This window comes from Mustela erminea, chromosome 6 (assembly GCF_009829155.1).
Source record: "Mustela erminea isolate mMusErm1 chromosome 6, mMusErm1.Pri, whole genome shotgun sequence".
Lineage (NCBI taxonomy): Eukaryota > Metazoa > Chordata > Mammalia > Carnivora > Mustelidae > Mustela > Mustela erminea.
Genome location: NC_045619.1, coordinates 8,700,178 through 8,977,114, shown reverse-complemented (window position 1 = coordinate 8,977,114; position 276,937 = coordinate 8,700,178). Strand labels below are relative to the sequence as shown.

General features: G+C 56.1%; 6 protein-coding genes, 1 long non-coding RNA gene and 1 pseudogene across 17 annotated transcripts; 5 read left to right on the top strand and 3 right to left on the bottom strand.

The window, feature by feature from the left end:
* The first annotated feature begins 2,167 nt into the window (after nt 1–2,167).
* Nucleotides 2,168–34,639, top strand: TAB1 (TGF-beta activated kinase 1 (MAP3K7) binding protein 1). Of its 2 annotated transcripts, none has more exons than XM_032346227.1 (11): nt 2,168–2,275; nt 16,649–16,785; nt 17,166–17,319; nt 23,693–23,779; nt 24,243–24,381; nt 25,317–25,430; nt 26,038–26,149; nt 28,017–28,161; nt 29,762–29,984; nt 31,257–31,413; nt 32,940–34,639. In XM_032346227.1, the coding sequence occupies exons 1-11, from the start codon at nt 2,243–2,245 to the stop codon at nt 33,145–33,147; spliced, it is 1,509 nt and encodes a 502-aa protein (XP_032202118.1). In that variant the 5' UTR covers nt 2,168–2,242; the 3' UTR covers nt 33,148–34,639. The 2 variants fall into 2 exon arrangements, with proteins under 2 accessions (XP_032202118.1, XP_032202117.1); XM_032346226.1 differs by having other exon boundaries at nt 31,251–31,413.
* Nucleotides 34,640–52,394: 17,755 nt separating this feature from the next.
* On the top strand, nt 52,395–90,023 carry MGAT3 (beta-1,4-mannosyl-glycoprotein 4-beta-N-acetylglucosaminyltransferase). Of its 5 annotated transcripts, none has more exons than XM_032346224.1 (3): nt 52,395–52,936; nt 53,249–53,431; nt 86,954–90,023. In XM_032346224.1, exon 3 carries the CDS (start codon nt 86,955–86,957, stop codon nt 88,554–88,556), a length of 1,602 nt encoding a protein of 533 aa, XP_032202115.1. In that variant the 5' UTR covers nt 52,395–52,936; nt 53,249–53,431; nt 86,954; the 3' UTR covers nt 88,557–90,023. The 5 variants fall into 5 exon arrangements, with proteins under 5 accessions (XP_032202115.1, XP_032202113.1, XP_032202114.1 ...); XM_032346222.1 differs by lacking the exons at nt 52,395–52,936; nt 53,249–53,431 and adding exons at nt 60,949–61,117; nt 65,799–65,944; XM_032346223.1 differs by lacking the exons at nt 52,395–52,936; nt 53,249–53,431 and adding an exon at nt 61,010–61,117.
* A 16,629-nt stretch (nt 90,024–106,652) lies between these two features.
* On the top strand, nt 106,653–118,654 carry MIEF1 (mitochondrial elongation factor 1). 3 transcript variants are annotated; one of them, XM_032346230.1, is made up of 5 exons: nt 106,653–106,825; nt 114,635–114,785; nt 115,709–115,886; nt 116,099–116,361; nt 117,163–118,654. In XM_032346230.1, exons 2-5 carry the CDS (start codon nt 114,642–114,644, stop codon nt 117,967–117,969), a joined length of 1,392 nt encoding a protein of 463 aa, XP_032202121.1. In that variant the 5' UTR covers nt 106,653–106,825; nt 114,635–114,641; the 3' UTR covers nt 117,970–118,654. The 3 variants fall into 3 exon arrangements, with proteins under 3 accessions (XP_032202121.1, XP_032202120.1, XP_032202119.1); XM_032346229.1 differs by lacking the exon at nt 106,653–106,825 and adding an exon at nt 108,777–108,879; XM_032346228.1 differs by lacking the exon at nt 106,653–106,825 and adding an exon at nt 108,982–109,098.
* Nucleotides 118,655–121,093: 2,439 nt separating this feature from the next.
* On the bottom strand, nt 121,094–123,905 carry LOC116592750. Its single transcript, XR_004286604.1, has 3 exons — nt 123,567–123,905; nt 122,759–122,989; nt 121,094–122,265 (listed from the first exon to the last, which is right to left on the bottom strand). It is a non-coding gene; the product is annotated as an uncharacterized LOC116592750 (long non-coding RNA).
* Nucleotides 123,906–124,006: 101 nt separating this feature from the next.
* Nucleotides 124,007–126,130, top strand: ATF4 (activating transcription factor 4). Its single transcript, XM_032346219.1, has 3 exons — nt 124,007–124,198; nt 124,813–125,130; nt 125,225–126,130. Exons 2-3 carry the CDS (start codon nt 124,905–124,907, stop codon nt 126,052–126,054), a joined length of 1,056 nt encoding a protein of 351 aa, XP_032202110.1. The 5' UTR covers nt 124,007–124,198; nt 124,813–124,904; the 3' UTR covers nt 126,055–126,130.
* A 5,206-nt stretch (nt 126,131–131,336) lies between these two features.
* Nucleotides 131,337–134,696, bottom strand: RPS19BP1 (ribosomal protein S19 binding protein 1). Its single transcript, XM_032346218.1, has 4 exons — nt 134,554–134,696; nt 134,259–134,387; nt 132,187–132,284; nt 131,337–131,819 (listed from the first exon to the last, which is right to left on the bottom strand). Exons 1-4 carry the CDS (start codon nt 134,603–134,605, stop codon nt 131,685–131,687), a joined length of 414 nt encoding a protein of 137 aa, XP_032202109.1. The 5' UTR covers nt 134,606–134,696; the 3' UTR covers nt 131,337–131,684.
* A 23,687-nt stretch (nt 134,697–158,383) lies between these two features.
* Nucleotides 158,384–274,452, top strand: CACNA1I (calcium voltage-gated channel subunit alpha1 I). Of its 4 annotated transcripts, none has more exons than XM_032346217.1 (37): nt 158,384–158,631; nt 168,544–168,806; nt 188,983–189,094; nt 190,880–191,013; nt 206,682–206,779; nt 220,652–220,811; nt 227,696–228,011; nt 229,915–230,007; nt 233,306–233,618; nt 236,027–236,448; nt 243,469–243,620; nt 244,285–244,470; nt 244,785–244,902; nt 245,291–245,446; nt 245,893–245,986; nt 247,186–247,388; nt 248,008–248,478; nt 248,745–248,845; nt 249,540–249,663; nt 249,912–249,980; nt 250,537–250,721; nt 251,170–251,296; nt 252,952–253,077; nt 255,438–255,527; nt 256,120–256,312; nt 256,931–257,082; nt 258,748–258,857; nt 259,495–259,628; nt 260,741–260,811; nt 263,474–263,552; nt 264,262–264,383; nt 264,807–265,145; nt 265,409–265,516; nt 265,913–266,035; nt 267,554–267,719; nt 268,910–269,109; nt 270,079–274,452. In XM_032346217.1, the coding sequence occupies exons 2-37, from the start codon at nt 168,565–168,567 to the stop codon at nt 270,718–270,720; spliced, it is 6,531 nt and encodes a 2,176-aa protein (XP_032202108.1). In that variant the 5' UTR covers nt 158,384–158,631; nt 168,544–168,564; the 3' UTR covers nt 270,721–274,452. The 4 variants fall into 4 exon arrangements, with proteins under 4 accessions (XP_032202108.1, XP_032202107.1, XP_032202105.1 ...); XM_032346216.1 differs by having other exon boundaries at nt 168,544–168,795; nt 189,001–189,094; nt 265,370–265,516; nt 270,079–270,720; XM_032346214.1 differs by having other exon boundaries at nt 265,370–265,516; nt 270,079–270,720.
* On the bottom strand, nt 211,207–211,356 carry LOC116594515 (annotated as a pseudogene).
* Nucleotides 274,453–276,937: the final 2,485 nt, after the last annotated feature.

Here is a 276,937-nt window from a genome sequence, read left to right as displayed (position 1 = left end):
TGGCTTGTTCAAGGTCACAGAGGTGAAAGTATATGGGGTTGGGATTAGAATAGAGTGGGCTGGGCTCCAAATCCTGAATCCTTCCAGACTCTTCTTCAAAAAACTGCCTGGTCCCTCCAACTCCCTTTTGTGGCACGGACTGTTGACAGCCTCCTAGTATCCACATCTCAATCCTTCTTTAGTGATGGAAACGGTAGCTGGGCCCCTGTAGCTCGGTCCAAAGTCTGGTTTCTTTCCCTCCCTTCAGCTAGATTATAGCCAATGAGATGTAAGGAGAAACATCAGGTGGAACTTCTGGAAGTCTCCTTATAAGGGGAAGATTGCTTGCAAGTAAATCTTTAATTTAAAAAAAAAGAAGAAGAAGAAGAGGAAGAGGAAGAGAAGTGCATCTTCCTCCCTTCCTCTCTCCTTCCTGCTGGCAGAACTCAGACGAAATAGCTGGAGTTCAGGGGCGCCTGGGTGGCTCAGTGGGTTGAGCCGCTATCTTTGGCTCAGGTCATGATCCCAGGGTCCTGGGATCGAGCCCCACATCAGGCTCTCTGCTCAGCAGGGAGCCTGCTTCCTCCTCTCTCTCTGCCTGCCTCTCTGCCTGCTTGTCATCTCTCTCTGTCAAATAAATAAATAAATAATCTTTTAAAAAAAAAAAAAAGAAAGAAAAAGAAATAGCTGGAGTTCAAGCAGTCATCCTGGGCCACGAGAAGCTGTGCTGGTAAGACAAGATGATGTCACCAACCCAGACCTGAATGGCCTCTGCTTCCCTCTTCCAAATTGTCAGCTCCTCTCTGGTAAGCCTTTCCTTCAGCATTTAAACAGGCTCAAGTTCCTCCCAACCTAAAAGAAAACACACTCGATCTCATGTTTCCTTCCCTTTCTCCTGCTCTTTACAGCCCACCAGCTAGAGAGAACTGCCGATTCTCAAGGTCTCCATGTCCCCATACCCCAATGGCTTCTCAACTCACTGTATCTGAGTTTCTGTGCTACCTTCCTACCTGAACTTCCCAGGATAAGGGCCTCTGGATGGCTAAACCCAATGGACTTTCTTCAGTAATCTTCTAACTAGATCACTCAAAAGTATGTGACATCGTTATCCATTGCTCTCCTCAGCCTGGGTTCTCTGTGTCAAGGCTCCCCCCACCTCTCCACCCCTCCTGCGCTTTCGATGTGGTCTTCTCTAGTCCACTCCATCTCAGGACTGATCCAACTTCTTTTCTTGCGTGTTTTAAAAAAAACACCTAAAATTTTCCAGCTGTTTTATTTATTTATTTTTTTCCCGGAAGTCTGGGAGAATCTTTGGCAAATCTCTTTTCATCACAACCTCAACCAGTCCATGAACCAAGTCATGACAATTTCATCTAAATAAAATCCATCCCCTTGGCACTGGCAGCAAACTACTATCATCTCTTGTCGTGAACTAACACAACAGTCCCTTAATTGGTCTTCACTCCAGCGCTCCTACACATCTGTTCTCTACCTGGTAGCCAAAGGCATCTTTCTACCAAACACGTCCCCGGCTTGCTCATTAGTCAACAAGTTTCCTTTGTCCACCACATGAATAGCCCAACTCCAGCCTGGTCAGAACCCACCCCAGAGCCCTTCATCTCACATCCCCTCCACCTCTGCTCTAGCCACAGATCCCTTCTGGGACACGCATGCTTCTTGAAGCCACATTCACACGCTCCCTTTTCTCGTGCCTTGTGCACTAGATGTCCCCTCGGCCTGGCCTGCCCTCCACTCCCATGCCCCATCCATAAACTTCTCTTCCTACCACTTAGCCCACTTCGAAATTATTTACATATGTAAATGATGCCCTCCCCAATTCAAACAGATTTCTGAGGGTGTCTTGCTGGCTGCTTCACCCCATAGGGCCAGGCATGGCCACCCAACGAATATTTATCAAGTGAACGAATAATTCACCGAACCCCACGCCCAAAGTGTTCATAAAGAACGCATATCGGTGACATAAGGAGCCCCATCTGAAAAGCGTCCTGGAGAAAATACACAAATAAAATAGGCTAGAGCCAATCATTTACGGAAGCCTTCCCTTTTCTTCCCAAGAGAGAAAAAGTGGAAGACGGCGCCTGCGCACACTCTCCTCCATGGCCCCATCCCACTTTGGCCATGGGGTGGCGCTGTGGGCGTGCTCCCCGGCAGCCAGATCCTCCCGGCCAGCTTCAGGCCGCTCTAGCCGCCCTTCTCGCCTGCTCTGCTGGGAGGCGGGCGCAGCCCCGGGGGTCCCTCCAAGATGGCGGCGCAGAGGAGGAGCCTGCTGCAGAGCGTGAGGAACCGACCCGCTCTCCGGGCTGGGGGTTGGGAGCCCAAGGGGGGCCTGTCGGGTGCAGGCGCGGCTCCCTCTCCGCCGCTGGGCCGCCTCCTTCTCCCTGGCGAGGTGTGGCCGCCGGCCTCTCCTCTCCCGGTCCGGCCCCCCTCACTCCCGAGGACGGGGGCGCGTGCAGCCGCGCGTGCGCGCTGCCGCCCGGTCGTCGGGGGCTGGGATTCGCGGTTCAGCGACCCCGAGCGTCAAGGGCGCGTCGAGGGTGGGGTGCGTCCTGGAGCCGGAAGGGAACGTGGCGCGCTGCGGCGGAGATGGCCGGGGCGGTGAGCCCACCGCCGGCCCCGAGCGGCCGCGGGAGAAAAACAGTCATAGTCGCAGCAGCCGCTGGTGTACAGCTTATCATCTCCCCGGTTTCCTGCCAATTGCTTTACGTTGTAAGCTTAGTTTATGTTAACAGCCCCGGGAGGTAGGTACTACAGTTACTCCCGTTGGACAGGTAAAGAGACTGCGGTACAGAGAGGCAGGCGGTCACCTGTCCAAGGCCACTCGGCAAGAGGCCACACGGCAGAGTCAGGGTTAAAATCGGGCCGTCTGATTGCAGAAACCCTGTTAACCTCTAGGCGCTGCGGAAGGCATGACCGGAGTGGCAGCCCGGGTTCTGGTTCTAACTCTTAACGCACTATGCCTCAGTTTCCTTAACTCTAAGGTGAGAGCAGGCCGTGGGAGATTTGTCCCGAGACTCACCCTTACCCCGTAGTCTGGACCGCCCCCCTCCATGGGTTTGTCGCTGGTGTCTTGCCCCTGCATCGTCCTGTCTCACATGCACGTAGATACACACACATCTTGGTGCCCTGAGCCTATTCTGACCTACCAGCATAATGTGTGGGGCCCCTGGGGCCTCACCAGATGGGGCAGTCTGTTGTGCTTGCCTGTGCACTTGTCTGCCTCCCCTAGTTAGGATCTATGACGGATCTCACCAGCGCTTACCACCACTAGGTGCCAGGCACTCAATAAATACTGGTTAAAAAAAAGCATTTGTAGCCATGTCCAGGCTTGGCGTGGGACTTAGAGCTACAGCAGACACGCCCTCCTGCACTTGGGCCTGAAAGCATCAGAATCAGAGGGAGGGATGACCTTCAGGGCTGTATACTGATGACCAGCTTTGTGTAGACTGTCTTTTGAAATTGCCCTTCCACCATAGCAATTCCCAGGTCTGCCCAGTGGGGACTGCTCTCTTCCCCCGCCACATCTTTGGCTGCCCTTTTATTTGACAAGTGCTCTGCAGGTCAGCCTTGTCATTGAGTTAGGTAGGCCTGGCCCTTTGCTTTGTGAGCTCCCAAAGGGCAGGGCCTCTGTATAAATTTACCCATTGCAAAAATTCCAGAAATACAGGCTGGATTGTAGACAGTGCTGGAAGTGGTAACTGCTGTGGGCCAGCTCGGCTTCCTGATGGGAGGGGCGTCCAGCTTCTTTCCTGGGTATGATGGCGCTGAGGAGACTCAGGTTGGACAGAAGCTTTGCTAGCTCCAGAATGTGTTCCTGGGTGGAAGGGGAATCCTTTCAAGACAGGACGATTAGCTTTAAGCAGATAACATCATGATGAGAGGCAAGGGGATGACAGAGATGTCCACACAAGGCCCGTCCCACCCTAAGGATGACCAAGACATCTCTGCTCACAGGGTGTCTGAGTGTCCAGGCTGCATATGTTGCTTGCTGACTGGCTCTCCACTGTCCTGAGTCTGGTAGGAGCAGCTCAAATACCAGCATTGAGCAGATGGCCTTGAGGGTTCCTAGTCTGTGGTTGTAGGATCTGGGGATACAAAGATAAGAAGTGTGCACACCCTCAGGGGAGGGAGCCCTCTACTACTAACACAGTGTGGAAGGCACTGTGTGGTCAGTGTTGAGAGGCCGTGGCCGGCCTGGTTTGACTGGGTCAGTGGAGGCTCGCAGGAAGGGCTGGGGATTTGCTGGCAACATGGTGCTGGGTGGGCGTGCTGGGGCCAGGTGGCAGAGCACTGAGGAGTTTCACCTTTGGTCCCCAGCCAGCATGGTACCTTGAAAGGTCTTTTGAAGAAAAGAAGCGCTTTTGAAGATCGCTTGATGTGTTCAAAGGAACTTGGGCCCTTCGCAATCTCACAAAAAGTTCCAGCCCCACAGGGACTTGGGCAAGTCACTTAACATCCCTGAACCTTGGTTCCCAACGGAAAGTACACCCAGGAGTGTTGTTAGGATTAAATGAACTAACACATGACTGTCCTAGCCCAGCATGGTCACAGTCCAGCCATGAAGTGCCACCTTCAGTTCTGAGCATTTAGCTGTCACTGAGCACTTACTGTGTGGCCAATACTGTGTTAGTGCAAGGGACACTTTCCTCACGAAGCCTCTGTTCTTTCTTTTTTTTTAAAGATTTATTTATTTGACAGACAGAGATCACAAGCAGACAGAGAGGCAGGCAGAGACAGAGAGGAGGAAGCAGGCTCCCCGCTGAACAGAGAGCCCGATGTGGGGCTCGATCCCAGGACCCTGGGACCATGACCCGAAGCGAAGGCAGAGGCTTTAGCCCACTGAGCCACCCAGGCGCCCAGAAGCTTCTGTTCTGATAAGGGAGACAGTCCCAGTGAGTAAATACAGATTGTAAACAATATACCTATAGCCTCAGTTGGTGCTGGGAGGAGGAGTCTCCTCCTAGAATGGTGGAGGGGCCGTTTTAAGAGTGGTAGGGAAAGATCACTCAGCATCTGATGGGATGAAGTAGGGGAGGGAGTATCTCTGGTTGAGGGACCTGGGATGCCAAGGCTCATATGTTTGGGGAGCACCAAGGAGGCCAGCGTGGCTGGAGCTGAGTGCTTTGGGGGAGTGGGGGTCGCCGAGGTCCAAGAGACCTTTGTGGACCCTGGTGTGGACTTTGAATTCTATCCTAAGTGTGCTGTGAAACTCGGTGGTTTTTAGGGATATTTTAGGTTTTTAGTGGGGGCTGTATTTTGGAGGACGAGCTGGTCGGATTTGCTGGTGGGTCAGATAGTGGGTGTGTGACCAAGGAAGAAGAGTCAAGAAGGATTGCAAGGTTTTTAGTTGGAACAACTGTGCCCTTGACTGAGATGGGGAGTCTCTGAAAGTCCAGCACACTTGGGGCCGAAAGAATCAGGAGTTTGGTGTGGCCTCTGCTCTTCTGTCCTTAATTATGAAAAGAAAATCAACTTGAAATTCGGTTTTTTTAACTTAGAAACCTTGAGCCACTACAGCTATAAGATCACAGGTGCAGGCTCTGAATTTTTTTCTAATATACATCATCAGTTCCCCCATTAAAATAAAAACATCCACGAGGCCATCACCTACAACAGTCTCATCCGCCGTCAGAATGTGGCCGAGCGGCTCCAGCCCGCAGTAAGTGCCCCACAATTATTAGCCCCTTTAAGAATGTATTAGGACTATATTTGTGATGAAAACATAGAGAGCCTTTGATGAAAACCCTGCTGGGAGAGGTGGGGGCCAGGAGTTGAGCTGGTCCCAGAGGAGTGGGAAGGAAAAGGGGGTCATTCAGAAAGACAGAGATGGCAGGAGACACTGGGTATTTTAAGCTTTTTGGAGAGAAAGAACAGCTGCCCCCCCAGCCCCCACCCTGAGCCATCTTCCTGGGGGCATTATTCTCTCATTCTGAGCTTCCTTTTTGCCTCCAAGGAATTCGGGTGCTTTCACCACAAAAACACTCAGCCTTTTCATACTATAATTTGATATTCAAGCTGTGGCCTGAGCTTGGAACCATGCTTTGTCCACTTTTGCTGCCCAGGAGTTGGAGATGAATGTCTGTGGGGACTTGCATGGACTGTTAGTCTGTGACGCGATCACACACGTGTGTGAGGCCGCTGAAGGGTGTGTGTGTACCGAGTACCCGGAACACCCTTCGCCACTGACCGTGCACCTGGAGCGCGATCAGTGCTTTTCCTACCAAAACAGGAATTTTGGGAGCTCCCTCATACAAGTCAAAATTAGGCTTTTTTTTTTTTTTTTTTTTAAGATTTTATTTATTTGTTTGAGCGAGTGAGTGAGAAAGCGAGCAGAAGCAGAGAGAGGCAGATGGAGAGGGAGAAGCCGACTTCCCGCTGAGCAGGGAGCCCTGTGCCACCGTGCCGCGCCAGTGTAGGACTTGATCCCAGGACCCTGGGATCATGACCCCAGTCAAAGAAGGCAGACACTCAGCCAACTCGGCCACCTAGGTGCCCCTAGTTTCGGCTTTTTGAAATGGCCTTCTTTCCTTACTATATTTTGTGTTCAGTTTCTTCTGAGAAATTAATTAGGAACCCATCAAAGAAAGTGGTGCGGGCTCACTGTGGGGGGTGTCTACGCAGCTCGGTGATGAGGCTGCGTGCGCGAGCTGCGTGAGCGCGAGGAGCCCCCTCGGCTGCTGGCAGACCTGGCATTTGTGGGTGTGGGAGAAAGTATGCATCATTGTGCGCGCGGGGGTGGGGAAGGGAGTGGTTTGGGTGACTAGGAAATACGTGACCTTTCTGAATATTGTTCAGAGATGTGGACTGTGTCGGGGTGGAATCAGCAACAGATTCCCTGAAGGAGGGGAGGGAGCTGGGGCAGCAGGATGGCCGCCCACCTGGTCACAGCAGCATCAGAGCCATTTCGGGGGCACTGCTGACATCCGGGAAGACCGGGGACTGTCTCACTCCCTCGTGGGCAGAACTGGGAATTCTCTGGCCACTTGTCACTGAACATCCGAGGGGCTGTGGGGACTGTTCCAGGCAGGGCCTCCCCCGAAGGAGCACTCCTAAATATATGAGAAATTCTCCATATATCTTCGCATCCAAGACATTAATTATAAGGACCCGTCATTATTTTATATACTGCTAAGAAAGAAAACATCCTGCTAATTAACTTGTAACACATCAACTTCGGATATTTAAAGATGAGAATATATGTCTTGAAATCAGCAAAATAAGCTGATAACAGCACTAGGCTGTGAAACAACACAATACAACAGCACAACAGGATCGCCTGGCTGGCTGAGTCAGAAGAGCGTGTGACTCTTGATCTCAGCGTTGGGAGTTCAAGCCCCACGTGGGGTGTAGTAAAAATTTTTTTTTTTAAGATTATTTATTTATTTAACAGAAACCACAAGTAGGCAGAGAGGCAGGCAGAGAGAGAGGAAGGGAAGCAGGTTCCCCACTGAGCAGAGAGCCCAGATGTGGGGCTCAATCCCAGGACCCTGGGATCATGACCTAAGACAAAGGCAGAGGCTTTAACCCACTGAGCCACCCAGGCACCCCGAGGTGTAGTAAACTTTAAAAAAAACAAAAACCCGGGCGCCTGGGTGGCTCAGTGGGCTAAGCCGCTGCCTTCGGCTCAGGTCATGATCTCAGGGTCCTGGGATCGAGTCCCGCATCGGGCTCTCTGCTCAGCAGGGAGCCTGCTTCCTCCTCTCTCTCTCTCTGCCTGCCTCTCTGCCTGCTTGTGATCTCTCTCTGTCAAATAAATAAATAAAATATTTAAAAAAAATAAAAATAAAAATAAAAAAATAAAAAAACAAAAACCCAAGAAACCAGTACCAAGTTAAAGCGTGAAAGTTGCCAAGACACCAGATGGTTAATGACCGCTATGCCTCCATGAACCCTGAGGATGAATTTCTCCGGAAAGGGGCCCTGTAGCATTGGGCAGTTATTTTCCTGGAGCCCCGGACACGTACCCTGAGAGGGTTTGGTGTATGCTGGCCTAAAACTTATTGTTACATATCCCCCAGGTGTTTTGTTTCTGTTTTGTTTTGTTTTTTAAGATTTTATTTATTTATTTACTTGACAGAAACAGCGAGAGAGGGAACACAAGCAGGGGGAGAGGGAGAGGGAGAAGCAGGCTTCCCACCAAGCAGGGAGCCCGACATGACATGGGCTCCATCCCAGGACCCAGGGATCATGACCCAAGCTGAAGGCAGGCCCCCAGGGACCCCCCCTTCCTTTTTTTTTTTTTTTTTTTTTTTTTAACATATCACACAGTTTATTTGCTTTTCAATTCCTTTTCAAACTCTAATGATAATCAAGAGAGAAAGACTTGGTTTGTTCCTCGTATGTCCTTAACACCTTTCTGATTCTTGCTAGTCTCCTCCCTGTTGTTTTTTTTGTTTGTTTGTTTTTGTTTTTTTAAGATTTTATTTATTTGACAGAGACACAGTGAACAGTGAGGGAGGGAACACTAGCAGGGGAAGTGGGAGAGGGAGAAGCAGGCTTCCTGCTGAGCAAGGAACCTGATGTGGGGGCTTGATCCCCCCACAGCCACCCAGGTGCCCCTGTTGTTGTTTTTTTAAGGATTTTATTTTTAAGTAATCTCTACCCTCAGTTTTCAGCTTGAACTCACAACCCCGAGGTCAAGAGTTACGTGCTTCACCAGCTGAGACAGCCAGGTGTCCTACCCCTGCCTTCTTTTTCTTTTCTTTTTTTTTTTTTTAAAAGCAGAACAGAGCTCCAGCTCAGAGTCTATGACCAGTAATAGGTTCAGCTAGAATTTAATAATCTTGTTTTGTTTTCATTTTTTATTATCTTCAAGATAAAGCAGGTGATACTGGTTTTCTACTTACAATACTGAAAACATTTATATTCAAAATGAAGTCATTTGAGTAGAATAAAATATGGCAGTGGAAAGAAAAAAATAGGGGGGGCGCCTGGGTGGTTCAGTGGGTTAAAGCCTCTGCCTTCACCTCGGGTCATGATCTCAGGGTCCTGGGATCGAGCCCCACATCGGGCTCTCTGCTCAGCAGGGAGCCTGCTTCCCTTCTACTCTCTCTCTCTGCCTGCCTCTCTGCCTACTTGTGATCTCTGTCTGTCAAATAAATAAATAAAATCTTAAAAAAAAAAAAAAAAAGGAAGTGGCTAGTTCCTTGAAGATAGTGAATGGCTGGTTGAGGTCTGGGAAACATGGGCCGCTGGCACTAGTTGGATCTGAGCAGGGCCCTTGGAGGTGGAACAGGGCTCGGAAAGACCAGAAAAGGGGAGGGAGGCCTTGCCTCACCATGGATACTTTTTAGTATGCTTTTGGGTAAATTTTTCTTATTTCTCCTTTATCTTAATGCCAAGTCAAGTCCAATTGGCTAAGAACTTTATGTTTAAAGAGTGTCAGTATGAAATAAGTAGGTCTTTGCCCAGCAAGTTTAATGTATATAAATAGTTGTTTTAAAATGTGTGTCTGTTTCTATGGCTACTCTGGGGTCAGTAGCCTCTTTATTTGAGATCCCCAAAATACATTGGCCTTTCAAGTAGGGCAAACCTTTGGTAGAAGTGTTGCTTCCTTCCTGTGTCAGTGTGGACTCCTTCTGCCAGAAGTAGGTTAGCTTCCCACGCTTTTTTGTTCTGGTCATAGTTTTTTAGAAATCATTTGGAACACCGTATAGGAGGCCTTATCTGTACAAAATAGACAGCTGAGTGAGATTGTTAATCTTCAAAGGGTGAGATTCAAAATTATGTCAATAGGCTGGAAGGCTGAGATGAAAGCATTAAGATATAATCCAACTAATGTAAATTTAGGTTTAAAAAAAATCCTCTACAGGAGTGTGGTTAGGGGAGACTGACTGGCGAGAACCTCAGGAAAAAGACGCTGTGATTTTAGTTGACAGCAAGTGGGAATTTTCCCTTGGAGGCTGGATGCCAGTCTTTTCTTTAAGTGTATAAAGGCTCTTGGGTTTTGTGTCTTGATTTTTCTGTCCTATCCCCCTACTGATTTCTTTGGTTTGAGTTAATTTTAACATTAATTCTTTAGGTTTACTATCCTGTCAACTGCAAATAGAGATAATTGTACTTCTTCAGTCCTTAAGCTCAGCAAATATAAAATAGAGATAATTGTACTGCTCTACTTCTTCTTTTTTTTTTTTTTTTTAAGATTTTACTTACTTATTTGATAAGACAGAGATCACAGTAGGCAGAGTGAGGGGAAGGGAAGCAGGCTCCCTACTGATGTACTGCTCTACTTCTTAAGCTCGACTTCTTTTCTCTTATCTAATTGTGTGGGCTGACACCTCTAGTTCAGTGTTAGGATAGTAGAGAAGGTGGGCATCCTTGCTGTGTTTCCGATTTTTTTTTTTTTTTAAGATTTTATTTATTTATTTATTTGACAGAGAGGGACACAGCTAGGGAACACAAGCAGGGAGGGTGGGAGAGGGAGAAGCAGGCCTCCTGCCAAGCTGGGAGCCTCACATGGGGCTGGATCCCAGGACTCTGGGATCATGACCTGAGCCAAAGGCAGACGCTTAACAACTTGAGCCACCCAGGCGCCCCTGTGTTTCTGATTTTAATGAGAATCCCTCTTGTGTTTCCCTATTAAGTAAAATGCTGGCATTAGTACCAACTGAAGCATATATATAATGGCATGTTAAACTGTCCATTGACTACTGTTGTCTTGAGTGTTATTATTGGGAATGGACCAAGACTGTCCTTAAGTAAACAATAGCACTGGAGTCCATACTCATCGACCTGAAAACCAGTTACTAGTTAATCAAATAATACACAGTTGCCGGGGCGCCTGGGTGGCTCAGCGGGTTAAAGCCTCTGCCTTCGGCTCAGGTCGTGGTCGTAGGATCGAGCTCTGCGTCGAGCTCTGCGTCGGGCTCTCTGCTCAGTGGGAAGCCTGCTTCCTCCTTTCTCTGCCTGCTTGTGGTCTCTGTCTGTCAAATAAATAAATAAATAAATAAAGTCTTTTTTAAAAAATACACAGTTGCCCCTTGAACAACATGGCTTTGAACTGTGCATATTTACTTACATGCAGATTTTTTCCATGAATACAGTACTGTATTGTGTTCTTTTCCACGATTTTCTCTTAAGATTTATATATTTATTCGAGAGATAGGCAGCGCCTGAGTGCATGTATGAGAGGATGGGCAGAGGGAGAGCAGACCACCGCAGCGGTCTGGGCAGCGTCGGCCCGCTGCTGGTAGCTGTGTCATGGGCGCCCATTGGGAATTGCTTTCAGATGACTTGTCCCTGTGCCCTGAAACGCCGACGTGCCCAGGACCTCTGTCATCCGTTCCAGTTTGTTTCCTTCCTTCCTTGCGGAATACTCTCATTGGTGGTATTTGTAGCGTATCTCACAATATCAAGTGGGCCCATAAGTGGCTTGGGTAGTACTTATTTTTTGCTGGAAAGTATGAATTTGTTGGAAAGATTCGAGTCCCTGAAGCCTGTCTCTGTCCCCTGTGGGAGGTAGAGAATGGTAGAGGAAGGACCACGGTTGCAACACCGATGACAGGTTTTGCATCCTGGGTGACACATTTATATTGTTCATCTCGTATTCAAGGACAAGTTCAATCCATCTTAAGCTTCTCTTTCATCACAGACAGTATGCTGTCTGTACTTTAGAAAGTATAAACATCTTCCATGCTTTATTTTAAAAGATTTATTTATATATTCAACAGAGAGAGAGAGAGATCGCGCACAAGCAACGGTAGCAGTAGAGGGAGAGGGAGAAGCATGCTCTCCCCTGAGCAGGGAGTCTGATGCTGGGCTCCATCCCAGGACCCTTAACCGCTTAACCAACTGAGCCACCCACGCACCCCTTCGGCTGCCCTCTGAAACAGCTGTGGGCCTTCAGGGTGCTGAATATTGGTCTCTTGACCCATCTTTTCAGGAGGAGGACATAGGACACACCTGACTGGGGAGGTGCTTTTGTGCTTAATGTCATTTGAGTTGGAGGCAAGAGACAGACCCTAGGAAAAAAAGCTTCTTTTGGAAACTTATTTGCCAGGTTGTCTTTGTGAGGTCTCTGACAGTGGAGATGTATTAAGCAGATCTAAGACCTAAGGAATAATCGGCACAGAGCCGTTCATTGTAAAGTACTTAACTCCTTGGCAGTGAACTCTCTTCAGTGGCGTGGAAGGCCTTACCCTGTTCCCACCTAGGCACACGTGTATGAACACAGTAGCAAGCCACTTTCCCCTCTGGTCACTGCAGAGGCCACACTGGCCTTCTTTGACTTCGTAAATCTCACACACTTACTTTTCCACCTCAGGGTCTTTGCACATGCTGTTTCCTCTGCCCAGAAGGCTCCTTTCCCACTTTTCTGAGATGGTCACTGCTCCATCATCATTTGGGTTTGGTTCAGAGGTCGCCTTTTCTGACCACTTCATCTAAAAGAGCTCTCACCATCTCTCTGTCCCTTACTGTAATTATTTTCTCCATGGCACATATTCCTGTCTCAAATAGCTGTATTTATTGTATCACATATTTAAAGTTTCTCGTTGACTAGAAAGGAGGCTTCAGACAAGAACCCTCAGTCCCTCAGTCATTTTCCGCACTGTGGTTCCGGCACCTAGAATAATGCTAGCCTTTTGTAAATGCCCAGTAAATGTTTATGGAATATGTTTGTATTAATGGAATGTATTTCTCCAGCATAATGTCATGTGTGGATTCCGAAGACTTAATTAAGTTGTCATTTCTATTAAGAGAGACATTTATATTGCTTTCAGATGAGACAGGTGACGATTCCAGCTAGACAGTTTGTGTCACCATGAAGCAGTTTTTCTTTCATCGTATGTGTCTTGACCTACATGCCTGGTGTCCTCAGAAGCTGAGCAGAATTTCAGCTCTTGTTGCTGTTTCTTTTCCACAGCTAGGTTTCAGTCACATTTGCAGTTTTCGCAGGCTACTACTAATAGACCTTAGTGGCTTTTCAGACCTTGTGGTGACATCATGTGAATAAGTCCTGTAAAGATGTAGTTAAGATTAAAGACACATCACATCGATGGATTGAAAGATTCACGCGGTGAAGATGTCGGATCTCAAACTGATCTGTGAGCAGTTCCAGTCAAAATCCCAGTGAGATTTTCTTGTAGATATAGACAAACTGAGATTTTATTTATTTGACAGAGACACAGCAAGAAAGGGAACACAAGCAATGGGAGAGGGAGAAGCAGGCTCCCTGCCAAGCAGGGAGCACATTGTGGGGCTCAATCTGGGGATCCCAGGATCATGACCTGAGCCAGAGGCAGATGCTTAACGACTGAGCCACCCAGGCGCCCCAGACAAAGTGATTTTAAAAATTTATAGACAAGGCAAAGGAAATAGGATCACTGAAGTCATTTTGAAAACGAATGAAGTTAGAGGCCACCCACTACCCGATTGTATAATATAGATTATAAGTAAAATGTAGATTTGATAATAAGAGATTTTGAATATAAGTTTATAAAATCGTGGTAATCAAGAGCATGTAACTGGTGGAGGGATGGACACACAGATTCATGGCACAGAGTGGAGACCAGAGACAGACCCACACAAGGACAGCCAGTTAATTTTTTTTGAAAGAGGCGCAGAGATAATTTAATGGAGAAAGGGCAGTCTTTTCAACAAATGGCGTTGGAACAGTTGGATATCCACATGTGAAACAAAAAAAACTTAGACCTAAACTTCCTGTCTTAGACAGAGATTAACCCCAAATGGATCACAGGTCTAAATGTAAAACTGTGAAACTATCAGAAGAAAACCCTAGGTCTCTGTGGCCGGGGCCAGGCAGACAGTTATTAGAACATGAAAGCATGCACCGTGAGAGAAAAAGCTGATAAAATGGGTTTCATCAAAACTAGAAACTCTTGGCCTGCAGAAGACACCAATAAGCAAATAAATGATAAGCTACAGGGGTGCCTAGGTGACTCAGTTGGTTAACCTCTGACTGTTGGTTTCAGCTCAGGTCATGATCTCAAGGACTGTAGGATCCAGCCTGGAGTCAGGCTCCCCACTCAGCGGGGAGTCAGCTTGAAGGACCCACTCCCTCTGCCCCTCCCCTGCTTGCTCTCCCTCTCTCTGTCTCTCTCAAAGTAAATAAATCTTGAAAGAAAGAAACAAACGAACAAACAACAAGCTACAGTCTGGGAAAAAATATTTGCAAATCACATGTCCAACAAAGGACTTTATCCAAAAGACATAAAGAGCTCTCAGATCTCAACAGGTGAAAAAACAAAACAACCCGACTGAAAAATGGACAGAAGAAAAAAAAATGGACATAAGATTTAAAACAGACACTTCACCAGAGATGGTAGGATGACAGTGTAGCACATGGAGAGATGCTTAACACCATTATTAGTCACCAGGGAAATGCAGATCACAGCACAATGAGCTAGCACTACAGGCTTTCTAGAATGTCTCCATTTAACAAAAGGGACCCTGCAATGATGAGGAGGCAGAGCCCATGGAACTCGCCTTGTGCATTTATGGGCAGGAGCGCAAATGGTACACCACTTTGGGAAACAGTTGGCAAATTCTTAGAAAATCAGACAGCCGTCTTATCCCTACTCTAGAGATGTGAAAGGTCACATTCACACAGAAACCTGCCTGTGACTCTTCATACCAGCTGTCCATACCTGCCCCAAGCTGGGAACAGCCCAGAGGCCCTTGAGTGGATGAGCAGATGGGCTTCTGTCCAAATGGTGGAAAATTCTCCAATGAAGGGACAAACTTGTTGCCCGCAGCAACTTGTGTGGGGGTGGGGTGGGGGGAGGAGGTCTCAGGCATGGTGCTGAGTGAGAGGATCCCATCTCAAAAGGTTATGCACCTTGAGACCTGGAGCAGAGTGGTGGGTTTGCCAGGGGCTGGGGAGTGGGAGGGGAAGTTAGTGTCCAGCAGGGACAGAGTTTCAGTTTTTCATGATGGAAAGAACCATGGGGATGGGTGGCAGGGCTGGCTACGCAGCAGTGAATAGTTAGTACCCCTGAACTATTTACTTAAAGACAATAAAGTTCGTGAATTTTGCTATGTCTGCTTTATCACAATAAAAAGAAAAAAAGTCATGTACTGCCTAATTGCACCAAAGACATTCTTGAAAAGACCATGTAGTGGCGCAGCACAGGGCTAGAGGAGGGTGTGGCTACAAAGGGGCAACACGAGGGTCTGCTTTGGGGCGATGGGGCTGTTCCAGATCTTGGGGCGGCAGTCACACGAAACGCCTGTTCCCATTCATAGACTCGCGTGCCAAAAAAAAGTCCATTTTACTATATGTTAATTTAAATACAAAAATAAGCTCCCACATCCTGCAGAAGTTGCTCTAGGGTGCAAAGCACAGAACTAACCCGCTAGAATAAATGCAACATGAAAGGGATTAAAAAAGCCATAGAGTCCCTGGCTGTCAGTATGTAAATGAACAGAACATGAAATTTGCCACAAAAACTAACCACAGGCCTTTTATATATCCGATTGCAAAGGCCTGTCAAAGTGGTTTTCGCAGCCTTCTTTGAAGGCCCTGACTACTTCCTTGGAGGCAGTCGTGCACAGTACCCATGCCTGTTTTATACACAGCATCCCATCCAGACTTTGGGATTGTCCCAGTTGTTTCCATTTGCTGTAGTTCAGCCCAGTGGCCCTGGGAATGCTCCTGGGAGCCCAGCCAGCTTCGGGGAGGCGCTCAGTGAGAAACAGTGGATCGCACCTGAGTGTTGTGTCAGAGTTGTCTCCGGCTAAAATAATGCAGATGCTCAGAGTGAACTCAAGATTTAGGCCGATAAGAATTTGTGTTTGGGCTGGGGCTGGACAGCTGTGTATGTGCGCGCGCGCGCGTGTGTGTGTGTGTGTGTGTGTAAGGTTCTAAGCTCCATGGTGATGACACTGGGCAGTCTAGTTGGAGATCCATGGGGTAGAATGGAAGTCAGACGGGCAGGCAGGAGGGAGGGAGCCAGGCGTACTAGGAGTGCATGGGAAGGCTGTCAGTCAAGCCCGGCTGGGGGTGGGGTGGTCTTCCTGAAGGAGGACTTCCTAGAGGCCCTGCCTGACTGCTGAGCCAGAGTCCCAAAGAGCATGGAGTAATGCCAGACAAGGAGTCTGTTCATGCAGACGGAAGGAGTGCGGTGCCGGGAGCCTTGTGCTGATGGAGAAAGCTGTGGCACCGGGCAGGTGGGAGAGTCACCAGAGGAGGACAGAAGCCCCAGGGGCACGGAGCAGGAACAAGGCGGTTTCTCTGGTGTCTGGCTGCCTGCATATGCCAGTGTCCTGGGATCGGCCCTTCTGGGGGCTGGGCCTAGAGGCCTCCAGTTAGAGCTAGTGCCCAAGTGATAGGCATCAGAGCCACAGCAGGGAGAGGTAGGGAGCCACCAAAGAGCTTTCTACCAAGTTTGCTCTCCAGAGTATGTCTCACTCATGTTTTGTAACATAGTTCATGCTTGGAAACCACTGCTGGGCCTTAATTTGGGAGCTCTAGGCTTTTCTAGACTTCCTGGGGAAAAGCATTGCGGACTTCGCATAAAAACACACAGACCCTTCTGTAGGCTTTAGTTCGTATAAGCATCGTTTTCCAGAAGGAAGTGGAACCTTCTCCACAGGGCTCTGGGGCTACTACGGTTTTGTTGGGGAAGAAGGAGGTGTGGGGCCCAACCTGGGGAAAAGGTAACACTTCTCCGTTTCCTGGTGTCCTTCTCAGGAGCAGCAGCCAAGCTGGACAGATGACCTTCCACTCTGCCACCTCTCTGGGGTTGGTACTGCCTCCAACCGCAGCTACTCTGCTGATGGTAAGGGCACTGAAAGCCACCCACCAGAGGACAGCTGGCTCAAGTTCAGGTGAGTGTGCCAGCAATGTCCCCCTGGGCATTGGAGGCAGATTTATGGGGCAAGAAAAAGCAGCACTTTTGCACCTCTCTCGAATGGGGCTCACTGCTGAGGTGGGGTCCGTGGGAGGCAGCACCTGCTGCTGTCCCTTGCACATCTGGACCTCACCCCCACCACCCAGGGCCTGCTACAGTGGGGGTGGGGAGCGTCCCAGAAGGCCATGCCCGAGTGGCATGAGGGTCAATGTGGGGAGACTCAGGTGGGCAGCTAAAGCCACCGCTGCCGTGTCTTTGGCCTCATCCCAAGTCCTGGCCCTCCTCCCCTCCACTTGGGAACTGGCGTCACTCTCCTACAAGCCCCCGCTCCCAAGCTGCTCCCACTCTCTCTGGCAGGAGTGAGAACAACTGCTACCTGTACGGGGTCTTCAATGGCTACGATGGCAACCGAGTGACCAGCTTCGTGGCCCAGCGGCTGTCTGCCGAGCTCCTGCTAGGCCAGCTCAGCGCCGAGCACACTGAGGCGGACGTGCGGCGCGTGCTGCTGCAGGTAGTGATGCTGGGGCTGGCTGACCGCGTCCCCAGGGAGCTCAGCCCGACGGCTGCCAAGTGCTGGGTTCGCCAGGGTTGGTCTGAAGATGCTGCCAGCTCCTTCTGCGGAGGGACCCGCTCTGGGTGGCTCCCCGAGAGGCAGGGCATGAGGAGTGCCATGGGCAGGGTGTCTAGATTTTTTTTTTTTTTTTAGATTTTATTTATTTGGCAGAGAGAGATCACAAATAGGCAGAGAAGCAGACAGAGAGGGGAGGAAGCAGGCTCCCTGCTGAGCAGAGAGCATGATGGAGGGCTCGATGCCAGGACCCCAGGATCATGACCTGAGCTGAAGGCAGAGGCTTTAACCCACTGAGCCACCCAGGCGCCCCAAGGGGGCCCAGAATTTAAAGTGGTAGGGGCTTCGGGCAGCGAGGAAGTTTACAGGCCGTAAGGCAGAGGCTTAACCCACTGAGCCACCCAGACACCCCAGATGATTTTTTTTTTTTTTTTAAGTAATCTCTGCACTCAGTGTGGAGTGTGGACCTCGAACTTAAAACCATGATCAAGAGTCACATGCTCTTCTGACTGAGCCAGCCAGGCGTCCCAAGAAGCAAAGATTTTTTTTTTTAAGATTTTATTTATTTATTTGACAGAGAGAGACATAGCAAGAGAGGGAACATAAGCAGGAGGAGTGGGAAAGGGAGAAGCAGGCTTTCCGCTGAGCAGGGAGCCCTATGCAGGGCTTAATCTCAGGACCCTGGAATTATGTCCTGAGCTGAAGGCAGACGCTTAGCGACTGAGCCACCCAGGTGCCCCCAAGGAGCAAAGATTTTAAGAGCCGGTTGTGGCATTCCACAATGCCAGAGGCCTGTGGGCGTGCTGGAAGTTCCACGGAGGCCCTGTTGGAGAGCCCGGTGCTGTGTTCTGATGGGCAGTAAGATGAGCTCCTGGGTCTGGGGACCTGAGTCCGGGGTGTCCAGACGCCTTGCTGGGGGTGGCTTGCACTTAGACGACTGCCCCACGGAGGTGTTCCCCGCGGTGTGGCGGGCAGTAAGCCAGTGCCGCCCCACGCTGGTGACAGTGTAGTAGGTCCTGCCCAGTGAACCAGGATGTGACTCTGTGAGTTCAACCTCCCAGCCTCTGAGAGGTTTGTCCCCTCACAGGCCCGAAGAATGGCAGTTGCCAGCCTTTGGTTTGGGAGCAATGGCCCCTCTTGGGCCATTGTGTCTTAAGCTCCCCCAAGACCAGGAGAGATAGGGGACCTGAGGGGACCTTCAGGCCAGGGAAGAAGGAGTAGGGAAGCAGTGACGCAGAAAGGCTGGAGTGTTGGAGCAGAGGGTTGATTGCTGGTGGCTGGCGCGGGGAGGAAGCTGGGGAGTTATCCTTGGAGTTGTGGGCAGAGGCTTGTGTTCAGGAGCCGCAAAGATGGGTGGTGACTGAGCTTCAGGCAAGGGAGCCCGCCTGGAGGTTAGAGACGGCCTCTGGTGCGCTAGTGTTCGCCTGCAGTCAGAGGCGGGTGACCTTTATCACCCTGGTGTCCTCCAAATTGGAACCGCCCATGTGCGTGGGACTTGCGAATGAAAGTCATTTCACTGCCAATGACCTGACCAAGCCACTGGCCTGTGAGCCGCTGCCCCTGAGTCGGTAACAATACGGACAAGGACAAGACTCTTGTCGTGGGCAGCCATGCACTGCATGGACATTTGTCCTGAGCAGGCTGAGCTGAGCCCGCCTTGCCACAGTCCGAGGGGGCGCACAGACCCCCCCTTGGCGATCCCAGCTTGCCGGGGGAGTGGGGGGGGCACTCAGGCAGTGGCAGGCTGTGCCACTGCTAACCCCTGGGTCCCTGGGCAGGGTGCTGAGGAGCCAGAAGCTGCGTCCTCTGGCCATTGGGAAAGCCTTGCCCTGCGGGATTTAGCCCCTTCCAGAAAGGATCCTCTCCACGGTGGCGAACTGGCACTTGTAGCTGTGTCGCGCCACTGCTGGGAGCCATCCCTGATCTGTATCTCACGGGGAGGGTGAGTAGGGCAGCCCCACTCCGTGAGGGCCTCAGTTGCTAATAAAGCCCACCAAGGAGCCAGAATCTGAGGTTCTGGGGGAGGGGTGCAGCCGTCTGGGCCGGAAGCCCACAGGCAGCCAGGAGGGGCCACGGTGGTCCATTGTCCCCAGGACACCCAGTCCACAGCGGCCGGTGCTGCTGCCTGAAAGGAGCCAAGGGGAACAAGGGAGCGGCCTCGTGAGTTGACCTTCAAGCGAGCTGGCTGTCGGCTGTGGCTCTGTGGGTGCCTGGATGAGGAATGGAGGAGAGGTGTGCTGTGTGTTGCCTCCAAAGTGTAAGGAGATGCCAGGCGTGGTGGGAGGCTGAGTAGTTCACAGCTGGTGTTTAACCTCAAGTGGGGTTTCCCGGCCTTTACAGGACCAACTAAGGCCCTTGAATTTTATGTGGGGCAATAGCCCAGCCTCAGTGGCAGGTGAATCCTGCCCGAAGGCGGTTGAATGCCTTCTATATCCTGCCTGTTAGGCCTCGTCATTTAAAGGGTGCCCCTTGCTGATGTGGGGTGGGGTTCCCAGAAAGTGTCCACAAGAGCAGTAAAATGTCTCCTCTGTGTGTCCCAGTGGGTCGTTAGAGAAGTATACGGTGGTTGTCTCCTAGAGGAAGGACAGGCTCCAGGGGACAGCCGGGTCCCTCGGGCAGGGTCATGGACAAGTACCTCCCTCAGAGGTCAGGATACAGGCTCCAGATCCTGCTGTCCGGGATGGGGCCGGCCAGGAGGTGATGGCGTCTGCAGCACCTGAGCCAAGGCCTCTAGTTTGTGTCCTGGTCTTCTTGAAAGCAAGCATCAGGGTTCCCTGATCCCCAGAGCTGTCCATACAGAAAGGCCCTGCATCATCTCGGGAGGGAGGGAGCTGGGTTGCAGGCCACTCTCCATGGGTACCCAGAAGAGGCCCAGAAACACCCCCCCACCATATCCTTTAGAGCCCCTCCATTGGTTCCTGGCTGTAGCAGCAAACAAGATTTGAACTTTAAAAACATTCTTTTTTCATCTAGTTAGAGCATTGATACCATCTACTGCCCTTAGTACCAGCTGACATTTCTATAAATTATAATGGCATGGCCTTTTATTTGTGGCCAACTCCTAAGATTCTGGCCCCAAGGGTGCCTCCTCTGGGTTGGACATGGTCAGGGAGTATGGAAGCTCAACACTGAGCAAAATGACATGCCCACCGAACCATGTAGTGTCTATCCACGAGGGGATGGGCTTAATCCATGGTCGCCCGTGGTGGGCCTGAGCTCTGATCTCGACAGAGGGATGGGCCCAGCACCCAGCTACAAAAACCCGTCAGGAGAGGCAAAACATCTTCCCCCCCTTATCTCCAAGGGCACCGGAGTCTCGGGGATCTCTTCCTCAGAGCCCACCACCGCCTTTTGGATTTTGTCTGTCTCCTGCCTTTGTGGCTTGACACATTGGGGAGCCCCCTTGCTGTGGTGACAAGTCTGGGGGTCCTCTAGGGTGTCTACTAAAATGGGTCCTCGATACCTTGGGTGTTTTGTTTAACCAGTTACAAATTTTAGAGTCTTTGGCCAGACTAGCCAGACGGACGCTTGTCAGCCACTGCAAATAGCAGCTGGGAGCCAGTTCCAAGTCCCGTAAGGGTCAGTACCGTTCTCGCCACTTTGGACAAATGTTTCTAGAAAACTTTGCATGGCCAGCCTGGTATGGTTACCTGTCTCCATTCCTGGGTCACGCTGGTCGTCGTCGGACGATCTGGTGCAGAGGAAGGTAGCCGGGAACACCTGGGATGGAGGCTCTCTTTCCCCACTCGTGCTGCCGCCTCCTGCACTCGGGCGGCCCGGTCCGTGTCCGAGGAAGTGGCTCCAGCTCTGCCAGGGCTGTGCCCCCCAATGTGTCCAAGCAAGCCTCCCCCCACCGGCCCCCAAGAACGTAGCAGCCCACCGCGCTCAGTAAGGCTTGGGCCACTTCAGCAGAGCTCTTCCAAGAGTCTAGTAGTTTTTCAGCCTCCTCTGGGGACTGGGAGGGAGCCAGTATCGTGTGCTCAGGGGCCCCGCTTTTAGTGAGGGTTTGTTCTGCTGTAGCGTGCCAGGGATGGGACTCCCAGTATCCACTGGGCTGGGGGACGATCTGCGACAGCGGCAGGAAACACAGCCACAGAGGAGGTGCTGACCCGGGACGCCATGATGCCCCTGGTGGCATTGCCTCTGCCGTGGGTTAGGGCCGGCTCCCCCAGCTCAGCAGCCAGCCTCCCTTTCCCACGCTAGTCTAGGGGAGCTCTCCTTGGCTCCCAGGGGCTGCCTAGCCTGCGCCCCTGCTGGGATGGAGGCAGCGCCATACTGTCCTAGTTAGCTCACTGGGGCTCGACTTTGACCCACGATTAGAACCAGTCACCTCCAGACCAGACATCTGGTGGGGTCTTGTTCCTAGACGAATGGGAAGCATATCCACCTTGGACTGGGGCCTGCTGGCCAGTCTCTGCAGGGGAGCCTGACCTTTTACTGCACTAACAACCTAGGGCATTTGTGGCCGCACCCCGCAGGGGGCCGGGCCACACTGCAGGACTGCCAGCAAGCGGCACTTCATTCCCAGGGAGCTGGATCTATCTGGGGGAGGATGATCGCAGGCCATTCACAGCTCCCAGGCATAGTATAGGAGGACAGACTGCCCCGCACCGTCCTTGTCACCAGCAGTGCTGAGAAACCAGAGCAGGTGTATTGAATGAAGATGATGTCCTGAGGTTGGCAGGTCACCCCCTCAGCCTCCAGGCCCCACCTCTGGGGACGTGAGACCCCCAGGACTGTTGTGACTGGAGGTGCAGTCCCAGGACACACACCCCCACCTCTGCCCCTCCCCCAGGAAGCAGTGCTGCAGATTTGTCGTTACTTACAGATCCCAGAAGCAAGAGGGCGCCATTGAGCGGTGGGGAGGGGAGGGGGACAGTCCTCCCTCCGGAGTGGAGAGAAAGGGCAGAGGGGCAAGCTCCTGGTACTTAGGAGGGCGTTGGGGTGGAGGTCACTATTTCCCATAGCCTTAAATCAAAGTGGTTATTTTAAAAGGTGCGCTAGGAACTGCGAAGCGGGAATTTTTGGTGGGACTCCTAAGCTCAGGCCCTCATCTGTGTCCAGACTCGGGTTAGGGGCGGTGTTATCATGCCTTTAGACGTCTGGGCAGCAGCTCAGAGGCAAAGTTGTTTTTTTCAGTTGTTCTCATCACACAGAGGCTCCCCACATCCCCAGGGGCCAGGCCCAGGCAGCCGGCCGTCCTTCCCCCTGAGTGGCAGGGTAGGCTCTGGAGGCGATCCTCCTGGGAAGAGGGGCGTCAGGGGTGTTCCTTGGATGAAGGGGTGGGAGGAGGCTGAGCTCTGGGAGAAGCAGGGTGATTTGAGGTGAACCCTGTCCCCTGGCTGAGGCTCGGGTGCTCGGCCTCCTATTTGTAAGCACCCGTGGGCCTTGTCTCCTCCCTTTGGTTCGCTGGTACCTGCTGGCCGGTCCTGCTTTCTGCCGGCTGAAGAGCTCGAGGTTTTCCTGCTGTCATCTCTGTTGGAAGCGCGTCCGGAGGCACTTAGTCTGAGATGGATTCCTTTTCCTCGAAAACCGTGTTCCCGGCCGTTTTCCAGCCTTGGCACCTGGGCCAGAGGGCCTCTGTGGCCTCAGGGCCCTGAGCCCACAGAGGGCCTCTGTGGCCTCAGGGCCCTGAGCCAGTGAGTCTCGGCTGGTTCCCTCGCCTCCCGGAAGGCAGCAGTGGGACCAGCGTCCAGGGACCGGCATGGACCGGCAGGATGTAGTGAAGATATGAGGTGTCATTGCCCCAGGCTCCCGCTGGCCCAGGAGCTGGGCGCGCGCCATCCCCTCTCCCCAGAGCAGCGCTTGTCTCCGTCGTGGGTAAGATGGAGACTGCCTGGCAGGCAAGCATCAGAGCCGGAATTCACCCCGGGTGAATCCAAGGCTTGGAACCTCTGTGCCAACCCCTGCCCCTCTGGTGTCTGCAGTGCTCTCTGGAAGGCTCCAGGCCCCTGGGGCTGAAGGCTCGGAGCCACAGGCCTTGGAGTGCCCTGTGGGAAGCCTCTGTCATGTGATGACCTGCGTTTCATGCAGAATTTGTCATTTTTTTATAAGATTTTATGTATTTGAGGAAGAGCAGAGTAGGAGGGAGGGGCACAGAGAGAAGCAGGCTCCCCGCTGAGCAGGGAGCGTGATGTGGGACTCGATCCCAGGACCCCAAGGTCGTGACCGGAGCTAAAGGCAGATGCTTGACTGACTGAGCCACCCAGGCGCCCCCAGAATCTGTCAGTATTAATAGGCATTTCAGTATCTGGTGACAGTGGTATTTTGAACTGGCTTTTCCCGTGACACCCCTCCCTGTACTCTGTGCGTCCAGGCCTTCGATGTGGTGGAAAGGAGCTTCCTGGAGTCCATCGATGACGCACTGGCTGAGAAGGCAAGCCTCCAGTCCCAGCTGCCAGAGGTAATCTCCCCAGCCTGCTCCCGGGGGGTAGCACCCCAAGGCCCAGCTTTGCGAGGAGCAGGGACTTACTGCCGTGTTACTCCCCAGCCATTGGCAGGACTGGGCCATAGTGTGTTTGCAGAGGCCCCTCCAGGGGGTCTCCCGGGTCCACTGTGGGCAGCTTCAGTCAGGCTTGGCACGGGGGTGGGCGGTGAAGGATGTGAGAAAAGGCCCTTCCAGATCAGTCCTCGGCCTGAGCCTGTGCATCGCCTCATCACCCACCTGCCCACATCAGCCGCCGGCCCTTCCAGAACCTACAGGGCGAGTGCGGTCCTGTCTGGCTTTCCTGGGAGAAGGCTTCCCCGGAGCTGCGGTGCGGCTTCATCCCGGCCAGGCCCTCGGAGCCTCGCCTTTGAAGGGAGGGCCTGCTGGGGAGATGGTCCTGAGCACCCCGCCTGCTCTGACCCCCTGGTGTGGCCTCTAGGGTATCCCTCAGCACCAGCTGCCCCCGCAGTACCAGAAGATCCTCGAGAGACTCAAGGCTCTGGAGAGGGAGATTTCCGGAGGAGCCATGGCCGTCGTGGCTGTCCTGCTCAACAGCAAGCTCTATGTCGCCAATGTCGGTGAGCCAACTGCCTGTCACAGGGCGGGAGCACTGGCCGGGAGAAGGCCAGCCTCGAGGTCTGGGTATTCTTTGGGCAGCCTGCTTCCCAGACACATAGGCCCTCCAACCCATGTCTCCTGAGACCCTGAGGTCCATTTCCCCATTTCTGCCCAGGAATGCCCCGGTCCCAGCGCAGAGAGTGAGAGGACCCGGCTGGGAGGCAGGCGTCCCAGCTTTAGTCCCCGACTCTGCCCCAGCTGGCTGTGGGCGAGTTGCGTCCCCTCTCTGGGTTGCCTCAGTGGCTTCCTCTTCTGGCGGAGATGACCTGGCTATGGAAGACCCACTCAGCATCTCACAAAGGGCTGTGGAATGGGCTAGGTGAGGGGCCCCGGGGATATTTGGATTTGTGGGAAAGGAGGCCATCTGGAAACCCAAGAAGGCCACACTCACAGATTACTGTGGGAGCAGTGCAGAAACCCCACTGATAATGTCTGTCTGTTCCTTGGGATCTCATGGACAGCAGTCAAAAATACAAAAAGACAGGGTGAAAAGCATAGAGCGAACCCCCGTGTGCCCAGCCCCCAACCCCAGCAGTCAGAGCCTCAAGGCCAGTCTCATTTCCTCGCCAGTCCTTTGGCTCCGCAACCCCAGACATTGTGTTATCTTTGTCCGTAGTTCAGTACATCTCCCTAGAGAAAAGGTCTCCTAGTAAAATCATAATTATCCTAGGATGACACTGGAAAAGTTTAACCTAATTCCTTAATACCATCAGCACGCCTCGACTGGTGACTCACCCCAGTGGTCTAAGCCTATTTTCTTTGCTCGGTTCAAGGATTTCCCTGTGTGAGATGCTGCCTCCTCTCTCTCTCTCTCTCTGTCTCTGTCTCTCTCTGCTCCACCCGTCCTGTTCCTCCTGTGCGCAGTCTTGGCTCAGCTGCTCAAATTCCCCTGCAGGTACAAATCGTGCCCTTTTGTGCAAATCCACGGTGGACGGGCTGCAGGTGACCCAGCTGAACGTGGACCACACCACGGAGAACGAAGACGAGCTTTTCCGCCTCTCTCAGCTCGGTGAGTCAGGGCGGGGCCGACCCCCATGGCTCACCCTCAGTCTTCTTCCGGGGGGCCGACTAGGAAGAGGCAGGAAGTGCTTGGGTTGCGACCTTGGGCTTGGGACCAGCCTGCCTGGGGTTGAATCCCAGCTCTGCCCCTTACTAGCTGGTGATGTCTGGAATTTTGGAAGTTTGTGCCTCAGTTTCCCCATTTGCATAATGAGGATCATAGTCACACCCGCCTCAGGGCCTTGTGAGGCCTTGTAAGACTCTTTATGTGTGAAGTGTTTCCAGGAGTACCGAGTGTACGTCCAGGAGTACCGAGTGTACGCAGGTACTATGACCGCTAGAGACTAGGAGGCCAGAGAAGGCTCGAGGCTGCAGCTCGCACGGCACAGCCGCTCGCTCCCTGCCCGGGGCCTCTGAGGAGGGGGGCGTTCTGATGGGGCTGGGCACGGTGGACACTGGAGCCCTTCGGGTGGGCCGCTCCCGGGGGCGCCCTGGCGTGACTTCATTTTCCACCCAGCGGGTCCTCGTTGTCTGTCGGGGGGCTGTGTCTGTCCGCTGTTCTTTTCCTCCTTCATGGTGAGCAGGGTCTGGGATTGTCCTCGTTCTCCCACCGGCAGGTTTGGATGCAGGAAAGATCAAGCAGGTGGGCCTCATCTGTGGGCAGGAGAGCACCAGACGCATCGGGGATTACAAGGTCAAATACGGCTACACTGACATCGACCTGCTCAGGTAGGGGCCGACCCAGCTGCCCCCTGTTTGTGAGGCCGGAGGGTCTGGGCAGAAAGATGGTCTGGGGACAGAAAGATGTGCTTGAGGTAGCTGGGAGCCCGAGGAGAGCTGTGCTCCTCCCAGAGAGGCTGGTGTGTGGCCTTAGACCGGCTGGGAGGTTCTGTAGAGCTGGGCGGGCAACGGGTCCGGTTGGGGACATGAGTGAAAGCCAAGGGCAGCAGCCAGGGCCACAGGGCCTGACAGGAGTGGCCAGCGTTCTCATGAGCTGCCGCAGATGGGCAGCAGTGGTGACCGCGGGCGGCGTGCCAGCCTGTGCCCAGCTCTTTACACACGGTCTCACTCGCTGCTCGCTCAGACCCTGTGAGGTAGGTACTGCTGTTGGCCCGAAGGTGTGTTCATCGGAGACAACCAATGTGGAGACCGCAGGGGGCCACCTGCTCACAGGGCTGAATCCGAAGCAGTGTCCTTAACGGTGATTGGGAAAACAGACATGCGGCAGGCGGGGGGGGGGGGGGGGGGTGGTGGTGGTGGTGGTGGTGGTGGTGGTGGTGGTGGTGGTGGTGGTGTGTGTGTGTGTGTGTGTGTGTGTGTGTGTGTGTAGGAGGTGTGGTGTAGTGTGGGGTATGTGTATGCAGTGTGTATGTATGTGATGGGGGGTGTGTGTGGGGGTTGTGTGCACAGTGTGGGGGAGGTTGGGGTGTGGGGGGCGTGGGGGCTGCGGCATGTGTGTGATGTGGTGTGTGTATGTGTGTGTAGGGGGTGTGGTGTAGTGTGGGGTATGTGTATGCAGTGTGTATGTATGTGATGGGGGTGTGGGGGGGGTTGTGTGCACACTGTGTGTGGGGGTGGGGTTTGTGGGTGTGGGGGGTATGGGGGGGCTGCGGCATGTGTGTGATGTGGTGTGTATGTGGGGGTGGCACGTGGGGGTGTGTGGTGGGGGTGTACAGGGAGTTGGGGTTGCAGGGAGGATTTAGGCAGTTGAGTTTGGAAACTTTTGTCTCTAACTGTGGGGGGTTCTGTTGGCTTAATTGGAAAGTCCAGATTCAGAACAGGTCAGCTAGCACCGAGGATCCACAGTGAGGGTTCCCTCCACCCGAGCCCGGACTCCTTCCCCAGAAGCTGCTGGTCTCCCCCGGATCCTGTCCCGGGGCTCCCGTGCGCATGTGTGTGGGGATGTGGTGGGGGGCAGCCACCTTCCTAAAACGCCCTCAGGTCCTGGCATACCCTTTCCTGTGCCCTGCACCCGCCTCGTTTCCCGATGGGTGCTGTGCTCCCCACTGGGCAGTGCAGGGAGGCGGGCGGCGCCCCCCCGTAACTGCAGCCAGGGGCCTGTAGCAAGGCTGCAGCAGTGCTCACCGGCCCTGCTCATGGGCTCCCGGGATGTGTCCAGACTCTGCTCTTCCACGTGCCATTGCCGGGAACATCTCAGACTTGCCTCTGCGTGCGCACGCACGTGCTGGAGCTTTGTGACATTCGCTGGCCCTCCTGGGTCCCTGTGCACCTGGGGAGTGGACTTGGGGTCTGAGTGGGCGTGGTACTTGTTCTGGAGGAACCCGGGCAAAGTGGCCTTTTACAAGTGATCCCCACCTTCTTGCCGTCCCTACCGCCACCGCACAGGCTCTGTGGCCAGGAGGTGGGGACTAGGGCCAGGGTCGGGTGCCCGCAGCCGCCCCGCTGGCTCTCCAGGTTCTTAGAGCTTTACGTTAGGAGCCACGCTCAGAAGATAGGTCTGTTTTTCTGGTTTTTCTCTTTCCTCTTGTCAGATGTGCATTTGACTTTACATCCTGGGTGGATTCTTGCTCTTAGCAGCACAAATGTCCCCCGGGGCCCTCCCAAGCACAGCTCTCCCCACGCTCTCTTCCCACAGCGCTGCCAAGTCCAAGCCGATTATCGCGGAGCCCGAAATCCACGGCGCGCAGCCCCTGGAAGGGGTGACTGGCTTCCTGGTGCTGATGTCGGAGGGGCTCTACAAGGCTCTGGAGGCCGCCCACGGGCCCGGGCAGGCCAACCAGGTGAGCCCGGCCCCAGCAGAACACCGCCAGCCCACCCGCAGCGCGGTGTACCGCCCAGGGGACCCAGCCAGCCCTCGGGCCCGCTCCATGGCGCTCAGGGACCTGGAGCTCCAGTTCGCAAATGCCCTCACCAGGCAGCTTCTGCGCCTTCAAAGCTCCTGGGAAGAAATGCCCGGCGCTCCAAGAACACACACCCCACCCAGAAGCCTGCTGGTTCTGGGCTTGAAGCTGGGTCAGTCCCCAGGGCCCCAGGAAGTGAATTTCCCCAGGCACATTGCTCTGGAGTGTGCCTGAGAAGGGCCCTGGTCCAGAGGAGAGCCCAGAGGGTATGACTTGAGCCTCAAGGGTCCCCTCCCTCTGCCTCCTCCTTCCCTGCCTCTCCTCTCCTCTCCCCTTCTCTCCCCTCCCCCCTCTCCCCTCTCAGCCTCACTGCTTACAGCTTGCTCCTCGTCGTCTCTGACGGGGTGATAACATCCACCTTTTTGGGATTGCGGTGAGGGCGAGGTGTGATAAGCTTAGGTCCCCAGTCAGTGGGAGCCCCTTATTTTTCCTGTGCTGGGAGCACACGTGTCAGACAGTTGTCCCTAATGCGTGGCTTTGAGACAGTCTTCCTCAAGGATGATTTTGAAGGGAGGCTGCCTTTCCCCGACCTTGGCTAGTGAATTCAGGTTGTGTCTCTCCTTCCATTTGTGCTTCCAGTAGGCAAGTAACCTTTTCTGCTTTGTCCTCCTTTTAGTTAAATATTAGGAGAAGAATGTCTCCTGTGTCTATCTCCTGATAACCCATGTTCAAGGTTTTTTATTTACTTTATTTTATTGTTCCTGCCAGTAGCCTTATAACCCAGGAGATGGGCTCGTGACCACGTCGAGTTAGGCAGCTTGGGGCTGATGGAGTTCAGGGGCTTGCCTGAGGTCTTGAGGTGACAGCCGGTCACTGACAGAGCTGAGCCCACCCCAGACAGGGCTCAGGTCATCATCTCCTGTGACCTGTCTCAGCCCTCCTGCCTCCAAGAGACTCTGGCCAGCCTCTCAGTACAGGAGTTTGTGTTTTTTATCAGTATGATATTTTTTCTTTTCCTTTTTTTTTTGGTCTTTGCCAAAGAATTACCCAGTGGCTTTTGCTGGGTTCTAGAATAAACTGGATAGTGGACTTCTCTGAGGCATGTGTTCATTCTGTATTCCGTGTTTATAACAAAAATGGCGTGACGTAGCCTACAGTAAGTTTGTTCCAGGAAAGGAAACTTAGTAATTAACAGCAACTGGTACCAGGCTTTTTCGTGGTCTCGAGTGCCCTCCCATCCATTGTGCAATTTAATCCTCTTAATAACCCAGCGAGGTGGATATTATCCCCCATTTTATTGGTGTGGAAGCCAACAGTTGGAGAGATCACAAGGTCACACCTTTTCTAATGAGAAAGTTCCAGAAGAATTAGCCAGAATACCTTGAAAAGTTCAGATTACAGGCCGGACTGCTGGAGACTTCCTTCACCTGCTCGGCTGATACCCCCTAAATGCCCTGATTAGACTCTGGAGTTGCGGGCGGCGGTCCTGGGCGCCCCCTCCCTTCTCCTCACCAGCTTTTTTTGCTCCCCCTCCCCGCAGGAGATCGCCGCCATGATCGACACGGAGTTCGCCAAGCAGACTTCCCTGGATGCCGTGGCCCAGGCCGTGGTAGACCGGGTGAAGCGCATCCACGGGGACACCTTTGCCAGTGGCGGTGAGCGCGCCAAGTTCTGCCCGAGGCACGAGGACATGACCCTGCTGGTGAGGAATTTTGGCTACCCTCTGGGTGAGATGAGCCAGCCCACGCCATCCCCGGCCCCAGGTATGCACGCAGTGTGACCGGGGGGGCCTCCTGAGGAGGTCGTCCAGGGCTCAGGGTGACGTTGGAGGGGTGGGCCTTGCTGCCTGGAGTGGACGTGGATCCAGAGGCCTGGCTTGAAACCGTTCTGATCTGGTCTCTGACCGTAAAGCTCTCTGAGCTGAGTTGTTTTTCCCTGTTGCCTGTGAAATGAGAATCCTAGCACGTGCCCGGCCGACCTCCTGAACGTCTGAGTACGTGAGCAAGCTCTTTGCCAACCTCCAAGGCCACATAATCGGGATGGTGGCTGCCACTGCTTGGGTGCCTACTGGGTACCTGGCCCTTTATGCACAGAGTTCCTTCAGGCCTCCTTAAAACCCTAGGCACAGGGGCGCCTGGGTGGGTCAGTGGGTTAAGCCTCTGCCTTTGGCTCAGGTCATGATCTCAGGGTCCTAGGATCGAGTCCCGCATCGGGCTCTCTGCTCAGTGGGGAGCCTGCTTGCCCCCCTCTCTCTCTCTGCCTGCCTCTCTCTGCCTACGTGTGATCTCTGTCTGTCAAATAAATAAACAAAACCCTAGGCGCAGGGGACACGCCCGTTTACCGAGGAGCTGAGGCTCTGGAAGGAAGAGAGGGAAGCGAGGTTAGGCATGAGGACAGAGAGGCCCCCGACACCTGGCTCTGTCCCTGGGCCCCGCTGGGGGTGAGGCTGAGATGCTTTATTTTCTCCCTTTGGAATTCCGTGGTCAGGTTCCTGGGGAAGAGAGGCGCTAGTCTTTCTCTGTTTCGCTCCCCGGGCTGGTCAGTGTCGAAACTATCCATTCCTAGGGGCTGCCTTTGTCATTTTTCAGACAAGCAGGGCTTAGCACGTGAGCAGCACAGATGGGCTCGTTCCCCCACGGACACCGGGGTTACTGGAGTTTCTGTAACTTGTTGTTATTGTAACCGTATTTTCTTGGGCCAACCTCCACTTAACCCTGGGCTGAGAGCGCCATGGGGAGCCCGGCAGTCACCCTGTCCTCGAGGCAGCTCAGCGCATGTTCTCCTCCTGCTTTGAGCACCGGTGCCTTGCTGCCGAGAGGAGGCCCCCGTCTGCCTGGAAGAGTCTGCCATTAAACAGACGCCCCTTCACTGTCCCAAAGGGCAGCCCCGGAAGCCAGGCCTGGCTGCTGCCCACCTTCTCAGCCCCTCAGACGCTGTCCCCATGATGCCCCTCAGCGGCTGTGTTCCCACCATCCCAGCGATCCCCGCTCAGCCACTCCCTGCAGCCCACCTCTCTCTCCCCCGACAAGCTGCAGGAGGACGTGTGTACCCCGTCTCCGTGCCGTACTCCAGTGCCCAGAGCACCAGCAAGACCAGCGTGACCCTCTCCCTTGTCATGCCCTCCCAGGGCCAGCTGGTCAACGGGGCCCACAGCGCTTCCACGCTGGATGAAGCCACGCCTACCCTCACCAAGTAAGCCCTCCCCCGCCCCCAGCCACCCCCAGCCCTGCCTCCTGGGACAGCCCCTCGGTGCAGGGATGGGAGTGGCCACGGGGCCTAGTCCTGGGCTCGAGTGATGTGGGGTGAGGTATGCTGGGGTCTTGTACCTCTCACATTCCCCACTCCATCCCTGGGGGTCCTTTCCAGACCCGGAGGCAGGAGGAGGCCGCCCTGCAGGTTCCAGCAGCTCACTGAACCCAGACCTGGGCGGGGTGGGGGTTCAGGGACCAAGTGGGCGAGGTGGGCCTGGAGGAGACAGGCCGCCGATGCAGATGGCCGCTGTTTGTCTTTCCCGCGGGTCCCACAGACTCGTTTTCCTTTACTGGGAAGGTTCTCGTGTTCTTTTCTTTTTTCCCCATCTCCTCCCCATCTCTGAGCCTCCGCAATGGCATCCATGCTTGGGGGACATTGTTTGGCCTGTGCTGGCTTGTCAGAGCCTGGGCTCTGACTAGAGTGTCCCATTTTAGCTTTAAAGTGAGTCGTCTAGTTTAAGGCGGCGGGGGGATGGTGCATGGAGGCAGCAGGAGGCCCAGAACTTAGGGGTGAGCAGGCTGGCCCCCCTCGTCGCTGCAGACCTGCCTCACAGGTCCGTGTCTCTCCAGCCCCTTCACTTCTGTGGAATGTCCACCCCCCCCCCCCCCCCCCGCCCCACCACACCAGGGGACCGGGATCTGGTTTCCACATTCCAGCCCTGCACGGACCATAAGGATGCCACACCCAGCCCACGCAGAGGATGTGGCCAATTGGAAGGGCCACCCAGGAGGGAGTGGTGCTGTGGGCCTCTGCCCCCCAGGGGCTTTCCCCTCTCCCTGCCCCCACTGCCGCCACCGCTGCTGCTGCTGTGGGCCAGAGGGACCTGCCGGGCTGCTGAGCAGGGGGCGTCCCGAGTACGCAGGGCTGCCTGGAGGAAAGAAACCCCAGCTGGGTCCTCAGAGGCAGAGCAGGACAGCAGGGTCAGGAGAACTGACCAGGAGAACTAGCCATCCTGCTGCACCTCTGCTTCTGGGGCCCCTGAACGACCCCTTTCCTTTGGCCTATCTCTGAGTGGGAGGTGGGCTCTGCTGTGCGTGGGCCAGGCCTGGGGGCTGGGCGGGCTGGTAGGCAGTGCCTGGCTGTGGGGTGTTTCATGACAGAGCAGGTACCCAGGGAGCTCTGGCGACAGGGGGCCTGTCCCCACCAAGCCAGTGAGGGGAATGAGAAGGGGGGAATGAGGAAGACTTTTGGGGAGCAGCTGGAATGGACCGCCTCTGTCTTGGCACTGCCCTGAGGGAGATGGTCTGTGTCCCATTCTGTCGCCATTGGGATGCATGGCGATCGAGCCCTGGAACTGAGTGATCCATTCTGTTAAATTCTAGTTCACTTGACGATTTACATAGAGCTCAAGTTTGGGAAATACACTTGATTTTTCACCTGTCATTAAGAACATTGCCCGGGCTGGCTCTGGCCTGAGGCCGGAGGACCTCTCTATCGCTGACTGATTGTCCCCTGTGTCCCCACAGCCAGAGCCCAACCCTGACGCTGCAGTCCACCACCACGCACACGCAGAGCAGCAGCTCCAGCTCCGACGGGGGCCTCTTCCGCTCCCGGCCCGCCCACTCTCTCCCGCCTGGCGAGGACGGCCGCGTCGAGCCTTACGTGGACTTTGCTGAGTTTTACCGCCTCTGGAGCGTGGACCATGGCGAGCAGAGCGTGATGACAGCCCCGTAGCCCCAGCTAGGGGATGTGGCCTGAGCAGGACCTTGCCCGGGGACAAGGGGGCCCAGCTTTGCGGCCGGATGGGCCTTTTCCTGGCATCTGCCTGTTCTGAGGTGGGGCAGGGCGCTGGGGAGCACCTAGTCCTCAGCCTGCACCACACTCGCACCCCACCCGCACCCAGCCGTACTGGGTGCAGCAGAGAACGTTCTCCGAGAGCAGCCCTGCACACCAGACCTTGGCCCAGCAAAGGGGGCTGGAGGCCCCGCCCTCGGGCAGACTGAGCTGGGACCGCTGCTGTTTCTCCAGCAGGGCAGGGCAGAGGCCACGCAGACTGCGGGCCTGCTGTGTGGGGCGGACCTCGAGGAGTTCTGTGGCCCAGCCAGGGGCCTGGCAGCCGCTGCTTTCTCTGCCCCCGCAGCCCTGGGCAAGGTTCCTCCCTCCCTTCTTCAGCCTCCAGACTCGAGCCCTGGGTGGCATCTGCGCCTTCGAAGCCTGCACCTGTCCCTGGGCCTCCCCAGGTTGTTTGCAGTGGTCAGTGTTTACGAAGGCCAAGGGAAGCTTCGGGAGCCTGGGCTGGCTACACCTCTGGGCAGATCAAGTGGAAAGGGGTGGGAGGTCCAAGAGGAGCCCTGGTCCTAGAGCCCACCGAAGGGGTGGGCTGGGCATGGCTGAGCCTCCGCACGCCTGCGGGTACAGGAGAGGTCAGGACGTGCCGGGACTGAGTGGGGATAGTGGCCGCTCACTGACAAGTGAGTCTTTACTGGCTTTAAGGGAAAAACAGGTCAGGAGTCAGGCTGGTGGGGGCGTGTTGCAAAGACCTGTGGGAAAGAGGTTCTTGGATACCAGGTGGCCCAGGTGACCGGGAACCTCAGAGGCACGCCCCACTTTTGCAGACACTTAGGGATGGAATCGGAGCAGCCCGGGCCCCGAGAGCACACATTCTCTGCCTTTGGTGGGCATAGTCTGGCAGGGCTGTCCCCAGTGGCGGAAGAGGAGGCAGGCCCAGGAGACTCCCAGCTTGCCGTCTCCCACAGTCAGCAGTGGAGCAGAAGTCAGACCTCTTCATCAGTCTTGGAGGCGGCCCTGGATCCCTCCGCCCCTCTCCAGCTCCTGCCCCACAACACCCCAGACACAGCTTTTACCAGGGACCGGGAGTTGCGTGCAGCCTCCAGAGTGCCTGGACTTGAAAGAGTCATAGGCAGGCTCCAAGGCCCCGCTCGCTGGGCGGTGCAGGACCCCATCTCCCTGCGGCTGAGCTGAGCGGGCAGGTGCGGGGCGGGCGGGGGACAGTCTTCGGGGAGAGCAAGAGCCTATTGGCCAGAGGGCCGCCACCACCCGTCACACAAGGCCATCGCTGTCGCGTAGGTGAGCAGATTTAAAGTCTGTCTCGAGGGCTTGCAAACAAAGAGAATTCTCTTCCAAGAATGTCTCTGTGATGCTGTTTGGTGTCTAGAAATAGAATCCCTTTTTTACGGCAATAAAGAAAGAGTAAGAGGTGGTCTTACATGCCGGGTGTTGAGTGCTGCTGTTCAGGTCTCCTGTGTCTCGCCGCGGCCTGGGGGGCTGGGGCCTCCTCCATCCTTCTGCTCAGCGCCATTGCAGGGACGCAAACCCTAGCCTTCTAATGGGACCTGCGCGGCCGGCCTCCCAGCCCAGGCAGGACAGCACTGGGTGTCCAGCGTCCCTTCCTGTCCCCACACATCTGGAGAGGGGGGCAGTTTTCTCGAGCTACAGGCCAGGTGCTCCAGGCTCCAGGCCAGTTCTTGGTGCGTGAGGACCAGTGTGGCGGACAGAGCTCCGGGTCACCAGGACGGGCCCCCTCCCCCTGTCACCAGCTAGTGGACATTCAGGGAGTGCCTTTGCTTTATTTTGGTTTTGTTTGGGTGGAGGGCTTTCCGTAAATCCTGATCTGCAAGTACCAGCCTCTCCCTGCTCTGTGGAACGTGACCCGCCCGTCTGACAGGGCGAGTCTGCTTAGAGGCGAGAGCAAAGCTCAGTGTTCGGGTGCCGGCATCTGAGGCTCCTGGGTTCCCCTGCCCCTCCCCTGGGAAGAGCCCCACTGGCAGGATGGGCCTTTCAGGGTCCATCCCCACTCTGGCTTCCCCAGCTGACCCTCGGGAAGCCCTCGGGAGCACTGCTGGCCTGAGCCCCGGAGTCCTGGTGTCAGCCCGGCACCCTGAGAGGGAGGCGTGGGTCCCCCATCTCTCAAGTGAGTGACTGAGGCGCAGACAGGTGGGCCCGCTCCATCACAAATGGCCGTCCAACCCCTAGGCCTCCCAGGCCTGCCCTAGCACCTGCTTTGGCCCCCCCAGGCCCTGCCCAGCTGGCTTTGTGTCCCTGAACCCCGTCCTCGGTGTCCTGCAGCTCCTCCTGGGCCGGCCTTTGGGGGCCAAGAGGGGCACCGGTGTAGCTTCCTGGTTCCCTCTGGTGGATTAAGCTGTGAGGCAGAGAGGGCTATTTGGGGTTGGGGGGTCTGTCTTAGGATTTCAGGAATGGCAGGAGTCGGGCCCAGAAGGGAACGGGGCAGCGGGGGGCCAAGCTGCGAAGCGCAGGCCTGAGCTCACAGCCCAGCCTCTGGCCGCTTCCCACCGCCTCACTGGGGAGAGCAATCTCCCTGGGGCTGATCACAGAGGACCAGAGAAGCCCTGTGTCCACTTGTCCCTTGAAGACATCGGTCCCCTCACGGGATGGGATGCAGTCCCCGCCTTGACTGAGGACCTGGCCTGGGTCAGACCGGATGAAGCAGGCGTTCGTGAGCTGCCGTCATCCCGGGGCCCAAGGCAGCAGGGCAGGGGACCGGGACCTCCGGCAGCACCGGGAGCCCCATGGACACTCCCCATGGGGGTTTGTTCTCTGGAGTTTCCAGCCTTTGTTGGGTCCTCTCATTCTCACAAACTGACCCTGCTGCTGAGCTGCAGGAGGCACCTGGCAGGGTGTCCCCACCACTGGTGACATTGGCAGTGAGACCCGTCAGGGGCCACTCAGGCCGCTGGAACGTCATTGGGAAAGGCACCTGATCAGGCTCTTTACATGGTTGGCTCTTTATTGTGCCTCAGGCCTCTTTGCAAATGCTACATCCCAAGGGAGGCCTGCCCTGGTCCCACTCCAGCCCCATCCCAACCCCATCTCCCTTTGGAATCTGCTTCATAGAAACAGCCTGGCATTTCTGGCTTGTTTATCTGTGTTGTCTCACTCACTAAGATGTACCCTCTGTGAGAGGGGGACTCTGTCTACTTTATTCCACTGGGTCCCGGCCCCAAGGTCAGTGCCAGCCATACAGTAGCTCTCACATCCGTGTTAAATGAAAATGACAAGCTGTGTGACCTTGGACAAGTGACTTGACCATGCTGAGCCTCTGTTCCTTCATCTATAAAATGAGGAAAACCGGGTTTTTTTTTTTTTTAATTTTATTTTATTTTATTTTTTCAGTGTTCCAAAATTCGTTAACGACCAACTTCTTAATAAGATTCCCCGCAGGCTTGAGTCGCCATAGCTAGGAGACGGTAAGGACTGCACTGCCCCACAGATGTGGAAATGGACAAGAGCATGAGCACGGATTTGCGGGCTCTCCCTGCACACCCCACACACACTCAAAAGTCCCGTATAATGAAGGCTCCCCCCGGGACCTCCCATGGAACAGGTGTACTGGCAGCTTCCCCCAGGAACCCAGACATTGGGGAGTGGGGGTGTGCCGCTTGCTCGTCTCAGCCAAAGCCCGGAGGGAGGCGATCTGCTGGGCTCCTCGACGTTTCTTCCAACAAGGGCATCTTTCATGATTTTTCCTTCTGGGCCCCCTATTTTGAAGCCAAACAAGGGCGCAGATCACTGCCAATCCAGACAGGCTCGGCATGAGCACGCGCTTTGTTCCCACGCAGAGGTGATGTCAGCCCCGAGCAAAGACAGGCACTTGACATTTCCACGAGCCTGGGCAGCCTCCCCCAGGACAGACACAGTGTCTGGCAGCCGGCTTTGAGGAATTACGGACACCAGTTTGCAGATGCCGGCCCTGCCTTCGAGACCCCCAGAGAGGTCAGAGGACCCCACGATGTGCGGATCGGTTGTTTGGTCCAGCACCTTGCTTTGGCTCTCCCAGGTCATGCGGTGGCCTGGGGCAGGGACTCAGTGGGGCCTGATCCTCCACCGCTTCCTCAAGGCCAGAGCCCCAGACGGTCTCCACACCTTCCATAATCAAGTTCCTATGCTTGTAACCTCAGCAAAGCCATCCCATGGGCCAGACGGGACTGAACTCGAACCTTCCAAAGCTCCAGCCTCCTGCTTCCTGGCCCCTACTGTGTTAGAGTCACTCGTGTGCTTGCTCCTTCCTCTCCCCCTGCCCTGAGACCCCCCGCCCCGAACCCCCTCCATCCTAGAGTCTCCTCTAGGCATCTCGGTAGCCATCTGGGCAGCGTCTAAGGAGTATCAGAGGAACACGGATGGATAGACGAATTGCTTAAAGAAGAGCTTCTGGAACTTTCTACAGGAGATACCATTACCTCAGAGAAAACTACTCCTACCCCAGCACCCCCAGAGTTTTAGGGGTTCTAAGAAATTAGATGTCTCTGTTTATTTTGAATTTCAAGGTGAATTCTGTAGTCAAATTCATAATATCAAATGGGTCTTTTTTTAGTATAAAAGCAACTTTTTTTTTTCTTTTTTCAGATATAACATTTAAAATTACATTATCGAGTCATTTGATACTTTAAGAAGTGAACCACGTTGGCCCCGTGGCTCCCTAGAGCCAATTGCCGAGGGCCAGGTTGGGAACTTTCCAGACCTTTGTTCCGCAGGGGGCCCACCTGGGCTGCTCCCCACACCCAGAGCCTCCGGTCAGAATTTGTCTGCAGGTCTACTGGGTCCTGTCATGAGCCCCCCTCCCCATGGGACACATGTGGAAATCAAATACAGGCAGAAAGTTTGGGCAGAGATCTGGGGAGAGAGATGTCGGCTCAGGCTCAGAAAAAACTTCCCAACAGTGTCCAACGTGGACAGTCTCGCCGGCCGCCTGTGAGAGGTGAGGAGCTGCCCGTCAGGACGGGTGTGTGAGGAGAGGCTGTCCCCGCCTGGCACGCGAGGGTCTGGGGGAGGACAGAGCCGCAGGCCCCCGCCTGGCTGCCCGTTAGGGCCAGGGGACGATGAAGACCAGAGCTAATACAAGGACAGATTCTTCAGCTCCACCCTCGCCTCCCAAATCCAGAGGGAAGCCCAGGAGTCTGGACTCGGACAGGAGTGCAGGCTCTTCCCCAGAGACAGGGCTGGCCGCCTTCTGCCATCCTGCCTCCCACCCTCCCCCCGTGGCCTTTCTTGATCTGGTGCTTCTGGAAGTCCAGCCTCTGCATGCCCCTGGGTGACCTTGGATGAGGACCAGAAACTCTCCTATCCTAGGCTCTTCCCCAAATACAGCTCAGTTTTTTGTAAAAACAAAACCGCGACGACTACTGTTTAATGAGTTCTCACTACGTGCCAGGCACATGCTGGACACGCAATGTCGCCTGTCACAGTTAACGACTTAGCAAGGAGCAGATCCCCCGCCCAAGAGAGAAGGAAACCCAGATCTGGGACAAGCAAGCTGCCCGGGTAACACAGAGGGGAGACGTGAACTCAGGACTTTTCTCTTGGCACCATGATGTTTCCTCCTGACTTTCAAACCCCTTCCCGGGGTTGGACGGGGATGTCTCCATGCCGGTTTAACCCGCTGGCACGTGCCGACGCCCCCCAAGGCAGGAGGGAAGCTCTCATGCCGAGGACGCTCTGAGATCTGAGATTGTGCTGGGGTTGTGTTACCTGGTCTGATTCATCCCTTGGGTCTGGGGACAAGGGAGGTACCAAGGCTTTCCCAAGCCTTGCCCCTCCGCTGCCGACCCAGCAGGAATCAGCCACAGCCTGTCCTGAGGAGCTCACACCCCGGGGGTACCCCTGACGAAGACTTGGGGGCTCCTGGCAGGTTGCCTGGAAGAAGTGAGCCTGCCTCTTGAAGGAAGGACAGGAGTCGCCGGGTTAAGGAGAGAGGAGAAGCAGCCTCTGAGGACAATGAGAAAGGCCAGGAGAGAGCACAGCCTGGGGGGTGGGGGGCCTATGCGTGGCAAGGCCATGGGGTTCGGGCCGGCCTTTCTCCAGAGGCCGAGGGGAGACGGGGCACTTCAGTGAGGGAACGTCGGGCTGTCCACAGGGCAGGTGGGAGGGGCCTGGGAGGGGAGTCCAGCGGTGGAGATGGCCGAGGTGGCTTTCCAGTCCCTTTGGAGAGGACCAACCCCTCGAGCTGACCCCCAGCAGGACCTGGGAGGTGATGCACACAGCAGAAGCAGCTTCTATGACTTTGAGGAAGGCACATGAAGATGACGGGCATTTCAGGCACCGGGAAGGAGAGTTTTCAGACTGTGCAGTGGTTCCACCATGAGGTCCTCTGGCCTGGCCCGCCAGCTCCCACCCTGCACCCTCCTGGGCCAGATCAGTTCTCCCCAACCTCCTCGGACTGGGCCAGAGCCCTTCATGCATCTCTGTGCCGATGCTTTCCCTCCTGCCCGGGAGGCCGTTTCCTCAGAGTGAGAACTATTCATTCTTCAGGACCTGACTAGGATCAGCTCCCTCTCCAGGCATGCCTTCCCTGGCTTACCCTCTCCCCAGCACCCCTGCCCTGGGGCCACGGTGAACCTGGGGCTGAGGTACGGACCCACAGACTCTGGTCTCAGGGTCCCAGCCATCAGCGTGGGGCTGTTTGTGGCCCTGGAGGGAGGTGGACCCAGCTGTCCCGAGGGAAGGAGCAGGACCCCACTCAGAGCAGCCAGGAGCTCAAGCAGGTGGGTGACCCTGGGCTGGGGCAAAGATACATTGTGACCGTTGCTGCTGCCCTTCGGAACAATTTGTTACTTAAACTGTAACCCCTGGAGGATTTTACTAGTTGCCAAGCACATTTAGATATGGCCTTAAGAAACACTGATACTGACAACGGGTCTTAGGGGAGAAGGACGATGTACGACCGTGAAGCTGGGCAGCTGGGGATGCCCGGCTCGCTCAGGGCGGAATGCCGCCCCTTCACCGAAGCCGGGCACCCGGGAACGCCCGGTCCGCTCTGGGAGGAACGAAAACCGCCTGCTTCCCTTTTTCGTGACCGCTCCTTTCTCTTCCCAGAAGTGCTCGTTGTTAGTTAGATGAGTCCTTTGAATGTGCTTGGTTAACTATAAACATTACCCTCCGCCTTGCTGGCCTGCAAGACGTGACTAATGTGTGACCTTCATCAATCCTTCTGTTGGTTATTGTTTTCTATCTAATAAAAGTGAGACTGTGGAGCTGCTCGCGGCAGTCCTTTTCGACTGTTGTCCGCTGCTCCCAGTCTTTTGCAGCTGACTTGTTTGTGCCTAATTCTTCTCTCGTCGCCGTCGCCGACGGGAAGCGGCAGTCGGTGGGTCTCTTCTCCTCCCCAAAAGTATTAGTTAGACATGGTTCTTTACAACTGCAGTGGTATCAAGACGAATGGATTATTATAGAGCAAAACATTTTCTTAGAACCAAAAGTTAATTCTTGGGGTGCCTGGGTGGCTCAGTCCCCGCCTCACCCCAGTCTCTATCTCCTTCCCTGTGTGTCCTTGCCTTTGTTCTCCAGCAACAAAGTGGTCTGGGAAGCGGCCATGTGTACCGTGCAGGGGCTGTGGCAGGGAGACAGAAGGCGACCTGAAGTGTCACAGCTGACACTCCTGCCTCAGAGGGGCTCACAGTCTCTGGGCTATAGCCAGCCAGCCCTGAGCTCCGGCCAGAGTGAGTCTTGAGACCCGGGCTGAGGGTGGGACCCTCCTGGAACAGGCTTCCCAGAAGGTTCCCCACAGTGGGGGGCGGGGGGTGCTGGAATCTTGCTAAAGGACTCGGGCTTCTTGGGACTGGCAGGCTGGTCTTGGCCTGACAGCTTAGCTAAGGATGGCAGATCGAACAAACACACCAAGTGTCCCCCCTCGCCAAATCCCAGGAAGGCTACAGAGAGGGCATCCTTTTCCTTTCGTTCTGAGGTAGAGACACAAGCGTGGGGCAAGCTGGACAGAGACCGAACCGTGCAGCCCTGAAGCTGGGGAGTTAAGTGAGGGTAGAGGCGGCTGAGTCGGGGGCTCAGAAGAGCCGCCTCCCAAGTCAGCTGGGGCGGGGATGGGCTGAGCCCCAGCGTGAGGAACGCCACACAGCCGGCAAGGGCTCGGCCCCAGCGGGCAGCGCCAGGTGGGGATATTGGATGGGGGCAAAATATGGAGCAGCCAGACTCCTGAACCCCCTTTCAGGACGTGAGACCTCAGGGGCCACCTGCCCACCCCAGCCCCAGCAGAAAACTGGGAGTTAGGTTTGCTGATGGAAAAGCAGCTGTCCCTGGCCTGGGGATGGGGCATCGAGCTGAACACAGGGAGCCAAGTACAGGGAATTTCGAGTGCTGGGGACCCTGTCCCCTTGCCCTACTCCCAGCAACAGCCAGGCCTTTGCCCACCAGGCAGCACACTGAAGATCCTCTCCAGAGAATTGGGTCCTCCCAAGGATAAAGTCCTAAAAATACAAGCTGGGGCACCTGGGTGGCTCAGTCGATTGAGTATCTGACTCTTGATTTCAGCTGGGATCGTGATCTCGGGGTCCTGGGATCGAGCCTCACATAGGGCCCCACTTACAGCAGGGAGTCTGCTTGTCCCTCGCCCTCTGCTCTTCCCCACCCCTGCCCCTCTCAAATAAATGAATAAAATCTTTTTTTTTAAATATTTTATTTATTTATTTGACAGAGATCACAAGTAGGCAGAGAGGCAGGCTCCCTGCTGAGCAGAGAGCCCGATGCGGGACTCGATTCCAGGACCCTGAGATCATGACCTGAGCCGAAGGCAGCGGCTCAACCCACTGAGCCACCCAGGGGCCCCTAAATGAATAAAATCTTAAAAAAAAAAAAATACTGACATGGAGTTCTCCAATAAGTACGCCCCCCGCCCCGCCCAAGCTCCCTTCGGTGGTACTCAGGTGTCTATCCTAGCACAACCTGAGAACCCAGGTGACTCTGTAACAATGCGTGTCCAGAGCTCTGAGACATAAGTAAGAAGAATGCTAAAACGACGAAAAGCAGCAGCCACGTGACCCGGCAATTCCCGCCCCAGGAAACCAAAACATAACCACCACACAGAAAGCATACACACACGTGCATTACTCAGAAGGCAGAGACGACCCCACTGTCCATCCGCGGGGTTGGCAAGTAGTGGGGTACCCACATGACAGGGTCATCTCCAACCATAAAACCAATGAGGCTCTGACACCTGCCACAACCGGGATGAGCCTTGAGGACATTGTGCTCGGTGAGAGAAGGCAGACATTAAAGGTCCTATATTGTATTATTCCTTTCAAATGAAATGTCTGGAATAGGCAAATCTGTAGAGACAGGAAGCAGATCGGCGGTTGCCAGGGGGAGGTGGGAGGTCGAGTGATTGCTTAATGGGTGCATTTTTCTAGGGCGATGAGAAACTCAGACTCTAGAAGGAGGTGATGGGTGCACAGCACTGTACACTTGGAAATGGATTATTGTGTGTTATGTGAACTTCACCTCAACTAAAAATAAATAAGAGAACAGCCAAGTCTTCCGAGCTCTAGGTGGCTCCTCTAGGCTTGGAAAGCACCTAGATGGACCTGCTAGGTTTAGCATCCCAACACAAAGACAACGCGAGCCTGAAACGCCAGGTTAGATTCTCCAGCAGTCCCATTTTAAAAAGGAAAAAGGAACAAGTGAAATTAATTTTAATGTATTGTTTCTTGAACCCGGTATAGATAAAACGGTATCATTCTGACACGTAATCAACATAAATACTACTAACAAGATCTCTCCTTCATATGAAGTCTTTGAAATACAGGTGTATTTCCCTGCGCAGGACATCAAAACGCAGCCAGCCCCACTCCGGGGCTCCTGGCTCATGCTCCCCTCGCTGGAAGGGACAGCTCTAGGGTGTCTCACACTGGAGTCTCAGGACAGAAGCTGCTGTAAGACCCCCATTAGAAAAGCCCCCCCGTAATTAACCTTGCTCTCTTGCTTTTCTGTAACCGCTTAGCTTTGGCTTATAACTGTAGCTTTTGTTAAAACTTTACAAGCAGCCGGCAGCAGGATGGGAGATAACCAGAACCCAAGGACATTCCGGAGAGATGGGCCTCACAAGGCCAAATTCTTGTCGTTTGAACAATACGCCCACCCTTCCTCCCCACCTCAAAGGATGTTTGCTCAAGATAAGTTACGTACCAGAGAACCGACCCCCAGCTACGAGCACAGGATTACGCAGGCTTAACCCCACCCTGACTTCCCTTTCCCGCGCGGGCTCTCCCAAAACCAATCAATAGGCACCAGGTATGCTTTACATTCAACTTAACCAATAACTATGCTTCTGCTTCTGTACGTACGCTTTTGCCTCCCCAAACCCCATAAAAAGGCCCTGAACAAAGGGCAGGCGCGCAAGTCCTCTCTAGACTTGTCCGCCCGCCGGTACCTGCGTCCCAATAAACCTCTTGCTGTTTGCATCCAGTGGCAGTGTTGGATTCTTGGGTAAGGGGATCCGCGGGTCTTTCACTGCAGAGTATGAGGATTTAAAATTCTGTGGGTGTTGGGGCACCTGGGTGGTTCGGTGAAGCATCTGCTTTGGGCTCAGGTCATGATCCCGGGGTCTTGGGACCAAGTGCCGCATCGGGCTCCCTGCTCAGTGGAGAATCTGCTTCTCCCTCTCCCTCTGCTGCTCTTCCTGCTTGTATTCTCTTTCTTGCTCTGTCAAATAAATAAATAATATCTTTAAAATATAAAGTAAAAATTCGTGGGCGTTGAATCTGTGAATTTAAAAATAAAGAGGCTATAAGCCTACTTGGGGTCATCTGAACAATCGCATTAGAAATAAGTCCTCAATCAAACATAGAATTACAGTGTGATTCAGCAATTGCATATCTGGGTATCCATGCGAAGTAAGAACAGGAACTTGAACAGATCTTCATACACTAACATTCATGATGGCGAAAAGATATGAGCAACCACTCACTGATGCCCCTGAGGAACGAATGAATAGAAAAGCCAAATGTGGTGTATACATACAATAGGGTATTATTCAGCCTTAAAAAGGAAGGAAACCTTCAGGGGCACCGGGCTGGCTCCGTAGGTGGAGCATGCGACTCTTGATCTTGGAGCTGTGGATTTGAGCACCATGTTAGGAGTAGAGTTTACTAAAACGTAAAATAAAAATTAAAGGCAGGAAACTCTGAAGTTGCTCCAACACGGAAACCTGGAGGGCAGTAGAGTAAGTGCCATAAGCCTGTGGCAAAAGGACAAATAGGGCGTGGTTCCCTCCTAGGCAGAATGTGGAGGACTCAAGTTCACGGACACGGAAGTAGAATGGTGGTCGCCCCAGCGTTGGGGGCGGGGCCTGGGGAGGGATAGTTTCAGCCTGGGAAGAGGAGCAAGGTCTGGAGGTGGCCAGTAGTGCAGGTTGCGCAGTGCCGTCCGCTACTCGATGCCTCTCAGATATACCCACATGAATGGTTAAAATGGTAAATTTTATCTTATGTATATTCTACCCCAGTGAAGACAAATACATCCTACCACCCAGGTTTGGGTTCCTGTTGCTCAGGGTGGTTGAGACTACGGTCACTGGTGGGGGGACCACGCAGGCAGTGACCCAGCTGTGCCCCACAGGATGGGGGACAGGGAGGTGACTAGAGGAGACTCAGGGAGGAGGGAGGACCGCCCCCCTCCCTCCCACTTAAGAACCAGACCCATCTGTGCTGAGAACCAGCAAGATCCTTCCCTGTTGTGAGTTTGAACTTGCGTTGCTTCTGCTGCTGGTCACACTGGGTTCTGTGACTCTCCTTCAGTTTTCTTTTTTTTTTTTTTTTTTAAGATTTTATTTATTTATTTCACAGACAGAGATCACAAGTAGGCAGAGAGGCAGGCAGAGAGAGAGTGAGAGAGGGAAGCAGGCTCCCTGCTGAGCAGAGAGCCCGATGTTGGGCTCGATCCCAGGACCCTGAGATCATGACCTGAGCCGAAGGCAGTGGCCTAACCCACTGAGCCACCCAGGCCCCCAACTCCTTCAGTTTTCATGTTGGAGGCCAGCACGAGCAGGGGAGGCTTACTCCTGGCTCTGAGTCTGTGCATAATTAAGAAACACTGTAATAGGGGCGCCTGGGTGGCTCACTGAGTTAAGCCCCTGCCTTCGGCTCAGGTCATGGTCTCAGGGTCCTGAAGCTCTCATGCATTACCTAGTTTTGAGCAATGCTGTGACTTGGCTTCTAGGTTTCTGTCCCCCTGCCTTTTTAAAAAGATTTTATTTATTTATTTGACCGAGAGAGCAAGAGAGGGAACACAGCAGGGGGACTGGGAGAGGGAGAAGCAGGCTTCCCACTGAGCAGGGAGCCCACTGTGGGGCTCGATCCCAGTACCCTGGGATTAGGAACCAAGCCGAAGGCAGACACTTAACAACTAACGATGGAGCCACCCAGAGGCCCCTAGGGTGTTTTTGTTTTTTAATATTTTATTTATTCATTTGACAGTGAGAGAGAGAGATCACAAGTAGGCAGAGCAGCAGACAGAGAGGGGGAAGCAGGCTCCTCGCTGAGCAGAGACCCCCCCCCTGATTCGGGGCTTGACCCCAGGACCCTGAGATCACGACCTGAGGCAGAGGCTTAACCCACTGAGTCACCCACGCGCCCTGCCCCTAGGTTTCTGTCCCTTGAGACAGTCATCTCTGCATCCCCAAGGGGCCAGCATCCGTGGCCAATCTCAGAACCATTTCCTGAGTGAGGAAGTAAGTGCATGCAAGCATAGAAGGAGGAGGATTTTGTGGGCAGGAGAATCTAGGAAGGCTTCCAGGAGGAGGGGAAAGAGGGAATGCAGGTTGAGGAGTAGAAGATGGGGCAGGGCGGAAATAGCTTGGGGCTAAGCACCAGCCTGGGCCCAGAGGATATTGAGGGAGATGAGACAAGGCCCTGCCCAACTGCCCTGTCACACTTGGGACCCAGCTGAGTCCTGCTGTCTTGGTTGGTGGGCCAAGGGGACCGCCTTCCGCATCAAACACCCCCGAGGGAGATGCCCCTCCCTCCTCCTGCCCCACACCCGGGACGGTATCACCTCCTCTCCCAGCCCCACCCACCTGGCCCTGCCTCCAACACCTCGGAACCGACCTCCCGCAGCCCTACTGCGGAGCCACTCATTCACTTACAAATATGCAGTGGGAGGGAGCCTGATTAGGTCTGCCGTGGTGGAAACAAACTATGGCCCTGCCGGGGGAAAGACGGACAGCAAACAAGGAAACAGTATATTGTATGACATCAAGCAGTCACAGGTACAGAAAACAAAAGAAATCAGGGGAGGGGTCCTTCTGCCACCTTCTCGGGGCCCTCAGCTAAGTCCAGTCCAGGCCCCTCCGGGGATGGCCGCCTGGCTTCAGGAGGGCCTGGCTTCGGAGTCTCAGGGTCTCCTCCCGCAGGAAGGGCTCAGGGTTACGGGAGAGAACACTGCTGGGATCAGTGGGGCCCAGAATCCCCTGGGGCTGGCCCAGGGAGGGAGTCCTCCTGGCTCCCGAGCCCAAAACCCAGATCTATCTCACAGGTGTTTTCTAACACAAAGGTAAGAGGCCTGGCTTGTGCCCACCTCTCTGTGGGCCAGGAGTACAGGTAACAGATGGTCCCTCTGTGGCCTCGGGGTCTGCCATGGGACGCTTGTTGCCAGGGGCCCAGTGCCAGGAGGGCTGGAGATGGAGGGGACGACTGCTCTGAGCTGGGTGCTGAAGGAAATGCGGCAGGAAAGCGGGAGATCGGGGGCGCCCGGGTGGCTCAGTGGGTTAAGTGTCTGCCTTGGGCTCAGGTCATGTTCTTGGGGTCCTGGGATGGAGCCACGCATCAGCCTCCCTGCTCAGCGGGGAGCCTGCTTCTCCCTCTGCCCTGCCCTACTGCCCGTGCACTTGCGCACACACGCTCACGCACACTCTCTCTCTCTCTCTCAAATAAATAAACAAAATCTGAAAGAAAGAAAGAAAGATAGAAGGAAAGAAAGAAAGTAGGCGATCTGAAGGTTAGGGCTGTCTCCATATGTGCCAGCGCCGGGTCCTCCAGACCTCCCCATGCCTCAGTTTCCATGTCTACGAAGTGGAGATGGTCCCTCCCAAGGTGGTAGGAGGAGCAGACCGTGGTGGGGAGCCTGTCCTCCACGAGAATGAGCTGTTTTTTCAGTTGGTGATAATCTCGGTGGCAGAGGCGAAGTGGACCCTGGAAAAACGGGATGTGGTTAGCTGGAGCCGTGTCATGTCCTCCCGTAAGCTCCAGAGAAGCCATTTCCTGTGAGCTGCCGTGAATATGATCAGGAAGCAGCCCTGGGGGCGGGGGAACACTGGATGGGATTCCAGGCTGGGCTCCATCTCTTTCTTGCTGTGTGGCGTGGCCAGGTCACTCCCCATCTCTGGGCCTCTGCTTCCTCTTTGGGGTCTGGTCATGATGATAGCTCAGGGCCCCAAGAGCACCCCCTAGGAGGCCAGCCCGAGGGACCCAGTTGCTTTGAACCCCCACCCCCTGGGGTGAGTGACATAATCCTCTTAGGCAGCCCTGGCACCCATCCAGGCTCCTTCCTGTGCAGAGATGACCAACAAGATAAAGCGAGGCCAGCATGTGGGGACAAGGCTTCCAGAAGGCAGCAAGCAGCGAGCAGTGTGTGTGTCCAGGCCAACAGGAAGGAGGGGCGGGGGGTGGGGAAGGGCAAAGCACAAGCAGGTGGATATGGACCCCCCACTGGGGATAGATCATCTGTGGACGGCAGCAGTGGGGGCCCCTGGGTGGTCTTTGGGGGATCTTGGTAACCCCCCAGGCTCCATCAGTCCCCAGTAGGCCTGCTGGCTACAGAGGGCAGTTCAAGAAATATCCCTTCCTCGGGCACTGGGCTGGTCCAGTTGGTAGAGCACAGGACTCTTGATCTCGGGGTCATGTGTTCAAGGCCCACGTGATAGATACGTAGAACTTACGTAAAAGAAAAAGAAAACATCCCTTCCTTAAGATCACCCTGCCCTGCACAAGCCCTTCCTTTGTAGAAATTTGGTCCCATGGTCCCTGGGGGTGGACTGCATGCCTCACTTTCTGGCAGTTTCTCCAAGAGGAGGGCCAGAAATGGGCTGGTGGGAGAAGGTGAGAGCCCAGCGAGAGGGTGAGAGCTGGGCTTGGGGGGCGCTCTGTTCTGGGCTGCAGGCTCCCACCACCCCGGGTTCTGTGAACCTGCAGAGCCTGTCCACACCTTGCCCCCATGAGGGTAACCCCAGTGGGTGACCTCAGCGGGGGAACAGGGGTTTGGTGGCCCTGGCAGAGTCCGGCAGCACTTGCCCTGTGCCGCCCCTCCAGTTAGCCTCTCAGCCTCGGCTGGTGGCCACGGCTCACTCCGTCTGAATCAGATTGTCCCAGAAGAGGAAGGACCAAGACCTCTGGGCCAACCCATGTTCCATTCTCCACACTCATTTCCTCTGCCTCCTCACCCCATTCCCTGCATGTCTCCCTGTTTCTTTGGGGTGGGGGGAGGCAGGGGGGAGCAAGTCCCAGAGAGGCGACGTTCCTTACCCAAGACACCAGTGGAAGCACGACTTGAACTTGAACCCGTCACATTGTGGTGATCCTAAGAGTTCAGAAACAAGAGTTCAGGACTTAAGTGTATCAGTTAACTGTTGCTGAGTAACAAACAACCCCCAAGCCCTGGACCTCAGAGCAAACACCAGCATGGATTAGCTCACGACTCCATAGTTCGGGAAGAGCTGGCAGGGACCCCTTCTCTTCTGCGTGCATTACTGTGTGGGGCGTCCGACCTGCCTCTCTCTGGGGTCTGGGGCTGCAGCAGGGGAGCTCGGCAGCCAGGGGTGGGCAGGGCCTCTCTCCTCCATGGTTTCTGGGGCTTCTTCCACGGGGCCTTTCTCTAGTGGGGTCCTCCTCTTTCCTTATGTGCCTCTGGCTTCGAAGCTGGAGGAAATGGACACAGTAAAGCCTCTGAAAGCCTAGGCCTGAACTTTGTCACTCCCAAGCCCTTCTTTTGCTCAGTGCTCACCCCACACAGGCTACCCAGATGCCAGGGGAGACAAGATCGCAGACTGCGCGGCCGAGTGACGGGGATGGGAGGAATTGTGGGCAGTCCTTCTTCCACGCGAGGATCCTGCCCTTAGAGTGGGCCACTGCTTGCTGTCAGACTCCTGTGTGATGGGTTTGGGAGAGTGGATGGTGACCCCTGGGATGGCAAAGGAGGGAGGGCCCAGGGAGCTCCAGGGCCTGGCTGCGGGAGGACAAGAAGGCGAGGCTGGCCCTGGCCAGGCCTAGGGGGCCAAAGGCCTCAGAGCTTCTCTTCAAACCTCTGGGTCTTACCCTCCCTGGCCCCATCTGCTCAGCTGCCCAGTCCCCCCAGGATAAGGTGGCTGAGCCCTAGTGGGGAATGAGGCCGGGCCTGCTCCTCTTATTGGTGACAACTGTTCACAGGCCCTGCCTGGGCTTTGCTGAGATGCTGAGCTGGCTGGGAACAATTCTGTGGCCCCGGCCCTGCCCTGCCCTGGGCCCCCGGGAGGGCGAGAAACTTCCTCCCTGCAGCCCCACCCCAGCCTCACAAGTTCTGAAAAAACGTTGGCTGGAGATTGTGACATTCACTGGTCAGCGGGGAGGAGGCCATGCAGATCCTTTGCCCACCTCCGCCCCCAGACGTCCTCAGAGACCTGGCAGCGGCAACCTAGCGCGGGCTCTGGAGGTGGGTCCCCACCCTGCCGCTCATTAGCTCTGTGAGCTTGGGAAAGTTCATTCCGTCTCTGTGCCTCAACGTGCTCATCTGAGAAATGGGAAAAGAAAAAGGCAGGCACGACCACACTGCATGGGCCGTGCTCTAAGTGCCTTCATCCAGCTGCTTATACAACCCTCCTGACAACCGGGGGGCCAGGGTGTGCGCCCCTCTCTTACTCAACAGCTAAGGAGTTGAAGGCACAGAGAGGTCAAGGGACTTGCCCGGGGTCACAGAGTAAATCACCATTCCAGAGCCCATGCTCTACCCACCCCCTTGCCTGCTGCCAACCTCCTGATTCCTTTTCCTAATCATTACGGTGAAATGCACATCACACGAACTTGACCCTGCCCAGGTCTGTGGCACGCTGTACCTTCGTCCTGTTGGGCTGCCTTTGCCACCCATCCCTCTCCAGAGCTCTTCGTCCTCCCCAAATGAAACTATACCCTTTATTTTTTTTTAATGATTTTGTTTATTTATTTATTTATTTTAGAGAGAGAAACAGAGCAAGGGCATGAGGGGAGGGGCAGAGGGAGAGGGAGAGAGAAGCAGACTCCCTGCTGAGCACGGAGCCCTATGTGGGACTTGATTGCACATCTCGAGATCATGACTTGAGCTGAAATCAAGAGTTGGACACTCAACAGATGGAGCCACCCAGGCGCTCCTGAAATGACACCCTATTTAAACCGTAATTCCTGGGGTTCCTGGGTGGCTCAGTGGGTTAAAGCCTCTGCCTTCAGCTCAGGTCATGATCTCAGGGTCCTAGCATCGGGCCCAGCATTGCATCGGGCTCTCTGCACGGCAGGGAGCCTGCTTCCCTTCCTCTCTCTCTGCCTGCCTCTCTGCCTACTTGTGATCTCTGTCTGTCAAATAAACAAACAAACAAAAAAATTTTTTAGTGTTTAAAAAAAAATAAACCGTAATTCCCCATTCTCCGGCGATCGCCACTCTTCCTGTCTCTGTGAACTTGACTCCTCTGGGTACCTTGTGTAAGAGAAGTCACGCAGCATTCGTCCTTTTGTGACTGGCTCCCTGCGCTTTGTATCGTGTCTTCCAAGTTCGCCCGTATGGCCCCACGCGCCAGCATTTCCTCCCTGGTGAAGGCTGAGTAGTATTCCGATGTACACAGACCGTTCATCCGTCACTGGACCCTTGCGCTGCTTCCCCTTTTGGCTATTGTGGATAAAGATGCTATGAACATGTGTGCATCAGTGTTTGTTAATACTGCTTTCAGTTTCGGGGTGTATGTACCCAGGAGTGGAATTGCTGAATCGTATGAGAAGTCTGTGTCTTACTTCTTGAGGAACTGCTGTACTGTTTCCCCCATCGGCTGCACTGTTGTATTTTCCCTCTGGCAAAGCACAAGGGATCCTGATTGCTTCTTGTACCCCAGGAGAACTTCAAGTCCCAGGGAGTGCCAGCAGCCTTGGTGGGTGTCTGGCAGGCCTGGAGGTGGCCCGATAGCTCCTGGGGGCGGGGCATGCAGTTCAGGGCAGGGGTGCTGGGAATCCTGGTGGGCTCCAAGACAGCCTGGCCCCCGGCATTCCCTCCCATGGACACTGAGCCCTGGCCTCGGTCCCTGGACTCTGGCCTTCCCCACCCCCGCTCTGCCAGGACAGGCCACCCTGGGGCAGAAGGGATGAAAGGGGCCAGTGTGGGGCACATGTCTTCACTGGCAGGCTTAAGGCCAAGGGACAGTCAGACCCTTGGTCCCCATCCTGACCTGCTGCATGCCCTCTGCCATCCCCCACCCGACAACTCCCCGCTTCCCTGGCCTGGGTTCACTTCTCCCCTGCCAGGAGTGGCATGCCTTGTGGGGACAAGTTCAGAGAATTGGCTTTGTGACCTGAGAGAGGTGCCCATCTACTTTGAGGAATTCCCAAGGCCAAGCCCCTCATTGTACAAGTGACTCATTGAGCCAAGGGGTGTGGACTGTTCTAGAACCCTGGCCCCTGACTCCCACCCCAGCTGTCTCAACAGCCTGTCCATGTCACCAACAGCCCCCCAGAAGGTATAAAGCCAGCAGGCTCCACAAAGTCTGGATCACTGAAGATCCGGAGCTGAGGCCGGGTGGCTCTGCCCTCCAGAGAAGGTACCAGAAGCAGGGTGTCTCTTCTGCACAGACCCCAGCCCTGGAAGGACGTCTTCACATCATGGAGCCCCCTACCTCTGTGGCCCCAGTCCCGGCTAGAGGCAGGGGTCAAACATCCTGAAGGATGGCCCAGTGCCTCGGGCCACGTGCACTGACACGGTTGAAGGCCATGGTTGTGGGGTGTTGGGCAAAGCAGGTAGCTGCTTATGGCCCCGGGCAGGCCCCAGCCGCGCTCTCATCCATTTTCTCACTGGTGCAATGGACTAGGCTGGAACTCCCTGGCCTTCAAAGACCCCTTCCACCTAGAAGGTTCCTGAAGGAAGTCCGGGAGGGGGGGCTGTGAGCAACTGGTTTCGGAGCACCGACCATTTATGAGGCGCAGCCGCAGTGGTGTGTGGTAACAATGGAGCTCACTATGTCCTAAGCGCTGGACAGTCTGAACAGTCTGAACTTACTCATTCCTGACAAGAATCCCACATGGTAGACACGCTTTGCATTGCCCTGGTACAAAAGGAGAAATGGAGGCGCGGAGAGATGAAAATGACCCAAAGCAGTAACGGTAGTGGAACTCAAGCCCCACCGTCTTCCTCCATGTTCCAAGGCATGGTCTTATGGACCCCAACATGGCTGAGCTTCCTGTAGGCCAGATTTTCTGGAGGACCTGAGTCTCTCCAAGCAGCAAGCAGCAGCGGCCCAAAGTCCAGCCACAAAGCCGCTTGCAGAACCTGGAAGACGGGCCATCAGGGGCCCAGGAGAAGCCGCCTTCTTCTGTGTCTGTGCTAGTCAGGCCGCCGCGAGGGGCAGACGGGGGCAAAATGGAGTGCGGCTGGTGTGGAAAGTTCTGGAACATCTGTCACAGGAGGAGTTGCTAAAGAACCTGGGAGAAGGGGTGGAGTGGCTCACCCTAAACTTCTGCAGGCCCCGGGGGTGCCAATGAAGAGACTGGTTTGCTCTGCCCCGTTCCAGGTGGTGGGAGGCAGATCTCTCGAAGGTGTTACACGACCTGGGGCAGTGGCGGTGGTGGAGGGAGTGCCGCACCGCAGGCGTGAGCACCTCTGGCTGGGCGCAGCAGGAGATGCCCTTGGGGCCCCACCCAGGTCACAGGCGTGAGGCTCAATCAGGACTTTCCGAGCACGTCCAACAGCCCCAGGCCTCGACAGTCCCTGTGTTTGGTGGCTGAACGCTCTCCCCCAGCAGCCCCGCCCAGCAGCCCTGCTCAGCCGCGCAGCCTGGCCCCTGACCGAGGCACCCAGCAGCACCCTGTTATTCCGATTCCAGGGCGAGAGAACCTGCTCACCCCCCAGAACCCCTAGTGTGAGCAAGGACTTGGCTGGGGCTGGAACCTCGCTGAAGGGCCCCCGGAGCCAACGCAGCAGGACGATGGACAGGCCGGGACTCAGCCTCGCTCCGCTCCTGTCCCACCTCCATTGATGGCCTTCCAAGGCCCCTTCGCCAAGGCAGGTGCTGTGGGGTGCTGTGTGAAGTGGGGGTGCTAGCAGGACGGGGGTTCTGGGGGCGCCGTGCTTTGCCCTGCCCTCCCTGCCGTGGCTCTGTGGAATGTCCTGTGAGTCTGGGGGGAGCGCCCAGCGGAGCTCGTGGGTGTAGGGACGTGTTCTGCGTGTGCGCATGGTGTCTGTGGGTCTGTGTACCAGGCTCCACGTGCATGTGTGGGACACAAGGGGAGGGGATCTCCCAGTGGGTGCTCTCGCCGGCAGAAAGGGGCCTGCTCCACGCATGTGTCGGGTGTGTGCGTCTACTTCTCTCCCCTGGTGTGACCACTGGTGCAACCCAGCCCCCCAGCCTCCCTCCAGCGGGCCACCCTTGGGGGCTGGCCGGAGGCGTCAGTGGGTATCACTGCCAATCCCTCCCTTGGCACCTGTGGTGTCCTTGGAGCTTGTGGGGGTCCTGAGGCTGAATTACTCTCTGCACACACACAGCCCCCCATCGGCCTGTCCGTCCTTCCTAGCTAGGACTAGTCCCTCCCCCATCCATCCTTAGTCTGCATGCCCTTTCCCTTCTGCTCTGTTTCCAAATCTGCCCCAAATCTGCCCCAACCTCTGGGGTCCGGCTGAGGCGGCCTCCACCCTCCCAGCCCCGAAGTGGACCGTGGCCGCCTCCTTGCTGTCTCTCTGGCTCCTCCGGTGGTCTGGATTCCCCTGGGGGCCAGGGGGAGAGTCTGGTTCCTCTCCACTCCACCGAAGCCTAGAGCCCAGAGCTTGGCACACAGGAGGCTCCCAGGCAGTGAGTGGCTGTGGCCTGCCCCACCATGATCCTGCCTTCCCTGCTCTCTTTCTCTCTCTTTCTCTCTTGGGTTGGCTGTTGGGAGAGAGAAGACCGGGAGGACATCTGGCACCTGATGCCCCAACGCCAGCTCTGGGGTCCAGGTCCTGGCTCTGCCTCTCAGCCATCAGGCGGGCTCTGTCTGCTTCCTCACTTGGGATTCCAGCGCGTGGGGCTGGTGGGGGCTGCCCGGGGAAGGAGGGGGGTTCGCTGACAGAGCAGGCTTCCGAATTTCTAGGAGTGGTTGTCAAGGCCCAGCTGGGTATGCGGCTCAGGGGACCTAGGCAGCTTGGCGGCCGGGTCACAACCATTTGCAACCACGCAGTGGTCTCCGCCCTACAGGGACTGTTTCAGTCTCAAGGTCCGTCCTGCCTGGAAGGCCGGTGCTGCTCCCTCCGAGTTCCCTCTCACGCCTCCACCTCCCGTAGTAGGCACCGCGCAGGAGGGCCAGGGAAGAAGGCCGTCCGAGGCTTACGCAACAGCATTTACTGGCCGCCTTGTCTGTGCTGGGCTGACCGCAGCGGGGCAGGGCGGACAGGATCCTGTCCTGGTTGGGGTTATGCTGGGGAGTCAAGCAAAAGAGCAAGAAGCAGAGGAAGTTACCTGTAAACTAGATGGTCAAAAGGGCTATGGAGAACGAGCAGACAAAGGGATCAGGGAGCTGCACCCTAAGGGGTGCTGAGGCGGCGGCGGGGGGTGGGGGGGTGGGGGGTTGGGGTGGCGGTGCTGCATTTGCATTGAGACTGGAAAAAGGAGGAGCCGCGTGGATACCTGAGGGGGAAGAGAGGTCGGGATGGAGGAAACAGCCAGCGCATGGCGGTGACGAGCACGGGGACAGTGTGGAAGCACGGGGCGAGGGAGGAACCAACCTAGACCAGGCAGGGACTTGAGACCCCCCGAAGCACTCTGACCTCATTTGGGCTCAGATGGGAGCCACAGCAGGATCTGAGCCAAGGAGGGAGGTGATCGGACTTGGGCCTTCCGGAGTCACACCAGCGGCTCTGTGGGAAGGGTCAGAAACAGGAACAGCGTGGGGAAGCTACTGCAGAGACAGCGGTCAGAGCCGTGGAGGGCTGACCGGAGTCCCCACTGAGGGAGGAACACCAAGGAATTGTGGGGGAGGGCCTGGCAGTCCTTTACCCGGGTCCCGAACCCTTTGAGAATCCAGTAACAAGCACAGACCCTCTCCCAGAGACCCATGCATGGGTGTGTGCATGTGCGCGCGCACACACACGTTCACACAAGCAAGTGCACGGTCACATCCAAGTGTGCCTGGACTAAATCCATGTTTATACGTGTGCATGTGTATGCCCACGTGCTTATGCACGCACATGCCATGCGACAGGGGATGTCAGGAGATTCCTGATTCCCTGTCTAATCCGTCCCTTCTACTTAACACGTGTGGAAACTGAGGCTTGTAGAGAGACTTATCCAAGGTTAGCCAGGCAGCGGGACCCGAATCGGACAAACCTGGAGCCATTGGCGACCCCTGCCTTAGAGTCCTCTGTCTCCCAGCACTGTGCAGGGTGTCAGGGCAAACCCCATCCCATCCTTGAGTCCGAGAGGCTGGGCCGGGAGGCTGGGATCCTGAGCACTTCCTGTCTGGTATCCAGGCCTCCCTGTGGGGCCTTTCTGGAAGCACTTTGGCACAGGATGAGAGGGGGTTTGCCCTGGAGGTTGGGATGGGTGGAATGAGCACTTAGAGATGGGCTGGCAGGCTGGGAAGGGCACTGCGGGTAGAGTCCCGGAGCAGCAAAGGCCTTGACATGGGAACTCTCCCAATGAGGCATGAGTAAGCCCTCTGGGAACCAGAAGTCACAGTGGTCTCTGGGGGAAGGGCACACCTGGGTTGGGTCTTGAAGAGTGAATAGAAGATTTGCCAGAAAGACTAAGATGTGCCGGGGTGCGGGGCTGAGAAAGGTGGTTGAAGCAGCGTTTCGGAGGGCTGCCTCTGCTGTGCTTCTGGGAAAGGCTCATTCCTGAATGAATGGAGGGAGGGCAGGTGGGGGAGGGCAGGACGAGGCTGCCTGGTCTGGAGACTTCATCTGGCAGGGGAGAGAGAAGGAAGGGAACCCGGTTTATTGACTAGCCCTGCTGGGGCCCATCTGCGCTCAGGCCATCCTCGAGCCCATTCTGCAGATGAAGACGCCAAAGGCTTGGAGCCAGTTCACAACGCCTGTGGCACTGCCGTGCTCCGCGCCTGCCAGGAGGAGCCTTGGCAGGGCTGGAGCTTGGCCCTGGGCAGGGGTCAGGGACTCCTCACCTCGGGGACCCAGGTCCAGGAGGGAGGTGACCCAGGGAGGGAGGAATGTGGCTCCCAAGAGCCAGGCAGCTGCTGCGGGAAGGCATAACAGACCTAGCAATTGTTCACAGAGCCAGATCGGCTCCAGGTGAACGAGGGCTGCCCCAGCTGTAAGGTGACACCGCCTTGGGCTGGCTAATCTTGTATCTAGGCTGGGCTGCTTTCAGCTCCCCAGTTTGCATAGCTTCCTGGTCAGGCCCAAGAGGAGGGGGTGGGGAAGGAAGGCCACCTACCAAGCCCCCTCACTCCCGCCCTCCCCAACATCCTCTCTGATGGCTTAGAGATAGGACAAGAAGTGCATCAGGAGGGAGAGATTGGAAAGGTCCAGATTTCAGTAGTACCCGTGTGATTATTCCCATTTTACAGAGGAGGAAACCGAGGCCTAGGGCCTTGAAATGACCGGGACACCCAGAGGAGCTGGGGTAGTAAGTCACACCAGTGTTCAGCTTCTCCACCAGCCGAGCACCACTGTGTCCCAGACCTTTAAATGCGGGAGAAAAAATCGAGGCTTGTCTCCCCTCCTGGCCAGCTCTCTCAGACGTGGGCTCCCCGGGTTGGGAGGGTGGAGAGGTGGGGCCTGGTACACCGGCTCTGCCTGCAGCCGCTGTGTCTGATTGCACAAGTCGCTAGTTATCACTGTGGAGCTGGGAGGGCAGGCTGGCCACACACAGCCCCCACCACTCTCGGAGACTGCCAGAGTGCGTCGGGCAGGCCAGGCGGAGACTTTGGTATGGCCCCACCAAGGCTGACTCCCTTGTGACCTCACCAGAAGCCTGGAATCTAGAAAGGTCAGGAGAACAAAGGCAGAGCGGTGTGGGGAGGATGGAGCACAGTGGGTCAGAAGGAACAATCATTACCTTTTTTTTTTTTAAAGATTTTATTTATTTATTTGACAGAGATGACAAGTAGGCAGAGAGAGAGGAGGAAGCAGGCTCCCTGCTGAGCAGAGAGCCCAATGTGGGGCTGGATCCCAGGACCCTGGGATCATGACCTGAGCCGAAGGTAGAGTCTTGAACCCACTGAGCCACCCAGGAGCCCCAGTCATTACCTTTTTTAATGGCAGGTAATATGCACACTGATGGCATAAATCATTTTTTTTCCCAGCAAATATTTATTGGGTGTCTCCCCTAGACGCAGTTAAGGGTGCTCAGGCGACCGTGGCTGGGCAGTGACTGTGCCAGCTAAGACAGTGGCAGGCCCCGAGGCAGGACTCCTACGTACAAAGACCCATTTCAGGCGCTTGAGGAGGGAGGCTTCCTTATCCCCACTTCATAGATGTCTAAACTGAGAGGCGAGCCACTTGCATGAAGACCCAGACCCAAGCCAGATCTCTCCAGTTCCTGAACCCTGTCCCCCAGCCCCACCTCCCGAACAGTGGGACCCTCCCCATGGATCCTTACCTTGCAGGGCCTGGAGGGTCAAGGACAGAAGAAAACATTGTTTCATACCTTATTTTAAAAAAATTAAAAGGGGGGGGACAAGCTATAAATGTAATGGATTGGTTTTTAGGTCACAACAAAATGGCTTCACATCAGATGAACTGCTTCCCCCTCCTCCCCACACACAAAAAAATATCATGAAGGAAAGTGGGTGGCTAGGGCCGGGGCTGGGAGCGAGCTTCCCACTGGACGTCTTTCAATAATTTTCAAATTTGTGCTGTGTGCAGCTATTATCTGTCCACCTAAATCAATTAAAAAATTTCAAGGGATGAAAAGGCATATTTGTGGCTCAGGTCTTGGTCTGGACCTTCCTGGCTCCTAGCTTTGGGAGCCAGAGCTTGTCACGGGAAGAAAGAGTATACACTTGGTGAGAGACGAATGCTATTGGCTGCTCCCTGTGAGCACCCCAGCGTGGAGAGTGAATGAGAGAGTCCCGCAAACCCGGGTTGGAGTCCAGGCTCTGGAGCCTCCCAGTCTTGTTACCTGGGGCAGTCTTGGATGGGAGCTGTGCATGTGGAAGAATATGATACTTCATTCCCAGTGTGGCGCTAATGGGCCAGCTTGGAGGTTTCCAAGATGCCCAGAGCAAGCCAGACCTGAAATAGTACCCCTCTTATGGGCCAAATGATGCCCAGGTATCCTGCAGGAGAGGCCAGGGGAGGAAGAGCTGATTCTCCCGGGGAAGTCAGGGGTAAGGAAGATGTCTCTTGTCTCTGAGATGGCCCTTTCCAGAGGACAGGAGTCCCCAGGCAGAGGCCCAGGGAGAGGCAGGAGAGACGGAGGTAAGCCTGTGTGAGCTGTAGTGAGGGTTCCCCTGGGAACCTTTTCTACAGTGGTTAGAGAAGGGCAGAGAGTCAGCTGGAGGAGCAGGTAAGGAAGAGCATGCTGACATTTCGGGGTAGAATAGGTGGGATTTGCAGGGAATGACAGGATACCTGAAGCAAGTGAGTCATAAGGATGTTACAGAGGGTTCAGGGATGTGCTTAGAGTGATGCCAGCTGGGAATGATTTTTACATTTTCAGATGATTAGGTAAAAAAACAAAACGAAAGAAGAATAAGGTTCCACACACAGGAAAATTACATAAAATTCACACTTTAGTGTCCATAAATAAAGTTTTATCGGAACACAGCCATGCTCATTCCTTCGCATATTGTCTGTGGCTGATTTTATACTATAGTGGCAGAACTGAGTAGTTTGAGACGTAAACCCTACAGGCAGCAAAGCCTAAAATACTGACTAGCTGGCCTTACGCAAAATAATTTGCCTACTCTTGGCTTAGAGGGAGTCTCCATGGATAGGAGGGTTGCGGGTGAGGCTGGAGAAGAGACAGAGCCAAGCCATCAGGGCCTCCTGCTCTGCGTAGTCACTGAGCTTAAGCTGAGGGCAAGTGGGAGCTACTGAGGAGGAGTCAGGGGGGAGAGTGACCAGCGCAGATCAGCGTTGGAGAAGGGTCACTAACTGCTTTTCAAAGATAGATGAAGGTGGGCAGGGGCCATCTGGAGCCAGAAGCCCAGCCAGAGGCAGCTCCACAAAGGCCTAGCAAAGGCCAGTGGGATACCTCCCCCTCCCCCGTTGAGGGCATTTGCGGGGACCTAGCCTTGAGGGGTCTTCTGCCCTTCCCATGCACCTTCGTCTATAGTTTAGAGCCGTGCTCCCTGTATACCCAGAGTCCCCCGCGCACGGGGCGGAAGCGACTGCCTCACCCAGGAGTCCCGGAGCGGAAGGAACTGCCAGAAGGGCGGGAAGCACGTGAAGGCCACCTCGGAGCCTGAAGCAGGACCATGAGGAGCCAGGGTATAAAGTGGTGGGCACTCGGAGAGCCGCTGGTGGCCCGATGGCAGGAGAGGAGGCTCAAGAGGTAGGCAGGGCATGGACCTTGCGGCCTTGAGTACCTGCTTAATTGTGTGGGGGAGGGGAGGCCTACACCCAGGAGCCCCAGGAGTGGACTTACGGAGCTGGGCCTGGGAGAGGGCTCCGTGGTCTGGCATACACGTACAGGGACCAGTCCAGGAGGGGGTCGGAAGGATACAGGCAGACAAAGGCCCGTGGACCCCTGGTCGGTATACACTGGCCACCCAGGCAGACACACAGACCTGTGTAGACTCAGTCTAAGGCCTAACACTGTGCATGCACCACAACGGAAGACCAGGCCTCTGCACCCCATCCGAGATGGGTATACACATAAGCAGAGCTCCCTGGAGTCACGCCCGCACACGGGCTCTAGAGGCCCCTCCGCACGGTCACAGATCTGTGCACACAATCACGGCCCAGGTCCACGCAGGCACGGCCACCGATCCACGCGCACACCGTAACGCAGATGTGCACACAGGCACTCCCGGGAACTGTAGGTCACCCAGTCCCATATGCACACTGCAAAACACAGACGCACACATCCGCGCACGCACAGAACCGGGCACGCAGACCGGTGCGCACACGAGACAGACACGCTCTCTGACCCGCCCCGCCTCCCATCGCGCACACAACCGCCCAGGACGCACCGGGCCGTGGGCCGGCGCACGCACGGTCACAGGCAGGGGCGCGCGCACACACACACACACGCGCACACACACACACACACACACACACACACAGAGACACACACACTTGATCGCACGCGCGGGAGGCGCGGAGCGGCGGCGGCGGGAGACTGCGGCCCGAGGCGCCCCGGCCCAGCGCGGCGCGGCGAGCGGAGCGCGGCCGGCGGCGGAGGGGAGGGGGCTCCGGTGGGGGCGGGGCGGGGGCCGGAGCCGCCGAGTCGGGCGGGAGCGGGCACCTCTGCGCGACGCGCTCGGGCCTCGCCTCCGCACCCCCTACCCGCTCGCCTCCCGGGGGGCCCTCCCCCGCGCCCGTCCGCTCGCCGGCCCCCAGCGGCGGCCCCGGGGTGCAGCCAGGCGGCCGCGCCGGGCCCGCGGGACGGGGTGGAGGTGGGGGCGGGGGGCGGGGATCGGGGCCGGGCCGGGGCCGCGCCGCCCGCGATGCCGGGCGCCCGCCGCAGCCGCCGCCGGAACCCGGGATGGGGCGAGAGGCTGCGGCGGACGCCAGCATCTCCCCGCCGGGGGCCCCGGGGGCCGCGGAGCCGCCGCCGCCGCTGCTGCCGCCGCTGCTGAGACCCAGCGGGCGATGGGTGAGTTGACCCTGGCGTCCCGGGGACCCGCGCCGCAGCCCCGCCATCCCCGCACTCCCGGCCCCCAGCCTCCATCTCCGCGCCGCCGCCTCCGCGCTCGCGGCGCCCCCCCGTCACGGCTCCCACGGCCCCCTCCCTGAGTGTGACCCGGGGGCGGGAACAACGGGCCGGGGGGTTGGGGGGGCCCCCGAGATAGGGGGCGGGATGCCCGGCAGGCTACTCGGCTCCAGCTCCGGCGCCCCCTCCCCCAACCCGGCTGCTCCGCGGAGCTTTCCCCGGCCCCGGAGGGCAAAGCCTCCTCTCTCTGATCCCCTCCCCCGGCCTGGGCGGGGGGCGTCCTCGAGGCGCGGGACTCTAGCAGCGCTTTGTGCGCGGTGCCCCCACCCCCCAACCTCCGGCGCCGCACAGGGCTGGGGGCGGGAGGCCTCAGCGCCCGCCTCCCCCACCCCCCGACCCCGGGCTGCTGCGGCGGAGGCCCAGGCGCGGTCCCGGAGCGGGGCGGGTGCGGGGGCTGGGACTGGGGCTGCTCGTGGCGACCAGGCGGAGTGGGGAGAGCACCCCCGGTTCTTTTGTCGTGGGGGGGGGCTCCCGCTCTTTGCACGGCACTGCCTAGGGCGGGGGAGGGAACCTGGCTGGGGGAGGGCGCTATAAATATCTGCAAATAGTGAGTTCTGGAACCGGGGGTGGGGAGGGGAGCGCGCTTGGGTGTAAGTGGGAATGGCGGTGCCTGAGCCAGGGTGCCATGAGAAGCAGAGAAGCAGAGATGGGTCTCGGCCAGCCCTGGTGGCCTGAGGTCAGGTGACTCTCCCAGCTCTGGAAGACTCCCTAGAAGGGATGTGGGCAGGAATACTACTCTAGAGAGACCCCTCCATGGCCCCCCAGCACTGGCACTGCCCCCATCCCGATGGTACTCCTCCTCGCTCCTGGGACCCCCATCCAGAGCTGCGGATGGGAAGTTGTGGGATCCCGGTGCCCCATCTCCCAGAGCAGTTACTAAATACCCAGGCGGGGGGGGGGGTGAGTCTCTGAGGGCTAAGGAGAGAGGCACAGGGTCCTCTGAAAGTTTGAAAGAGGTGCTGCGAGCCCAAGGAGGAGAGAGAACTTGCTGGAAGAGTTGGCTTGCTCAGGAGAGGAGGGAAGGGCACTTGAGGTAGAGGGAATGGCAGAAGGAGGCTCTGAGCTGTGAGTGCCTGGTATATGTGGAGAGTTGGAAGGGGCTGGAGGGGGCTTCGGGTCAAGCAGGGCCAGGAAGGAGACCCAGGTGCGGGGTGAGACTTCGGGCCCTCCCAGGGAGCTGGCGCTAGCTCCTGAGGACGGTGGGGACCGGCTAGGGCTGGGAGTGCTGCCATCTGTCTGGCTGGGCACCCCCTCCGGAGTCTGCCCAATGCCCTTGTTGTGGTCAGGGCTGCCTGACCCACATCTGGGATCCCTCTTAATGTGGTGGCACAGCCACCACGAGCAAGTCTGCTTTCTGAGGCCCAGTTTCCATATCTGTCAAAGGGGGAGAGTCTACCACAGGGTCGCGGAGAGGTCTGGATGAGATGATGGGTTTAGGGTGCCTGGCACCTGAGAAATAGTCGGGAAATTTCTGTCTGCTGTGTCAGGATGATTACCTGGGACACTGATGTGGTGGCCCACTGGTGGGCCAGGCTCACCTCGTCCCACGTGGTCTGAAGCTCATGTGGGGCTGGGGGGAAAGCCAAGGGCTGGGGGAGTTACATGTCCAGGTCCTCACGTTATTCTGGGAGAAGAGAGGAGCAGTGGGCAGTGGTTGGAGCCGGGTGGTCTGCATTGACAGCCTGTTTATCCCCACAGGCACCTTAGCCAAGGCATCCAGCAGACCCTGCCGTGTTCCCCAAGGCCAAAGCCTCTTTGTTCTGTGTGCTGCAGTCCTTCTGCTAGCCGGCTCTAGCCCTGCATGGGGGACCAGGGCTCCTTTCTAGAAGGTTCTCCAGACATTGAGACCAGCAAACACAGTGATCTCCTGTGAGGGGCACTGTCGTGGTCAGCCAGGTGGAGACCTTAGCCCCAGGAGAATGGACTCTAGTTGAGCAGCAAATATTCTTGGGCGTCCATGATCTTGCCTAGCCCCGTGCTGGCTGCTTAGGGACAGAGGGAGGGTGACAGTGGGACGGTCAGGTGCAGCATTTAAAAGCATGGATTTCAGATCCAGTGGTCCAGGTTCAGATCTCAACTCTGTCGCTTCTTACTGGGCAGCTGGGGACTAGTGAACTTGGCCTCTCTGGGCCTCAGTTTCCTTGCCTCTAAAATGGGAATGATGCGTAGTATTACTATTTGAACTGCTTGGTTCTGTTTCTAGTGAGCATTCACGCCCCCTCTTTCAGAATAAGTCTCCTGGTTCACCCCTGTCTCCTTGGAGACGACGCAGCCTGCCTCATTAGATCAGGGGTCAGACGACGCAGCCTGCCTCACTAGATCAGGGGTCTACATCACTGTTGTCTTCCTTTGCTGTCTGTGAGTCCGTGTAGGCAGAGGCCTGCCTTTCCATGTCCATTGCTGGGGCCAAGGACAGTGGTGTGCTGGCAGCGAGTCTCTGGGAGAAGAAGGTCCTTGATGAACACCGATGGCAGGTTTCTGTGGTGTCAGTCTTCCAGCAAGGCCACTTTGAAGCTGTACCAACAGCTTACTCATGTCACAGTGGGCCCTGGTACATGTCAGCTTCAGCACCCAGGCATTCAGTGGGCGCTTAATAAATGGCAGTTGAGTGAGGAGACTATTGGTCAGGTAGACTTGGGGAGCTGCTGGGCCATAATTTAGCTGGGAGGAAGGGAGGGAGGACCTTGGATAGGATGAGGGCATATCAGAGGGCAGGAGCAGAGATCCCTCTGAGCCAAATAAGTTCAAATAAGTGAGATGCTGGGCAGGGGGAAGGAGGGCTGGTGCCCTTCCTGGGAGCCTCCACTCCTCTGACCCTGTCTCACTCCTTCTCTAGCCTTCCCTTGATCTTGGCCTGGTTTGGGCTGTCTGCACAGAATGACCCAGCTAGATCCCAAGTTTCAGCCTGGCCGAGCTCTGAGATGTGGTCCAGAGCTCTGAGATGTGGTCCATTTGTGGCCACAAATGTCCAGTTCTGTTCCCTTGCTTATGCTGTTTCCTCTGCCTGAATGTCTGTTCCCCCCACCTCTGCCAGTGTCCCCTGAAACACTGTCACCCTTCAAAAGCCGCCTCCGTGGTGTCCAGCCCTCCCCAGATCAGTCCCTTCTCCTTCTGCCGTCACACCCAGCCTTACAGCCCCTCTCAGGCACGCTGCCTGCCCATCAGAATACCGACACCTCTCATTTATTGCATCTTTACTACAGCCCATGACGGAGGTACCGTGATCATCCCCTTGGCTGATGGGGAAACTGAGGCACAGGGTCTTGTTAGGGATGATCCATCCTCTCCGTCCGAGCTGAGCGTCTGTTGTGCAGGGAAACTCCTTGCTGCGGGCTGGCGGAGAACCACATCTGTCTTGTTCATGTGTGTGCTATTTCGTGTCGGGCTAGGCTGTGAATTCCGTGTCGTATAGGAACTGGAATGAATGAATGATTAAGTGAATTAGTGATTGTCAGCTCCAGGGAGTGCCTCTGTTCTTCTCCCCATCCTTCCCCCTTTTCGTTCCCATTAGGGGAGACTAGCCCTCAGGAGGGTGGCCTCAGACCACAGAGGGATGGTCCCGGGACCTCCTTATCCACTCCGCGTGGAAGGGGAAGTGAGGCCCCGGGTGGGGCCGGAAGTAGGTGCGGTGGAAGGCTCGCGGACCATCCTGCTGTGGTCTAGAACAGGGGCACATGGGGGCCCCATGGCCCTGCCAGGAATCCAGGAAGTGAACAGGGTCCCAAAATACTTTTAACTACACCGCCTCAAGTGGAAAGTACCCTGTGGGCTCACTTTATTTTCATCTTTTCTGTACAAATAAAATGGGAACAATGGGAATCATTCACGGACCTCATCACTCCGTTGTTTTACGAATTTAGAACTTACTTGGCTCAAGACTGTGGTTCCCACTGAAGTAGGAATCCCCAGGGAGGGTCAGCGTGAGGGCCAGGACAGGAGGCCAGAGCCCTGCTGCCACCGGGGCCGCCTCCGGGTGTGCCTTCCATCTGCCCTCTCTGGGCAGGCTGGGAACTTCCCAGAAGGAGCAGCACAGATGGGGGTCTGAGCAAGGGAGGGCCGCCAGAGACAGGCTCCAGGATTCTGGTTGACAGAGACCTGTGATGGATGACTTCCCAGGCTGTTCCCACCCCACCTTGACCTCTGAGTCATGATCATTTGCTGCTATTTCTCGAGCACTTACTATGTGCTGGGCATGGGGCCAAGCCCTTTGCATTATCCCAGCGACGCCTCCTAACTTCCCTCGAAGTAGGTACTATTATTATCCCCATTTGGCAGTTTGAGGGTGCCTGGGGCCCGGGGCTCAGGGCCAGGCCAGGGCAGGGCTGGGATCGTATCCAGCCTGTAGGACCCCAGCCCCTGATGGGGCTCTGAGTCTAGGCCCCTAAGTCACTTCTCTGAGAATGGCTTCTGCAGTGACTTCTAGCCTAGACCCCCTTGCCCTCAACCTGGATCCTGGGACCCTGCCCCTGCCCCCCCGACCTGTGTTCTCTACCTCTGCTCCCTTCCACCCTGACCCAACTCTGCACCCACCACACTGACCCCCCCCCCACACCCTTTTTTCCAGACACCTACTGCTGCTGTTTCCTTCTGGAAACGGGTCCCAGCTGGCGGTGGACCCCACGTAGCTTGCTTAACACCCTCGACAAATCACTCATGGCCCCACTCTGGCTACACCAGGCCTGGCACACAGCCTGGGTGGAATCATGGTGGGTGAGTGATGGTGGCCAGGGGAGGGGGAACAGGGAGGGCTGCCGATGGCTGGGCAGAGCTGGGCTTCCAGGCTGGGCTACACAGGCAGCTGTGTAGCTGTGGGCTGGCCCCTTGCCTGACATGGAAAAGGCATTTGATACATATTTCTTAAGTATTTGTTGAATGGTGATAGTGAGAGAGGCGGGTGCAGGCCCCTTCCGGAAGCTGCACAGATTGGTGGGTTTGGGAGAAAGACTGAGGGCGGGGGCGCCTTCCCAGCCATCTCCTTGGGCTGTGATCGTGAGTGGTTGGGGTTTGGGGCTCATTGACGGCTCGAACGGGAGCGAGATGCTGGTGCTTTCTTGCGTGATTTCATTGCTGTTATCACAGGAGCCGTGGGCTGTGGGGCTCAAGTAATCCTCATTGCATTCTAGGGAAACTGAGGCCTAGACAGGGCGGGCAGCTTGCTGGGCTCACGGCCAGGAGGTGGTTCTGCCGTCCGGAGCCTTGCCCCTTGGCTGGAAGAAGCAGCAACTGTGCCGCTCTCTGTAGTGTCCAAAGCACCCTGCATGTCACCCCAGTCGGTTCCAGCAGGGTCGGATGGAGGCTTAGCGCTGGGTTTTCAACTGTGCCCATATCCCGGAGTCAGAAGACCTGCCCCCGAGGGGCCTTCTGCATCTCTAAGGGGTAGTGGTGGGAAGAGAGCCCTCCTCTGGGCCAGCAGCAGAGAGAAACAAAGAGGCGAGCTGGGGGCTCTGGCACAGAGTAGGTGCTCAGGAGCCCTTTTGGTCAGAGGAGGCGGAGCCAAGCCTTTGGTCCCATCTGGTCCTTGGAACAGCCCCCAACGGGCTTCATTCTTTGAACCGAGACCCACAGAGCGTGGTTGACTGGCTCAAGGTCACACCTGCCATACCCAAGGTGAAGAGCAGAATGTTGAGGCTCCACCAGGGGTGGGAGGTCTGGGAGCTGGGCAGGCGGAGTCTGGCTGTGCAGGAGGAACTGGCCCCAAAGGGCCCGCGGGCAAACCCCTCACAGGGGTGTCGAGGGCAGCCACTGGGGCTCTGGGATGTCATCAGAAATGTTTGGAGCCACACCTGGGTATGGGCAGTGGCCCTGTACCTGTCGCTGGGGGGCAGGTAATGGAATCTGTAGTGCCTCCGCCTCCAGGCACTGGCCCACGCACAGAGACTGGAAGTCCAGGTGCTGGCTTTCATGGCCTTTGCAGACTCTTTCCCTCCGGAAGGGCCCTACCCCCCTCTCCTGGCAGGTGCTGGCTCATCCTTGAGACTAACCCCCTGCCACACCAGGAAGCCCTGCTTGACCCCCAACCTCAAGGCGGAGGCTGATCCTCCCTGCCAGGATTTCTCTCTGTCTGCTCCAGCGGATGCCGAGAACCCTGAGGGCTGGGCAGGTCTGCCAAGGGCCTGGTTCCAGTGTAGGGCCTTGTCGGAGACGCCCGTGGAGTAGACAGAGAAAGAAGGTGCAGCCCAGCTCAGGGGACTGTCAGTTCAGTCCAGAGAGGGGACCAGCCTGGGGAAACTTGAGGCCCTGTAGCCAGCCAAACACGCCCATTTCACAAAGGGAACATTGGAGGCCCTGAGGTGCTTGGAATGACCTGAGTACCACGGAGAGCGGCTGAGAGTCGTTTTGTGGCTTGGAGGAGAGCCCGCAGCTGTATGGCCGCACCCCTCCCCTTCTCCTTTCCCAACTGGAGCGCCTCTCTACAGGGTCCAGGTCAGGTCTTGCAGGGGGACTGCTGGGAAGAAGCCCAGGAGAGCACAGTCCCCAGGGCTCAGGTCTGCACTTGGCCCTCCCATGTGGAGGGCAAAGCTCCTTAGAGGAAATGCTTGGTGTCTAAAAGCTGGCAGGAAATCCACATGGATGGTTCATTCCAGCAAAAAGATGTGCAGGAAAAAAAAGTCTGGGAGAACTTAGGCCAAGGGGCTAGCGCAGGGGATGGTGGGACAGTGGCTGATAGGGTTCTGTTGCTTTCGCTGTGATTTTTCAATTCTCTAGGACATGTGCGACAGCTTTATCAGAAAGAAACGCAGCTATAATCTAAAGAAGAGCGGTCTAAGAAAAGGTGCCCTGAGAACAGCCCAGTTCCCCATTTGTTTGACGGTGGGGTCACTACCCGTGGGTGGCTTCCAGGGGGACCAGTGGGAGCTGCCTGGCCCCAGGCCCATCCCCGGAACAGGTGCATCTGTGACTGACAGCTTGTGTTTCTCTCATCCTTGCAAATGGGGTCAGTGAGAGTCCTGGCGTGGGGCTGCTGGCATGTGGCACCCCAAAAATCCCGTTCAGACCTCTGACCTTCCTGCGTTGCCTCAGGGCCCTGGCCTTCCCACCTCCATCGGGAGAGCCTGCCCACCGCACCCCCCCAGGTGCTGCCATCCACCTCTCCCAGCCAGAGATGGCCCCGGGGCTGTTTGTGTCACCACAGTCCCAGGTGCCCAGTGGGGGTGTTGATAACCGTTGACCCGCGTCCTTACTGTCTCCTGCCCCGAAGCGCCTTTCCAGGGGTCCTCCTGCAACACGGTCAAGTTCTGCCTGGTGGAAATGGTATTTGTCCTCACAGCCAAGCCCTGATCCTGGGTGAGGATACAGTCTTGGTCTCCCCCAGGCCCCCCTGCCCCTGTGCTCGGTAAAGAGCTCTCATTCATTCGTTCGGCCGCTGTCCAGCAAGTGCCCGGGCCCAGGCTAGGTGCCGGGGGCACGGATCAGCAGACTTCGGGGTGTGACCGTGTGTGTGTGTCTTTGTGCGTGGGTTTTGTGCACGTCCCTTGCCCCTCCCCACAGTAAGAGCAGCTCCGTCGTTTATGACCTCTGTTCCGGGCCACCCTGCTAATTCATTCAGCAATAAATTAGACCCGCTAAAAAGAGGTTCCAGGCCCTGACCCCAAAGAAACGTGACCCAAGGTCTCTGTCCTTGGGAAGTGCCGTCTTGGGGGCCGTTGCAGTGCAGACTGGTGAGGGCCCAGGCCAGCACTAGGGGTGGTCAGAAGCATCATCCTGGAGAGACGGGAAGGCACAGTGAGGAAGGGCATCCCGCCCGGCTGCGGGTGTGCACTCCGATCCCCCGCAGCCCTGGGGTCCTGGGCCTGGGAACACCGTGCTGGCCCTCCTTGGTGCTCTCATGGCTCTAAAGCAGGCCTAAGGGGCAACAGAGCTGGAGCACGTGCTCCGGGGCTGAGTCCTCCTGCAGGGCGGCTGGGAGGGAATACAGGGCCCTGGAAAGGAAGCACGTTGACTAGAAGATACAAGACAGAGCCCGCTGGCAGGCAGGAGGACCTGGGCTGCAGAACTTTCTGAAGGAGAACCTGGGGACCAGACCCTAGAACATAGCACCCCTCGATTCAGCCCAGAGAAGCCGGCTCACGGAACTCAGACCGAGCAGCAGACCTAGAATGCGGCCCTACCCACTGATGGCAGCTGGCAGCTGGAGGATCCACTCCCGCAGTGGTCAGTGGGGAAACTGAGGTGGTCCAGGGATCAGGAGGTTCTGGAGCCTGGGGGAGCGTCGGTGCACATGCTCACGGTCTCTGCTGAGCTGGGTCCTCCCCAGAGCTTGCTGCTGCCTGACCTCGGGCAAGTCCTGTCTCTTCTCCAAGCCTCAGTTTCCCCATCTGTGAGATGGCTGTGTGACAGTGAGATGAGATGGGACAGGTCACTTGGGAAGGGGATGCTGCTCTTGGTGCACAGGCTCCCCTGCGCGGTTTGTGGCATGGTGTGTCTGAGGCCAGGACCCTGGCCACCCACCTCCTGGAGTCACCTGTCCCTTATGGCGATGGTCTGCTCACGGCCATTGCTCCTCCTCCTTCCCCACACTCAGTGGGACCTTTGGGAACTTGCTGCCTTTCTTGGGATGGTCTCTGGATCTAGCAGATGGGAAGGACCGAGTGATTAAAGGAGCAAGAACAGATTGGTGGCTCCGTATTAAGGAGCAGACGCCTGGTGCCTGCAGCCCTGCATGGTGTCCCCTACCATTTGGTGGGGGCCTCCTGAGTGTCCCCGGTGGAGACGGTCAGGCCCTGACCCGAGGCAGCTATGGCCCCTCCTAGGCAGGGATGGGCTAAGATTAATTGGGGAGGAAAAAGAAAAAGAAAAGGCTTATTGTTCCAGTTTCACGGGGGCTCCCCAGGTGTCCAGTGTGGCAGAGTGAACCAGCTGTGCACCTGCTCCTAGCCTGCCACTAACACAGGAGGGGGCTTGGGCTGCTTGGGTTCCTGAGCGCTGGAGCTGTGGGCCCTGGGCCAGGAGCAGCTGCATCACCTCCCCTGATCCCTGCAAGGACCCTGCAGGCGGGTGTGACCAGCCTCCCCTTTCATGCCTCTGCGCCAGTAGGGTCCCAGAGCTGTTGGGGGCAGAGCTGGGGTTTCAACCCGTTCTTCCACTCCGCAGCAGCTCTTCGAGCCCCTGCTGCATGCGAGGCAGGGTGCTAGGCACTAAGCACCGAGGGTGAACTGCAGTCACTTCGTTTTTCACCACCTTCTTCCTGTGTCTCCTCTGGCCTGTCAGCCATGGTGTTGCTTTGGGGTCCTTGCCCGTGTCCCCCTTTCCCTCCACCGCCCTCCTGTGGCGGGGGACCCTGTCCCATTCATGTAGATGAGCCACATCCGGGTATGCCGTGCCCAGGCTGATGTGGACTTTTCCGCGCAGAGCCCAGTAGCACCGACTGCAGGTGCGGTGTGTGGGTTTGGGGGGAGGGTCATGTATTCATCTAGCAAGCCAAGGTCAGCACCTCCTTTGCATCAGGCGGGGAGCTGGGGCCCCAGGGGAGCCGGGCTGCCTCGCTCAGTGTGGGGTGAGGAGCCCTCAGGGGCAGGCCAGGGGCCTTTGAGGGAAGTGCGGCTCCATAGAGCCCACCTGGAGACAGAAAGTGAAAGATTACCCAGGAACTTGGAGCCTCCTACAGGACCTGGACTTTATCCCGAGGGCAGGAGTTCCCAGATAGGAGGGGGAGCAGCATTGGATGTGGCTTTTGCTTGCTTCATGGGGACCAGGCGGGGGGCCCCCCCGGGAAGGCCGCTGCTCTCGTGCAGGTGAGTGCTGGCTACGGTGCAGCCAGCGTGGGACAGTGGCACCAGGGGACAGGTGGGATGGAGAATGTTGGGGCATAGACGTGCCTGGTGATGGACTTGTGGAGTCCGCAAGGGGGAAGATGGCTCCTGGGCTCCCGGGCTGGGCAGCTGGGTGGACCGTCCATCGTGTCGAGGCCCAGGAGGAGGAATGTCGGGAATGCCGTACGTCGTCCCGGTGTCCCTGCGTGCCATGCTCAGGTCACAGGGGATCAGCTCCAGTTGTTGGGACAACTGTTTGAGTGAGTTCTTGGTGCCTGGTTTTGCAGCCAGGGGTCCCAGGCAGGATGGGAGCCAGCTCTAAGCCCAGGCTGCTGTCCCCTGCCCTTGGCCGGGCCCTGATTCCACGGGGTCTCCTTCTCTGTGTCCTTTAACCCCACGGCACCGTAGCTTTGCATCCCTCACCTGTGCCCTGTACCCAGGGGGAGGCCCCCCTGGGAGCACCTCCACTCCTGCCTGGGTACACGGACTGACCTCCACGTGGGCACCCCTCCCCCGCTGTGCAGGAGCATCCTCCCGCCACCCCCACGGTGCAGCTCATGGAACAGAGCCTGTCCACACTGTGGCTTGAATCTGTGGCCCTCCCGGCCCGTGCAGAGACGGCCCGATGAAGACAGGCAGGGCATCGGGCTCCCCTCCCTTCCCCCACCCGCAGGCCTTGGGGCTGGAGAGGGAGCTGAAGCTGGGCACTGAAGTGGCCCTTTGTACATTGTCCCCCTGGAGGCTGGGGGAGCCTGGTGGGCGGGGCTGGCACTGCCCGCGCTGATCTCAGCAGGGCTGAGGAGCGAGGTGGGGCGTGAAGAGGGGGGTGCTTTCTCGGCCTGGGAGCAGGCCGGAGCACCCCGCTAGGTCTGGGTACCCGCTGGCCGGGCCTGCTGCCCCAGGCCTCCCAAACTAGCTCAGTGTCTGTCATCACTTGCCTTGAGAGTTCGGTCGTCACGCACAGTGGTTTCTGGAGCGCCTGCTCTGGGCCAGGCTTTGTCCTGGCGGGTGGGGAGCCGCGGAGACGGGTGACCTGTGACTGAGGCTCAGCGTGACCCTGCTGTCCTGTGCTGACGTTCTGAGTGCTGCGGTGTGGGCGGGGGAGACAGACCACTAACGTGTAAACAAGGAGACAGCTAGCTTCCGCAGTGGTTGTGGGGGAGCAGATGACCCGGGGAGGGGACAGCTGCTCTATCCTGGCGGGGCAGGAAGGCCCCTCTGAGCAGGCAGCCGCATTCCAGACAGACAGGCAGGGGGAGGACCCTGAGGATGAAAGGTGGGGACTGTGGCCAGAGCCCAGTGGATGAGGGAGGTGAGGGCAGCAGAGATCCAGGGAGCAGAGTGGCAGGGCCTTTGGGCCCAGAGATGATTTGGGTTTCATTCTGAGCCAGACTTGGGAGGTGGATTGGGTGCGTGTAGGGTCTTGAGGGAGGCTGTTGAGCTGGGGGTGGGGGGTCGGGGGTCATGTGGCCTGATGGGGACTTTGTAGTGACAGAATTTGTGGGGCCTAATGCCAAAGGAAAGGGTAGCACCCCTAGTTCAAAAAGGAAGAATGTCAAGACAGAAAGAGACAAAAAAAAGCAGGAAGGAGGCCAGCGAGGAGGAGGAAGAGGCTTGCGGTTGGGTCCTGGGAGCGATTTGGAAGGAGGCACCGACAGGCCCTGCGCGGCCCCCGCCAGGCACACGGCGAGGCCTTCTGGAGCAGCAGGGGGACTGGTCTGTGTCGAGGCTTCTTGGATGCGACCCTGTTTAGTCCTCATGGGGTGAGGGGCTGGGATGGTCCTGCAGTGCAGATGGCCACTCTGAAGCCCAGGGATAGGAAGTGACCCACAAAGCACTCAGCCCAGCCTCTCGGGCCTTGCTTTCCTCAAGGTGCTCCCTTCCACAGCTGTGCCCTGCCGCTGGGCGGGGCTACTCTGTGCCCCGCCCCCTGGGCTTGTCTCCTCTCACTTCCTGCTCTGCCCCGACTGATGGTTTATTTGGGTTTGGACTTACAGGAATCTCTGGGGAGCCGCACAGGGCTCCAGAGGGGGTGGTGTGTGAGCGATAAGCCTGCATGGGGTCTGGGTCAGTTAACTTTGTGGAAGGACTGGTGGCATATTTTATGAGTTAGAAGAAGCTAGGTTTTTCTCTTTCCTCTCCATTGGCTGCACTGTTAAGATTAATAATCTGCCCGATTGATGGTCACGGGCTCCTGCTGCCCCTCCTGCTTCCTCGGCCACACCCTGGCTGGACCCTGCCCTCCTCTTTCTCCTTCCTTCCCCCTCCTGGCACCCCAGACCCAGCCCTGTCCCCCTCTCTGTCATAGACCCCAGCGTGCACCCCCTCAGAGATGATGGGGGGGATCCCCCCATGGGCTTAGGAAGTCCTCTGATCCCTGCTCCCTTGGGCCTTCCGCAGCCCTACTGGCTGGGGCCCATCCCACCTGACTGATGCAGACACTCAGGCATTCGCGCCGTCACTGCACTGACGTTCGCTGTCCTGTACCAAGAACAGGGCTCAGCGGCTCACAGTCTGTAAGGCAGGCTGACTGGCCACTGGGACGTTTCTGTCCAGGCTGGGGTGGAAGGCAGCTCCCCAGGGGAGGCAAGGGCTAAGCTGAGTGTGAGAGAGGAGTCCCCCAGAGACCCCACATGCATCCCTCAACCCAGCAGTACGGATGCTGGAAGCTCTGCCCCCCATCCCCCTTCTCTGCCAGGGTCTGATTTACGTCTCCACCCTCTAAAGAAGATGCTCGGAGAGGGTAATCCCCACCACAAGGAATGAATGTGTTCATTGCTTGTGGTGAACTGGGGCATGGAGCCAGGCAGTGCAGTGGCTGCTTGGTGGGGTGGTCTCTTCTGGGCCCCCAATTTCTCATCTGTGGCCAGCCACCCAGACTGCAGCCTCTGCTCCCACCACTGCAGAAAACCCTTCCTCCCCAACTTCCCCCGCTTCCGGGGCTGTTGCGTATGGAGCCCACTTGCAGTGAACAGCGCAGGGTCTCTGAGGGGCAGTCAGGATTCAGGCTCCTCTCGCGGCCCGCCAAGCCCCCAGTGTGTGTGAGGCACCGGGTCCGGTTCCGACCCACCTTTTTCCGCCGGTACCGTGCTCCGTTTCCCATCCGCAACCCACCAAAATGCCCCACGGCCCCTTTGGGAGTCCAGGAACAGTTCAGGGTGACCTCCCACCCAGTGAGGGAAGAGGTGAGGCTCCAAGAGGAGAAGGGCACATGGTTTACCGAGCACCAGGCACAGACAGGCCCCTGAGGCAGAAACTGTGCGGACACACACACCCACATCCCCAGCACCTGCCACTGGGTCCCTCACCTGGAGACTGCAGGTGTGCACACCCACATCACCAGCACCTGCCACTTGGCCCCTCACCTGGAGACTGCAGGTGTGCACACCCACATCACCAGCACCTGCCACCGGGACCCTCACCTGGAAACTGCACATGCGCGCACACCCACATTCCCAGCACCAGGCCTCGGGGAGCAGCTTCTGCAGGATGGGGCTGCCCTCGCCGTGTTCCCTGTTTCTACCTGGGACAGATGAGGAGACCAAGGAGACCGCAGCCCCCCGGGAGGTGAGGTGACTCTGCCAGGTAGAGGTGGGGCCCAGGAATCCAGCAGGGGAAAGGCCAGAGCTGGTGCCAGGCCAGGCCGCCTGTGTAGCCACGTGACTGCCACCGGTTTTCGGCCTGGGGGCGCATGATGAGACAGTCATCAAGTCCTGAAGGCCAGACACAGGGCTGCTGCAGCTGGGAGGGACGCTGTGGGGTGCCACTGCAGGGACCCAGGGCAGGAACTAGGTCAGGTGAAGGGAAGGGGGAGCCTGCGGAGGTCCAGGCAGGGAAGAGGCAGGGTGGAGGGGGAGGGAGCAGGAGGCGCTAGGATTGGGTCAGGCCCCACTTACAAGATGATCCAGGCGGGCTGCTCAGATCCCCTGAACTGTTTCCTTATCTGTAACAACGAAGAGGGCCAGCGTGGGGCTGGAATTAGAGAAGGGGGCTGAGGCAGTTAGCGCCCTGCCAGAGGGCTGCCGTGGGTCCGGCCTCTGGCACGCCCTCCTCGTTCACCCATGTGGACAGGCTGACCAGGTCAGCTGTGGGTGGGGGCGTTTGGCATCTCCAGGCCATGCAGCTGCGCCCACCGGGCTGGAGGCCAGGGCCAGGCTGACAGCAAGTACACAGAACCCCCTGGGCGGTGGGTGCAGTTGGCGTGGGACCCTGCCTTGCTCGGCTCGGAGCTCGGGGGCAGCGGGGCCGGGGAAGAGAGAATGCGCCCTCGTAGGGCAACGCAGGCACTAGCCAGGTTCCCCGGTGGACTGCCCACCCCCTGGAGCCTCCTGAAGTCCAGGCCTCGCCAGAGAGGGTTCCTGACTTCTTAGGGCACCAGACCCTGAACCTTCGGGGTTCTGAGATTCCACCACTGGCCTCCATCCAGAGTGATCTGTGCCCACTGGCGTTGTGGGGGGGAAGGGGCTCTGGGGTTCCTGCGGCCTTTCAGGAACCCGGGGCTTTGTGAAACGTGGTTTCGCCTCACCTCCCTGTTGTCTGGCCTCAGAGAGCTGCCCTGGTGGTGGTGGTGGTGGGGTGGCTTACACTATTACAGGTGGAGGGGAGCCTCAGGTAGGGGGTCTGGGCCATGCAGCCCTCCTGGGCACAGGGCTCTGGTGACTGGTCACTTGCTGGAACCAGGGAGGTGGTGACCCACAAATGGCAAGGCGGCGGGCTCCTGCTGGGGGCCAGGGTGACGGTGGGCCGGGCCCTTGCCCTGGGCAAGGCTGAAGGCAGCACCCCAGAGCTTGACCCCCAAAGGAGGACCCCTAGGAGCAGTGAGTGCGTGTCAGTGCCAGGCAGACCCTTCAGCTCCCTCAGGCCATCTCCACCACCCGAGTGGAGTTAGGCACACAGACCGCCTCTGGCAGCTGGGCCATTCAGTAAGTACCTGGTGCCGGGGAGAAGATGATGATGGAGGAACCGCTTTCTGGGAGGAATGTTCCAGACCCACGGCTCCCCAGACTGGTCCAGCCCTGCCTGTCCAGTTAGAGTGTTTAGCTGCGTCCAGATTACTGCCTGGGGAGGGCAGCCACTGAGGTGGGGGCCCAGGCTTCTGCCCAAGCAGCCCCTGAGGTGTGGGGTGTCCTCGCCAGCCCCGCTAGGCTGCGCAGGCCCTTCACAGACCCAGTCGCTCTCCCCCTCCTGCCCCCCTCCCACTTGGCTGTCCCTGCCCTGGGGGCTTCCTCCTCTGGGAAGTGGTTCCTTCTCCGGTCTCAGCAGAAATGTCCTCTCTTCGGAAGACCCTGACACGTGGTGTCCTCTGTTGGCCCATTTTCTTGTTTGCCTCTGTCCCTCCCCTGGACTGAGCTCTCGGGGGGGACCCATCTACGCCTCTTGTTCCCTGCTGCACCCCCAGCTCCAAACCAGGACTGATCTGCTCTCTCCACCCCAGGCAGAGCTGAAGCACCGCCGCCTGTGAGCCTCACATCCTTCTCCCCTCGAACCCAGGCCCATCCCCCAGCAGGGCAGCTCTGCCTCTTTATTCTTCCTTCGGCAAATCCGGGGCCCTGCTGATGGGGACACAGCCAGATCTTGGGTCTGAAATTCCACCTTAGTGCTCATCCCTTTGGCTTGTCGCAGATATTCACAGAATGTCTGAGCCCAGCCTCATGCTGGGTGCCGGGAACACAGGGTCAGCCTGACTCGGAGAATCACAGTGTGGGAATGGAATGATGGGGCCGGGGACAAGGCCAGTCGCTGCCGAGGTTTACTGTGACAGGGCAGAAGCAGGGGCTGGAGGAGATGCGATCTCTGGCTCAGTGGCTGCTGTCACGCTTGGGTGGTCGCCACCCACTCCTCCCACCTGTGCCCCGGTGGCCCGGCACCCCTGCTGGAATGCGACCACATTCCCTCTCTGGACCGCTGCAGAGAGGTCAGAGCCGTGGCCCGCTCCTGGCATGGCCGTCCCCCCAAGCCCCGCTGTGTGTGTGAGGCCATCAGAGCCTTGGCGGCCCTTCTGAAATGCACGTCCACCTCTGCCCCGCTGGGTTTTTAGATCTTTTTTCAGTATAGAAATTTTTCCACAAACAAAATCTTAGGAGAAACTCTACTGTATGAAATCGAAAAGCTGAGAGCGCCTCTTTTTGATTGTCTGTGGGGGGCTGACCCAGGCTTCACGACCTCTCCCCATCGTCTTTTGGTCCCAGGAGCACCCTGGGGATTCCCCAGAACTTGGTTTGGGGACACCTGTTCTCAGTGCCCACAGTGCCCCTTCCGTGGTGCGTTGGTCTGTCTGCATCTTCCTCTCTTCCCCTCCCCAGAGCCGCCCACCAGAGCCCCCGCTTCCTCCGCAGATGCCTCAGTGTCTCTCCTGTGGCCGACATTCGTCCTGCCCTTCAGCAGACCCTGTTCGATTTCTGCCGGGTGGTCGGGTCCTTGCTCTCCCCGGCAGCGTGCCAAACCCTTTAAACACACGAGATCCTCGCTGCAGCTCTGGGATCTGAACACCTTCCTCCACCTTGCTTCCTCCCGCTGCCTCTGCACAGGGAGGCCCAGGCGCCTGCCTGCTCAGGTCGTGTCCAGCACCCCCAGCAGCGCCAGCACCGCCAGCCCCACCTCCCATCCCCGGCTTGGGCTCAGCTCCTCTGTGGCTCTGCTCCTCCCCTTCCTCCTTCCCAGACTCACCCCACGTCCCACCTCCAGCCCACCTCTAGCCCCTGAGGCTGGGTCCCTCCAGCCACTCCCTCCCTCTATCACCCGTTGTTTAAGGAGCCTCTGTACCACAGCTCAACTGGCGCTCCCCACCCGGGCCGTAGGTCCCAGGCTGGATGCCCCAGGCCGCAGCCTCGCCTCCCCCAGCACTGCTGTCCAGATCCCCCAGCACTGCTGTCCGGATGAGCACTGATGCTCCCCGCTGTCTCCTCCTGAGCCCAGCCCCACCTTTCCTGCAGCTCCCTGCCCCCTCCTCCCCAGTCTTGTCTAAACCCGCGTGTTCCAGTTCAGTAGCAGCTAGTACATGTGCCTATTAAACTAAAATTCAAATCAAGTTAAATTATAAATTAGTTCCTTCGTCTCCTAGTCAATTTTAACGGCTCAGTAACCGCATGGGGCTAGAGGCTGGTGTGCTGGACAGCACGGCCTGGCTCTTCCGCCGTCAGGCTGCTCCTGGCCACCCTCAGTCACGGGCTGATGGTGTTGTTGCACTCAGAGCCTGGAGGGGTCTGGGGCTCAAGCCAGTGGCACCTCCTCCCCCACCCCCCGAAGTGGAGTCTGCATGGGTGTACACAGGTGAGCAGAGGAATGCTCTGAGCTTCGGTTTCCTCATCTGTAAAGTGAGGATAGTAAGTCCCCATCCAAAGACGGCTGGGAGGGTCAAGTGTATGTAAAACATACGCTGCCAGCTGGTGCATAGCTAAGCGTGTGGTGAGCAGCAGCTGTGACGTTAATGTGAATGAGGCAAGGTAGGGGCCCATCTCAGGAGGCAGGGGTCACAGTGGCAGTGAGCCTCAGTGCTGGACAGTGGGAGCCGCTGCAGGCTTCAGGGCACACCCGCCCCACTGGCTAATGTCTGAGCAGGACTAATCTGTTTAGCCTCCAGCACTGTCCACTAGGACATTCTGAGCTGGTGGCAATGTTCTGTGTCTTCACTACCTTTGGGCCTCTGGGGGCCAGACACTGATGTCCTCGCTGGGCCCATGACCAGTGGGGAAAGAGGAGAAGGCCCCAGCGAGCCGAGGGCAGGTCCCAGCCTTGGGAACCAACTTTCTCAGGCACATGCTAACGGCTCTGTGGGCAAGTTCTCAGGTGACTGGCAGGCGGCTGGCGTCAGGCAGAGTGGGGAGGCGTTTGGAGGAAGGAGAGAGGGCCGGGGCACATGAGTTGTTTGGGAGGCGGGGTTCTCCATGGAAAGAGCTCCAGAGCATGGGCATTGGGCTGAAGCTTTAGCCAGTCCCCTGCCCTGCAGCTAAGCCAGCAGAAAGAGTAGCGCCCAGATCCTAGTGCCCAAGGGAATGGCGTGGGCATCCCATCTGGCTGGTCCAAGAGCTGGCTCCCAGTGTAGCTGTGCCTCTCCTTTGGGCCTTGGTTATCTGTGGATGGGAGCAGCAGCAGCTCCCATCTGCCCCACGGTGAACAGGGTTTGCCAGGATTTCGCAGTTCCAGGGCAGCTGGGGTTCTTGGCCAGGGCTGGCCCTTTGGGCGGACTTCTCTCTGGGAAGTGCTGGGGATTAGAAGTCCTGGGGACTGGGGGTCAGGGTACAGCAGATCTCCCTCAGCAAAGCTGTTCATGTTTAGCCTGGGGCAGAACCCCTAAATTCAGAGCCTCGCTGGGCTCCACGTCTGCCGGTTGCCAGGTATAGGGTGCTTGGGGAATCTCGGTTTGCATCTGCTTCATTACCACAAGCCCTGTGTGGCTGAGTGAGTAGCTTAACCTCAAAGCGTCCATGTCCTCATTTACAAAATGGAGACTCACATACCTTCCTCTGTGGAGGCCCCAGGAATGGGCCCCTGATTTCTCCAGCTGGTGCAGGGGCAGCACCTGGCACACTGCGTGTTCTTGGGGAGTGTCTGCCAGGAGCTCAGACGATACACTGGCAGTGGGATGAGCCCCGCATATGGCTTGACCCTTATGGAGCTCTGCCTGATGGACAGCAGCCGAGGGACACGATGAGAGCTAAAGAAATAAACGCAACATCGTTGTTTATCTTGCATCTTGCCGGAACTCGGGAATTTGTTGGACTCCATAGCTGCCTCCTCTGCCCTGTCTCTCCGTTTGGGATTGTGGAACCCCACTTGAGAAGGGCTCTCACCTAGCCTCAGAGTCTTCTGATTCCGCAGGCGCTGACTTGTTCTGCCTGATCCCAAGAGTGGACCCAGAAGCAATAGTGGAAGCTCCAGCAAGGCTGATGTAGGTCAACAGAAGGAAGAATTTCTACCAGCCCAGCGTGCTTGGAATGGGTAGCTCTAAGACTTGGTCAGCAGAGGCCAGATGGGCACTTGGCAGGGGCACCGGCCTGGGGTGAGGATTTGGACAGTGCTCTTGCTCTGTGGCCTTTGAGACCCCAGGAGAGGAGTCTGGACCCTCTGTGGGGCTCCAGATTTCCTGGGCTCTGAAAGCCAGATGAGTCACTGAGAATGCCCCATAGGGTGATGGGGGCCAGTCAGTAATAAGCAGCCTTCCAATTGTCTCAGTCCTTTAACAAAACTGGCCAGGAGCAAGGCCTGGCATGTTCAGTCATGTCGTCTGCATTTGGTTGCCTGGCAGGAAGGGCAAATGGAAAGAAACAGGCATTTTTAGAGCATCTGCCAAGTGCTGGGCTCCATTCAGGATGCTTTGAAACCATGGCTCATCCATCTCTCCCACAGGACTGCAAGGGAGAGAGGGTATCTTCCTTTTGCATCTAAGACTGAGGCTCAGAGAGGCTAAGTAATTTGCCTGAGGGCACACAGTAAATTACAGGTCTGAGGTTCAAACCAAATCTTCCTGATTTCCAGTGACAGTGAAGGCCAGTGTTCATTGAGCACCTACTGTGTGCGTAGGCAGTTACTAGTCCTTTGCGTGGATTAATTAATTTGTTATATCTCCATTTTACAGAGAAGGAACTGAGGCTGAGAAAGGTAGGGTAACTTGCCAAGGTCAGAGGCGGTGTTCATAACTGACACTGCAGCTACTGTGCCTTCCCTTTGTGATGGGCAGAGTCACACAGGGTAAGACTAGAATGGGGTAGATATGAGCACAGGGAGGCAGACTTCAGCTCAAAATCAAGATCCCCTTTCAAGCAGATGAGCTAGTTGGTGGAGAGAGAGGTGGAGGGGGGTGCATTCAGAGGTGCCCCCAGGCTGGGGTTTGTAGATGGACCATTTCCTGCCCAAGAGTGGAGATAAGGTGAGCTGTGCACCTCCAAGATTTCCCCCAAGGCATTTTCAGAGCATTCTGAGCACCTGCTAGGGGTCAGACCCCTTTGCTGCTGGACACAGACCGCAGCTGATCCCTTCTCTCTCTCAGTGGAGGAGTTGTTCAGGAACTGAGGACGCCAGGGATCAGGTGTCATGAGGCAGGCTGGGAAGGGGCCACAGTATGGTGGGCAGGGGAAGTGGCCATTAGGACATGAGCCCCTGAACCATGGAGGAGGCTGGCAGGGGGCAGTGAGAGGCTGGTGGAAGGCATTCCCGGGGCTGAGGTAGGACCCTGGTCAGCGCAGGATAGCTCAGGACCATGGAGAGCTCCCCAGGAGCCTGCCGTCTCTGATGACAGCGGTCAGGGTGTGTCTGAGGCTACTGCCATCCTCGAGACTCCTGCCAGCCTGGCCAGGCCCACAGTCATAGCCTGTGATCTCCAGGGACCACCTGTCCTCTCTGGCCAAGAGCCCCACCCCTGGACTCCGCCTGTGCCCTGACCCTGAGATCATGGATGGGTTGTGGGGTTTGGGCTCATCTGCTTTCCTCCCTCACCCAATCAGCCTTCTAAGCAGCGCCCAAAGGAAGACTGCACAAGCAGGAGAAGGAAGAAGTAGGAAGAGGGAGGGAAGGAGGGGCACCTTCCAGGGTGTGGTGACAGCCACAAGTCAGCACAAGAAGAGGAGGCCCAGGGTGGGCTGATCCTGCCACCGTCCTGGGTCAGGTTCAGACATAGCCTCCCCCATCCCTGATTATCTGCTACCAGAAAGTACCAAGCCCATCCCTCCCAAACTACACGTAGGAGACCCAGGTCCCTGGGATGGTTACAAATCATGGAGTATGTGTGAGGGGTTGGGGGAGGTTCCTAGAGGCCCTGAAATTTCTCCCTCCTTTCTCTGGCACCCCCAGAAGCAGGGTGCCCTGCCCCAGCCCCTCCACCATCAGGCTCAGGTTCTGCCTAGGCCTCACTTGCTGAGCCCCAGCTGCGCTCCTTGCTCCTCTGAGACAGGACAGCACCCACCAAGGCCCTGGCTTTGCCAGGAGCTCACCTCCAAGCCTTTACTCCTGTCACACCCCGACCCGAAGGTTCTCTGCCAGGCTGGGATCTAGCAATAAGAGTAAGAAGAGTTAAAATTTATTTTGTAGTCACCTATGCACCAGGCACTTTACATGGATTTTATTAAACCCTCATTTTATAGATGAAGAAAAGGAGGAAAGTTGTGAACTTGCCCGAGGTTACACAGGTAGGAGATGGCAGAGCCAGGATTTGCGGTCTCATTCCAGAGTCTGTGTGCGCAGCAGTGATGGTGAGCACACGGAGGAGGTCCACGGCAAAGCGGGGTGCTTTTGTGGAGCACCTGCTGCGTACAGCTCCCTGCAGCGGGGAGCTGGTAGTCCAGCTGGGAAGACAGTGGTCAGGGGACGTGAGCTCAGCATGGCGAGTGTTGGGAACAGGGCAGAGCTACGGATTGGTCTCTCTGATTTGGTGTCTCATTTGAAGCAGGCAGGACAGGAATGATTATATCCATTTTATAGACAGGGAAGTCGAAGCTCAGAGAGGCCAAGTATCTTGAGGTCCAGGTTGACAGTGGGGATATAAACCCAGAGGCTGATGGCAGGAAGGGTATTGCAGAGCTCAGTACGGTTCTTCCAGGTCCTAATCCAGGGCAGAAGCCTCTTGGTTTCAAGAGAGGCCAGCCCTGACACAAAGCAGGCACTGGAGAAAGAGTGAATTTTACTGAAATGAGTAAGGGCCTAAGTATGGCCTCTGAGCTGCCCAAGGTCATCCTCAGCAGCAGGAGGGACCTGGACAGGGATTTTGTCCTCAGGGAGCTAGCTGCCTGCTTACGCCTTGTAGGGCAGTGGGCGAGCCCATTAGAGACCCTAAGTCCTTCCTCAGCTAGACTTGCTTCTCCAGGCAGGTCCTGGCCACCACACTGGACCTGGGGTCCTGAGTTTGGGCCGGGGGTGGGGAGGCGGCTAGCTAATACTTGCTAGCAAGCAGGAGTGGCGGGGGGAGAATGGTGAGCTGGAGAGTGCCCCCCCCAAGCCAGGTCCTCCTCCCAGAGCCCACAGGGGATGCCTGATACAAAGCATTGCTCACCCCACCTCCATCCATCCTGTGACGCTTCTAGACCAAGCATACTATGGAAAGGACATGAGATTTGGATCCAGAGACCAAAGTCAACAGCCAGGCTCTGCCATTAGCGGCGAGATGACTGGCCACGCCCCTCACTCAGCCTCAGTGTTCCCATCTGCTGGGAGGGTTGCCGCCTGAGGGTGAGAGTGAGGACCTGCAGACACCACCTGACTCCAAGCCCAGCTCCCTCGTTCACCATTTCCGTGAAGGCTGCTGAGGGGTGTTTCCACCCCAGTCAGAGGCTTCTCCGTCCGTCCTGACTCCTTGTTCACACTTCACATCCAGGTCTTCAGCAAATCCAACAGAACCTGGTCACTTTCCGCAGCCCCCCACCCCACACCGTGGTTCACGCCTCCCCCGGCACGCCTAGACAGTGCTGGGGCCTCGAAGCGCTCCCTTTTCAGCCCTGCAGGCAACCGCGTACTCGCAACAGAGCAGCCCAAGTGAGTGTGTGCGGACCAAAGTCGGGTCATGTTCCTCCGCTGCCCAGAATCCTCCTGAAAGTCACATTTCCTGCCATGGCCCCAGCCTCTGCGTGATCTGGGCCCACCCTGCCTGTCTTCCTCCTGCACTGGCTGTCCCTTCTGCCCAACCTTCCTCCCCTGCCTCTGGTCTTCCTCACGTCCCTGTCTTCTCAGGGAGGCCTGCGCTGAGCACCCTGTTTGCCACTGACACCCCAATCTACCTCCTAGCCCTTCCCCAGCTCTTTTTCTAGAGCACGACTCTTTCTCATGTGTGGTATTTCTTGACTCCTTTATTTCTAGTTGATCGCAGGCTCTGGTCCTGCTCACCGCCGTGTATGCTGCACGGAGGTGGGGGTCCTTGTCTGCCTTGTCTCCTGGGCTCCCCGGGCCTAGCACGGTGTCTGGCATACAGCAGGCTCTTGATAAGTAGTGCTGTGTGAGTGGATGATAAGGGTCAGCTGACACCCTCTGGGGGTATTGTGTGGGTCAGGTGTGACGGTGGCTGTTCCATACACTGGTTTGTCTACACTGGTCGCTGGTAGACTTTTTGTGGGTATTGGGTTGAGTGTGGCAGATGGAAGGGGCACAGGGCAGGTTTGTCACTGGACGGAAGCCCTCTGGGGACCCCACAGAGTCCGACCCTTACTACTTACGTGACACTGGGCAAGTTATGTCACCTTTCTGGCCTCGGTGTCCCCAGCTGTGAGATGGGGAGGACAGCGGTACCCGCTTCGTGTTGAGGATTCAGTGAGGTCTAGTGTAGAATGTGTTCGGGACAGTCATTGGCTTGTAAGCATCAGTGACTGTCAGCTTTGTTGTTACACCTGATGGGTTCTCGAGGAAGCTTTACAATGGAAGTAGAAAGTCTCCCAACTGGGCCTAATTGGGCTCCATGGATTTATTTAGCCAAAGCTGGGCCTCCTGGAGGGATACATCTCAGCTCTAAGCAGGGAGGGAGGAGCAGACACAGGAACAGAACTGTCCAGACGGCCTTTAAGAAAAAGGCTTGTCATCTTTCTGAGTCTCCATTTTCCCTATCTGTAAAATGGGTGGTTACGTAGCCTCCCGGGGTGGGGGGATGGGAGTTGCATGAGACCTCAGGAACCAGTGCCTCATCTGTTCAGTTTCCTACTTAGATGCTGCTCAGTCCAAAAAAAAAAAAAAATGTATTTCAAGCACTTACTGAAATCTATGAAGATAAGGGATCGGGCCCAGAGGAGTAAGAGTGAAGTTGAAAGTGAAGGTGTCCCAGAAAATCTGGTCTGTGAGGCAGTGACGGGCTCCTGGCCCATCACCAGGTGCTTTGGCGTCTTCTAAACAGCCCGAGCAATGAGGGAGGCGCGCATACTTCCGTGATTCTCTGCAGCAAGCCAGGCTGGGGCCTTACCCAAAGCCCCAGTGAAAGGGAGATTCCAGGCACGGTGAGTCTGTCCTATGAAGGGCACATCCGGCCAGGTGTAACCAGATCCTGAAAGCCAGCCTGGCCGGGAAGCCAAGGGACAGCAGCTGGGTCAGGGTGACCCCCCTCCACGGGGCTCTGGGGGCCCTTCCCGCACAGCAGGGCCACTGCTGCTGTGGCAGTGAGTGGGAGGGGCAGCCTGGCTCCACCCTCCATGGTCAGGGCCAGTTCAGCCCCACGGATTGGGGTGTGCTCCACAGAGCACAGGATTGGGGTGTGCTCTGTAGAGACAGGTTCCAAGTGGGAAGAAAGGGCCTGCCAGAAGAATCAGGGTTGCCTTTACTAGGTCCTCGGGGCCCTCTGGTGGGTCATTCTGGACGCTTCTGCTGTGCTGACCTCCATCTGCAGTGTTGCCTGATGCGGTCTCTGCCACAGCAGGAAGTCCCGTCTACCCATCTTTATCAGGCTTCTTGCCCCTCCACTAAACAGCACATCTGAATGAAGTATAGACTTTAGTTAATAGTAACGTGGCCATTTCGGTTTTCGAGTTCTGACAAATGTACTATTGTGGTGTAAGATACTCACCGTGGGGGAGACGAGGAGTGTAGAAGAACCCTCTGTACCATCTCTGCCACTTCCCGATTCACTACGAATATTGTACAATAGAAAGTTTACTTAAACTGTAAAAACACAATATACAAAGCGCTCCATTCCACAGCCATAAGCTAATTGATAAATCGAACTGCGGAAGTGAATAGAAAGAATGGTTATACTCATGAGTCACTCGTGACTAGAGAGTGAGTCATTCAAAAGAATCGTGGATTATGGTGTGGGATTTAAAAGGAAATGGTGGATTTATTACTATTGATACGAAAATCTCTTTAATCTGTCATTGATTGAGGAAAACAACTTGATTGTACTTAGTGTCCAATATGATAATATTTATGAAAAATAGAAAATCAAGAACAGAAATACTGCATATAAAACCAGCAACACGCCTCAAAGAGATCAAACTGTTTATGCCTGGAGATCAGTCTAGAAAGGATAACCAAGGGAAACGTTTACTTATTCTTTTATTTATTTATTTATTTTTAAAGATTTTATTTATTTATTTGACAGAGATCACAAGTAGGCAGAGAGGTAGGCAGAGGGAGAGAGGAGGAAGCAGGCTTCCGGCTAAGCAGAGAGCCCAATGCGGGGCTGGGATCCAGACTTGAGCCGAAGGCAGAGGCCTTAACACTGAGCCACCCAGGCACCCCTACTTATTCTTTTAAATATATCCGAATTAAATGTGTTTCCTTGAGGCCTATGAACTTTTTCAGTGAAAAGGAATTAAAAAAGATTTGTTAAGAACTGAGCCTGGGTGCCTCAGTCAGTTGGGCATCTACCTTTGGCTCCGGTCAGGAACCCCGGGTCCTGGGGTTGAGCCCTGCATTGGGCTCCCTGCACAGCGGGGAGTCTGCTTCTCCCTCTGCCCCTCCCCTGCTCATGATCTCCCGCTCACTCTCAAATAAATAAAATCTTAAAACAAAAAAACAATTAGTCAACATTTGCACAAAAGAAAGAAAGAAAAGAGAAAAAGAAGAGAGGAAAGCACCCTGGGCAGGGCAGGGAGGGGAACCACACAGGGCGCCTGCAGCCCACTCTGCTCCTCCCTTCGGGCGGGTTCTGGGCTGCAGAGTTGGGCTTTTCCCAGGCTGCATTGTTCCTAGTGCAAAGTCTAGCCAGGAAGCTGGTCTGGTCAGGGTAAGCAGGCCAGGTGGGGAGGATCAGGCTGCAGATGGCTGGGTGGGTGTGGTGACCTGCTACTGAGGGGAAGGGCTGTGGAACAGGTGGTCCTGAGCCAGGAGGGGAATTTCCTTGATGCCTCCCCACCGCTGGGTACTTGGTACAGCAAGTTGGACTCAAGGCTGGCCTCCTGGGGACCAGGAGGTGACTTCCTGAAGGGACACCAGGCACCGGCCTTGACATTCACAGACATGGTGGCAGCAAAGGCCTCCTCCGGTTCCCTCCCTTAGGAGAGGGGCCTCGGGCTCTCCTCACCCACGTCTGCAGACCCCTGACCCGTGTGCTCTATCTCTCTTCCTGCAGGATGAAGATGAGACGCTACAAGCTCTTTCTCATGTTCTGTATGGCAGGCCTGTGCCTCATCTCCTTCCTGCACTTCTTTAAGACCCTGTCCTATGTCACCTTCCCCCGAGAACTGGCCTCCCTCAGCCCGAACCTCGTGTCCAGCTTCTTCTGGAACAATGCCCCCGTCACGCCCCAGGCCAGCCCGGAGCCGGGCAGCCCCGATCTGCTGCGAACGCCACTCTACTCCCACTCGCCCCTGCTCCAGCCGCTGTCCCCAAGCAAGGCCAGCGAGGAGCTCCACCGTATGGACTTCGTGCTGCCCGAGGACACCACCGAGTACTTCGTCCGCACCAAGGCGGGAGGCGTCTGCTTCAAACCAGGCACCAAGATGCTGGAGAAGCCCTCCTCGGGGCGGCCCGAGGAGAAGGCGGAGGGGGCCGATGGCTCCTCTGCCCGGGGCCCGGCCCGGCACCTGCTGAGCGCCCGTGAGCGCCCGGGGGCCCGCAGCCCGCGGCGCAAGTGGGTGGAGTGCGTGTGCCTCCCGGGCTGGCACGGGCCGAGCTGCGGCGTGCCCACCGTGGTGCAGTACTCCAACCTGCCCACCAAGGAGCGCCTGGTGCCCCGCGAGGTGCCGCGGCGGGTCATCAACGCCATCAACATCAACCACGAGTTCGACCTGCTGGACGTGCGCTTCCACGAGCTGGGCGACGTGGTGGACGCCTTCGTGGTGTGCGAGTCCAACTTCACGGCCTACGGGGAGCCACGGCCGCTCAAGTTCCGCGAGATGCTCACCAACGGCACGTTCGAGTACATCCGGCACAAGGTGCTCTACGTCTTCCTGGACCACTTCCCGCTGGGCGGGCGGCAGGACGGCTGGATCGCCGACGACTACCTGCGCACCTTCCTGACCCAGGACGGCGTGTCGCGCCTGCGCAACCTGCGGCCCGACGACGTCTTCATCATCGACGACGCCGACGAGATCCCCGCGCGCGACGGCGTGCTCTTCCTCAAGCTGTACGACGGCTGGACCGAGCCGTTCGCCTTCCACATGCGCAAGTCGCTGTACGGCTTCTTCTGGAAGCAGCCGGGCACCCTGGAGGTGGTGTCGGGCTGCACGGTGGACATGCTGCAGACGGTGTACGGGCTGGACGGCATCCGCCTGCGCCGCCGCCAGTACTACACCATGCCCAACTTCCGGCAGTACGAGAACCGCACGGGCCACATCCTGGTGCAGTGGTCACTCGGCAGCCCCCTGCACTTCGCCGGCTGGCACTGCTCCTGGTGCTTCACGCCCGAGGGCATCTACTTCAAGCTCGTGTCGGCCCAGAACGGCGACTTCCCCCGCTGGGGTGACTACGAGGACAAGCGGGACCTCAATTATATCCGGGGCCTGATCCGCACCGGGGGCTGGTTCGACGGCACGCAGCAGGAGTACCCGCCGGCCGACCCCAGCGAGCACATGTACGCCCCGAAGTACCTGCTCAGCAACTACGCCCAGTTCCGCTACCTGCTGGACAACCCCTACCAGGAGCCCAGGAGCACGGCGGAAGGTGGGCGGCGGCCCAGGGCTCCAGAGGGAAGGCCCCCCGCCAGGGGCAAATCGGATGTGGTTGAAGGCTAAGGCTGCGTGATTTCAGAGGGCCAGGGGCAGGGTCGGGGCTGGCAGCTGCCCCTCCTGATGTTTTTCTGCCTCCCTCTGCCGTATGGCTGGTCCTTGAGAAGACCAGGAGTGCATGGGTGAAGGAGTCTTCCCTACTCAGGCCTTCGTGAATTGGGATTGGGCCTGTGAGCTCACAAAACGCCCTTCCCCATCAGGAGAGGGGAGTCCAGCCCTTCGCACTCCCAAGAGCCCTGTGACCGGGAGGTGCTGGTGGAGCGTGCATGGTGGTTGCGCGGTAGTGAGGGAGGTTGGGCAGGGTGGGGAAGGGAACCTGTAGGAGCTCCCCAGGGCCAGCAGATGGGAGCTGCAGCCCCTGCCAGGAAGATACCTACCATTTGGCCTCCTGGGGCTTTGGACCTGCAGTGGAGAAGTGGACGTGCCAGGAGGTCCTGGGGCTCTGTAAATAGATGCTTTTGGCTCCAGGAGGAAAAGGGGACACGAGGGCGGGAGGGGAAGAAAAACAGCAGCCGGCTGGGAAGAGCTGCAGTGTTCTCGGAAGAGCTGAGCCAGAAGGAGCCGAGAAATCTGCCCCATAGTCTGCCCCACCCCCTGCCCGGTGCTGGACAGCACCTGTGGGGTAGGCGGGGGTCTGCAGAAGTCCAAGGAGTCTTTCTTTTGGTTCCAAATCTGGCCTTGACATTCCTTCTTTCTTTTTATGTTGCTGTCTTGTGGCAAGGTGAAGAGTCCAGTTCTCAGGGTGGGGATGGCAGCCAGAGGCTGGACCATCAGCTCAGTAGGTTGGGCCTGCGAGGGGGCACGGGGAAGGAGGTGGTTCCCCATCACCCCTTTCCACTAAAACCCACAGCCCCGGCTCCCCACCATCCCCTTACACCCCTCCTTGGGGCTGGCTAGAGTCAGGAAGCCCCACAGGGCTGCCCTGACTGGGCCCAGGAGGGACTTGAAGGCCAGCTGTATGTCATCTCATTCCTCTTTGCCTCTTGAGGGCAGGGGATGTATTGGTTAGTTTCTAAGCTGCTCTAATTAAGAGACCCCAGAATACAGTAATTTAGGCAAGACAAGCTTGTTTCTAGCTTAACTGTCTAGAGAGCGATGGTCCACATCCAGTAAGGCAGCTCTGCTTTCCTTCATATGCACCTTCCACTTCTGGATAGAATGGTTGCTTCAGTTCCCACCATCACATGTGTATCCCAGCACAGGGGAAGCAGAGAACAGCAAGAGAAGCACATGCCCTTTCCCGTAAAGGGCATGAGCCAGAAATGACTCGGTCACTTCTGATCACATCTCACTGGCCAGGTCTTAGTGACATGGCCATAAATAGCTGCAAGGGAAGCTGGGAAAAGTAGTCTTCAGCCACATGCCCAGCCTCAACTGAAGAATTCTCTTAGTAAAGGAAGGAGGAGAGAATGGAGACAGGAGACAAGGAGCGTCTCTGGCACAGAGGGGATGGGGAGAGAGTGTAGGAATGACTAACACAGAGGGGATGGGGAGAGAGTGTAGGAATGACTAACACAGTCCTAGGATCCTACTGTCTCATTCAGAGCTCCTAAGAGCCCCCGCTCCTGTCCCCATTCACTGCAGCCCAGGGTTGGGGGGCAGTTAGAGCCTGTGGTTGTAGGAGCGGTGATACTCCCCATGCCCAAGGCACCCGTAGATGTTCACCCAGCGATGCCAGGATGTAGAACCTGCCTGTGGAACGGTACATGTTTGTGCGTGTGTGTGTGTGTATTTATGGGCATGTGTGCATGCTTGGTGTGTATTTGTACGTGTCTGTATTGGGGTGTCCCTGTAAATATAGGCTTCTGTATGGATGTAGGGGCAGGGCCCAGGCCTCCCCTTCCCCAGGACCCGGAGCCTGTGGCCACACCTCCTTGCAGCTCCTCCAAAGTGACTTGGGCAGAAAGCCCCTGGGGAGCCGAGAAAGCAAGGCTGAAGGGGGTGTGGGGGTCTGTCTGTCTGTCTGTCTTTCAGTCCAAGGAATGAGAATCCTTCTGACCTGAGGGCTGAGCAGCTGAGAGCTCACTACCTCCCCAGCCCATCTTGGTCCCACCCAGCCTCCGGCCTGGACTTGCTCTGGATGTCTTATTGGGGCTTCCTGAGGGGCGAAGAGAGCAGTGTCTCCTTTGCCACAGCTCTGTCCCAGGAAATGTCTGGCGTGGGCGTGGTCTTCCAGGGAGCAGGCCACTGAGCAACCTCTGGTGGGCAGACAGGAAGCAGGTGGAGGGTGCTCTGTGGCCTCCACTCTCCCTCTGCAAGGGGGTCCGTGGTGTGCCCCGAGGGAACCCCTCCCTTGGAGTCTTAGCAGCCCCACTCCCAGTCCCTTTTGGAGCTGAACAAAGAGGCAGAAGTGGCAAAGGCGGTTAGAATGTCCACCAGGGCCTGCCTTCCTAGCCACCTTCGCTCATCTGGACCGGCAGTCTCGGGGGGGCTCCTGAATCAGGCCTGAGCCCCAGCCCAGGGTAGGTTTCCTCATCCATGCCCCTGGCACCCTCAGCTGCTATGGAGATGCCCCCTCCCCAGGCTGGCAGGGGTCCCTGGCTTCCCGTTCACCAGCTCCAGGGCAAGGGAAGGAGAAGGTGGGGAGCTCGGACCTGCCAGGCCCCACCTTCCCTCTCAGACCCAGAACATGTTCATGGTCACTGCCAAGGGGAGACCTGGTCATCGGGTGGAGAGGGCATTCGGGGGGGGGGGAGCAAGACGTGGGGTTGAAGAGTTTCACTTATACTCACAACATACACTGGGAATTTCGGGGGGCAGGGGAGCCCTGGGCCACTCCCCCAGTATGAAAGGAAACCAAACTGTGAATGGGAGTGTGAGCATACTGCTGCCCTGTCGCTGTCAGCAGGTGTCTCTCCCTGGAAACCGCTGGCCCTGTGACCTCTAGACTCAGGAGGCTCCGCCCACCCACAGGTCATGTCCTCTTGCAGAAGCAGGTTCATAGGCGTGGACTTGGGAGATCTTTGGGGCCAAAGGTGGCAGGCGGGGAGGGGAGACGGGACTTCTCCAAGCAGAAGGCAGGGCCCTGGGAAATGTATAATTTAAGGACGCCAATGATAATAGTATTATTTTTTTTGTAAGGGAAAATCAATATGTACATTCTGAAATCATTTTCTCTGTAAATGGTTGGATTTCATTTCACCCTTAAAGGGATGCTTAAAGGAAAAGATAATATTAATAATAAAAGCAGCTACAAAGTCTTAAAGGTGCACATGTGGGGCAAATTTGGGGGTACTCTGGGTCAGGGAGGGGTGCAAGGGACTGGTTCTGGTTTTCAAAGACCACCTTGCCGCCAGGGCTGGGCCAGCGGGGTGCGGGGACATGCGGAGTCCCTTCACTGAGGGATGCGCCACACATGCGCGTGTATGCTACCGCAGGAACATCTCCTACTCCACCCACACCTGGTGGAAACGCTGGACAGCAGAAAGTGCTGGAAGGGGGGCTGCAGAAAGAAGTGGGCCCAGGATTGGCAACACCCACCCTCCCAGGTGGGCCAGTACCCCTTTAGAGCTCTAGATGAAGCCTCTGCTGTCTCTACCCAGAGGGGAGCCATCCCCCTAGTTCTGCTCAGGGGATCCAGACAAACACTCCCAACTCTGTGCTCTTCCCCCTCTATGCCTGTCACAGGTTCCTTTTTTTTCCCTCTTAAGATTTTTTTTTAAGTAATTTCTACAGCCAGTAAGGGGCTCGAACCTACAGCCCCAAGAGCAAGAGTCACATGCTCCACCTACTGAACAAGCTGCACTCCCCTATCAGACATTTGAAGGTCTCACAGCCACTTGGAGGTAGAAGAGGGACCGCACCTGGATCCCCAGCACTGGTCCTGTCGCCAGTCCCTTGGGGCAGGCGAGGGTAGCAGTGTCTCTCCTGTAGACCTGTGCTCCGATGGTGCCTGGGACCGTGGAAAGTGGGGGCTTCCTGGAGGCTTCCTCTGGACCCGTGGGTAATGGTATTGTCCTGGGGAAGGAACCCTCTGGGTATTTTCTAAGGAAAGCCTCAGAGATGGTGGGAGTGAGCACACTTTTAAACTCTGCCTCAGTCCCTGTGGGGTGGCTGGGCAGCCACCCTGTTAGAAGGGGACACCAAGGCTGGAGATAGGGAAGAGAGCCAGTGTCGGTGGCCGTAGCAGGGGCTAATGTCCCCTGAGCACCCACATGACTGACTCAGACGCCTGGACTCCAGCCACACTCCCAAAGCCCGGGAAGGTGCCTGCCGCAGGTGCTCGGGGTAGGTGGGGTGAGGATTGCGGGATTTGCAGGGGTTGCAGGATCTCGGGAGAGTGGAGGAGATGCGGACAACCCACAGAGCCAGAAGAGGGTGATGGTGACTCCCCACCGTTGAGATCAAGTTTATAACCTCAAATCATGTCCCAGAGTGAATCATCCTCATCATAGACATTTCCTGACATTAAGTGTCTATCTGGTGCCAAACTCTAGGCTAAAAGATACCCCTCCCCATTTTTCCCACTGCACAGCTGTGGAGAGAGGCTTGGACACATTAAATAAGGCGGTGAACGCCTTATGCTGTCCTTCCTGCATCGGCATCCACGGGGGAGGAGAGAGAGGAGGCCGGAAGGGGTGTGGACATGCAGAAGCAGGAGAGGATGGTGGGTCATGATGCCCGTCCTCACGTTCAAACACCATCTGAGCTCCTAACCAAGCCAGGCATGGTGCCAGCTCGGGGCACATGGGGCCAGTCCCTGCAATCCGTGGGGGGGGGGGGTGTGTGGAGCACAGTCCATAGGGAGCAGCTGCAGGTCAGCGCCCCTCAGGGCAGTCAGGTGAGGGCTGGTGTGCAGTCATCAGAGCCTAGGAAGCTGGCCTTGTGCTGTCTGGGAGCGTCGGGCACAAGTGTCTCCCTCACCCGGCCATCCGGAAGGCATGGGAGTAGTGGCAGCCTCTGTGGCCTTGGAGGGGATGCATATTCCCTCCAGCTTGAACCGCCTGTCCATAAAATTGGTCCATAGGAAGCTCTAGTGCATCTGGAGGAAAACCTAAAATATAGTGAAATGCTTTTGCAGCCTGTAAATCTATGGCGTTGGGGAGACAAGAGCAACAGTGGCTACGGTGGGCAGCAGTGATCACCAAGGCAATCCTGTGGCTTCTTTCCAGGTTGGGGCTTGAGCTTTAGGCAGTTAAACCCCCTAAATTCTGAAGGCCCATCATCCTGGAGCTCACTGGGACTCCCCACCCAGGCACCCCGAATCATGCAACGTCCACAAATCTGGTTACAGTTCAAAGCAGTGAAAGGCCTTGCCTGGGCCAACCCCATGGGCTGCATCCTTGGCCCTTCCCATGCCCCATACTGTTCTAGTGAATTCCCAGACGCTCAGTTACAGCAAAAAAAGCACTCCTTTATTTTTTCAATTTTATTATTTTTTGAAAAAGATTTAATTTATTTATTTGACAGAGATCACAGGTAGGCAGAGAGGCAGGCAGAGAGAGAGGAGGAAGCAGGCTCCCTGCTGAGCAGGGGCCCGATCCCAGGACCCTGGGATCATGACCTGAGCTGAAGGCAGAGGCTTTAACCCACTGAGCCGCCCAGGTGCCCCAGAAAGTGCACTCCTTTAAATTGCATAATTGTTTAAGTTTTAAGTCTTAGTTTACTCTCCCAAATATTTATTGCTTCTACACAAACCATCCTGAAATTTAACAGATAAAATAGCCATTTATTTGCTGACAGTTCCATAGTTTGATTCTGGCTCCACTGAATGGCTGGGTTCTCCTGCCCAGTGGCACGTGGCCGTCCACTGCAAGGACCCGCCCACCCGCTGGGGTCTGACCTGGATATCCAGATGACAAAGGAAAGGATACAGCACAAAAAGAACGAGGCTGTCAGCCAGGCAGCGGTTGCACAGGAGAGGAGAGGGACAGGAGCACAGGCAGGTGAGACTCTAGAAAGGACCTCCCGTCACCTCTGAGGTCTCCCGCCAAAAAAACATGGCTTGAATCTAATCTCAAGGAAGAATCACATAAACTCAAGTTGAGGGACAATTCACCCCCAACGTGACTTCTCCCGTGCTCTTGATTTCCCATAACCCTGTCCTTCTGCAGAAAAAGTCCAACCCTACGCCAGTACCACAAATCACCTTTCAAACACCTATCCTAGACTGCTGACAGCTTCTAGAGACAAATCAACAGAGGCACAAGTCATTGCCACCGTGGCCTCGGCATGTGGCCTGGTTGTTCCTATCATCCCAGCCCACCATCACGTTGTGTGAGCCCAGCCAAGACTAGGAGAGCTTCCCTGCCAAGTTCAGCCTGAACATTAATGAAGTCTCATGAGCTCAATTGCTTTGGCTGTTGGGATGGTTTGTTACACAGCCTAATTGTGACCACAAGATAACTGACAGTTTGCTTTCAATTAATGACAGGAAAGCCAACCCAAATGAATAGAGCAGAGAAGAAATTGATTGACTTACTAACAGGTTAGTTTAGTAACAGTAAAGGCTTCAGGTCCAGCTTGAGGTGGAGCTCAGTGTCGCATCGTCATCCGGCTCTCTGCTCAGCTCAGCTCAGCTCTACTTCCGGTCTCATGTTGTTCCTGTCACAAGACAGCCATAATCCTCATGCGTACAAGATGGCTGCAGCAGCTCCAGACCTCACCGCATCTCATCTTGTGTACTTAGCACAGAAGAAACAGAGCTCCTCGGGTCACCTGGGTGGCTTAGTGGGTTAAAGCCTCTTCCTTCGACTCAGGTCATGATCCCAGATCAAGCCCTGCATCGGGCTCTTTGCTCAGCAGGGAGCCTGCTTCCCCCTCTCTCTGCCTGCCTCTCTGCCTACTTGTGATCTCTGTCTGTCAAATAAATAAATAAAATCTTTAACAAATAAAAATTTAAAAAGAAAAAAAGAAAAGAAACTTTTTCTTTTCTTTTCTCCCGAAAAGTCCTGGGCCTGCATCTCAGTGACTTAGATAAAGTCATGCAATCATCTCTGGACCAATTGGTGAGACTGGGGGGGGGGGATGGGGATGGGTAGAATACGCTGATTAGCTTAGATCTTCCAGAGGAAGGAGGATACCCCAAGGAAATGCGGGGTGCCGAGGTCATCATCGATACCTCAAGTGCCCCCATCAGGTCTTTCCCCAGCCCTTGCCCAAGTCCTTCCCCGGCATGCTCATCTGCGAGATAAAGATCATGGGACAGGCCTCCCTAGTGGTTGTGAGTGTGCTCAGAACTTGGAGCAGAGCCCAGAGCTTCAGGAGAGCCTCAGAAGTGTGAGCCATCATCGTCATGACCAAGGCCTCACCCTCCATTCCCTCACGTGGTGCGTCTGACGCAGGGACAGGCATCCCTTCTCTGCACTCCCTCAGCCTCTCTGGTTTCCTCTTCCTCCTTTCTGATGTTCCTTCCTGGGATCCTTTAGCCCCCTGTACCCCTTTAATAAGGGGGCTCCCCAGTTCTTAATCCTGGGCCCACTGCTCTGCTCTTCATGATTCTCACCCAGGTGCCATTGGCTCAGTCTCTCCAGGGAATCCTCCCCCCTGGGCATCCAGCCCATGGATTCAAAAGCTTGTTGGATTAGTCCTCAAGGTGTTAAGGTCACCCGAAACACCATGCGACCAAATGAGTTCAGCTTCCCCCCCACCCCCACCAAGGCTGTTCTCCCTGTTCTGTAGTCTCCATCCCGCTGATGGTGTCTCATCTCAACATGCGCCAGCCAGAAATCTGGGTGTCATCCTTGCAATTCTCCCTAATAGTAGCTACCATTTATTTAGTGCCTACGGTGTGCCAGAGACCCTGTTAGGTCCAAATCTCAGATCCCCACTTGCTAATCACCTGACTCTGGATGTGTTCCTTAGACTTAAGCCCTCCTTTCAGCATCTGTAAAGCAGAGATGATGACTCCTACCTCCAAGCATCGAGTGGGTTAAACGGTGCATGTAGATCAAAGCACAGAGCTGGGCATGCAGTGGGCACTCAATGCTGGCTGCCGTGGACATTTGCAGGCGCTCTTCTTGGCATCTCTTCCTACCAGAATTTCTTAATCATGCATTTTGGTGGGACTGACGCACGTACACAAATGTGCACACTCACAGATGCACGCATCCAGCTCCTGAGGGAGCCCTGAATGGCTACGCCTGTTGGTACAGCCACTGCCTGGTCAGGGCGATTACTTTAGGGATGGATAAGTGACCCGATCTGGGTTAGTGATACAGAAGTAAAAATGGCTGGAAGCTGCTGGGAAAGGAGTTCTTTTCTTCCAAGAATGATGGGAAAAGAGCACCCACTACCACAAACAAGAGGGAGGAGCCTACAGGTCATGATCTCAGGGTCCTGGGATCGAGCCCCACGTCGGGCTCTCTGCTCAGCAGGGGGCCTGCTTCCCTTCCTCTCTCTCTGCCTCTCTGCCTACTGTGATCTCTCTCTGTCAAATAAAAAAAAAAAAAAAAAGAGGGAGGAGCCTATAGCTTATAGCATTGGCTACTGGGTAGAGCCTCACCCAAAACCCACAGTTGGGACTTCTCAATTACATGAGCCCATAACTTCCCTTTGTGAGAGACACTTTGAGCTGGGTTTTCTGCTACTTAAACCAAAAGCCTTCTAACTTCTCTAAAGAAAACATTCCTGAGTTAATGCGCACTATTTTCTTGGCCCAGAACCTTCTGCCGCCATTTTGTACCTAATCCTTACCAGGAGGCCTTGCTGGGAAGGCCCCCACCTCTGCTTCCCCATGCCCAGGTTAGGTGCTGACCCTCTGGGCTCTCATGATGCCTCCAATGTCTGCAGCGCTGCCCTTACCACACGGTTTCAGGATCGGCTGTCTTTGTCTCCCACACTTGGGAGCCAACAGTTCCCAGCCCAACTCAAAAGCTATGCAATGAATGCTGCCAGTTAAGGAGAGGCACTGGGATTTGAACCCAGGACCGTCTCCTATGCTGTCTAATGGCCCCCACTTCCCAAATACCCTGCTCCCTGAATGTCCCACTCTGCCTGGCCAAACACTGGGCTGCTGTCGCATATAATCTCCCTGCCCACCTAGGGCAGTAGGGATTCTACTACCCAAACTTCGTCCTCTGTAAGGCCTTGCCCACAGGATTAGCTGCCCCCCACCCCTGCCCCCAGTTCAGTTACTGGCCCAGCCCGGCCAAGACTTGCCCCTCCTGTTGAGTCTCACACTGCCGCAGTCCCCATGGCATAATGAGAACCTTTGGTGTGTCCTGCTGGGCAGCCTTTCTGAGGACCCAGCATGCCTCACACCAGGCCCGTTTGGACGCTCTGCCTTCTAGAGATTCACATGGGACAAGGCCAGGTCCTTGTCCATGTGACTGCCCATCACATAGTCAAAAATAACTGTCTCCATCCCCTGATTTGCTCTGCCAGTTGGTCCACGGCTGTCCAGGAAGAGGACTTCTAGACGGTTTCACCATTTGGTTCTACCAAGAGTGGCCAGGGTCTAGGGAGCAGGTTGGTGGTGGAAAGAAAACACAACATTCTTGAGATTTGTAGGAGGCAGAGAATTTCCTGACTCAGCCAGTCCAGCCTATTGTGAAGTCCTGAGGCAGAGGCTCCGAAGGGGGGCACTCATTCTATAAAGCTCTCAAAGGGTCCCCTTGAGCACCAGCGTTTAAGATAATCTGATGAAGATGCTTAGAAGCGATTTTGGTTTTGCAAATTAAATTCATCTCTCGGGAAGCTCCCAGGCTAATGTGGTTAGGCGCGTGACCCCACTCTAGGACAATTAGTCTTTTTGGTCTGACACCCTCAGTTCCCCATCTCTCCCCATCCATTCCTCTTGCCACTACCTACCTTTCAACTTAACCCTGTGCTCACTCACTCACTGTGCACCATGACGGGCCCCAGGGAAGATACAGAAATGAAGACACATTTTCTGCCCTCTTGGAGCTCAAAATCAATTGTGAGTAATTGATTGTGGGTTTCTTGACCTCAGCACTAGCGACAATGTGGCCAGATCATTCTGTGCTGAGGGGCTGTCCTGCGCATCGCAGGGGGTTAGAAGCGTCCTTGCCCCTACTCGCTAGATGAATCCACTCCCCCAAGTGTGACAACCAAACATGTCCCCAGATACTGTTACATGTCCCCAGGAGGATAAAAGCATTCCTGTGGTTAAGGACAACTACAGGAGGCGTATACAACCATTGAGCACCTACTGTATACATGCCAGGCACTTTACATACATTACTTCATGTAGTCTAAACGTAAATCTAAATCTAAATAAGGGGTCTTCCCCCTTACCAGCCTGCAAAACTGTGGGGGTGGTGAGGCTAGGAATGGGGGAGATTAAGGGTGTAAGTAAATGGCTCAAGGGCAGACAGCTCCCAGTATTAGCTTGGACCAGGGCCTCGGCCACTCTTATCACGATGCCGTGCTGCCTCCTAGTGGGGGAGTTAGGAATGGCCAAAACCAGCACTGCGGATTTGAGGCAGCGTGGACAAGTACATGACCCAAAATGGAAAGATGGACATATCTAATTAGAATCACAGAAAATCGGGGTGCTGGGTGGCTCAGTGGGTTAAAGCCTCTGCCTTCGGCTCAGGTCATGATCTCACGGTCCTGGGATCGAGCCCCACATCGGGCTCTCTGCTCAGCAGGGAGTCTGTTTCCCCCCCCCCCACCTCTCTCTGCCTGCCTCTCTGCCTACTTGTGACCTCTGTCTGTCAAATAAATAAATAAAATCTTAAAAAAAAATAATCACAGAAAATCACAAAGAAAAAAGAAAACCCAAACTAGGAAAAATACACAAGGGCGAAGGCAATGCTAGGGGCACGTGCAAGTGTTGAAGGCCTGCAGAGCAAAGGGGTTCCTGCTCTTCTCCCCTTTTGCGGCCAAGGAGATGAAGGTTCCAGAGCTCGCACAGGAGGGGGCGGAGACTGGAGGACAAGCACCTCTGGAGCATCTGCTGCCAACACTGCGTCTTCCTCACCAGTGTGTCCCCCAGCACTCTGCCCTGAGGGCAGGGCTCACCAAATCCCACTGAACTGTCCTGATGCAGTGCACCCATAACAACTCACCCTTCCTCCGGCGGCTGTCTCCCAGAGCCCACTTGTGTTAATAGTAGATGTTGACACATCCCCAGTCAGGCCCCAAAGACCCCTGCACTCTAGCAGACCGGAGTCGGGGTTCCTCTGTCCCCCTCTAAGTCCCCAAGCACAGAGGCCCACCGTTCTGCATCAATGCGAGGCTTTGCCAGCCGGTGTCATCAACACCCTTGGAAGTTACTAAGCACAGACCAGGATGGTTCTGCGCTCTGCCTCCCTGATCTGTTAAGAGGGGCCTCAGGCCTGCTTGTTGCTGCACATTCTTCCAGCGGATAGACGTTACCTCCTCTGCCCATCTGATATGAGAAGGTTGTGGGAATGATGTCCTTCCCATTAGGGAGCCTTCTTTAGAGAGGGTCCCTCCCCTACTCAAGCCTGTCCCGGGTTGTGGGACTGCAGAGACCCCTGGGGGAGGAAAGGCTCTTTTGCCCAGCAGGAGGACATTGGGGGGTCAAGTTCTAAAACTCAAAGGACCAAGAGCATGTACAAACATTACAACTCATCTTCCAAACTGCGGTCAGGGTCATCCAACGCTCTGTGCGTCATCTGGGATATATCTTAATTACTATGTTGCCATACACCCCAGACTCTGAACCGGAAATGTACAAATCATACCTTGCTCTCCCTCTTCTCCCTCTCCCTGGCAAATCCATCCTCAGGGCAGGGCCACTGTCAGCCCATGCAGGCTTCTGTGCAAATTGGGAAAGGCATCCCTTCCCCAAGATGTTTTATTTCTACCTGTTGTTAAACTTCTGTCATGTACTGATTTCATTAGAACAAGACAATTCACTGCCTTCTGCCAAGGAAATGTCATAGGAAACCTACAACTCCACAAGGTCTACGATGTGAATGTGGTGCCCTTGTGCAGTGTGTAACATGAACCACCACACCCCGCAGCCTTGCCTGCACCTTGTAGATTTGACCCACTCCCAACTTTAAAATAGTCTATGGCTCCCCATCACCTACAGTGCCAGGTCAAAGTTCTTGATGTAGCTGCATGGAGTCTTGCTATCTTTTCACGCTTCCTTGTCCCACCTCCTTGGACTGGGGTAGAAGCCTTACTCAAAGGCCGCCCAAGCTACCTACAGGCTCAGCAGCACTATTCATGATCTGGCTTGGTTTGAAGAGGTGAGCTTGGCCAATCAGAGGAAGCAGGTTGGAAAGGGGGCAAATGGCACAGGTGCAGAGAGAAGCAGCCATGAGATCAACCTCCAGTAACTGGCTCTGGTCATACTTAGGACAACCCAACCAAGTTGGTCTCAGCAGAGCTCTGATCCACAACTCACAGAAGCCCCATCAGAGCTGTGACTTGGAGGAGGTCACACTGACCCAGGAGTCAGCAGATTTGAAGTGGTCATGAAAATGGGGTCCTCAAATACACACAGGAATTTAGCATACGATATAGATGACACTGGAGGAAAGAAAAATTATTTCGTAAATATCTGACAGCCATTGAGAAGGCAGACTACAATCCGTACCTCACTCCTTATCCTAGAGTCAATTCCAGGTGCATACACCAAAGATAGAAAAAAAATTTTAGAAATACACTTCGGCCAGTTTCTTCTCCCTCTAGGTGTCTGTGCAGGGGTGAGTGTGTGTATGCACCCTGGGGTCAGCAGGGAGAGGCTGAACTGGAAAAACTCTCAAGCGTCTAACAGCGGTGACCTTCATGAGGGCTCAGGCCTCTGCAGACTCAGCCGACCACAGGAGCCCAAGGAGCAACGTTATGTAAACGACAGAGCACCTGTGGACGAGACAATAGGGTTTGGTGGGGATTGGGGTGAACTGGGGAGCTCAAACCCTGTCCAAAGGTGGTGGCTGCTCCTTCGCATAAGTAGGGAACCCGGTGCTGCCAGATCATCAAGTATTTGAGCAAACCTGGAAAGCTGTCTTTTCTACTTATCTGGGTCTTGCGAAGTTCTTTGCGGAGCGAGAACAATTCCCGTCCAGCATGTCGGCCCCCAGTTTGCCCCTGGAGGCGGCAGACGCTGTCATCAGCCTGAGTGCTGCCGACTCATCTGTGAAGTGGGTACACTGCTCTCCGGCCCTCGCGGGACCGTGGTAGGGCTCAGTGGGTATAAATAAAGGACGGAAAGGGACACTGACATTCACTAAGCGACTGCTCCGGGCAGGGCACTGGCTCAGCCTCGCCACCCTTCTCCTGGGTTCTCAAACTCACAGAGGGGGCACCCTGGGCAGAGGAGGAGCTGGGATCTGGGCTCCAAGCCTGTGCATCTGCCAGCCCAGGCCCCCCCTCCTGCACCTGCCAGAGCGGGGGTATTTGGTGAATGAGCTTCTATTCCCCATGCCCTGTTCAGCACCCCCTGGCACAGCGTGGGCAGCAAAGCTTTCACAGGCTAATGGGGGAACCTCATGCTTGTCCAGGGATATCAGATTTTAGTCTGGTGAAGACAGGATCAATGGCCTCTGATGAGAGCAAACTCCATGAGGAGGGAGTTGGCAGTCTCTGAGAGTGATTTCTAGGACCCCAACCAGCTCACATCCTGGAGCTTCGCTGATCCGGCTACAGCCAACTCTTCCACTACTCCAACCACCCAGGTGAAAGGGTCTCAGTTTTATAAGGCATCTTGCTGGGCAGAGTAAAGGGGATGAGACTGGTCAGACCCTGGTCACAGGGACTCATACTCTCTGCCTTCTGTCGGGAAGCCTGGGACTCCCCTGTGTGCCCCTTCCTTTTCCTCCCCCTGCCCGGGTGAGGAGTGTAGGTGATGATACTCCCTTGCGGGCTCACTCTCTGGGCCTCCCCGCCCTCCTGCAGCTGGAATGCTGGAGCACCTGCTCCCACCCCAGCCCACCCCACCCGCTTTTCCTCCCTCCAGCTGGCCTCACCTCTCACCCTTTCCTCTCCCAGCAATGTCACTGTCTTCCTTTCTACCTTCCCATTTACTCCTTGCCCCCTGTGCTCTCACTTAAGGGATATACTCTGGGACCAGCCCCTAACTGGGCAAGGCTGATCTCAGACTGGCTGGAGTACTGGCCTCCATGGCTGCGGCAGCATCCTCCTCTCCCTAAGCTTCTAGGACACCCCGTTCTTCTGCCGTGTTCTCTCTGCTTCCTCGGACTTAGACATCAGCATTCCCAGGTCTCCCCCTCTGCCCCCCGTGTCCTCCTCTTCCTCCACACCTGCCCCCAGTGACTTCCTCTATCCCAGGAATTGTTCAACCCCCGGAGCAGAGCTCAGATCCTAGTCCTGCCATTTATGGCTCTTGGAGGTCCTGGCTCCTTGGACGTAACTGGGGAAGTGACAGTCTTATCCCCACACAGCTGTGCTGAGGGTCAGGCAAGAGCTGGTACACAAGCAGCTGTGCTCACTCCTACTATCTGCTGATGGCGCTCTCAAGGGGCACTGCGGTGGCCTGGGGACAGTTCTCCTGCAGGTCTCAGCCCATCAGTCTACTCCCTGTAAAGAGACCAGTCAGCTCTCTCCCGGACGAAGTCTGAGCCTAGCGCGAACTTCCCCCTTGCTGTTGGCTCAGGCCCGATTCCTGCCTGTGGCCTGCTGGGCCCCGCCCTCCTCCCGTCTCATCTTGGACTCTCCTTCCTGTGTTCTCTGGCTCTCGTTCTTTGAACTCTGCAATCGGCAGAGACCCCCCCCCCCACCCACCTTCGGACCACTCCTGCCCCCATACCATCACCTGAACTCCCTAAGGCCTCAGCCATAGTTTTATTTCTCATTACAGATACATCCTTACTACATACCAGATACACTCGGCTTCACTCTCCCTCCATCTTAGCATGAGTTGATTTCAAGGTCAGATTGCTTAGGTACCTTCATTAATCCCCATTTAAGCCAAGACACAGAGCAGTTGAGAACCTTGCTGAAAGTTTCCCAGCTGTCAGGTAGCAGAGCGGGGATTCAAACCCACGACTAACCTCAGACTAACAGTGCCGGCATAACAGCCAGAAGCACACCTTGCTGGCTATTACGGTCTCCCCGGGAAACCTCAGCATGCTCGCTGTCCAGCTTTTTTTTTTTTTTTAAGATTTTATTTATTTATTTGTCAGATAGAAATCACAAATAGGCAGAGAGGCAGGCCGAGAGAAAGGGAAGCAGTCTCCCTGCTGAGCAGAGATTTCCCAATGTGGGGCTCGATCCCAGGACCCTGGGATCATGACCTGAGCCGAAGGCAGAGGCTTTAACCCACTGAGCCACCCAGGTGCCCCTCGCTGTCCAGCTTTGGGTCTCATCCCTTTACCTCCCTTCCCAGTTGGTGCCCACCCAGCCCTGCTTCTGCACTGGGTCACAGGATCTTCTGGTTCCCACAGCATCTGCGAAGGCTCCTCTCTGAGCACCTGTCTGTGTACCTGTCAGCCTCCCCTCTTGACCCTGGCCCTCTTGAGGACAGGAACTGCCTGTCCTGCTTTCACCCTCTGGGGCCCAGACCCTTGACCACAGAGGCTTTCCAGGACCAGAGGGCCACAGCTTGAGACTTGCCCGAGTTTCTGACCTGGAACTGATATCCTGTGTTTCCAAAATTTGTTTGTGGGCCAATATTCCCATGTCCCTATCCATGCACAAGACAGAGACAGACAGACAGACACACACACCTCATAATACAAGCCTCCACTTACTGTGTGCTCACCCAGTGTCAGGCTCCCGATGACCCCTTGCACACCTTCTCACATTTAATCCTCAACAGCCCAAGGAGACAGTCCTTTTATCTCCATCTCCAGGTCACAGATGAGGAAACCAAGGCACACGAAGCTTAAATCACTTGTCCCATGCCCACTACCACCCCACTGCCTTGTTCAAATTCAACTGGAATGGACTGGCCTGAGTCAGGAAAATGGTCCCTCTCCCCTAGGCCCTGTCTTTCTGGAAAACATTCATTCATTCATTCGTTCATTCATTCCATAATGAAAAATCTGCTACTGGTGTGAGTCACTGCTCTAGTGAACGAGGGCTTCCCACTCACCCTCCATCCATGACTCCGTAAGACACCACAGCCAACATCCACATGTACAACTGGGTTATGTCAAAGCTGCAGTATTCGAGAGATCCCAGAGGGCTCCTTGTCCCATCAACCTGGTGGGGCCCTGACATTTGGATCAGTGCTCCTTGCAAGCGTCTCGGGCCTACAAAGTCACCATGGATTCGTGGGGGTGTCAGATGCCTGCCTCACTGCCCTCCCCCATTGTCATGGGAGCGCTGGGAGCAGGAGTGAGTGTTGTGAGTCTGGAAGTAAAGTTTAGGGAGAGCTGACCTGAAAGGCAAGCCCCTGGGGAGCCTCTCCCCTTCCCTCCTAAAAATAATATTCTATAGAGCGGGAGGGTCAGAAGGGATATGAAAGGTCACCGGGTCTTCCAGCTGGAAATGTCACCAATTAGAATTATTTGGGTCACAAACTCATTTTTTTATTGAGCAAAGTAGGGCAGCCGGAAGGGTAGAAGGAACACATGTTTTGGGGTAAGACAGACATGAGTTCTACTGTGAGCTTCTCAGTTGCCTAGCTCAGTGTCAGAGAAATGAGCAAACCCCTCTGAGTCCTGGGTTTTCCATCTATAAAATGGGGATAAAGATGCCTACCAAGCAGGACCGCTGGGATTAGATATAATACAATGTTTGTAAAGCATTCATTCCCAATGTCTGGCACATAAGAGGTGTTTCACAAAGGCACTATAAGTGCCGGGGACTGCCACACTGTGAGTGTGAGGGGAGAGAATTGTTGAATTTCATCCTGGTCTCCCTATGCCAAGCTGGCTCCGGGGGATCTAGACCCTAGCCTAAGAGCCTCAACTCCACACCACCATTGCTCCTAAGTCTTAAGCCTCTCTCCTTGAGGCCCACAACTGGATCCTTCCTTTCCCAGAAAGGAGGGGTTCACCACCTCTCCAGTGCTGCCGGGTTCTCTATAACACAAGGTAGTCTCCCCTCATCTGAGTGGAGACCTGAGGTCCCTGGAAAACAGCCTTCTTCTAGCAATTTGGAATGCTTGGAATATGCTCCTAACTAAGCTGGCAGAGGGAGGCAGCCGGGTAGCTGCTCACGCGGAACCCCAAAGCCACAGTGACCCTTCTCTCTCATGCACCACATGAGCAGTGGCTCTCCCTCCAAAGACTTCCGGGATCTGACCACCTCTTCCCTCCACTGCGGCCTCCTTGGTTTGAGCCCCTGTCCTGTCCCCCCGGGGGGCTTCTGTCACAGCTTTCTGACCAATCTCTCTGCTTTAGCCCTTGATGCCTTTAGTCCTCCTCCAGCCAGACTGAATCTGTGGCAATGGCACTCAGGGACTCTGCCCGAAGATGGACTTGAAAGTGAAGAAAGCGCCTGCTTCTCCTAAAGCAGAAGCCATAGCAAAGGCTGTGAAGGCCAAAAAGGCAGCATTGAATGGTGTTCACAACCACAGGGAAATGGGAAGTTCCACATGTCACCCGTCCATGTAAGACAGCCGCCCCGGCCTGCTGGCCCACCACACTCCCTTCACCCCAGCCTCTCACAGCGGCGGTCCTCCCAGCTGGTCTCACCTCCGGGGTCAGCCCTGGCTTGAAGACAGGACTCCATCTTTCCTTCCTGCAACACCTGTGGCAGTGCCAGGCCCAGTGCCTGACAAGGATATGTTGCAGAAATCAATGGAAGTGGCCAGGAAACTGCTCCCTAAGTACCCACCAGCTCCTCTAGATACTTTTCAATTCTCCTGAGTCCCAGGCTGAGGTTAGGGAACTTGGCAAATGGCAGTCCTTAAGTGGTGGAGCTGGAACTGGGAGTGCCCCGGGGCTGTACTCCAAACCTCCCTTGCCTGGCCGCACTGGGCACCATGGAGATGCCGTGGGGAGCGGACGTAAGGATTCCGTAAGACACGGGTCCTGCCCTCGAATCTAGTGAAGAGAAGCAAATGGATAAATTAAATAACAGCCCTCGGCACAAAACTGGTGCCAATAAATACATTTTGCCCTTGAAGGGTTTCGGAACCCCCGCCCTGTCCCGCCCACCGCACCGCGGTTCTCCAGGTGGGCAGGCCCCGAACGGCCCCCGCGAGCCTGTCCTTGGTGACGTCACGCATGGAGGCGGGACGGAACCCGCCTGAGGGGGCGTGGCCCGGTGAGGCTCTAGGCCCCGCCCCGAGAGAGGTCTCGGCCGGGAAGAACGGAAGTCCTCCCGCCTCCGCCCGCCCCCACGCTCTCTTCAGTCCCTCCCCTCAACTCCGTGCGCAAGGTCGTGTCCCGGAAGTGAAGGGGCCATGTTGGTGGGTGACCCCGGGAGAGGTACCGGGCGAGAAGCGAATTCCGAGGAGTGGTAGCGCGCGCAGTCCGCGGGTGAGTGAGGGGAGGAGCGGGGCTAGGGGCCCGGGGCTCGGCGAGCCTCCGCTCGGGACCTCGGCCGGCGCCCCCCAACCTGGCCACCGGGTGTCTTGCCCCAGACCGCTCAGGTTTTCCCCTGGGAGGCCGCTCCGTGGCCCCGCCCCAGCCTCCGGAGGCCTCCCGGGGCTCGCGAGCCGGCCTGCCCTAGCCGAGGGTCTCCCCATCCCGCCTCGGCCTGGCCCCCCAGGGTAGGGGCAGGAACTGGGAACAGGCCAGGGCACAGTCGCCCAATTGCCGAGCGACCTTGTAGTAACAGCCTTCGCGTGACAGTCGCCTCGAACCTCATAAAGCACTTTTCCTATGGATTTTCTGGATTCATGTCTCCCACTCCGGGGGGCCCTTGGGGCTGAGGGGAGCTCTTCTACAGTTGAGGAAAAAAGGACGGGGACGGTGGCTTGCTCAGGCTCGCGCAGGAAGTTAGTGAGGCCAGACACTGATGGCTGACCGACTTTGGGCTCAAAGTTCAGATCAGATACCTCCTCATTCAGTCTTATTTCTTTATATCTGAAATAGAGGTGATCATTTTTTCCACATAGGGACGTTAATTCTTTCATCCAGAGTATTTTGGGAGGGGGCCCTTATATGTGCTGGGAGAGTTTGTGGAGCACCTGTGCTTTACATGGTATTGCCCGAGCAAATGGTAACTATCCTTACAGCCGCAGGCAGAGTTGGGGTTAGGAGTGCACCCTCCTTTCCAGTTGTGTGCCTGTGGGCAAGTTACTTCCCTCTGGGAGCTTCAATTTCCTCCACTTAAAATGGGGATAATGACACTGGGTTTGTTGATAGAACAAGGTGTGACATTCTGTGGGATGTGCCTGGAACTCGGGTGGTATGTAGTAATCAGTAAGTGTTCGTTGTCATTGTTGGGAGCCCTGACCACCTCATAGGTTCCTTAATTTAAACGTGGTGATGAATGACAAGGCATTTTATAAATGACACTGTACCTGTGTGAAGATTCATTACTGAAAGGAGATGGTGGCGGTTTTTGTGTAACTAAATGTAATATTTATTGAGTACTTACAAACCAGGCTAGGCCCCACTAGAAATAAATAACACTGATCCAGTATGTGCCAAGCACTATTCTAAAGATTTTTTATTTATTATTTGACACAGAGAGATAGAGATCACAAGTAGGCAGAGAGAGAGAGGAAAGCAGGCTCTCCGCTGAGCAGAGAGCCCGACGTGGGGCTCGATCCCAGGACCCTGAGATCATGACCTGAGCCGAAGGCAGAGGCTTAACCCACTGAGCCACCCAGGCACCCCATGCCAAGCACTATTCTAAACACATTTACATATGTAACTCACTTAATTCTCATACCAACCATGTGGGCAGAATACAGTCGTAATCCTCATTTTGCAAATGTAGAACTGAGGTGAGCACAGAGAGGTTAAGAAACTTGCCCAAGGTAATCCTTTCACGAGTGGTGGTGTCAGAATTCAAGTTTGGCTGAGATCCCTTGCCTTCAGCCACTCTGGACCACCCCTTGTGGTGAAGTTCTATTTTAGAGGCTTTCCGTGCATTATCTCACGCTGTTCTCAAAATAACCTAGAGTGGAAGGTAGATACTCTTTAACATAGTACCATTTCCATTTTACAACTGAGGAAGCTGGTGCTCAAAAGGGTTAAGTACTTTGTCCAAAGTCATATGGCTGGTAAATGGCAGAGCCAAAATTGAAGGCCTAGCCCTTCAGCATAACCTGTACTTTCCCAGAAGAGGGGATTGAGAGGCTGGGGTTTACTCCTCGACCTGTCACTAAGTCATAGTGTGACCTTGGCCCAGATTAAGAAATCCTGAATTTTAAGATAGTGTCTGTAACCCCTTCCATAATTAATTCTGATTCTAGGCTTCTATTTTTTCCCTTCTGCTTATAGCTTGACGCCCACCCCCTACCTGTCCCCCATGGCCCCATGGAGCCGAGAGGCGGTGCTCAGTCTCTACCGGGCCCTGCTGCGCCAGGGTCGAGAGCTTCGCTACACTGATCGAGACTTCTACCTTGCCTACATCCGCCGTGAGTTCCGGAAAAATCAGAAGCTAGAGGATCCTGAGGCCCGGGAGAGGCAGCTGGAAAAGGGCCTGGTCTTCCTCCACAGCAAATTGGGGGGGATTATTTAGGATCCCCTCCTTTCCCCTCTCATTCTAATTCCAAGGGAAAGAGGACATAGGTGTCTTCCATAGACACTCCTGCTCTTTCCCATCCCTACCTCACAGATGCAGTAAGAAGCCTCAGGTAGGTAGACACTTACTCTTTTTTATTTATTTTTTTTTGTTAATATTTTATTTATTTGACAGAGATCACAAGTAGGCAGAGAGGCAGGCAGAGAGAGAGAAGGAAGCAGGCTCCCCACGGAGCAGAGAGCCTGATGTGGGGCTCAATCCCAGGACTCTGGGATCATGACCTGAGCTGAAGGCAGAGGCTTTGAACCACTGAGACACCTGAGCACCTGACACTTATTCTTACAGGTTTCTTTCTTTCTTCCCCCCTTTTTCTTTTGGATGCAAAGGACCAGGAAAGTCACTTCAGTGACCATAGTCACTAGAAATCAGTAGAGGAAATACAGATGTTAACAGAAGTAGGTTTCTTAATTGAGAAAAAATAGGCTGTGAGTTTCAAGCCCCACCAGAACAGAATTATTACTGCCATTTTATTTCATGGAATATTTGACATGAAAATTTTAGAAAATATACTAGTTAAAACTATTGGAGCTCAGTTCTAGGCTGGCTCATTCTCCAGTGGGTTCAGTTACCTCGTGGGTCAGATCATACTCCCCAGACATAACTGGGTTCTATTACAGTCTAGAAAGTAAGTATAGTGTGTCGACTTCGAAGGACCGTGTCTGGGTTTAAAACCTGGCACGGCTGCTAATAGCTGGGATTTAGGGCAAATCACTAGACTTTTCTAGGCCTCCATTTCCTCATTTGTAAAATGGAGAGAATGGTACCTTTATCCAGTTATTTTGAGAATTAAATGAGACCATGCACACAGCACTTGGAATGGTGCTTAGTAGGAGGTTTGTGAGCCCTGTTTACTCCTGATAGCATGTTACCAAGAAGTCCCCCTCTAACCTAATGAGTATATTTAATTCAGCAGCTTTTCCAGGGGGCCTTTTGTGGTCCTGGCATTCTGGCAGGCTCTGGGATAAAGAGAAATGATATGGACCATCAAGGACTCGGTCTAAGGTGGAGATCCACAGGAAGTAATCGCAGTGGGAGCAGCTGTGTACTAGAGGGTCATCTAAAGAGTTTGGAGGTGGGATGAGGACAGGATTCTGCCTGAAGTAGGGTGGCAGGAGGACCATAGGTGGCCATAGAGAAGGGGATGTTTGACGACTGCCTCAGATGAGAAAGAAAAGCTTGCCAGGCAGATGGGCAGGAATAAGCAAATACGCCAGTGGAAATGGCATTTGGTAGTCCTGAAACCTGAGTCTGCTGTGGCTCGAAGGGCAGACCTGTACGGCAAGTGGCCAGAGTTGAGGCTGGGCCAAGTCAGCGAGGATGCTGATTCCCCTATTGAAGAGATGGCGACATCTGAGGAGAGGGGGACCGTCACAGCTTTGGGAAGCAGGGGACAGGCATGGAAGAGGGATTTTGGCCATGAAGACATTGGTGAGAGATGCTAGAGGCAGTAGATCTGTCCAGATGACATGGAGCGAAGGGAGGGGGTGGGGTGGCTGCCCGTAAGTATGTGTGCACAGCAGTGGGGCTTGGTGACCAGTTGGCTGAGACTAGAGGAGGAGACAGGAAAAGGAAGACTAGCTGAGGTGGCAGGCGTGCCAGCTGGGGGAGGGTGCTGTGTTTGATCGAGAGGGAAAGTGGGCGGGGGGGGGTAGCGAGGAGCCTTACGTAAGGGCTTTTGGTTCGCCTCAGCCACTTGGGTTGCCTGGCAGACTGGCCTTCAGCGGTGGGGGCCAGGGGAGGGCTGATGCCCATGGGAGCCTTCCTGCACAGGGAGGGGTAGCAGATCCGGCAAGAAACTCATGAGTTACTGAATCTTTGTGTTAATCTAGTTTGACTGTGAGTTGGGTTACAAATCGCCATCACCATCTCCTCAAAAAAACCAAAAATAACCCCATAGGGTTAATAGCTCAGTGGTCCAATGAACACGTACTGTGTATCAAACACTGTTGGCCCTGGGCATGTGGCAGTGAGTGTGCCAGAATGTGCCTCCAAGAAGTGTGTTGTCTCCTGGTTAGTAGAGAGGGGATGTGAGCGGGTGGGGCTACAGGCCACTTGGGACTCCTTAAACTACTTCTCCCCAAGCAGCAGGAGCTCCAGGTTCCAATCTTGGCTGCACAGCTTACTGACCCCATAAACTTGGGCCAGTTACTTCCCCTCTGCCTCGGTTTTGTCATCCATAAGTTGGCAAGAACGCTGTGACTGACCTGCTGGTATGAGGAGATGTGTAAAATGCCCGGCCTGGGGTGCACACTTGGTGCATGTTCGCTGGCCTCGCGTGTACTCCTGCCGGGCAGGTTTAAGTCCTGTGACTTTCTCAAGTAAAATAAGTTGGGATTTTCATAGTTCTGGGAATGGCTGGGCCACCGTGACTCGTCCTCCCCACTACATCGGGGTGGTGACTATTGCTGTTCCCATTTTTGTATCTGGGTAGACAGGTTCAAAACTTGCCTGAGACTCTCCGTCCCCAGCCCTGCCTGCCATGTTGGTGTTCCTTCTCCTCCTCTGTCATTATCCTTTTTAAAAAAATACTTTGACCCTGTTTTAGTGTACAGCTCAGCAATGTTAAGACTGTTCATAGTGTTGTGTCACAGAGCTCCGGAATTTTCCGTCTGGTAGAACTGAAACTCTGTACCCATGAAACAACAGTGCTCCTTCTTAATCGCACTGAGGAGCCGGGCTCCCCCTCCTTGCCAGGTGGATTTCTGTGTCCTAATCAGCAAGCTAGCGCAGCAGAACCTGAGTGGACGAGGTACAGTGGATAAACAGTTGGAGCTGGAACAGGCTAGTCTTATTTATTTATTTATTTTTTCCTAAAGATTTTATTTATTTATTTGACAGACAGAGCTCACAAGCAGGCAGAGAGGCAGGCAGAGAGAGAGGGGGATGCAGGCTCCCTGCTGAGCAGAGAGCCCGACACGGGGCTTGATGCCAGGACCCTGAGGTCATGACCTGAGCTGAAGGCAGAGGCTTAACCCATGGAGCCACCCAGGCGCCCCACAAGTTAGTTTTAGAACAAGAACTTCTAGGGACATCTGGGTGGGTCAGTTGGTTAAGTCTTCATCTTCAGCTCAGGGCATGATCCCAGGGTCCTGGGATTGAATCCCACATCAGGCTCCTTGCTCAGTGGGGAGTCTGCTTCTCCCTCCTCTCTGCCAGCACCCGCTTGTGCTTGTGCGCGTGTGCACGTGCTCTCTCTCTCTCTCTCTGACAAATAAATAAAATCTATTAAAAAAAAAAAAAAGAACCAGAACTTTTATCTTCCTGTTGAAGCTCATGGAAGCACTCTCCTCTCCTGGGTCATGAAGTGTTGACATCACCTGGGCCTTGGATGGAGGGAGCACATTGCCCTAGAGGAGAAAAAGCCTTCTCTCAAGCCTACGCAACTTAATAGTTTTGGTCTCAAGCCCAGCTTAGCATCAGTGCGTTTTAGAGGTCATCTTTAGCTCCATCTCTAAAGGAACAGTGTAACTCAGATGGTCTGGATTGCTGCCTGCCTTCTGGAAGTTGATCTTTTGTCCTGTTCATAGAAATCATAAAAGACTTAATGATAGTCAGTATCTGTGGAGTACTTTTACAGTTTATAAAGTGCTCGCATATAGTATTTTTGTAGATGTTTTTTCCTCACTACAACCTTGTGATTCAGGCCATGCAGGCATAATTATCCCCTTTTCATTGTTGAGAGAGGAAGTAACTTATGGAAGTCACCAGCTAATAAGTCAGGGCTCAAAGACAAATACTTATCCACCAGATTTCCGGCTCAAAAACTCAGGCTCTTTTCTGTTAAGCCACATCACTGCCTTGTTCTTACTGGTCATCACATGGGCCCAGGACTGCATGGCCCAGGGAGGCTGCTTCTGGCTTTTGCTTGTGGGGAGGATGTCTCCTGGTCCTGCTGCCTCACATTCAAGGAGGTGCCTGCATCCAGGGGTTCTCTCTCTTACAAATACATCAGTGAAGGTTCTTTTGTTGTTTTAAAAAAATAAAACAGTGGTCGTTTGTTACGTGTGGGGAACTGTGTAAAGTTCTACTTTGTCCTGTGGCCCCTTACTCAATGGCCACTAGGGAGGATGAGTAGCATTCTCGCCTGACCCCACCTGTAACGTAGTTGAACTCTTGTCCCTGGCCTTTCTTGCTCTTTGTATATTATGAAATGGGAACCTCTTTCAGCAGGCCAAGTAGTCTCCCAGTACGTCCCTAAATCAGAAACTTCTACTGACTGCAAGAGGTAGAGAACAGTGCCACCGAGGTTGTGAACTCTAGTTAGGGAAAAATATTTTTGGATTTGACAGTGACTCTCCCTTGATAACTTAATTGCTGGGATAAGGAGAGTCAGAAATCTTTCTTTCTTGGGGAGGGGAAGGATAGAGGCAAAGGGCAGGACATGTGAAGCCGGCAGTGCGCAGTTGCAGCTGTATGGAAGGTGACTTACACTGGAAAATGCCCCGCGGTATCCTGTCTGTCTCTCCTTCCATTCTGGGTGTGCTGGGACCCAGGTTGGTGTACAGCTGGTTTTCTCTGCGTAACCCCTGGTGAGCTGGCCTTGGGAGGCAGGGGAGAGCAGCAGTGGTGGGAGCAGTACTCAGATCTGAACTACATGGCCGTCCTTTATCTGCGTGCGGCCCAGGGTTCTAACTTGCTGGGAATCGGGCTTATTTGGGGGCGTGGGGAACTTCGTCAGGATGACTCCATTGTTGCCGGGGAGCATGTGCATGCGCCCCTTGCTTGAGTGCTGGATGAGAGGCCAGCCTCTTCAGTATGGAGCCCATGAACTCCCTTTTAGGGGAATCACATCTTTAGTTCATTTTGCAAGTGCATTTGGGCAGATGGGTTTTTTTCCCCCGAGTTAACGGCCAGGTTAACGGCATTTATTCTCACTGTCACAGTGCCGGCCTCACATGAGCTGCTTATAGCCCCCTGAACACTTTCCCCAAGAAGTGGGTAAATGTAATATGATGTGGTAGAAAAAGCATCTTACTGGGAGCTGGGAGGCCTGAGTTGTGGAGGTGGCTCTGCCATTCCCTGTCACTGGGACCTCTGGCACATCACCTCCCTATGTGTGGAGTGACGGCATGGGACTGGACGAGCATCTTCTGTCTTAATCTAGTAGATGAGGCCTTCTCACACCTCACCTTATAGGAGGTAGTAGCCAAAGGATCAAAACACTGTCTACATTATACTGATGGGACGGGAGAGGGTTGAATTGCATGTCGGGTACTTCACGCTAATATAAGGAAGGATTAAGGTGCCTCGTTAGCGCAGTAGGTAGCACGTCAGTCTCATAATATAAGGAAGGATTAACAGTGAGCTAAGGCTTTCTAGTTCTATCCTCTCCGTAGATTGGTGGAGAGGTTTTTTGGCACAATTAGCGTGATCCTTTCTTCCCCCTTGCATGCAGCTACCTCCTGGGACATGGTATCTCTGTCTTGACCTTAGAGCCCACAGTGCTATAGGCAGAAGGATTTGGGTTGCTGGAATTCACAGAACACCCTGTACTTGTTGGGAGCTGGCCTCATGGCAGAGACGGGGGGTGGGGGGGGTGGCTCTCGAGGTCCCAGGCACTGATGGCTGTGTTCTGCCTTTGTCCCCAGGTGCGCGATGGCAGGCTCTGGTGAGCGCAAAGGCAAGAAGGATGACAATGGCATTGGCACGGCCATTGATTTTGTGCTTTCCAATGCCCGGCTGGTGCTGGGGGTGGGCGGAGCGGCCATGCTGGGCATCGCCACGCTGGCAGTTAAGCGGGTAAGTGCGTGCGGCCGGGGCTGGGGCAGGAGAGGGGGTGAGGCTGCCTCTGCGGACTGGAGCTGACCTGGAACGAGACTCCAGTCCTGCCCCTGGGAGCGTGAGCTGGTCAGGTGGCATTATGAGGTGAGCCTTTAGGAGAGTTCACTAGGTCCACTTCTGGGACTCTGCCCTAGAGAAATCACTGGCAGTACAGATAAGTCTATCCCAGTGAGGAAAAAATGGCAAATAACCAAAATACCCTTCCTTAATTACCTTATTTAAAATGGCAGCACTCCCACCACATATACACTTCCTACTTCCCTTTCCTACTTTATCTTTCTTCATATTTATCTCTGTGTGCATACTTCACATTTAACTTGTTAATTAGGTACTACCTGTATCCCTTCACTGGACTGGAAACTTCGTGAGGACAGGGTTGGGTCTCTTTGGTTTACTGCTTTATTCCACACTTAGAACAATGCCTGGCACACAGTAGCCGCTTGGTATCTAGTAAATAAGTGAATCCGTGTTCAGCGTTATGGTAAGTTCATAAGGTACCATGTTGTATCGTCAGAAAAAGTATCATAATGTTGAACACTGGTTCATTTTTAGTGGCATGGGGGAAATGATAAAAGTGATGAGTGAAAAAAATCCAGTTCCAGAAGTATATGTAGAGTCAGATCCTAATTATATAAATGTATGTTTCCAGAAAGAACTAAACCAAAATATTAACAGTTGCCTCTGTGTTGTGACATTATGGTAGATTGATTTCTTATTTGTATCATTTAGTATTTCCCAAGATTTTCCACGTGGAGCCAAGTATTCCATAATCTAGGATAAAACAGTCATTGGAAAACAGTAGTTGAACTCCCGAGGGCAGAGCTGCTGGGAAGAAGGGAAACGGGCAGGAAGCTACCTCTGCCGGTCCTCTCCTCTTTCAGATGTATGATCGGGCCATCAGTGCCCCCACCAGCCCCACCCGCCTGAGCCATTCAGGGAAAAGAAGCTGGGAAGAACCGAACTGGATGGGCTCCCCCCGGTTGCTGAATAAGGACATGAAGACAGGCCTGAGCCGGTCCCTGCAGACCCTTCCCACAGACTCCTCGGTCTTTGACACGGGTGAGGAAAAGGCTGTTACCCCTCTGGGACTTCTCTCTGGGCTCCCAGTACTACATCTGCCTTCAGCAAGTGTTTCTCGAGCACATGTGTGCCAGGCTCTGTGCTAGCACTTGCCTTTGGTGCCAGGCCCCTCCTCCTTTCCCGGGGCCGAGGCAGCTGTGGTCTAAGAAGCATGGGAAGAGCTCACATGCCTCTCTCTCTTGCCTTGGCAGATACATTCTGCCCACCCCGGCCCAAGCCATTGGCCAGGAAGGGCCAGGTAGACTTGAAGAAGTCACGACTCCGCATGTCCCTGCAGGAGAAACTTCTTACTTACTACCGGAACCGGGCAGCCATCCCTGCTGGCGAGCAGGCTCGGGCCAAGCAAGCTGCTGTGGACATATGTGCTGAGCTCCGGAGCTTCCTGCGGGCCAAGTTGCCTGACATGCCGCTTCGGGACATGTACCTGAGTGGCAGCCTCTATGATGACCTGCAGGTAACAGGGTGGTTCCCACGAAGGGCAGGGCTGGGTGCCGACCAGGATGCTTCTCGAGAGTGTCGTTGGTACTGAAGATCAGCGTCCCAGGCTTGCCAGAAAGACTTAGGTCTTCCTGCTTCTGCATTCTGCCCACGGCAGTAGCACTTGTTGGGTCTTCTTAACCCTTTCTTGTTCTTTTTTCTTGTTCTGACAGACACGTTTTTTTTGTTTTGTTTAAGATATTTATTCATTTAGGGACACCTGGGTGGCTCAGTTGGTTAAGCTGCTGCCTTTGGCTCAGGTCATGATCCCAGGGTCCCGAATCAGGCTCCTTGCTCAGCGGGAAGCCTGCTTCTCTGACTGCCACTCTGTCTACTTGTGCATGCGTTCTCTCTCTCTCTCTCTCTCTCTGACAAATAAATAAATAAAATCTTAAAAAAAAGAAAAAGATATTTATTCATTTAACAGAGAGAGAGAGAGAGCGCGTGCACAAGTAGGCAGAGTGCAGGCAGAGGGAGAGGGAGAAGTAGGCTCCCTGCTGAGCAGAGCACCCGAGAGCCCGCTGAGCAGAGGGCTCGATCCCAGAACCCCAGGCTCATGACCCGAGCTGAAGGCAAACACAACGGACAGAGCCACTGAGGCGCCCCTGACAGATGTGGTTTAAATCCTCACTCTGTTTGAATTGGTAATGGCGACATGAACGAATTCATAGTTTCCTTTATTGTTGGGGGCAAATTAGATGGTGGAACCCATGTTCCGGGATGCTTGTCTCTCGAGCAGATTAAGTCCCTCAAAAGTTTTTTAATTCTGCCTGAACAGGTGGTGACAGCAGACCACATCCAGCTCATCGTGCCCCTCGTGCTGGAGCAGAACCTGTGGTCATGTATACCCGGTGAGGACACCATCATGAACGTCCCTGGCTTCTACCTGGTCCGTCGTGAGAACCCGGAGTATTTTCCTCGTGGTAGCAGTTACTGGGACCGCTGTGTCGTAGGCGGCTACCTCTCCCCAAAGACAGTGGCAGACACGTTTGAGAAGGTCGTGGCTGGCTCCATCAACTGGCCAGCCATAGGGTCCCTCTTGGACTATGTGATCCGACCAGCACCACCCCCAGAAGCCCTGACTTTGGAAGTGCAGTATGAGCGTGACAAGCATCTTGTCATTGACTTCCTGCCATCAGTGACCCTTGGCGACACTGTCTTGGTAGCCAGACCACACCGGCTGGCGCAGTACGACAACCTGTGGCGGCTGAGCCTGCGACCGGCAGAGACGGCACGCCTGCGGGCTTTGGACCAGGCCGACTCGGGCTGCCGATCTCTGTGCCTCAAGATCCTCAAGGCCATATGCAAGTCCACTCCGGCTCTGGGCCACCTCACTGCCAGCCAGCTAACAAACGTCATCCTCCACTTGGCCCAGGAGGAGGCTGACTGGTCTCCAGAGATGCTGGCCGACCGGTTCTTACAGGCCCTGAGGGGGCTTATCAGCTACTTGGAGGCTGGAGTCCTGCCCAGTGCCCTAAACCCCAAGGTGAACTTATTTGCAGAGCTCACTCCCGAAGAAATAGATGAGTTGGGATATACTCTCTACTGCTCGTTGTCTGAGCCGGAGGTGCTGCTGCAGACGTAAGGGCAGGTGAAGGCCAGAGTGGGCGTCAGGTGGTCAGACCCTGGCTTCTCCGTTAGAAACGTGGCTGCAGAGTTGGTGCCTCACAGGGTCCCTAGGTGCCTCCTATCTTGCTGGTCATCGCCCGGTCACTTCATGCTGATCAGAATGCCATCTCCTTGTCTTCTGTTTTCTCACCGGACCCTTTCTATTTTTGTTACCAAACACTGTGCTCCTACTCCTCCCCTTCCCCTGCTCCAGGCTCATTTATCTGGAATGAATTGAGAAGGCAGAGCACTGGCCTGAGCTGGTGTCTAGCATTGTGGCCCAGGTTTTCTGTCCCTGTCTGCCCTGCCCTTTGGCCTCTTTGTTTTCAGTGTCTTCTCTGTCTTTTCCTCTTGTTCACGCCTTCTGTTTTGCTCCTTCCCCGGGAGCCTATCTGCCTAGTCAAGATGTTGCCTTTTCGTTGAATGTCACGGCAGAGTTCTCATGGCGCTTTCCAAGCTGAGCTCTGCAGACTGAGTGCTCAGACAGTATTTAGAGTTTCTGGGGGTAAAGCAAGCGAAAGAGCTGGCCTTTGACCCAGGTTCCTGGAGACTCAGCCCGTTTCCTCCGCCTCCTGACCAGCTCCAATTCCTGAGTGCTGAAAAGGTCTCATGGGAACACAGTTACTGACTGGCACAGGAGTGAGGTCAGTCTAAATGGGGTGCAGAGTTGCTTGGAGATGGCGTTCTTCAGTGGCCAATGTGCAGTGGGGGAGCTGGCTTGGTGCAGAGGGCCTAGGGAAGGGTGTGTGTGCGCCCCGCCCCGTGTCTGTGCCTCACCCTGGGCTGGTCCAGATCCGAGCTGCTGTTCGAGAAGCCGGGGGAAGACAAGGGAGGGAAGGGGCTGTCGGGACAGCACAGGTGCCGTGCACAGGTGCTGTTGGTCGGCCCCTTCCTTGCCTTATTGCCAGTCAGAATGAGGCCTTCAAGGACATAGCCTTTGTAGTAGAGGTGGAAGAGAGGTTGACAGGCAGCAAACACCTGCTGAAAAGTCCAGTCACCAGTGGAAGTGTGGCCACCCTGTTTCTTCCCCTAGAGGACCTGCCTTTCCAGGACGTTGCCTTAGCGCGGGAACAGGCCCACAGCCAGCTCTTCATTCCCCACTGTCTGCCATGGGAACACGAGGGGACATTGGCTGAACTCTCCAGGCACCGCCAGAGGCCAGAGGGCAAGCAGACATGCTGACCTCTTTCCCATCCTGTCTCACCCCGCACCTAGGGGACTGGTGCTACCCAGGAAGAGCGTGCGTGGATAAGACACACAGGAGAGGGAGGCGGGGCTTCCTGCGCTCCCTCTGGTTTCCGCTGCTAAAACCGCGCTGAGCAACGTCACAAGTATCCTGAGGGTGGGGAGGAGGGTCTCACCTGGTCAGTGCAGCTTCTTTTTTTGCGCTTTCTTCCTGTTCTGGCAAGAAGCCAATAATAATTCTGTTTCTGATCTGCCTATCCAGTATTTTGTTCTCCCAACAAGTTTTATTTTTCTCTCTTCTTACTACCTCTCCATCAGTGAGATTCCAGTGACGCTCTCCGCAGCTGTCTCATTCCTTCCCAATGACAGCAGCATGAACTGACTCTCTAAATAGCACTGAAACCTCAGCTACCTTTCGGATTTAGGGTAGAGATTCCTGTTCCCTTTTGTCATCAATTAGGAGGTTGTGAACTAGGGTTAACGTTAGCTACGTTTGGAAAATTTTCCTGTTTCTCTCTTAGATCTGCAGCGGTTCCTTAAAGTGGCTCAGTTGCCATTTGTATGAAGCTATTCAGAGAGAATGAAAAATACAAATCCCAGAACCTTGAGAGTGATTCTCCATCCTGGCTGTTCATCAGAATCAAGTTAGAGTTTAAAGAAAATCTCTGGTGCCTGACTGTTACCCTGGGTGACTGGCAGAGAGGGTATAGGGAAGGCCCTGGCATCGATGGCTCCTGTGTACCTGTCTGGTATCCATGAGAGGGAAGGGAGAGGGGGGGTTTCAAAAGCACGGGTTAGTCTTCACTGAGGTAACGGATTTGGTTTTCCTAATGTATTATAGGACCCAGTTTTCCCAAGCTGACATCTCTGACCAAATTCCATATAAAATACTGGAAGGAGAGCTGAAAAAAACGGTTTTAAAGACAAAGTCCCCAGTTATCAAAGCCAAGTGTAATTGTGATTTGGTTTTATCTCCTTTCTTAAAGAGCATCTTTCTAAAGGCATCTCTGTCTCTTAACTATGTTTCACAAAACCAAAAACTGTAACTTTCCCATTTCACAAGCAAGAACCACCCAGAAGTCCTCAGAACTAGAAGCAGTGGGAGTTCTTGGCCCTGGTCCTGGTGGGTTTGTTGACTGAGGCTGGGCCAGCCCTGCAGCACGTGGAAGGCAGTGCCGTGCTTGGAGGCTTGGATGGAAGAGGACAACATTCCGACCGACCCCCCCACCCCCCCACTCTGCCCCGCTCTGTCCAGTTTTTTAATCTTTGGGGAAAGAGTTTGTGCTTTTCCCTGCCATTCTGCCTTTCTATTCAGTAACTCCTACCTTTGCCTGAAGTAATGGCATCTGCTCCTACTTCTCCACCTGGACATTTTTTTTTGCACTGTCTGGGTTAGCAAACCATGAGTTAGCCTCATGCTTAAAAAATATACTCATTGTCTTGAAAGCCTAATTAATTCTGAAGTATATGTTGGTTTTTTCTCTGTTGTCCCTTCCTAAAAAAAATGAGTATTTTATATGCTTGGTTGTGACTTTTTTCCCCCTCAAATAAATAATCAAAAACTAATGTCTGGAAAAGCTGTGTTGAGGCCTATAGTCTTTCTTCCTGGGTCTCCGCCCCTGGTGGTCACCCTGTTCACACACCAGATTAGCTGATTTTGCTCCCTTGTACTCCACTCAAGTTGAGAACTCACCTTTTTTTTTTTTTTTTTCTTTAAAGGTTTTATTTGAGAGAGCACAAGCAAGGGAAGGAGCAGAAGCGGGGGGAGGTGGTGGTGACAAGGAGATTCCCCACTGAGTGGGGAGCTGGACGTGGGGCTCAATCCCAGGACCCTGAGATCATGCCAAAAGCTTTTTTGTTGTTTTTTTTAAAGTAGGTTCCATGCTCCAGAATGGGGCTCAATGCTGGGCTTGAACTCAGGACCCTGAGGTTAAGAGCCAGCCATTTGACTGACTGAGCCATCCAGGTGCCCCCTGAGAACTCACATGGTTTTGGTAAGGAATCAGCTTCAGGATCACAATGTCCTGGAGAGGGCCCAGGAGGAGTTATGCATATAGGCATATAGCCCCCCCCCCCCACGTGTCTTAGTCCTTTGCAATGGCACACTTCCTTGATACTGTGACCCTGGCTGAAAACTGCTCACAGGATTGGTTAACACTCTGCCCTTCCTGCTAAAAATCAAGGCCAAAGAGAATAGTAAGGACACCTAGCACTAGGACTGTCAGGCTATGGCTCTTTTACACACTGTTGATTCTGAGGCTAACTGTCCAGCATGTTTACCTTTTCATTCTGATCACCTTGGAGTCTTTAAATTCTTGGTCCCTGAGGCTGAGTCCACTACTTGCCTTCCAGTCACTTGCCTGCCCTTCAGCAGCAGTGAATGCACTCAGCTGGTAGATCTGGGATCTATCACCAGCCCTGTCCCACCTTTGCTAGGTCCACATGGAAGCAGCTTAGCCCCGAGACCTGGAGAACTGCTATCTTTTTTCTCCTTAGGGAGGAAATAAAGCTGGGGAACATGAGGACCTTGCACCGCATAGAGAGAAAAAAATAAACGTCTCCTTTCCAAGAGCTTTGACTTCTGTGTGTGGTATGAAACATTTTCTTACAGGAATAATCCTGCTTCTTCATTTTCAGCCAGGAGAACCTTTGAAGTGCTTGATCTGGGTCTCCATGATAGAACGGATGGGACAAGCTGCCACTGGAGTCAATCATCTGTGGCTCTGAGATGTCAAAACTGGGACAATGTTACTTTCTTTAATTCTCAACCTTCCGCATGGTCGTCCATAAGGAGGCACTGGTAGGTCTCCTGATACAGGAAAAGGAGGACGTACCCCGTGGGTCCTTAGTTACACCATGGAAGACTTGTGTAATGGTTCAGAGATAAGGATCAGACAACTTTGTTATATCCTGACATTTGTGATCCTCCAAGGCAGTAGAGAGACCGTTCTTGTCCCAGTAAGCAGTGTGCTTTGCATGTACCAGTTGTTGCTGGTTTCATCCTCGTCAAGAATAGGCGGCCTCTGAGGAAGCAGGATGATGTAAGGAAGATGTGGAGTGGGGAGTCCACGATCAGAAGACCTGAGTTCTAATAATGGTAACAATAGGCAACTATTAATTGAGCGCTTACCTGCACTTTGCTCAGTGCTTTCCATATATGAGCTTCAGTCTAAGGATGAGGATACTCATTAGCCTCATTTTACAGATGAGGAAACTGGCTCAGCAAGGATAAATTGCTTAACCAAGACGCCTCAGCTACTAAATAGAAGAGCCAGGGTTCTTGAGTTTGCCTCAAAAATCTTGTCTTCCAAGGCCTGCCCCATACTGCCTCCACTGGCAACGGTGTGACTCTGGGCCACACACCTAGTCCCACTGGTTCTAAGTTTGGCCGCACACCTAGTCCCACTGGTTCTAAGAAATCGTTGGACTACCTAGACTAAATCAAACTAACGAATGGTTTGTAGTTACCAAAGACAGTGTTTCCCCAATTTTTTTGACCTCGCAGCCCTCACAGGTATGTCCATGGCCCTCTGAAACACCACAGGGCCCGACTGTGAAGGACACGGGAGAATGATGGCGACCTTTCCTTGGCCCCCTTCACAGCTCCCCACTGGAGAGCAAGTTGCAGGCCTTGACCTGAACTGCTGCTTCCAAACGTGAACTTCCGCGAGTGGGCTTGGGTTCTCAAGCTTCTCCCCCATTAGTGCTATTATGCGGACGCGCTGGGAAGTGGTTACGATACTCCCGGCAGTTACAGAATTGGGAGAGTGACGGCTACCAGTTTAACAAAAAATGTCTTCACGGAACTGCATCTGTATAAACCAAAAGAGGTTACCCTGTGATAGACTTTATACTCTTAGTAGCAAACGTTTAGCAGGCTGGGTATGTAGAAGTACCCAAAATTGGACTAGAGATTATGTATTTTCCCGACTGGACTTGAGAGTTGGCCCCTGACCGTAGGTGCGCACGGAGCGTTTGAGATCACGACTGAGGTCCTCAGTCTCCTTTCAGCTACTGAAGGGCTTGCATGAGGTGGAAACGCACGCGAAATGCCACTTCCTTTGCCTAGTTTCATCTCGGGCCTGAACTTGGTGCTAATTCGGAGCCTCACGGAGAGTGACAGGGATCACAGGGGCCGTGGCCCGACGCCACCGTCTGGGACTACCCGGGCTGAAGGAGCCAGGGCAGTCACGAACGACCACGGGTGTGCCGAGTTAAAGAGCTCAGAAAAAAAGAAATTGGCCGCGAAGAGGCTGTAAATGCCAGAGGCTCTCGGCGGGAACCGCACTGGTCGCTCCGCCCCTTCCCGCTCAGACCCGGCCTCCCTCACCGAGCAGCCCGCCCACTTCGGGTCTGAGCCAGTAGAAAATCGAGATATATATGACTCACCAAGACTAACCAATCAGCTCGACGCTCGCTCTCCACAAGCATCTCGCGCGATAACCAGGCGGCCTCGGACATCACAATAAAGACCTTCCTTGGGCTGAAAGACTTCTCTCCCCGCCCCCCAAGCTGACACCGGAAACGAGGTGTGTCTGAAGAATCCCTCCGCGTTCTCCGCCCTCAGAGGGAAGAGTGACTCTTTGATCTTAGTAGCCTTGCAAAGTAGTGCGCCTTTTCCCTTTCTTGAGACCTTGAAAATAACTCCTATTCTCTTCACAGCTACGCCCTGGACACAAGAGTCGTGGGTTGGACGCGGTAGGGACATCGGATAGGATAAAACGAGTGGGTGGGGGCGCTGGTCACGTGACCTCGGCGGAAGGATGTGCAGTGTGCTACGCCCTCATAGACGCAAAGTCTATAAAGGACCCTCGGGCGGCGCGCCGCGGCCATTTCTTTTCCTCCCGCCTTCCTATGTAGATCTTTTCCGCAAGTGCGCGCCTTCCCTCCTCCAATCCCCGCAGGGTCCGCGGCCGCCATGGCGTATTAGAGGCAGCAGTGCCTGCGGCAGCATTGGCCTTTGCAGCGGCGGCAGCAGCACCAGGCTCTGCAGCGGCACCCCCCAGCGGCTAAGCCATGGCGTGAGTACCGGGACCGGGCCGCCCCGGCCGTGCTCCCCAGGGTCGGCGAGGGCAGTCAGCTCACTTGGGCGCGGCCTGCGGCGGGGCGGTGCCGCGGAGGGGGAAGCGGTTTTACGAGCGCCCTGGACGCGTAACCCGTGTTTGGGTGTCCTTGAGACGCCGACGCCTTTGGGTGGGGAGGCCGCGGCCCGGCGCCGGGTGGGGGGCGGGGAGATGCCCTCGGCGCCCCCGGCCCCTGAACCTGGCGGCGGCTCGTCCGGCGCCCCGCGGAACGTGGCAGGGGCCAAGATGGCGGCGGGGCAGGGCGGTGGTGGCGCGGCGTGAGTCACGGGCGGGCGTGGGCGGGGCCGGGCGGCCCGGGCCGTATTTGGACGTGAGCCGAGCGCGCCTTCCTCTGGCGGCGGCGGGGGGAGGAGCGGCCCAGCCCCGTGGGCGTCCATCTTGTGCGGCCTGAGCGGGCCGCGGGGAGGGTGGACGCTATGGCTTGGGGGCCACACGTGCTGGGTTTTCTCCTAAGTGGGGTTCCAGTTCGGACCCCCTCCCTCCGGGACGGGGAGATGAACTTGTCGGAGCGGCTGAGGTCTAAGCGGACCTGGTTTCTGATTCCTTCTCAGGCTTCTCACGGCATTCAGCAGCAGCGTTGCTGTAACCGACAAAGACATCTTCGAATTAAGCACATTCCTCGATTCCAGTAAAGTCCCGCGACATGGCCGAGATGAGTTTCCTGAGCAGCGAGGTGTTGGTGGGGGACTTGATGTCCCCCTTCGACCAGTCGGGTTTGGGGGCTGAGGAAGGCCTAGGTCTCTTAGACGACTACCTGGAGGTGGCCAAGCACTTCAAACCTCATGGGTTCTCCAGCGACAAGGCTAAGGCGGGCTCCTCCGAATGGCTGGCTGTGGATGGGTTGGTCAGTGCCTCAGACAACGGCAAGGGTGAGTGAGAGGCCTTTGCCCCTGGGGTCTGGTCTGGGGCTGGCTGCGGCAGTGTACATCTGACCTCACTGGTTTTACCTTAAATCTTTTGCAGAGGATGCCTTCTCCGGGACAGATTGGATGGTGGAGAAAATGGATCTGAAGGAGTTTGATTTTGATTCTCTGTTCAGTATAGATGACCTGGAAACCATGCCAGATGAGCTTTTGGCCACGTTGGATGACACGTGTGATCTCTTCGACCCCTTAGTCCAGGAGACAAATAAGGAGCCCCCCCAGACGGTGAACCCAATTGGCCATCTTCCAGAAAGTTTACCCAAAACAGACCAGATTGCCCCCTTTACCTTCCTGCAACCACTTCCTCTCTCCCCAGGGGCGCTGTCCTCCACTCCAGATCATTCCTTTAGTTTAGAGCTGGGCAGTGAAGTGGATATTTCTGAAGGAGATAGAAAGTCAGACTCGACTGCTTACATTACCATGATCCCTCAGTGCATCAAGGAGGAGGATGCCCCCTCAGACAACGATAGCGGCATCTGTATGAGTCCTGAGTCCTATCTGGGGTCCCCACAGCATAGCCCCTCCACCTCCAGGGGCTCTCCAAATAGGAGCTTGCTGTCTCCAGGTTTCCTCTGTGGTTCTGCCCGCCCCAAACCCTATGATCCTCCTGGAGAGAAGACAGCAGCAAAAGTAAAGGTTGAGAAACTAGATAAGAAGCTGAAAAAAATGGAGCAGAACAAGACAGCAGCCACTAGGTACCGCCAGAAGAAGAGGGCAGAGCAGGAGGCCCTCACTGGCGAGTGCAAAGAGCTGGAAAAGAAGAATGAGGCTCTGAAAGAGCGGGCAGAGTCTTTAGCCAAGGAGATCCAGTATCTGAAAGATTTGATAGAAGAGGTCCGAAAGGCAAGGGAGAAGAAAAGGGTCCCCTAGTTGGGGTAGTCAGGAGTGTGTGCTTGTACATAGGCTTGCTCTGAAGCTGTGTTGTAATAAATTATTTTGTAGTGAACTCGGTGAACAAGTGTGTGCCTGCTTTCTTACCTCAGTCCACCTTGGCCCGGCAGTTGTGACCAAGGCAAGTGGTGGTGATTCAAACCTGTCTGGACCATTGGTTAGGACCACTGGTGCTTTTGTAGTACTTTGCATTGGGAGGGAGTTGGCCTTAGGACCCCCACAGGCGCCTGGGTGGGATAGGGGATTTTACCCTGTGGCAGCTGGATGACCAGAAGTAACAGCTGAGGCTGTGGCCTGATGAGAGTTGTGACTGGGGTTTCAAGTACCCAGATAAGGCCCCACCTGGGCACAAGGTGATTAAATTTCACTTCTGGTTTTTATAGTTAAGTAGAGTCCTTCCCAGAACTCCGTTTTTGCTTGAACTGTAGAGAGTTGGGAGTTCAATACAACTTGAAGTTCGAGGCCAGAGCTGGGTGCAAAGGCTGGCAGGTCTGCCCATAGGGGTGATAACGGAAAGACTCGTTGAAACCCAGCACTTAAGAGAGTAATAAGCCAGTCCCGAGTCCCATCTGGGCAGTCCCCTCTGGCCTGTGGGGCTACATCTCCAGGGAGTCAGTGTTCATGTTCATCTGCATAGGGACATGGATGTTGCTCACTGCATGACTGGGCTGTGTGCACCGCTGGGCAGTGCTGTAAGCCGCCTAGGTGTGCGCTTCCAGCCCCTGCGGTAATCGGTGGGGCATATGCTCAGCGGGAAATAGGTGCAGGAAAAATTCAAAGGCTCTTGACCCATTTCGCCCTGTGAGTATTTCAAAGATTTTTGACAGATCACAAGTAGGCTGGGGGATGCTGCGGGGGAAGGAGGCTCCTTGCTGAGTAGAGAGCCTGATGTGGGGCCTGAACCCAGAACACTTGAGATCATGACCTGAGCCCAAAGGCAGAGGCTGAACCCACTGAGCCATCCTTTGAAAAATTTGGAAATGGCCTATGAGGGTCTGCAAGGGAAGCAGAGGCCAGTGATTCCGACCTTCCCAATGCCCAGCATGAAGTGACATGATGTGACACTGGCAGGCCTGGTTTTGGAATACAAAGCTGTGACCCAGTTCTCCTTAGGCACTGGAGGGAGTGGGGGTCCTGCCCTGAGATTATAGAAATCCTCACAGGGCCATGGGCCTCTTCTACATCTTGCTCAGCAGAGCCCGCCCATCCAGGTACTGAAATTACTGCAGACAAGGTCCCCCACCTCTAAATGGCTTTAGAGCTGAGGATGGGGATTTACTGGTGGGGAAAACAGCACCCACTCAGCAACATGCATTAATGTTGGGGGGAACGAAGTACAATTCAAAGTACTTTATTTTTGATTAAAGATTTTATGCGACAGATCACAAGTAGGCAGAAAGGCAGGCACAGGGAGGGGAGGAAGCAGGCTCCCCACTGAGCAGAGAGCCCGATGCGGGGCTCTGTCCCAGGACCCTGAGATCATGACCTGAGCCGAAGGCAGAGCCTTTACCTACTGAGCCACCCAGGTGCCCCCAAAGTACTTAAAAAAAAAAAAAAAAGACTTTTAATTCATCACAATGTGGGACTCCACCCTAAGATCAAGAGTCCCAACAGATGCCCCCCAAATGCTTTTTTCATAAGGATCACCTCATCCACATTTTACAGAACTATAGCTTGGAGAGGTTGGGTAACCTGCACACTGCCAGGTGGGTTCAGACCCAGGCAGTCTGACTCCTGAGTGCACACTTGGTGTGGCTCCCAAATTCCTTACGGGCAGGACTGTAGGGGGACCCTAGACTGTCGGCAGAGCTGGAGGTCTGGAGAAAACACGTGTGGGTGCTAATTTGTGTTCAGCGATCAATACAAATGTGGAGGCTTCAGATCACATCAGTCCCCCATGTGGCTCATACCTGGTGGTTTGGGCGAGGAGCTGGGGGAGAGGGGAGCCTACAGCCACTGTCGAAGGCCCGCACACCAGCACGACTGCCATCTGCGACTCCTGCTCCATTCCTCACTTCAGTCGTGACCTTAGTTTTTTTTTTAATCTAAGAGAGTAAATAAAAATTCTACAACCACAAACACTGCTTCCTTCTGTTTACCCCCAACAGTGTCTTATGCTTTGCACAGTGGGCAGCTGCCAGAGCCTGGGGCATGTGGAGGACATGGAGAGTTGAGAGGAGGCTAGAGAGACTACGATCCTGGAAGTGACCCAGCCACCTTGCCACATCTGGTGCCAGCGGGACTCTGTCCTTGGGGCAGGCTCTTGGAGACAGTGGCCTGCTCCTCCATTTGACAGATGGGAAACATTTCCCTGGGGTGTCCTGAGGGGCAGTGCTGGCTGGAGGCCAAGGGCCAGGATGCTGGGCTCTGCCCCTTCCCAGGCCCCTGGGGATAAGGACTCCCCGAACCCAAAAGGCAGGGATGGGATGGGCAGCAAAAGTCCCTGTAGAGTGTGTGGCCTCAGACCACACAGCCTTTACCCTCCTTCACTGTGCTCCAGCCACTCCGACCTTTCCGCTCTCTGCTAAGCTCATTCCTGCCTCAGGGCCTTTGCAATTGTTCCCTCTGCCTGCAAGATTTTTCCAGGGCTCCTTTCCTGTCATGTAGATCACCACAAAGGCCTTCCAAGATGACTCCGCTAATGTCCCAGCCTCTCTGCTTTATAGTTTCTATTTTTACATACTTATCTCTAGTTGAAACTACACGCACACGTTTATTTTCTCCTTCCCATTCCTCAGTGACCATGTAAGCAAGCTCTTTGATGGCAAAAATCTTGCTGTCTTGTTGGTTCCCGAACTTCCGACCTAGAACAGTGCGTGGCAAGTAATAATAATCACAACTAATAAATACTTAGATTCTGAAGCATGGCTCCAAGTGCTTTCCAGTTAGTAGCTCATAATCCGCATTGGGAGTGGTCAGGAAGCTCTTATGACTGCACCTGTTAACGAGACAAGCCTGTAGCTGGATGCTGGCCCAGGGGCAGCTGGTATAGACCATGACAGAGGCCTTGCTCAGCACGTGGGCTCTCACACAGGGAATGAGACTGAGCTCCAGGCCCACTACTGTGTGGCCCGGTTAGGACTCCGTCAGCCCCAGGGCTGGGCTCTACCCCTGCTGCAGGGTGGGGGAAGGGCTGCTCGTGGTTCAGCCCGGAGCCCTCTGCTGCCCTCACCTGGGGGCTGGATCCTGGAGCCGCTCGGCTCTCCGCACTGCACGCCTTTTAACACCAGGATGAAGCTGTATGTCCTTGGAGACTAGGAACAGACTTTCATGTTTCTCTGCAACTATTCATGAGCACCCGCCGCAGGCTAGACGTCGTTCTGGGTGCTGAGGGTTCAGTGGTGAGGAAAACAAGACAAAAATCTTAGCTCTCATTCTGGCAGGGGAGGCGGCCAGGAAGACATCTGACAGGACATGGCAGTGGCTGTGCTGATTGCAGGGGTGGGGGGTGAATCTGCCCATTTAAGATGGGTGTTTAGGGAGACCCTCTCTGGGAGGCAAAGCCGGCAGGAGGGGAGGGAGTGAGCCCACAGTGCCTGTGGCCTTGTAGCTGTGATGGGACTCGAAAGCCTGTGTGTGACTTGGGGAGTCGCCGGAGCAGGCGTGCTACTTTGACTGCTATTTGAAGAGGGTTCCTGCAGGGGGGCAGGCAAAGAGGAGCAGGCTGGGCTCAGCACAGGTGAGTGAGGAGAGCTGGTCAGGGCCTGGGTAGATTCTAAGAGCCAAGCAAGTCAGGCCCTGATGGGGAGTGTATAAGGGGGAACAGAATGGTGGCTGAGCGACTAGAAGGATGGAGTTTCCATTTCTTGAGATGGAGGAAATGAAGCAAGAACAGGGTTTTCATTTCAACCCTTAAGCAAATGAGCCACCCACGTGCCCCTGTCCAGGGTGACCACTGAAAATAGGCCCTCGAGTCCTACCCTGATGTACTGGACCAGAATCTCAGGAGTGAGCACTAACTTTGGTTACTCAAGGGGAGCACGGACACCCATGCCACCAGCGCTATGCAGCACAAATGGGACGGAAGAGCTACTGGAAAGCCCAGCAGCAGAGAAGTGCCAGGACCCCAGCTCACACACCTGCAAACTCCCTACCCCGGAGCGAGGCCTGTCACTCTACATCCGGAAAGGGATACCTATAGGTGATCAGGGCACAGTAGGCATGTCCTTGCTAGAAAGGGGCCCTGAGCTCCAGGCCTGGTCAGCCCCTTTCCAGTGAGGTGAGCAAGAGGGCGCCCGCATAGCCCAGCCAGCTTCTCGCTGAGCGGCTGAGATGGAGGGTCGTAGTCTCTGAGCATACCCAAGTTTGCCTCTCTCCCCGCAAGGGTCACGAAAGCTCAGCAGGCAGGAGCAAGAATGAGAGAAATACCAGCCTTCCCTTCTTTGGAAGAAGCCCATCCGAGGCAGGCAGGTGCGTACAGGTCTGGTCACAGTCCCTCCTCCCCTGCCCGGATGGCCGGCCTGCTTCCTGCTGCTGGGATGGAGCCTGCCTACAGACAGGACAGGCTCCAACTCTGCCTCAGCCAGCTTCCCTGCTGTCTGCACCTAGAACAGAAAGCTAACAGCCAGGAGCAGACCCTGGGAGCAGTGGGCGGACTGTGGCGCTCTCTCCCTTCTGGCCAGAAGGGCTCACTGTGGGGTTGGCACAATGGGGCTCCCCAGCGGGCCCAGCCACAGGGGGGTTACCACACATGGGGAACAGAGGGTTGGACGGAGCTGCCCACAGCCATCCAGGGCCCTCTTCTCCACCGGGAAGAACGGGCTCCTGGACTTCCAGAACTCAATGTCTCCTCTACATCGAACACCCATCTGGCAACACATCCACTTGCTCACCATGCACCCGTCGCTGGCGCATGCCTGCTGTAAAGGGGCCAGCCCGCCCTCTCCTGGTGCCGCAGCCTGACCCCAACCCCAGCTCCCAGCCAGTGTGAAACCCTGTTTCCTGAGGTCACCTCCTGAGCTGCCCCCCAACAACAGCACAAGCCTTGGGCACCAGGGCAGCCGCACCCCCACTTTCTGAACCCTGAGTCGGCTGCCCTGGAACCAGCAGATATACTTCGTCTCCAGGGCTGCCTTGTTGGGTGCGGCCGCCTCCTTCAGGGCAGGAGGGCTCCTTTTAGGCCATCATCAAGTATGCCAGCTGCCCTGGGGCTGGGCAGGAGGCCTGACCCAGAGCCCTAAGAACCACGGGGGACGGTGAAAGGTCCCTTGGTGCCAGAGGAGAGGGGAGACACCCCATAAGGCAGATCGCAGTACACACACTGCTCTTGGGTTTACATTTATTAGAACCTGGAAGCTGGCCTGGTGGCCTTCCCACTCCTAGCGGTGTGGCCCCAAGGGCCTAAGAACTGGCCTTTCCAGAGCGAACAGCCCAGAGGCCCTACTTGGGGCAAAGCAAACAAAGAAGTCAGAAATGTCTTCTAGCAGGTAGATGGCTCTTCCTGAGCCTGCAGATGTCAGCTCTGGTCTGAGAGCATCTCTGCCCCCGGGCTTCCAGCTCCCCAGCTCCTTGCCAGCCACCCCCATCTGGCTCCCAGGGCTAGTAGAGGCCGCGAGGTCAGAAGAAGAGACTGGGCCTGAGTGTCTTTCTCACTGTGTCCTCCTGGGAGCCTAGCTGCCGAAGTATTCCTGCTGGAACTTCTGGAAGTCTTCCTCAGTGAACACAGTGCCCTCAGCCTTCTTCTTCTTCTTCGTCTTGGCTACAGGCCGGTCACAGGCCTTGCGGCCCCGGTTCTGCCGCACAATCTGGAGATGGGGGTGTGTGTGTATGTGTCAGGATCCCTGGGTGGTGTCTTCTGGCACCTGAAGGACTGACCCTTGGAGCTGCACAGCCTAGCAGAGTTGCATGCTACCCACCACTCACCTGGCCCTCAACCGTCCCGGGAGGCAGGGCGTACTTTTTCCACTTAACAGAGGAACAAACTGAGGCCCACAAGGGTCACAGAGGAGTAAGGCCAGGCCCAGCCTCCCAATAGCCCTGCTCTGTTCTTTGCCGTCCAGAGGGATGGCCCAACCTCTGCTTTGTGCTTAGGGCAGAGACTCCCATGGGTCTCAGATACAGCCCGGCTCCTCCCACCCTGTTTCTGCCCCCAAGCCCACCCCGCTGACAAACCTGCCGGGTGACTGACTCTGCCACGGTACTTCTTGCACTGGTCATGAACTTCAGGTTTACTCCGAGGTAGCCTCGACACTCTCGCTTCTGGAACTCAGCTGTGGATGGCAGGCACAGGGGCATCATTTCAGAGGAACTCCCTGGAAGCCACTAGGCCCCCTTCCTGACAGCCTGCGTCCCCTCCCTTGGTTAACTCCAGCACCCTGCGCTCTTTTCTGTCAAATAACTCTCCCTTCGATCCTACTGAAAGCCTCCCCCACCCCGCCCTCCGCTCCCAGATGCTCAAGTGACTTAAGCAACAAACAAGTCTTACTGCATGGCAGACCCTGTGCTATGTGCGGGACAAAGAGCAGAAAACAGAGCAAAAATTCCCACCCCGTGGAGCTTACACTCCACAGCAAGGAAACATGGTAAATGAGAGAAACAGTATTTTAGAGAGTGATGCATTTTATGAAGAAACACCACAGTAGAGAGAAATGAGGAATGCCAGGGGTGAAGGGCTGCAATTCTCATAGGAGGGTCTGAGCGGGCCTCAGTGCAGACGTTTTAGCACTCATGGGAGAGAGTGTGGATGCTGGGGAAGGGCATTCTAAGTAGAGGGAACAGCCAGTGCAAAGAACCTGAAGTAGTGCGGTTAATGTGTCTGGAGAACAGCAAATGGCTAGAATGGCGAGGGGAGAGCAGTAGGACGTGAAGATGGAGACGGGACAGACCACGTGGGGCTTCATGAGGTAGCAAGTCTGATGGAAGCCACTGGAGGGTGTGAGGCCGGGAGAGACCGGTCCCACTTACCGCTTCACAGGATCACTCTGGCTGCTGTGGGGCGAACAACATTACCGGGTGGGGGAGTGGAGGTGAAGAGGTTTTTGAAATTATCCAAGCAAGAGATGATGAGGCTCACACCGAGCTGGCCCCAGAGTCCCCTCATCGTCCGTTAGACAGCATGATGGGATGTGGGGACAAGGGCTGGGACGCAGGAGGTGACCCCTGGCCCCCCATGCTCTTGTTTCACATCAACACCACTGCTGCTTACACGCACCTCACTTTTCTGCCTCCTCATTCTTGCTCACGCCGTTTCCTGCCTGGAATTCATAGTTCTTTCAACAAATACCTGAACACCTTTTATGTACCAGGCTCGGGGTACATGTTCAGAGACACCCTAGGAGCTCACCGAGCTCTGCCACATGTCAAAAGACCCCGCCGTCCAGCCCACACCTGTCCCTCCTTAAGTGTGTCCCTCCTGTTACATGGCACCCTATCTCCTAAGATGCTCTCCTAGACACTGGGCTGTTCTTGTGTCTCCCTCTTCCTCCATCCCTGCAGCCAATTCACCGCTGAAGCCCAGCGACGCTCCCTCTCTTCACATCTTCCCCCTGCAGCATCGTGGCTGCCCAGGCCACAGTGTCTCTCACCCAAACCAAGTAGGTGACAGCAAATCTCCACAGACACACTGCCTGGTTTCCACCTGTGCCATCTGGACCAGTGCCTGTTTCTGCATCTGACAAATGGGGGTCATGGCAGTACCGACCTCACAGGGTCGCGTGAGGAACCAAAGAGGGAACATTTATGTATGCAGGGTCTGGAACAGCACCAGGCACGCAGAACACTCACGGCTTGTTAAGCGATCCATCTCTGGTCTTGTCCACCATGTCACCTTTCCCAGTCCAAGTGCCACAGCAACGAGCTTCTACCTACCTCTGCATGAGCTATCTTCTCTAGAGCGCTCTTCCCCTGGCTCCGTCTTACACTTCCTTCAGTCTTACACTTCACTTCAGCAGGGCACTCTGATTTGGTTTTTTATTTTAAAGCCGTCCCAGAGCACGCCAGTCTTACTCCACAGGCCTCATCACACTTAGCAATTACTCTCCGCATCCGAAACGCTTTGGTGCTTTTCTTCCCACTGGGGCAGTAGCCCATGAGGGCCGGGACCAGGAGTTTCGTCCAGCCCCGTACTCCCAGGACCCGGCTCCGCGTCCGGCGCACACCTGCTATTCCAGAAACGCCCGGCCACCCCTTCAAGCTCAGCCTCCAGCGCCCCCTCCTCCAGGGTGTCGCCCCCTTCCCGAGCTCACCGAGCGCGGACTTGGGCACCTTTCCCTTGGCCGAGTTCCGCAGTTTCTGGGCCTGGGTTGCCTTTGCCTTCCGGGTCCGCTTCGCCGGGGCCCCGGTCGGCTTGGCCGGGCCGGCCGCGGCCCGGGGGGCTGCAGGGGAAGGGAGAGAGGAACGGACCGGGTCGGAGGGCGCGCAGGGTCTCCATCCCCCCAAGGCCAAGCCCGGCTTGGATAGTCCCGTAACCTCTGGAATCTTCCCCGCCGCCCCTTCCGACCCTCTGCCCGCGCTGCGCGTCCCCGGCCAGGACCTCCTCACCCTCCGGCGCCCCCAGCAGCTCCAAGCCGCGCCGCAGCAGGGCGGCCGACATGACCGTATTTGGTTCCGCCCACACACCACGCTACTTCCGCCTTGGCCGCCCTCGTCGTCTCTACGGAAACCCGAGCGGGAACAGAAGGTTCCGGGATGACCGGGCGGAAGTGCCCGCCTGCCTAAGGACGCATGCGTTTGGGGTCGCCACTTTACTACGGAGGGAAATAGGGGTGGGGACTGGAGGCGGGGCCAACCCGCAGAAGGACACACTTGCTGTCCAATCCTAAGAAGGCCACGCCTTCTTCCAGAAGCTGTCGGTGACCAGCCGTGGGTGGTTGCTCGGCTTTCACGAGTCCGGAAGCTTCGTACTGGGTGAGGCGGGAGACAGAGCGGAGTGTTCAAGTACGAAGCGTTTCGGTAAAGGGAATTGTAGAATCGGGTTCTTTTTCACATACATCGACCAAAGCAACGTATAGCACAGGTGGAGTGTGGCATGAGAATCCCGCTTTTCTTCCATTACGTCGGATATGAGAGACATTTGGAAAAAAAAAAAAAAAAAGCAAAACCGTATCAGTGTTTTCCCGCTCTTTTGTTTGCCTTGGAAAATATAGCCATTTTCATTAGAAATATTTATTCAACATAGAGCAGGCAAGCAGAGCATGTCTGACAACGTCACTGGGCCACAGGGCCCCCCACGGCCCTTTGTAACATGCAATGGGTTTGCTATTGTTTTGAAAAATGAATCAATAAATACAATGTATTAACTTACTAAATTTTAAAAATTAAAAACTACTCAGTTTTAGTTTCCCATAGAGTAAATACCAGGAGATAGTTAACGCACCGTAAAGCTCTTTGGGATCGTGAACTTGTTTAAGTGTGTCAAGAGTTGCTCAGACCGGGGCGCCTGGGTGGCTCGGTCGGTTAGGTGATGCCTTCGGCTCAGGTCATGATCCCAGCGTCTGGAGATGGAGCCCCGCAACCGGGCTCCCTGCTCGTTGGGAAGCCTGTTTTCCCTCTCCCACTCCCCCTGCTCGTGTTCCTGCTCTTGCTGTCAAACAAACAATTAAATAAAATCTTAAAAAAAACCCAAAAAGTTTCTCAGACCAGAAAGTTTGAGAACTTCTGGGCTTGAAATTACTCTTCTTACAGTGGGGAGGAATCCTGCCCTGTTCACAGCTCCACCTGCAGCTCCTAGCCCCATACCTGGAATGCAGAAGGCACTCGACAGATGAGTGGTGAATGTCAGGGAGTATGATTTGAGGGCCTTTTGTATGCCTGGCACTGTGGAGAGGGTCATGGAGATGACATTGCTGGATGAACCTTACTGTCTAACCTCCACGAGCTAGTCCAGTGGGGGAGAACACCTAAACAGAAGGCAGTAATAGAATACACCATGTTAAGGTACTGTTTGCATTTGTTAACTCATCTACCCCCCTACCATCCATAACTCTGGGGTAGAAGCAACCCCCACCCCTCCCCACCCCCAGTCCCGACCCCATTTTACAGATGAGGAAACAGTAGCACAGAGCCAAGGAGCCTGTCTAGGTCACGCATGTTGGTGTTGGTACTGGGAATCAAGACACAGAGCCTGAGTGTGTGTGTGTGTGTGTGTGTGTGTGTGTGTGTGCTCTGCCTCGCAGGAGAATAGTGGGGCGGTGCTGGGGCGATGCTGGGGTGGGGGGGGTGGCTGACAAGCCCACAGGAACAAGAGATCTCTGGAGAAAAGGAGCCGTTCTTGTGGGAGGGGAGAGTCCCAGGAAGGAGGACCCCTTAGCTAAGGCATCATATTCCCTGGGACAGGAGTGGCTCCAGAGGGGTGACCAGGGAAGGGTGGGTATTTTTTGTTGTTGTCTTTAAAGATGTGATTTATTTGAAAGAGTGAGCGAGAGCAAGTGAGAGAAAGTGAGAGCAAGAGTGGGGTGAGGGGCAGAGGGACAAGCAGACTCCCTGCTGAGCAGGGAGCTTAATGCAGGCTCAATCCCAGAACTCTGGGATCATGACCTGAGCAGAAGTCATCGCCTAACCGACTGAGCCACCCAGGTGGTCCAGGGAACGATGTTCTAATTTGCATCCAACTCCATGAATTTGCCTTGAGGACTGTGGGGGGTCATGGAACACAGTTACATTGTCAGACATGCTCTTTTTGTCTGCTTCTAAAATAGCCAGAGTGTTTTCTTTTCTTTTTTTTAAGATTTTATTTATTTATTTGACAGAGAGAGAGATCACAAGTAGGCAGAGAGGCAGGCAGAGAGAGAAAGGGGGAAGCAGGCTCTCCGCGGAGCAGAGAGCCTAATGCAGGGCTCGATCCCAGGACCCTGAGATCATGACCTGAGCCGAAGGCAGAGGCTTTAACCCACTGAGCCACCCAGGCGCCCCTCCAGAGTGTTTTCTTTTTTTCTTTTTTTTTTTTTAATTCTTTTTTTTGTGTGTGTGTGAAGATTTTGCTTATTTATTTGACAGAGAGAGATCACAGTAGGAGAGAGGAAGGGAAGAGATCACAGAGAGAGAGGAAGGGAAGCAGGCCCCCCGCTGAGCAGAGAGCCCGACGAGGGACTCGATCCCAGGACCCTGAGATCATGACCCGAGCCGAAGGCAGCGGCTTAACCCACTGAACCACCCAGGCGCCCCTCCAGAGTGTTTTCTTAAGATGTTTATTGTTTATTGTCTCCCCCCCCCACACACACACCCCGCTACAAGGGTACGAATCTTGGTTTTGTTCATGGTTATATCTCTACCTCCCGGAACATATAGTAAACACTCAATAAATGTTCAAATCGGTTGGATTTATACAAACTGAACATCAGTTGAGTTTGGGATGCCTGTGGGAGGCTAGGTAGAGATGTACAGGTGATTGTAGGATGTGTGAGTCTGTCTCTCAGGAGGGCAAAGGACCAAGCTCTATGTATTCCCTTCCTACTCTCCATCGCGGATGGTCAGCACATGGTCCCCAGGGTGTAGGAGTTCTCTGTCTTCCAGTGTCCCAGCGAACAGGGACAAGCAGTCACGGTCGGATTCCTGTAGCGTCCTCAGGTCAACCCGCTGCTTGCTCCGCGGACTCTGGAGGGGGACAGGCGGCTCATTTAGCCACTAGGTGGCGCCGCAGGACAGCTTTCGTGCACAGCGCGCCTCCGGGATCCTAGTTGGGATTTCGGGGTAGGAGTGTGGGGTCGGGGCACCCTTTGGCCTCAACTGGCTCTTTGCAGCCAGCACGGTGTGGCCACGACCTCTTGCCGCTTCTATCTTGGGACCTTCCAAGACCGGGCTAGACTAACCCCTCCTGGTCCCGCTGAGGTCGAGCAAACAGGCTGGGCTGGGCGGGGGCGGGGCTGGAGGGGGAGGAGGAGGAGGAGCCCCCGCCCTGAAAAGGGGTGTGAACGGCAACAGGTGGGGCACTCACTGTGGGGAAGGCTCCAGTGACCCTAGCCAGTCCCTTAACAGAGCTTCATTTTCCTCATCTGTCAAATTGGGTCTAGCTCCCTAATCTGGTGGGAGTGAGGAGCTGGTAAAATTAATACTGGTAAAGCATCCAGAACAGGGACTGGAGGGTAAGCCCCCAGCGACTATTTGGGATGAGGTGCACGCCCATTCTGGGCAGGAAGGATGCGCCCAGGAGACTGCCCACTTACCCCATCTCTGCCTCCTTCTTGGAACTGGCTTCACCTCACCAGGTCTCAGGGGGAGCAGAGACTCAGGGCGGCAAGGTATTCTGCAAGGTCACACAGCATTTCAAGAGCAGAGGCAGGACTAGAACCCAGGTCTCCCAGTCCTGAGCAAGAGTGTGTAAGTACATATGAGTGTGGGGGGTGTGGGCTCATGCAAGTGTGCAAGTGTGTGTGTGTTGTGGCAGGGAGCGGGAGGGGGGGAAGCGGGCACCCTGTGCTTTGCTTTTGCTTCTCTCTCTCCATCTTTCTTCTGTCTCTGTGTGTCTCTGTTTCCTTGTCCTTGTCTCTGGCTCTTGTCCTTCCCTCTGTTCCTCCGTCCTCCCTTCTCTGTCCCTGAATCCTCTCTCTTTCCATCTCTCCCATGGTCACCCCCCAGCCCCCAAGCTCCTGGCCTCTCTCCACCTTCAAATTGAAAACCCAAATTGGAATTTCCAATTGCCTTTTCTGAGTGGTGATTGCTAGTCTCCGCGTGTCCAGCCCTCCCTTGTCTGTGCCCACGGCCCTGAGTTACTGCTGAGTCCCCTCGCTCTCGCCTCCGCCTCTGACTCCTGCCCTCTGTGGCTTTGAAGTGTGTTTACCTGAGAGGTCCAGAAAGAATCCATTTCTGCCCTGTCTGGTTCTCAGCTGTTGTGTATGCATGGGGGGTGGCGTTGGGGGGATCCTTTCAGGCTCTGGTCTCCCCTGTCCCTCTAGGGGTCTCTTGGGCTTTCTTTTCTAAAAGGTTATGGTTTGTGTGTCATGTTTCGTTCCCTCCTGACCATGCTGTCACCAGGCAGTCACTCCTCAGTTTTCCCAGATCAAGGACAGAGCTGGGGGAGAGAGAGCATCCTCAGAGGTCCGAGGCGGACACAGACACTCTAGGTTCCACAGACTGGGCTCACATGTCTGTGTGCCCACAAGCAAGTCACCTTCCTCCTCTGGGCCTGTTTTCCTCCTCTGTGAACTGGGCTTCGAGAAGTATTGTCCAGCCTTCCTCCCAGGGATGAGGACGGGGCTGGGCCAGAGCTTCCTGATTCTTGGGTCCTGAGGTCTGGGGGGAGCTTGGGTTCTGGAGCTGGGCTGTGCAGGTTCAAATTCTGGCTCTCCCCCTCACTAGCTGTGTGACCTTGGGTAAGTCACATGACCTCTCTCTGCTTCGGTTTCTTCATCTGTGAGTCAAATATAGTAATAGCCCCTCCCTCCTGCAGAGGCTTACCATAAGGATTGAGTGCAAAGATCTTAGAAAGGAAAACTGAGCACAGAGTAATTGCCGTATGTTTGTAAACAAGTGATAGCCATAGGTGTCTGCAGTGTGCCTGGGGACCCATGCCCACATCCCTGTGTGTGACCTATGCAGGCATGTAGCCACAGGACCTCTGTGCTCTTGTGATCAGCGCATGGGAAGTTTGGGGCTACTGAGATAGGGCTGAGGAGCCTGGAATTGGCAGGTGTGCCTTCTGAATCAGCCTTGGGCACTTCTCAGCATGTGGCCTGGGGAGGCTATGTCACCTCTCTGAGCTTTGTGGGATTTTGGGGTATGGGTGGTGCCTCCCTCCAGGTCTGTTGGAGGGTGCAGGGAGAGGCTAGGTGGAAAGCTCAGCACTGGGCAGGACACTCGATCATGTGTTCACCCAACAAACATCTGCTGAGCCTACACCCTGGCATCGGGCAGGGAGGTGGTTCCAGGGGAAGGAGGGGCGGGGCGATGCTCCCTCTCGTTACACACTTAGCACATGCCCCTTGAGGGTCTCTGTGTATGACCCCAGGGTTTTCAGGGTTCCAAGCAGTTGCCCAGATGCAGGAGCTGAGGCAGAGGTAGAGTGGATTCTTTTTGATGATTGAAAAGATGAAATTGTTGGCATGACCGATTTTGAGAACTTAGTAGGTACCCAGGAAGAAACTGCTGGAAATCTTCCATGGAGATCCGAAATCCAATGGCGAGAGTCTGGGTGGGGGTCAAAGGTCAGGTCTGTTTCATATTAGGCTTGATCCTGACCCACCAAACACAGCTCTGCCACTAAGTTGCTATGTGACCTTGGCACATCCTTCCCCACTAGGATCTCAGTCCCTCTGGGGCAAGGTAGGAAGGGGCCCCCAGCCCTGTCAGTTCCCTAAGGCCACTGAGACATCAGGAAGTTACAGGAAGAGGAAGGGTGAGCTTGGAAGACTCAGGGGAAGACTTGAGTGGTCCTCAGAAAGCCATTGCCCCTTCCCCGGCCAGGGGGGATCTCCCTAGCAGGAGCAGAGTCCGATGGTGAGGGGGTCCCAGATGCAGAGTGGATGGATCCCAGACTCTGGGGCCTTGGCCTCACTGTGAAACCTTGAATAAGTCCCTTCTCTACTGGGCGGGGTGGTGGAAACAGGCCCCAGGAGAGCAGAGCGTCAGGGCAGGGCTGGACAAGGGGGGTTGGTTTTGGGCTCCCAAGGGGAAGGGCAGGGTTCTGTCCCTTCAAGTCTCAGCTTTTTAATTCCAATTACAACCCCATTAAAATGCAAATTTCCAACGAACGCTGGATGGGTAGCCCTGTTGTCATGACAACTGGAGTCTGGGGGTGGGGAGAGGGGAACCGATCTCCATCTCCAGATCCTTCCTGACCCAGCTGGGGGCCCCCTGCTCACCCCGTCAACTCAGCATCTCACCCACAGCTTGGCGGTGGCGTCTCTTACCTTGAGGCTTGGTCTTCAGGGAAGAGGAGCTGGGTAACTGCACAAATAATTTTCCCTTCTTGGCCTCAGTTTCCTCATCTGTGGACTGGGTATAACATTATAGGCTTCTCTTGCTGGGCCATCCTGGGGACTCTGTAAGTTACTGTGTAGGAGGGGTGCCTGGTTGGCTTGGTCGGTCAGGCGTCTGCCTTCGGCTCAGGTCATGATCCTGGTTCCGGGGGTCTGCATCAGGCTCCCTGTTCAGCGGGGAACCTGGTTCTCCTTTCTCTGCCATTCCCCCTGCTTGTGCACTCTCGCGCTGTCTCTGGCAAATAAAGAAATAAAATCTTTTTAAAAAAGTTAGTGTGTAGGACATCAGTGAAGAGGGAGCTGCAGAGGTCCTTGATGAAGGGACCAGACCCTTCCTGGTGTGGCTCACGATGTGTCCTACCCTGGAGTTCTAGCATCTGCTCTATCCGGGCTCGGGGAGCATAAAGATGGCCTGGGAGTGGCCTTGAAGTGCCCTGTAGGCTCGGTTCTTAGGGCCGATGCTTCCCTGATGCTAATTCTGTCATCATATGACTTTATGCTCTTCCTTTCACGCTAGAATGATATGGACACCTAAAAACTGAGGAGTGTGTGTGGATCTTTCTGTCCTGATTGATTCTGAAAATAATAGACGTTAAAGAAGGAAAGGGAAAAGAGAGTTGATAAAAGAAGCGGGAAGGGATGACTATACAGAGGAAGAAGTGATTTCTCTTTTTGCCTCTGCCGCTAAGAAGCTCGGACTGAAATGTAGGATTACTGTGTTGCTGCGATAAATGCTACCGGTTACATCATTGTCTTACATCACTATATTATTCAACGGTCATAAACGTTCGTTTTAACTTTCCAATACATTTAGCTCCCTTGTGTTCCCTAAATTATTTCTGATCTCTTATTTTACTTTTTAAGAAATCCTCTTTAGAAAGAGCTGGGAATTATAAATTATAAATGAACAATGATGACAGAAAGAATGAGCGTGGATTGTTCTGGGCGAACCTTTCAGTCCTGAAACCTCTGGGTCATTGTGGCCTTGTGCTAAGTGCCAGGAGGGGAAGAGTGGGGGCTGGGGGGCGTGGCTGTGAAGGGCTGATGATTGATTCTGAGTTCTTCACAGCAGCCTGGGGATAGCTCAATCCTGGCAAGAACAGGGGTGGGGCTGAATGGGACGGTCTTGGAGACACCTGTTATTGAACAAGATGGGGAATCAGTTTCCAGAAGAGGCCAGAGAATGTGCATTAATTCCCTCACTGCTCAAGACAGGCTCCTGCTCTGTGTTTACACCATCTCTCCTCCCTCTACCGCAACTTCCTTTGCTATTAGGTGGGGCAGAACGCAGTGTCCACTGATGGAATGCTGGTGGGGGGAGGATGCCACTCTGGGCCTGGTCTGTCTCTTGAAAGCTCACCCTGTGATCTCCAGCTCCTTTTTCTTGCTACCATGACCCGGGTACAATGTGCGGCGGACGGCAGGCCACCATGCAGTTGGACGATGGCGCATATAAGCGATAAACTCTTGTTCTGATGAAGCTCTGAGATGTTGGGATCTATTTGTCATGGCAGCATGGTTTATGGTACCCTGACGGAAACACCTCCCAGTTCCCCTCCTGAGAGTCCCCCAGGACCTCCCAGGAGGATGGGCTGGGGCTCTGGGATGACCTGGGACATCCCTTGTTGATGTAGGAAGGATGTTGGGGTTCGGAGCCACTGGCCACAGAAGAATTCCTGAGACGTCTTTGGTGCAAAAAGGTGGTTTTATAAAAGCCTGGGGACAGGACCCGTGGGCAGAAAGAGCTGCACTGAGGTCATGAGGAACGGCCCACTATATACTCTCAAGTTGGGAGGGGGTTAGAGATAGTGGACGTCTCTAAGGAATTTTAGAAGCAAGGTTTCCAGGACCTTGAGGGGCGAGCTGTTGTTAGGAAAAGGTCATTTATTACCATCTAATGAAACCTCAGTCATGAGACCCTTCAGACGTAGATCAGTGGGTGTTAGGCTTGGGGGATGATAGCCGACATGTATCTTGGGGAGCAGAGACGAAGGAAGTTTCCAAAGGAATTTTTACATGTTAAAGTAGACTTATAGGATCCTGGAGGTCAGGGTAGGATCGCCTTCTGCTCTTAGTAAAGTTTTAACATTGAGGCAGCTGAGTTCCTAGAGGAAGGTCACTCTGCCTGTTTCAAGGACTTATCAGTGAATGGGGTGTATGTAGTTAGGAAATCTAATTTTTCTTTTGCCTTTTTCCCCACATCATTGTGAATACCAGTCCCCTGAGCGTTCAGGCTTAAAGACTGCAGAGGACCATGGAGCCTGGGTCTTGGAGCCTCTACTTCCCCGGCCAGGATCTTGAGGCCTATGGGTGTATTAAATGTCCAGCCAGGCTCCTCCTCAACCAGAAAGGAGGAAACCTGAGGGTCCCAAAATGGCTTGGGGGGGCATAGAGAGGAATGGGGGTCAGAGACTAGGGCTTTCATCACGCTCCCACATGTCCTTCCTGGCAGTCTACAGTCAGCTTCCTTTGAGCTTCCTTTGCCAACCCAGAGAAAGCATGGAAAGGTCTGGATGTGTTCACTGCACACTGGTGGAGTTGAGGTTGCAGGGGACAGGGGCTGGGCAGGTGTGGGGACTTCTGTGGACCTCAGAGTCCCTAACTGGGTATGTCCTAAGAGGCCATATCTAGGTGAAGAGCCCTGGAACAAGTCAGGAGGCAGCCAGAGGGGATCCCAGGATGTCAGAGGGAGAAGTAAAGTTAGAAATCGCCCTCAAGAGGGGCCAGCTCCTTCCATCACATCCCGGCTGGCCCAACCCAGCCAATAGGACTCTGCGCTCACCCCGTGCTGGCCTTTAGAAACACGGAGAAGCATAGTTCCATCCCTACTGTCAAGTAGTCTGGTGGGAAGATGGGCCAACAGTGCCCCTTGTGTTGGTGTGATGAGAGCCGGCAGGCAGGTGGGGGAGGAGGGGAGGGGGGGGTAAATCTGTGGGAGGACTTCGGTCTCCCAGGGCAGGACTGGCTGCATATTTGTAGAGCCCGGGGTGAAATAAAAATGAGGGGCCCCTTGTTTAGAAGTTATTAAGTCAGTGAAGGCTGAGCATTAAACTGAGTATGCAGCTTTTCAGGGGGTGTGTATGGGGGGGGACCCTGTGTGACTGCAGCGGTCACACCCCACTGCTGCTGTCCTGCCCCAGGGCATGGAGAGCCTTGGGGTGTCTGCTTGGCTACACATCCCCACCGCACCCCAGTTAATATGGCAGTGGCCAGCACAGTCTGTGGGCCCACGCGGTCTGCTTCAGAGCCGGCTGGGACCAGGGGCTGGAGACTCACCCTGCTTGTGCCTCAGTTTCCTCATCTGCAAAATGGAAAGGATAATAGCAATAATAGATAATAACTCACCTTCAGGGGTTGTTGTGAGGATTCTGTGGGCTGATGCAACTGTTATCTGGTGGTGGCTATTTAAATTATTGTCCCCTCCCCTGCCCCTCCATGCTGCTTTTCTCTGCAGTGCTTAGAGAGAGAGAGCATGAGTGGGGAGTGGGGGGAGTAGAGGCAGGGGCAGACCCCTCAGCTAGCAACTGAGCCCTATGAAGGACTCAATCCTAGGATCCCAGAACCCTGGCATCATGACCAGGGCTGAAGGCAGATGCCCAGACCTCCTGAGCAGGCAGGCATCCCTTACGTCTTATTCTTGTTTGCTGTCTGTCTTCTCAATCACAGTATAGGGACTGCAGACCTTCTCTATGTCTTGTTCTCACTATAGCTGCAGAACCTCCAGTGGTTTCTGGCACATAGTAGATGCATGACAGATGTTTGTTGAATGAATGAATGAATGAATGAATGAATGAATTTCAAGCCATTTGTCTAGACAAAAAAATTATTGACCCCCTGTGAGGTGCCACAGATCTTCAGGGAATTCAGCCTGAGTGAGGTTCGAGGCACAAAGCAGGGGAACAGGGGGCAAGGTGTGTGAGGGGGGTAGAGCCTGGAGGGGCACGTCGGGAAGCAGCTGCAAGGTGGCCACAGACACCAGGACCAGAAGAGGGGCAGAAAGGCTTGGTTGGGAGGTTGGTTGTGTGGCTGTAACCATCACAGGGAGCTCACTCTCTAGTGGGAAGCCTGTTCCCTGGCAGGATAGCCCTCAGATTCGGGAAGTTCTCTCTGAAGCTGGGGTGAAGGCTACCCCTGGCGCCCACAGTGTCTGCCAGCTTCGGTGCTCAAGTTCGTGTCCCTGGAATTGCCCTGAGGGGAGGCACCACCTGGTCTGAGGACAGTGCACCTTGGCAGCCTTGCTCCAAGAGGGAGTCCTAGAGTGGCCCTGGCTCAACCCAGCCAGAAACTGGGGAGCCATTCTCCCCTTTTTCTTCACCCCACATGAGAGGAGTCATTTGTCCCATAGATTGATTGATCGATTGATGTGAAGATATTATTTATTTATTTGACAGAGAGCGATAGCCAGAGAGGGAAACAAGCATGGGGAGGGAGAAGCAGGCTCTGTGCTGAGCAGGGAGCCAGCCGCTGAGATCATGACCTGAGCCAAGGCTGACTCCCAAAGACTGAGCCACCCAGGCACCCTATCCTGTAGATTTGAACTTCTAAATCACCCTCCAGGGGTGCCTGGGTGGCTCAGTTGGTTGAGCACCTGGAATGGAGCCCCGCACTAGGTTCCCGCCTCAGACTAGAGTCTGCTTCTCCCTCTACCTCTCCCCCCTGGTTGTGCACACTCTCTCACTTGCTTTACCTCAAATAAAGAAATAAAATCTTTTTTTTTAAAGATTTTATTTATTTATTTGACAGAGAGAGATCACAAGTAGGCAGAAAGGCAGGCAGAGAGAGAGAGGAGGAAGCAGGCTCCCCGCTGAGCAGAGAGCCCGATGCGGGACTCGATCCCAAGACCCTGAGATCATGACCTGAGCCGAAGGCAGCGGCTTAACCCACTGAGCCACCCAGGCGCCCAAGAAATAAAATCTTAAAAAAAAAATTGCACTCCAGATTCTCCCATCTCTCCACCCCAGGACCATGCTCCCAGCTCAGATTACCAGCCCCTCCCAACACCACCTCCTCTCTGCCACCAGGCTTGCCTCCTTGAGATATCTCCTTGGGGCAGGAGTTGCTGGGAGGCGCATTTGGGGAGCAGACCCAAATAGAGGGACCAGGTGTTGGTCCACATGGCCTTTGCAGCACCTGCTGCCTCATCTGCCTGCCCTTGGGTTGGTAACACCCCTTCTGCCCCATACAAAGCAGTAGTGCTTGGAGCCCCATGGCTTCTGTACAGACAGTCCTGGAGGGAGGGTGGGCTAGGCTGTGACCCCACCATAGGTCTGCTCCCAGGATCACTCCTTCTGACTCAGCCTTCCCTCTCTCCCTCTCCCTCTGACAAATAAATAAAATCTTTTTAAAAAAGGGCATGATTCTGGAGCTAGCTGCCAAGATTCAAATCCTGGCTCCCCCACCTATGGGCTATGTGACCTTGGACAAATTACTTAAACTCTCTGTGCCTTAGTTTCCTTATCATATTGTTGTGCTTAATGATAATGCCAATCCTGTAGGTTATTGTGAGGATTAAATGAACACATTCTGAGTGCTTGATGAATGTAGCTATCATGTTTTTGGTGCCCATGCATTTACAGAGCAGTTTTCCAGTTAACATCTGGTCCTCACACTTGATCCGTGACACAGGTGTCAGACCCATTTGAGAAATGTGGAAAATGAAATACCCACCAACTCAGTGCAGTAGAGAGGCTGGGACTTGGGGGTCAGACCTGGCTGTGAGTTCAAGCCTGGTCCTTTCCTATGTGTCTTGGAGGGGGGAGCCCTCCCCTTTTTGATCTGTTTCCTGATCTTTAGAATCAGGGTTTTAAGCCTTAGTTTGTAGGATTTTGAGAACCTACCACTTTCTAGCTGCAGGACCTTTAGCCAGGTTACTTGCCTCTCAGTGCTTCAGTCTCCCTATCAGGAAAATGGGTCTAAACCTTTTGGAAAAGTTAAATGAGTTAATATGTGGAAGTGCTTAGAATAGCGCCTAGCACATAATAAAGATTCTGTGTTTGCTACGATTATTATGATTATTATTCATTGAGGGAATCTGCACATGAGTACAAGATTTCCTAAGCATTTCCAGGAGGTTTATCCTGGAGTGTCAGCATCTTGGATTAGACACCCCATGGGATTCCTTGTCAGAGATGTGTGTGTGTATGTGTGTGTGTGTGTGTGTTAGAGACCCCTGTGGGAATTGGGCTTGTAGGCAGGTACTTCAAGCCAGGAAGCTAGGAAGACCACTGTTGAGTCCTGGTTATGGCTTTTACCTACCTTGTGGCCTTGGGCAAGTTACTTCCTCTCCTTTGAGCCCTTGCTTCCTCTTTTGAAAAAAAAAAAAAAAGCAGATGGTAAAACTGTGAGGTTAAAGTTAAGTCAGATAAAGTGTCTGACAAAACCCTCAAAAAGTGATCACAGTAATTATGGTGGTCCAATGCATTGCATGGCAATCTACAACCAATTCCTTGTCTATGTGGATGAGGACTGACTTTTAAAATTCCAGGACGGGGCTTTCCCCTCTGCACCTTGGTCCCTCCTCCAGCTGCCTCCCGGAACTCTGCTTAGCACCCTGCTTGTCCCAAAGCCCAAGTCTGGTGGAGGGATTCCGTGCAGGGGAAGTAGGAGGCACACTTTGTTTCAAAGGAAAATGGGACCCTGGCTTCTCCTTCTTCCTTCTCCAAAACAGGAAAGGAAATCCTCTCTCCCTCTTGGGAACTACTGAGCATTTCCTCAGACTCCAGCTCAAAGCTCCTCAGAGACCCAAATGAATTAAAGATGTAATTAAATTAGGAATCGTTCATTATTCGAAGGCTGGGAGCCTCTGGCAGGTGGAGTGGTGGAGAAGGGGAGGTGGGGCCATCTTTCTGCCAGGGCCCAAAGATTCTCTCCTGAGGGATGTGTGTGGCCAAGCTGGGGCCTGTTGGCCTGGGTGAGAGACCTAGCCTCTTCTCTGCATGTTCCCACTCAGAAGGAGCTCCCCACAGTCTCAGGCAACCTCAGGATGCCCATGATATCTTCAGACAACCTAGCACAGATCCCTCCCCACATTGTCTCATTTTGCAGCCTCAATTTTCTCATCTGTACAATGAGGCAAATGGGAAGGGAAGATGGTATTAAATTGTCTTTAAGGTTGCCTTAGGTAGTAAGTTTCTACTTAAGAAATTGGAGACCCCTCCCTTTGAACACACTCCCTATGACACACTCCTTGCTCATAGATTAACTGAAGCATTGGAGGGCAGGTGTGTGCCAGGGAACTAGGCTCCTGAGTCCAGCATGTGATGGGGAAAGAGAGGGTTAGAGCTCTTCTACATTCCCAGAGGGAAACAAAGATTTTGAAATTGTCAGAAATGTGATGAAGCTGTGAGGAGTCCATGAAACAGCTACGTACCCTGGGAAACGAGTCACGGCTGTTTGTTCTGACAGTGTGAAAACTCACAGCCTTTTCACCAAGATGGGTCATAAAAACACAGGAAAACTAGAAGTGCTTTGGTTCAACTCTGCTGAGATGTTACTCCCAGCCTGCCCCATTTCCGCCCTCTGGCCTGGATTTGTTTGTGCGTGTCAACACTTGCCCAGCTTTGCAGACATCTCACTCCGCTTTGGTTCCTCGATTTGTCAGCCATCTTCACTCCCAGTGTTCTTGGTCACTGCAGTTATCTGAGAATGACGTCAAAGAAGAAATTGTGCGCGCTCTCTCTCTGAAAACCTCTGGCTAGGGCCACCTCTATTACAGTCCCTCTCCTTAGTCTCCTTCTCCCCTATCCTATCCCCCACCACCTCCCCCTCCAACCCTACTGGACTGCTGGGAGAGGACTGGGTGGGAGCCTACACTCTCCAGTCTGGGGAGAGGAGGCGATGGGAGGTTCAGCACCGCGGACAGCGACACAGGATCTGCTTAGTAGGAAGGGACTTGACTCTTCAGGCTTCAGGGCTGGGCGGCCTCTAATGCTACTGACTCAGGAGGTGGGGTGCAGGGAGCCTGGTTTGGGGGCTGATGTTGTCACAGTAGCTCTCTCCAGGGCCAGAGGTTATTTTTCCAATGGAACTCTCTCCTTTGTTCCCAAGACTCTTGACTATCCCATTCCCCATCTTCCCCCAGCACAAACACCCAGTTCCATTTCTTCCTTGCTCAGCAGGCCTTGGCTGTGTTCTGTCTCCCTCCCAGCCTCACGCTCTCATCTCCAGTCCCCTGCCTGCCCCTGGGCACTCAGCCCCACCACCCTAGGCCCTCACCCCTGGCTCCTGGGGGAGTTCCTTGCCTGGCAGTCCCAGGAGGATCTGCTGTGGCTTATCTACTTGTCTGCTGTGTCACCTTGGGCAAGTGTTCCCACCGATCCCACCTAACCTCCTGGCTTCAGAAAGGGGGCGTTGAGACCATGTCATTTCTGAGCTTGGAGCCAAACCCCATGGTCAGCTCTCGGCAGCCACTGCCCTGGTGGAGAGAGCTGTAGGCAAGGGCAGGATGTGTGCTGACTGCTGCAGGAGGACACAGACAGGGCCCAGTGGGCTGGACAGAGGGAGAGACAGGGGCTCCAAGGGTGTTTGTGTGTGTGCTGGGGAGGGGCGGCGAGGGTGGAGGGAGAATGCAGAGGAGCTGCTGGACTAGAACAGAAGAACCCCTTAGCCTGTATATTTAGCTCATCGAGGTATATAAACAGAAACCTGGAGCGGACTCAATGCTCCCCCCCAAGCGTGAGTCATCAGTGCTGCTGCAGCTAAACTTAGGCTCCAATCACAGGCTCCCTCCCCTCTCCCCTCTCCCCCTTCCCCTCCCCTCTCCCCCTCCCCCTCTTCTCTCCCCACTCCTCTCTCCCTCCCCTTCCTCACAGCATCCCCTTACTGCCTCCTTATCTCCTAATCTCTTCTCCCCACCTCTCCCCTCCCACCTTTCTCCCTAAATCTCTCCTCCTGGATGCTTTCAACTCCATCCCTCCCTGATCTGCCCTTCCCCTTGCATGCTCTCTCTCTTTTCCTTGACCCCCCCCCCCATTTTTAGTCTTCCCTTTTTCTTTTTCCTCTCTCTCATACTTCAATATGTCTTTCCCTCTTGCTGAATGCATTTGGGAAAGGGTATTTTTGCTCTTGCGTTTGTCTTTGTTTGAACCGAGTAATAATAACATGCATGTGTCTGTGTGTACTTGAGAGGGGGTGTGCATGTGTCTGTGTGAATTTGTGTCTTGGTGAGAGGGTGTATTTAGCAAAAATTATATCTGTTTGGGTGTACGTGTGAGGGTGTCTGTGAGTCTGTGTGAATGTGTCAGTGTGTGTGTGTGTTAGTGCACACATGGGAGTGTGAGAATTGTGTGTCAGTGTCTCTGTGTGTTTCTTCCCTTTTGAGGGAAGGGCAGCTGTGTCCCAGAAGTAAATGCTGGGGGTTAAGCAGTGGAGAACCCCTCCCCCAGTTTCCTCTGGGGGTTTGTGGTGCTGGAGGATCTCTGGCCCTTACAGACTGAGAGCGAGGCAGCCTCAGGCTGTAAGCTATCCATGGACCCAGGCTTAGCTTTGGGGCCCTGCCACTTTCTGCTGTGTGACCTTGGGCCAGTCTCTTGGCCTCTCTGTGTCTTGCTTCTGTGTCTGCCAGAGGAATGTGATGAGCCTGCTTACCTCTCCAGGCTGGGGGCAGGTAGCAAGGGCATTCATGGGTGTAGAGGTGCAGAAGGACGATGGGGAGGACAGGTTGGTCCCTGGGATACCCAAGGCCTCTGTGGTAGGTGTATGCTTTTCTGCCTCAGAGAGGCTCATGCTGCCTCTCCAGACATTCAGGCAGAACTGGAGGCTGGATGCCCCCACTGGAAGTGTCCCCCCATTTTAATCAGTGGATGTCCACTCCCACCTTCGAGACACATCTTCAAAGCTGCTCTCTGCAGGAAACCTCCCCAGGTATCTGTCGAGGTATGCATCTGCCTTCTCCTTGGGCCTCTCTAATACCCTCACCACGGTCCCTGTTCCTGGGTGTAGCAGGGGATTCCTGGAAAGGATTTACAAAAGGGAACAGTGCATGTACGTGAGCGTGTGTGCCATAGGGATGGTGTAGGAGAGGAAGGATGAGGGGCGGACAGGACAGCAGGGGTGCGCTAAGGGCTAAGAGCCCGGCTCTGCTCACCCAGAATGGAGAAGCGTCTGGGCCTCCAGCTGGGTCGCTTCGCTCAGACTTTGCTTTAGGGAGCAAGGAGTAGGCTGAGAAAGCTTCACTCCTTTGGCCCCAGGATGGGTGGGGACTGATGAACGTTGCCCCTCCCAGGGCAGTCTCTACCAGGCAGCCAGGGTGATCTGTCACCGCCTCAAATGACCCCACCATCCTCATTCCCCACCAACCTCCCTTGCTTTATTTTTCTCTATAGGTTGATCATCAACCGATGTCCTGTACGGTTCGTGTATTTACCTTCTGTATTTTCTGACTCACCTTCTCCTCTATAAGCTCCATGCGGGCAAGGACTTCATTTTATTCACAGCTGTGCCCCCAGACACACGGTTGGGGCTCAGAAGGAACTGCTGAAGGGGCGCCTGGGTGGCTCAGTGGTCTGACTCTGGATTTTGGCTCAGGTCATGATCTCGGGGTGTGAGATGGAGCCCCGTGCTGGGCTCCTCACACTCAGAGCAGCATCTGCTTGGGAGTCTCTCTCCCTCTGCCCCTCCTCCAGCTCGCACACACATGCGGTCTCCACCAATAAATAAATAAATAAATAAATAAATAAAAATCTTTTTTTAAAAAAGGATCTGTTAAAAAAAAAAAAAAGGAGCTGTTGAAAGAGATGCCCTGCCACACCCTCCTGTATGACAATCATTCATTCATTTATTCATTCGTTTGTCCTTTCCTTCACTCAGCAGACCTCTGGTACCTACACTGTGCCCCCACTCTTTCCAGGGCTCCAAACTTGGCAAGGGCAGAGCAGAGAGACAGGCGATCAAGACTGGGCAGGGGCGTGGCGTGAGGGACCCCTGACTTGACCTGCTGTGATCCCAGAGAAGATGTCTCCGCCGGGCTGGAGGATGGGAGGCTTTCTAGGTGGAGACATTTGATTATGGCTCTACCCCACCTCCCCTCCCCCGCCCCAAGACCACTGCCAAACAGAGGACTGCTAAGGATTATTCTTTAAAACTCAGACTTGGCATTGGCACAGAGCAGGCCTCACAGCTGGAGAACTAGCTCCATGATTCTTAGCTCTGTGATCCTTCCTGAGGGTATGGGGTGTTTGGGAGGGAATTCCAGTTTTAACAAAGATCAAAATCTGAAAAGGACAGCAGCTCTGATGGTGGGATTTCCGGCAATCTGGGAGGCTGAGGGGCTGCTCACCTGCCTCTGGGCCCAGCCAGCCTGCTCCCTAAGATGGCCATCCTGAGCCACCAGGGGTCAGAAAGTTGCAGGGCAGGGGCCAAGGCCAACCTGGGCCAGCTTCTCCAGCCCCAGAGCCAGCTCATGCCCGCACAAACCCACACTCACCTCTCCTTGATGGTGACATTGAATGAAGGTGGCTCCCTGAGGCTGGGCTGCTGGGGTGCCAGCCTTTGTCCAGCCGAAGATAAAAGGAAGAGTTGCCTGTTCTATTATTCTTTGTCCAAGCAGCGGGAGCAGCTGAGAGAGAGGGTGTGAGCACGCGCACATGCGTGAGAGACACACACGCACAGAGCCTGAGGACAGGGATCCAGACAGACAGACAGGGAGTTGCAGAGAGGGGGAAGTGAGAGAGAGGAGGAGGATGGAGAAAGAAAGATGGAGAGAGTCAGAGAAAGGAGAAGAGAGAGAAAGAGCCTGGGAGGAAGGGAGCGGCCTGGGCGAACTGAAGAAGGAGAAAGACACCACCGAGGCAGAGGGAAGAAAGCAGCGGGCATGCGGACAGCTGACTGCGCTCCCTGCTTCCCGTCTCTTGCCCCTTGGGCTCCACCACCCCGCTGTGCCTGAGCTCGGCTCCCTTCACTTCTCCTGTCCCCTGTTCTGTCTCACGCTTCCACGCCTCCCTGATTCGCTGTCTCTGTGTGCCCGGTTCACCCCACCACAGCGCTTGCCTTTCCAGGCTGGGGAATTTTCTGGGAGCCAGGCTTGGGAAAACATCAGATGCCACCATCCACCCGGGGCCCTCCCTCCTCCTTGGGGGTCCAAGTCCTGTTCCTCTGCCCCTCTGAAACATGCCTCAAACCCGTCTCCTCCCTCCTGTCAGCAATATGGCCCAGGCTAGTGCAGGCCTCATTTTGCAGACTGCAGTCAGCTCAACAAACCTGACCTTGCCACTCCCCGCCCACACTTCCCTCATTCGGACACTTGGCCTGGCCACATGGGACTTCCTCTGGTTCCCACAACAAGCCTCGCTCCTTCATGCCACCGGGCCTTTGCTCCTGCTGTCCCCCCTGCCTGGAATGACCTTCCTGCGATGCTTTGGCAGAAAAACTCTTACCTGCCCACCCCCACCCTCCTTCCAAGCCTTCGAGCTGGTGTGTGAAGTCTTCTGTGACCCTCCCACACCAGAAACAATGGTTTCCTCTTCTACTCCACTTAACCTGGGTTGTCTAAACATGGCTGTTCCCCACTGGGCTGGGTTTTGTCATTGCTGTATATCCGACACCTTGCACATAGTACATGGTCAGTAAAAGTCACTGAGCAATCACCCGGGGTGACTGAAGGCTTGCCGTGGCACCTCTCATGACCTCGAGTTCCTCATCAGTGGAATGGACCTGGAAATGCCGGCTCAGAACCCGGGCACTCAAGAAATGCATTCAGCAAATATTGAGCACCTACAGGATCCCAGCTCATGCATGTGGATGTTGTGGGGCACCAAGGAGATGATGGGCCACCGGTCAAACACGAGTCAAATGTGACAGGGGCTTCTGGGGTCTCTGTCTGGGGTGGGGGCTTGGGCAGTTCCCTGCTGCAGGTCTTCTGTCTGACATTCGTGCTGGAATAAGCCCACTGCTGCGCCATCCCCATCCTGGCCGGCTGTAGACTGCTGGGGTATCAGCAGCCCTTCCCAGATGCACCCTGACTGGATGCTTCAAGCCCCATCCAGAAGTTTCTAGGGCATCAGAGGCCTTCTTTGGCTGAGAGTCAGGGACCTTTCATCCGCCAAGAACCTGAGGATCCTGCGATCTGTCCCTTTTCTCTGTCTCCGGCCTCCTTCCTGGGCAGATGGGCAGATGGGAGAAGGATCTCGTGTCTCTGTCTCAGTCTCTCTCTCTCTCACACACTCGGGCATGGGATCCTGCATCTGCCACTCATTAGCTGAGCGACCCTGGATAATTTACTTAATTTCTTGGGGATTCTGGTTCTCCCATCTCTAAAATGAGCTTCGCTTTACCTCTCACCCAGAACTGTTGCCAGGAGTCAGTGGAGTAAGTAGGCACCTGTCTGTGGGGAGGGAGGCTCCCCCAGCTTCTTACCTGGGTAAGACACCATGACCTCCCCTTTCCTGCCTGGGCAGGCTTCCTGGGACCACAGCCACCCTGGGGGAGGCTAATGTCCTTCTGGGTCTCTCTGGCTTTGACTTTGCTCTGGGCAGCTTGGTCTAGTTGGGGGATGCACTGGTTAGTCCCCAGGGCTGATCACCCACATCGGCTCGGATCTCGACATCTGCACTAGACACCCACTTGCACTAAACCTGTGTGCGTGTGTTGTTGACTTTTCAGGGGGCTGGCAGGGGGAGGGGAACCAGCTCTCCAGCCCTGCAAGCTGCTCACCCCAGAGTCTTCCAACTCTTTCTGTCTGTCCCCTCCCCCCAATGACCCCGCCTCCTCCATGTTGCAGTCCCTCCTCCCTTTTCCCCTTCCCTCTCCCTTTCCCTCTGAACTTCCCTTATTCTCCCTCCCCCAATTCAGCTACCACTCCTGACTGGGCTCTTGGGCTCCTGGAACCCATCCTTCTGCATCCAAATTCCCTTCCTCTTTCACCCACAGTCGGTGTTTTTGGGACCTTTCAACACATAATTGTCCTCTGGTTCTGGCACAGGCCCAGCATCCAGTAGATGCTTAATAAAGGCTTTCGGAACGTTGAAGTTCATTTTCTTTCTTTCTTTCTTTTTTTTTTTTTTTTAAAGATTTTATTTATGTATTTGACAGACAGAGATCACAAGCAGGCAGAGAGGCAGGCAGAGAGAGAGGGGGAAGCAGGCTCCCTGCTGAGCAGAGAGCCCGATGTGGGGCTCGATCCCAGGACCCTGGGATCATGACCTGAGCTGAAGGCAGAGGCTTTAACCCACTGAGCCACCCAGGCGCCCCTGAAGTTCATTTTCTGCCATGGGTTTTCTCCCCACAGGGGCTGCTCCCAGGCCCGGTCCTTGGGTGTTTAGGTTCCTGCTGGGCATGGAGAGAAGTTCCTTCCCGTGGCCCAGGGGGAATGTGCTCTGAGTGGATATAAGGTGACTCACGTGAGGTTATCACCGGCTGGGTCCCCTTCTACTCTGAGAGGTTGGGCCACTCTGCCAGTGTGGAATCCTGGACACTTTCACTCTTAGAATTTTTGAAACTTAGAATTCAGAATTCAAGTTTGGAGCACAGATGCTGGAGCCAGATGCCCTCACTTCAAACCCCCATTCTGCCATTGAAAAGCTGTGTGATCCTGAGCAACTTACCCGACTTCTCTGTGCCAAACCCTCACCAATAAAAGAGGAGTGATGATTTACAAGATTGTGGAAAGGATTAAATGTGTTCATATTTGTCGAGGGCTTAAACCAGGGCTTGGCGCAGATAAATGCTTTGTGTTTGAGAAATAAATCAGTGTGGATTTCGAGGATATCGGCATCTTTGTCTCTGTGTATTTAAGATCTTTGCTCCTGGAAGGGACCTCATCTCATGTCCTGGAACAGGAATTCTTCTCCAGTTTTCTTACACCCCAGCTTGTTTATCTCCCTTCATAGATTCTTCTGACCCTTTTAGCCACTTCAATTGCTGGAAAGTTCTCCTGGAGACCGAAGGGAGCCTGAGCTGCTCTGGGAGTAGGGAGGGAGGCCCTGGTTGGTCTTTAGTCCCGGGGGGAGGGGACAGGGCACCTGGCCCAGCTGTTAGCTCAGGTGGGTGCTTGAAGGGACTCCAGGCTGCGGTCCACCTGCTGTCCTGGCAGGCCCCCGCTCCCAGGGCGAAGCAGGGGTAATGAGTGTGTGCGCTGCTGCAGTCTTCTGCAAATACCAGACACAGTATAAATAGCAATAATGAATAAATGAAGCTCCTGCCTCCAATCGGGCCTCTGGGAGGGACTGTTGCAGCCTTGCCTCTGGCCGAGACCAGGAGTGGCAATGCGCTCCCCTCATCCCCACTTCTTCTATGACCTTTGGTCCGTCTGTAGCTTCCCTGCACCCAGCCCTATGCTGTGGGCAAAAGAACCTAGGAATGGACAACGAAGGCGTCAAATATTGTGGGTGGACAGAAAGCAGAACTTCTTGCCCGAGTGGAAGCTTAAGAGTGGCTGCAGGGTGTTGGGGGGTGTTAGTCCCTCCAGGACAGGGGAACGCACTAGAATCATGCAGGGGAAGCAAATTTCTCCTTCAGTTTGAAAGAGAACTCTGAACGATCGGGGTGCTCAGGGAACAGAGCGGCTGCCGGGGGAAGTGGGGAGCTCACGGTCACCCCAGGTAGGCAGGCAGGGGCTGCGTGGCCCCTTTGGAAGGTGGGAGCTGAAGAGACCCAGTCCTGGGAATTCACTGTCTGGCAGCTTCTCAAGGTCCTGTCCAGTCTTTTGAGCTTTATGAAAATGTGGCCAGAGGACAATGGAGAGAAAGTGAGTAATGTTTGTTAGCTTCTCCCTGACTTGCTGTCCAATTGCTGTCTGCTGTCACTCTCCCGGGCCTGGAGCTTTCCACTGGGCACTCAGTGGGTCAGGGCCTGGCGTGTCTGCCCCTGCCACCTTATTTCTTACCTCCGTGCCTTTGCTGTGTCCTTTCTTCCTCCTGGAAGCCATTTCTCCACCCACCACCTCTCCTCTTATCTCAGTCAAAGGAGCGTCCCAGGCTCCGAGTGAGCCTCGTGCCTTTAGGGCAGTTGTCCCTTGAAGACTCCCCATCTGAAGCCCACTCCATTCTGAAATAAGTCCGCCCCACAAGGGACACCCTCTGGCCTGCTTACTGCATATTATGAGACGCCTCCTAGCCTAGGTGTGCCTACAACACCTTTCGCTGTGGTCTGGTGTCAAAGGTTTGTCTCGTCTCCCTGGACAGATTAAAGGGTAGGAAGTGTTGAATATTTGCTGAGCACCTACTAGGTGCCAGGAATAGTGCCAAGCCCTTTATAGACTGTTCTCATTCTGCGAAGTGTGAACTTTTCTCTCCATTTCACAGATGAGGAAACTGAGGCTCAGACACTTGAAGGGGCTTCCTCAGTCAGGAAGCCACGAGCTGGGATCAAAGCTGAGTGCCCCTTCCTCCACAGCTCTGCCCATCTGCCAGGCCAAGTGGCCCCAGGGCAGGCCTCAGTATCGTCAGTATCAACCCCTGCCCAGCACCAGCCCCATGCAGGACCCCCTTATCCCCCAATTTTCCAAGGAGATGAGGTGGGAATGGAGAGAGTGCTGAGTGTCTCTTATATGCTTCAGGCTCCTATGGCCCAGGCTGCCCAGGGGAGGTGGAGGGGCTATGGACCTTTGAAGCTGGAGAAAAAAGCCTCTGTTCTACTTGGGAGACCTCTTGGAAGGCTTCCTGGAGGAGGTGACCTTTTAGCCAAGCCCTGAAGATTGGGAAGAAGCACGGATGCATATTAGGAGGAAGGAAGCTGCCTGGGCAGATGAGCCGATTTGGAGTCCAGTCGCAGCCTGCTCCACCATTTACTAGCTGTGGCCTCAGCTGGGCAGCGCCTCTCTTGGGCAGTGGGGAACCCCCTTCCCCCAGTCTCACAGTACCTCAGTGAGAATCCAAAGTGCTACGTGGCCAAGGAGGGACCTGGGACACGAGGGTGGTCGGTCAGTAATGGGGGTGGTTCCTTTCCCTTTTTACGCATGACGCAGCCCACTCGATAGGACCCTCCCCCGGTCACGACCCTGAATGTTAACGGGGTGGCCCCCAGGCTTGGGGCTTCCTGCCCTCTAGGGAGGAGTGGGGGCTCACCAGCCGCCGCCGTGAGTCTGTCTGTCGCCTCCACGCCTCCCCCCCTCCAGCGTCCCGCGCCTGCAGCTTTCCCCGAAGACATTTGGTGTCAGTATAAGGACGGCTTTGCCTCGCACGCGGCGCGGCTCGGTCTCGCCGCCGCCGCACGTCCCCGCACCGCCGGGCGCTCCGGCTCCTCCGCAGCCCCCGCCGCGCGCAGACCCCGCGCCTCGAGCCCGCGGCCGGAGGCGCCAGCAGAGCCGAACCCGGCGAGGGACCAGCCCCAACCCCGCGCCGCCGCCGCGCAGTCCTCCCCGGACACTTGCCGGCCGCTCGGTACCCGCAGCGCCCCCGCCCCCGGCCCCGGCCCCGGCCCCGGAGCGCCGCGCTCCCGCCCGCCCGCCGCCCGCCGCCCGCCGCCCGCCGCGCGCTCCAACTCCGGCGCGGTCCGCGGCTCGTCCGCGCCGCCGGCTCCTCGCCGCCCGCCCCAGCCTTGCCGACCCTCCGGCCGCCCGCCGTCTCCTCCCGCCATGGCCCGGGCCCCGGGGCCCGCCGCCCACCGCCCGCCGCCCCGCGCGCCCCAGGGGCTCAGCTGATCCTGAATTGGCGGGGGGTGGGGGTGCGGCTGGCGGGGCCGGGGGTCCCCTCGATTTCCGGCTTCGGGGGGCACGCGGCGTCCCCGCGGCTCTGACCCGGACGACCCCCTGCTGCCCTGCCAAGTCCATGCCAAGGTAGGTGGGGGTGGGGGGGAGGAAGGGAGGGCTCCGCTCCGAGGCCAGTTTCTTAGCGCGTCGGGTGCTTTCTTTACCGAGGCGTTTATTTGTTTATTTCTGGGGACCAGTCCCCCCGCCCCCCCCCACACGCGTGCCCATCGGGTTGGGCCCCCATTCCGTGCTTTTGGGCAGGTGCCTTGGGGGGGAAGGACGGGAAACTTTGACCGGTCCCTTCTCCAAGGCCACGAAAGTTCTCTCGGTGCCAATGCTGAAGCCGGCTGAGCCAGCGCTGCAGAAATTTATTCAACAAGTCGGGCTGCCGGCTGGGGGGGCCCAGTGTGTGTCTGTCTGTCCCGCGGCCCCTCCATTGCTGCGGCTTTGTGGCCAGCTGGACCAGCGCTGGTGTCAGTGTCCAGAGGGCTGAGCCGGGAGTACTTGCCCAGGGAGAGGAGCGGTAGGGGGATAGAATGGGGGAATCCCAGGCAGCGGTAACTTTCCTGGAGGCCGAGGTGGTAGTGGGTCCCCTCCTGGGCCAGCCCCTCCGGGGGTACTCAAGGCTTCGGCTGCATGAAGCCAGGCCAGGGGCTGGAGCTGGGACTCTGGGGGGTAAAAGGAATCCTCAGCAGGTTGGGACTGGTTATATAATGAGTGTTTATGATGATTTGGTTTTAATTGTCTGCTAGGTGGTGTGTGGGGGGGATGTGGGGGGCAAAAGGCCTTGGCAGGCGGTGGGAAGGCCTGGGGGGGGCATGGTGCTGGGGGAGGGGGGCTTTTGGATGGGTTCAGGCGGAGGTAGCAGTCAGTCTGTCTGCTTGTGTCTTTCTCCTTTCTGGGGTCCTGGGGGCTCTGAGCTGGGGATGAGACTGGCATGTGGGAAGACCCCCAAGCTACACTGTGGCCGTGCGAGTCTGTGTTCTGGGTCCAGGTGTGTGTGTGTGTGTGTGTGAGAGAGAGAGAAAGAGAGAGACAGAAAGCTTGCTTGCGTCTGTGCCCGTATGGTGTGATGGGGTCTGACACGCCATGTCAGGAACCCCTGAGGACGGGAGGGCTCAGGTTGGCCTGAGCCGGGAGCCCGTCCATCCTTCTGTCTCACGCCCTGAGGATTCACTCAGCATATCCCCGCACCACCCAGGAACTGGAGTGCTGGGCCCATAGGGATGTGGGTCCGTGGGCTGGGCCCATGGGAAAGGGTCTGGCCAGCAGTAGGGGCCTGCTTCCCGAGGCTGCGAACCTCAGGCCCTGCCCACACTGTCAGGTTGCCTCTTGGATCAGTTTTTCCCCTCGGCCCCACCGACTGGCTTTGGAAACTCTTGTCCACCCTTCAGGGTAAACTTTTTGTTCAGACTGCAGGACCTGGGCTGGGCTGGAGACAGGGTGGGGAGTCTAGCTACCTCCCTGTCCCCTTCCCGCCTCCACCATTAGGGCTGAGCCAGAGGGAGGGGACGCCAGTGGGTGACAGGGTAGGGCGACACAGAGTGGGGACCAATTCTGAGGCTGCAGTCGGGGGAGGAAGAGGAAGAGGGAGGAGCACATCCTGGGGCTTGATGCTGAGCCTGTCTGGCACCAGATTCTCAAGCTCCAGGCACACACGCCCCAGAGGGCCTGGGCACCACACCGAGACCCTGCACTCTCTTCCTGGCCGCTCACAGCAGCCCCGCCTGCCCCCGGCACCCTGAGGGGCAGCCCTGGGGAGGGGCTACAGGCTTGGCAGAAGGCTCCTCCCCGTCCCTCCCCCCAACCCCCATTCCAGGTGCTTCTGAGAGGGCATCTTCTAGGCCCACCAGAGGGCACCAAGCAGCATTTCCCGAGTCCCTGAGCCCTGACTCCCCTTGACCTTGGGTGGGGAGGTGGGGACGGAGGTGGCCATGAAAACGGCTTCTCTCTCACCCTCTGTCACCAGCTCCAGACAGACTCCTCCGGAGAGCGCACAGCCAAGCTGGGAGCAGTTTGGGCGATGGCTGGGATTCTAGCTCCTCTGTGCCCCGACCCAGAGCCACAAGGAGCACAGGGCATCGCCACCTGTGACTCTCCCAGTCCCCCTTCCTCATGCCACCCCGCCCTCACTGCTGGCTCCACCACCCACACCCCATGTGGGGCTCCCCCAGGCTTCAGCCCTCCCAGGAGAGGCGGCTTCTGGACGCCTCTCGGTTCTCCCCCACCTTGGAAGAGCTCCCGCCCCCAGGCAGCTTCTGAGTTCTTTCCAAGGTAACAAAGCAGGCTCTCGTGGGGCTCCCGGATTCCTGTCTGTCTCCCTCTCCTCCAGCTCGTTCTCTGAGTTCCCCAGCTCCCAGCTCAGGGTGCTCTAACACTACGTCTAGAAAGATGGGATGCCAGGCTGGGGGGGGGACGTCCAGGGAGCCCCCCACCCCCACCCCCGCTGCGGGGAGAGCAGGGTCCTCTTCCCTCTTCTCCATCCCTTTCTCTCCTCCCTGCTTCCTCTCTCGTCCCTTCCCCACTGCTCCTTTCTGACCCCTTCTCTCCCCCGAGCTCTTTTCTGCAGAATGCGTCCTTCAGACAGGATCTGCTCTTGCCTCGTGCCCTCAACCCCTGTGCCCACAGTGGAGGGAGCTATGGGTGTACAGGTGGCGTGTCTGTGCTCCATGCTCCACGCTCTGTGGCTCTCTGGAGCTGTGCGTGTGTGGCTCTGTGGGTCTGCAGGCACATGGGTCTGAGGATCTATACGTCTGTGGGCGTAGGTGTCTGTGGATCTGTGGACGCGTGGATATTGAGATCCATGGGCCAGTAGGTCCGTGGGCCTGTGGATCCTGATATCCAGGAAGATGTAGGCTGAGTCGCTCCCCCTCATGACTGCCAGCCTGGGGAAGGAAGAAAACACATCTGATTTCCTTTTCTCTCTTTTATATTTACTAAGCACCTACTATGTGCCAGGCTCTATTCTGGTTACTGGGGGACACAGCGGTGAACAAAAGGGAGCAGACCAGTTCTGCCCTCTTGGGGCTTCTGTGCCCCTGAGAGGGGGCCTGGGGCTCCCCCCTGCCGGGGGCTGTGTGGGCATCCGGCTACAAGGCCTTGTTTTCTCCTGTGCCCTTGCCAGGGTGAACGGAGCTCTGTTGGGTATGTGGGCGGTGCAGATTGTGGAGGGCTTAAAAGCACCAGGTGTTTGGATGTCCTTGAACAAGTGTGAGGGGTTTGGGGGCTCGTTGAGCAGGAGCGGATAAGAGGGAAGTGGTTTCTTCAGGATGGAGGCCATGGTCTTTCAGGGCTGGAGCTTTCAGGGCACAGACCCAGTCCTATCTTCATCTCAGGGGCCCTGCCTCTGCCAGTTCCCCCTCTTCCTGGACTCTGGCCACGGTGGTCTCACGGATCATGCATTTTGAGAGCAGTGTCAGGCTTTTTTCTGTCCTTCTTACTGACTGCTGGCCCTGATGAGCAGTGAGGGGCCCAGGCAGTTCTCTGCTGGTCTAGGGACTTACGCCTTCTCCCTGGACCACTCAGCTCTTGTCCCCAGGTGGGAAAGACATGAGCACGTTCACCGTCATGGGCATGGCCCAGGGAGGGAGGGCACTTAGCCTCACAGGGGGACTCAGCTTCTTAAAGGATTTTTGTGAGGCTTAGACGTGTCTCTGCAGTGCCTAGCACGGGGCCTGGTACAGTGAATGGAAGCTGTTTCTCTATCATGAAGGTACTTTCCTGTTCTTTCCCCCTGTCTGCTATCCTTTTGGTGAGGTAGCGAAGGGGTCCCATTCTGCATTTTATACAAGAGGACATGAAGCTTGGGGAGACTGCATGTTGCGGTGAGTGCGGGCTGGGACCCGAACCTGGGCCCCGAGGCTCCCAATCCAGTGCTCTCCCTTCCTTGCACAACTTTTCTCCCTCTAGGGACCGCATCCACTCTCATTTTTTAGCTGAAGTAAGACCGAGGGCCCTCATTACTGCAGAATGAGCAAAAAATGATCACCAGCGTCGCCTGCTGGGAAATGTTCAAACACACTGATGGAGATTCAGTTACAGTCTTGCTGGCTGGCACTAGTCGTGAGGCTGAAAGCTGGCAAACAGTGACAATGTCTAGTGACAGGCATGTGGACAGGTACCGGGGCGCAGGTGGGTGGGCTGCAGTGTCCTGTCCACCGCCTGATGGCCCATCATATGGTAGCATGGATCAAAGCCTTCCAGAGCCGACCCGTAGCTCTTTCACCAAGCAGCCCTTGACCCTGGGAAAATCCCTTAACCTCCCTGGGCCTCAGTTTCCTTACCTGTAAAGTGGAGAGAGCAAAAACACTTTTGTCATTGGATTGTAACGAGGTGCCTGGCCCACAAGAAGCGCTCCCCTATTAATGTTGGCTGTGACTCTTGGTAGCCATCGCGGAAGGGGTTCTGATTCCCTTCATTGAACGCTGCAAACCTGCAGGGCTGGCTGTTCGTTTGGGTGACAGAACTAAGATGCCTGCGGTGTATGCAGACCTGGCTGGGCAGACCAGAGCAAGCTTTGCCTCAGGTCATGCATCTGGGGCCATACTTGAGCCACTCATCTTTAGGTTAGAGGAGACTTGCTTGGCTGCAGTTTCTCTGAAGAGGATCTGAGGGCACTAGTGGACCACATGCACCCTAGATGCTGCAGTCTGACTGAGTTGCCAGCCAGGTGCTGGGGCTCCCAGGCTGCTTCAAGAGATGGCCCCACTGCAGAATTAGGCACGTGACCTCCTGCTCTACTCTGGGTTATTTGGTGCCATTCGGGTCCTATCCTTGCAGGGGAACATAGGCAAACTTGAGTATGACTGGGGACAGGTCCCAAAGAGTAGATGAGCTGGAAATATCACGCTGGGAGGGGTTGAGGGATCTGGCAACAAGAGGCCCGGGGCAGACGAGGCTCTGGGGCGGGCGGGCTGTCGTCATGCATCTGCAGGGCTGTCGTGCGGAAGAGGGAGCAGACAGAGGGTTCCAGGGGTTCTGGGATGCTGGCTGGAGGATTCTGGGAGGGACGTGTCCCCCAGCCTCACAAAGACTTTCCTGCAGGCTGCCAGATGCAGGCTCTGCCTTGGCATTGTGTGTTTGTGAGTGCGTGTCTATGCGAATCTGACGAGAATGTGAAGGGTGTGTTTGGGTTTGTGTGAGCAGACGCTCTGTGTGTGTGTGTGTGTGTGTGTGTGTGTGTGCGCGCGTCCATGCCCGGCTGTTTACATCTGTGAGTGTGTGAGTGTGTTTGTGTGGGTGGATGTGTGTGTGAGCGTGAGTATGCGTGTGAGTGCACGATCTCTGGGCTGACGAGCACATGGTGACCCACTATGGCCCTTTGAGGACCCCGTTCTTTTCAGAGACTCCCCGTGTGGAAATCTGGGGCCCACAGGAGTCGAAAACCAGGCACTGTGTCTCTGGGTCTCCAAAGTGGTGGGATTCTGGAATTCCACAGCCAATGGCGCTCACGGGCGTGGGGGACGGTCACAGGCCCACTGTGCATTGGCCTGGTGTCTGGTGGTGCGGCGGGGGGCTGGTGGGTGTCACCCCACTCCATCCTCCCGGCAGCCCTGCCACAGCGCAGTCGTCACCCTCCCTTTATAGTCAGAGTCGCCGTGGGCCACTGCTGGGCTGCGTGGGGCGCCGGGGGTAGTGGCGCAGAGCTGGGGCGGCACCCCAGGGCTTGGCTTGCAGCCTAGGCTCTGAAATGCCACATTATGGAAGTCCGAGGTTATTGTAGCTAATATGTCGGGCCTCTAAAGTTCTGGGTGATTCTAAGATGCTCTGATTCTGAGATTCCTAGATTCTAGTATTCTCAGAACGAATTTGTTGCTTATTCTCCTAGCTGTGACATTAGTTGATATGTGGTTGTTGGTAAAGGAGTAAGCAGGTTGTCTGCTTGTGTTTGCTGGTGAATACACAAACACACACGTATGTATATGTGTACACACACACACACACACACACACTCACGCACTCGCGTACTCACGCAGGGCCTGGGATGATCAAGAGAGGCCTCGACCTCCACCAACCAGGTTCTGAGCTCTGCAGACACAAGGCCTCTCCACACCATACTCCAAGGGCTCTGGAAGATTCTGGGAGGCAGGTTTCACCACAGACTTTCAGGGTCTTTGTCCACACTGGGGGTCTTGTCTGCACCAGCAGCTGTGTTGTCACTGGGAATCCAGCTTGGGAGGGAAGGCCCGGTTCCAGGGCACCTTTCCCGATCCCAAGCTGGTGTCTGTGAAGGTTTAGTGCTTAGGCTTGGGAATGGCAGGCCTGAACTGGGACCTTGGTTTTGTCCTATAATAGCTGAGTGACAATGGGCACTGCTGGACTTCTCTGGGCCCCTGTTTCTTTCTTCATAAAGTAGAAATAAGGGTGGTTTGTACTTTAGGGGGTGATGGTAGAAATTGACATATAAGTGATGCCTAGAAAGCCCTTTGCTTGTTACCTGGCACAGTCAGGCTCAGTCAGAGCCTCTGATGCTGTGATGATGATGGTCATGATGGTGGTGGTGATGGTGGTGATGGTGGTGATGGTGGTAGCAGTGATGGTGGTGGTGGTAGTTATGGCAGAGAGAGGGCTGGGGTGCAGCCACTGGGGATGGCACAGCTGGCCTCATGCCTGCTTAGACATCTACCTTCATGAGTTTTAGAGAGCTCTCCCATCCACATGATGTGGGGCCTGCTGACACAGGCAGGAGGAGGCCTGAGCTTTACAGAGGGAAAGACGGAGGCTCCAAGAGGCCAGTGGAGTCAAGAGTGGGGGTGTGTGTTCCCAACACAGTGGGGTTCTGCTCCTGCCCGCGCACTTGCTCACAGAGGCCAGTCCAGTCACCACACCACTGCCTGGTGGCCTCATCCTGGGAGTGCTTAGAGGAAGGAGGCTCCAGGATGTGGAGGCAGCTCAGAGTCTGGGGCCAGATGGACCTGAGTTTGAATCCATCCGTGCTGTCACCTAAAGCCAGACCTCTCATCTCTGTGAGCTCCATTTGGAGACAGGTTGGAGCCCAGGGGGCCCAGTTGCCAACCCCTCAAGAGCTGCTGGGGACAGGAGCAGGGCTTTGGGCACAGGGCAGAGGGAATTTGGACTATGGGGAGCAGGTGAGAGGGTAGCACCCTGAGTGGGCACCGGGGAACAAGTGAGAGGGTGGAGGCTGGGTGGGCACCGGAGAGCAGGTCAGAGGGTGGAGGCTGGGTAGGCATGGGGAGTGGGTTGGGGGCAGTGGCCTTGGCAATTGTGGTCTCTAGGAGTCCCATAGTGAGGCAGGAAAGCTGTGAGGACAAAGGACTGCAGCCTTGTGACAGCCTTAAATGGGGCCAAGTGAGGCGAAAAGCAAGTTAGGACGGAGTGGGTAGAGCTGAGAGGGAGGAGGGGTGGTCTCGTGTGGCTCCAGGGGCTGCGGCAGCTGCAGGAAGGGTTTTGGTGGCACCTGGCTGGGCTGCCGTCGGGGCCAAGGTAGGGCCAGGCTTTTCCGGCCCGAAAACATGTCTCAAGTCCACCCCGCTCTTCCCGCCTCCACCGGTATCCCAGGCCAGGCCTGCCCATCCTTCCTACCTCCTTTTGGCCTTCCCAGCCCCACCCCTGCCTGCCCCACCACTCACTCTCCCTTTAGTCCTTAGAGGACTGGCTTAAAAGCACAGACCAGAGCACACCACTTCCTGCCTAAAACCCTCCTGCGGATTCCTGTTGCACTCGGAATAAAAAGCACACTCCTGCCCGGGCTCTCCGTGGGGCCTGCCAAGCACTCCACTCACCCCCTCCCTGCCCTGGGCTCGGCACACTGGCCTCGTTTTCTCTTCCTTAGATGCACCGAGCTCGTTCCGGCCCCCCAGTCTCTACACATGCTGTTCCTTCTACCTGGAGAGCTCGTCCTACAGATCACGCATGGCTGGTGCCTTCTGCTTCCTATTTTTATCTTTGGTGTCTCTTTCCTTCCACTAGGTGCCTTTCCGCCTTGTTCCCTTGTTTGTTTACTTCCCAGCACATTTTATTAATTTGTCCAATGTGGATTTGTTGAGCCCCTAAAATGTCGCAGGCACGGTTCTAGGCACTGGTGGGGGCGGGGAATGCAGCGGTGAAAGAAGCGGACCACAGTCCCTGCTCTCCTACAGCCGCCTTCCAGGTTGGGCAGACAGGCGCTAAATCATAAAGATATAAATACATAAATTATACGGTGTGTGTGTTGGTGATAAGGGCTCTGGAACCCAGAGGGAGAGAAATTAATTGACTCGTGTGTCTCCCTCCCTTGCTGGAGCGTCAGCCGAAATGGGGGCTGGTGCCAAGCCTGCCTTCTTCACCGGCGGAGCGGCCGGGCCAGCCCCGTGCCTGCACATAGTAGGTGCTCAGGAAATAGTTCCTGGACAAATGAATGCATCATCAGGCCTGGGGACCAGGGCGTGCGGCTGGAGGAGAGGGTGTTCCGGGGAGAGAGGAGGGTGTGAGCACAGGGCTAGAGGAGGCAGCTGGAGCTCTAGGACTGGGGAGGTCCAGCGTGCCAGAAGCAAGGGGCTGGCAGAGGGACGGTGGGCTCAGAGGCAGGCCCTGTGGTGGGCAGGCCCGGAGCCACCCCAGGGAGGGTGTTTTTCAGCCCAGGGGTTGACACGTGGCAGGCCGAGTCGCCTACAAGCTTACGTAACGGCCCTGGCTGTTTTTCTGGAACCAAGAGCGAAGCCTGGAGCTTGGGAGCAAACTCTGCCTCCCTGACCAGCAGGGTAAAGTGGCAGGAGGTGCCAACTCCCGCCTGTTGCCCCCGGGAGCCAGAGAAATGTCCAAACGCATCAGCTCTGGGCAGCTCGGCAGCCGCGGGCAGCAGTCCGCTGAGCCCCGGGAGCTCGCGTTCTGTCTCCAACTCCCATTGCCCAGCCCAGCCCTGTCGGGGTCCTAAGCCCTGGGAGGCCCCAGTGCGTGGCGATTTGGGGACGGGTGGCCTCTTGGATGAGGTGGGAAGGGGGCAGGCCCTGACAGGTGGCTGTCCTTCCTCCTTCACCGTTGGCTGTCTGTGCAGAGGGGGCCAGGCAAGGTCATGGCCAGCCATCACTGAATCTGGAGGGCCAGTGCTGGGACTCTGGCATCGAAGCGTGCCCTAGCCTTGGTGCACCACTTCCTTCCCTGGCTCTGTTTCTCCAAGCGCAGGGGAGCGCTCCTGGGGTTGTTGGAATCATCAGAGGAGACCGGAATGTGGAAGTGCCCCCTGTGCTGAAGCCAGGAGCAGCAGTGTAATTTGCAGAGCTCGCTGCCGAATGGAAACGTAGGGGCCCCAGATCTCAAATGATGAAGAATTTCAAGTCTGTGACAGCCAAGCGTTAAACCCAGAGCAGGGCCCTTCTGAGCGTGGAGCCCTGGGTGGCCACGCTGGTCACACTCCCAAGAAGCCAGCCCTGGTAGCGTTCTGCCTCTGCTGTTGCTGGACTGTGTGTCTGTCCTGTCTGTTCTCTGGGCCTCAGTTTCTCTAGCTGTAAAGCAAAGAGGTTGGTGTGTAAGGTCCCTGAGTTCTCATCTTTGTGAGGTGGTCGGGGAGATCCCTGAGCTCACTGCCTCGGGGAAGCCTGCCCGGATTCCCTCCTGGCTTGCCCAGCTCCCTTGGTGTCCGGCTCCACAGCCCTCCAACCTCTCCTCTGTTAACACCTGTCGTCCTGGTGATGATGTCTGACTTGATAGTAACTTCCCTGTTTTCTTGCAAATTTTCTTGTCTTCAATGATGTAGTAAATATACAACCACGGTCTCATAAAAACAAATTAAACCCAATTAATATCACAGCTACATTCTAGATAGGTCTTATGCTCACTCTTCATCTCCCCAAACTGAGCCTGCGCGGAGTTGACCAGACTTACCCCAGGACCCCTCCCTGGAAGTGGATTCCGACTCGGATGCATGGGGGGCCCTCAGCTTGCTCCTAACCGTTGGGGCAGAGTGAGAGCGAGGGGCCATGGGCTGTCTGGGCTGTGTCCCCTTGTGGGGGCAGGTGGGTGCCAGGCAGCCCCAGCCACACGCCACCCTTCTTCCTCACCCAGGGCTCCTTGCTCGGCGCCGACATGGCTGAGAGCTCCCCACCGCCCTCCTCCTCTGCCGCTGCCGCTGCTGCCCCAGCAGCTGAGCCCGGAGTCACGGAGCAGCCTGGGCCCCAGAGCCCGCCTCCTTCCCCTCCAGGCCTGGAGGAGCCCCTGGATGGAGCCGATCCTGAAGTCCCTCACCCGGACCTGGCGCCTGTTGCCTTCTTCTGTCTGCGACAGACCACCAGCCCCCGGAACTGGTGCATCAAGATGGTGTGTAACCCATATCCTTTGCGTGGGGGGCAGGGGGCAAGCTGTTCCCTGACTGAGCCCTGCCTGCCACACTGTCCTCTGGTTTGGAGGCCGTGGTGGCAGTGGTGGTGGTCGAGCTCTGATGTGGGGTCCGGGGGAACATGGGGCATGGAGAACCGACTGATGGGGACCTGGTGTCCTGCTGATGTGAGCGTCCTTGACGACTGTGGGGGTTGCCGCCTGCAGGGTCCCGTCAGATGAACAGGACATGGGCCGAGCCTGTCTCTGCTGACGGACCCCAGCCCCGCAGCACGAAGTCTGGCCATCCACGCATGTTCCCTCAGTGCTCGCTGGGCACATATTGGCCATGTCAGAGCTGAGCCTCCGGTAATGAGTGGTGTTGGGGAGGGGGCACATTAGGAGCAAAGGCCTGGGGAAGAGAGGAGCCGAGGACAGGTTGTTGTGGCTGGAGTGGAAGAGGTAGAGCCAGTGTGGGGCTGGACGGGGAGAGGGAGGCTAGCGGGGCCGCGTGAGAAGCTGGCCTGTGTTCTCAGGGCAAGGCGACCAGGCGAAGTTTGCAGCTGGGATGTGATGCGCAGCCATCAGTGTTTTAGACGGACCGACGGCTCAGTGCAGTGTGGAAATGGATCGTGGACTGAGCTGAGGGCTGGGGGCTGGTGAGGAGGTGGCTTTGGGACCCAGACATGGTGGCCTCTGGGTTTGGGGGCTTGCCCAGCAGAACAGAGTCTCTGCCAGTGCTCAAGGCTACACAGGGTAGTACCTGAGCCCAGCTCTGGACACCTGGGCTAGCCGGGATGCTGGCTGGGGTGGCGAGGTGGCCCCAGGAAGGCTGGGGGAGGCAGCCATGTGGAGCCCAGGGTGCTGGTCCCTCTGCTGGGGAGGGGACTGGGTGGTTACCTTGGAAACTGGAGGGTCTCTGCTGGAATGGGTGGAGTGTGGGTCTGGGTGCCCTTAGCTGGGTAGAGGGCCAAAAGCCAGGTGTTTCTTCTGTAGAACAGCTAGTTAGAGGGTGTGTTCAATAACTCTGTTTACCCGGGTCTCCCCGGCATCAGCCCCGGAATCATGGAGGACAGAGAAGTGTAGCTAGCTGCCCCGCCCTGAGAAGCTGCCAGGAGTGGGGGGCGCAGACATCATCCATGGGAACGGTTTTAGTACAGTATATTGGGGAAACCTTAGGAGCCTGTAGCATGTGAGCTGGGAGGTGGGCAGGCCAGGAAAAGGGGGACCACAGGAGGTCTGAGGGAGAGAAAGGCTCGCCGGAAGACCAGGAACACAATGGAACCACGTCATGGGTACCTTGCCTGCGCGGAACTAGGGTGGATTCCGGCTCTGCCATCTGGGTGCTGTGGGACCTTGGCAAAGTTACTTTACCTCTCTGAGCCTCATATGTCCGGACTGACAAGATCTGGGCTAGGTTGGAGGCAGAAGCATGGCTCAGATGGCCTTGGTCTGGGAGTGTGACTCAGCTTACCCTCTGATAGGCTCTGGCATGTCTGGCTGGGGAGAAGCAGCCCTAAGCTGGTCCTGATGTCTTGGAAGCCCTTGGATAGAGAGCCATCTATCTACGGTAGAGTCCCACCTACAATAAACTAGATGTGTGACTTTGGGCAATTCCTTCTCTCTGAGCCTCATAGCCTCTATCTAAAAACAAGGGCCTAGATAAGATGGCCTCCTCCAGCCCTGGGAGCCAGGGGTGCCCTCACCCCTGATCTCAGGCACTCTGGGCCCTGGTCACTGAGCAGCCCATAGACACCCTTCCAGTTTGCCACATTTCTGGTGTGTTGGGGAAACTGAGTCCCTGGGATCCTCTGGCCTTAGTTCTCACCATCCCTTCGGGCTCCCCCCCCTCCCACGGCATGTGGGAGCCTGGGCTTGAGAGCAACCATGGGCCTGGCCCCTGGAGGGGAGGGAAAGGTCTGCTCCTGGACAGAGCTGGGCTTGGTCCTCCTCTGCCTCAGGGAGAGTCCTGCGTCCAAGTGTGTGGAAGCCGCCCAGGGGAGGAGGGCTGCCACATTCAGCCCCCACCTTCGGGTGGGACTCCCCAACACTGGGAGCTGCTCAGAGCATGTCGGGCTCCCCAGGCCCCGTGACAAAGGCTGCTGAGGCTGGGGCGCAGGTCTCTGTCTGAACTGGCTGCCTTGCTTCCAAGCTCCCTTCTGGACCAGAGATCCAGTGACTCCGGAGTGGAGCGGCTTTGCAAGTCAGGTCTGGGTCTCCCAGCCTGGAAGCTTTTGGGATTGAGTCTCAGGGTTCAGAGTTTGGATGTAAGGCTAACTGACAATCAAATTCCAAGCCTCTGTGATTCACAGCCTGTAAAGCTCGGTGTTTCAAAGAGGGCGTGAAGGGGCACCTGAGTGGCTCAGTGGGTTAAAACCTCTGCCTTCGGCTCAGGTCATTGTCCCGGGGTCCTGGGATGGAGCCCCGCATTGGGCTCTCTGCTCAGCGGGGACCCTGCTTCCCCCTCTCTCTCTGCCTCTGCCTGCCTCTCTGCCTACTTGTGATCTCTGTCTGTCAAATAAATAAATAATATCTTATTTTTTAAAAATATTTTATTTATTTATTTGAGAGAGAGACAGTGAGAGAGAGCATGAGCGAGGAGAAGGTCAGAGGGAGAAGCAGACTCCCGGTGGAGCTGGGAGCCCGATGCGGGACTCGATCCCAGGAATCCAGGATCATGACCTGAGCCGAAGGCAGTCGTCCAACCAACTGAGCCACCCAGGCGTCCCAATAAATAATATCTTAAAAAAAAAAAAAAAAGCCAAAGAGGGCGTGAATCCAGGATCTGGGGGCCGCAATGGTGTGTGTTTGGAAGTCCGGGGACCCGAGATTCTAGGCTCTGTGAATAGAATGGTTCATGGTTCAGATTCCATAGCCTGAGTTGGGCTCATGGGAGAGAGGCCAAGGCAGGTTTCTGCAAATGCAGGCCCAGGTGACCTTGGCTGGTGTCAGCAGGGGCCCCTGGATCAGAGACTTGACCGTGGGTATGCTCAGGCCCAGCTTTAGAGTCTTGCTGTGTGTGTGTGGGGGGCAGGGGTGGGGGGGTGTCTTTGATCAGGTGCCGAGGGCTCTAGGATTCTTCCCTGGCCAGAAACCTCCCTTCCCCCACCTCCTTCTTGGGAGGGAGGTCCTGGAAGGGGCAGTGCTCAAGCGAGTGCTCCTCCGTGGGGACATGGCTGGCATTTTGGGCGTGACGGTATTTGTGGTCCAGACTGTGTTGCATATTACATATTTAGTGTTCTCTGTCCCTAAATCTTAGGAGGTAATGGCCCCTGATCTCTGTGGCAACCACTAATGACCTTGCTCATCTCTAGACTCTACACCATTCCACTTTCCACCAAGAACCCAAAGTTATGATGGACGTGTTGGCATCTGAGTCAGACTTGTGGGAGCTGCTCTCAGGCCCAGCAGGCCCAGGGCCAGGGCAGGGCAGGATGGCAGGGTCTGCTCAGAAGGACTGTCCTGAGTGCTTGAGTCCCTGGGGCGTGAGGAGCCCTGGCTGGGAGCCTCTTGTCCTTTGAAACCTGGTGCTCCCTGATTTGCCTCCTCACCCAGCCCGGAGCTCAACCCTGCGTCGCCACCCGACTCCCCAACTCACCAGAGAGCCAGAAGAGGCTGCCGGGACCGAGCGGGGCTGGCGTGCTGGGAGGGAGGTCCGCACCACCTCGGGCCAGGCCTGGGCCTTGAGCAACGCACCGCCAGCCAGGGCTTCAGCTGGCAAGTCTCCGGGTCTGAAATGTCAGGGGACTGGTCGTGGTTTGACTCATGGGTCGGCGACAAGTGGAAAATGCTGGGGCCCTGAGTCAGGCAGACCCAGGGCTCATTCTGCCTTTTATTTGCTGTGTGATCATGGGCCAAGGTTTTTTTTTTTTTTTTTTTTTTAAAGATTTTATTTATCTGTTTGAGAAGAAAACAGAGGGGAGAAGAAGCGTATGAGAAGCGGGGAGGGGCAGAGACAGAGGCAGACTCCCCGCTGAGCAGGGAGCAGGTCTCCATCCCAGGATCCCGGGATCATGACCTGAGCTGAAGGCGGACGCTTCCCATCTGAGCCCCCCAGGCGCCCCCACGGGCCAGTTTTTTATCTCTCGAGCCCCGTTCTCTCTGCTGCCAGATGGAGGTGGTAGTACCCCCCTCTCAGGAGGGCACTGAAGACCAAGCAGCACACAGGGCGAGTGTGGACATGGGGTTCTGTAGATAGAGACCCCTGCGGTTCTCACTTACACCTGCGCTCCCGGGTGAACGGGGCCTCACGGATAACCGAGCCAACGCTCTGCTCTGGGAGATGCAGTGAGACGGTAGGCATCAGGCCTGTAGAGAGCACATAACGCCCCCGGAGGACATTGTTTCCAGGGAAAATCAGATTCGATCTCCGTTACTTAGGGAAACCTGCGCCAGTTACGCCACCGGTCGTCACGCCTCCATCCACGCGCACGTTGTTGCCAGGCGGCCGCAGCACGACCCATGGGCCGGAAACCTACCTATTTTCTCCCCTGGCTTCGATGCGGGAGCCTTTCTGGGGAGGCAGTCCAGCTGCCTGGGGGAGAAGGGCCCATGCTGGGCTGTCTGTGCCCTGGTTTTCCCGGCTCTGTAATGGACGATTACAGGTGATTGGAGATAACGACTTGCAGCCCGCAGTGTGTCGGCCCAGGGGAGGGGCTCGGGGTGATGATAAGGGCTGGCACTCCTGGCGCTCAGCGCTCCGCTGCCTTCACACCTGTAGCCACCCCCCCCAACCCCCGGGGCTGTCCCAGCCCCATTGCACCCACAGGAAAACTGAGGCTCTGAGAGGTTGACTGACTTTTCCCTGCTGCGTCGCACAGCCAGGGTGTAGTAGAGCTGGGATGAAAGCCTCGATGCCTCCGAATCCCCAGCTTCAGCTTGTATCCAGGACACTGCGGACACCTGCTGAGTCTGGAGAAGTGCCACGCTCCATCCGGGGCGGGGAGATTTGCTCCACGGTTCCAGGAGGCAGTGGGGAGGGTCTCCCTGGGTTCAGCATCTACATAGGACAGCCACCTCTGTGGCCCACCTGGGGCCATCTCCTGAGGGGCGTGCAGCCCCTTCCCTTTGGGCTTGCTGCTCCAGGGCTGCTGCCTCCCCCGCGCCAGCCAGTGGGGAGCCAGCACTTCTGCGGCGGGGAGAAGCAGCCACGCGTGGAGGGAAGCCAGTGGGCTGTGAAGGCGCCTCTCTGCTGGGCATGGCTGGGAGGAAGGAGACTCCAGCTGCCAGCGACCTTGGATAGGTCACCACCACCCCGCCCCCTGGCCCTCGGTCTCCCCGTCTGCAGGATGGGAGAGTTGGCCGGTGAGGTTGGGAAGGGGCTGGTGGGGGACCCACTTCCGGCCCTCTCAGAAGCATGTCAGTGGTGTCTTCGGGAAACCCCCCGGGTGCCGTCTTCCTTGTGGGTGGGCTCCCTTGCTCTGTGCTTGTGGCTGTGGTCCTTGCTCTCATCTGTCCCTCTGGACCCCTTCTGTCTGCTTCTGGTCCCCTACGCGGCTCTGGCCCTCTGCTTCCTCTTGCTTCGAGGTCCAGCTGGCCAACACTCCCGCCGTGCAGACCCTCTGACCTTGTCGGTCACCAGGCCCACGGTCTCATCATAGCTCAAGCCTTGTGCTATTCAGTCTGGGGGTTCAGCATGTTTGTTGGAGGTGAATGGGCCCCTCGTTTATCTCTCAGCCATTCACGAGGTCATTTGGCCCAATCATTCGACAGCTATGACCATTTTGTGCAAGGGAAGGTGACTCTGACTCCCCGGGCGGGACATCGGTCGGAAGCCCCTCCAGAGAAGGCTCCTGTCGGGTGGTGGTGAGAACTGATGATGGCCCCGGGGCACTGGCGGGGCCTGGAGATGGGGGTTCAGGTGCTGGTGTTGGTGCCTTGGGGGTGGTGTTGGGAAAGCGCTTTGGTGACTGCAGGGACTGTGGCTTGTGTGAGTGTGAACGCAGACTTGCTCCTGGCTTCTCGGCCAAGAGGCCTTTGCTTTTGCTGAACCTCTGTTTGCTCATCTGAGAGGTGGGGCCACAGCAGCGGCCGGGGGAAAATGTCAAGTGTCAAGTGACAATTCCCGGGCCAGCGCTGGCTGGGCTCCTAGGAGGGTTAAGTGGCGAACGGCAGCTGTGGGCACACTGGGGCCGATGGGGGAGCTGTGGGGAGCCGCCAAGGGTCCTGAAGGTGGTGGCAGCTGGGCCCCCAGTCTTTGATGATGGTTTGAGAAGCCTGTGGGCCAGGCTGCTTCTGGGGGAGGGAGTGCCTGAAGGGTGGGCAGTGGGAGGAGAAGAAATCCTGGGGAGCCCCAAATGGATTAAAGGAGAAAAGGGGGTGTCGACTGCAGGAGGAAGACCCCCTCCCATCACCCTGTTATGCCTGATGTAGTCACTTGGGCCACCCCCCATCTCTAGACCTGCTTCCTCTCAGTCTTACCACTCCAGACAGGGCGTCTGGCACCCTAGATCAAGGTCTCTAGGATCTATCTGAGGGTCTTTATCAGGAAGCCCTGCCTTAATCTAACCTCCATCCTTCCTGGGCTGAGCCCATCCCTGTGGCTGGGCTGTTTGGAACATCTGAGTCTTTCCATCTCCTTCTGTCTAAACACACGGCTCCTGGATCTCACCTCAAATGCCCACTGACGAGGTGGGGTGCCCTCCCTCCCCAGCACGGTGAAGAGAGCACCCGGGAGCCTGGAGCTGTGCAACATGGGCGGCCTCCTCTGCCCTGGACCCCGTCTCCCCCGCCTCCACCCTCCCCAGCAGGGTCTCCTGGGGCCCCCTTCGTGGAAGGAGTTTGTTGCCCACGGAGCGCTGCGTGCCCAGGAGGGGCTGTTGTCTCCCCGCGGCCTGCCTCCTTCCGTTTGTTTACTCATTCTTCCCTCACTCAGAAACCTCCCATGGCTCCCTGTCACCCCCAGAATAGTCTCACTTGGCCTGGATTTGGGTCCTTCTATGGTTCCCGCAACCGCCCCCCCTGTGCCCCCACCCCCACCCCGCCCCGGCTGTCCTCCAGCCACCTTCCAGCATTTTCCCTTCATGCTTTCTGTTCTGAAGCCCAAACGACTGCTGATGTTTCTGGACGTGCCCTCCTCCCCTGCCTTGGCTTCTGCTGAGTCTGCCCCTGCCCCCCGGAAGCCCTCTCCCTGCCTCCATGGCTACCAATCCCCCGGGTCCCCCAGGCCCAGCTGCCTGACCCCCACCTTCAGGGAGTGATCCTGGATCCCCAGCTTCTTCCTCTCTTGACTCTGTGGTCAACTTGCTGCTTCAGGGGACTCGTCCGCGCTTGCCTTTTCTCCTCTATCCGGCTGAGGCCCCAGAGGGCGCAGAGCTGCGGCTCTCACTGGACTGTGTGGCCCAACCTGGGCCTGGCGCGGATGGGTTCCTGCCTGGCTTTCCAGTTCCTTCGGTACTTCCCCGCCTGCCTTGGCCTCTCAGGTTCTCTCAGCACCTCCTGTGAGCTGGCAGGGCCGGGACTATGGTAACCCCCATTCTACAGCTGGGGAGACTGAGGCCCAGGAAGGGGGCATGCGTTACCCAGGGGCCCACGTGGAGTCCCCAGAAAGCCAGGGCAGACTGGAGCCTAGCATTCTAGACTCTGATGTCTTGCCTGTGGCTGGGGAAGGGGCTCTTTAGGGGAGAGTATCCCTCCTCCTTCGGCCTGGGGCTAATGGGAATGCCCAGATGGGTGGCCAGTGTCGCTGGAAGAAACAACACATGTCGGAGAAATTGTCTGTTTCCCTCCATCTGGTGGAGAGGAGATTTGTTTTTCTCAGAAGTCAAAGTCAGCATTGAGCCATGCCCTAGGGAGGCTTCTCAGGGCCGGAGTGACTGTTGCACTCTCGACAGGTCAACAGGGTGGGCTTGACAGCCAGTTGGAGGAGTCCGGTTAGGCCAGAGAGGGCCTGATCCTCAGGGCAACCTTTGGTTTCATCACATGGAGATTTCTGTGTGAAGAGAGCTGTAGGTGAAGAAGCTGCCTCTGATCCAGCCTGGGAGCATTGTCGAAGCCTGCCTGGAGGAGGAGGCATTTGGCTTGGGTCTTGCTGCGTGAGTAGGAGTTTTGCCGAAGCACAGTGGCAGGATAGTGTTCCAGGCGGGGAGAATCGTATAGAGAACAGTGAGTTTAGTGTGGCTGGAACAGGGTGAGGCACGTTCCGGATAGCAGGTGTCGAATGGCAGTTGAGGGCTTGTTCTTGACCTTGGGGGCAGTGGGGAGCCATTGAAGGGTGTCCAGCAGAGCTGGGATGTGAGTAAATTCCTTTGTTAGAATGATCACTCCTGGAGCAGAATGGAGGATGCTTGAGGGAGAGAGAGGCCTGGAGACCAAGCTGTAGACTTCTGAAGTAAATACTGATTGGCGATTATTGACTGATTGATGGATTGAACAAGTGTTGACTGAAGGGCAGCTTCGGAATCGTTTTGGCCACTATCCCACACTGGAGTAGTGTGCCCTCGGCTGTTTGGCCGTGGTGGGTGGAGCCTTGCAATACCAGACCTGGATCCTTGGTTGTGACCCTGAGGAGGCCCTAGCCTGGTGGGCGAGGCAGGGCCAGACCCACATCACACACCTGTGAAGCAAAGTTGGGTACAGGCTGGGTGGAATGACCCTGATGGGGGTGGGCTGTGGCCACCGGGAGGATGGAGTGGTCAGTCCGTCCAGACTGGGGATGCCACAGGAGCCTTCCGATGAAGAAGGAGACCTCCACGCCAGGGCAGCGGAGCGTCTGATGGGTGAGAGGTGGGGGAAGGGGAATGGCATCCCCACTGAGGTCAGTGCCTTTTCAAGGGCCCTGGGGTCACCCCGGATGCTGGTAATGGCCTGGCGTGGGGGCTGGGAGAGGAGCGGGGTAGGACTTGAGCAGGGAAGGACAGTTGGGGTCTGGATTTGGAGGACAAAGCCAGAGACTGCGCCGGGAGGGCACTGGTGTTCGCTAAGCACCACCTGTGTGCGGGGAGCATTCCATCTTCCCGCAGCTCAGACAGCTCTAGGGAGGCCCAGAGAGGTGGGGCGCTCGTCCAGGGCTGCGGTGGCTGAGGGGGGCTTGGGCGGGAGCCCAGGGCGTGCGCAGCCCCGGGAGAGCTGACCGCAAGGCTAGTTGTAATTGATAGTGAGCCGGAGAATTAGGAAGAGGGCCGTCTGGCTAATGAAGTGTCAGCCCCCTCCTGGGGCGTTTAAAACATGATTGGATTTTTATTCGTCCATCCTGCCCGGCTTCTGCGTCTGTGTCAGAAGTCAGCTTTGACCTGCCACCTCCCTCGGACCTCCTTGCCGTCCTGTTGGGAGACAAACAGCCCCGTTTGTTTCTCTCCGAGAGAAATCGATCCGTCTTATTAATCAGCCAGAATGTCTCCCTGCTAATCTCTCTCCAGCTCTCCTGTGGGGCTGCCTTCCGCACTTCTGGCCCCGTCTGCCCTGTCGACCTGTGCTCTGGTCTCCCTCTTCTCTCCCCAAGTTCAAATCCTGATGTGGGTGCTTCCTACTGTGTGGTGCTGAGCACATAGCTCAGCCTCTCTGGACGACAGTTTCTGTCTGTCTGAGAAAGCAGCAGGGAAAGGCTTGGCTAACTGTGAGGGGCCCTAGGAATGGGAGAGTGTGGGGTGCTGGCATGGAGAGGGCCAGGGTGGAGGTGAGGAGAGCGGGTGCCCAAGATCTGCCCCTGGGTTCCCCCCCCAGAGAGTGGCAAGAGAGGCTCTCCACCGCACCCCTCCGTTGAATGAGGAGGTGACTGGGGATTGACTGTCCCCCAGGACCTGGTCTGGGCTCCTCTAAGTGCAAGCTCCTGAGCTCAGGCAGGTCACTCCTCCTCTCTGGGTGTCAGCTATCTCATCTATAAAATTGTGGGGTGGGGGAAGTTAGGCTGTATCAGTGATTTTCACTTGGGATGATTTTGCCCCTAGATTTGGCCATGTCTGGAGGCATTCTTGGTTGTCACAACTTGGGGAGGGTGTTCTATTGGTTTCTAGTGGATAAAGCCCAAATATCCTACAATGCAGGAGACAGCATCTCGTGAGGAGACAGTGTCCCGTGAGGAGACAACGTCCTGTGACAAAGAATTATCACGTCCTAAATGTCAATAGTGCTGAGGCCCAAACCCCCGGCCTAGGTGGTTCCAGGGATCTCTAGAAGTTCTCAAAGTGTGAGCACAGCACGGAGCCCATTGGGGCGAGGAGGGTAGGGACCGAGGCGGGCAGGAAAAGAGACAGCGCTGAATCCCCACCTGAAGGTTTCCTGTGGCCAAATAAACTTGGGTTTGAACCCTTGAGCTGCCATTTATAAGAGCATCACGTTTTCAACGCCTTCCCATACACCTACGCATCCATCTCCCCATTCGCCTGTCCGTCTATCCATCCATCCATCCATCCATCCATCTCTCCATCTCTTCATCCATTCATCTGCCCATCAACCCATCATCCGTCTACCTAACCTTTACCTTCATGCATTCATTCCCCCCTCCCAGACCATGAACCCATTCATTCATCCATAGACCCGAGGCCCCACCCCCACGCTCCTGTCCATCCATCTATCAACCCATCCACTCACCCATCCATTCACCTGTGTGGCAGATACTGGTTGATCAGCACACCTGCCCCAGTCTCCCATCCACCCTGCCACCCACCTGTTCAATGTCCACTCAAGCCCTCCTCTTATACATTGTTGACAAGGCTTTTTGTACCTGACTTGTTCTCCTCACCTTCTAGGCTGTGGGTTCCATGTTCCATTCATACCTGTCTCTTCTTTAGGCCATGGTCCTCAGCCCTGCACATAGTAGGTGTGCAGCGAAGCTTTCAGTGACAGGCACCCTAGCAAGCGAGGTGGGAGGTGGAGGGTGTGTGGACAGAGATGAGGCTGACCGAGAGAACTTACACAAGGGGTCTTCAGTGTCAAGCCAAGGAGTTTGGAAATTCCGGAAGGCAGTGGGAGCCATGGAAGGCCTCTGGTTCTGGAGGAACCCTCTGGGTATGATTCAGATCAGGGGCGAGGGAGAACAGCCTGCCTGGGGCCGTGGAGGTGCAGAATTGCATCTGGAGGGGAGAGATTTAGGTGGTGAAACGGACAGGTTTCTGAGAGGCACAAGGGGTTCAACCCCCTCTGAGGGGGAGGGAGCCTCTGGACGGTTCTCCTCTGGACAACATCCAGCATTGGTGGTGGTTGGGGAAGATCATTCACTGGGGTTGAGAAAGCAGAAAACTTGGTGATCTGGGGAGAATAGGACCTACTCTGTTATGATGAATTTGAGGGTCCCAGAGACATCCTAGAAGGTGTCTCTGTTGCTTGGCAGTGAGTGGGCCCAGGGCTGGGACAGATTTTTGGACGTGGTCGGCTTGCCGACCCTCATACTGGCAGAGTTGTGGCCGTGGGAGTAGGTGTGTGGTTAAGGAGAGGAGAGGGGAGACCAGAGGGTGGGGAGCATTTGAGGGACACAGCCAAGAAGTAGGAGGAGGACCTGCCTAGGTCCTTGTGGTGTCCTTGGGGCCCAAGAGGAAGAGAGTTTTTAGAATAAGGATCTTCACCTGGGGTTCTTGAACTTGGATGGGGACAGGTTGCATGTTTGTTTCCATCGGTGTCTCAGTGAAATTGAGCCTTTCTGTTGTGACGGAGGTGAGAGACTGCGGGGTGAGTATGGGCAGCTCCTGTGACTCACTAGTGGTGATCGCCTGTCCCGCTGGGGTGGTTGTGGACTTCCTCGGGACTCTAAGCTCGCACATATCTGACCAGCTGCTGGCTCTGGCTCTTCGTGTCGATAATGGATCTCGTGTGGTGCACCATCCCCAGTTTTTTTTTTTTTTAATGTTTTGACAACTATTTTAACATAACTGGCTTCCTTCCTTTCTAATTCTAGGCATTAAAAAAATATATGCATTGAAAATGTGATTGCGAGAAGGGGCTCGTGAACTTCCCTGGGGGTCCGGAAAAGCCTCAGAACTGCTTTTGCAGGAGAGTGGGCTGGCCGTGCCCAGGGCTGCTGGCCAGATGGACGAAGAGGAGGGTGCCCGAAGGGCTGTGGCACTCCGTGGGAGTGTATATGTGGGGCCCTCCCTGTGTGGTCACTGGCAGGCAGGGGAGACGTGTGGTGGAGGACAGGCCCCCAGGAGACCGAGCAAGAATGTCTGTGTCTCCACCAAGTGTCTGCTTGTGTTTCTGGAGGGCAGGGACTGTGTCTTCTTCATGTGGGGTTCCCAGAGCCATGGTGGGCCAGACCTGGGGGGGGTCTCGGTGAAGGGGTGCAGAGTGAAGGGACAGGGAGTGATGGATGTTAAAAGGGAGAAGAGGGGGGTAGAGGGTGGGAAAAGAGGGTGCAAATCCCTCCAGCACAGAAATCCCTCCTTTGGGTCCTTGATACCTCCAGGTGATGGGGACCTCACTCCTTTCTGAGGCTGCTGGCTCATGGGCAGCTGTTCCAGGTAGAGCTCTGGGCACAGAGGGGGATGGATACCCTCTGCCCTGAGTCAGCACAGCCTGGTTGGTGGTGAGAAACCAGGACAGACCACATTCAGTTTGATAGTTAATATAATGGGGAGGGTGACATCCGAGACATTGTGAGGGCTTGGGGGAGCATCTGTACCTCCTGCCCAGGACTCCAGGAGGGTTTCTGGTGGCACACCTTCTTTGCAGGTGTGCTCTTGAGGCTGGATCAGCCCCCAGCCTGTGGGATCCTGGGCCCCAGCGGGCTGCCCCGCCCTCCCCTTTTCATCAGCGGGGGCTGAAGCCTCCTTGGCTGGAGTTCCCATCCCATGGACCGTCCGCCCTGGGTTTTCTTCCAAGCTGGCAGCCCCTGTTCCCTCGCCTCCCCCACTCCGGCTGTCTGCACTGGGCACCGAGGCCTGCTGGGCATCTGGGAATCAGAGACTTTGGCCAAATTCAATGCATTCTCAAATTAAGGGGCCTCTAAGAAGTGGGATTGGGGGCAGGGAATGAAGGGAGTGCTCACTCCCTCATCTGGACCCTCTAAGTGTTCTCAGCCCACCAAGACTCTAGCATAGAAGCAGAACCATTTCAGCCCAGGCAGGGCTGTGTGTCATGTGGGGAGCTCCCCACTGCTGGAGGCATGTAAGTAGAGAGGTCTAGGACCATCTGCCTAGCAAGTCTGTCCACTTTATGGAGGAGCTTTTTGTCCCAGCTCAATCCCTGTGTGACCTTTGGCAAACATCTGGACCTTCATTTTTGTGTCTGTGAAGTGGGTGTAACAATGTCTGCCATGCCTAGCTCCCAAGGTTGCTATGGGCATGGGAGGAATGAATCCTTTTTTTTTTTTTTTTTTTTTTGGAGAGGGAGAGAGAGAGTCCGAAGCAGGCTCAATGCCCAATGAGAAGCCCGAGGTGGGGCTCAATCTCTAAGCTTTGAGATCATGACCTGAGCCGAAATCAAAGTTGGACACTTACCTGACCGAACTACCCAGGCGCCCCAGGAGGAACAAATCCTTAAACAAACAGGAGACAGGAGATATGATGGTGGGAGGTTCAAATCCCTCACTAGCTTGGCCTCAGCAAATCAGTCGTTCTCTCCCGTGCAGGGTTGTGATGAAGGCTGACATGGCGATGGGGGTGCGGTCTGTGACAGTGACCACCCCAGCAGGTGCTTGTGTGGTTTTCATTGTTGCCTTTTATTTTTCCTTATAGCAATTGCCCTTCATCATGTTTTGTTGTCCCCACTCCTCTTCCTTTTTTTAAAAAAGATTTTATTTATTTATTTGACAGGATTTTATTTATTTATTTAATTTATTTATTTGACAGAGAGGCAGGCAGAGAGAGAGGAGGAAGCAGGCTCCCTGTTGAGCAGAGAGCCCGACGCGGGGCTCGATCCCAGGACCCTGGGATCATGTCCAGAGCAGAAGGCAGAGGGTTTAACCCACTGAGCCTCCAAGGTGCCCCCCCCACTCCCCTTTTTAAGTAGGCTCCACACACAGCCTGGAGCCCCACTCGGGGCTCAAACTCATGCCCCTGAGATCAAGACCTGAACTGAGATCAAGGGTTGGGAGCTTAGCTGCTGAGCCACCCAGGCGCCCCTTTGTTGCCCTTTTTAATGTTTGTGTCCGGCTCAGGGCATTTTCCCGTAGCAATATACTCCAGTGACCGCACTCAGGCCAACAAGAACTTCTCCAAAAGATGGAGAGCGCCCGGCAAGCTCCCTCACGCCCCACCCTGGAAGGGCGCTCCCCCGCAATGTCACCACTGCTCTGAGCTCCATCACTGCCAGGTTTGCTTTGCCTGATTTTCCACACGCTTTTTGCCCTTGCCCAGCTTCTGCTCCCCAGCGTTAGGCCTCTGAGCTCCGTCTCTGCCTTTGTGCCTGTCGGTGGTTTGCTCTTTGTCGTGGCTGGGGGACGTTCCATGAATGGCCGTGCCACTGGCTTTCTCAGCTTCGGCACTGCTGACCCGTGGGGCTGGAGAATTTTTCCTGTGCGTTGTAGGATGTCCGTCAGCGTCTCTGGTCTTCACCCATTAGATGCCAGTGCCCTGCTTCCCCCTACTGGGGCGATCAAAAATGTCTCTAGACATGGCCACCTGTCCCCCAGGGGTCAGAATCATTCCTGGTTGAAATTTGCTGCCCGACTCATTCTCCTGATGACGCATACTTGGGCCATTACGGATGCTGTGAGCATTCTGCCACAGGCCTTTGTGCGGACTTCTGTCAGAATTTCTCTGGGGTGCACACCCAGGAGTGGCCCTGCTGGCTCCTAACAGGGGCCTCTGCTTCACTTCAGTAGATGCCAAACAGCTTTCCAGAGTGGTTTTTGCTTATAAGACAGGTTAAATGAATCAGTTCACGAATCTAGATCATAGTTGTCATTCAGAATGGTAGCCACACACTGCGGCCGGGCCCTAGGACAAGGACGTGCTCTGGGGACCTCGAGGATGGGTGTTAGCCTGGTTCATCTCAGAGCCCTGATGCACGGGCCAGGATACAGCAGGTGCTCTGTGGAGGCCTGTGGATCTGGCCTTGGAGAAGCCGTCCTAAGAACTGGGATCTGGAACCTCAGGCCTCAGCCTTTGAGGACGGGAGGCCTGAGCTCCTATCCTGGGACACACTGAGGACCAGTAAGGGAAGGACCCCCATGTCAGGGCTGGCTCACCTTCCCTGCCTCTCTGGTCCAGGATGATGCCGCTTCCAGCCTTTCCTTCCACTTGATTTATTTAGACAACTGAGGTGCACCCTGGGAAATGGATTAGATTTCAGATTTGACAAAAATAAAAACAAATTTGGCTGCCTCAGCCAAACCCAGCGCTCATGCCCCCACCCCCCCCTCCCAGAGCCCTCCGAATTACAGAAACTGTGACTGTCATCTGGGCCTACTGGATGGAGGGTGGTGGTCACCATGGTAACCGTGCTGGCCTCCGGCTCTGGCTCCTGGAGAGGACACTGCCCCGAGGGGCCTGCTGGGGCGTCAGGTACTGTCCCTCCAGCCGGTCACTCTTCTCCCCAGGAAGTGGCAGGTTCGAGGAGGCCTTTGGCCTGGTGGGCTTCCCAGGTGACCCTGTCCCTCCAGTTTTCGAGACAGCGGCTGGGACGTGGAGTGGAGTGATGACAGTGGTTCCGCCGGACTTCTCACTGACTGGGGACCTTGAGACCAGCACCCAGCACCCTCCCCCTACAGGCTTGCTCTCCCAGTAGCCCTGCCTCCTAGCCATACGTGTCGTCCTTCCTGACTCCCAGCTCCCCTGTGACCCTGGTCCAATCGGGAGGAGATGATGTGGGTGAGAATTAAAAAGCAAATATTCCACCGAGCACATGCCGGTCGAGGGCCTCTCGTGTTCCAGGCTCCATGTCTGGGGTGGAGGGGGGGCAGGGCACAGGGCTGGGAACACAGGATTAGGAGTCTGCGGGGCGGGGGGGCTGGGGGGAAGCAGATTCAAATCCCGCCACTGTCACATGGCAGCTGTGTGACCTTCAACAGCTGTGGCAGGAGCCCTTGGAGCCACAGCTCCTTCTCAACTTCCTCCTCTATAAGATGGGGATAATGGCAGCACTTGCCAGTTCTAGGGGACTTTGCTGAAGTTTCGGGAGGGGGTTGCTCAGTGTTGCCTGGCCTGAACTGATTGATTCTTTTTAGAAGGCTGTTAGTGAAGATTCGGCCCTTGGGCGGCAGACACGGGTCCGAGAGGCTGTCATAGCCTCTCATCTTCTTCACTCAAGGTCATGCTAGGTAGTCAGCAGGCAGGGAGAGCAGGGGATTTCAGTCCTCTGCCGGTGACTTGGCTTTCCCCTACCAAGCCAAAGGATGGGAAACCCTGGTCCCTGTTATGGGAGAGGCTGACAAAGAGGGCTTTCTGTGCCACCCACTGCGTGACGAGCCCTGGGCCCGAGCCCATGGCTGCACAGGTTCTCTGTTTTGGGGCAAGTGCTTGTTGGAGGGTTTAAATGAGATAGTGCGAGCTGTTTGATTGGAAGGTGCTTTGGCAAACAGACATTACAGCGCACTTGAGAAATGTTTCATCGCTGCTGCTGCCCCGGGGCCAGCACACAGCAGGCGCTCAGTATGTGCTCATGGATTCGCTGTTGGGCTCTGAGGGCCATGGGAGGCGCGGCCAGCAGAGCAGGGGGAAAGGGTGGGGGCTGGCTGTAGTGGAGGCTGAGGTTTCTGCCGGGGCCGGGGGTGGGGTGTGGTGCCTCTGCAGCCCCCAAGAACCCTTCGTTTCTTTTGAAGGGCTGTGAAGGATGAATAGGAGTTTGCCCGCAGCCGGGGGGGTGGGGGTCTGGGAAGGTTTTGTCTGCCAAGGAAGCTTCGTTGGGTGGCCATTGATCTGTTCCCCCATCCCTGTTCCTCTGAGGTGCCCGCGGCTGCCTGTCTTGGGTCGAATCTCCTGGCTAAGCTGAGCAGGTGTGATACCTGCGAGCCTGGACCTTTGGGGAAAGATGGGGTTTTGGTGTCTCTTTGAAATCCAGCCTTGGCTCAGGGACCCCCTCTGTTGTCTGAGGGTCCCTTTTGCTCCTGGCTCGCTGTGTTGCAAGGAAGGTTCTCTGTCCCTCAGTTTCCCATCTGTGCAGTGGGGGATTGGAGCAGTTCCTTCCTGCAGACTTTGGTGGGACTGTTCTCTGACAAGGTACTCTGGCAGGGGTGAGGGCCTGGCCAATGAAGCAGGGCAGGTGATGGGGTCCCCGCCGCATGGTCTCAGGCGCTATGTGGTGGCTTTGAGCCTCGCTGTGAGAGGCAGCGGGCGTCATGGAAGACTCTTGGCCCTTGTGGAGCCAGCACTCAAGTCTTGGCCTGCCCTGTTACCTAGAAATCCTGACTGCCCTCTTGGGGCCTCTGTCCTCCCTCAAACGGCCCTGGAACCTCGGAGTTGTGCCAGTGTTATGTTCCTCGCCGCTTATGACTAATGGTGGAAATATGAGGCATGGGGCCAGGCCACGGACTTCCGCAGCCTGGAGACCTTGACTCCCTCTGACAGTCCTCCGTCCCCACGTTGCGGGGTCTGGTTCGGCTGCAAGGAGGGCTGGTGCCTTTGATCCCTGAGCCAGTGGGGAGCATGTCAGGAACCGTGGGCACCAGTGCCAGCTCTGGCCTGACTTCTGAACCTCCCGGGCTCTTGGAAAGGGCCCAGGTTCCGCCATCTGGGATTTCCCCGAGTGCCTCAGGGCAGGGCTGGGACTGTCCACTTCTGAATGTCTGAGCTGAGCAAGCTAGAGGTGAAAGCACTCCGTCTGCCTCCTCGAGGGACTGTGTGCAGTAGGTGGCAACAGAGGCAGCACCACACAGTGGCTCTGGGCACCACTGAGTCAGGTCCTTTGGGCCGCTTACTGGCTGTGTGACCTTGGGCAGGTCACTCCAGCTCTCCAGGCCTGTTTCCCCATCTGCCCCCAGTGAGAAGTGATGAGAGCCGGGGCCATGTCCCTAGGGACTTGGCACACAGTAGTCGTGGTTACTGCCAAGTTCATTACCGTGGTACAAGCTAGACCAAGTGGATAGGTAGCACTTCCAGAGAGGAGGCTGAGCCACCACTTTGTGAATGGGGAAAGGTGCTTCAAGGGAAGTTTCAAGAAGAAGGGACAAATGAACAGGGCTGTGAAGGATGAGTAGGAGTTTGCCTCGTAGCGACAGTAGAAGTAGAACAAATAGACAGTAGAACATGCAAAAGGTATGTTTGGGGACAGCAAGAAGTTCAGTGCATGCCAAGGCCAATGGGTGGAAGGTAAGGCCAGAAGAATTCGCTGAGTTCAGGGTGTGGGCAGCCTTGGGTGTCAGGCTAAGGAGAGCGCAAGAGCCATGGAAGGTTTTGGAACCGTGGAAGGGCATAATCCGAGCTGGGCTTCAGGCAGATTAATCTGGCAGTGGCCCAATGGCCCGGGGGCAAGCAAAGCAGGTCCTGGTTCTGAATCTCAGCTCTGTTCTTTTCCAGCGGGTGACCTGGGGCAAATCAGCTTCCCCTTTGTGTCTCAGGCTCCTCATTTCTCAGTGGGACTCCAACAGCACTCTGAGAATTAACTGAGATGATGCTTGCAAAGTGCTCAGATCGTACTGGACACACAGCACTCGCCTGGTGACTGTGTGGGGCAGATTGGAGGGGCAGAGATCAGAGCTGGAGGCTGGGAGCTTCAGAACAGTGCCCAGGCGAGAGACACTGGGGATGGTCTGAGACCTCAGGGGAGGGAGGGGGAAGTCACAGGCAGAGACAGACCGTGTATCACAGAGGAGAGCCCTGGCTTGGAGTCCAGCAGGCCTGGGGTGAATCTCAGCTCTGGTACTTCCCAGCTGTGAGACCTAGGCGAGGCCCTTAGTTTCTCTGAGCCTCATTTTCCTCATCTGTACAATGGGCCTGCTGACCTCCATTACTCAGGGCCCCGGTGAGTAAGAAGTGGGGGTTCTGGGCTCCTGGGAGATACCTGCTAAGAGTCCTTTGAACTTGAAGCTGGCGGGGAGGGCAGAGGGAGTCGAGGAGGCAGCTGGGAGGAGAGAAAGTGTGGCAGGCAAGGGGAAAAGCAAGGGGGAAGGGGGATGTTCACTGGTAATTAGAACGCTTGAACTTCAAAAAAGTTAATTAATGACGAGGCTGCTGTTCAGAGCAGTCTCGGGCTAGAAGGGGGTCCTGGCAGGGACTGTGCTTAATTACAGGCTATGGCAGGAGAGTGGTGGTGGGGTGGGGGGCGGGGGTAGGAAGGAGCAGGGCTGGGCCAGGAAGGTCTGAAGGAGAGGTAGGAAGGAAGGCAACATCCCAAGGTGAACGAGGGCCCAGGGATGAGAGGGAGGCCGTTGCCAGGGAAACCAGGTCCATTCTCCGTCAGGCAAGAAGAGGTGTTCACTCCCAGTGGGTGGGGTCTGGTTAGCGTGGCTACATCCCAGTTTAGAGCAAGGGGCCAGGGTTTTCATTTGGAGACACACAAGAATCACAGGATATCAGAATGGTCAGGGCCTGTAGAGATTTACTTATTCATGCAACAGACGTTTACGGAGCTCCTACTAGATGCCTGTCGCTGTTAGAGGGATGAATGCAAAACCCTTGTCCCCTTGGAATGGAGGTTCTGGTTGGGGTAAAGACCACAAGCATGCCAACAAGACAACTTTAGACATAACAGTGTCTTAGAGTCCCTGCCTAAAGCTGGTGGCTGCGCGAGACTTTCTGCCTCGCCGGGCCTCTGGAGACTGAGTTTTATTCCTCTTGGTGCAAAAGCCGGTGAGGGCCTAGGCTCAGATATTCCAGAATCTAGTGAGGAGTTCTAACCCCTGTCGTGGAAGAAGAGGGAAGGACGGGGGTGTCCAGCGCATCCCAGCCACACTGCACAGGCCACCTGTAGGCGCCAGCCCTGGCCCTGGGGCAGACACGGAGGAGGCATAGGTCAGGGGAGGAGAGAGGTGGTCAGAGAGGCAATGATGGTCAGAAGGAGGTGTTCAGAGATGGACAGGCAGGGATAGCCCAGAGATGGCCTGCCAACTGGGTCTCTCTGGATTTCTCATTTCCTGGCCCCAAAGGGAACACTTAGGCTGGGGCAAGGAAATAGGGGAGGGGTCCTCGAGAGCGGGGGCTTGGTAGGATTTGGGTCCTCTGGTGGGTCCCACACCGGCAGCCATGTCTGTTGAGAGGTGGCTAGGCTGGGCTTGTCTCCAAGGGTTTTGAAAACTTGGGCGTTGACCTACTCAGGGGAGGCATCGGGAGGGCACCAGGATATGTGCCTGTATTTGTGGTGGGCGGGGCATTATACTCCAGGGAGCATTCAGCCCTCCCTTGGTTACCCTCTTCCCGACTGTTTTGTCCTTGACTCGCTGTGTACATGGTTTGAATGTGTCAGCATGCTGGTGATCCTGCTGAACTGCGTGACACTTGGCATGTACCAGCCCTGCGACGACATGGACTGCCTGTCCGACCGCTGCAAGATCCTGCAGGTGAGGCGGCCCACTCGGCCTGGCTTGCTACGCCCCGCCCATGAGGCCCCGCCCCCACCGGCCTTGCCCCGCCCGCCTGTCATAACCCGCCCACTAGCTCGGTGCACCACATCTCGCCCTACCTTCCATACCCCGCCCACCCGCCCCGCCCCGCCCCGCCCCGTCCTGTGTGCGGTACTCCGCCCCTTCTGCCATACATTGCCTGCTTGCCCCTGCCCCGCCCTGCCTGCCGCGCTCCTGCCCACCGCGTCGCCTGCTCTCGCTCAACTGGCTGGCCTCTTCATCGTTCGCAAATGATCTTACCCATTCCCCTTCTTGATCCTTTCTCCCCTTCATGCCCTCTATATTTTGGAGCCTCTGCCCTAGTCTAGGCCCCAATCTTCCCAACCGAGCTCCTAGCTTCTCCAAGCCTTCTCCTGGTCTCCCCAATCCCAGACTAACCATACTGCCCCATGCCACTGGAGTGCCCGTGACCCTGACACTCCTCTGCTCAAAGCCTGCCCTTAGCTCCTGGTGCTCTTGGAATGAAGGCTAAACTCTGTAATTTGCTGTCAGTTCCTGTCAGGAGCCAGCCTCCTGTATCTCTCCTGTTCTCATCTCCCTGGCCCACCTGCCATGATCCCATGCAGCGCTTGTCTACCCGTAGTGTAAGGTGTTAGGGTTATACCCATTTTACAGATGTGTATAAACATCCTCATCCCATGTCCTGTCCCTGGAAAAGCCAGATTCCTCCTGGGAGGAGTTGCCTTCTGTGTCTTGTGTTTCCATGGGACTCAGCAGTTCTGAGCTGCCTTCAAGCAGCCCAGGGTCTCAGAATCACCCCCTGGGGCACTTGTTAAAGATACAGACCTGGCCCATCTCAGATCTGCAGAATCAGAATCTCTGGGGTGGTAGTTCCTGGGTCTGAGAGGGTGACAAACTCCTCATCCAGCCCCAGGCCCCTGAGGAGAGTTAGAACCGATTAGCCTCATTGGGTACCAGGCTGGCTTCCCAACCAGCTGGTGAATTCATCAAGGACTCCTTTCTATGTCCGTGACATCCAGCCTCCCTCCCGGCACACAGGAAGTGGGCCCATTTGTTGAACTGACCACAGCCCTCGATGATCTGGAAAGAGGAATTCCACCCAGGCCCTGTGCTCAGGAAATACCTACTCCCTTGTGCCTATACTTAGGGATGCATTTGGGGCCTTCTTTCTAAACAGAGGAAGGCAGCCCTAACACCTGCCCACAGGGGCATCAGGTCTGTTTTGAGAAAGCTCCTTCCACGTGGGCTTTGGAATCAGACAGACCTGAATGTCAGTTCTGATTCTGCCACTTGTGTTCTGCAGTATGTTCTTATGTTCTGGGGCAAGTTGCTTGACCCCTCTGAGTCTGTTTCTGCCCCTAAAATGGGGCTATCCATGGGGTTGCTGTGGGAATTAGGAAAGAGAATGCAGATCGGATATCTAGCCCAGTGCTTGGCTGCTGTTATCAGGGAGAGCCCTTTGCCCTGCCCCCATTAGGGGCCCTTGTCAGTAGACCTGACTTTCGGGAACAAAAGAATGGGCTGTATGACCTTAGGCCTGTTCCTTCCCCTGTCTCTTCACTTGTGAAATGACTCCACTGGACCAGGATCTCTGAGGTTCTCTTCCTGCCCAAGAGGGGATGTCTCCAGGTCTTTTCCATGAAGGACATTTCCTTTATGTCCATGCCTTTGTCCCCACCCCACACTGTGGCTCCAACCCTGTGGTTCTGCTCCAGAGCCTCATACTGTCCCTTGCTTCTTGCCTTCCTCCCATCCCTGCAGGTCTTTGATGACTTCATCTTCGTCTTCTTTGCCATGGAGATGGTGCTCAAGATGGTGGCCCTGGGCATTTTTGGCAAGAAGTGCTACCTTGGGGACACATGGAATCGACTGGATTTCTTCATTGTCATGGCAGGGTAGGTAGTGTATATCACAGGTCTTAGCGTCTGGTGTACACCAGACATAATGTAATTAATCTGTGGGGCTTCTTGGTGTTTATGAGGAGGCTGCATTGGGTAGGGCCTTCCTGGACTCCTGGGGTGGGAGGAATGAGGGCCCTTTGCTGAATGGCTTAGACAGACAGAACTTCCTCCCCTCTCTGGTAAGACATGTGTCCTCCTGCACTGTCTGCTGATACTGGGTCTGTTTCACACTAACTGTAGGACCTTGAGAAAGAAACTTAACCTGAACCTCAGTTTCCTCATCTGTAAAATGGAGCTAAGTATGGCTCTATCAAAATGAGTACCCAATCAATGTTAACTATTACCCTAAATCGCTCAGCAGCTCAGAGACAGCCCCAACTCAGGCACTGTGTGACTCCAAACTGTGGTTATTTCTGTCAAGACACAAACTACAGTCAGAGAGAAGCCAGGTTGCAGGTTAGTCCATTTGGAGCCTCTTGGACCCTTCTTTGTGCCTTATCCCTGCTTTCCTGGGTCAGACTGGGCTGGTGGCTACTCTTGCATTCATCTAACAGCCAAGGGTCGAATGAGCTCCTTCGAAGCACTGTCCTAGGCATGGGGTAGGAAGAACAGCCAGCGCAGAACAGGCCTTGTTCTTCCCAGCTACTGTGCAGGGAGAGACAGCCACCAGCTATGGAGGCGAACGTGCCACACACACAGAGACAAGAGCTCTAGGAGAAGCTCTGTGGTTTTCTGAGAGCATCTCTGAGACAACATGGTGGCTTGGGGGCTTGAGGACTTTCCTGAGGAGGTGACACACAAGAGCGGGAGGACAAGCAGGTGTTCATCGTGCCCGGTAATGGGTCAACAGGGCAGAACTGAGAGGGGCAAGAGGCAGAGGGGGAGAGGGAAAGGCTGGAGGCCTGCGGCTGTGCGCGCGAGTGTGCACGTGTGGGTGTCTGTGACAGTGCGAGTACTCATGTATGTGTGTCAGTGTGTGTGCGTGTGTGCGTGCTTGCATGCAAGGTGCCCCTGGGACAGGGCAAGCAGGGAGGACAGGCACCCAGCCGAGATGGGAAATCAGTGTATGCTGAAATCCACAGGGATGTTCTGAAATGAAATGATTTGTCCACCAGTGTTTAAAAAAAACATTACACCTCTGCTCAGCAGGCTTTCCTGAGAACAGAGTTCAACTTCACCACCACCCTGTCAATTACTTGGACCTTGCTGGAAGCTGTGCTGGGTTCATATGGTTTCTCGTGAACTGTGTCCCTCCCGTGGTCAAGTCTTTCATTCTCCTTCTCATTTTGCTTTGGCTGGAGGCCATCCTTAAGTCGTTTGTTGTTGTTTTAAAGACAAGGTGTTTGGATAGTGTAATTTTTCAGAGTTGTCTCTCTAAACCTACATTCCTTTGATCTTCTTGTGCGAAGGACAGTTTTTGTCTGCTTCACTCTGGAATCATAATTTCTCTCCTCAGAGCCCTGCATGTGGTCCCATTGAAATCCACAAGCTCGAATTGCGGGTGAGTCCAGGACAGGTCTGACTCCTCTTCCTGGCTGTTTCCCTGCCAGATCCTTGTAGGGTTTTCTCCTCACCTTCAGAATTCAGACAGTTCACTAGGGCAAGTTTAGGTATAGAACTGCTCCCCATGGAGCCTTTAGAACTGGTATTTTCCTTCACGTCAAAAATATATATATATATATTTCTTTTATTGGCTTTTTGGGTTTTGTCCATTCTTCTCTGCTGCCTGCTGGCAGTCCCATGAAGTGGATATTTCCCTCCTGTATCTGTTCTCTGCATTTACCCTCTTTTCCCTCAAAGGTTTCATCTATACTAGAGGAGAATTTGTTGACTTGTCTTCTGAGTCACCAACGATGTCCTTTCTTCAAGTTACTGCCCCTCCTGGAATCATTCCTCTCCCCTGTGTCTTGTTAATTCCCAAGATCATTTCTTGTTCCTGGATTTCTCAGACCCATTCTTGTTTTATGGGTGTGATATTCGTTCGACTCTCATCTTATGGATACGAAGTAGGCTTCTTAACAGTCCTTTCCTGACCTTGAAGTCAAAGTATAATCCCCAAAGAGTTTAAAAAAAAGAAAAATGACCTGCACACAAATCTTAAAAGGCACGTGATTTAGCCCTGTCTTAATGAGGAACTGGCAAGTTGGTAGTCGGCAGAATTAGGAAAACAGGCATTGGAGAGAAAATGTGGGGATGAGAGAGTTAGGTTGGAATCAAAACTGGTTAACGACCTATAGGGTCATAAAACGATAACTTGGGTTATCTTTTCTGTTGTGCAGAAATCACTTACAAAACTGCAGGTTAATGTGATTCCACAGCAGCCAGACCTTTAATTAACAGTCAATAGTGAACAAAACCAAGGGATATTCCCCCTGATAGTGAAGTAATCTTTAGCTGGGTCTGTTAAGTAATGCTCCTAAATGACACGGTGAGAAATACTGACCTCCCTGTGCCTTACTTCCAGGTTTTAGGATAATTGTTCTTGACTCCTGCTTGGGGGAAGGCATTTGCTTTGCCGGTTCCACTCAGTGCCTCCTACGAGCACCCCCACCTTGCCCTTTTGACTTGAAGAGTCTCTGTTGCTTACTGAGTTCCCCCCTCTGCACAATTAAAACACTGAAAATCCAAGCTGAGCAGAGTGAGGACTGGCAAGGTCTCTGGTATCTTCTCTCAGTCCTTAGGTGGGGTCCATAGGCCAGCATCCCGCTGGGCAGGTGTGGGGTCGGTGGGGGGGGGGTGGGGGCAGCTAGAGAGAGCAAGGGCTGCACGCATGCGCAGCCACAGGGGTTGGGGGGGCATGCTGGGTTTAATGCTCTGCTAGGTCACCGTTTTGAAATTCCTTCTAGATTTTGAAGGGGGGCCCTGCATTTACATTTAGCACTGGGTTCCACAAATTATATAGCTGGTCCTGGTTGGGGGGAGGTTCAATGGAGACTTTTTTCCTAGAGTCATGAACACATGTGGGTGACCCAGACCTGTCTTGTTCTCAAGGTCGTCCTTGTCTTTTGTGCCTAGGGATGGTGTGGGTGCGGAGGGCAGGCTGGGAAGCCACACCCCGAGGCTCCACAGCCCAGCTCCCCAGTCGCAGCCCCGCTTGGTGCTGTAAATGTTAGGTTTCCTGAGTAACGGGCCTGACATCCCGAGGACGTTTTCTTCCTTCCTGCTCCTCCCCTTCCCCAAATTACTGGCTCCTTTTTCAAGCTGTGGAGGAGACAGTCTCCACGCTGGAAGGTTCCTTCGAGGTCAGAGCCTTCACCTCCACATCCAGTCAGCCCCTGCTCGCATGCTGTCGCTGTGGGGAACTCACCTAGCGGCTGATACCAAATGGGGACAGCCCGATGTGCTAGAAAATTCTTTCTTTCACTGAGCCAAATTTGTCTTCCTGTAGCTCCCATCTGCTGGGAACATTCATTCACTTGTTTGTTTAAAAAAATCAGTATTTATTGAGCACCTACTACATGCCGGGCCTTGGGTTGAACAAGACAGATGCCATTATGATCTCATGGTTTAGAAAACAGATGTAAAACAGAGAATATGATGCTAAGTGAATTCGAAATTGGATCAGGGCTGTTGCAAGGAAGTGCAGAGGTCCATGATGTTGTGGAACGGGGACCTGATTTACCCAGGGGGGTGGTGGGTGCCCCCTGAAGAAGAGCGGCCCTGGCGGGGAATAAGAGCTGAACGGGCAGAGGATGAAGGCAGAGTGTCTAAAGGGGAGGGGACGGCCTGCAGAGGGCCCCCAGGGCTGTCGGGGAAGGCGTGTGAGGGGAATTTGGGAGCCTAAGGATCCTGGGGAGGGTGGGCAGGTGCTAAAAGATGGGGACAGAGAGGGAGGCAGGGGCCTGATAGCAGAGGGGGCCCAGAACCCGCAGGGGAGGTCATCTCTGACAGACTCACGACGTCCTTCAGAATTTGGAAGGCGGTTCCTTTCCTCCTTGAGGCTCCCTCTCATTTTCCTTTTCCTTTCCTTTTTTTTTTTTTTAAAGATTTTATTTATCTGAGAGAGAATGAGAGAAAGAGAGCACAAGTAGGGGGAGGGGGAGAGGGGGAGAGAGCGAGAGGAGCAGACCCCCTTCTGGGCAAAGAGCCCAATGCAGGGCTCGAATCCCAGGGCCCTGAGATCATGACCTGAGCTGAAGGCAGATTCTTAACTGACTGAGCCACCCAGGCGCCCTCCCTTTCTTCACATGGAATGTCCCCAACACCTGCCACCATTGGTCAGAGGACAGCCGAGGCCACCTCATCTGCTGGGCTCATTTGAGGCTGTCACGGTGCCTGGCCTGGGGTAGGTCCCCAAACTCCCAGTGACAGCTCACGGGGCAGAGAGAATGGGCTGTCCTTGTCCCCGTGCCATGTGGTGCCCTGTTGGGCGGCTGTGCTCCCTGCCACGCCCTTTGTGTTCACTTTCCAAGCCAGGTCTCTCCTACCCTGGAACTAGACACAGTTGACCTTTTCTTAACCCAAGTACCAAACTTTGCGTGTTTTGCCATTAATCTTCTCTTACAGTGATCCCTTGGAGTCCTGATTCAATCACTCATTACACTTACTTCCTGTGCTTGATCTGCTCAGGAGAGCGAGCCTTGGGGCACCTTGCTAGAGACTCTCTTTCAGTGTGGGACAAACCTCCAGTAAATATGGGTTATGCTTGAACCCACCTCACTGTCTTATCTGAACTACACCTTTCTGCTCTTGTCTATTAGGAAGTCATGAAATAGTCAATGGCGTTACTGTTGAACTTGAGATATTCTTTATGTCTCTATCTCTCTCGGTGCGTTGTGCTGGTACTTCTACCTCCTCCCCCAACCAAAAACCTGAATGGCCATTGCCATCTGTGGGGAGGGGCCTGGGCACTTCTGTTAAAATCTTCCCCAGGAATTCCAGTGATGATTTTCTTAGGTGAACCAGGGCTGGGAGACTGGGCTGCAGGGACCTCTCCAGAATGAGGCTGAGGCAGAGTCTTGCCAAGGGCATGGCTGGTGAGGACCCCGTCTTGGATGAATGCAGGGAACAGAAGCTGCCTTGAGTCAGAAAGCTCTTGAAAACTTCCAACTGTGATGGCATCCCAGAGAGGGCATCGGTGTAGGAAAGTGACGAAGCTAATGGATGACCACAAGCAGACCAGGAATAGGCAACCAACCTCTCCACTCCTCAGACACATGCACAGCCTTGCCCCCCTTCTCAGTGCTCCTCAAAGTTCAAGGAGCAACAGGATCTCTAGGTGGGTGGGGGGGGTCCATGTTAAAATGCAGGTTCCCGGGCCTCCCACCCCAAGGATCCAGACCCAGGGATCTGGGTATGGAGGACCTAGGAATTTGTGTTTTAACCAAACACCCGGCTGGCCCCAGTGCAGGTGCTCTCACTCATTTGACCCTCAAGATGCCCTTGACCGGGAGAGCTTCCAGTGGAGATGACGATTCCCAGTTCTGGGAAAGAAGCGCGAGGAGGGCCCCGTCTCTGGTCTGGGGCCGGGATCTGAGTGTTATGACAGATCGTGACAGGCAGACGTACCTCATGAACAGAACTGTGGGGACCCCCGCTAGGAATTTCTTATCATCATTAAAAATATTAACACAGATAGCAGTAATGTCAGTAACTCAGCCCCTCAGCCGGAGAGCGAGAAGGAGGGGCTGCTCTGTGTCCATCAGACCCTGGGAACCTCTTTTCGAGCGCGAGTGAGCACACACAGGGAACAGCTTGCCCATCCTGACTTTTACAGGCTCTGGGGAAACAAAATGTCAATAAGAATTGTTCCTCAACCCCAGACTGGAGCTTTCTAAAAAGAGCAGGCAGGCACGTCCCCTCTGCAGTTGCTTGCTGGGAGGTCCTTTTGTCCGAAGTGCCCGTCCGTGGTTCTTTAGAAAGCAAAGGGAATTGAATCTTCCTCGGCTCCATCTGGGGTGTGATAAAAAGTAAGAACATCTACTGTTTGCCGAGTGCGCACTGCGGGGCCAAGCTGGGCATTTGCTGGTTTCATCTTCAGACTGCCTCTGCGAGGGACGGACCGTGGTGAGTTGCATTTCACAGATGAGGCACGGTAGCAGGGAGAGACCTGCCCACGGTCACGGGCTGGTAAGGGAAAGGGCTGGAAGGTGAACCCAGGGAGCGAGGCTCCAGAGGCTGGAGTTGAGTCCTGGTTTTGTTTAACTTGCTGGGAAGCATTTGGCTGCAAGTAACAGAAGACTCAATCAGCGGTGGCTCGAGGAAATCCTGGGGTGTTTTTTCCAACATAACATGAAGTTCTGAAGCCGATGCGTGCTGATGATGGCTCTGTGATGTGGGGGCTAATGTCTGTGATTTTCCAGGCCTTCCTTTCATGGTCACAAGGTAGCTGCTGAAGCTGTGGGCTTCGTGCCTGCCTCGAAGGAGGGAAGGATGAAAGGAAACAGGGCTGTGCCAGTCGTGCCTGTCCACTTGGATCAGGAAGACATTTTCTTTCCTAGATCTTTCCTCCGTGCTAGCACACTTGGCCAGAACTGGGTCTTGTGGCCACGTTTAGCTGCAGGGATAGCCAGCAAAATAGAAAACATCATTGAATTTGGCTCCATCAGCCAAGAATTGTTCCCTGGGGCCAGGCAGGATTGGAAGAAGAGAGAGTGCACATTACGTGGGCAACTCTCAGCGTGTGCCACATTCCTCTCCTAGGGCCTGAGTTTCTCTGTCTGCTCTTGGCCAAAGCTGAGGCCCTGTCATGTTACCAAGCCTCACTGGAGTCTCACTCAGGAGCTCTGCCTGGGCTGACAGGGCAAGATGTGTGATCTGTTGAGAAGTCTAAAGTCAAATTCAAGCCATCCAGGCTGTGCAGAGGCCTGTCCCTGCTCACAGACCGGGCTGCGGTTATGGGAGTCAGAGTGTCATCATTGTGGCTGTTTCCAGGAGCCTTTGGAGCTGGCCTCCCTCCGGCATGACTCTGCATGCATCATCTGTGAGTCAGGGAAGCGCTCCTTATGTCAACAAGACCTGGGCACCCTCCTGATCTTCCCGTCTTTACATCCTGATTTATCCTGGGCTCTACAGGTCTGTCTGCTCCAAGCACTGGGGCTCTGAGGGCAGGGCTGAGGCTGACTCAACATCCCAGAGTCCCCAGAGCTTGGCTCTGGGCCAGCATGGAGGGGGAGTCTCCATGACTTGTTTGCTTGGAATCTGTTGTGTCCAGGCACTGTGGAGCTGTAGGAGAGGGTATCTGGAGCCATTTTCTCCCTTTCCTTTCTTCTCTCTTTCTACCCTTCTCTCCCTCCCTCTCCCCATCCCTCCTCCCCTCCCTTCCTTCCTTCCAAGATTTTTTTTTTTTTTTAATTCATTTGAGAGTGAGAGAGAGCATGGGAGCGGGACTATGAGCAGGGGGGAGGGTCAGAGGGAGAGGGAGAAGCAGACTTCCGGCTGAGCAGGGAGCCCAGCGCCGGGCTCAGTTCCAGGACCCTGGGATCATGAACTGGGCCCAAGGCAGGTGCTTAACCGACTGAGCCACCCATGTGTGGAGCCACTTTCTTTTAAGCTGAACCGGCGTTGGGTGGGTGTGGACCTGGGAAGATTCCAGTGGGAACCTTGGGATGGATGTTTTTCTCATTTGCTGTGGAGTAGAGTGGATGAGAGCAATGATAACCACTCAGGTTTGTTTCCATGGAAACAAGATGCTACACGCTATGCGGGCTGAGGGGTAAGTCGCCGGAGATTCTCAGGCCACAGGCTGACAAGCCGACACCAGTCAATCATGAATCCGGAAGGCTTCTCTCGGTTAAAACGGGAAAGGAACCTGCCGATCCTGGTTTAGGGGAGTTTATCATTTCCTTTCCTGAAAGCCGCGAGGTCTCTGGTTTCAGGGCCCATTTGATCCGGAATCCTGGAAGAGATCACTAGACACTGTGTCCTTCCATCTTACAGCTCTGCTCCTTGCTCTGTGCTGACATACATCCCGGCAGCTTTCCTGCCGGGGGTTGCGGGTGGCAGAGGGCAGCCCCGGGCCTCAGAGCCCTCTCTTGGACTCACTGGAAGGGGCCCTTCCCTTTCACAGTCCCTCCAAGGAGTGTGGAACGTAGCTTCCTTGACTTGGATTGGCCGGCGTGGGTCATGTGCTCATTCCTGAACCAATCACTGCGGTTGGGATGAGGCTGTGCTCTGATTGGTGATCGCCAGTCCGAGCCCCACCCATGCCACGTGGCCTGAGAGTGGGAAGCGTAGACTTCGCAGAATGACAGGAGTGTTCGACCGAGAGCTGGGAAGCGAGCTCCGGGTAGGCAGAAATCAGCAGGTTTACCAGAAGTGGTGTTTACTGACGGCGTTGCGCTCCCTTACGTCCTCACGATCCCGAGAACTTGGGAGAAGGGGTGCTTAATGCCATGTTGCACATTTGGAAATGGAGGTTCAGAGAGAGCAGCAACCTGCCCCAGGTCACACAGCTTGTAGGGCCCAGATCTGGGATGTGCTCACATAGGGCTGGCCCAGAGCCCATGCTGACTCACAACATGAAGGGTTTTACCTTTTCAGAGGCCAAAATATTCCAGTCCACCTGCCCCTGAGGACCTGGGCAACTTTACCAGCCCTCAGAGGGCTGCCGGCTGAGTCCTCCGAGAGGGACATTTACCCCCTAAAGTCTGGTAGAGCCCAGAGTGTCTGTCTGGCTCCCAGCAGCTGTGTCCACTGGTCGTACCCAGAGGAGGCTAGTGTAACGTGCAAAATTTCATGAAGCAGACATCGGGAGGCATATTTGGGACCTATACTTAAAAATGACGTCTTATTGTTTATCTGAAATTCTGATTTACCTGGGACTCCTGTATTTATGTGGCAGCTGTACCTAGAGATGAAGTCACTGGAGTATTGTTGTCCGAGCGGAGGCTTGTGTGGAAAAGATGCGGCTCTCCTGCTGCTGTGGTCCCTGGGGCTACCCTGGGTCCCACCTGCCTGGGGTTTGTGTATGCAGCCTTTCCTTCAACTTTGAGGCCCCAGAACTTTCCTTGACTCTGAACTTGGCCCAAGTTGGTTTCAGAATCCCTGTTTTCTGGTTTCATAGGATATGTGTGAGGGTGTCTGGATGGAAGTGACCTGTAAACCAGAAAGTGCTGGCCAAGGTCAAGGGTTAATGTGATTGCTCCCTAATTCTCTCTTTCCATTATTTCCTCCCTCCTTAACCTCCCTCAGATGCACACCTACTATGCGCTAAATGCGGGGTAGCAATGTGGGCTGGTGGTCTAGTCACCCGCTAGAGCATGCCTGAGTCATCACAGGGCTGCCTCCTGACAGATGATCTGCCATTTCCAGCATCTCAGCTTCCTTTCCATTAGCTACATCTTAAATTACATTTTAAGAAAGCCCCCGTGGGCCCCTTGCAAAGATTGAGGAAACACCCTATTTTTATCAGCAACACACAGAAATCATCTCCTGGGAGGGGTATTTCCTGGAAAGATGTTAAATCTCAGTCATTTTATGTTGCTTCTTGTCAGCTCCAGGCTTTTTTTTTTTTTTTTTTCTTCCTGTTGTTGTCCCTCAAGTTCTGTGTTTGACAAGTTGGCATGGAGAGCCCATCCTGGGCTGGGACACCTGGGACCTAGCTGGGACTCTGAGCCAGGCCCTGCCCTGGGGAACTGGGACGTGACAGAGCACATGTCAGAGCCAGAGGTGCCCTCCTAGAGGACAGCGGGACATACGGCAGGCGAGCTTAGTTCAGGGGTGGGCCCTGGGCCTTTCTGGGGCCCCCGGGTAGGTCGGGCAGGTGCAAAGGCAGGTATCCTGGAAAAAGCCCAGGGCACTGTGGGAATGTGGGGTGTGCACGCGCTCCTGGAAGGCAGGGCACGTGGCAGACGGTGCTGGGGTCACGTCAGAGCTTCCGGAGGCCCTTCCTGCTGGGCTTTCTCAGGCAGGAGGTGGGACTCAGGGAGGAGTGCAGGCAGGCACGTGCGATTTGTGGGCAGGTGTGAGCTGAGGCAGGGAATGAGGCCTCGACAAAGGAAGGAACTGTCAGCGCTTCTTTGGCTCCTCCTTGGGCCAGGCCCTGTTCTTTCTTTTTTTTTTTTTTAAGATTTATTTATTTGAGAGAGAGTGCACATGCACACCTGTGAGAGAGAGTGTGAGAGTGAGAGTGTGTGCAAGTGGGTGGAGGGGCAGAGAGAGAGAGGGAGAGAAACTCAAGCAGACACCCCGCTGACCAGGAGCCCGATACGGGCCTTGATCTCAGGACCCTGAGATCATGACCTGAGCTGATATCAAGAGTCCGATGCTCAACTGACTGAGCCACCCAGGCACCCCGAGGCCAGGCCCTGTTCTAAGCACTGACTCTATGTAGGAGCCCATATCATTTTCCCCACAGCCATGGGAGGTCAGTTCAGTGACTTGCCCAGGGTCACATGGTATGCTGGGGTTGGGATCCGGGCTCCATGCTCTAACCACCGGGGAAAACTTCCCCCAGGGGTGCTTGCCTGATTCTAGGCACTGCCGTGTGTGTGTGTGTGTGGGGGTTTCCTGGCTACCTGGCCAGCTGAGGCGGGGGTGCTTGGGAGCCAGAAGGCGGCTGGCCTGATGCCTGATGAGGAGGGGGGCGGGCTGCACAGAGCTCCCAAACCCCACGCTCCCTGGCTGTGTGATCTGGCCTCTTTCTGAGTCTCAGCTTCCAAATCTGGCAGTGGGGGCCAGAAGTCCCTCAACGGGAAGGTGTGTCAAGTGCCCGGCACATAGTGCTCGGGAAACCCTTGTGAACCAGCCAGGATCCTTGAGTCGTCAGTGGGAGAAACCAAAGGCAAGTGCGGCCCAAGCCTCAGAGGGACTGTATTGGCTCACAACTGGAGAAAGCAGAGGGCAGATCTGGGATTTGGATGGAGGGAGTGCTCGAACCATATGGCCAGGCTCCTGCTTCTCTCCAGCTCTGGACTCAGCCTTCTTTTGAGTTGGCAGAATTCTTAGGCCACCATGGAGGCAAGATGGCTGTTAGCGCCTAAGGGTTTCCAGGCGGTAGCTTAGCCAGGGAAAGCCCTCTTCCCTGTCACCCCAGCTCAGCAGCCGGGCTGCCCCTCATGGCCCATGGGACCCATGGGGTCTCATGCCCATCCTGAACTAGTCACGGTGGCTGGGGGTTGGTGTCCGCCATGTGACCCGGCCTGGGCCTCTAGGGCTCTCTTGGGAGCCAGGGGATCCAGGGGTGGGGGAGGAAGTCCTCTCAGCAGGAATAGGTAGGGGTGTGCCCTGAATACCCGGGCTCTCTCTCCTAGCCCACTCCTGCACCTGAGCCCCTCTCCTCAAGGAAAGCCCTGGAACTGGGTTCAACTACTCTCCTCCTGGGGTGATGTCAGGACAGAAGTGTTCGCTTTAAAGCAAAATTACTTACCTAATTAGGTGCTTGGGAGCTGGCAGGAGGTAGTGGGGGTTTTTGTTGATTTTTTTTTTAGACTTTTAGCACCGAAAACTGTGTGATAAAGTAACTGTGTAATTAGGAATTAATTTCTCACTCCCGTAAGTGATGTCTTACTTGGGGCCCGAGGGAAGTCAGCCCAGTGGTTATTTACCCATAGAGTGACCCCTCTTCACCCTCTCTTTTTTGGAAGGGGGGGGTGTCTCCCTAGCTGTCATCCAGGGTGTGGAGGGAAGTAGCTTCTTTCATCACATGTGCTATTCATGCAAAGCAGATCCCTGAGTGTCTACTGTATGCTGTGTGGGGTTGGTGTGGGTGTATGTCTCAGAGGGAGGGGTGGCTGGCCAGCCCTGACCCCCTCTGGTCCCATTCTGAGGCCCACTCCACACAGTCTCTCAGAGCGTCCCGATTGTGCCCCCATTGTCCACGTCAGTGACCCGCTCACGAACAGCTCCTCATTGGCCTTTCTCTGTTTCCTTCCCTCCCTTGCCACACTCCTTGGGATCACCTCCAGAGCTCTTGGCTCAGGGTCTGCTCTGGGGGAACCCATGCTAGACAGGAAGTATGAATAGAGTGTGGAATAAGCCAGAGTAGAGAGGGGCTTAGACTTTGTTTTGAGAACAATGGGGAGCCACTGAGAGTTTAAGTCAGGGAGCAATACAGCTAGATTGGAATTTTAGGAGGTTTTAGCTGATTGAAGAAGGGATTGGGGGGAGGAAGCAAGAGACGGGAGAATAGTCAGGAGGCTGCTGTACCTGTCAGAAGAGAGGGATGGTGGCCAGACTAGGGCAGGGGTCAGGGAGCTGTGAGCAGACTGTCCCAAGTTGGTGCACAGAGTCACCATCAAGACATCATGGTTCCTGTGAGATAGACTTAAACCCACATTTCCACCCTTCTAGTTACATGTTCTGCCCATCTTTCTCCATCCTTGTCCAGTATCCCCCTTTCTGTCCTCTTCCCCTCAGAGAAGAACGAGAACTCCTGGATTCTTCACTGTTCACTTACTATGTGTTCTTTATCACTGAATGCGTTTATACCCTGTCTGGTTACCCCAGAGGAAATGTAGGTGCAATATAACACCTCCAAGTAGAAACATAGAAGAGAGGTATAGAACCTGGCAGAAATGTTTAGGCCAGGGGATTTCCTGGAAGGATCTTTCTTGCTAAGAACTCAGTAACTCATTACATTTTCTTCTTGATGTATTGTCAGGAAGCTCAGAGCTAAGATTCCTAACACTAAATTCTCCAAGAAATTTCTCATGGGAGCTTTTCAGTGGACCCCCTGAGGGCTGCAAGTGATGAGGTCTCAGGGACATTTCTGTAGTAGACTGTGAAGGTGTGTTCCCACACTGAAGCCCTGGAGGGTTGGGTCAGGGGGAAGGGAAGAGGCTGGACAGTGCCTCTCTCTGGGCCTGCCAGGCAATGTGGCTGCTTCAGTCCACCTCAGAGACGGGCATGAGTCTGATCAGCTTCCCACAAGCTGCTTGGGATCTGAGAGGTGCTCAGATCCTAAAACTTCTTGACCCTGGCTAATCATGGGTCTTGGTAACATTCATCTACACCCTGTGGCTCACTCAGAACGCAGGGGCCGGTCCCCTCCCTGTTTTAGAGAAACAGAGGGAGAGCTTGAGCCTGATTTCTCACCCCGAGGCCAGAATAGGCCGGGTATCTGTAGATGTTTCCAGTTCTTGGTCTCGGCCTGTCCCAGGGCAGGGCCAGGGACGTGGTCTCTGTAGGCAGCCTTGCTTATTGAAGAAGCAAGAAGCAGTCTCCCACAGATTCTTCTTGGGGGGACATGGAGCCCCTGGAGCAGTGTGAGGCAGGGCCAGGGGTCAGGCAGGGTTGGCCGGAGGGCGCCTGCAGTGGGGAGCCCCCAGCGGAGCGTGGGGAATGGTGTGGTGGGTTTGGAGGAATGGGTGGGTGGCTCAAATGGGTTACCGCAGGTAAGGAATGAGAACTGGTGGCAGGCAGCAGGCCCTCCGACGCCGTGTGCTGTTTCTGTCTAGCCCTCAGTCTGGGAGGCATCTATTTATTTTTATTGCGAGACTTCGAGACTTGGTGGGGATGGGAACAAATCCTGGGCTGTCACCTGCCAGAACTCAGCAGGTGTGCCCTGGGGCTCCCGAAACAAAGGATCCTGGTGGGTTCAGTCTGGCAGAGGCTGGGCACCCCCACCCCAGCACCCCCAGCAAAGGCCACACGGAGCCTGGGGAGCCCAGCTGTGTCCAGGGCGTGGTGCTGCCCCTGCTGACAGGATGGAGGGAGCCAGGGCAGGAGGAAGAGGACAGGTGGGGGAGGGGCGTGCGGGAGGAGCGGGCCAGCTCGCTCTCCAGCCCAGGGGTGTGTGTGTGTGTGTGTGTGTGTGTGTGTGTCTGCCTGTGCGTGTGCCCGAATCCGTGTGAGCGCCTGTTTGTGTGCCCGTGTGTGCCGCCCCCACAGTGCCTTCATCACACACGTCTCCCTGGCTGCCTGGAGAGCTCTTTCTACAAAATATGAAAATGACAGTTGGCTCTCCCACGCACGGAATCCTCAGAGAGCTCCACTCCCTCCGTGCCCGGGCACACATCACCCTCTCTCCCCACCCGCTGCCCCTGGGCCGGCCTCAGCCTGCAGCACCCTTTCTGCCTGGCGACTGCCCCTACCTCCCCTCTCTCCTCCTCCCCCCTTCCTTCTCCCGCTTCTGCCTCTTCCTCCCCTCCCCCTCCCCCTTCAGCCTCCTTTGCCTCCCCCTCCTCTCCCCCCTCCTCCTCCTCTACCTCCCTTCCTTGGTCCTCCAGGTCCCCATCTCTCTGTTCTAATTCTCTGTCACTTTTTGGGTCACGCCCCCTCTTCTGAATATGGGCTCTGGTAGGAGTGTGTGTGGATGAGGGTGTCCAAGGAGTGAGTGTGTGTGCGTGCGCCGACGGTTGTGTGCAGGTGTGTGACCCTGCGTGCGAGAGAGAGCGTGGGAGCCGGAGCCTGTGCCCCAGGAAGCTGGGGATGGATGGAGGCATTTCAGGCAAAGAAGCTTTCACTCAATTATTCTTCAAGCAGCGGGAGGGGGCGGTGGCTTCCCAACAGTTGGACAGGTTTGCCTGGTGTGTGGGAAAAGCCTTCATTTCCCGGCTGATGGTAGTGACAGGTGGAGCTGGCGGCCGTGCTGGAGCCCCAGGGTGGAGGATGGGGTTGGAGGGGAGAGGGTGGGAGGGTCTGCTGAGCCGCACCCCGGGTCAGGCTGAGGCTGTAGGCCTAGTAGGGGGAGAGCAGGGACAGGTAGGAACTGAGCAGGACAGGCAGAATCTGATGAAAGCTGGGAAACCACAGAGGGGACGCCAGAGAGCTGCCTGCAGTGGAGATCTGGGAAGACTTCCTGGAGGAGACAAAATTCCTCCAAGGTGTTTCAGGGCCAGTCGCATGTGGTGAGGGAGGGTGGACTTCTTGGTTGAGGTCCTGGAGGAGCAGTAAGGGCTCCAGTGTCATCTCTGCCTTTGGGTCTTTCCCTGGCTGGAGTGGCTACTCCTGAGCGCTGGGGCCAGCTCTGAGTCCTTCTTGGGTCTGTAGCCCCCATACTGGCTTGGTTCATTGCAGACTCTGGTGTGGAAAAACTTCCAGGACTCTAAGGGGCATCACCTCATCCTTAAAGCATGAGAAAGGTTTCAGTGGACAGATGAGAGAGAGCATCCCAGGCGGAAGGGACAGAGGGTGCAGAGGCCTGGTGTGGCCGATGCACTGAGCCCATGAGGCCTTGCAGAGAGTGTGCCTGGGAGAGCATGGACTTTTCCTGCAAGCCAAGTACGGCGTGCCTGTCGCATCCCTGGAGGTGACACCTGGACTGCTGGGAGCCCGTGGTTGGGCTCAGAGGACTGGAGAGCAGACAGGGAGGGGCAGATGTGCTGTGACCCTGGCTGGGCAACCTGGGACATACGATGTCACCTCTGTCTGGCTCCTCTCCTCGTCTGTGACTTTGGGCATCGAAGCCAGGCTTACTGGGGACCTGGGGGCTGGGGAAGATGTAAGGACTGGGGGCCCGGCTCTAGGCCTCTGCCAGCAGCCAGGACCTGACACTGCGGCTGTGATTTTGCCTTCTGGTCACCGTCTGGGGTCAGCCGCCCCCCACCCCCGCCTTGGTTCTCCCCTGCTAGCCTTCCCTGCTTCAGAGGCTGCTGGGGAAGCACGGGCAGGAGCCACTCGGCAAGTGCTGGGCCGCAGCCGGGATCCTGACCCCGTTCCTTCCTCTCCTCCAGGCAGCTATGGGCGCGGATGGATGAGCGCGGGTGGCTAGATGGCTGTGGCCTGGTCCGAGGCCCTGTGTCCCTCCCGCGCCATCCCTCACTGTCCCCCTTTCTCTGCAGGATGGTGGAGTACTCCCTGGACCTCCAGAACATCAACCTGTCGGCCATCCGCACCGTGCGCGTCCTGAGGCCCCTCAAAGCCATCAACCGTGTGCCCAGTGAGTTGGCTCCCCCCGTTGCCCCCTGCCTCGGCAGCTATTCCTGCACTAAGACAAGACTGACCAGCACCTTCCAGCACTTGTGCTGGGCATGGGGATCCCTTAGTGACTGGACAGATGTGGGTCCTGCTCCCACCAGGCTCCTGGGCCCGTTTTTGGGCCCGAAGACGCGGGAGGGAGGTCCTGGTAGCTCTGAGTCCCGTAAGAACTGGAGTAGCAGGATTCTGGGGAGTCTGGTTTTTCGGGGACAAGCCTCCTGGTGTGGGGCGGCTGTCAAGGAGGACACACATGTGAAAAGAAGCTGTTTCGTTTAAGGGAGAGCAGCCCCGGCTTTCGCAGGGGAGGGGAGCCTCAGAGCCCTCACGGTGCCCACTTAGAACTCAAGCTCTGTCCCCCAACCAGGTGCCCGCGCACCCACCCACATCAGGACCCAACCATCCGTCTGTCTGTCCACCTGCCCAGTGTTGAGAGGTTATGTTATGAGAGGCCCTGGCATCTGTCCATATTCATAATCGTCAGAGCTTTTCCATCTCCGTGATTTTCGTGAGCTTATGATCCCTCCGTGTCGGAGGTGGGCTGTGCTCATGGAGAACCGAGGTGAAAAAACCGAGACTCAGAGACACCAAGTCACTTGCTCAAGAGGCCTCCTGACTTCCTGAGCAGTGTTCTTTCTAGGACCCTGAGTTTCGAGTAGGATGGGGGATGGGGAGGGAGAGAAGCAGGGAGAGCCCAGCTGGCTCCTGCCTGGGATTTAGCCCTGTCAGCAAAGGGCAGGAAGTTTCATGAGCACCTACTACCTCCGGTGTGGCATTTGATGTACTGACGGCTGACTGAATCCTCTGACAACCCTGGTGAGGCTCAGGTCGGTGGCGAGTGCCCGTGGGGCTGGCCTGACTCTGGGCCGGTGGGGTAGGGCAGCGGAGGCCACACTTAAGGAAGGGTATTTGTGGAGGAGGCTGGGTGGCCCAACCGTAACTTCATTCTGAGATGGGCAGACCGGGCCAAGTATGGAGGGGGTCCTGGGGGCGCACGTACAGGGTCACGTCCCCACATGTGAATGTTGACATGGCAGGAACCCCCAGGGAGCCCCGAGTGCTACTCTGAAGGTCCTGAGGGAAGGATGGGGAGGCTGGGGCGGGGTAGGGGTGAGGGATGAGGAGCAAAGCTGTGAGGGGAGTGGGGAGGAGCAGCTCAGCACTGTGCCCTTGGTCCCCTCCCACTGCTCTGGGGAGACTTCACTGGGGGCAGGGCAGGGGGCGGGTTCCCCAGCTTCTCTCTGTGCTTCCCTCCTTCTAGATCACCTAGTTCAAAACTGTCTTTAGCCCATAGAAGGGTCACACAGCCGGCACCTTGGCGCCCGGGCGTCTAACCAGTACACTCGCCACAGTGTGTGTCCCCTCCATGATGCCCCCCCACCCTTTCCTAGGGTGCCGGCCACAGGATGGGCTTGCTTCATGGAGCGCCCACAGCTACCCTAGTATGTGGAAGCTGCGCGAGAACTACGCATCAGGGACACACTGAGCAAGGGTGTTGAGCAGCTGTCCTGTGCCAGGGCCATGGGGCTGTCGGTGCTCAGACACAGAGGTGTCCCAGCATCATGGAGCACGTGAGGCACAACGTGGGGAAGGCGGGGACCTGGTGGTCCAAGACTGTGTCTGAACAGAGACCCTGTGCAGTCCAGGGACTAACTAGGCCACAGAGTGTTTCAGAAATGCCTGGCAGGAGTGGGGAGCATGGGTGGGGCAGGCAAGCCAGCCTCAGGGTGGCTCCGGGACTGCAGGTCAGTGATGGCCGTGACCGTGACCGGGTGGGGCGGGACTGAGGGAGCAGATGCCCAGAAGGTCCAGGTCTCACCTTGGGGAGTGAGGGGGGAAGCCCAGCATCTTGTCTGAGCCACCTCAGAGGGAGGGCATGGGAGGGGCCCCGTTTCTCCTGCCTACCCCACCCCCTGGCCCTGGCCTTCCCCATTGTTGTCCCAGGGCAAGCAGGGACAGCTCTCAGGAGGCAGCCCCCCCATGGCCACTGAGTCCATGGGCCGGGACCCCTTTCCAGTGGTGTGTGTGCCTGTGCCGGGGGTCACACGCAGGTGTTTGTACATTGTCCTGCATTCTGAACCTCCAGGTCTTGGGAACAGTGACATAAGGGGACATTTGAGAAGAGAAGGTCTGGGGGGAGGGGACAGGGTGTGGGTCTCTCTCTAGGGGGGGTTTCTGTACATCTCTGTGTGGATGCATGTGGGTCTGAGGGTCTGCATGACCACAGGAGACCACGTGTGTGTACATGCGTGAGCATGTGGCATGTGTGGCGCCTGTGTCTCTCCCTGCCACCCTCCCCCTCCCCAGGACTGAGTGAGGAGCTCATTAGGTGGCTCCTGGCTGTGCAGGTCACTTCCCAGTCCCCAGTGCCAGCCTGCCTGGTTCTCCAGAGAATGGCAGCGATGGGCCCTGCGCTCCCGAAGCTTCCAATTTTGGAGGCTGTGTGGCCCGGAGCCCCCAGGGAGGAGGAGTCCAGGTCCTTCCTCAGGGGCATCCCGCCTGCTAATAGGTGTGACTGGGAGGCTCAGACAGCCAGAGCTGGGGGATGGTTTCCTGCTTGGAGCTGACTGTCCCTCTCAGCTGACAGGAAGAATCTCGCTGCCTCAGAAGCTGGCTTGGGGGGTTTTTGGGAGCACAGACCCTCTGGGAGCCAAAATAGACCCAGGACATCCCCTCCCCCAACTTAGAAACCACCCTGTGCTCCCCTTGGAAAAAGACTGTAAGATCAATTCATATTCATGAGCAGTTCAGTTAATAGGAGCCTCAGGCTGTTAGAGCAGGTTGGTTGGTCCATCCCCACCTTTGTGGGAGGGGCTGCTTTGGTCCCTGATGCCACCTCCTCTGCCCAGAGTCACTGAGGAATGGTGGCATGGCGGGGGGCGGGGCACAAGCTCTTACAAGTGTCTCCTAGAGAGATTTGGTTGGTTCCCTCCTTTTTTTTCTAGATGTTTCCCTAAAACATTCCAAGTCCTCCTGTTCATTTTCGGAGTTCCTTCTGTCCTGGGACTCCCCCTCTTTTCAACAATATCCTGTAGCTCTCAGTGTTGCCACTAGATGGCAGGCTAGAGACCCAGGCATGGTGAAAGGATGGGCTATTATTAATTGCAAAACCTTGGAGAGTGGGCAGCTCCTTGCAATTGGAAAAATATAGCAATGGCTACAAAGCCTTAGCACGATCAGCCCAGAAGATTTAGTTGGGTTCACAGGGGACGCAAGATCTGGTTGTTGGCTCTGCCAGGACCCCGCTCTGTGATCCGGGAAGTCCCTTGGTGTCACGGGACCTCACTTTCTCTACTTGCACAAATCAAGAGGAGGACTGGGTTCGATGTGTAGTTCTCAACTTTGTGCATGATGGATGGGGCACCCGGGAGTCACAGTGTTGTTTACAAACCCTGTAAAATATGTCCCTCCGCACTACCACGCCGGGCTCTATCCTGGCCATTCAGCTTTTGATGGATAAAGGGAGCACAGCGTGGAGGAGAAGGTGGGGGAGGGAGAGAGGAAGGCACCAGATTGTGAGTCAGGAGGCGGGGTTCTGGCTCCTTGCTGTGGCTTTCATAAGTCACTGTCCGTTTCTGGGCCTTGTTAAGACGGGGCCGATTATCTCTAAAAGTGCCCCATCCTGGCACTGGGCAACTCCAGGCCTGCACCCCCAGTAAGCCCGTGGCATTGCGTTCCAAAGCCCACTGGCCACACTATTTAAATATGAGAAGTGCCCTTTGTTTCTCCAGTAAGAAACTAGGGAAGTCACCGCTAGGCTGTGAGCCAGCTGAGTCTGACCTGCGGGCCCACATCTGTAGCTCAGTGACCATCACGCCCCTCAGCCCAGGCTGTGGAGGGGGGTGGGAGGGAGGTCTGGGGAGCTCAGGGGCAGCTGCTGGGGATGCTGGGTCTGGCCCGGGTCACTGCCTGCCCACAGAGTCCTGTCCAGCTCACGGTCCTCGGTGCGGCGATCACCCGCTGCTGTGCAGGGGCGTTTGGGCTGGGCCTGGGATGGTGGCGAGGCAGAGAGGTGGAGGACAAGCTCCCAGGGCAGGGAGGCAAAGCCGACAGAGCTGTGGAGGAAGCCACTGGGAGGTCCCAGCTGTGGGACCCAGCCAAACTGAAGCTTTGCTCTACACAGACAGGCCCAGGTTTGAGTCCCAGGGCTCTACTTGCCCGCTGTGGGAACTTGGGCCTCCATGCTCTTCTCCTGGCCCCCATTTCCCCAACAATAAGATGGCTCTGATAAGACCAATTTCTTTACAGTTTTGTAAGAACAAAATGCTGTAACATGCATGAAGGGCTTAGCATGGAGCTGGATGTGCTGTAGATGGTCGGTAGGTGTTAACTGTTGTGAGGAAGGTGCTGGAACATTGAGGACAGAGGGCAGGGGCCTCAGGGCATCCTGGCAGAGGCTGAGTGGGGAGACAGTCCCCAAGCTGGGGACTGGGCAGGGGGGCTGCGCGGCAGAGTGGGGCAGGAGCTGAACTCTGCGCATGCTCTATGGACTGACCAAGAGTGATACTACACTTGATCTTAGCCAAAAGGCCGAGAAGCGATGACCAAGAGTGATAAATGGGCGAAATCCACCTAGGGCTTTACGTGGCTGCTTTCTTTGGTTTCCTAACAGCCGTAGGATGGTGGAGCCGCTATGATGCCCACTTTACAGATGGGGAAACTGAGGCACGGAGTAGTTGAATAAATTGCCCCAGGCCACCCAGTTGGCTGGGGGCAGAGGTAGGATTTGAACCTACGCTCCCAAGACCCTAGGGCTTTTGGCTCCTTCCCACCACCCCTTCCTCTCCCTGGAACTTGTAGGCGTCCCAGCCAGCCACCCCGTCTGCAGGGCATCAGGAAAGCCCCTGTCCACATCCAGGGTCAAAGCAGAAGTGATGTCGTCAGGACCCTTCCCAAACACCTTTCACTGGCAAAGCATAGAGCTCCTGGGGTACCAGGCGCTGTGTGACCTGACAGGACCAAGTCACAGTGGGAGGCCGGGAGGCACAGTCGTTCTGCACAGAGCATTGCTGCCAGGATTCAAAGCTCGGTCCTATGTTGATTAGCTTTGCAACCCCAGGAATGGTTCCTGTCTTGCTCGGTCCCCTGGGCCTGCACAGTGAGGATGGCACGTAACATCTCCCATGGGTTTGTCTGCACTGCAGGCACAGAACAGGTGCCCAGCGACCAGCCCCCACCCTGCGTCTCTCATAGAGGGAGGGTCCCAGTGTTGGGGCCTCAGAGGGTGGTGTTTAGAGCAGCAGACTGGGGTTTGGACCTGGGATCTTGGCCAGTGGCTCCACCTCTCAGGCCTCAGTTTTCCCATCCCTAAAATGGGGCTCCAGCCCTCTCTTGCTAGACTGTGGGGCTGCAGAGGTCCACACAGCATCCTCTCCTGACAGGTGCCAGTACCATACGTTGACTGCGTGGGATGCTTATACTCTTGGGATATTGGAATTAGCCTTGGGGAAAGTCACGGAGAATCTTAGACTCATCGAGCCTCAGAATCCCAGACTTGTTTTCAGGGGTTCTCAGGTTCTGGGCTCAGAAGAAGTCTTCGAATGACCTGGTTTTGCAGGCACGTCTTTGATTGCCCGTCAGGCTGAGGGGCTCTGGGCTCATGGCTGGCACCTTGTCCCTTATCCCAGGCCTGCTCTGGCCCTTTCTGCCCAGGTTCATGCCCATCTGGGTCGTGGTTAGGCCAGTCATGCTGAGGATAGATGAAGAAGGCCCCAGGATTCCTTCTTGGATCCTGCCTTGTGAGGCATCTGTTGGACAGGAAGCTGGGAGACTCACTTTCAAACAGGGAGGCAAGTTTACTTGGGCTTTGGGGGCCGCGGCAGCAGGGTCCCACCCCAGGCCATAACTTGGACCTCGGGGCTGACAGTCTTTGGCACCCACAGGGCCTCCCAGAGAAAGGACTGGCAGCCCCCATGGGGAAAGTAGGCAGGGGAGGAGTGTGGGGGCGGAGAGAGGAGGGGCCCAATTTCCCCGGGGCTGCTGCCTCCTTGGAGGCCAGACATCTAGTGAGAACCTGACTTGGGAACAGGAAGAGAAGCCAAGTGTGTGGAAGGAAAAGTGCCCGGGGGTGGGGCGGGGTGAAGGCGTTCTTCCCCTCCCCCACCATCAAGCTCAAGGTCTCCTCTACAAATCCGGAAGGAGCAATTCCTGGATGGGATACCAGGTCAAGGGAGGGCACTATGCATTCACTCATTCATTCATTCATTCGTCCACAGTAGCGTCCACTAAGGGACCATGGAGATTTGGATGCAGCCCCTTCTCAGGCAGATCCTCAAGCCAGGATCTGTGGGCCGGTGGGACCCGTGCTCTAATGGAGGCAGCAGGGGGCTGCGGGGAAGGGCCACTCACATGTCCTTTGAGGAGGTTTTACAAAGAAGGGGTGCCAAGAATCAGTGGGAGTTCTTGGGGCCCCGGTGGGTTCAGTGACCTTCCACTGGACTGGAGCTAGGACTGCCGTCTTGTGCGTGAACTCTCCTGGCTGGCATTCGTTTCCCCCGAGGCCCCCTCATCAGCCCGCAGGCCCCTCCCCTGCTGGGCTGCAGCCAGCAGCTGTGTCCTCGGCAGCACGGCCGTATGCTGCTTGGCCCGGCGTCCCCGGCGCCCACTGTGCCCCTGATTAGCTGGCGTTGGCAGCAGCAGGCATGGCAGACGGCCTCTCCCGCTCGCTCAGCACCCTCTGCTGACCTAGCCAGACCACGGAGAAGAGGGGAGCCCCTGGGCCGGCCACAGCCTCAGCCCCTCCTGTCCTCAGCCCCGCACCCTTTCTCCCGGCTGCGGGCTGTGCCCCTGGCAGGGGCTGGCGATGGTCCGACTACTTCTGCCTGAGCTAGTCCGGCGGGGTGGCTGCCTAATTGGGGCTGACAGCTGCTGTCTGTAGACAGCACCCTGGACCTCCAAGGGAGATGCCCATCAGGAAGCGTGGCCCTGTCCCTCCCGCTCCAGCTCCCCCACTGCCACCAAGGGCCTCTGGTCCCACTGCCGCCCAGCTTCCCTTAGAGCAGGGGGTCTGGTCGAGGGGTCCCTGGTGAAAGCGGGTGAATGGGTTGAACAGCTCCCACAGTTTGCCCCTCTGCCTTCTGTCTCCTGCTGGCACCCGAGTTTAAGTGCCATCTAGAGACTCTCTGTACCCTGAGGACACCCACCTGACACTTCTAGGCCACACTCCTCTCCCCTAACTCCAGACCCCGTGAGCTTATGAAATGCCTTCACGTTGACGTCCACCAGCACTCCAAACGCCACGTGTCCAAACCGAGTCCTGTGTCCCCGTGACGGTAGCTCCATGGCTCTGGCCTTAGGCTTCTGACCTGGGAGATCCCCTGACTCCTCCTTCCTCCGCCCCCCACCCCTCCATCCCATCAATCGCTTGACCTTCAGAAAGCTCCAGAATTTAGCCAGGTCCCCAGCCTCCACTGTCACTGTCATCGGGACCCAGCCAGATGTGGATTATCATCATGGCAGGTGAACGATGGCCGGGTGGGGTGGGCTGGGGAGGAACAGATGGACGGGAAGCTCCGGCCCCCGAGAGTCCCGCAGAAGCTCGGCGTCTGACAGGGAGCACATGGGGAGGGCAAGAGCAGGGCCACATCTCTCGTGGGCTCCCCTCAGCGCTCCCTGTTCCCGTCCCAGGGGAAGGCAGGGCTGTCCTCAGGAGGCAGCAACCATAGGGCTGCTGTCACGTCCCTGGCCTTGGAGCCTGCAGGCTAGGGCCCCCGTCCCAAGATGTGTACGAGTGCCGGGGGCGACACACAGGCGATTGTACACCGTCCCGCAGGCTGTAGGCTTCCACCTTGGCCCCCCAGAGTCCATGCTGCCCCCACAGCTGGGGTGATCTTTCCAACCATCGTAGGACTGCATCTCCCTTCTGCCCATGACCGTTGGGGGAACAGAGGCCAGAGTCCTCGCCCCTGCGGGGCTATCCAGTGTCCATATCCCCTCCTCCCCCCTCTTCCCTGCAGCCACACTGGCCTCCTGGCTGTTCCCCGAGCGTGCCTGCCTCACCCCCACCGCGGGTCCCGCTCTGGCTGCTCCATCTGCCGGGAGAAATCTTCCCCAGATGTGCGCGCCGCGGATGCCCTCAGCTCCCGTGAGCCTGTGACCTGCATCATCTCGCTGGCGAGGCCTTTCCTGGCCCCTGTTCGTACCTTCATATCGACCATGTCCCTGGCCCAGCCTGGCGTTTCCCATCCCTTTCTCCTTATGAAAGCTTATGAAAGTTTTCCTAACACTTACCACCCAACAAATACGGAAAGGGATTATTTATTATGTTTGTGGTTTTCTGTCTCCCCTTCCCCCATCTAGAATGCTCCACCTCCGGAGCGCAGGGGACTTGGTCTGCTTATCCATTTGTTTGTTTTAACTGATGCACCCCCTAGAGCCTGGAACAGTGCCCGGCACATAGTAGGTCCTCACTAAATGTTAGTCGAATGGCTCCATCCACCCGTTCATCACTCCTTCTTGGCTGTCCTTTGGGGGGGCCACTTTGTGCCAGACCCTGGGCTGGGTTGGAGGATGCAGAACACCCATGGGGGGGCTCATGCTCAGGACACTGTCCATTTTGGGGGGCATGGGTGGAGCCAGGAGTGGATGAAGGCCAAGAGCGTGCAAAGTGCTGTGACGGAGGGGGGGGGCAGTGGTGCTCCCATCGGGGGACCAGGCTGGCCGGGGGACCAGAAGAGACACTCACCCAACCACGGTCTAAGAAAGGAAGAGAGACGGCCTTGTGAGTGTGCGTGAGGGCTTTCCAGGGGCCGGCAGGGGACCGGCCTGGCTGTGTCCCAGCAGCCTGGAGCCCTGCGGCCCTGGGGAGGGGACCCAGCACTGACTGCCCGTGGTGGAGGAGGGCCACAGAGGTGGGGCAGAGTGTGCGCAAATGTAAGGAGTAGGGATGATGGGGGTGGGGGAGGCATCTCCATTCTGGCTGGAACAGCAGGTGTAGGTGTGGCCTGGGGGACACAGGGAGGTGTGGCTGGGGGAAAAGGCTGGGGGCCGTGAGTAGGAGCTGGCGGTACCTTTCCTGTGGGGGTGGATGGACTGCTAGCAGCTTCTGCTTTTGTCCCCCTCAGAGGTATCTTGACCCTCTGTTTTTCTTGAGTAGCTGGCGGGACTGTCTCCTGTAGACGAGGCCGCCGGGGCCCAAAGAGGGCAAGCTCTGTGTCAAGGCTGCCCGACCAGAACTGGCACCCGCATATCCTGTCCTGGGTTGGCGCTCTAGGCAAAGTAGAGACCGCACTGGCTGTCCCGGGGACTCTGGGATCCTCTTTCCCTTCTTGGCTGGGAAACTCATGGGTTGCTTGGAGCCTATTTCTGGACTCGACCCCAGGCTGAAGGCCTGAGAAGTCACACTAGAAGGCAGAAGCCGAAAAGCTCACCCTGAGAGATGGCGAGTGAGAGCCTGCAGGAAGTGGAGGCAGGATGGCTTCATGACTAACTGGTGGTGGAAACCAGAGAAGACTGCCTGGAGGAGGAGGGCTGGGTGGGGGATAGGTGTGGAGGAACATGGTCTGAGGCAGATGTCTCTGTCTCCTTGTCCCTTGCTCTCCATCTCTGTCCTCTGTCTCCATTTCTTGTTCTCCCTTTCCTCCTTGCTTCCGCCTCCCTTGGCCAGTGCCAGGGGAACAGAGGGCAGAGAGGAACCGGCTGACTTGCCTTAGCTAATTACTTGACTGCGGGCATAAAAGGAGGATTAGCTGGGGTCTCTCGGGGTCCTCCCTGACTCCCTAATCCTGTGGCCCCTTTTCCCTGGCACGGAAACGAGGGATTCCTTCTGAGTCCCTAATTAGCTAATTATGCCTTGGCTCAGTGGCCCTGGGACTCCCTAGGCCCAAGGGAGGGCTGTGGAGTGAGCTGGGGCCTGGCTCGGCAGAGGGAAGAGAGGAGGGGGGAATGGGCTGCCATTCAGGGAAGCCAGCCGAGCAGGTTTTGAGGAGCCTTTCAGAATTTCAATATCCTGGAGAACAAGGAAATGTAATTAATTGAGCAACAAAGGCCGGGCCCCAGGGAACAGCCAGGCTGGAACTGAGCGGAGCCACCTGCCTCCTCGCCCTCTTTCTGACCCAGCCTCTTCTCCCGTGGCCGCTGGCCGCGAGCGCTTGCATCCTGCCTCTGTCCCTGCCCCGTCCAAGGGCTCAGCCTGCTCAGAATCTGCCCATGGGCCTCCCAGACCTGTCACCTAGCATAAAGCCTCACGCTCCTTGGACTCCGCTTTGCAGCTGCCCCCAAGTTTGGCCTCTCTGAATGGTCACATACCTTTGTGCCTTTGCTGTGGCTTTGCCTGGCTCAAGTCAGTCCCTCCAGGAAGGTTCCCAGAGCTGCTACCACTCCCCAGGCTTGGTTGTGTTTCCCAACACTGTGTCCTCCCCAACCCTCACTAGACTGCAAGCTCTGAAGGGCTGAGATGTGGAATGTTCGCCTTTGGCTTCCTCCGTACCCAGCACTGTGCTGGGCAGACAACAGCATCTGGAAGTGTTTGATAGGTGAATGAATGATGGGGCCCCAGAAAGGCCTGCAACTGGCTAAGGTCACATTTGTGTGGATTTGGATGGATGGCATGGGTGCTTGACCTGTTTCCTTGCTTCACTCCCCTGCACACCCTTGGCTACCCCCCTTGGGGGTGGCGGTGGGGTATTGAGTCCTCATTCGCCCTGTCCTGCTCTCAGCTGGTGGTTGCAGCCTACTAGGTAGCCCCCTGCCTTTCCCCGGAGGAGGCTGACCTAGTTTTGTGGGGAGGGAGGGTGGGGTAGGCATTAATTATTGATTGGAAATCACACCACACAGAGCTTGTGATGCAAATCCGAAATTACCCTCGTTAACAACCACCTTAGCATCACCCCTGGAATAAGCAAAAATCCGGATAAGGCCCCTGCTCTTCTTGTCACCAGCTTTTCATCCTCCCCTATCCAATCTTCCATTCTTTCCTCATGACCTGTCACATCATTCAGCAAATGTTGGCCAAGTCTTTGTTCTTGGCTAGGGCCCGCTGGGTTCTGAGAGTGCTGACATAGACACAGGCCCTGCTCCCAGGAGCTAACAGCCCAATGGAAGAGGCAGGAGGGCAAACCTAATTATACAGTAGGGCTAGAAGATTGCCTAGTGAATGGGGCCTCCAAGATTGTGCAGTATGCAACCTATACAACTGTCCAAGGCAGCTTAGGCTAGGTCAGAGGTGCTGAGATTGCTCAGAGCAGAAGAGAGAGGGATGAACTCCACCTGGGAAGGAGTGAGAAAGAATAGGGGAAAGCTTTATAGACAGAAAGTAGAGCTTCAACTGGGCGATGGTGGCTGAATAGGGATTTGCCAGGCATAAGAGACATGGAAGGCTATTCCAGGAGGAATAGCATGAGTAAAAGCATGAGTGAAATCCTATAGTATATTTAGGAAACTTCAAATAACTTGGTATTGAGAGAGACATAGGCAAAGGTGAAGGAGAGAGAGAGAGAGAGAAAGCTAGAGAGGTAGGTAGAGTCAGACCTCACAGAATCTTGGAATGTATGCACTCAAGAATGATCTACCAGCTCCTGACCCATGTTGGGGCCACAGACATTTGTGTGGACCTTCCCCCAAGAAAAATTCATGTTGTCATACTCACACATTTTGTAGCAATTTCATAAGGTTCATGGACCTCCTGTGGCCCTTCCAGGCTGTTGTCAGGAATTACTCCCGTTCTGTCCTGGGCTCTGTTTTCCCTCGGCTGACTTCAATAACAGGCAGGTGCTTCTTCTTCTTGCTAAGGCAAGAAGGTCCCAGCAGCGGTCCAAGTAGTTCCAGGTGTAACTCTTCCCAGCTTCCAAGCTCTGCAGAAAACGAGCATTTCCCTCCCTGGGTAGTTCCAGCACAAGTCTCAGGGCTGGCACTCATTGGTCCTGGACGGGGTCACATGCCCATCCTAGACCAACCCCTGGGGCTAGGGGAACAGAATGTGCCAATCTGCCCCTGATTGGTCAGGCCCAGGTCATGTGATCTCCATGGGAGCCCAGCCAAACCACAGGGACTCGAGTGGGGGAGTGGGGCTGTTTTTGTTTTTGTTGTTGTTGTTGTTTTGTTTTGTTTGTTTTTTTAAGATTTATGTATTTATTTGAGAGAGCAAGATAGATAGAGAGAATGTGTGCACCAAGCAGCAGGGAGAAGAGGGAGAGGGAGAAGCAGACTGCCCACTGAGCAGGGAGCCTGATGTGGGACTCGATCCCAGGACCCAGAGATCATGACCTGAGCCAAAGATAGGTGCTTAATGGATTGAGGCACCCCAGTGCCCCATGGGGCTGGGTTCACAGGGCTGGGAATGGATCTGGGTCAAACCGAAGGCAGAGGTGACCCATCTGCCTGGGGTTTGTACTCCTGTGGATTCTCCAGTTACTGGGGTGGCTGGATCTTCCTCCGTAGAGTCAAGGGGGAGTGGGTGGCATACAGATGGGTAATGAGGTCGTGGTGATGGATGACATCACCCAGACTTGGGAGAGCAGGTCAGTTTCACAGGCGGGGGCTGGGGGGTGGGACTGAGCCTGTGGAAGGGAGGAGGGTACAGAGGGTGTGGACAGTGGTGTGGATCAGCCCAGGGCAGGAGGGTCAGAAGGGAAGGACAGGGGCGTAGATGTGCAGTGTGGTAAGTGTGTGTGGGGGGGTGGGGCTGCAGGCTGTGGGGTGGGAGCTCCAGGGTTTGCTGTGATAGGGGTGTGGCCCTGGAGCTGGGGAACCTTTGTAGGGTGGCTGCTGTCTTCTTGGCCTCCTTTGCTGAAAGGCCTCATCTTCCAAGAGAGGAAGTGACTGGCCCAAGTTCACATAGGAAATAGGGCAGTATTTGAACCCGATCTCTCTAAATCAGCGGTTGCATGCTTTCCACAGGCTTTCTTTTCCTACCTGCCGGGTTTCTGGATATCAGGCCCCTCCAGAATGTAACCAAAACCTTCTGCTCCCTTCCCATACTTGCCTGAAACCCCCCTCATTCACCCTGATTCCCACCCTCTCTCCAGCACTCACACAAAGGGGCTTCTGTCTCCACTCCTCTTTCCTCTGGGTTGGCTGGTTCTTTGTAGCTATTCCTCAGGAAGGGAAGTCCTCTTCTGCTCTCTGGCCAGATCTGAGTCCAATGCTGCTGGAATGGCTCTTCTGTATATTGTCTGAGAGCTCTGCCTGGTTCTACCTGGCTCTTCTGTATGTTGTCTGAGAGCTCTGCCTGGTTCTACCATGCGGTGGGATGGGTCAGTGGAGTGGTTCTGGCTGGAACCAGTGGCTGCCCCAGCGATGAAGGACATTTGGGACACATTCATTAGACACCTACTGTGTTCATCTGGGTGGGTTCTGCGCAGAGTGAGATGAGCCAGCCTCAGTCTCAGGCTGCCAGGTAATGGGGGGTTGTGGAGGGAAGGCCAGACTTGGTGTCAGGACCCCTGGTTTAAATCCAGACCATGCTGCTTCCCAGCTGTGTGACTTCAGGCAAGTAGCTTTAGTTCTATGGACCTCTAGTCGCCCCTTCTATAAAATAAGGATAATATCACCAGCCTCACAGATTTGTCATAAAGACTGAAGGAGATCGTATTTGTGCATTGCCCAGAAGAGAGTTTGGCACATAAATTGTGCTCCATAACTAAATAGCTGCTTATTCATCTGGAATCTGGTGTAAGTGCGGTGGGGCCCAGAGCCATTTCCGTGGCCTCTGGGTGGAAGGGCCGACACCAAAGGGAACGTCTGTTTAATGGCCACTGAGCAGGCTGGGAGCTGTTAGGAGCCCCTGCCCATGTGTCCCCACCTCTCCTCCCTGGGCCCCTCTCACTGTTTCTCTGAGCCTGCTCTCCCTTTCTCCTCTGGGGCCCTCTGCTCCCAAATCTGACAGTCTCTCCACCCACAGGTATGCGGATCCTGGTGAACCTGCTCCTGGACACGCTGCCCATGCTGGGAAATGTCCTCCTGCTCTGCTTCTTTGTCTTCTTCATCTTCGGCATCATTGGCGTACAGCTCTGGGCGGGCCTGCTGCGTAACCGCTGCTTCCTGGAGGAGAACTTCACCATGTGAGTCTGGTCCCTTCCACCCTGGTGGCTCCCAGCCGTCTTTGCCTGGGGCGGCAGTGGTTCTGATGTTTGAGGGGTTGGTCTCCTCACTGAGCCCCTGGTCCCAATCCTTATTCCCAGTGGGGCAGAGAAGTCAAGAAATGTGCTCAGGTGTGTTGGTGGTGGGTCTCCTGTGAATGGCTGGGTGCTAAAAGGGGCACAAAAGGCCAGTGAGGCCTCAAAATGGGCATCATAAAGTCCTAGACTAAAATAGGTCCTTCGATGCTAATTCAGCTCCCAGTGACTCTTACTTAGCACACAGTTTGAACTTACTCGGTAACTGGGAATGGGGCCGAGTGGAAGAATGGACAGAGTGGAAGCTGCCTACCAGGAGGTCAAATAAGAGGGGAATGGACAGTCAAGACCCAAGCAGACATGATGTCAACAGGGAAAAGGGAGACAGAAAACCTCAAAAGCAGACACAGAACTTGGCCCAATGACAGACATTCCTCTCCATGACTGAGTCATCAGGGAAAGGTCATCTCTCAGTCAGCCAATGCCCTGATGAGCAGGTGGGCAGGCTACCCCTCAGGGAGGCGATTGTCAAAGCCATCCAAACAGAAGTCAAGCTTCGGCTCTTGGAGCAGCTGTGTTGAGTTGTCCAAGAGATCTGACATCTATGGAATGTCCGTGGTGAGGCGTGAGCCGTGTCTTGGAGTGTGCGTACCTACACAGATGTGTTTGGACAGGAGTCTACTACCACTTTACTGTGTGTTAGCGTGCTCCTGCCTGGAGCCAGGCCCTGGGGAGACAGAAATAGGGGAGTGTGTTCATTCAGCCTCTCACTCAACAAAAGCACTCAAGTGGCTGCTCTTACCAAGCCCGTGCTTAGTGCAGAGGACCCAGCAGAAGATGGACTTCCTGCCCTGGGGGAGCCGGTCACAGATATGTCCACTGAGTGACTCTTGTGGACCGAGGGCGCTGCAGGAGGCATGGGGACACTGCTTGGAGTGGGCTGAGCTTTCTCCCTCCCAGCCTGTCAGTCATGGAGATGAAGTTAAACCAGAGAGCCAGGGTGAGGACGGGGGAGGGGCCTGGCTCACCTGCCCATTGCTGGGGGGACTCGTGGGACACCTGGTAGACCAGAGAAGGGGCATCCTTGTGGGAAGGGCCCTGTGGGAGGGTTAATCACTCAGAAGTGTGTCAATCACTCAGGAGAGGTGGGCCCTGAGGCAGCAGGAGAGGGGGGCACCTGCTTCTACTGGTCTGGGCTTCAAAGATGGAGATGTACAGGCATGAGCTCTCAGCTTTGGGAGTTCAGGACATGTCCAGACCCCTCTGTCCCACGTGGATCTTCCCCTAGGTCATTCTGCGGCCACCCCGTTCTCGTTGTCCCACGGCAGCCCCAGTGTCACACCTGCTGGAGGCTTTCCCTCACCACCCTCACCGCCCCCACTCCCAGACACCCTATTGTATTATCTGGTTTGATTTCCTCTTGGCACCATCTCTGTGTGAAATCACACTTGTGAGTTTATTTAACTTGGTCATCGAGTGTCTCTAGACCGGTTTATTTACTTGGCTAACGGTGATGAAGTGCCCCAGCCTAACAGGTGTGCCTGAGGTGACGCTGAAATCTGACCCCATGTGGAGGCCCTGCGGCCGAGGCCGAGCGTGGGGTACTGAGCTCTAGGGCAAGCCTGACAAAGCCAGAGCTGGAATTCGAACTCGGGTCACCCCGCCTGCAGAGACCGCTGTGACTGCCCCCGACGAGTGTGCTCCCAGCACGCAGAAGCCCCTGCGGAGACCCTAAATGGTCGGTCTGGTGGTTCTTGAGCACAGAATCAAGACAGTATCGCCCAGCTAGGAAGTGGCAGAGGCCAGAATGTGGACTGGTGTCCTCTGCAAAGCGTCTGGTCCCTTCTTCCAGATTCTGTCTAAGCATTAACATGCACACACACGCCCGTTCCCATTCCAGGCAGGTTTTCAAACAGGGTAGCTGGAGGGTGTTTTCCCACCAGTGTCTCTTACTCCGTGGAGAAACGATGGTTCATCCAGCCAGTCCCTATTGATGGACCTTGCATGGTTTCCAAGGTGTTGCTCTTGCACACAAGAGTGCATCGTGTACACACGTGATCCGTGTGGACACAGTGATCAATGGCTAGGCTCATAATTACTAACAAAATGTATGTCTGTTTTTTAGATTTTTACTTATTTATTTATTTGACAGACAGAGATCACAAGTGGCAGAGAGGCAGGCAGAGAGAGAGAGAGAGAAGAGGAAGCAGGCTCCCCGCCGAGCAGAGAGCCCGATGCGGGGCTCGATCCCAGGACCCTGGGATCATGACCTGAGCCAAAGGCTGAGCCAAAGGCAGAGGCTTTAACCCACTGAGCCACGCAGGTGCCCCAATGTGTGTCTGTTTTTATACTTTATTGGTTAAGATATAGCGCTTTCAGTTGCGGGCACAAGTACTAAGTATACAGCTTTATGAAGGTTTCCCTGTAAGGAGGCTCCCTCCTGCCCCTGGCCGGCTCCTATCCCTGTCACCCCAAAGTAGCTGCTATTCTGACCTCTATCGCCATAGATTTGTGTTGCCTGTTTTTGAGGTTTCTCTCAGTGGAATCATACAGGAAGCCACCTTTTGTGTCTGCCTCTTCGGCGTAGGGTAATGTGTCTTTGAGAGTCACCCACATGCTTGCGGGCGGTAGTTGCTTTGTTTCTCGTTGCTGTGGGTAGATATTGAGCAAATATACAAGTATTTATCTTTTTCATGCCACTGTTGATTTGGGCTGTTTTGGTTTTTTTTTTTTTTTTGGCTCTGATGACTCATGTATATTCTTGGATTTATCTTTGGTGGATAGAGCCATCCTTTTTTGGGGGTAGATACCCAGGAGTGGAATCGTGAAGGGTGCACGTGTGTTCAGCTTGGGTAGATTTTGTTGCATGGGTTTCTGGATTGATTGCACTAAATGTCTGCTGGCAAAGTCGGAGAGTTCCAGGGGCCCGGCATCCTTAGCAACATTTGGTATTGCCCATCCTTTTAATTTTAACTATTCCAGTGAGAGGGCGATGGTATCTTATTGTGGTTTTAATTTGTACTGTCCGTATGTCTAGTGATTAGCACTTTTCATGTACTTATGGGCCATTCGTGCATCTTCTTACATGGTGTCTGTTATGGTCTGTAGCTATTTTTAGATTGGGTTGTCCTTTTATTATATATTTGTAGTGGCTGGTTCTTTGTATGCAGGATTATGTCTCCTTTGGTGGCAGATATATATATATATATATATACAATCATACATATAATTGCAGATATTTTATGTGTATATATGATATATATATAGAAATTATATATTTGGTATATATACATATTACGTATCTATCTATATATGTATATATAATAAGTGTATTTATATATATATTGCACATATTTTATTCTAGCCTGTTCCATTTTTACTCTCTTAATGGTGTTATTTGATTTGAAAAGAAGCTCTTAGTTGTAATGATCTGGATTACCAAATTTTTAAAAATATTTTATTTATTTATTTGAAAGACAGAGATCATAAATAGGCAGAGAGGCAGGCAGGGTGGGGGGGAAGCAGGCCCCCTGCCGAGCAGAAAGCCTGATGCGGGACTCGATTCCAGGACCCTGAGATCATGACTTGAGCCGAAGGCAGAGGCTTAACCCACTGAGCCACCCAGGTGCCCCCCAATCATTTTTTTAGTATTGCTTTTCGTGTCCAGTTTAATCTTTTCTTAAGCCAAGATGATGAAAATATTCTCCGATGTCTTTTCTTAGAAGCTTCCCATTTTATCTTTCACATTTAGGTCTGTATTCCTCCTCAGATAATTTTCAGTAAGCTGTATGGTTGGGGTCAAGATTTCCCCTCTGTAGGCTATTCAGTCGTCCCAGCACCATTGACTAAGAAGTCCGTCCCTGCTCTGCGGAGTCGCAGTGCTGGTTCTCTGACTGTCAGGTGGCCATTTGATGTGGGGTGGGTGTGTACATGTTCATTGTTGATGGATGTTGCCAAATTGCCTTCTAAAAAGTTTGTATCAGCACACACTCCCACCAGCGTGTGCGCATGTCTGTTTGTACTCACTCTTTTCCACACTTAGTACTGTTAATACCGATATATTTCCATTTGGATGGGTATAAAGTGATCTCGATGTTATTTTTGTTTGCATTTTCCTATTATTAGCCAAGTGAGCAACTCTTCCTATATAATGATATATTGGTTCCCCCCATTTTTTTTCAAGTACATTGGCCATTTTTATTTCTTCTGTGAAATTTTTTTTAAAGATCTTATTTATTTATTTGACACAGAGAGAGAGAGAGATCACAAGTAGGCAGAGAGAGGGGTGGGGAAGCAGGCTCCCTGCCGAGCAGAAAGCCTGATGCGGGGCTCTATCCCAGGACCCTGGGATCACGACCTGAGCTGAAGGCAGAAGTCTAACCCACTGAGCCACCCAAGCGTCCCTCTTCTGTGAATTTTTTTCTTTGCATTTTTATGTCTTTTCTCCCCTAGTGGTTATTTTTCTTTTTTTTTACTGAGTTATAGGTGATTTTAACATGCTGTAGTTATCTTTTTTTCAAGTTTATTTACCTATTATTATTATTATTTTTTTTAGTAATTTCTACACCCAGTGTAGGGCTTGAACTCAAAATCCCAGAATCAAGACTCACCTACTCTTCCAACTGAGCCAGCCAGACGCCCCTCTTGTTTGTGTTATATGTTGCCAGGATTCATCCCAGGGGAATGGCAATCACTGGTTTGTTTTTCTAAATAAAGTTTTATTGGAACACAGTCATGCCACTTGTTTACCTATTTCCTATGACGATTTCTCATTACAATGGTGCAGCTGAGTAATTGGCACAGAGACTATCCGGTCTGCAAAAAATATTCTCTATCTGACCCTTTACACAAAAAGCTTGCCTACCTCTGCTTTATCCCAGTTTGTTCCTTTTTACTTAGTGTGCTCCCTCTTTGTCTCATAGAAATTTTACATTTTGGGATGCCTGGGTGGCTTAGTCGCTTAAATGTCTGACACTTGCTTTAGGCTCAGATTATGATTTCAGGGTTGTGAGATCAAGCCCTGTCTCGGATTCCATGTTGTGCATGGAGCCTGCTGAAGATTCTCTCTCTCCCCTACCGCCTCCTCTCCCTCTCTCTCTAAAAAAAAAAAAAGGAAGAAGAAGAAAGACATTTTGCATTTGTATATAGGACCTTTTGACTTTTTCCTTTGTAGCATTTGGATTTTGTGTATTTTATCCAGAAGGCCTCATATATCTTGAGTTAACAAAAATGTTCCCTGTTCTCTTGTAATACTTCTGCGGTTATGTTTATTGCATTTATGATTTTTAATCCACCAGAAGTTTATTATTTTAAATTCTGTAATATATTTTACTTAACATAATATATCCAAAAGATTATTATTATTATTTTAAGATTGATTTACTTATTTTAAAGATTTTATTGTATTTATTTATTTGACAGAGAGAGAGAGATCACAAGCAGGTGGAGAGGCAGGCAGAGAGAGAGGAGGAAGCAGGCTCCCTGCTGAACAGAGAGCCTGATGTGGGGCTCGATCCCAGGACCCTGGGATCATGACCTGAGCTGAAGGCAGAGGCTTTAACCCACTGAACCACCCAGGCACCCCTTGATGTACTTATTTTAAACAGAGAGAGCAGGAGGTGCAAAGGAAGGACAGAGAATCTCAAGCGGACTCCACACTCAGTAGAGTTTAACATGGGGCTCGATCCCAGGACCCTGAGATCATGGCCTAAGTGAAAATCAACAACGAGATGTTTAACTGACTGCACCACCCAGGCGTCCAAAAGATGATTATTTTCAATGTGCAATCAAGATAAATAATTAATGAGATAATTTACATTCTTTTTTTCTTTTGATACCAAGTCTTCAAGAAGTCTGTTTTTGTATATGGAGTGAGGTAGGGATCTAGTTTTATTATTTTCCAAACAGACAACAATTATCTCAACACCATTTATTGTTTAGTTCTTCCATCCCCCATGGATCTGAAAAGGTGTTTCTGTAATAGATTAAGTTCTGCCTTATGTATGGGTTTGTCCCTGTGCTCTGTGGTGTTCCATGAATCTTTCTGTTCCTGCTGCAGTATCACGCTCCAGTAATAACTGTAGTTGTATTTTGCTCTCTTGTCGGGTCGGACTCCTCTCCTTCTCCTCCTTTTAAAAAAGTGTCTTGACTCCTCTCCTGTCCAGATAAATCCTAGAATCGAAGGGCCAGGTTCCACAGGAAAAAACAAGTTGGAATATTGATTGGATTACAGCGGATCATCGTTTTTCCCCACAGGATGGGCAGGGCAGTGATTGTCCTCTCTGCCTTACAGATGGGGAAACTGAGGTCTGGGAAGAGAGGAAGTTAACAGTCCAAGGCCACATAGATGGGAAAGGGTGGGGCAGGCAGAGAATCAGCTCTTCATCTCCTAGATCAGTAAAAGTCGGCATCTATGGATTAAACATGTCCCCTGGGCTGACCAAACAGTGTGTGAGGACTGGGGAGGCTGAAACCCCGTCCTTGCCCCAGCAGAGCTACAGCCCCCCAGAGAAGTTGGGTGCTTATGGCCCAGGAACAATATGCGGGTATATGCAGGGCACAGTCTGGCCATAGAGGACCAAGGACTAGCCCTTAGGGAAGGCTCCCAAGGGGAGGGACCCTGGTGCTGACCACAGTGGGTCAGTGGGAGATTTTTCGACCCGGGGAAAGGAAGGGTGTCCCAGGTGGGGAAACAATGTGGGCAAAGGCCTGAAGGTAACGATAGGACCCGTTGGGACAGATCTGACACACTGCATTGCCTCTCCCCTTTCTGCTCCTCCTGGCGGTGACCCCTCCCCTTCTCTCTATTCCCCACCATCCCCTGTGCACAGACAAGGGGATGTGGCCCTGCCCCCCTACTACCAACCAGAGGAGGACGATGAGATGCCTTTCATCTGCTCCCTTTCGGGGGACAATGGCATCATGGGCTGCCACGAGATCCCCCCGCTCAAGGAGCAGGGCCGCGAGTGCTGCCTGTCCAAGGATGATGTCTACGACTTCGGGGGAGGGCGTCAGGACCTCAACGCCAGCGGCCTCTGTGTCAACTGGAACCGCTACTACAACGTGTGCCGCACGGGCAGCGCCAACCCCCACAAGGGCGCCATCAATTTTGACAACATCGGCTACGCCTGGATCGTCATCTTCCAGGTGAGGCCACTCAGGCCCGGCGCCTGCACCCCTGCTGGGGGCCCAAGAGACCAGAGTGGGACTGAGGGGTGGAGCGAACAGCTTCCTCAGGCAGGTGGGGCTTCGTGCTGGGGTTTTGTTGAAATCTGCCCAGCTCGCTGGCACAGGGGGCATTAACAAGCCCCGATCACAGACAGAGCAGCTGAGGTTGGAAGGAAAGAAAGCGAGCTATGTGAGGGTCACATGCTCTTTTGTGGAGACTCGGGATTTTAGTCCAGGTCTGGGTGACCCCAAAGCCTGTGTTCTTTGTGGAATCCCAGGTGGCCCAGGGGCAGATGGATCCCAGCAGGGAGGTCTGTTCAGAGAGGGGAGAGGCCAGACTCGCGCCTTGCTCGAGGGGCTGACCAGGCAAGGCCACACGTAGGACGTGGGGGCAGACACATTCCTGGTGGAGGTGAGCGCTGGAGCGAAGGCCGGGGTACAGGGAAGCCCCGGGGTTGTATAGAGAGCCCCAAGGAGCTGTTTGTGGGGCTGGGCAAGGTCTCTTGGACGGTTCTCTTGATCAGTCACTAAGAAATACATTTTACTCAATGCATGCATATACACACATATATACACACAAAGCAGCCTTTTTATTTTCTTTGTTTAAGAATTTATTTATCAGGGAGAGGGAGAGAGTAAAGCAGGGGGACCGGCAGGCAGAGGGGGAAGCAGGCTCCCCGCTGAGCAAGGAGGCCGATGTGGGACTGGATCCCAGAACCCTGGGATCATGACCTGAGCCAAAGACAGATGCTTAACGACTGAGCTACCCAGGCGCCCCTGCACGAAGCAGTGTTAATGTTACTGTGCGCAAAGGCTTGATGGCCTTGCATGGCCCCCGTGCGTTGCTGAGGACAGGGATGGGGTATGTTGAGGGGACTAGGGCTGTGGGGCCTTGGGTGTAGTTCTTGATGTCTCTGAGCCTCAAATTTCCCCCCCTAATGTCGGGGTAATAATAGCTCTCTTACCATGTGTGGCTGGGAAGGAGAAACCAGACGATGTGAGCAGAGCCATCAGCCCAGCGTAGAGCGAGGGCTCGGTCAAGGTCACCTGCGTGCTGCCGTCAGAGGGAAGAACAGGGCTAGAGCAGAGAGAGGGCGGTGGCTGAGAGGCCCCGAGAAGATGGGAGGGCCCTACTGAGGTGGCTGCTTTGTGGCTTTGGTCTGGGGAGCAGTAGATCACGGGATTCAGAGCTGCAAGCTGTGATGTGATCTGATCACAGCCCAGCGGCTGCGTTTGGAGACCCTTGGCCCCGGGAGGGTGAGTGGGCTGCCAAGGGGCTCCCGCTCCAGAAGCGGACAAGAAGGCAGCACTGGGGAGGGCCCAGCATTTGTTGTGCCCAAGGCTGCTCTGCCTCGCTCTCTGGGAAGGAGAACGGGGACAACAGTCACACCAGCCTCATCACGGCCGCGCCTCTGGGTTCAGCCGAACCGCACCCTAGCCCTGCCGACCAGGTGGCCTGCTAGCCTGTGTCCTAGAAGCAGCAGCAGCAGCTGAGGTTCAGAGAATGGCCCAGCTGGTGAGCTGGGGCCAGAGCCCAGGGCCCCCTGCTTCCAGCCCTCTTGCCTTCATGTGGGAGACTGGAGGGGGCGCTCTGGAGCAAGAGGCACCAGGTTTAAGTCTGGCTTCTCCTTCCTACTGGGCTGTGTGACAGTGGGCGAATACCTAACCTCTCTGAGCTTCTGTTTCCTCACGTGTGTGCCAGGGGTGAGAATGGCTGGCCTGTTAATAAGCCTTGTGAGGAGTCCGAGGGAGAATGTGTATAAAGCGGTCGGGTGCACGGTAGGGCCTCTGCCTGGGACCCTGCGTTTGCTGCGTGCCTTGCCCGGGGGTCCTACCTGCCCGGTCTTGGGCTCACCCCCACCCCACTCTGTTCCGGCTGCAGGTGATCACTCTGGAAGGCTGGGTGGAGATCATGTACTACGTCATGGATGCTCATTCCTTCTACAACTTCATCTATTTTATCCTGCTCATCATAGTAAGTGTCAGGGAAGCTGGGGCTTTCTGGGCCAGCTTAAGGACCCCTGGACGAGGGATGGGGGTGGGGGGTGTCCCAAGGAACCCCGCAGAGCCAGGGGGCCTGAGTGGGAGGGAGCAGGAGGGGCAATATTTTAAGATGTCATTGTTGAGTGATCTCTACACCCAGCGTGGGGCTCTAGCTCACAACCCGGAGATCAGGAGTCTCTCGGGCTCGGCTGCCTGAGCCAGCCGGGCTCCCCAGGAGGGGCGATTTTTAAATGCCTCCAGGCCGCGGGTGATGGAAGGGACTCGTCAAGGCGGCGGCGGGAAGCATTCATCATTTTCTATTGCTTTCATTTCTCATTTCTGGGCATTTAAGTCCATCTAGTCGCTTCTGCTCATGTTTCTCTGCCTCGTGGTCACAGGGAATGCGTTCTTCTCCTGACCTTAAGCAGGGGCAGCCCCTGGACAGACGCTTCTCTAGGGCTCCGGTTTACTCCTCTCTTCCTGGGGTGGGAAAAGGAGATGCCCTGAGATGGAAGCCCCCCCCCCCCCGCTTCTCCACGGGTCTCCCTGAATTCTCAGAGGGATCCCCACCTCTCAGGTGGCTCTGCCTTGTGGGGGTTGCTTCGGGGTGGAGGCGGGGCTCTGCCTCACAGAGCAGGGCCCTTCCCCAGCCGGCAGCCCCTCCTGCCTTCCCCCACAGCCTGCCCAATGTGAGCTCATCCACCTTGTCATGCCTGACTGCAGCCCCAGCCCCAGTACGATCCCCCAAATGTCAAGGTGATTCACTCCCGGGAGAGTCAGCGCTGGCTGGCTCCCTGCTGCTTTGAGGCTGAGTTCTCTGGCGTCCTGGTGGTGGGAGAGAGCACACTTGGCTCTCTGGGGCAGCACCCCATTCTGAGCTGGGGGGACCTTGACCTAAGGGTTCAGGACAAACTGGCAGTGACCTGAGACATCCCCGCTGTCAGCTTTGTTCTGATGCCTTCCTGGGGAGTCCTTTAGCTGGCTAAAAGGTGAGGGGTCCGGGCTTTGATCAGCATTGTGGTTCACCCACTGGTCTACCCACTTTCCCAGCACAGCCAGGGAAGCCTGTGCTGCTCGGGGACCTGAGCCTGAGCACTGGGAACTGAGCCCTGAGGGGGCCCGGCTCTGCTCTCCAGGAGCTTGGTCTGGGGGCTGGGGGCGGTGGGGGTGGGGGATGGGCTGTAGCTGACAGCAACCAGGCAACATGTTAGGAGCCATGACAGAAGGAAGCCTGAGAGGCTGAGGGAGCCCAGACGATCTTTCGAATCTAGCTTGGAGGAGGGATGGGGGAGTGGGAAGCTTCCTGGAGGAGGTGATCCCAGAATTGAGCCTTAAAGGCTCAGGGCCGGCAGCTGTGGGGAGAGCCTTCGTTCGGGGCAGAGGGCTGCGCACAGAGACCTTGAAATGGGCAGAGTCCTGAGGGCGGGACCTCAAACACTGAGGTTGCTTAGAGGAGCCTTGAATTTCAGGGAGGGGCTGGAGAATGTGGTCTGTCCCTCTGGATGGAGTCAGGGGTGGGAATGTGGGGTCGGTGGCACCCAGCATGACCCAAGGCAGGCCCCTCATCTCCCCCGACCCGCAGTAAAGTAGGGGATAGTGACAGCACCCAGGCTTCTGGGCTGGCATACAGGAACCACCCCGTCAGTGTGCCCGCTGCTGTTACTGGGTCCCAGGTGGCCCTGTCCTAAGAGAAGGGGCACTGGCAGGGGTGGATGGTGCTGAGTTTTTCCAGGTGCTGGGAAGGGCCCAGAGAGCAGAGTCTGAGTGACCTTGCTGTCATTTTGCCCTGACAACCCTGGCCGTGCTGGGCCTCCTGGCCACTCTGTTCCTCAGGTGAGGACCCGGAGCCCCAGTAAGGCGAGAGGTCCGCAGGGTTCCCCATGACTGGAAAAGTCTTAAGCTTGTCTCTCTTGAGCCTTCAGCTTTACAGATGGGGAAACAGAGGTCCAAAAGGGATGGGGTAGGGGGGCCCCGCGGCCATAGGGCTGCAGCTGTGGAGGTAGGCTGGATAGAAGCCTGGTAGGTGTGAGCTCCCAGAGGGAAGGGGCTGTGCCTTCTTCTTCCTGGTGACCCCTCCCATGGGCCTGGTGCAGGGCAGGACCCTAGGAGATGCTCCTGGAAGACAAGACCAAGAAAGCCAATGAAGGGAATCTTCTTACTGGGGAATTTTTCCAGAATCTTCCAGCCAGGAAGCCCTCCCTCTACCTGCCCACCCCCATAACCCCAGAAGCTCAGGTCCCTATTTTTGTCCTGGGGAACAGGAGGGAAGGGTGAATCAGTGGCTGGGTCTGGGGTCTATAGGAAGGCAGCCTGGAGGAGGAGGCAAAGCTACTCCCCTTGTTGACGGGCCTGCGGATCCCCTTCAAAGACTTAGCTAAGACCAGGGTCGCGGCCTGCCCTCTGGAAACTGGGGCAGGAAGGGCTCTGCTCCCTGTGGTGGCTGCTGGAACTGGGCCCTGAGTCAGGAGGTGGCATGATTCCTCGGACTCACCGGGCAGCCTCTCCCTGCCTCCTCCACCCAAGCAGGGGTAAAGCCACACAAGTAAACGCTTTCTGAAGGAACCTTCTCTTTTGTCTGGGTGCCCAACCGAGGCCAAAGTCAAGCCAGAGAGAGGGAAGGGCCGGAGTGGGACTCAGGGCCCGGATGGCCTGAGCGGGGCTGGGCCGCCCTCCCCGGCCGCCCTCCCCGGCCTCTGTGCTGGTGTCCCAGGTGGGAGGCAGCCGTGGCCCTGGGCTGAGGGCCTGTGGGAGCGGGTTTGGAAGGTCCCAGTGGGGCCTAGGGAGCTGCCCGGGCCACCGCTGTCCTGGGGCCCTGGCCTCCTGTCGGAACAAGGCCTCAGCAATCTTTTCCTGTCCCTATCTGTGCCCGTGCCTCTCCGTCTCTCTGGGCCCTCCACCCTCTGCCCCCCTCTCTCCCTGCCTCCCCGTGCCCTGTCGCTGTGTCTGCTGTGCCCTCTGCCCCTGTACTCTCTGAGCCTGTGTCACTCTCTCTCCGTGTTTCTCCTGTCGCCTCTCTGTCCTCCTGGCCATCTCTGGCTGTCTGCCTCCTGGCTCTGTCCCATCCCCGTCTGGTGCCTCCGATCTGTCCCTTCTCCCCTTCCTGTCTTCCTTACTGCCTCTGGGTCCCTCTGCTTCTCCCCTGCCACTGTCACTCTGGCTCTATCTCTGCCCCCCACCCCCGCCTCCGTTTCTCTTTCTCTTCATTTTCCTCTCCCCCATCTCTGCCTCCCCCCCACCACCAATCTGTCCCCTCTGTTCCTGTCCCTGTCCTCTCCTCCCGTTGGTCACAGGTGGGCTCCTTCTTCATGATCAACCTGTGCCTCGTTGTCATAGCGACCCAGTTCTCGGAGACCAAGCAGCGGGAGCACCGGCTGATGCTGGAGCAGCGGCAGCGCTACCTGTCCTCCAGCACGGTGGCCAGCTACGCGGAGCCCGGCGACTGCTACGAGGAGATCTTTCAGTACGTCTGCCACATCCTGCGCAAGGCCAGGCGCCGGGCCCTGGGCCTCTACCAGGCCCTGCAGAGCCGGCGCCAGGGCCAGGCCCCGGGCGCACCCACCAGCATCAAGCCCGGGCCCCACGCCAAGGAGCCCAGGCACTATAGTAAGTGGCCTGCCCCCGCGGCCTCAGCGGGTGCCGCAGGGCCCCCTCCCACCCCTGCGGCCTCCGGGGCACCCCATAGCCCCCAGCTCCTCAGTGCTGGCAGAGCTGTCCGGCAGGGGGAGCCCAGGCGGAGCTCCAGTCCGTGCCCCTTGTTCCCCCCACCCCTTTCCTTTTTCTGACCTCCTGCTGGGGCCTGGCCGGGGCTGGCCTTGGGCTAGGGTGGTGGGTGCAGCACCCTGCCCCCTGGAGGGGTTCCCTTGGGGTCCCAGTGTGTGGTCTTGTGCACTCAGACTCCACCCTGGGCTTCACACTTGAGAGAAATGAACACTTGTCCATCCTGTCTGGTAAAACCCTGAAACTCCTGTCCACTCAGCCCGCCTCACCCCCCCGCATGGGTTCCTGCTGCCCCCACATGCTTGCTAGCACACCAGAGCAGTGACGACGGGCCACCCGGAATAAAGGGGGTGTGCCCCCCCCCCCCCCGCAAAGGCATGGTGTGTAAGGGACACCTGTGCCATTTTGTGATTTCCTGTTTCTTGGCTGTTAGGCTCAGAAAGGGCTCTCCATTCATTTTCTCTTCTGTTCTAGAAAATAGTCCTAAGAAGGGGGTCCAGTGAGTGACATGATCCCATTTTTGGATGGGAAAACTAAGGTCCAGATAGATGAAGGGGGTCACTTAAGGTCACACGATGTGTCAGGGACAAAAACAGCATCAGGGACATCTGAGTTGGGTTTGCTGAGCCCGCCTCCAGGGGGTCATGAAAAATAAACGCTCCTGTTCCCATAGAAGGCAAATGCACCCTGGCAGATGGCCCCCCCGCCAAGTCCAACACCCCCCACCCCCCTCACCAGCCGCTGGTGTTACGGAAGTCTGCAGGGACTGGACCCCAGAGCAGGTGCACAGTGTGTGACCTTGGAGAGCCTGGGCCCCTCAGTAGGTCTCAGGCTCCTGCTCTGTAAATTGGGGTGGGGAGGCTCAAGGAGCCGTGGGAGTCAGCCACCCCCACGCCCTGCTCCCGCGGCTCTGACGTCCTGGGAATCTGAGATTCTTGGGAGGCAAGCTGGAGAGCTGCCGCCCACCCATCCCTGGGTGCCAGCCGTCCAGGCATGGTCTTGGAGGAGGCTCCAGGTGGCCCGTGGGCTGGCCCAGCACGTGGACGGGGGAGCTGGGGTCTGGCGAGGCCAGGAGATGTGGGGAGGGCTTCCTGCTGCTGTCCCCCCCCCCCCGGAACCTGTGTGGAGGGAAGTTCAGGGGGCCGTCTGGATGGAGAACGTGCCCCCGGTCCTGGGGCTTCCATGCCTTCCCCCTTCCCTTCCCCCTCCCCTGGAGAGCAAGTTTCAGGGGCCCAGCCCCACGCACAAGTGGGGCCGAGCAGGGCTTGGCTGAGATGGGACCGACCCCTGGGATTCTGGCTGTCCCCCTCCGGCTCCAGGGGATGAATGTGTCCGAGGGCCTCGTCCAGGCCGTTGGGAGATATTTGGAGGCAAAGTCTGGAAAGGAAGGGTAGGCATTACATGTTTTTCTTTCCCTTTAATGTTATTTATTTATTTATTTATGGCTCACATAAGCAAAACACGTTTATTCTAGGAAAATACAGGCAAACATGAAGAAACCAAACCCGGAAAGAACCTCCTTGACACCCGTTTGAAAGGGTTGACGGGTCGCAGAACTCTGGCCCACGACTGGCCCAGGCTTCTGAAACTCTCCCTGGGGCGGCAAAGGGAATGGAAGCTTCCACGCCCCACTCCCTGCTGTGCCTTCACCCCCCCAGGAGCCAGCCCGACTCTCAGCTTGTGAGGAGGGAAGTGTCAGGCAGTTTCTAGAGCAAGGGCCTGCCCTGGGCTCCGGCCTCCTTCCCTCCCCGGGACACAAGCCCCTCATAAGGGTGGGACAGTGGACAATGGACGGGCCATCTGGGCTCCCCCTGAGGGGCGTCCATCTTCCATACCAGCTTGACTCTTCTAGAAGCTGTTCCTCAGCCATTTCCCCAGCTCCGATGTCAGCAAGCAGGACGGTGGGAGGGCTGGGCCTCGGGCCAGAGAATGATGGATCAAGGCTGGGTAACAGGCACGTGTGCCCCAGGCGCGGTTCCAGACACACCACACGCAGCACTGTTGAACCCTCCCCATAGCCCTGCAAGGAGGCGCTCCGAGTCCTGGCTTTACACAGGGGCAGACAGATCCCAGAGAGCTGAAGCTGATTCCCCAGGAGCCACAGGCCCCTTGGTCTCCTGCTGGGCCCCGCGGGGTCCCAGGCACAGCCTGGAGCCCGGGAGCCTGAGGCACACACACGGGACTGTGTCCCAGGGTCAGGCTGGGGCCTGGTGTGGGCAGGGACTGTGCCTCTGAGACCTTCCAACCTGCATGACCCGAGGCAACAACACCCCTGCCTTGTGTTTGCCTTGCAGAGCTGTGCCCTCAACACAGTCCGCTGGACCCGACGCCCCACGCGCTGGTGCAGCCCATCTCCGCCATGCTGGCCTCCGACCCCGCCAGCTGCCCCCGCTGCCAGCACGAGGCGAGCCGCCGGCCCTCGGGCCTGGGCAGCACCGACTCGGGCCAGGAGGGCTCAGGCTCTGGTGGCTCTGGTGGTGGCTCGGAGGAGGCCGATGGGGACGGAGCCCGGAGCAGCGAGGATGGGGCCTCCTCAGGGCTGGGGAAGGAGGGCGAGGAGGAGCGGGCGGCCGGGGCCACCCGGCTGTGCGGGGATGTGTGGCGGGAGACTCGAGCCAAGCTCCGAGGCATCGTGGACAGCAAGTACTTCAACCGGGGCATCATGATGGCCATCCTGGTCAACACCGTCAGCATGGGCATCGAGCACCACGAGCAGGCCAGTGGGCGTGGGCGCCGGGTGCAGGGCTGGGCGCGGGTGGGGAGGGAGGGCGGGGTGCCTGCGCTCAAGCGGGGCCCAGGCAGCCCGGGGTGTTGAACGCCCCCTGTGTGTCTGTCTCCCACCCAACAGGGACTAGGTCCAGGTCCTCCCTGTGGCCTCAGTGCGGAGCCCCGGGCCCAGCCTAGAGGGAGGGAGAAGCTCTGGGGGTCTGCGCAGTGGGTGAGCGAGTGATCGAGGGGAGCCACGCGAGTCCCGGGACTGCGGGGCTCAGATCCAGCCCCTTTCTCCCGAGCAGCTCAGCCTGGGCACCAGGCACCCACAGCCCTTCCTGTCAGTCCCTGCCAAACCTGACTTCCGGTCGTCAGTTTCCCCGTGAGCCCTCCTGTCCATTCTCCCCCAGACAGGTGGAGTGTTCTTTCCCGAGGCTGGGCCCTCCCGTGCCCTCATCTGCCATAGCTCCCCATTGTCTTTGGCACAAAATCCAGACTTCTCCTGTGACAGCCACGGCTCCTCTGTGGGCAGTGTCTTCATCCTCCTGTCCCCGATGTCCCCCACTTAGTCCGCTGTCCACACCACCCCAAGGCACTGAGCGTGGCCCCGATGTTGCCCTGCAAAGACTGTCCCGTCTCCCTCCTCTGCCAGCTCCGTGGTTTCTTCTGTCTTCAGCGCTGGGTGCAGAGAGGGCAGAGCGAGTGTTGGCAGAGTCGAATGGTGTGTCCCAGGCCCCTTGGGCCCTCAGGGATACTTCTGGGGCTTTGGGGGGTGAAAGGAATTTGGAGACAAGGTCCTAAGGGGGTAAAACACATGGAAGAGGTGGCAGGAGCTCAGGGAGGGTACGTTAAGAGATAAGAGGCACTTGTAGGAACACAGGATGGAAGGCTTAGCACAGGACATAAGTCACACCCTGGGGTGACAGCCTTCATGACAAGTCCAGTTCCTGGCCCTATTTGAAAAAAAACAAAAACAAAAAACCAACACCATTTTCTGGTTCCCCCTAGCCCCTGGGTGGGTACCCTCCCTTGACCTGTGTGCCAGGCCTGTGAGGGCACCCCATTTGTCAGCTAGTGACCCTGAGGCCTAGGGAGGGGATGTCACTGACCTGAGGTCCCACAGCCAGTGAGGGGTCATATCTGTACCCACATCTTACTGTGGCAAGAATGACACCTCTGCGGGCTTAGAATGAAGTCCCCCTTGGCTTCCGTGCCGCCCTCTTTCCGTGGCAGCCCTCCACCCGCCCTCCATGCCCCGTGGTGGGCCACACTCTCATTTCCCTCTTCATTAGCTCGACAAGCCTTGGCTCCATTCAATTTACTGAAATGCGGCCCCTGGGGCTGCAGCGACACTCTGTTTGGAGCTGCTGGCTTGCCAGCAGTTCCGGCTTAATTAAAAAGGTCTCTGGGGGGGATCTGGGTGGGGACGACTCTCTGCAGGGTGAAGCTGGGTAGACAGGCCGCCCAGAGCCCCTTCGCCTCCGGTTCAGACTTCTGGCCTTTCCTGGCCTTGGCCTGCCAGGAGGGGCAGGAGCCTGGCTGGGCCAGTGGTCCTAGAGCGGGGCCCCACGGGGGACGAGGTGATGTTGGGGCGCTGTCTCTCTTTTCTGAGCCGGTGGCACCGAGAGGGCTTGTCACGGCGCTGCTGCCGCAGTGGAGCCTGGGCCCCGTTCCCGCTGGGGCTTGGGAGAAGCAGCTTGCCAGAGCCAATTTTCTAACACTTAGGAATGTCGGAAGCTTGTTTTTAAACAGTTGGTAGCTTAAACTTGGCTGTGGTGAGAGTATTTACACCATAGAGATCGGCATGCGCTGCGGCTCAGGGCACTTTGTCAGAGGCCCGTTGTTGGGTTCTCTGGGTCACAGCCTCGCCCCCTACCCAGAGGCCTGGCTTCTACCCCACACACCTCCCCTGCCACCTGCCCCTGCTCCCCACCGGGCTCCTTCCCTGGTTCTGGGATTGGCCAGCTGGGGCTCTCGAGCAAGTCCCTTGGCCTCCTCCAGCCAGTGGCTCCATCTGGAAGTGGGTACACAGACCCTGGTCACAGAGGGGCCGGACGGGTTGACTAGGAAGCGTGGCACACAGTAGGTTCTCACTGATTTGCAACCGTTTAGGAATCTTCTGTCTGAGCCTCCCATCACCGCCCTTGGGGTGAGGTTACCTTCTGCTGTCTGGAGCCTGGAAAAAATAATTAATTAAATAAAAAGTGAGGGGGAGGGAGAATTTTTAAAAACGTTCTTTTTAAAGCTGCCCTGAGTGGCAGGCATTGTTTCCCCCAGCTCCGCGCGGGGCCTGCTGCGGGCCCGCTGGCGGGTTCGCCCCGCTCCCCTCGGCTCCCAGACGCCGCTTGGCGGGAAATGGTCCGCCCCCGTGTTTATTCTGGGCAACCCTGTCTGAGGTGGTGTCTGCAGAGAGAGGTGGCCCAGGGCCGCTGGGAGGCGGGGAGAGCGGGCAGGAGCTGGAGAAGGCGGGCAAAGGCGCACAGCCCCTTTCCTGCAGGGGTGGTGACTGCGGCGGGGAGGCATCGTGGGGGCCTGGCAGGGAGACTGGGAGGGTCGTGGGGTTGCTAGGGAGTGCGAATGGGGCAAAGCCTGTGCACTGCTCTCCTGCTCCGTCTGCCACCCCTGCCTCTCTAGTCACAGGTGCTCCCACGAGAGGTAAGATTGTGGGTGCCCCTGGCCTTTAGGTAGCCATGTCTGCCCCAATCACAAGGGACGCCGACATGCCCAGGTTCCTCATGGGCAAAGATGCTGTTCTTTGCAGGGACTGGCTTGGGAGGAGGTGACAGGTAGAAGGGAGTCATCCAGGGAGGGGCTCGCTTGTGACCCATGAGGTGGTCAGATAGAACTCAAGTCTGCTCTCCCGAGTAGCCCAAGGGAAGAGAGGGGATGTCCCGAGGGGTCTATGACGGAGGCTACACGACGGGCAGGTGGGTGGGGTTAGCTGAGGGGCCCAGATCCCTCCGTCAGCACCCGCTGTCCTGTGTTGTCACATTCCTTGTGATCCTCACGGCAGCCCTATGGGGCAGGCAAGGCCGGTGTCTTAGATCCACTGGGCAGGTGGCAAAACTGAGGCTTGCCCGGTGACATGGTAAGCAGCTGTCAGAGCAAGGCTCCAGGGTGCTCAGGCAGAGGCAGAGGCCCCATGAAGAGGACAGGAGGCACTGGGGAGGCCTGGGTGGGGAGGCCGGGCTCTGGTGGCAGTTTCTCCCTCTCCTGGCACTCACCTGTCCCGGTGCACGACTCTTCCCAAGCTGGGCAAGGCTGCTGTCAGCCCCATCTTGTGTGGGAACTGAAGGATGATCATCGAGTTGGACAAGAAGAAACAGAGGGTTACGCTGACCAGGCAGCAGGGCCGGGGTGCATGCAACCTCCCGGGGCAGGCTAGGGTAGGTCCACTGACCCCTGCTCCCAGAGGATGGCATTCAAGGCCTCCAGATCAGTGGATGGCTCAAAGCAATCTTTATTTTCCCTGCGGCAGCCAGTCTGGCATGGCTCTGGGAAGAGGAGGACGGGCTGGCTTGGTGCCTATTATTCCAGCTCTGTGGGGATTTAAGGGAGAGAGTCTACATGGGCTGCAGTCAGGGAAGGCTTCCCAGAGGCAGTGGCCCTGGAGATGGATCCTGAAGGTTGATGAGGAGTTCATCAGTGAGACAGAGGAGGGACAGGTACAGGGACCAGGAACACAGGCATTTCACCAAAGGGCCCTGAGCCCTCAAGGAGGATGTGCATGAAGGGCAGGAGACAGCCCAGGAGGCTGCGGGTTCTGTCCATTCATAAAGTGTCTTCAGGCAGGGTTTGTCCTCAAGGCAGTGGGGAGCCCCAGAAGGCTTGTGAGGAGGGCAGTGACATGTCTGTATACTGAGCTGGAGCCTCAAGTCAGAAAAGTGGGGCAGTTGAAGCTGTCAGGGCCATGGGTGGGGACAGGCCAGAGGGAGAATTCCTCTGATTCAGGTTAAGATCTGATTCCACCACTTCCTGGCCCTGGCCCTGAGTCGTCACTTCCCTCTGAGCCTCAGTGTTCCCGTCTATGAGATGGGGATACTGTGGGGTAATGTTTGAGATCTAGATGAGATAATTTGAGGGAAGTGCTCGGCGCCAGCTGGGGGGAGGGGAGACCCTTAATACCAGCCGCCATCATTACCATGGGGCGGCACCGGGCTCCACGGCTGCCTGCAGACATCGGAGGGGCCCCTGCCCAGCAGGACCTTATTTACCCCTGCAAAAACGGCCAGAGGCTGGGTGGCCTCTTGCCTCCATGGCGTTGGGCCAGGAGGAGTGAGACCCCTGTCCCTCTCCTGCCACTGGGGGCCTCCAGTTTGCAGCTCCTCCTACCCTGCCCTCCACCCTCCTGCCTCCTGCCTAACACGGTTTTCCGCCCTTTCCTGCCTCCCTCTTCCACTGGGTGGGTCTCTGCCGCCCCTGCCCCGCGGTCTGTCTGCCTGCTGTCGCTCTTGTTTCTGGCCCCCTCACCCACTCCCGCAAGGTCCTGCTCTTGGGCCTTCGTTATGTCTTCCCATGGGTTTTTCTTCCTGTCTCCACACCCCACCTTTGCCTCTCACTCCCTGTGTCCCATTTGTCTGTCTGTCCATCTCCCTCACAGTTGCCCCCGTCCCCGTCCACACACCCTCCCCGCGCATCTCACCATACCGAAGAGTCTGTGTTCATCTGTCTTCGCTCCCTGTCTCTCTCCCAGAAAAATGCTTGCGGGAGTGATGGATGGTCCATTAGAGAAAGATTAACAGGTGTGCGCTGGACTAGAGAAACAGCTGCTGCGGTTGGGGGGGCGGGGGGCGAGCAGGTGACCTTTCCCCGAGAGCATCGGTCCCGCGTCAGCTAGGGGGCGGGAGTGTGTGTGGGGCATTGTGGGGCCCAGAGCGGGCTGACCCTCATTATGGACTGTCGGACTGTCAGCGGCCCCGTTTTCCATCTCTGTGGCCACCGTCGTTCTGGCAGGCTGGGAAATTGGTGTCTCCGAGCAGCATCTGGGCCCAGCCCCTCCCCACCCGGGGCCCCTCTCTGGGTCCCACTCCTCTTTTGGGGCCGTTTTGTGAGTCAAATGTAATTACAGTTGGAAGTGGGCCTTTGCCTTTTCTTTGGGCTTGAGAGGACCTGGCAGTTTTATTAGTTTTCCCAAGCACTGGTTGCCAGGGGGCGGTTGGGTGCGTTTTTTCCCCGCCCCCCCCCTTCTCCTTTTAACCCAAATGGAATCAGAGTCAGGCTAGAGAAGCACCCTGTCACCCTGTCCCCGGTGGAGGGACTGGGCTGGGGGATGGGGTTGCCAGTGGATGGCGCTCTCTCTCACCTCCCACTCTCGCTCTGGCTGGTCTCTCGGCCTGGAGCCTGTCTCCTCTCCTCCCTGTCACTGGGCCCCCTCCCCCTCAGCTTTGGGGTCCCTTCCTCCAGGAAGCTGCCCCTGACTGCAGGATTGCCACTGCCTCAAGGCACCCTCAGCTTTTCTCAGTTTGTCAGCTTGGGTGTTGGGCTTTGCTTTCTGGGGACAGGGACAATGTCCCGATGCATTCACCCCTGGTCATCCCGGAGAGTGCATGCGCCCGGCCCATTAGTGACCGCTCAGCGGACCTGTGGAGGGTGTGAACCATGGGGGCGTGTGAAGGCGCAGCTGGATGGGTTCTGGGGGGCTCTGTGTGTGTGTCCGGGGAGAACAGTTTGGGGTGTGATTCCGTGGCTCTGGTGCGTCTTGGCTGGGGGGCTCAGAGCAAGTCAGCGCACTCCTTGGAGCGTCCATGTCCTTCTCTGTAAAACGGAGATGCAAGCAGCGGCCTTGCACGTTGTCGGAGGCGTTAGTAATTGTGTTGGGTGTCGGGCTCAGTGTGGGCACGTGGTCAGGCCTATGTGGTGGCCCTTCTCTTCTTTGTGGTTCAGACGGGAGCATCGTGGCTTGGTGGTGAGAAGAAACCAGACTCTTCATGGTGCTAGAGGGCTCGTGGAAGAGGGGCCGGAGCCCTGTGTGGCACTTAGCGGAGAGGGCTGGAGTGAAATGTCATCTTATTTCATGCCGTTGCTTTATGGATGAAGAAACTGAGGTGGGGAGGGGTGGCAGAAGCCCCTGGGACCCTGCCTCCTAGTCATGGCCCAGAAGGTGGCCTGTTTTATACACCAGTGTTGCTCGCACTGTTCCATTTGTCGGGTGTCACCTGCTGCTAAAAACCAGGAGGTGATCACGTCTGGGCTCAGAGGGTGGCTGTCGGACCAGGGGTTGCTAGTGACTCTAACCCCTGACCTCCCCGGGTTCTAGTGTTTTCCGCTGAGAAGTGCATGAAGTACAGGAAAGAAACGTCGTGGGACCCAGTAGGTGCCCAGTCTCTGTCTCTTCTTCGCAGGGGCCACAGTGCTCTCCAGCCACCCACAATCCTGAGCATTGCCGGGGAAGGGAAGCATGGGGAGGGCTCGGGAGGGAGGTCTGCACAGGCAGGGGTGAAGGGTGGGAGCCTTGGAGCCGGGCTGCCCGAGTTCGCATCTTGGTTCCCCTCCTTACCTGCTCCATAGTCCAAGGCAGGGGGCTTGGCCTTCTCTGAACCTGCTTCCTCCTCTGAGAAATGGGCTCTTGTGTGGGATTAAGTGACACGAGGCCTGTAAAGTTCAAAGGACAGGTCCTGCACATGGTAAGTGCTTCCTAAGTGGGGTCATGGGCAGACAGGGACTCTGTAGCAATGACTGGCCTGTCGTCTTGCCTTGCTCTGCATCAAGCCATGTGACCTTGAGTCAGCTTCTGGTCCTGTTTCCTGATCTGTAAAATGGGTGTCACGATAGCTCCCTCAGTGCACACGGTACCAGCGTCATTTCTGAATGTGTGGAAGGTCAGCCCGGCGGTGTCCCACCCTCTTGGTGGGCTTTCAGGGTGGCAGCAGAGGACCAGCCCCCCTGTAAGATTCTTAAGGCCATGTGCTCCAGCAAGGATTCTGCCCCGCCTCCCTGGGGGTCCTGGAGCTGCCGGGCATCCAGAGAGGATCCGTGGCTGTGCTCTGGCCTCACGGGGTCCCTGTCCTCTGTCTCAACGCCTCCACAGCCCGAGGAGCTGACCAACATCCTGGAGATCTGCAATGTGGTCTTTACCAGCATGTTTGCCCTGGAGATGCTCCTGAAGCTGGCAGCCTTCGGGCTCTTCGACTACCTGCGCAACCCTTACAACATTTTTGACAGCATCATTGTGATCATCAGGTGCCGCCCCCGCTCCCCGCAGGTTGCAGGCCCACAGGCCCAGAGTGGGGAGGAGGGGGATCTAAGGCACCCACCCCCGGCTGGGAAACAAAGCGCGTAAGAACACAAAGGAAATCAATTACACCCAAACACAGTTATCAAATATTTAAACATCTGTCATTCAGTAATCTATGCGCTTCTAGATTAATGCATGAAATAGTAAGATCTAGCGGTGGATCTCGTGACTACCGTTGTTCCCAAGAAAGGATGAGAGTCAGTAATATTTGGAGATATGTACATTAATGGTTATGAGATAGAAAATTATCTGCGATTTTGACCAGCCAGAAAATCAAAGGGACGGCTGGTTCTCTGTGGCTTGTTTACATTCATAACCAAAAGAATGTTAAATCTCAAAAAGAGGTCGGTGGGCAGACCTCCTGACTTCTAGCCCCAGACTTCTCATGGCGGGTGTCCACGGACTCCAAGTTGAGAACCCCTGACTTAGTGCATACCCCGCAGCAGCAGTGACCCGTGAAACGTGTTATTTGTGGGATGGACGAATGAATGAATGGAAGCTCTCCGTCTCTCCGTCCTCCCTCTGCCTTCCTCCCCACCCCCACCCACCCTCTGCTGAACCCTCCTGCCTCTCTCCCTCACCCCCCCAACCCCACTCACCCCCTCCCAGCATCTGGGAGATCGTGGGGCAGGCGGATGGCGGGCTGTCGGTGCTGCGAACCTTCCGGCTGCTGCGGGTGTTGAAGCTGGTGCGCTTCATGCCGGCGCTGCGGCGCCAGCTGGTGGTACTCATGAAGACCATGGACAACGTGGCCACCTTCTGCATGCTGCTCATGCTTTTCATCTTCATCTTCAGGTAAGCCCCGCCCACTTGCGCAGGTGCAGGAGGCTGGGGGAGCACTTTCAGGTGAGCCCCGCCCACCCGCGGGAGGCTGCGGGAGCACGGCTGGCCGAGCTTCTCTGGGCAGCACCCTGGACCTGGGTGTGAATCCTGACCCCATCGCTTCATCTCTGATGGCTCGGGGAGAGTCCTTGCCCTCTGAGGCTCAGTGTTCGCCTCTGTAAAATGGAGCCAGTGCTGCCCTCCCCGCCCCCACCATCTTATCCTGGGGGTTCTGAGAATTAAACAAGGTGGGTGGATCCCTTGAGCCACCTCCGCTCCTCTCCCAGTATCCTCGGGATGCACATTTTTGGCTGCAAATTCAGCCTCCGCACAGACACGGGAGACACCGTCCCCGACAGGAAGAACTTTGACTCCCTGCTCTGGGCCATCGTCACGGTGTTCCAGGTGAGCGACCGCATGTCTTCCTGTGTGTGTTGATGGAAGGGGTTTCTCCCAGGACCGCTGCTTGGGTGGTTTTTTCAGAGGTGGCCCCTCAGAGAATCCAGAGAAGAAGGGTGACCCGCCAGGGAGGCCCCTCAGTTCTGGCCTCCAGCAGACAGGTCTGGGTACCAGGTCGGGGGGTACTGCATGGGCTCTGGGAGCTGGAGTGACCACCTAGGGTCTGTCCCTGCCCCTCCACTCCTGCCCAAGATTTGGACACCTTGGGATTCTCCCCAGAGATGGTTTCTTCACCCATGCAGCCTGCCACCTGCTGGATTCCATCTGCTCCCCTGGGCTGGGCTGGGGTTTGGGGGTGCCCCCGGGCTGAGGTGTCTTCCCACTTCCCCCACAGATCCTCACCCAGGAGGACTGGAACGTTGTCCTCTACAATGGCATGGCCTCCACCTCCCCCTGGGCCTCCCTCTACTTTGTCGCCCTCATGACCTTTGGCAACTATGTGCTCTTCAACCTCCTGGTGGCCATCCTGGTGGAGGGCTTCCAGGCAGAGGTGACTGCAGCCCTGGCAGAGGCAGCACCCCCTGGGGCCCGCACTGGGTGTGTGTGGGGGTCTGGATGGGGGAGGGCTGCAACTCAAACATCCAGCAGGTAACAAGGTCCCAAGGAGGGGGTTGCCAATTAGGTGGTGAGCTTCCTATCGCAGGAACATGCAAATGGAGGCTGCCTCCCAGATCCCTGCCTTTTCCCTAGGGGTGTAGGACTAGGTCTCTCCATTTCTGAAATTCGAAAGCCCCTAAGGTCTGGATCCTGCCTCCTCCCTTCTCTGAGGCTCAGGGGATACCTGCCATCAGGCAGATGTGCGTTTATGGCCTCGTGAGCTTCTTGCTTTCCTTTTCTGGGCCTCAGTTTCCCCATCTGTAAAATGGGGGTGAAAAATTCAAGAGGGAGGGACGGGCTGAGCCAGCTTGCATTCCAACAAGAGGGATGGTCTCCCAGGGTGACGCCAATCGCTCCTACTCAGACGAGGACCAGAGCTCATCCAACATGGAGGAGTTTGACAAGCTTCAGGAAGGCCTGGACGGCGGCGCAGGTAAGCAGGTCTCCACTGACACCTAGGGGACCAGGACCCTTCCCCAGTGATACAGGTGGGTGAAGGGCACAGCATCGGGTTTCCCCTCAAGCCCAGGCTCCTGGACTCTAATTCTCTATGGTTTATTCACATGTACAATGGAAAGAAACACACAAAGGCCCCAAAAGAGGTCAGTGACATTCACAGCCCTCCTGAATTCTAGTCACAGAGGGAGCTGCAGTTCACCCAAACCCGTCCACAGCATGCCTCTTAGGAAGAGACTCGGACAGACCTCAGAACACCTGGTTTCTGGTCCTGTTGGTACCACTGGGCAGCTTGGAAGGAAGCCTCCCCCACCCTGAGCCAGTGTCCTCTGTGGTAATTGGGCTGGACCGTCTTTGCCTTGCTTCCTGAAGTGGGCCCAGGAGTGAGGTTCCCAGGCTGGGTGAAGCTTGGGGCTGGTGCTGAACACAGGAGACAAACGATCCGCTCATCCAGAAAGAAAGCTGACATGGGGCACCTGGGTGGCTCAGTGGTTGTGTCTGCCTTCAGCTCAGGTCATGATCCCAGGGTCCTGAGGTTGAGTCCCACATCGGGCTCTCTGCTCAGCAGGAGGCCTGCTTCTCCCTCTCCCACTCCCCCTGCTTCTGTTCCCTCTCTTGCTATGTCTTTCTCTGTCAAATAAATAAATCTTGAAAAAAGAAAAAAGAAAATACAACTTAATAGAAAACAGGACTTAGAGTCCATTCCTTAAAAAAAAAAAAAAAGCAAGCTAGGGGTGCCCGGGTGGTTCAGTGGGTTAAACCCTCTGCCTTCTGCTCAGCTCATGATCCCAGGGTCCCGGGATCGAGCCCCTCATCGGGCCCTCTGCCCAGGAGGGAGCCTACTTCCTGCTCTCTCTCCGCCTGCCTCTCTGCCTACTTGTGATCTCTGTCAAATAAATAAATAAAATCTTAAAAAAAAAAAAAAAGCTGACATGATAAGCTCTGAGGAACATGTATAGAATTATTGAGTCACTTGTATTATACACCTCAAACTAAGAAACACTGTATGTTAACTATACTTAGTTAAAGAAAAAAAAGCAAGCTGACCGCTCTCCAGGAAGGGTGGAAGAGAGGCACATGACTTATGGTCCACGCAGAAGGTGGAGGTGTCCCCAGGAAGACTGTTTGCTCTTGTTCTTTCTTTGTCCCCCTTCTGTCTCCATCTCACCCCTCCAGATCCCAAGCTCTGCCCGATCCCCATGACCCCCAATGGGCACTTGGACCCCAGTCTCCCGCTGGGTGGACATCTGGGCCCCGCCGGAGCTGCAGCACCTGCCCCCCGCCTCTCGCTGCAGCCAGACCCTGTCCTGGTGGCCCTGGGCTCCCGCAAGAGCAGTGTCATGTCACTGGGCAGAATGAGCTATGACCAGCGCTCCCTGGTGAGTCCTTGTGGGGTGCTCTGGATGGGTGCTCCCTGCTGGGGCATGTGATGAGGGACCCTGGGGAGAAGTGCCCGTCGGTCCAGCCTCAGGCTGGTACCCAGGTTTAGGGGACCAGACTCTCTAGCTAGAACCAGGCAGGGACCATGTCTGTTGCATTCCTGGGTGCCCAGTGCCAGAGTAGGATTTGGCAACAAAGGATGAATGAATGAATGAATGAATGAGTAGTGCCAGTAGGTCCCTTAGGAGAATTTTCATCTGTAGGGTAAAGAGCTGGGCTTTGGGGTCAGGCACATCAGAATTCAAATCTGACCTCTGCCATTTTCAAGCTCTGTGACCACGAGCAAGTTACAGCCCTCTCTGAACCTTTTTCCTTACCTGTGCAATTAGAAGACCACCCTGAGGTGCTGTAGCTTCCTGGAGGGAAATGAGGGGGCAGGAGGAGATGTAGCCACATCCTAGAGGTGCCCACATGTCCAAGAGTGAGAGCCAGGCAGGAGAGGACCCTCAGGGGTCTGTCACCCGCTAACCAGGCTGGTAGCCCTCTTAGGGCCTCAGTGGGTGTGCGGGCTGCCCTCAGTCACCGCAGTGGCTTGTGTGGGTGGTGTCTTCCTTCCAGTCCAGCTCCCGGAGCTCCTACTACGGGCCGTGGGGCCGCAGCGGGGCCTGGGCCAGCCGCCGCTCCAGCTGGAACAGCCTCAAGCACAAGCCGCTGTCGGCCGAACACGAGTCGCTGCTTTCGGCCGAGCGCGGTGGCGGCCCCCGGGCCTGCGAGGGTGCCAGGGACGAGGGGCCGCCGCGCGCCGCTCCGCCGCATGCCCCGCATGCCCACCACGCGCACCACGGCCCCCACCCGGTGCACCGGCACCGCCACCACCGCCGGACGCTGTCCCTCGACACCAGAGACTCGATGGACCTGGCCGAGCTGGTGCCTACCATGGGGGCCCACCCCCGGGCGGCCTGGCGGGCGGTGGGCCCGGCTCCCGGGCACGAAGACTGCAATGGCAGGATGCCCAGCATCGCCAAGGACGTCTTTACCAAGATGGACGACCGCCGGGATCGCGGGGAGGACGAGGAGGAGATCGACTATGTGAGTGGGGGCGGGGCCGGGGCGGGGCCCGAGCCGGGGGGCGGGGCTGGGGCGGGGCTAGCGGGGGACTGTAGGAGAGCGCGCAGTGGGCGGGCCAGCAATGCTCCCCGCTGCCCGCCTGGGGCTGGTAGAGAAGCCCCCCTTGCCTGGTCTGGGATAGTTTGCAGGTCATCGAGGGGTCCCAGTCTAGTTTATGGCTGGGGTGGGCGGCGATGGGCAGCTCTGCGCAGCGCTGACCCGTCTGCTCTCCGTCCTCGCCTTACCAGACCCTGTGTTTCCGCGTCCGCAAGATGATAGACGTCTATAAGCCGAACTGGTGCGAGGTCCGCGAGGACTGGTCTGTCTACCTCTTCTCTCCCGAGAACAGGTGCGCAAGGCCAGGCTTGCTGTGAGGTTAGAGTAGGGGTTGGCGTGTCTGGGAGGGAGAGATTTCTGCCAAGCCAGGCGAAGCTAGTGGTGAAGGGTCTTCCATATCTTAGAGGGCCGTTGTGGTCCAGCGTGGAGGGTCTGCAGGGAAGGGGGAGGATCCAGTGTCCTAGATCCCTAGTCTAGGCCACTCCTGTGCTGGCACCAGGTTGGACAAATCCTCAAGTCACCTGGGGTGCTCCCCAGGCAAGGGCATCAGTAGGCCTCCTGGAGGAGGAGGCCCATGTGCTGGGTGTTGGAGGCTGCTAGTATTCCAGTAGGTGAAGCAGGGGTTGAAGACGTGAAGACTGGTCCAGGGAAAGGGAGCAGCCCGAGGGAACACCTGGGGGCAGAAGGGGAGGGTATCAGGCTATGTGTGTCCAAGTGGCTGGGAGTTTGGGCTCAGAGATTTGCACCCGTATTTGGAGGGCCCGAGTGCCAGGGCAAGGGGGATGTCCTTTGTCCTGTGGTGCCAGTGTGCTCGAGGGAGGCAGCTTCGAGTGGGCACCCTGAGCATACACGAAGACCAGAGAAGAGAGACGTCAGCTTCTCTAGGCTGTCCTAGTCCTCGTGTGTGCCTGGGCCCGCTGCCTTTTTTCCTGGCTGGGGCGTGGGGCAAACTGACTCTCACGTGATGCCCTGCCCACCCTACCCAGGTTCCGGGTCCTGTGTCAGACCATCATCGCCCACAAGCTCTTCGACTATGTCGTCCTGGCTTTCATCTTTCTCAACTGCATCACCATCGCCCTGGAGAGGCCCCAGATCGAGGCTGGCAGCACCGTGAGTGGCTACAGCCTTCGGGCAGGGCAAGGGACAAGGGAGAGGGGCAGGCCACCAGGGCCTGCCCTGGGACATTGTGCCGGGCTTAGGGGGCTAGGAGAGCTCAGCCAGGCCCAACACCAAGCCCCATGGAGGGACATGTGGTAGGAGCTCGCCTAAGACTGTGGCCCTTGGCCGAAGGGAAGAGGCTGGCCAGGTGGTGGGCGCTTCTGGGAACCCCTGGGCCCACGAGAGCTCTCTTCTTTCAGGAACGTATCTTCCTCACTGTGTCGAACTATATCTTCACGGCCATCTTTGTAGGCGAGATGACACTGAAGGTAGCTCCGGGCTTCACCTGGGACCCTCTCCCACCCCCGGCTTGGGACCCCGGCTCTGGGCCAGCTTCTCTGAAAGCTTCTCACTCACCTGCCTCTCAGCCACATTCCACGCAAGGCCCCGGAAGCCTGTCCCTGCTAGGTGCCAGCCCCTAGGTTGGGCTCCAGGGACTCAGAGGGGGTCAGCCTCGTCCTTAACTCTCCAGGAGCTCACATCCCACGTGAAAAGCTAATGTAGGGAAATGTTGAGGGTGTAATACGTACTTGCTGCAGGTGTGGGGCTGTGGGGAAGGGTTCCCTCCCGGCTACTTCCCAGAGCGCTGGGCTTTAAGTTGGGCTAGCCAGATGTGTGGGGAATAGGGAACGGGGTGGCCCTCTGGGCCTGTTTCAGGGGGCGGTGGGGCACGTGTCCCCTGTCAGACCATCCACCCTGCCCTCTGCGGGACTGGTCCCCACATGTCCCACCTGACCTCGTCCCGCCCCCTCCCAGAGGCTGGCCGCACCCTGCCCTGGTCCCCAATCGCCATCCGGCTGACTCCGCCCATCGCCCCGCCCCCAGGTGGTCTCCCTGGGCCTGTACTTTGGTGAGCAGGCGTACCTGCGCAGTAGCTGGAACGTGCTGGACGGCTTTCTCGTCTTTGTGTCCATCATTGACATTGTGGTTTCCGTGGCCTCAGCCGGGGGAGCCAAGATCCTAGGGGTCCTTCGGGTCCTGCGGCTGCTGCGCACCCTACGCCCCCTGCGGTGAGGACTCCTCCTCTGTGGATGGGGGAATCCCTAGTGAGCTCCTGGGGTCTAAGTGGACCCCTCCCTCTGGCCCTCCTTACCCACTCAGCCCTCTGATAGCCATATTAGTGCAGAAAGGGACCAGGCTGTTGATGCTGCTCCTGGGGGAAGAGCCTGGAGACCCTGGCGGGAGGAGGGTGCTGGAAAGGCGGGGCTGAAGGTGGCAGCCAGGACTGCTACCCACTTTCTGTCTGTCCCTGGGTGGCTCGCTGCCATCTCTGGCCTTCAGTCTCCAGATGATGGTGTGGTGTGGACCCCAAGGGGACGGGCTTAGGGCATAGCACACTGCTGTGCATATAGGTCTGGGGTTTGGGGTTCTCTCCCCTGGTGACTCTGGGAAAAAGTGGGTGCTTTCCCCAGACATGGCTGTGGGCTTATGGTGCCCCCGGCCCCTGTCTGCCTCCAGGGTCATCAGCCGAGCGCCTGGTCTGAAGCTGGTAGTGGAGACGCTTATCTCTTCCCTCAAGCCCATTGGCAACATCGTCCTCATCTGCTGTGCCTTCTTCATCATTTTCGGCATCCTGGGTGTGCAGGTGAGGGGTGCTCAGGCTGGGGAGGCACTGCGGTGAGCTTTGGGGTCGGGGAAGGGGCTCCGCATTCCTGTTCAACTCTCCCGACCTGTGTTGACCAACCTGGGGGCTCAGGTGGCCCTGCCAGAGCACCCATGTCCCTGCCAGCTGCAAACTCCCAGTCCAGGGAGAGGGGCGGACACAGACCTAAGTGTCTGAGCGCAAAGAAGTCTGGGTAAATGGGATCACAGAAGTCCAAGCTACACAGAAACAGAGGGCTGGGCTGGAGGCAAGAGGAAAAGCATCCTGGAGGAAGTGGCCTGGGCACTGGGCCTTGAAAGGGAAGTGATTCCACGGGTCATAGCTGGTGGAAGGTATTTCAGGAGAGGGTAGGCACGTGTGTGGAGGTGAGCGCAGGAGCTAGGGCTGGCACAGAGCCAGGAGCCAGTCGGTGGGCTGGGCCAAGGTGGGAGAAACTTGGAATGGCAGCTAAGAAGTTGGGGCCAGTTGGGGTGCGTCGGTGGCTCAGTCAGTTAAGCGACTGCCTTTTGCTCAGGTCATGATCCCAGGGTCCTGGGATTGAGCCCCACATTGGGCTCCCTGCTCAGCAGAGAACCTGCTTCTCCCTCTCCCTCTGCCTGCTGCTCTGCCTGCTTGTGCTCTCTTTCTCTATCTTTCTAATAAATAAATAAAATCTTAAAAGAAAATAAAAGAAGGTGGGGCCAGTTTCTGTGGAGGTAGAGACCATGGAGAGGCTCTGACACAGGAGGGACTTGAGCTAACTCGAAGTTTGGTTTGGAGCCCAGGAAGAGGATGGGACCTTAGGGCTGGACAGGGAGAAGGAATGAGGCACATCATAAAAGTGTGCGGCAGGGTGATGGCTAGAATGACCTGAGCCCTCTGGGGTCTGAGCTGCAGCTGGGGACTTCCCCTTTCTTGTCTGAGTTCTGAGCTGAGACCTCCAAGCTCCTCACCTGATCCCGGGTTTGGGGCTGGAGCTGCAGAGAGGAAGGGCTTGATGCGGCCTCCATGTGGACAGTGGACCTGCCCCTTCCAGGCAGGGTGCTTGGGTCCCTAGAGAGGGTCCCTTTACCTCTCTCTTCCCCTCGGGGATATGCAGGCAACTTTCTCCTGTGGAGTCCCTGCCCATAGTCTCAGGACTGAGGTCTGCGGAAGAGCCCAGAAATCAGACAGACATCGGATCTGCTTCTTCATTTTTTTTTTTTAAAGATTTTATTTATTTGACACAGAGAGAGAGAGAGACAGTGAGAGAGGGAACATAAGCCGGGGAAGTGGGAGAGGGAGAAGCAGGCTTCCTGCCAAGCAAGGAGCCCGATGCGGGGCTCGATCCCAAGACCCCAGGATCATGACCTGAGCTGAAGGCAGACGCTTAACCAATTGAGCCACCCAGGCGCCCTGACTCTGTCCCTTCCTAAACCTCATATGACTCTGGGAAAATTACCTAACACCACTGCACCTCAGCCTCCTCATCGGTGAGATGGGCTGAACCCCATGTTGGGGGACTTGGTGAGATGCTGTGCTGAGTGCTTTGTCCAGGTTGTGCACAGAGGAAGTACCCCCCTGGGGCGGGTCCCTTTCCTGATTTGCATCCCCCCCACCCCCCAGCTGGGTAGACTGGTCCGCTAACCCTGTGGTCCTTACTCCCCCCCACCCCCCAGCTCTTCAAGGGCAAGTTCTACCACTGTCTGGGCGTGGACACCCGCAACATCACCAACCGCTCTGACTGTGTGGCCGCCAATTACCGCTGGGTCCACCACAAGTACAACTTCGACAACCTGGGCCAGGTGAGCCCTGCCCGTGTACCCCTGTCCTGACACCCTGCTCCCCAGTGGATGGGGGTACGAGCTCTTTGGTGCCAACATTCCGGGATCACAGATCAGGCTCTGGTCCAGCTCTGCAGGGACTGACCCTGTGACTTCTTTCTAGGGCTCGGTTTTTCCCTCCTGCAAAATGGGTAGGGGGAGCTCACGTCACAGGCAGTGCGAGGCTTAGAGATCCCAAGTGCTGCGCGTCTTGGGAGTGCTAGGTGCTTGGAGGGGCTTCAGTGAACACTGGTTCCTGGCCTCCATCTCCCTACCCCGGGCACCTGGACAGGAGTTTTAGAGACAGCCAGACCTGGGTGTGAATCCCGGCTCTGTGCCAGTTACTGTGGGCTTTCTGAGCCTCTGTTTTCTCATCTGTAAATTGGGAATGTGACGGCCTAGCAGGCAGGCAATGGTAACAGAAAGTAGCAAGCCCCTGGTCCAGAGTGGGTTTCCTCTCCCAGCACCCATCTCTCCACCTCAGTGGGCAGCCAGGCCCCCTGCCCAGTTCCTGCCTTGCCTGTGGTCCCCTGTCCTGGGGGCCTGCCAGGCATGGCCCATCTGGTCATGCCCCAGACGAGAAGAGCTTGAGGGCAGTTACGTGTGATCAGATGGGGAGTGCCTTCCCCAGGTCCCATGAGGAGGGAACGAGGTCTGGGTCTGTGGGACCCTGGGCCTGTGCCCCGCTCCTCTGCCAGGGACACTCTGGCTGGATGCCACTGAAGCTGTCCCTCGCGTGACCAGGGACCCCACTCGCCATGCCCCCGGGAGCGGAGCCATGGGCCCTAGGGCAGCATTCAGTGGGCAGGGAAAGGGAGTCAGGAACTGGGACATAGGAGCTCCCCCAGCCCCTCCAGATTTTCTAGAAGCAGTGCCTTTCAAGTTGTTAATGACTCAGTGGTTGATAAAACAAGAGGTTTGGAAAAAAAAAAAAAAAAAAACTGGTCCTGGAAGCTGAGGGAAAGCCTGTGGAGGCCTTCTATGAACTTGTTTCCGACTCCCTGAGCTCAGCGCCAGGCCCAGGGCCCCATTCCCAGGAAGCATCCCCAGCCCTTTCCCATGCTGGGCCTCTTGATGCCAGGCTAACACCCCAGTAAGGTGTTCTCGAAGTAAGGTGTTCTCAGTGCCCATATGGGGGAGTTAGAGCGCGGCCCAGAGCCTTTGGCTGCTTGCCAGGCCACTCAGGAAGGTTCTAGTGTCTGTGCTTTGGTGCCTTCCCAGGTAAAAGGGGAAGTGACAACAGCTGTGTGTTTCCCGGGGCCCAGGCTCTGCACTTCATGCCTCTGTGACCCCAGGGCCCCCAGGAACATTTGCCTCTTGGCATGTGAGGGCTTCGTGCCCTTGCCTGGCCATGAGGACTCCCTCTGTGTCTCTTGCTCTGTCGTCCTGCTGGGTCTGAGCCCTTTCCAGGCAGCCCTCAGCACCATTCTCAGCTGGAGGGGAGGAGGTGGAGTCTGTGCCCTGGGGGTTGGGAAGAAGGAGTCTGCACCTGCAGGGCAGGAGACCCATCCCAGAACACCATTTTCTTGCCCAGGGTCCCTGGGCCACAACAAAGGAGCCAGTGTGAGCTTGAACCGGGGAGCTTCTGGAGTGGGTGTGTGACCTCTGGTCAGCCACTGGGGATTGGGGCTCTGCAAGGACGGCACTGCTGCTGCTGTCCACTTCTGAAAACCTTTATTGAGTACCTACTGTGTGCAGGGCACTGTGCTAGTGCTGCAGGACCAGCCCGTCGACCTGTTGAGGGGACATGTGTGTGTTTTGGCCTGCCCGCTGTGTAGGAGCCTTGGCTCGTGTCTCCTGGGCATTCCTTCCATTTAAAAAGTCTCACACTAGTGAAGGCAATTATTGCCATTCACAGACAAGGAAGCTGGGGCCCAGAGAAGTTGAGGAAATTGCCCGGAGTGACACAGCCAGTGAGTGGCAGAGTTTGGGCAGAGCCCAGGGCTCCTGACTTCTCTCATAAGCTCCTGCTTTCAGGTACTAAAGGCAAGCTTGTGTGATGGTGGCAGAGCCTCTCATGCTTGTCAGGAACTTTCCAGTTTAAAGTCTCAGCAGACCCAGCTGGCAGGCACTTAAGCTTTAGCTCCATTCTGTGGGTGAGGGGACAAGAGCTCATGAATCTTATCAAATTAATTTTCAGAGCCAAGCCCAGGACTCCTGGTTTAGTGCTCACTCACCTGCAAGAGTGTCTGTAGGGTTTGTGGCAGGCACTTAGTAGGTTCTCAGGAACGGTTTGTTGTCATCCTCAGGGAAGGCCTCTGTCTCTCTGCCTCCTGAGGGCAGAAAAACGGAGAGCTGTCTACACCTACCACCCCAGGCCGTCTCCCTCCTGTGTCTTCCAGGCCCTGATGTCCCTCTTTGTCCTGGCCTCTAAGGACGGCTGGGTGAACATCATGTACAATGGACTGGACGCTGTCGCTGTGGACCAACAGGTGGGGGTGGGCTGGGACCGGTGCAGAGGACAGTGAGGGAGGGACAAGGTATCTCTGGGGCCCGGTTGTCTAAAACTGGCATCAGCAGGATCCCCAGCCCGGGTGTCTCCCCCTGTCAGCCATGGCCCACCCCTCACCGTCCTGGCCTGAATCTTCCACCATTAAGCTGCTCTGAGGTAGCATAAGTCACTGTGCCATTTGCTTCACAAACCCCCTGCTATGCAGGAAGAAGATGCTAGACTGGCTTCTGCATGGAGGGTCAGAGCCTTGTGCCTCTAGAACCAAGTGCAGACAGGGGAGAGAGGGTGAGCCAGTTGGCAGAAGGACAGCAGGGGCAGGACGAGGGGAGAGAGCACCATGTTCGGGGAGTCGTGAGTTGGGGGTAGGTGGTAGGAGGTGGTGGAGGGGCTGGGCAGGGCTGAAAGGTCAGGAGGCCCCTGTGTGTGCCAGGGCATAGGGCTGGAGTTTAGCTGAGGGCAGTGGGAGTCAGGGAGGGTATTATGGCCCGGTCCGCTTGTGGAAGCTTCCGGAGGCTCATTATCGCGGGGCCCCGTGGTCGGCCTGCCTCAGCCCCATCTGCTGCTTCCCGTAGCCCGTGCCCAACCACAACCCCTGGATGCTGCTCTACTTCATCTCCTTCCTGCTCATCGTCAGCTTCTTTGTGCTCAACATGTTTGTGGGCGTCGTGGTGGAGAACTTCCACAAGTGCCGGCAGCACCAGGAGGCCGAGGAGGCTCGGCGGCGCGAGGAGAAGCGGCTGCGGCGCCTGGAGAAGAAGCGCCGGAGTGAGTGGGTGGCTGCGGAGGGTGGGGCCTCCCTGGCCTGGGCTGCTCCGCCTGTGTGCGCCCCATCCTGTGTGCGCCCTGCCTGCGTGCGCCCCATCTCTTCCTGGTGCAACAACTGGTTTTCCTCGTGCATCTTCTGGGCCTCAGGGGCTGGAAGGGAACAAACTGGACTGCTGGCCCTGCCCACCCCTTCAGAATCTCCCTGTCCAGGTGACCCAATCCCCTGTTGCTGTCCACTGACTCCACTGGTGGCCCCCTGCTGGCTCAGTTCCTGAGGGCAAAGGCCTGGACGCCTAGCCATGAGCTGCGGGACTCCTTCCTTACCTCCAGCAGATCCGGAGCCCCTGCCATGATGGGCGTATTTGGAGGAGATGGGGACAGTCATTGTCCTGCCCTCCACCACCTCCTACCCCTTTTCTTTGTGTCCGCACCATCAACTGGGCAGAAGAGACCTAACTCTTACTCTTGGGGCCTGGGATGTTCTGACGTCTCTCCCCTTGCTTCCTCCCTCCCCTGTGCTGTTCCCTCCATGTGCTCTGTTCCCTACCTGGGCCCCAACCCTCTGTGGTTTGTGCCATTCCCCCACCCCCCACCCCCATCCCCCACACCCCCCTGCAGAGGCCCAGCGGCTGCCCTACTATGCCACCTATTGTCCCACCCGGCTGCTCATCCACTCCATGTGTACCAGCCACTACCTGGACATCTTCATCACCTTCATCATCTGCCTCAATGTGGTTACCATGTCCCTGGAGCACTATAATCAGCCCACGGTGAGCCCTGGCCCCAGCCCCAGCCTGAGGTCACATGGTAGGGTTGGGTTCTCAGCAGGACCCAGGGACAGGATGAGGTAGAAGGGTCTGAGCAGCACCCCCGTTTGGGGCCCTGGGCTCAGGAAGCTCATGGCCTGGTAGGACAAATGAAAGAAAGGGAAATGTCACTTGCTCTTTGTGAGTGGGGAGGTGACATTTGGGCCCAGCCTTGAACATGGGTGCCAGTGGCAGTGGTGTGTGCATGACTCTGCAAGAGAGGCTACAGATATTAACTCTAATGCTCACAGCAATCAAAGGTGGGGGAGGAGCCTTTCTACAGATTTTGTAGAGGAAGAAACTGAGGCTCAGAGGACATATGCTACCCAGATTACTTAGCCTATAAGTAGCAGAGCCAGAACTGGAACTCAGATTTGCATTCAAGGCCTACATGTGGCCTCCACTACTCCCCAGGCATATGGAGCCTGGGGGAGGGGCATTCCTGTGGCAGGATCATTGGAGACAAACACGGGCCTGGAGGGAAATGACCAGTTCCCAGCCAGTTGCCAGCAGTACTGGTGCGGGCATGCAAGGAGCATGTAGGGAAAAGTGCATTCTAAAAGCCTCAACATTTTGGAGCTAGGGGGACGAAGGCTGAGGCTGAGCCTCCAGGTGAGGTTTTGTTATCTTGTTTTAAATGACAGGAGAGGTATATTATAAATGCAGGGAAAAGGAAGGCAACCATTAACAGAATGAGCAATAATTGTAGAACTTCCAAATTAACATGAAGAAGTAGGGTAACAATGCTGACTATTTCTTGTGTGCCCAGCACTGGACTATTACCTCACTTAATTTGTATTACCTCGCTTAATTTGAGGTAGGTACTCTTATCATCCCCCATGCACAGATTTGGGAACTAAATCCCAAAGAGGTCAAGTGACTTGCCTAAGGTCACATAGTGAATAGGGAGTGTGTGCTGGGCCAGGATTTATATCTAAGCAGTCTTGTTCCTTTTTTTTTTTTTAAACATTTTATTTATTAATTTGACAGACAGAGATCACAAGTAGGCAGAGAAACAGGCAGAGAGAGAGGAGGAAGCAGTCTCCCCACTGAGCAGAGAGCCCGATGTGGGGCTCGATCCCAGGACCCTGGGATCATGACCTGAGCTGAAGGCAGAGGCTTTAACCTGTTGAGCCACCCAGGCACCCCTAAGCAGGCTTGTTCTTAATCATGATCTTCATACTGCCTCATATTGCCTCCAGATGGGTAACTAGACCAAACCAGCAGAAATAAGGAAGAAGAAACAGCAATGTAAAACAAATAGTGCATGTTAAATAAAATGGAGGGGATAAAAGCTGATATAGAAACCATTGCACTAAATGTAAATGGACTAAATTCTCCCCTTAAAAGGCAGAGACTTTCAGGGTGCCTGGGTGGTTCAGTGGGTTAGGCCTCTGCCTTCAGCTCGGGTCATGGTCTTGGGGTCCTGGGTTCAAGCCCTGCATCAGGCTCTCTGCTCAGTGGGGAGCCTGCTTACCACCCTCCCTGCCGCCTGCCTCTCTGCCTACTTGTGATCTCTGTCTGTCAAATAAATAGGTGAAATCTTAAAAAAAAAAAAGACTTTCTGAATGGAGGAAGGTAGGGGGCAGCCCCTGGGGTCTGGATCATGCTTCTCTCTGCCCTTCATAGTCTCTGGAGACAGCTCTCAAGTACTGCAACTACATGTTCACCACTGTGTTTGTGCTGGAGGCTGTGCTAAAGCTGGTGGCGTTTGGGCTGAGGCGCTTCTTCAAGGATCGGTGAGCAGCTTGGCTGGGCTGGGGCAGCATGGAGTGGGCTGCTGGATGGGGAAGGGGTCCTGACCCCTGGGGAAGCCTGGAACAGCCAGAGTAGGGAAACCAGTAAGTGGGCACTGACGGCCAGGGTCCCCCAGGTGCTGCCTGCAGCTCTGAACAGGGAGTGATTATGGTCCCACCTGACAGATACAGGACAGTCTCTTATGTCTCTTCAGTTCATCTTTCATGGGTCCTCCATAACTCACAGGCAGAATGGGGCGTACCTCACGCCAGTCCTTCTTTTCAGAGGAAACAAGTGAGGTTCAGAAAAGTTGATGGGCTAGCCCAAGGTCACATGGAGGGAGCAGGCTCAGGATTCCAATCTAGAAGTCATAGCTCATTCCTCCTCCTCTTCAGGAGGCCAGAGATGTTTATTTAACATGGTCAGCCTCTCGCTTGAGGGATTGGAGGCTGTGGGGGTCAAAGAGGGAGCCAGACTCAGTGGGGTCTGGTGGGGCTGGTAGGGAGGGTGACCACACATAGCCGTGGGCCTCATCAGGAGGGTGGAGATCTGTGACGCTCCTCCCAACCTAGGCATTTCTAAGCCAGAGCGCTTCTCGCCCTGCCTCCCACTCTTGCCCTCTCCTGCCCGGCTGAACAGGTGGAACCAGCTGGATCTGGCCATTGTGCTGCTGTCAGTCATGGGCATCACACTGGAGGAGATTGAGATCAACGCAGCTTTGCCCATCAACCCCACCATCATCCGCATCATGCGGGTTTTGCGCATCGCCCGGGGTGAGGGGCACAGGGCGATGGGGTGGGGCTGGGCGGGGGCTGGATGGGACTCCCAGGAGTGGGGTGGGGAGAGGCATGTGGGCATAATGGGCTTTCTGCTGAGCAGCGAGAACAGCAGCCAGGAGAAGCACACACCAGACATACACACTTGTCCCCTGTGTGTACACATTCATGTGCCCTTGTCCACAGACTGCTCTGTATGGCACACTGTACCTCCACCTCCTTATTTTTTTTTTTAAGATTTTATTTATTTATCTGGGGGAGGGAGACAAGCCAGAGGAGAGGCAGAGAGAGAGGGAGAAGCAGACACCCTACTGAACAAGGAGCTCGATGTGGGACTTGATCCCAGGACCCTGGGATCATGACCTGAGCCAAAGGCAGAAATTTAACCGACAGAGCCACCCAGGCATCCCATCTCATCTCCCTATGACACCATGACCCACATGGACCAGCCTCAGGTTGGGATGAAAGGAACTCAGGGCAGTTGGGAAGGCACCCGGAACTCTAGTTCCTCGTGGGCGTGAGTCCAACACTGGCTAAGCCATGCAGTCCTCGATGCTTCCTATAACATTTGCTTCCCCCAGAAGCTCCTCTCTCACCCTGAGGCTGGGCCTACACTCCCTTCACAAACCTCCCACCTCTGGCCTGGTACCTCCCGGTCTTTTGCTTCTCCACCTGCAACAGCTTGTCGCCTCCGGGCTCCCAGGTGGGGAGGGTGCGGAGAAATTCAGCATAGAAGTCTGGAGCTTTCTTTAGCCTGAGGGAAGGGAGAGATGTGGGTACTCAGGCATGTTGGCCTCATCTCAGCGAACTGTGCTCATGGACACACTTTGGTCCCATTGTGTGTGGGCCCGCCTTCTCTTGGACACATTCCCACTGACACCTGCACCTCGTGAATGCACCGTTGTGCACAGCCTTGTTCAGGGACACCCATGTACTTACGGTGTGGCATCCCGGAGCTGTCCCCTTTGCTCACATACTCCTCTGGCTTCTCCCTTCTCCACCTCACTTTTGCACACACACACACCCCTCCACCTCCCCCCGCCCCCCGCCCCTCACACACACTCTGCCTTCCCCTGGGCTGAGTGGGCCGGGCTGGATCTCGCCTGCAGTGCTGAAGCTGTTGAAGATGGCTACCGGGATGCGGGCCCTGCTGGACACGGTGGTGCAGGCTCTGCCCCAGGTAAGAGCGCCCCCTTCTGGCGGCCTGCGTGGCTGTCACTGGCATCTCACAGGTCCTGGGTTCCCTTCTCCAGCCTGCCCAGAGCCAGGGCAGAATCCCGTCTCCAGAGACAAGGTTTGAGCCTGGGGCTGTGACAGAGATAAAGGGCCCCCTGTGCCTCTTTCTTCCTGACTTCAAGTGCTCACAGTGCCTGCTGCATTCCAGGTCCTGAGCTGGGTTCTGACAACCCTTATGGGGCCCTCAGGAGTGTCCAGGCTGGTGGGAAGACAGATGGTTCCAGTCAATGTGGGGAGGAGAAAGAGGGGGTCCTGACACTCCCTGGGGAAATCAGGGCGGACCTCAGGGGACTGTGAACTTGACCTTGTGGGGTGGCTTGACAGAAGGAGGTGGTGATGTGGATGGGAGGTTCGGATAGGACCTGTTTGGTGGGGACAGCATGAGACGCTGACCTGGGTGGAAACCCTAGCAAGTAGGAAAGCGCACATCGCCTCATCCCATTGGCCAGTGGAAGGGAGAGAGGGTCAGGGCCACACAGGATGTGACTTTCATCTTCCTGGGAAATCCGAAATCCCAGTCCTCCCCTCCCCCACTGTCCTGACTCCTGAGGACCCCCCTTCGCCCTCACCTCAGGGTGGCCTCTGCTCTGGGGAGAGCCTCATACACATTCGTTTATTCATGATGACTCATCTAGTCTTTAGGAATTTCAGGCATCTTAAAATAAAGGGCACGATCCAGCATGATAAAAATGAGGATAAAAAATTAACAGCCCTGGGAAGGTGGAAGCAGAGCTAATTCTCTCAGGCACATGGGCCAAGGATGCTCGCAAGTTTGCTGTGAGTGTCCCAGCAGCCTCCTTACAAAGGGAAAGCGACAGGGCTCTCATCAGGTCTGGAGGGAAAGCAAGCAGGGATGTTCATTCAAACGGATGTGGCTTTTCCTAATACGCAGTCCCTTTGGAGGAATTTTTCACATGGAGATGCCCGGGATGTCCCAGCTTCAAGTAGGAAACACGATAGTAATGACAGTCACATCAGCACTTTTAAGAGACGTACACATCCAGTACCACATAGGATGGGGGACTTACTCTCAAAATCTTTTAGCTGTCATATGGACATCGGACATTTTCTCCGTTCTGTGTAAAGTGCTATGAAAATGACACTCCCACCAGCCTCTGCCCCCCTGCAGAGAGAGGAGGTAGCAAGGAAGGCTTCTCAGAGGAGGTGACTCTTGACCTGGGCTTTGAGGGGTTGGGCAGAGGCACTTACTAGGCAAAGACCGGGAAAGGGTCTTCCCTGCATGGGGAACAGAATGTGCGAATGGAGTGTGGTTTCTGTGCGGCTGGAGTCTGCGGTGGGAAGATCAGGCTGGGGTGGGAGCTAGTCCACGGGGCTAGGTTGCAAAGGGCTTTGAAGCCAGGACAGCAAACTCGGGCTTTATCCTGTGGGCAGTGGGCATCATAAGAGGTTCTGGACGGGAGAGGCCTCAAGCAGGACGGCCTTTAAGGAGTGGGTTAAAGGAGAGGCTGGAGGCAGGGAGGCCAACGAGGAGGCTGCTGGGGCTGTGCAGTCTCTAGGAGATGCCGTGGGTGGAAGGAGGGACGGACTGGGAAGGTGAGGTCTACGCTGGTTCAGAAGCGCCGCTCACCTGGGCCTGCAGAGGGCGGGAAGCTGACCAGAGGTCCAGGGCCACGCTCACTCCCTGGCTTCAGAGTTGCGCAGTAAGTGCCTGCACCGTTAGCGAGCAGAGTGTCTTCTAATGAGTCAGACGCTACTGGTGTGGTTGTACAACAGCTTGGAAGGAAATCCTCCTGCGGAGCAGAGAAACATTAGGGGGCTGTGGTTAACATGGTTTACTTTTCAACAATTAATGCAAACCTTCTTCTGATTCTGTGCATGCAGGACTTCTGAGGGTTCCGGGAGGTAGTCTGTTTCTAGGGCAGGAATATTCTCGAGCCTTATCTCCTCCATAGCATTCGTTAGAGGCTGTCTCCGGTGTATGGCTGGATTTGAAATAGCTTTATAATCGGGGACATTTTGTTCCCACAGGAGCCGTGGGACCGGGGTGGCTGGGTTTGCGGGAAGCTTCTGGGGCTCACAACCCTGCGTGATTCCTCTGTCCGCTTCCTTCCACGGCCAGGCCCTGTGTGGGCTGAAGGAGGCAGACCCAACCTAACCCAGCCCCGTCCCGACTCTCAAGGATTTCTCGGCCCTGCAGAGGCCGGTGGTGGGGACGCGGGCAGCAGCGCTGTTGCTGAGACACGACCCCCCCAACCTCACTCTCTGCATTCGTTCGTGGGATGTGGCCTAGCACACGCGTGTGCGGAGGAGTGATTGTGCCTGCCGGGTTTGAATCCTAGTCCTCCCTCTTACTAGCTGTGTGACCTCGGCAAGCTGCTTCCCCACTCAGTGCGTGTCTTTGTCATCTCCAGGATGGGGTAACATGTAGCTCATAGAGGTCTGTGCGGGATAAGCGAGCTTACGAATCGGAGGTGTTTGAAACCGGCAGCTCAGGGGAAGGGCTCTGCCCGCATTTTGTTATTCTGTGTCCTTGCGGGACCTGGCCTCCCCCTGGCGTTGGGGGGCGGGTGCGGCTGCGGGGTGCCGGCCTGGGGCACAGAACCTGACCCTCAGGCTGGCCCCGCCCCACCTGCTCTCCCCGACAGGTGGGCAACCTGGGCCTTCTCTTCATGCTGCTTTTCTTCATCTACGCCGCGCTGGGCGTGGAGCTGTTCGGGAAGCTGGGTGAGTGCCTCCCGAAGCAGGCCCCGGCTGGTGAGGGGGCAGAACAGGCCTGGAGGAGGGCGTTAGCAGGGTGGGGAGGCCGCAGATGTGGCCGAGTGTCCCATCAGGGTCTTTGTAGTGGGGGATGTCCCCACAGCTGGCCCGTGTGGGGACAGAGGGGTGACCCTCAGCCGTTGATGCCCACCCTCCGGGGTGGGTGGTACTTTGGAGAGCCGCCAGCCTGGATGCAGCGGCATATGTGAGGCCTGTGCAGCAGAGCCCTGACTGGGAGCCCCCCCGCCCCACTGTCTGAGTTCCCAAGGATGACCCTTCTGGCCACGTGCGCCAGTGCTCGTCCCGAGCCAGCGCGGCCCCAGGGAGCGCAGTGGGGGGGGGGGGTGCCGGCCGAGGGCAACACAGCCCCTGCCGAGCCAGCCCTGCATGGGGTTGGTTTCAGAAAGCGGGGCTCCCTTGGGGGCTGGCCCTCACCCCTCTTCCCTTCTCTCAGGACCTGATACACCAGTGAGGGGAGGAGCCAGGCTCGCCAGAGTCTGAGTGCCAGCTGGTGTGCCCCTCCCTGAGCCTCAGTTTCTCCATCTGTGGGCTGAGCGTAGTCCATACGCACCTTCAAGGATTGGGGACCCTGAGATGAGACTGGGAGGCCCTGGTGCAGGGCGGGCCGGGCAGGGACTGTGCAGTGGGACAGGGCTGACCGCTTCTCGCCTTTCAGTCTGCAATGATGAGAACCCCTGTGAGGGCATGAGCCGGCATGCCACCTTCGAGAACTTCGGCATGGCCTTCCTCACGCTCTTCCAGGTCTCCACCGGCGACAACTGGAATGGGATCATGAAGGTACCGGGGGCGGGCTGGGGAGGCAGCCAGCGGCTTGGGGGCTGGGCAAGGGTCCTGACAGCTAGGGCTCCCGCCCGGCGCCCCACCGCACACACGGGAGGGGAGAGCAGGGCAGTGGGAAGCAGAGGGACCTGCTTGGGGCTCTGAAGCCCAGCAAGGTGGAGATGAGCCCAGAAATCGTTCTCTGGGTACCTCTGCCTGCTGCTCTGGGATCAGGGCTCCGCCCAGGGCCAGAGGGGACTTGGGGCCCACAGTCCAGAGTCAGGGGCTGCAGGCACCGCTCCTCCTCACCTGTCCACCCCGGGGAGGCTCCCTGGCTGCGGTCCACGGCCCGGCCTGGGCGGGACGGGGCTCAGGGAACGCAGGGCGGAGGCTCCCGGGCCCTCGCCAGGCCCTCACAGAGCCTCGCCGCCCCCGGGGCAGGACACGCTGCGCGACTGCACCCACGACGAGCGCAGCTGCCTGAGCAGCCTGCAGTTCGTGTCGCCGCTGTACTTCGTCAGCTTCGTGCTCACGGCCCAGTTCGTGCTCATCAACGTGGTGGTGGCCGTGCTCATGAAGCACCTGGACGACAGCAACAAGGAGGCCCAGGAGGACGCCGAGATGGACGCCGAGCTGGAGCTTGAGATGGCCCACGGCCTGGGTCCCAGCCCGCGGCCGCCCGCCAGCTCCCCGGGGTGCCCTGGCCGGGGCCCGGGCGGGGCGGGCGGCGGGGGCGACACCGAGGGCCGCCTGTGCCGGCGCTGCTACTCTCCGGCCCAGGTGGGCAGGGGTGCAGAGGGCGGCACCGTGGGGCTGGAGGGGGCAGTCGGGCGTCCGAGGCCTCAGGCAGAGACCTGGGTCTTTTTGAGCCCCGCCCTGCCCGGCTCCGTTTTAGGGGTGACCCTGTGACAAGGGGGTTGGGTCCCGCCCGCCCCACAGTCCCCCCCACCCCCCAGAGCTGGCCGATAATCCCGCCTGTCCCCACCCCGTCCCCGTCCGCCTAGGAGAACCTGTGGCTGGACAGCGTCTCTTTAATCATCAAGGACTCCTTGGAGGGGGAGCTGACCATCATCGACAACCTGTCCGGCTCCATCTTCCACCATTACTCCTCACCGGCCGGCTGCGAGAAGTGTCACCACGACAAGCAAGAGGTAATGGCAGCCTCGGTGGGGAGCTGGTGCCTTGTGGTGGGGACAACGTGAAGTCTGGCAGAGGACAACCCAAGGGAAGAGCCTGGGCCCACCCGACCAGTGCTGTTCAGCTTACAGGGGTGCTGAGTCTGGGGGCAAGTGGACCAGCGTTGGCATTCACAGTCTGTGACGATGAGGCTGCCCGAAGGCGTGGCCCCGGCCTAGCACTGGACTGACTGTCACGCCATCGTGTGTCCCCCACCCCCTGCTCAGACTGGGTCCCCGGTGCGTGGTGGCATAACTTCCATGCTCAGCAAATCTCTGCCTCTGTAACTACCTGCTTGTGTCTTTCTGGAAGACCAGGCCTGCCCCCTCCCAACCCCCAGGGTGACCTGAGGCGGCCACCTCTCCCTGCAGGTGCAGCTGGCCGAGACGGAGGCCTTCTCCCTGAACTCAGACAAGTCCTCCTCCATCCTGCTGGGTGATGACCTGAGTCTCGAGGATCCCACAGCCTGCCCGCTCGGCCCCAAGGACAGCAGGGTGAGCGGTCCCAGCGGGCTTTGTGGGGCTGTCCCTGCAGGCTGGCCTCCACCCGGCCAGCCAGAACACTGCTTCTTCCTCGTGCACCGAAATCGAAGCAGCACCTGCTGTGTGACGGGCCCTCCTCTGTTGTTGGTCGGATGAAGGCAGTGGGGCTCAGAGAGGTGCAGTGATGGACCTGAAGTCACACAGCAACAGGCCCAGCTGGGCCCCCAGGCATGGCATTCAGTGGCCTAAGCCACTCCTTGTTTCTTTGGATATTTTTTATCCATTTAATGGGGGTTGTTCCAAGCAGGACAAACTCACGGGTGGGGGTGTGGAAGGGGGCTCGAGGCTGAAGAGAGCGGAGGACAGCGGCACCAGACACACGCACCTGCTGTGTGCCAGCCACTTGCGCTCCAGTTGGCCCGTCTCTCACTCCGGGTAGTAGGGACGACTCGGCCCCATTGAGCACCTTGAGTAAACCTGGGCTCTGAGGAGCGAAGCGGTTTGCTCCCCTCACACAGGAATGCCACTGTGTCCCTGTGGCCAACTTAGGCGGGAGAGGTCCGCCGCTGGGCTTGGGACCTCCGGTCTAAGAGGAGCTGTCGGGGGGGAGGGCACTGCCTGGCCCTGGGGGTAGGGATGCGGTGGCCCTGCCTGTGAGAGCCTCTTTCCCCTAGACGGCAGGGCAGCCTGGGCCGGGCCCCACTGTCCTTCGGGGCCATCCTCCATCAGTCCCCTCACTGTGCTCTGCATCCCCTCCCTAATAGCTGGCAGCTCCTGTACCCCCGCCCCCCAGCCCCTTCCTGCCTCTCCCTGCACCCCTGCACTGCTCTCCCACACAGGATATCGGACGTGCTCCGCTTCTGGGGCCTGGCTGGGCCTCAGCAGGTATAGTTGGGTTTATTCTGGGCTTAAAGAGCAAGTCATGGCGGTCCATCTGCCTTGAAAGGGTGCCCTGAGGCAGCTCTGGAGTCGCTGCTGGGCAGGGGTCAGCTTAGGCTGCAGGGCTGAGGGAAGCCTGGGTGCAGAGAGGGCCACCAGGACTGCCAGGCAGCTTGTGGGGGCCAGACCCAGGAATGAGGGCTTTCTCTCTCATTTATGGATGTGGATGCCCGGGCTTGGTGAACGGAAGGGACCTGCCCAGCACCCTGCTCACAGGGCGGCCCCTGGGCCACTCCACATGTCTTCTGATACTTTCACCAACTTGAACTTGACTTTTGCACTGGGCCTAGGTCTTTACCAGGCACTTGGCTACAGTGACAAGGGAGACCCTTGGGATCTTAGGGCCAAGCCTGGAGTGAACAGGAAACAGCAGCCTGCCTGGGACACCAGAGAGGGCTTCCTGGAGGTGGGGCCCTTTCACCTGGGTTTTGGAAGATGACCATTGTTGGCCAGGTGGAAGAGCGAGGAGAAGGCCATCTCGGGTGATGAGAGTGGCCCAAGCAAAGGCTGTGGAGCAGGGGCATAAAGGCAGCTGGGGCAGGGTCTTCCCTGTCCCCCCTCACCACCCTAACCCGCCTCCCTTTCCTGCAGGGTGAGCCGGACACACCTGAGCCCGTACACGCAGGAGAGGTGGGCGAATGCTTCTTCCCCTTGCCCAACACAGCTGTCTCATCGGATCCGGAGAACTTCCTGTGGGAGAGGGAGGTGGTCCCATCCAATCCCGTCCGGTCCTGGCTGAAGCAGGAGAGCAGCCGAGGTGAGGAGGGGGAGCCCTCACCAGCTCCCCACGGCCCCGATCTCTGGCAGCTGCTGCAGAGGGGCTGGCCAAATGCTTTTCTTAGTGTCTCTGCCCAGACAATTCTATTGAGTCCAGAAAGAACCAGAAGCTTAACGGACAATAAAAGATGGGATTCTCTGGTCTGATGTAACAATGATAAAAATATCAAGATAATACAGGGAGGTGAGATAATAATGATCTGGCAACCTGATCTAATGGGAGGTTCATGCTGAGCTCCTAGAAGCTGTGGTGGAAAGGGAAACGGGTCACATAGAGTTCTCATTAGGCAGAAGGAAAGCTGCCAAATTATTGTGGTATTTTTCTAGAGCTGAATGTGAGACGTGTTTATCCACATCTTCACATGAGGTGATTTTGAACAACAGAAAGCCTATTGTAAAATGTTGGGACATTTGTCTTTCAGCCCCACACTCAGCATCCTGCGTCTGTGTGCTGGGCTTGTGGACAGAGGGCCTAGTTCCCTTGTTGGTCACTTGGGCTCACCTTCACCTCAAGTCCTCTTGGAGGGTGATGGGAATCTGGTTCCACAGCACTAGCTCAGGGAGATGAGCTCAGCAGTAGAGAGACCTCTCCAGACCCTGAGCCCACCCCAGGTACTTTCTGGAAGGCCCGGCATCGAGCTCCTTCCAGGAGCTGGGGGTGGAGTGACTTTTCTAAGGACTCTCCCTAAAGCCAGTGGCCTTGGTGGCTAAGGTGCCAAGACCCCAGGCTTCCTGGACCAGAATGAGGGTGCAGGACCCAAGAGCCACTCTGATTGAGTAAAAGCCTGTCCCCTTTAATTAACTCTTCATTTGTATAGTCCTTAAACAATAAGACGACACAGAACAGGAACCTCCCCCCACCCCCGCTGGAGACATTCAAGTTATTCAACCTGAGGTCCCTCTTTCGAAGAGGAAGGAGCTCAAGGGTCCTTGAGCCTGGGTCTACTGGCTCCAAAAGCTTGTCTTTGCCCAGTGGCCAGGAATCAGAGCGGCTGGCTCAGTATTTCTTTCTGGCTTTTGCAACGGAGACATCAGCTCTCAGAGGGGGAGATTTACCCAGAGTCCCACAGCCAGTTTGGTAGGAAGCCTCCTGCCTGCGGGTCTAGAAGGCATCCTCCAGGGGCCTACCAGCCCGAGCCCGCTCCCTAGCCCCCTCTCCTCCTTCCCCAGCTGCACCCCCGAGGCCCTTCTCCCCGGATGCCTCCAGCCCTCTCCTGCCCATGCCCGCCGAGTTCTTTCACCCTGCTGTGTCTGCCAGCCAGAAAGGGCAGGAGAAGGGCCCTGGCACTGGGACCCTCCCCAAGATCGCCCTGCAGGGCTCCTGGGCATCCCTACGGTCGCCGAGTGTCAATTGCAGCCTCCTCCGGCAGGTATGGGCACCTCCTCGTCTCCACGAGCTTTCCTGCTTGGGGGCGGGGGGGGCATCTGAGTGGGGCCTTGATGTACAGGTGGAGAAGGAGGGGCAGGTCTGGGGGAAGGGAGGTCTGGCCTACACGGCCACCAGTACTGCACTGGCTGGAGCTGCCTCCTGGGCATGCAGAGGGCACGAAGCACAGAGCAGAAAGGTTACTCAGAGCCCGCAGCCCCAGAGCTCGGAGAAGCAGGAGCTGCCCCACCTCCCGTGTATATGGTGGAAACAGAGCTGGTCCAGCGCTAGCCCAGCTGCTGGTCCCAGCTAGGTGCCTGGCTGTGTGTGAGGCTCGGGGGCAACAGATACAAAATCCCTGCCCCATGGCTTATGCTGTACTGTTCAGTGCATGTGTTGCAGGGGTGCGAGAGGAGAGGGTAAGCCAAAGTAAGTGAGTGAAAATCATCTATTTGAGAGTGATATCAGCCGGGAGAACATTGCCCCAGGAAGGGACTATTGGGGGGGGGGGGGCGCAGTTCTAGGTGCTGGGAAGGCAGTGAGGGGTGAGGTACATGGATGTCTGGGGAAGAGATTTCCAGGCAGCCTGGGGCCAGGGCTGAGGGGTCCTGGGGGGAGGGGGAGAGCGAGGGGAGGATGGTGAGAAGAAAGGTCCCAGGGGCTGGAATGGGGTTCTTGGGCCACCACATGAGTGTGTTTAAGTAAGGGGGGGGCGGCGGCGCAGGGATCACAGCAGGAGGCCACTCCCAGTGACCACCGACAAAGGCCACCCCTAAGTTGGGATGGGTGGTGATGTAGCGGAAGGGCCCTGGGGTCCTGGGTGCATTCTAAGGGGAGCTCCCGAAGCATCGGAGGGGCTGCTGTGCCTGTGTCTCTGGGAGGGACAGCCTGCCCCAGCGGCGGAATGGGGGACACCTGCTGCGGACCCTCAGCCGCCCCCGCCTTGCCGACCCCTCCCCCCACCGCCCCCCAGGCCACAGGGAGCGACACGTCGTTGGAGGCCAGCCGCAGCAGCTCCGCGGGCAGCCTGCAGACCACGCTGGAGGACAGCCTGACCCTGAGCGACAGTCCCCGGCGCGCCCTGGGGCCCCCGGCCCGCGCCCCGGGCCCCCGAGCCGGCCTGTCGCCCGCCGCTCGCCGCCGGCTTAGCCTGCGGGGCCGGGGCCTGTTCAGCCTGCGCGGGCTGCGGGCGCACCAGCGCAGCCACAGCAGCGGCGGCTCCACCAGCCCGGGCTGCACCCACCACGACTCCATGGACCCCTCGGACGAGGAGGGCGCGGGCGGGCGCGGCGGCGCGGGCGGCGGGGGCGCGGGCAGCGAGCACTCGGAGACGCTCAGCAGCCTGTCGCTCACGTCGCTGTTCGGGCCGCCGCCGCCGCCGCCGGGACTCCCGCCGGCCCGCAGGTTCAGCAGCACCAGCAGCCTGGCCGCCGGCCCCGGCCCCGGCCCCGGCCGCCAGCGCAACCCCGCCCGGCCCCGCGGCCTGGCCCGGAGCCCCTCCTGGGCGGCGGACCGCAGCAAGGACGCGGGCGGGGCCCCCTCGGCGCCCCCCGAGCCGCAGCCGGGCCCAGCGGAGCTGCAGCCGGCCGACGCGGCCAGCAAGCGGAAGAGATGAGGGCCGCAGGGGCCCAGCCGGGCGCCCCGTCCCACCGTCTTTTACCTCAGGAGCCAGGGGGCAGGCAGCAATACTTTGGCCACAACCTGGGCGTCGCGCAGGGGCCAGCCAGCCAGCGCCGGGCCACCGAGAGGGTGGCCTTGAGCAGGGTCTGGGCTCGCCGAGGCCCGGCCGTGGCCCTGGCTGTGGCCCTGGCTGTGGACCCCAGCCGTGGTCCTTCCCGTGCATATACATATACATATATATATGCATATATATAGAGAGAGACAGACATATATATTTATTTATTTTTTTTACTGAGAGCTTATGATTTCCAGAAAGTGCTACAGTTGGAGGTGGGGGGGTTGCGGGCTGGTGCCCAGATATAGGGCTTTTGCCGGATGCTTCGGACCCAGGCCAGACCTACCCCAGGGCGGATGGTCCAGCTGGGGCGTTAGCAGCCGAGCTCTTTGGTATCTACCCCCGCCCGGGGCTGGGAGTAGCTTGGGAGAAGCTCTCAGGCCTCTGAAGTTACTGTGGCCGGGGAGACAGGCTCAGAAGAAGAGGTGAAATTCAGGGTGCGTTTTTTTTTCCTTTAAAGAAGAAACGCCACTAAGATCCTCCCCCCACGTATTGGGGTGTCTGTCTTGTTCCTGACTGTCTAGTTGTCGTGAACAGTCTTTTGTAGATGCCCCAGAGCACACTCTTAGTCAACCAGTTAGATGTCTTTATTTAGGAAAACCAGGGGTGAATAGTCGTACTTTCTTAGGGCAGGGGTGGGGGGTGGAGGGTAGCTCCAAGGCTGGGCAGGGTCTTCAGCCAGTGGGCAGGGCACTTCCAGGGGTGGGGGGGGGGTAGTCTGCCATGGCTTTGCCCCCCAGGGAGGCCAAGGGCAGGCATGGAGGCAGCAGGAGAGAGGAAGGGTAAAGGGTATTGAGCAGGGCATGCAGAAGCTTGGAAGTCAAGGGTACCAGCCTGGTCTGTGCCTGCTAGGCTCCACTGCGGGTGCCCTGGGCTAATGCAGTCAGTGGTGGCCATTACATGCCACCTTTTATCTATCTGCCAGGTGGGCTCTGAGCCATGGTCATTCCTGGCGGTCATGCTCCCCCGGGCCCCTGGACAGGTCTGCCCCTCTCCAGTGGAGTTCAGGGGAAAGCAGATTCAACAGGATTCTAAGCCCAGATGGGGGCACCTGCCTCGTCCTGGGACCAGCCTCGCTCTCCCCCCGCCACCACTTTCCCAGGCTGCAGATCAGGTTTTACTCTAGCTGTGCTTCCCAAATGGGTTCACAGATGGGTATTTTTTTCGTTGAATAGTTACGCATTTATTTCAGTATTTATTAAGAAATAAACCGTACACCGAACCCATGATTTCACAGATATTGCTTAGGTCAAGGGGTAGTCTTCGGAAGTGAGTGGGTTTAAGGTCACTTTAAAGAAGCCGGTTGGGAAGGTGAAGGTTGAGGCCGTTGGTCTGCACACCCATGGGGTCCTGGGGTGGGAAAGGCTGCCAGTTCAAGGAAATGCTACACTTCGAGCAATAACCCGGGTCCTTTGCCTTGGTGAGTTTCCCTCGGATGGCTTCAGCGGGGCCCTGCGGGGGGGCCCTTGTACTCGTTCCCAAACCCTGACCTTAAAGAAACTTGCTTTCAGGCCGGGCTTGTGAGTGGTACTGAGGGGCTGACAACTTGCATGGGCTCCGGGGACCTTCTGGGCGCTTGGGGCCTGGGCATGAGGCAGCGAGTGACTCAGCATTTGTGGTCTGCAGAGCCCTTCAGAGCTGGTGTGGGGAGTGGGGAAAGGTGGGTAGGCCCACTTCCCGCACGAGGAAACTGAGTCCTGGAGAGGTTGAAGTGGCCAGCTGGGGATACCTCAATGCCCTGGAATTCTGTAGGGAGCCAGCACCTGGGTGTTTGGGGTATGAAAAAGTGTGCCCTGTGGTCAGAAGGAGTGGGTTCAGAAGGCAAAACCTGCATGTGGGTCTCCGCTGGCCCCATGGAGTTGGGCCAGCATGGAGGTCAGACCTACATCAGCCCTTCAGCCTCCGGAGTTTGGCTCTCCTCCCCTGGAAGTGTGGAGGGTGGACTGCTGTGCGGACAGCGAGGAGATGCCCGAGCGCTGAACCCCTTCCCAGGATGGCAGCCTCCAGCGGGAGGACTGTCTGAGCCCTCCCTCTCAGGGAGCAGCCGGACCTGGGGTCCTGTCCTCTTCGGCTCCTGGCAGCTCCTCAGCAGGGTTGGGAGAGGCTGGGCCCAAATCCTAAGCTTCCTGCTCCCGCGAGCCTTGTGCAGCATCCCATGCCCTGCTGTTTTGGGACAGGGGGAGCTCCTCCGGGGAAGAAGAGGCCCCGGGTAGCTCGGCCTCACCCTCCCTCCCAGCCAGGCACTGGGCCCAAGCCATCGTGGCTGGAGGGGCGGGGGGCACACGCACATTAGGTGTGCAAGTCAGCACGTTCCCGGAGGGACGTGTGTGCTGGAACCAGAAGAGGGACATGGGACCTAGAAAGTCTGGGTAGAGGACCGATTGGGGTTCAAGTGTTTGGTCTGTGACACTCTGAACAGCGTCCATTTTCCGGGCCTGGGTGTCGTCCCTTTTCATCTGAGGGGCAGCCTCTAGCAGTGTGCACGGCTGTGGCTAGGCACAGTCCAGAGAAGTGACGTTCCCGGCGTCACCAGGTGATGGGTGCCTGGGCAGGGAACATGCCCTGGTGTGTGTGACATGAAGCCATCCTTTTACCCTCAGCCTTGTGGTCCCAGAATGAACAGACACGTGGCGAGGATGGTCTAAGCAAAGGGACTGGCCCTAGCGAAGCCGGGCCGGACAGAGCGGGGTGAGCCTAGAAGTGGGATAGGCTGAGGGTAGAGAGAAGCTTGCTCTGGGGTGGGAGGGGCTGTGGTTGTGGGAGAAGAGGCTTATTCCCTAGGGGTGGGGGGGGGGGGGTGCTCCAGGTACTGTTCCCAGGCACTGGGCTTTGTTTCTGGGAGCTACAGGAGTTAGGGGGTCCGGGAAGCCGTGATCGGCTGGCTAGGACAAGCCAGAATGAATGGGGGTTGGCTGAATGGCTCCTCTGCCCTCCTGACCCTGTGACCTCTTCATCACAAAAGCACAAACGTACCCTAAATCCCACAGATCTGGCCCCAGGGAGAGAGGGGAACTTGGTGTTGAATACCCCAAGCTATCTGCTTGCAGGGCTGTGCCAAGTGGTGGCAAGCAGGCATCTGCACAGATGGACGCGAGACCCGATAGGGCCGTGGCCCACCCTGGCCAAACGCTCTTCCTGTCCCCTGCCCAACCGTCTTTGCCCCTGGTAGCTCCCCAAAGGATGAAGCGTGCACAGTACCAGCCCACTGGCCTGTCTTCCCCCCAGACCCTTCCCTTCCAGCCTTCTGTTTTCTAGGGCCAACTCTGGCCCTCTTTGCTGCGCTGTGTAAGGGCTTGGGGTCTTAGAAGCCGCTCTTTAGCCCAGATACACATACTCTTTTTGTCTTTGTGCAATAATCAGTGTTCCTGGTGGAGCCTGGCTTGGCTAGGGCAGGGGAGGAGGCAGAGGCTGCCACCTCCAAGAAGCCCTCAGCCCGGGCCCGCCACCGTGACTATCACACTCTGAGTGGCTGTACAGTTTCTACGGTGTGAATGAACTTCCCTCCTAGTTGCTGACGGCACTGGTCCCTGCTGGCCCAGATGGCCCAGGCATAGAGAAACCAAGTGGCAGCTGCCACCATGTTGTTTTGAATAAAAACACAGAAGCCTATTTCAGAAACTTCTCGTGTGCCTATGCTCTTCTTTCTTTCGTGGGGTGGGTGCTGAGCTGGGAGTTTCCTGGGGTGGGGTGGTGAGAGGTTCTCCATCAGGCTCCAGCTGCCGGGCTTAGGGTGTCTAGGACCTAGAAAGGGTCCTCTCATGGCTGGGGTCTGCTGCGCTGGGGAGGAGGCAGAGCCTAGCTCTGAGCGTAGCCTAGCATGAGCTCTGGTCCTGTGGCTAAGATGCTGGGCTTGTGTGGGAGGGTCACGCGGGAGTAATTCATAGTTGACTCACTCTTGGCACTGTTAATGAAATTCATATTCTAGGTATTATTAGGATTCTCTTGGCTGAAAAGACAAAAGCCCAACTTGAATGAGCTTAACAATAAAAGAAAAAAGCCAGAGAGAGTGAGATAAGGAAAAGAGAGAAGAAAGAAAAAAAGAAGAAAACAACTTAGTGGTTTGAGAGAAGTTGGCTTCAGGTATAGTCAGATCAAGCGCTCCAACTATGTTACTAGGACACAGTCTCTCTTCTCCTCTTAGATCTGTTTCCCTTTACATTTACTGCCCTCCTCTTCTAGTGGCCACCGGCAACCCACACTTAAGGCCTGTCTACCCATCCCTCGATGGATGAAAGCTTCCCTCCCTGACAGTCCAGCCAAGTCCATGGGCTCTCATCGGTTTGCTTGGGTATGTGCCACGGAGTTGGCCAGGCCTGAGCACTGGGATCCAGGGATGGGGGTGACACACCTGCCTAAGAGCAGGAAAGGGACAAAGTGCCCGAGGAAGGTTGCTGTGCACTTGCTGGGAGGAGGGAATACACCGGGGCTGGAGTTTTGTCCCTGGAAAGGGCTGTTGTCATTGCTGCCCTCCTAGGTGAAGCAAGAGGCCCAGAGAGGTCTGGAGAGTGGGCATCAAAGGGCTGTGAGAGTAGAACATCTGAGCTGGTGGCTAGAGGGCCTACTCATCCCCACCACCTCGTCTGGGCCTCTTGACCCCCATTCCCCCTTATGTGTCCTTTCTCTCCTTGGTGGCATGGCTGGGCAGGGACACAGGGACCTCGGGTTGGGGTATACCTCCAGTGCCGCACCTCCATCTCTGGGGCCCCGCCCACTCTGGAGAATGGGGGGAGCTAAGGCTACCCTTTGACCTCTCGCCCCTGCTGTTGCTCTTGGAGCTAATTGAGAAATCACCGTCCAGGTTCCAGAGGGACACAGATGCTCCGCTCCAGGTGACTGCCAGCCTGCTCAGAGCCTTGGGCTTTCCTGCCCCGGGCATCTCAGGGGGAGGCCAAAGAGGCCTTTCTAGCGGGATAAGGGGGCGTCTACCTCCCTGGACACAAAGCGGCGGGAGGGAGGGCGGAGCGGGAACTCCTGAGTGTGGGGCCCTCACCTGTTGGGATGCCTGGGTCTGCGACAGCAGGCCTGGCCCGAGCTGCTGGGCTGCCTGCCCTTACCCAGACAGGGATCGTACCCCCATTTTCCCAGGAGGAAGCTGGACAGGGCAGGCCCTCTACAGAGCAGGCCAGGGCCCGAGTCCGAGTGTGGCCCAGGCCTGTCTGAACGACACGGCCCGGGGCAGCCTGCGGCCCATCCCGCACCTCATTCCTCAGCTGTGAGGCCTGGTTTCACTACCCAGCTGGCGATCTCGGGCCTAGAGGTCCCCGGGGAGCCCTGGCTTCCAGACCCTCCTCTCCCAGACCCTTGAGACAGAGCTGCTGGCCTCCCCCGCCTGGTGCCTCAGACTCCACGTATCCCAAACGCTGGCTGGCAGCCAGACCTGTCCTCCGCTGCCCTTCCCCGGGTCTTCGCCTCCCTCTGAGGGCCCCCTGTGTGCCACCCAGCCCGCAGCTCTACCCCAGCCCACGCCTCTCTCTCTGCCTGTCACCGCGCCCGGCTGCGAGCCACGGGGAGGGCCCAGGTCCGGGTCAGGAGAGGCAGGTGTGCGGGGTCCCGCTCAGCTGACGGACCAGAGGCCTCAGGCTCCCCCCTGCTTTGTCCCCTCCACCAGTCCCTGTGAGGACGACGAAGTGACTAGCGGGAGCTCGCGGGTCCTGAGCCAGCCGGGGGCTGGGACCACAGAGGAGATTCCGGTGTGGCCCTGCCTGCGGTTCCATCCACATGGGCCCCACTCACGGGGCCCGGGCCCCGCTGCTGGTGGGACCAGTACTGGGGGACACAGGTGGTCACCCTTTGGCTGAGTGGGCACCCGTTTACTCTCTCTCTCCCAGCTCTGCCTAAACTCTGCCATAGCCCTTTAACACCTGAGCCTGTACCCAGGGTTCTGTAGGACCAGGCCACCGGCTATCCTGCCCTGTTCCCTTTCTCCCCTGCCCCTGGCTAACTCTTAATATCCCTTCAGGCCTCATCTCAAATGTCACTTCTTCCAGGAAGCCTCCCCTGCAGCTCCATGGCTTTCTCTGCCTCCTGACTGAGTCCCAGCCGCTGGGCAGCCCCCACAGCCCCTCCTCCCAGCCCAGAACTTGGTGCCAGGCCGAGA

Bases quoted from the DNA above. Each gene is read 5' to 3' on its own strand.
- TAB1 (XM_032346226.1), top strand. From the start codon at position 2,243: ATGGCGGCGCAGAGGAGGAGCCTGCTGCAGAGC. The intron at 23,780-24,242 runs GTAATCTCCCCA...TGTGGCCTCTAG, and splicing joins TCCAGTCCCAGCTGCCAGAG to GGTATCCCTCAGCACCAGCT. The intron at 28,162-29,761 runs GTGAGCCCGGCC...CCCTCCCCGCAG, and splicing joins GGCCCGGGCAGGCCAACCAG to GAGATCGCCGCCATGATCGA.
- MGAT3 (XM_032346221.1), top strand. From the start codon at position 70,529: ATGAGCCACATCCGGGTATGCCGTGCCCAGGCTGATGTGGACTTTTCC. The intron at 70,966-86,953 runs GTGAGTGCTGGC...CTCTTCCTGCAG, and splicing joins AGGCCGCTGCTCTCGTGCAG to GATGAAGATGAGACGCTACA.
- MIEF1 (XM_032346230.1), top strand. From the start codon at position 114,642: ATGGCAGGCTCTGGTGAGCGCAAAGGCAAGAAGGATGACAATGGCATT. The intron at 114,786-115,708 runs GTAAGTGCGTGC...CTCCTCTTTCAG, and splicing joins CCACGCTGGCAGTTAAGCGG to ATGTATGATCGGGCCATCAG. The intron at 115,887-116,098 runs GTGAGGAAAAGG...TTGCCTTGGCAG, and splicing joins CTCCTCGGTCTTTGACACGG to ATACATTCTGCCCACCCCGG.
- ATF4 (XM_032346219.1), top strand. From the start codon at position 124,905: ATGGCCGAGATGAGTTTCCTGAGCAGCGAGGTGTTGGTGGGGGACTTG. The intron at 125,131-125,224 runs GTGAGTGAGAGG...AATCTTTTGCAG, and splicing joins TGCCTCAGACAACGGCAAGG to AGGATGCCTTCTCCGGGACA.
- RPS19BP1 (XM_032346218.1), bottom strand. From the start codon at position 134,605: ATGTCGGCCGCCCTGCTGCGGCGCGGCTTGGAGCTGCTGGGGGCGCCG. The intron at 132,285-134,258 runs GTGAGCTCGGGA...TGCCATCCACAG, and splicing joins GGTGCCCAAGTCCGCGCTCG to CTGAGTTCCAGAAGCGAGAG. The intron at 131,820-132,186 runs GTTTGTCAGCGG...CCCCATCTCCAG, and splicing joins CAGAGTCAGTCACCCGGCAG to ATTGTGCGGCAGAACCGGGG.
- CACNA1I (XM_032346215.1), top strand. From the start codon at position 168,565: ATGGCTGAGAGCTCCCCACCGCCCTCCTCCTCTGCCGCTGCCGCTGCT. The intron at 236,449-243,468 runs GCCAGTGGGCGT...ACGCCTCCACAG, and splicing joins GCATCGAGCACCACGAGCAG to CCCGAGGAGCTGACCAACAT. The intron at 249,981-250,536 runs GTAGCTCCGGGC...CCCCGCCCCCAG, and splicing joins TAGGCGAGATGACACTGAAG to GTGGTCTCCCTGGGCCTGTA.